This window comes from Megascapheus bottae, chromosome 32 (genome assembly GCF_031878675.1).
Source record: "Megascapheus bottae isolate mThoBot1 chromosome 32, mThoBot2.hap1, whole genome shotgun sequence".
NCBI classification, from domain to species: Eukaryota; Metazoa; Chordata; class Mammalia; order Rodentia; family Geomyidae; genus Megascapheus; species Megascapheus bottae.
The window spans coordinates 9,600,907-9,844,699 of NC_143540.1; the positions used below are offsets into that span (position 1 = coordinate 9,600,907).

Below are 243,793 nucleotides of genomic sequence, written 5' to 3' on the forward strand. Positions count from 1 at the left end.
AATTGGAGATAAGAATCCCACAGAATTACCTGCCTGGGCTGGTTTTGAACTGCTATCCTCATACCTAAACCTCCTGAATAACTAGAATGATCGACGTGAGCCACTGATACCCAGCCTATTTTTTTTTCTGTTTTCTGTGGCTTTCTGTGGACCTCACAGTATAAATAGTATTCCTGGATACAACATGGCATTTTTCTAACACAAGTGGACAGAGTTTCCAGTTGTCATATCCCCAAAATGTAGTGAACTGATTCTGCCTATCTGAATGGTGGGCCACCCAGGACTGGGTGTGGTTTTCAGCTCCCTCTAGTGGTCACCTCTCACACTGCAACTTTATTGAAAACTTTGTGTGAAGATTAAGGCATAATTTGGTTGGAATATCAAACTGAACCTGCCAGGGCACTGGTGGCTCACGCCTGTCATCCTAGCTATTCAGGAGGCTGAGATCTGAGGATCCCGGTTCAAAACCAGCCCCGGGCACCAAAGTTTGTGAGATTCTGATCTCCACTGAACCACCAGAAAACCAGAAGTGGCAATGTGGCTCACAGCGATAGAGTACTAGAGCTGAAGAGCTCAGGGACAGCGCCCAGACCCAGAGTTCAAACCCCACGACTGAAAAAAAATAGATAAATAGATCTCCCCTCAGTTCCAGGAAAGCCTAGACTTCAAAACCCAGGATTTCTGGTGACATTGGGCCAGTAGTGGTTTGCCCTTGTTTACCTAATAAAGATTAATATATAAATTACATATATAATATATATAATATATAATATATAGGTCATGGGGCTCGAACGTTGGGCCTGGACGCTGTCCCTGAGCTCTTCAGCTCAAGGCTACTGCCCTATCCCTTGAGCCACAGCCCCATTTCCCAGTTTTTCTAGAGGTCAATTGAAGATAAGAGTCTCAAATCCTTTTGTGCCCAGGCTGGCTTTGAACCTTGATCCTCAGATCTCAGTTTCCTAAGTAGCTGGGATGATAGACATGAGCCTAAGAAAGATGAATATTTGCAATAGGTATCCCATAGAGCTGGGGACCAGTGGCTGTCATCCTGGCTAGTTAGGAGACTGAAGTAGGGAGAATCATAAATTAAAACCAGGTCAGGCCAGCCCTTCTCCCTTCTCAACCAATAGCAGGACAGTATGGCAACACCCATAGCATGACGGGACATATAAAATCAATTAGGCTGGATGTTGTCGTTCAGACCTGCTAATCCTAGCTACTCAGGAAGCTGAGACCTGAGGATTGAAGGTTCAACGTCAGCCTGGATAGGAAAGTCCAGGACACGCTACAAGTGGAGCTCAGAGCCATGAAAGTAGTTCAGGTCCCTGAATTCAAGCTCCAAGATGGGTGCGCGCACACACACACACACACACACACACACACACACACACACACACAGAGCTAGAGACAAAAAAAAAAAAAGGACTAGGGCATGTGGTTCAAATAATACAGTACTTGCCTTGCAAGCACCCAGAATAAAAACCTCATCCCTCAACTATCTGCCTATCAGTAACAATTGTGGTTAACAGATGTCACATCACAGGATAAGAGACAACCAGGAACAATGTTTTAAAGCCTTTTCGTATTTTTTTTAAAGGCTCTTTTATTGTACATGTTGACCAAAGCACAGAGAAAGAAGCGAGAGAAAGTATTTCAGTTTTCAAGCCAATTTGAGATTTGGCATTCTGTGGTTTAGTTGTTTCCAAGTTTATATATCCGGTGTGACCAGACCCAACTTGCAGGCGAACACGATGGTTGAGGGAATTCAGGGCCAGACAGAAGAAGTTGAGGCTAAGCCGGGCAACTCAGGAGGCTGAGATCTGAGGATCCAGGTTCAAAGCCAACCCAGGCACAAAACGTCTCTGAGATTCTTATCTCCAATGAACCATAGAAAACCAGAAGTAGAGCTGTGGCTTAAGTGGTAAAGCAATAATCTCGGATGAAAAAGCTAAGTTCAAGGCACCCCCCCACCCCCCCACGACGTGAACAAATAATCAACCCTTGCTTATTATACCTTGCTGAATGACAATTAATATCCTACGTCCTGGGCCAATGAGAAGTGGCATTATAGCATTATCCACAGCTGTTTGTGTCCTTTTTTTTGTCCAAAACAGTCTATTTGAGATGCAGTAGGACACAGAGAAATAATCTAAATCAAAATTTTTTTTTTTTGCCAGTCCCGGGACTTGAACTCAGGGCTCTCTGCCTGAGCTTTTATGCTCCAATCTAGTGCTCTATCGCTTTGAGCACACTTCCACTTCTAGGAAATTTCCTGTACCCCACCCATCTAAAACGCAGCCGAAAGTTCCCCCTCCCCCGTGGAAGGCGAAAGGGAGCTGTTCCTTTCTAGTCTCTCCCCAGGAAAAAATGGAATATAGTTGCCCATATGGCTGAACACATGCTTCTGAAAAAAATGGCATAGATGTTTCCGGAACTTCTCACCAGCAAAGGCGTAGATGATAGGGTTCACACAGCAGTGCACGTGAGCAATGACTTCTGTCACCTGCATGGCAACATCCAGCTGTTGGCTCCTCTCACAGCTGGTTTCCCACACCACCCCCTGAAGAATGGACAGAAGAAGAAGGAGATTATAAGGAGCCCAGAAGATAAAAAACACCAGGAGAATGAGGAAAATAAGTCGGATGGCCTTGTATTTCTTCTTATTGGGACATCTGAGCAGTGTCTTGATAATTCCGGAGTAGCAAATAATCAATATGCCAAAGGGGAGAACCAGACCCAAAATATTCATCCTTAAAACATGGAAATACTTCCAGCCGTCTTCTTCATCCTCTGGGTAAAGAGGACTGCAGGTGGATTCGTTGAGGTTTTCCTGGAATTTATGGAAGATAAATTCAGGGAGAGCTGCCAGGCCTGCCAGAGTCCAGCTGGTGAGACTGGTGATAATACCAAATCTCACTGTCCGGGTTTGAAGAGCAAAGACGGCGTGGACGATAGCCAAGTACCGATCAATAGTGAGGAAGACGATAAAGAAGATTTCACTGTAAAGGCCCAGGTAATAAAATCCAGAGATACACTTACACAAGATGTTTCCCCAAATCCACTGACCCAATAGAATGTAGTGGATCCAGAAAGGAAGTGTGAAAAGGAAGAGTAAGTCAGATAGGGCCAAATTAAGCAGGTATATATGAGTCAGAATCCGAAGTTTCTTGTATTTGATGAGAATCACCACCACCATCGTATTTCCCAACAGGCCAAGGATGAAGACCAGAGAATACAGAGGGGGAAGGAGCTGAGAACCCTGCTCCTTAATGTTGATTTTTTCACACAGCAAAACCTCATAGTCGTAGTCGAAAGATGTTGGGGTGCCAAACTCCCCACTCCAGGGAATCATTTCAGCCGTGAAGGTCTCCATTCTAACGTGGCCCTGTTATCCAAGACACACAAAACAAAACAAAATTGCCAAGATTAAACGTGAGGATACAGGCTGGGCATGGTGGCTCAGGAGGCTGAGATCTGAGGATCGAGGTTCGAAGCCAGCCTGGGCACTAAAATCTATGAGACTCTTATCTCCAATTGACTTCTAGAAAACTGGAAGTGGCGCTGTGGCTCAAGGGGTAGGGAGGTAGCCTTGAGCTGAAGAGCTCAGGGACAATGCCTAGGCCCAGAGTTCAAACCCCATGACTCACCAAAAGAGGACTGGGAAGGTGGCTTCCTGGTAGAGTGCTGGCCTAGCATGCATGAAGCCCTAGGTTCAATTCCTCAGTACCACATGCACAGAACAAGCCGGAAATGGTGATGTGGTTCAAGTGGTAGAGTGCTAGCCTTGAGCAAAAAACTCAGGGACAGTGCCCAGAGCCCTGAGTTCAAGCCCCAAGACTGACTCCCTCACCCCCCGACCCCCAATATGATAGCCCTTCCTATTTGCGGGCTCTTCACTAAATGTCCTTTTCTGAACTTATCCGCTTTGGCTTGAGTCATACAAAGGGCTTAAACTTCCCTGCAGAGAAACAACGCAGCTTGCAAGAGGCAATTGCCAACTCTAACTCCAATGTTGCATGCACTGAATACCACCCCCCCCCCATCCCAGCATTCTCCTGCAATACTCATCGAAGGCTCTCCTTTCAGAAGACCCGGGTTCGATTCCTCGGTACCACATACACAGAAAAAAGCCGGGAGTGGTGCTGAGGCTCAAGTGGTAGAGCTCTAACCTTGAGAAAACCCAAGGACAGTGCTCAGGCCCTGAGCTCAAGCCCAGGACTGGCAAAAAAAAAATATATATATATATATATTCTTATATTATATATAAGAATTATACTCATAAGAATTAATTCTTAATTATATAATATATAATTGTCAAATATTGTTTTCTCCCACTTTCCCTCCCCCCACTCTAACTCTATTTTCTTTTTTTTCTTTCTTTCTTCTTTTTTTTTTTTTTTCTTTTGTCAGTTGTGAGGCTTGAATTCTGGGCCTGGGCGTTGTCCCTGAGCTCTTCAGCTCAAGGCTACCACCCTACCCGTTAAGCCACAGCGCCACTTCCAGTTTTCTAGATTCATCCACTTTGCAGTGACTTTCCAGTGAAATTTGGAGGTAAAGATATATTCGGGCTCACATCTGTCATTCTAACTACTCAGGAAGCTGAGATCTAAGGATCAGAGTTCAAAGCCAACCCAAGTAGAAAAATCCATGAGACTCTTACCTCCAATCCAATGAAGAAAAGGCTAGCCAATGTAGCTGTGACTCAAGAAGCAAAGCACCAGCTGTGAGTATAAAAAGCTAAGTAATTGGTGCGAGGCCCTGAGTTCAAACTCCAGGGCCAGAGCACGCACACACACACACACACACACACACACACAAATAGAAAAGCAGCCAAAATTCAGGTGAGAGTGACAAACAAGCATATCAGAGTGTAGTCAGGGGAAAAGAACAAGCAATTAAGAGCAAGCCAAGAAGAAAAAATTGACATATTTAACAATTCCGATTGATTCCACATACCCCTTTTCCTAGGTAACTTTGCAGCCTATTTGGAAATAATCATCTAAATAAACAAGTTCGGTGGCCTTTTGCTTGGAGCTTTCTGGAAGGAGAAGCGAAAAGGAAGATAAGTGGTACTAGACGATTCTGCAATGGGTGGTAGATTAGCTCTTAAGGGCTCCTGAAACAAAGATAACTATTGGTAGTTGAGTTCCACGCAACTAATGAAAGGAAAATAACCATTGGTAGATTAATTCTCAGCACTAATGAAAATAACCATTGGTTCGTAAATAACACTGCTTCCTGTTTTACTGGGGCTAGCTGTGCAGGGTTTGCAAGATTCCAGAAAGATACCAAAGGGGTGCAATTCTTCCTTTTTTATTTAAAAAAAATAATAAATTTGTATTGTTTATTCTGGCCAGCATAAGCTAAAACACTCTTGTAAAGCAATCTTGTTCTGCCATGACTATAGAAATTCGAGAGAGAACGAGGTCAGAATTCTCTCCCATCACCACTGCAAAGACTCATGGGAATTTCTCTGTTAGAGATGGGAACGACTGAGGGTGATGGAGTTATATTTTGCACCCAGGGTAACTCAGACTGAGAGTTTGGCCTAGTGGTAGAGTGCTCGCCTAGCATGCACGAAGACCAGAGATCGAGTCCTCGGTACCACACACATAGAAAAAGCCAGAACTGGTATTGTGGCTCAAATGGTAGAGCTCTAGCCTGGAGAAAGTCCAAGGACAGTGCTCAGGCCCTGAGTTCAAGCCCCAGGACTGGCTTACCTGGTATACATGAAGATCCAGGTTCGATTCCTCAGTACCACATACATAGAAAAAGCCAGAAGTGGTGCTGTGGCTCAAGTGGTAGAGCTCTTGCCTGGAGAAAGCCCAAGGACAGTGCTCAGACCATGAGTTCAAGCCCAGGACTGGCAAAAACAATAACAACAAAAATACCCTGGTATCTTGCCAGGGGACTCTGCTAAAGACTTTACTCTTGTTTTGCATGCAACTTTTCAGTAATCTTGTAGAATCAGTTCACTTAGTGGTTTTTTTTAGTTGTTTTGTTTCTCTTTGTGTGTGTGTGTGTGTTGTGTTTTGTTCTGTTTTTAACCCTTATCAGAGGAGGAACTGAGGCAAGTGGTTAAGTAACCAGCCCACAAACACACCATGAGAAAACATCGAAAAACAGCAACACCCACCCTAGATAAAAGTTTGGTCACCAGCCCCTCACCCAGCCCTCTGCTTCTTTAGAGGCTGTGTGTTTTGAGGCCTGATGGGGCCTGCAGGCCTGAGGGACCAATTTTAAACTTCCAGGCACCCTAAATTCCTAGGGTGAAAAGTCAGCAGTTGATTTTATTTTTTTTTCATTGAGTGACTTATTTTTTTTGCCACTCCTGGGACTTGAACTCAGGGCCTGAGCGCTGTCCTTGGGCTTTTCTCAAGGCTAGAGCTCTACCACTTGAGCCATAGCACCACTTCCTGCTTTTTTTTTTTCTGAGTACTTCATTGGAGATAAGAATCTCACAGGAACTTTTCCACCCAGGCTGACTTTAAACCTCGAACCTCACATCTCAGCCTCCTGAGTAGCTAGGATGACAGGCGTGAGCCAGGACGCCTGGCTCTGGAATCAATTCTTAACATGGTTATTGCCACCTAGTAAGTGTAGGTACAGCATGGACAGAAGGGGGCGCTCTAGTTCTTGGGGTGCTGGTATTTCATTAGACTCCACCAATGCCTGGCAAATTCTCCCCACCCCCCTCTCTCTTTCTCTCTCTCTCTCTCCCTCCCTCCCAAGCTTGAACTCAGTATCTGATGCTTTCACCCATTAGCTGTCACACTCTACTACTTGAGCCATGTCTCGAGCCTCTCTCTCTTATTTTTCTCACATTCATTTCAATGCCCAGGCGGCACAAAGCATGCTATCTGAGGAAGAGAGATTCAGGCCAATAGCTATTTGTTGTTTGTTTGCTTGTTTTATTTTGTGCCAGTCCTTGGGCTGGAACTCAGGGACTGGTGTGCTATTTCTTAGCTTTTCTTCCTGCCTTCCTTCTTTCTTTTTTTTTTTTTTTTTTGCCAGTCCTGGGACTTGAACTCAAGGCCTGGACATTGTCCTTGGACACGTTTTGCTCAAGGCTAGAGCTCTACCACTTGAGCCACAGCACCACTTCCAGCTTTTTCTGTGTTTGTGGTACTGAGGAATCGAACCCAGGGCTTCAGGCATGCTAAGCAAGCACTCTACGGCTAAGCCACACTCCCCTTTTTCTTTCTGTTTTTTTTTTCCTAACTCGAGGTTCGTGAGCTATCCCTCGAGCACAGCTTCACGTCTGGCTTTTTCTTTTCCCCCTAGTTCACTGGGAGAGAAGAGTCTTACTGACTTTCTTGCTTGGGCTGGCTTTGAACTGCAATTCTCATATCTCAGCCTCTTGAATAGCCACTCGTACCTGGCTCAGACACATAGTTTTGAAGTGGCACTGTGGCTTGAAGTGGCAGAGCACTAGCCTTGAGCAATGCCTGAGCAAAGCTCAGGCCCTGAGTTCAAGCCCCACAACCTCCCTCCCAAAAAAGTCTTCCTACTAGCCACAAGAATTCTGTGCTCTTGCTGGACGCCGGTGGCTCACGCCTGTCGTCCTAGTTACTCAGGAAACTGAGATCTGATCTGATATTCCTGGTTCAAAGCCAGCCTGGGCATGAAAGTCCCCAAGAGTCTTATCTCCAATGAACCACCAGATAACTGGAAATGGTGCTGTAGCTCAACGTGGTAGAGAGCTCGCCTTGAGAGCTGAAGAGCTCAGGGACAGTGGCCAGGCTCAGAGTTCAAGTCCCATGACTGACAAAAAAAAAAAGAAGAAGAATCTGTACCCTGCCTGCACATGACACTTCCAAATACAATTGTTCCATGAGTTATATGAATGGCTCATTTGATCTTTTCTGACTCAACTGCCATCCCATAAGCAGGCTCCCTGAAAAGAAAACAACCAATGCATTTTATACAAATGCGTAAAAAACATCGTAGCAAGAGAAACCTGTTGATTTAAAAAAAAATAACAGTAAAATAGGAGTCAGGAGTTTGGCCTAGTGGTAGAGAGCTTGTCCAGCATGCATAAAGACCCGGGTTCTCTGTGTATACACAGAGAAAGCCTGAAGTGGTGCTGTGGCTCCAGTGGTAGAGCTCTAGCCTTGAGAAAGCCCAAGGACAGTGCTCAGGCCCCGAGTTCAAGTCTCAGGACTGGCAAAACAACAAAAAAATGTAAATAAACGAGAGAGCATTGCGGATGCTTTGATCCCTGGGTTGTAAGAGTCTTTCTAGTAAACTTGAACCCTGGAGCGTGATCATGGGAGAATTCATATGTGGCCATTCAACCATAGAAAAACAGAAGTTGGCCTCTTCCTACTCCGTCCCATCACTGATTAGAGTCCAGATTTACTTCATCTTACAGGAAGTGAGTACTTCCTTCTTATTCAGGACTTTAAATCTTGAGATTCATAAAGACTTTTAAAAAAAGCCCCAGAAACAAAGGATAAGACATCCCTGAGCAGGTGAGTAAAATGGCCTTTTATCTTTTCTGTGTTGTCAGTGCTGAATGTGAAGAGTGAAAAGTTGCCGAAAGACACTCAGGAGAATGTCTGCGTGGTGGTGGACACTTGGTTCTCGAAAGCAATTGCTTTATCTGTAAAGCAATTATGAATGGAACAATGTCGACAACAGTGGGAGATTTCTAAGGCTTGGGTGGGGGGAGTTGGATATAAAAATAGTCTTTTTTTTTCCCCAGTCCTAGGGCTTTTGAACTCGGGGCCTGAGCACTGTCCTTGAACATTCTCAAGGCTAGAGCTCTACCACTTGCGCCACTGCACCACTTCTGGCTTTTCTATGTATGTGGTACCGAGGAATCGAACCCAGGTCTTTGTGCATGCTAGGTGAGCATTCTGCCACTAGGCCAGATTCCTGATTCAGTCAACTTTCTTGAGTGATTGGTTGTTGGTGACTGATGAAGAAAGCCTAGCATTCAATAATAGCAATTTTTAAAATGCAAAAAAAAAAAAACACAGAAGTCCATCTTATGGACGGGGCCTTCGGGAGAAAGTTAATTGAAATACAGAGATGATTTGGCAGTGTTTCCCAACGAAAAGAAAAATCAGTTCTGTTGTGTGAAGAAAATGATTGCAAGAGGGAAATAGTGATGAAAACTTTTTTTAAAAAAAATTGCAAAGTCAGTTGTTGGTGGCTCACGCCTGTCACCCTAGCTGCTCGGGAGGGTGAGATCTGAGGATCCTGGTTCAAAGCCAGCCTGGGCAGGAAAGTCCATGAGACTCTTAGCTGCAATAAACTAGCAAAATAAGCTGGAAGTGGAGCCACAGTTCCAGTGGTAGAGTGCCAGCTTTGTATGAACAGGGCTAAAGGCAGCTGTCCTGAGTTCAATATGAAGAGACCCAGCCAATATGAAGAGACTCAAGGCATTGTCTTTGGAAAGTTGATTGAAATGAAGCAATGACTTGCCAAATTCTCCCACATAAAAGGAAAGAAAAACTATGTTGCCTAAAGAAAATTGTAGCAAGAGGAAAATGTTTTATTAGGGGGGGGAAAGAACGGTGCATGTGTGCAAATGATTTGATAGGAATCTCTGTGTGTGTGTGTGTGTGTGTGTGTGTGTGTGTGTGTATGTGTGTGTGTGTGTGTGTATTAGCAATGGAGCTTGAACTCAGGACCTGAGTGCCATTCCTGAGTTTTGTGGCTTGAGCCACAACCCCACTTCCAGCTCTTTTTGCTGGTTAATCGCCAATAGGAGTCTTAATTGACTTTTTTGCCCCAGCTGGCTTTGAACCAGATCTCAGCCCCCTAAGTAGCTAGAATTGAAGTTGTGAGCCATCCCGCCCAGCTTCTTTTCTTTCTTTCTTTTTTTTTTCCAGTCCTGGACCTTGAACTCAGGGCCTGGGCACTGTCCTTGGACACTTTTTGCTCATGGCTAGCATTCTGCCAACTTGAACCACAGCACCATTTCTGGCTTTTTTCTGTTTACGTGGTACCGAGGAATCGAACCCGGGTCTTCGTGCGTGCTAGGCAAGCACTTTAACCACTAGGCCAAACTCCCAGGCCTCATTGCTTTGTCTTTGGTGGCCCCTGAACCCAGTTGTCTCTAATAACCAAGTAAATTTAGGAGCTCTTAGCCAGACACGGTGGCTCACACCTGTCATTCTAACTACTCAGGAGGCTGAGATCTGAAGATCTCGGTTCAAAGCCAGCCCGGGTACTAAAGTCCTTGAGACTCTCCAATGAACCATTAGAAAATGGAGCTGGGGTTCCAGAGATAGGGTGGCAGCCTTGAGCTGAAGAGCTCAGGGACAGCGCCCAAGCCCAGAGTTCAAGCCCCACAACTGACCAAAAAATATATATATATATTTAGGAACTTTTGTTTTTCATCCATAGGAAAAGCCAAGATGGAGATGACAACGGTGACAACAGACGATTATGTTGTAGCCACGGAATATGATTATGGGGCCAGCACTCCATGTATAAAAGTGACCGAGAGAGCCTTTGGAGCTCGATTGCTTCCCCCTTTGTATTCCCTGGTGTTTATAATTGGTCTGGTTGGCAATATTCTGGTAGTCTTGGTTCTACTACAAAACAGAAGGCTTCGGAATATGACAAGCATTTATCTCCTTAACCTAGCCGTCTCCGATCTGCTCTTCCTCGTCACGTTGCCTTTCTGGATCAATTACAAACTGAGGGACAATTGGATCTTTGGGGACATTATGTGCAAACTCCTCTCCATGCTCTATTACTTAGGCCTGTACGGTGAAATCTTCTTTATCATGCTATTAACCATCGACAGATATCTAGCCATTGTCCATGCTGTGTTTGCTTTACGAGCTCGGACTGTCACTTTTGGCCTGGTCACCAGTCTGATCACATGGCTGATAGCTTTCTTAGCTTCCCTGCCAGGCTTGTATTTCTCCAGGACTCAACAGGAATTCCAACACCACACGTGCAGCTTATATTTCCCCATAGACAGCCTGAGATTCTGGAGGCAATTCCAGGCTCTGAAACTGAACGTGTTGGGATTCGTGCTGCCTGTCTTGGTGATGATTATCTGCTACACAGGAATTATTCATATCCTCCTCAGACGACCGAATGAAAAGAAAGCCAAAGCTGTCCGGCTGATTTTTGCCATCATGATTATCTTCTTCCTCTTCTGGTCGCCTTATAATTTGTCCATACTCGTCTCTGCGTTCCAGGAGTCTCTGTTCACCCAGCTGTGTGAGCAGAGCCGACAGCTGGATTTGGCTATCCAGATAACCGAGGTGATTGCTTATAGCCATTGCTGTGTCAATCCTATCATCTACGTCTTTGTAGGGGAACGCTTCCGGAAATACCTCCGCCAGCTGTTCCAGAGGCATGTAGCTGGGCATCTGGTTCAGTGGCTGCCCTTTATTTCCGTGGACAGGCTGGAAAGAGCCAGTTCCATGTCACCATCCACGGGAGAGCATGAGCTTTCTGCTGGCTTCTGACGCTGAGATCCCTGAAAGCTACGGGGCAAGTATTGCATCTGCCAGTCACTTCCAGGACAAGGGGAAAATTCTGGAATTTGGAACTCAGCAAGGGCCCCAATTGTTGCCTTTTTTTTTTTTTTGGAGTGGGGGGTCACCAGTCCTGGGGCTTGAACTGAGGGCCTGAGCACTTACCCTTGGGTTTTCTCAAGGCTAGAGCTCTACCACTTGAGCCACAGCGTCACTTCTGGCTTTCTTCTATGTAGGTGGTACTGAGGAATCGAACCCAGGCCTTCGTGCATGCTAGGGGCGAGCACTCTACCACGAGGCCAAACTCCCAGTTGTTGCTTCTTGAGCTTGTCTTTTCTATAAACTTCTTCCTGATAAGGAGCTAGACGACGGAAAAGAGCCATTTTACAGGCAAAAACCCAGTGAGTGCCAGGGACAGCCTTAGGAAGAGCTTTAGTGCCTGGGCTGGCTTTGAACCAGGATCCTCAGATCTCAGCCTCTTGAGTAGCTAAGAGGACAGGCGTGAGCCACTGCGCCCGGCTGACTGTTCTCTTGGTACAATGAAGACCTTAATGACTCTGCACAAAAGCAAATGGGAAGACACGAGCTCGGAGGCCAGCTGCATGTCAGCTGCTCTTTTTTTGAGCCTCAGAAGCTCTGGCTGCACTGTGAAATGAAGATTTAACTGCACGAAGAAAACAATGGCCTGGTACTTTAGTGAAAATAAAAACCATACTGGAGTCACCATGATTTGTTAATGGAGGACTGTTTCATCTCATCTCCTCCTCCTCCTCCTCCTCCTCCTCCTCCCCTCCTCCTCCTCCTCATCCTTCTCCTCTTCCTCCTTCTCTTTCTTTCTCCTTTTTTAGGCCCAGAGTCAACTCCAGCCCCTGGAATTTATTAAGCAAGGCAAGTAAGTGTTCGACCACTCGAGCCACAGCACCACGTCTGGTTTTCTGGTGTTTCAGTGGAGCTAGGAGTTTTTCAGACTTTCTTGTGGTAAAGAAAGTGGGAGGTGGGAAAGGGGCTAAGGGAGGGCAGAGAGCAGACAGGCTGAGAAGAAATAATGGAAACACTTAGATGGACACATGAAATTGTAAGCCACCCCCCCCCGCAAACCCAACCTTTTGAAATTCAGAAAAATTTAAGTTAAAATTTAATAAGAAATTAACAACAACAACAAAAAAAAGAAAGCCAGGGGCTCGTGGCTCATAGCTGTCATCTACTCAGAGGCTGAGATCTGAGAATTGTGGTTCAAAGCCAGCGTGAGCAATAAATCTTCGAGACTCTTAGCTCCAATGAACCACCAAACAAACAACAACAACAAAAGCCAGAAGAGGAGCTGGGACTCGAGAGACAGAGCACCAGACTTGACCATAAAAGCTCAAGGACAGCACCCAGGCCCTGAGTGCAAGCCCCAAGGATGGCATTAGAAACAAAAGCAACAACAAAGATAAAACCAAGAACACATAACCCTACATTTTTCTTTTTGGCCAGTTCTGGGCCTTGAACTCAGGACCTGAGCACTGTCCTTGGACTTTCTCAAGGCTAGAGCTCTACCACTTGAGCCTCAGCACCACTTCTGGCTTTTTCTATGCATGTGGTACCCAGGAATCAAACCTGGGTCTTCCTGCATGCTAGGCAAACACTCTACTACTAAGCCACTCTCTATGTATTTGATTGCATTATTTCCATCAGAATTCTGAGGCTTGGGCGGGTTAGGGGTGGGGAGTTGGGAATGGAAGAGTTGTGCCAGAAAGAAAGGATTCACAGATACAAAAAAAGAAAAAGAAAAAGAAAAAAAAAACCAATCCTGGAAGTGAGACCAGAGAGCCTGACTCATTGTAGGAACTGAAAGTTACTCACAACGACATTGAAGGTTGGTAGGGGTGGGGGGGGGGGTGGGAAGGGGGGGCGTTGCTAAGCAGGAACCTGGAGGACGCTGCTGTGGTCAAATGGGGATCAAGCTGCAGGGAGTTGAGTGGGTTCTAGTGAACCTTCTCATTTTCCTTTATCAGCAAATGAGTCAAACTTGTTGGGTGGGGTAGGGGGGGGAGGGGGCAGTGCAACCATCCTTAAATTTGAAGTTTGCAAGGCTTCAGATTGAGAGAGCAGCAGAGAAAGTCTGTTCGGTTTGGGCATCCAAAGCATGTAAGGGTTGGATGCTTGGGTCGGTTGAGTAGAATGCTAGCTGATGACAAAACGTGGCAGGTACCGGGTTCGAATCTCAATCTCAGATCTAAAAAACAACAACAATAATCAGAAGAGGGTAGATGTTTAGGGATTCAAATAAAATAAAATAATTGTGAGGGACCAGGAAGGTGGCCTGGAGGTAGAATACTTGCCTAGCATGCACAAAGCCCTGGGTTCGATTCCTCAGTACCAAATCAATGGAAAAAAAAAAAAAGCTAAAAGTGGTACCATGGCTCAAGTGGCAGAGCACTAACCTTGAGAAAGCTCAAGGACAGTGCCCAGGCCCTGAGTTCGAGCTCTAGAACTGACAAAACAAGCAAGCAAGCAAGAAAAAGACTGGGGTTCTGCTTAGTGATTAAACCGGATTTGGACTTGAGACCTTGATATCCATTATATCTCTTGTTTGTCTAACAGTATGACAATAATTTGCTTTAAAAAATGCATGTTTGCATAGAAAAAGGCCCCACACCTAGCAGATCAGGAGAGAGGGAAATCAAATATGTTGACCCCAGGGCCTTTGCTTCAATCCTCGAAAAAACTTGTGATTGTTCAAACTATGGCTGCCCACAGAAGGAAGTGAGCAGCCTTTTGTGTTGCAAGCAAAGAAGGGAAGATGTTGAAAGCTTGCAACTGCAGCAGCAAACTGCCACCTCAGACCCAGACGTGACATTTAAACATGATATGTGAACCCCTTCACTCAGCTCCAGGAGCTAAGATAGCACCAAAGCTCCCTTTACCAGAACCAGGAAAACACCTGTACAGGCCATGTCTGGAATAGGATGGTTTTAATTGATAAAATTCTGTGTATAGGATTATAGGTCCTCACCAAACAAAACTACCAGCAGAGAAACCTCAAACTTCACTTCCCCAAAGCAACATATATCTCATGGTAACATTATGTCAGCAGTAGCAGGTCATTTGACTGTCACTTATGCTACTCTTTCGAGTCCCAGGTCAAAGTTTTGGAGATGGAATGGGGGGACTATGGAGTCCTGTGCTCGAGTCTCTAAATGACACTAAAAGTGTCCCAAAGAATCTTTTATGTTGGAGTACCAGGACTAGAATCGATTGCAGCTTTAACGTCGAGGTTAAGAGCTCCGAGTCCAGGGTTGGCTGTCCGAGACACTGAGTTGCTCGTGGAGGTTCTCAGCCATTCCTTTGCGTGGCTTGGCTAGAATACAGTTTTCTAGCAATTCTTTGAATGCTTGAAAACCACTGGGCAGCAATCTGCCAAGGGTCAATCTTCTTGACTGTTATCTGGAGGAGAAATGAGTGTGCTTAGCACCTATCTGACCCTTGTCACACAGGGTAAATGAGCTGGAAGGGACTTCTCAAAGGGTTGAACCATAGACTGAGATCCACTTAGTCAACTAAAGTGTATACAGAAGTCCGGGCTTCACGCCTGGAATCCCAGCTACTCAAGAGCCTGAGATCTGAGGATCCCAGTTCAAAGCCAGCCTGGGGACTAAAATCCATTATCTCCATGGAACCACTAGAAAACCAGAAGTGGGGCTGTGGCTCAAAGGGTAGGGTGGTAGCCTTGAGCTGAAGAGCTCAGGGACAGCGCCCAGGCCCAGAGTTCAAGTCCCACAACTAACAACAAAATCTCAGGCCTTAGCTATGGGCCAGGAGTTTGGCCTAGAGGTAGAGTACTCGCCTAGCATACACGAAGACCCGGGTTCGATTCCTCGGTACCACATACATAGAAAAAAGCCGGGAGTGGTGCTGAGGCTCAAGTGGTAGAGCTCTAGCCTTGAGAAAGTCCAAGGACAGTGCTCAGGCCCCTGAGTTCAAGCCCTAGGACTGCCAAAAAAATATATTCTATTATATATAATATATATATTGAGCCTCCTGATGAGTGAGCCAGAAACAAAGTATGGCTGTGAGATGTTATCTGCCTTCCTCTGTGTGGAAGATACAGATAGAGATCAAGAGGTTTCTCTGAACTAAGACCACAAGCTCAGCACATATTAACCATATAAGTACATTAATAACTACAGAGGGGTTGGGGATGTGGCTCTGTGGTAGAGTGCTTACCTAGCAGCCACAGGGCCCTGGGTTCCATCCCCAGAACACACACACACACACACACACACACACACACACACACACCCCATTAAAACAAGTTAACCAGCCAGGTGCCAGTGGCTCACGCCTATCATCCTAGCAATTCCAGAGGCTGAGATCGTGGTTCAAAGCCAATCCTGGCACAAAAGTCTGTGAGACTCTTGTCTCCCATGAACCACTGGAAAACCAGAAGTGGTTCTGAGTCTCCCAGTGTCAAAGCACAAAGAGACTCAGGGACAAATGTCCCTCGGATCTTTGAGTTCAAGCCCCACCATGGACAAAATTAAATCAATGAATAAATACAGAAGAAGCCCTTGGGGTCCCAAAGTCATTTTTTTCACATAGTGAAATAATCATAAAAATCCAACAGACACACAGCCACCAGGCCAATGGTAAGAACAGGAGCAGGGGAGACGGAAGCCTGGCCCTGTGACTGTGGAAAACAGCAGTGTGGTTCTAATGACATGGCAGCTGTTACCCAAACCACAAACATAGTCCACACACACACACACACACACACACACACACACACACACTAACCAGAAAGGTTAGGAAATGCGGCAAAAAACCCCCTTGCCCCCCTTTTGACTTGGGGTTCCCATGCTGCAAAGCAACAAGCCAGCAAATTGGCATCCTGTACGCATGCCCATCTAGCCTGTTACCTGACCAGAGGGCTCATATGACGGGGTGACTGTTGGTCTGGTTGGAAGTTATGATCAGAACCCCATGACTGGGCCCTTCTTTCCATCCCCCCACCCCACACTGCTGATTGATGGGGAGCATTTTAGAGAAGTAAGGCCCTGGTTGGTTATTTGAGTCCCAGCCTCCCCCACCTCACACCCCTCACCCCCCCCCCCGCCCTTCCCAACACGCACACACCCCTTTCCCTGAATAGGCAGAGTTGTTGTGGGCTACATGAGTTCTCAAAAAATAAACCAAGGCTGGGTGCTGGTGGCAAACACCTGTCATCCTAACTACGCAGGAGGCTGAGATCTGAGGATCCAGGTTCAAAGCCAGCCTGGTTAGGAACCTCCATAAGGCTTATCTGCAACAAACTACAGAGGAAGAAGAGGAAGAAGAAGAAGAAGAAGAAGAAGAAGAAGAAGAAGAAGAAGAAGAAGAAGAAGAAGAAGAAGAAGGAGGAGGAGGAGGAGGAGGAGGACGAGGAGGAGGAGGAGGAGGAGAAGAAGAAGAAGAAGAAGAAGAAGAAGAAGAAGAAGAAGAAGAAGAAGAAGAAGAAGAAGAAGAGAGGAGGAGGAGGAGGAGGAGAAGAAGAAGAAGAGCAGGAGGAGCTCAGTTATTAGCTCTGGGGGGGGGAATTTTTAAAAAAGCTACAAAAGAGTCTCACAAACTTTTCTGCCTGGGCTGGCTTTGAACCACGATCCTCAGATCTCAGGCTCCTGAGTGGCTAGGATGATAGGCGTGAGCCCCCCAGTGGCTTGGGTTTTTGTACTTGGTCTAACCAGGGAGAGGAGTCTTTTGGAAGAAAAAGTCGCCCTCTGATGGACAGAAAGGAGAAAAGCACACAGAGGACCAAAGGATTCGACTGAGCAAAACAACACAGCGAAAGAAGCCTGGGTGTTTGGTGGCTCAGCCAGCCAGAGCCTAAGGGGGAAAGAGAATGGGTTATAAGAAGAAAAACTGGGGCTGGGAGTGTGGCCTAGTGGTTAAAGTGCTTGCCTAGCATGCACGAAGACCCGGGTTCAATTCCTTGGTACCACATACATAGAAAAAAGCCAGAAGTGGTGCTGAGGCTCAAGTGGTAGAGCTCTGGCCTTGAGAATGCTCAAGGACAGTGCTCAGGCCCTGAGTTCAAGCCCCAGGACTGGCGAGGAGGAGGAGGACGACGACAACGATAACAACAACTGACATTTAAAAAAAAGGGGGGGTGACATTTTCTGAGTGCTCGCAAGGGGACAGTATTTCCCTACAGTGAGCTGAAGTTCAAGGGCAATTCTCAGGCCATTCTGTCTCTCTATGACAGTGGCGTTGTTATTCCAGTAGAGGGGAGTGGTGAACAGCACATTTCATTGGCATATTTATTTATTTATTTATTTGGTTTTGGTGCTGGTCCTGGGGCTTGAACTCTGAGACTGGGCACTGTCCCTGAGCTCTTCAGCTCAAGGCTAGGGAGTTTGGCCTAGTGGTAGAGTGCTTGCCTAGCATGCACAAAGACCAGGGTTCGATTCCTTGGTACCACATACATAGAAAAAAGCCGGAAATGGTGCTGAGGCTCAAGTGGTAGAGCTCTAGCCTTGAGAAAGTCCAAGGACAGTGCTCAGGCCCTGAGCTCAAGCCCAGGACTGGCAAAAAAAAAAAAAAGAATTAGGTCAAACATGAAACCTCCAGCAGAAATATCAGATGTGAGCAATCTAGCTATCTGTCTGTCTATCTCCACACACACACACACACACACACACACACACACACACACACACACACACACACACACGGGTTGTCTGCCCACAAGCTGAATTTCTTGTAAGTTGATAGCATTCACCTTCTAAAACTCAAATCTGTTCCCATTTTCTCATGTTATTTTCCCATCTTAAAAATGTCAAGCCCCATGACTCACAAAAGAAAGAAAGAAAGAAAGAAAGAAAGAAAGAAAGAAAGAAAGAAAGAAAGAAAAAGAAAGAAAGGCAAACACAAATGCTGCGCCCTGAGTTCAAGGTCAAGTCCCAAACCAACATAAACATACAGCAAACACACACACACACACACACACACACACACACACACACACACACACACACTAGAAGTTCATGTTTTTTATTTGTTTATTTTGTTTTATAATGTTTTGCTGGTCCTGGGGCTTGAACTCAGGGCCTGAGCCTCTTTGTGCTCAAGGCTATCTAGCACTCTACCACTTGAGCCATAGCACCACTTCTGGCTTTTTCTCAGTGATTTATTGGAGATAAGAATCTCATAGACTTTCCTGCCTGGACTGGCTTTGAACTGAGATCCTCAGATCTCAGCTTCCCGAGTAGCTATGATGCTAGGCGTGAGCCACCAGTATTCAGCTTGGGTTTTCCTTTCTTTAATATCCTTGTTATCTAACATAAGAAGTAGTTCATGGGGGGGCCCAGCGTGTGGCTTTATGATAGAGTGCTTGCATGAAGCCCTGGGTTCGATTCCTCAGTCCCACATCCACAGCAAAAGCCAGAAATGGTGCTGTGGTTCAAGTGGTAGAGCGCCAGCCTTGAAGAAAGCCCAAGGACAGTGCTCAGGCCCTGAGTTCAAGCCCCAGGACTGGCAAAAAGAAAACAAGTTAGTGATGGAGTATAGAGTTGAATGAAGATAGAATTAGAGCTAGAGATGACGGTGAAGATGGAATTGAGATAGTGATACTTCCAGATCCATCTTACTCCTTATGCCTTCTGCCCCTCTGGTGCCAGCTCCATAAAGGAGACACAAGGCCACTGTGGTGGAGAAATGGGTTATGGGTAAGCAGACTTCAGGGATGTGGGAGTGGAATCAAGGCCCCTGCTCTTTCCTCTTTTTTGTTTTTTGTTTTCTTTTTGGTGAGAGGAACTGGGAAATAGAGTGTGGAAGCTCCAGGGTACATAAACGTAATAAAATCCTTTTCCTGATTTCCCCCTTCTACTCCCCTCTTCTCTCCACTCCCCCCCTCCACCATGCAGCTAAGAAGTTGGGCGGTATAAGTTTTCATTCTCAAAAGTAACTAGCAAAGTCAATGTACCCAGATTGAGATTTGTTGTTGTTTTGCCAGTCCTGGGGCTTGAACTCAGGGCCTGGGCACTGTCCCTAAGCTTCTTTTTGCTTAAGGTTAGTGCTCTACCACTTGAGCCACAGTACCACTCTTCTGGCTTTTTCTGTGTATGTGGTATACTGAGGAATCGAACCCAGGGCTTCATGCATGCACATCATGGTTTGAAGCCAGCCTATGTGGAAATGTCAGTAAGACTTGAGCTGTGGCTCAAGTGGTTGAGCGATAAGCCTTCAGAGAAGAGGAGAAAAGGCTACAGGAACATGTTGTGGCCCCGAGTTCAAGTCCTAGTATTAGCACACACACACACACACACACACACACACACACACACACACACACACACACACCAGGGCTCAGAGTTTGGCCTAGTTGTAGAGTGCTGGCCTGGCATGCACAAAGATCCAGGTTCGATTCCTCGGTACCACATACATAGAAAAAGCTGGAAGTGGTGCTGAGGCTCAAGTGGCAGAGCTCTAGCCTTGAGAAAATCCAAGGACAGTGCTCAGGCCCTGAGTTCAAGCCCCAGGACTGGCAAAAAAAAATTGTCTCAGACTTTCCTGCTCAGGTTGGCTTTGAACTGCAATCTTCAGAGCTCAGACTTCTGAGTAGGATAACAGGTGTGAGTCACCAGTGCCAGACCCCACAAATAGTTTGAAATCTGAGCTGTGGTAATTAGGCACCCATGTAAATTGCAATATCCTTAAGACTAGACTTCCCCTTTTGAACATTCAATCTGCGTAAGATTGGAATTCAGTCCAAGCTCGCCCGGGCCTCTAGCACTTTCTATTCAAAGCAATAATAGGGATACTCTTCATCTTGAAACTTAACATGAGGAAACACAAGACGCCTCAGTTTCAAACTATCTTCGAATTTAGGGAATCAGCATTTAACTCAACACTTGTTATGAGTCTTCTCCAGATCACCTGCCTTACTAAAGAATTGTCATTTTTCTCTCTCTTTTTTTTTTTTTGGTCAGTCCCGGGGCTTGAACTCAGGGCCTGGGTACTGTCCCTGAGCTTCTTTTTGCTCAAGGCTGAGCACTATCACTTGAGCCACAGTGCTACTTCTGGGTTTTTCTATGTAGGTAGGACAGAGGAGTCGAACCCAGGGCTTCATGCATGTGAAGCAAGTACTCTACCATGAAGTCACATTCGCAGCTCCGAGTCTCTCAGCTCTGTCCACCAAGACTGGCTGTGAACTTTGATCTTTAGATCTCAACCTCCAGAGTAGCTAAGGCTCCTCACATTGTTTTATTTGTTTATTTATTTGGCCCTGGGGCTTGAACTCAAGGTCTGGGTGTTGTCCCTGAGCCTTTTGTTTTTGCACTGGCAGCACAGCTCTTTTTTTTTTTTTTTTTAATTTTTGAGTGTGTATAAATGCTTAGAGACAAGAGTCTCATGCCTGCCTTCCTAGCTACTTAGGCTGGCTGAGAATCATAGTTCAATGCCAGCCTGGGCAGGAAAGTCCATGAGATTGATATCTCTAATGAACCACCAGAAAACCAAAAGTGGAGCTGTGATTACAAGTGATAGAGCACTAATCTTGAGCAAAAGACCTCAGGGACAGTGCCCTAAGCCCTGAGTTCAAACCCCAGGACTGATTTTTTTTTTAAATGGACTTTCTTGCCCAGGCTGGCTTCAAATTACAGTCCTCAGATCTCAGCCTCGTAGGTTGACAGGTATGAGCCACCAGCCTCAGGCCAAAATTGTTGTTTAAGGGTTGGGGACATAGCTCAGCAGTAAAGTACTTGCAAGTTCCTGGGTTTGCTCCACTTGTGGGGGGGGGGGGAAGGGGAAATAAGAGATTCAGAGGGAAGTTGAAATGCTAGGGAACAGAGGGGCATTCTTTCTTCCTCAAGGCACGTATAAACAGGTGCAGCAGCAGCAGTGGGTGAGAGGTTTTATTTCATTTAATTATTGAATCTGTGTGTGTGTGTGTGTGTGTGTGTGTGTGTGTGTTGATCCCATGACTTGGCTTCTTTTTTGGGGGGGTGCTTCAAAAGAGATAAGAGTCTCATGGATTTTCATGCTGGAGCTGGCTTTGAACCTCAATCCTCAGATCTCAGCCTCTTGAGTAGCTAGGATAACAGGTGTGAGCTGTGCTCTTCCTAATTTAATCATTAGATTAGGAGTTGGTTTTTTTTGAAGATTTGGGGTGTGTGTGTGTGTGTGTGTGTGTGTGTGTATGCCAGTTCTGGGGCTTGAACTCAGGGTTTGAGCACCGTCTCTGAGCTTCCTCTGCTCAAGGCTAGCACTCTTCCACTTGAGCCACAGCACCACTTCCAGCTTTTTTCTCTGTATGTGGTACCGAGGAATCGAACCCGGGTCTGCATGCATGCTAGGCAAGCACTTTAACCACTAGGCCAAACTCCCGGCCCTACATTTCCAGCTTTATTATTTATTTTCTTTTTTTGGTAGTTAATTGGAGAGAAGAGCCTCACAGTCTTTTCTGCCTAGGTTGGCTTCACGCTACACTCCTTAGATTGCAGCCTCCTGAGTAGCTGGGATTACAAGGCATGAGCTACTCATTCTTTCTTCTTCTTCTTGTAAGGTTTGGAGAAAGGAGTTGCCCACCACGTGTTTCTTGACAGAAGAGTTTCTTGGGAGAAACCGAATCTGTCAGCCCCGTGCAAGATGGAGGTACGCAAAGGCTGCACCAGATAGAGGATTTAGGGGTGCAAAGGATACAGGGTGAGGGAAAAGGGAAATGGGACCTATTTTCTAAAGGTTAATTGGAGATAAGAATTTCAGCTCCTGGGCCGGGAGTTTGGCCTAGTGGTTAAAGTGCTTGCCTAGCATGCACGAAGACCTGGGTTCGATTCCTCGGTACCACATACATAGAAAAAAGTCGGACGTGGTGCTGAGACTCAAGGGGTAGAGCTCTAGCCTTGAGAAAGTCCAAGGACAGTGCTCAGGCCCTGAGCTCAAGCCCAGGATTGGCAAAAAAAAAAAAAAAAAAAAAAAAGAATTTCAGCTCCTTTAGTGCCCAGGCTGGCTTGGAACCCTGATCCTCAGATCTCAGTGTCTTGAGTAGCTAGGATGACATGCCCGGCTGGACTCCTTCCTCTTCTCTACCACATATAGGCTTTAAAAGTTTCCCTGTCTTGTCATTGCAGCCCTTCTCAGCACTCCTGTCCTGGAATTCGCATCCTTTGGAAGGCTCAGGCATGGTTGACTCTACCACCGTGTTTGACTACGAGTCCCTGAGTATTCTTTGTGAGAGCCAGACTCTCTGGTTGGCTACCATGTCTGTCACCATCTTGTATCCTCTGGTGTTACTGTTCAGCCTGATGGGAAACAGCCTGGTAGTATGGGTTCTGGTAAAATATGAGAACCTGGAAGCCTTTACCAACATCTTCATTCTCAACCTGTGCGTGTCCGACCTGCTCTTCTCTTGTCTGTTGCCCTTTTGGATCTCAGCACATCACCTGGGTTGGACATTAGGAGATTTCGCCTGCAAGCTCCTCAATATGGCATTTTCTGTGAGTCTCTACAGCAGTATCTTTTTTCTCACCATTATGACCATCCACCGCTACCTATCTGTAATAAGGCCTTTGTCCACACTGGGAATCCAGACTCTCCATTGTCGGGTTCTGGTCATTGTCACTGTGTGGACAACCAGTATTCTATCTTCTATTCCAGATGCCATGTTTCATAAGGTGTCTGCTTCCAAGTGTGATTATTCTACAACGCAAGCGTTCATCGCTTCTGTGTATCAACACAATGTGTTTTTCTTACTCTCCCTGGGGATCGTCTTATTTTGCAACATGCAGATTCTCAAGACCTTGTTCCAATCCCGATCAAAACAGAGGCACCGAACACTCAGGCTTATCTCGACCATCGTGGTGATTTTTTTCCTCAGCTGGGTTCCCTATAACCTCGTCCTGTTTCTGCAGACTTTATTGAAAATGGAGATTCTCCAAGGATGTGAGATCAGCCAGCATCTGGATCTGGCTATGATTGTGTGTCGTAATTTGGCTTTTTCCCAGTGCTGTTTCAATCCCGTGCTTTATGTGTTTGTGGGGGTCAAGTTCCGGAGACACCTCAAGAGACTCTTTCGCCAGATTTGGCAGTGTCGCCAACAGACACTCAGCCCTGGGCCCTTACCCCACAGTCCTGGGGCTTTTGTATATGAGGGTCCCTCTTTCTATTGAGGGGAAGGGATGTTGTACTGGAGGAAGAGGAGAACATGGAAAATACAACCAGGAAAGAATACTGCAAAGATGCTACGAAGAAGATACGACTTACCACATGCAGGGATGGGGTAGAAGGAACTGTAGGTTTTTATATGTAGCTCCCTGTGTAGACTTCTAATTTTTTTTTTTTGCCAGTCCTGGGGCTTGAACTCAGGGCTTGAGCACTGTCCATGGGCTTTCTCTCAAGGCTAGAGCTCTACCACTCGAACCACAGCACCACTTCTGGCTTTTTTCTGTGTATGTGGTACTGAGGAATCGAACCCAGGACTTCATGCATGCTAGGCAAACAACTCTACCACAAAGCCACATCCTCAGCCCGCCTTTCTCTCTTCTTCAATCCTGTTATACTAAAATAAATCCTTGCTAAAAAAAAATAATAATAAATTCACTTTGTGAGATTCTACTGTTTGTGAAATAAACATGAAATAAAGGCTTCTCAGGAATGGGTCTCAAGGATCTAAGATTTTTGTGTGGAAAGTAGGAAGCTGGAGGAACCTCACATACACCCTCCAATAACATGAGTGCAAAACCAGGCGCTTGTAGCTCACACCGGTAATCCTAGCTACTCAGAGGCTGAGATCTGAGGATCAAGGTTCAAAGCCAGCCTGGGCACTAAAGAACCTGAGAATCTCATCTCCAATTAAAAAATGGGAAGTGGGGCTGTGTCTCAAAGTTAGGGAGATAGCCTTGAGCTGAAGAGCTCAGGGGCAGCACCCAGGCCTAGAGTTCAAGCCCCATGACCCGCCCTGCAAAGAAGAATATTGCTGTAGGGTTTGAGCCACACCTCCATTTCCAATTTTGTGCTGACTTGCTGAAGATAAAAAAGACTCTCAGGGCCTTTCCTGCCCAGGTTAGTTTTGAACCTTGATCCTCAGATCTCTGTCTAATTTAGCTAGGATCACAGGTGTGAGCCACCAAGCTCTGGCTTCTACATCTTTCTTTTAAAAATCCCAGTCAATACACATCATGCAATAGTTAACAGAACTCTTAAGGAGACTAATTTACATCGTTTTGGGGACCCAGGTATATTTCTATACTTTAAGAGCACATGGCACCATTCAACTACTCCAGGGTCACCCCATTTCAACAGGTACAGATGGGTGCAGGGCTCCCCAGGACACCACTTACCTGCACACAAAGCCCTCCATTCTCTCTCTCTCTCCCCCCTCCTTCCTTCCCCTCCTCTCTCTTTTTCATGCTCTCTTTCCATTTCCCAAAAACTCTAAAAGTTAAACCAGAACTGCCTAAGGTGGAGCTGGAGATGAGGGGCGTGGCTTGGGCCCCTCCTCCCGCCCTGGAGCATGCCGGGAGTCGTAGTCCGCAGCTAAACTACAGCCCTGGGTTTGCCTCTCTCCGGACACGCCCCCTCCAGTCTCTAACCCCACCCCACCCCCCCAGCGTGTCTGCTGGGAGTTGTAGGCGTCCGTGCCGCGTGGGCCTGCTGGGAGTTGTAGTCCGCTCCGGCGCTCGTTGTCAGTCGAGTGGACGCGTCATGGCGGTGGACGCGGGGCTCGAGTCGTCTTCCGCTTGGCCTCAGAAAGTTTCGGTTCGGCCGGACAGGGGACCCACGACCGCGTAAGTGTGGCGGGCGGGCCGCAGGGGCTTGCTCGGGGTGGTGGTGGGGATGGGGGGTCCCCCAGCGAACCCCGGGAGTGAACGGGGAACAGTTTGCCCACCTGTGGCTCTGCCCGTCCCGCCGCCCTCGTCCCCGGGGCTGAGGAGTAGAACCGTGAACAGCAGCCGGCCTGGGTGATGAACTCCACATACTCAGTTCAGAGGCGGGGGGAGGGGCGGGGGGAGGGGCGGGTGTGGACCCCTCCCCCCCGGGGACCCCTCCCCCAAAACACGGGCCTGCGAGGGCCTGGGGGCCCCTGGAAAGCCTCATGGGGGGGGGGGAGACCCGGGCTGAGCCCAGACAGCTCAGTTGGGGGGGGGAGAGGGTTTAGCTGGGCCCAGACAGTTTAGTTTTGGGGGGAGGGGGGCTCAGCTGGGCCTAGACCAGTGTTTTGGGGGGGTGTTTAGTATTGGGGGGCTTAGCTGGGCCCAGACAGTTTAGTTTTTTGGGGGAGGGGGGCTCAGCTGGGCCTAGACCAGTTTTTTGGGGGAGGTGTTTGGTATTGGGGGGCTTAGCTGGGCCCAGACAGTTTAGTTTTTTGGGGGGAGGGGGGGCTCAGCTGGGCCTAGACCAGTTTTTTGGGGGGGGTGTTTGGTATTGGGGGGCTTAGCTGGGCCCAGACAGTTTAGTTTTTGGGGGAGGGGGCTCAGCTGGGCCTAGACCAGTTTTTTTGGGGGGTGTTTGGTATTGGGGGGCTTAGCTGGGCCCAGACAGTTTAGTTTTTGGGGGAGGGGGCTCAGCTGGGCCTAGACCAGTTTTTTTGGGGGGTGTTTGGTATTGGGGGGCTTAGCTGGGCCCAGACAGTTTAGTTTTTGGGGGAGGAGGGGTTCAGCTGGGCCTAGACCAGTTTTTTTGGGGGGTGTTTGGTATTGGGGGGTTTAGCTGGGCCCAGACAGTTTAGTTTTTTGGGGGGAGGGGAGGTTCAGCTGAGCCTAGACCAGTTTTTTTGAGGGGTGTTTAGTATTGGGGAGCTTAGCTGGGCCCAGACAGTTTAGTTTTTGGGGGAGGAGGGGTTCAGCTGGGCCTAGACCAGTTTTTTTGGGGGGGGTATTTGGTATTGGGGGGCTTAGCTGGGTCCAGACAGTTTAGTTTTGGGGGAGGGGGGTTTCAGCTGGGCCTAGACCAGTTTTTTTGGGGGGTGTTTGGTATTGGGGGGTTTAGCTGGGCCCAGACAGTTTAGTTTTTTGGGGGGAGGGGAGGTTCAGCTGGGCCTAGACCAGTTTTTTTGGGGGGGTGTTTGGTATTGGGGGGCTTAGCTGGGTCCAGACAGTTTAGTTTTGGGGGAGGAGGGGTTCAGCTGGGCCTAGACCAGTTTTTTTGGGGGGGTGTTTGGTATTGGGGGGCTTAGCTGGGTCCAGTTTAGTTTTTGGGGGAGGAGGGGTTCAGCTGGGCCTAGACCAGTTTTTTTGGGGGGGTGTTTGGTATTGGGGGGCTTAGCTGGGTCCAGACAGTTTAGTTTTGGGGGGAGGGGGAGTTCAGCTGGGCCTAGACCAGTTTTTTTTGGGGGGGTGACTTTAACTGGGCTCAAGTAGTTTGGTATTGGGGGGGCTTAGCTGGGCCTAGACAGTTTAGGGGAGGGGGCTTAGTTGGGCAACACAGCTTTAATTTGGGGGGGGGCGCTTAGCTGGGCCCAGGCAGCTTATCCCTCCCCCCCCCACACCCCTCAAAGTGAAGATTTGAGGGGTGTGGGGGGGGAGGAAATCTTCACTTTGAGGGGGATTCCTGATCTGGGGGGGGCCAGGGGTCGGGGAGAGAGTTTGTTTCCCCCCCACTCTATGGTCACCTCACAGCCCAGGCGCAGGGCCCTGTGAGAATGGCTTTAGGTTGTTTGCATCAACACCTGGTGGATGGTTGGGGTCAAGCGTCCTCTGGTGGGCTCAGTGTGGAACCTGGGTGAGAAATTTTATGTACTGTTATTTACCTAAGCACCTGAGATTGACAATGTTCTAACCCACCTGGCTCCCTGATCCTGCCGCTAAGGTGATGCACTGATTGTCCTAGCATTCTCTCCATGGCTGTCTTACAAGAAGGGTCTACATTGTTTGGCTCCATCCTGGGGTGGGGGGAGGCAGAAGTGGGGAGATGTATGAGCCAGGCACGGGTGATTGATTTCTGCTTGTAATCCCAGCTACTCAGGAGGCTGAGATCTGACAACCTGGGTTCAAAGCCAGTTTGGGGAAGGAAAATCCCTGGAGACTCGTATCTTTCTGATCTCTACCATCTGAAAGGGAATGTTCTGAAGAGAAACTGTGGGATTATTGGTAGAGCTAATAGCCTGGAGCAAAAAAAAAAAAAAACCCGCTCAGGGGCAATACTCAGGCCTTGAGTTCAAGTCCCAATACTGGCACCAAAAATAAAGCACCTGTGGAGGTTTTCTGCATGGGCCACATTTTCTCTGTTCCTCTGCTTTTCTTACCACAAGGGCATTTTAGGGGGAGAGGATCAGGGTTTAATCTGTTCCCTGCCCTCCTACTGCTGTGAGCCTCATACAGCTTCCCGGTGCCAGAGTAATTCCTCTACCATCTGCTCAATGCTGCTTGAGGATTGGAGAGGTGTGGCAGGCGGGCTATTAAGCTACCTTTCTGCTTTCAATGTCCCCACCTTTCTAAAGTAAACCCTGATGAGCTGATGGCTTTTGACCCTCTGTCACGCCTCTGGGGACTTTTGTTGTTGTTGGCTTTTTTTTTTTTTTTCCCCAATCCTGGGGCTTGAACTCAGGGCCTGAGCACTCTCCTTGAGCTTTCTCAATGCTAGCACTCTACCACTTAAGCCACAGCACCACATCCAGCTTTTTCTGTGTATGTGGTACTAAGGAATCAAACCCAGGGCTTCATGCATGCTAGGCAAGCACTGTACCACTAGGCCACTCTCCCTGCCCCTTTTGTTTGTGTGCCTGTGATGAGTTTTGAACTCAGAGCCTAGGCACCCTCTAGCCTAGCCTCTTTACCTCTTGAGCCAGGCCCTGAGTTCAAGCCCCAGGACTGGCAAAAGAAAAGAAAACAATTACAAAGACTAGATTTGGCCAAGTTAAGATCAAAGCTTCTTTCAACCGGAGTCCTGGGAAGCATGTTGTGTAGCTCTGATCTTTTGGTAGAAGCCACTGCAAGGTCTAGCTCCCTCCAAAACAGCCCTAGGCAACAGGTTAAGAGTCCTTAACCTGACCTTGTGAGCTCAGAGACTTTGCTGAGTTGATTATGTTCCTGCTGACCTCTGCTCACAGCTGCTAGGCGCTTGTCTCTCCAGAATAGTGTTAGAGCCTCAGTTTGAATTACTAATATAGTAGGAATTAAAATGTTGTAAACAATGGATATCTTAGCCGAGCGAGGTGGCTCAACCGGTTATCCTAGCTGCTCAAGAGGCTGAGATCTGAGGATTGAAGTTCAAAGCCATCCCCCGCACTAAAGACCCAGACTCTTAACTCCAGTTAACCACTAGAAAACCATATGCGGCACTGTGCCTCCAGGGGTAGGGCAGTAGCCTTGAGCTGAAGCTCTCTGGACTGACAAAACAAAGAAACAAAACAAAAAATGGCTATCTTGTTGCCACATTAAAAAAAAAAAAATCTGGTAGTACAGAATTGCAATACTAGCATTTGAACTCCGGGGCTTGTGTTAGCTAGACAGGCATTCTACCACTTAAATTATACTTCCAGCCTTCTTTTGTTTATATTATTATTATGATTTTGCTAGTTCTGGGGCCTGAACTCAGGGCACTGTCTTTGGGCTTTCTCAAGGCTAGAGCTATAACTATCTCTTGAGCCACAGCACCACTTCTGGCCTTTTCTTTGTATGTGGTACTGAGGAATCAAATCCGGATCTTGCATGCTAGGCAAGCACTCTACCACTAGGCCAAACTCCCAGCCCCTATATTATTATCATCATTAATACCAATCTGAGGCTTGGACTCAGGGTGTGGATGCCGTCTTTTGATTGGTTTATTGGAAATAAATAATCTCAATTTTCTACACAGGCTGGCTTGGAACCATGAGCCACCAGTGCCTGTCTTACTGGGTCTTGAGTTTTTACCCTGTCTACCTGTGGCTCCAGGTAGTTGGGAGCAGAGGTATGCAAACCCCCTGTTCTCGGCTTATTTGTGGAGCTGGAGTCTCACTAGCCTTTCCCTGAAGGATGCCTGGAATTTTGATCCTCTTGGTTTTCTGCCTGCCAGTTGGGTAGCTGGGAAAAGGGTCAGTTGTGATACCCAGCCTGGTTTTGATGTGCCCCTAAAGATGGCCGAATCGTCCGGACCCATCTGGGAATGAATACTTCCATCATGTTGGAAGAAGAAGCAGCCAGTGGGGCAGTAGAAAGGCCCCTGCCCCTCACATTGGAGTCACTTATCCCATCATTCCCATGTGCATTGGTCTTAGTGACATTTTGAAAGGCATCCATGGCCTGTTTTCGTTTGGGCTAGATCTGGAGTGTGAGGTGGAGGAGGTGGTAGTGATGGTCACTTCGTTTGGTTACAGCCTTGTGGCTGGTTCCAGGGCTCAAGGGCTGGTCTAACACACCACCCAGGACAGTGGCACCTTTTTTGGGGGGGGGGCGGGGGACAGTCATGGGATTTGAACTCTGGGCTCTAGCACTGTCCTTGAGCTCTTCAGCTCAAGGCTACCACCCTGCCCCTTGGGCCTTAGCACCACTTCCAGTTTTCTGGTGGTTCATTGGAGATGAGTCTCACGGACTTTAGTGCCCAGGCTGGCCTTGAACCGTGATCCTCAGAGCTCAGCCTCCTGAGTATCTAGGATTATAGGCGTGAGCCACCAACACCCACCAGCTGGCATTTTTTTTTTCTTCCCCTTAACATCCAGAAGAAAATCTTGGATTGAAAAACCATTCTGTTGAAACCCGCAGAATGCATGGGATTAGGTCATGAAGATAACCCTAGAGGAGGTTTAGCCAGGGACTGTAGGCCCAACCCCAGATGAACTGGAAGGAAATCCCGCCCCCCCCCCCCCCCACACACACACCTGACCTGCTGAAACTGGAAGGAAATCCCGCCCCCCGACACACACACACACACACACACAGAGAGAGAGAGAGAGAGAGAGAGAGAGAGAGAGAGAGAGAGAGAGAGAGAGAGAGACACCTGTCCTGCTGAACCTGGAGCCCTGGTGTTTTCTTCAGGATAACCCCAGATTAAGTCTGGAGCTGGGAGGGGACTTTAGACAAAGTTAGCCTTTGAGAGTGGCTGTTCTTTCTCTTTCCTACTTCCTGTAAAGGGCCATTCTCCTTCCACCATAAGAAGGAAGGTCAAGAGTTATCTCCTCACCTTGGGAAGTTAGGTCTCATAACTCTGTAAATCTAAGCACTCTGGAGGCAGAGATCTGAGAGCAAGCTGGCAGGGGGCAGGAAAAGCTTTTTTTTTTTTTTGTCCTGGGGCTTGAACTCTGGGCCTGGGCACTGTCCCTGAGCTCTTCAGCTCAAGGCTACCCTTGAGCCACAGCACCACTTCTGGTTTTCTAGTAGTTACTGGGAGATAAGAGTCTTTTGGACTTTTTGTGCCCAGGCTGGCTTTGAACTGAGATCCCCAGATCTCCGCCTCCTAAATAGCTAGATGACAGGCGTGAGCCACAGACGCCTGGCTTGAGACTCTTTATCTACACTTAACCACCAAAAGGGCAGGGAATGTGGCTCTGGTAGAATGTTGCTTAGCATGCATGAAGGACTGTGTTTAATCTTTTAGTACCACATAAACAAAAAAGCTGGAAATGGGGGCCGGGAGTTTGGCCTAGTGGTAGAGTGCTTGCCTACCATTCACAAATACCCGGGTTCAATTCCTTGGTACCACATACATAGAAAAAAGCCAGAAGTGGTGCTGAGGCTCAAGTGGTAGAGCTCTAACCTTGAGAAAGTCCAAGGACAGTGCTCAGTCCCTGAGCCCAAGCCCAGGACTGGCAAAAAAAAAAAAAAAAAAAAAGCTGGAAATGGCCCAGGTGGTATCTGGGAGCAAAAAGAAGCAGTGCCCAGTCCCAGAGTTCAAGCCCCTCGACGGGCAAAACAGAAAATAATAATAATAATAATAATCACAAAAAATGTCAGAAGTAGAGCTGTGGCTCAAGTCGTAATATGCTAGCCTTGAGGGGAAATAAAAAGCTAAGGGAAAACACCCAGACCCTGAGTTCAAGCCCCAGTACCAACACAAAAACTAAAGAAAAGAAAACAAGGTGGAAAGAGGTCAGACAACTACTTTAGGACAGAGAGCCAGAAATAGGTGAGCTAAAAATACACACTGTCACCCAGCTATGCTATGAGCTTTAGCATGTGATTTGGTCCATAAAATAGTTGTGTCAGGCTCTCCAATTAATTAGCAAGAAGTGGAGCTTGCTGCATGGTTCAAGTAGTAGAGATTCAGTCTTGACCAAAAAAAAAAAAAAAAAAAAAAAGCTCAGGGAGAATGTCCTGAGTTCAAGCCCTCGTACTGCCACAAGCATTTAAAAAACAAACCCCAAACCCATTGGGAAACCCACTTAACTGCTCTGATTCCAAAAGTCTGAAGAGTCCAGGTCAATGAACTAGCTCAATAAAAGACGATTTGTCACTTGTGAAGCCTCCAAGCCACCTGGGTTTTGCCTTACCTGCCCCTCTCTGCCCAGGGACTCTGCTAGGATTCCCAAACTCCTCCCCAGTTTGCCTGGTAGATCCACCCACTGGGAAAGGGCCCAGAGGCAGTGTGTTAGCCCATTAAGCTGCCCATCTCAAACCATTACTGTCCTACCCCTTGAGCCACAACACCACCTCCCATTTTCTGGTGGTAAGTTGGAGATAAGAATCTCTCAGCCATGGGCCAGGAGTTTGGCCTAGTGGTAGAGTGCTTGCCTAGCATGCATGAAGACCCGGGTTCGATTCCTTGGTACCACATACATAGAAAAAAGCCGGAAGTGGTGCTGAAGCTCAAGTGGTAGAGCTCTAGCCTTGAGAAAGTCCAAGGACAGCGCTCAGGTCCTGAGCTCAAGCCCAGGACTGGCAAAAAAAAAAAGAATCTCTCAGCCTTCTGTGCCGGGACTCCCATGCCCTGGCTGGCTTTGAACCTCCATCCTCACATTTCAGCCTCCTGAGTAGCTAGGATGACAGGTGTGAGCCACCACCGAGCCACCACCGAGCCACCACCCAGCCTCACGTTTTTCGCATCCCAAATTCCTCCTCTTTGTTGGTAGGCTATCTGATTGGATCAGAGCCCTACCCTCAGAGCCTCATTTAATCTCAGACTCCTAACACTGCCGCTTTGTGTGTGCTCTGGCTAGAAAGAAAGGCTGGTGGGGGATGTGGCCTAGTGGTGGAGTGCTTGCCTAGCATGTATGAAGCCCTGGGTTCAGTCGCATGGTACGACACACAGAAAAAACTGGAAGTGGTGCTGTGGCTCAAGTGGTAGAGCGTGCTAGCCTGGAGAAAGCCCAAGGACAGTGCCTGGGCTCTGAGTTCAAGCCCCAGGAATGGCAGAAAGGAAGGAAGAAAAGAAAGAAGGAAGGAAAGAAAGAAAGAAAGGCTGGTAGGAATATATCTTACCTGCTGCCCGGGTCTGCCTGCTGTGAGCCGGTTTGCAGATGCTACAAAGTTTTACCAGTGGTTTCTACCGGGAGACCACAGCCTGTTAACAGTCTTCCTCTGCCTCATATTGAAAGGTCCTTTGATCTTGATTTATCAAAGTGTTGTCTTTGAAATCTTCAGAAAATGCCCATTACTCCCAAACCAAATCTCTTACTCCTGTTCTTTCTTCTTCCCCCTCCCCCTCCTCCTCTTCCTCCTCCTCGTTTCTACTGCTGCTGTTGCTGTCCTGAGGCTTGAATCCAGGGCCTTGGCATTGTCCCTGAGCTGCTTCTGCTCAAGGCTAACACTCTACCACTTTAGCCACCCCCCACCACTTCCAGTGTTTTCTGTGTATGTGGTTACTAAGGAATCAAACCCAGGGCTTCATGCACACTAGGCAAGCACTCTGCTTCCAAGCCACAGCTCCCCCCCTCTGCCCCCCAGGAGACTGGCTACCATTTCTTGAGCACCTATTCTGTGTTCTGAAGGCAGAACTCTCAGAATGGAAGCCAGGCACTGCTAACTCATGCTACTGGAGAGGCTGAGATGTGAAGATGTTGGTTTAAAGCCAGCCTGATGAATCCACTGGAGGCTAATCTCCAATTAACTAGCAGAAAGCTTAAGAGTAGAGATGTAGTTCAAGTTGTAGAGTACAGACACAAAAATAAAACAACTCCAGAGTCAAGGCCTGGCCTCTACAGGGCAGTTGGGGTCAGACACAGCTAGGAGAAGGAGGAGGAAGGGGACCCGGGGGACAGTTCTCACGAGTAGGATAAAGGACCTCAGGTTAAGAGGTGTGGGCATTTGTCTGTCACCTGAGCTCTCTGGACACCTGGTGTCTGTTTATAGAGGAAGGTGGAGTAGGTACTTTTCATACACCTGCCTTATCTTCTGTTTATTGTTCGCCCCTCCTCCCCCTCCCCTTTTTTTTTTTTTTGGCCAGAACTGGGCTTGAACTCAGCACTGTCCTTGAACTTTCTCAAGGCTTAGTACTCTACCACTTGAGCCACAGCACCACTTCCAGCTCTTCTATGTATGTGGTACTGAGGGATCGAACCCAGGTCTTCATGCATGCTAGGCAAGCACTCTAGCACTGGGCCAAACTTCCGTGCCCCCCCCCTTTTCTTTTTTTTGACAGTCCTGGGGCTTGAACTCAGGGCGTGGCACTGTCTCCCTGAGCTTTTGCACTCAAGGCTAGCACTCTACCACGTTGAGCCATAGCTCCACTTCTGGTTTTCTGGTGGCTCATTAGAGACTTTCCTGCCCTGGCTGGCTTTGAACTGTGATCCTCAAGTCTCAGCCTCCCGGGAAGCTAGGATTGCAGGGAGAAGCTACTAGCTCCCGTCTCTTCTGCTCATTCTTAGAAGGGCTGTTTTGTCAGATCTCACAGTGATGACAATATAGCATCCATAATCCCAGCCTGATTTTTTTTTTTTTTGGTCAGTCATGGGGCTTGAACTCTGGGACTGGTGCTGCCCCTAAGCTCTTCGGCTCAAGACTAGCACTCTACCACTGTGAGTCCCAGCGCCACTTCCGGTTTTCTGGTGGTTCATTAGAGATGAGTCTCATGGACTTTCCTGCCTGGGCTAGGTTTGAACTTCGATCCTGAGACCTCAGTCTTCTAATCAGGATTACAGGAGTGAGCCACTGGCACCCGGCTCACAGCCTGATTTTTTTTTTTTTTTTTGTATTAACATCGTATTTCAAATGTCATGTTTAACAAACAAGTACTGAAGAAGGGAATCTCTACATACAATCACTGGCACCTAGATTTTAGAACACAATTAAAATTAAGCTGAGGGTTTGTATATCATAGGTACATATCAATCTATATAGTATGTCTATAGAGGATATATCCCATCATAGATTTTATGTCTATGTAGTTATGTTTGTATCTCCAAGACCATGTCAATGACCTTGGGTACCCAAATATTGAGTCATCGCTCTTGTACTATTTGGATCTAATATCCACATATCAAGGAGACCGTGTGCCTTTTGTTCCTTTGGTCTTCCTCAACTTGATTCGCTCTAGTTTCATCCACTTCTCAGCGCATGCCATTATTTTATCTTGTCTGTTGACTCTGTAAATTCCATTGTCTATATACACCACATTTTCTGTATCCATTCATCTGTAGTGGGGCATCTGGGTTGTTTCCATCTCTCAGCTAATGTGAATGGTGCAGAGATGAACATGGCTGGGCAGGTGTGCTTATCATACCCAGAGTTATGCCTGGAGCCACGGCACCACTTCCCATTTTCTGGGCTGGCTTTGAACCACGATCCTCAGATCTCAGCCTCCTGAGCAGCCAGGATTATAGGTGTGGGCCAGTGCACCCAGCAAGTGCTCTACCTCTTGAACCACGTCTCCAGCCCCATTTACTTTTAGTTATATTTTAAATATAGGGTCTTTACCCAGTCTAACCTCAAATTGTGATCCTATTTTGATGCCTCCTGGGTAGCTCAAAGTACATCTGACTCCCCCCACCCATAGAAGTTGTTTTTTCTTAATTCATCTAATTTTCTACCACTGAAAAGATAACAGTGATGATGATGATGATGATTTACATTTTCAGCCTATTTCTCTGCCTCCAGGTTTAGTTTGGTTAGTGGTGTGAGAATGAATGTATTATCTCACTTATTCTGGTAGCTTACTGAGGTCTCTCCATGCACCAGAGCAATCCCCGGTGGCCCGGAAGATAAATGGATGGCAGTGTCAGCTGTAGACCAGGGTGAAAACAGATTAAAGGATTACCCGTTACTGTGGTGACCAATTGGCTTGTCAAGGCCCTGAGAGGAGAACTGGAGGCCCTGGATCTGGGTGGTTGGTTTTCATCCTCACTGCCTGAGGCTTCAGATGACATTTCCAGTTTGTGACATCGTGAGATATGGTGCATCTCGCCCCCAAAGTGTGAATTGTTTAAAGGTCAGCCCTTGTTCATAGCTCTGGTCCCCGCTGCTATCAGCCACCTTTTTTTTTTTTTTTTTTTGCCAGCCTTGGGCTCGTGCTCAAGGCCTGGGCACTGTCCTTGGACTTTCTCAAGGCTAGAGCTCTACCACGTGAGCCTCAGCACCACTTCTGGCTTTTTTTCTACGTATGTGGTACCAAGGAATGGAACCCGGGTCTTCGTGCATGCTAGGCAAGCACTTTAACCACTAGGCCAAACTCCCGGCCCTGTCAGCCACCTTTCTTCATGTTGCCTGGCTGACAGTGGAGGGTAGTTACCTCACAAGGTCACATGATGCCTCCTCAAGGTCACAAGTAGTAGCCTGGTCATAATCTACTAGATTCTGTTGATTTGGTTGCGTGTGTGCCAGTACTAGGATTTGAACTCAGTCTGGACACTGTCCCTTAGCTTTCTGCTTTAAGACTGGCCCTCTAGCACTTGGCCCCTCCACTTCTCACCTTTATTTTTACTTTTGACTTTTTTTCCTCTCATCCTTAAGGGGCTTGAACTCAGGGCCTAGGTGCCATCCTGAGCTCTCAAGGTTAGCACTCTACCACTTGTGGCTTTTCCTATTGAGAATGCTACTGAGGAATCAAACCCAGGGCTTTGTGCATGCTAGGCAAGCACCCTACCACAAAGCCACATTCCTGCCCTTCCCCTCATTGTTTGTAAAAGAGAAATGACTGAAAATACAGGGAGTGTCTGGAAAGGATGAGCCACTCAAGCAGTTGGTAAACACTGTAATTACAGACCCAAGGGGTTGGTTCACCGATGACTTTGACTCCTGTAGGCTGGAGGGAAGGGCCTGCCTCTGAGCTGGCCTCTGGGAAACTCCCAAACCAGCTTCCTGAAGTTCTGGTCACGTCCCTGGCCCAGTAAAGAGTTCCCCACACTTGAGCCAGCCTGGCGGGGGCCTTCCAAGTTCCAGCTCCCAGTCAGGTAGGCTTCTTTCTCTACGTGATGACGTCACCGCTACAGGTCTGGATCTGTTGATGCAGATTGAAGTGACAGACACTTTCAAAAGACGCGCTCTGCCTTCTGATTGTTCTTATTTGGTCAGGGTGGAATTGACAACAGCTGGTGTCTCTCCTGGAGGAGCATACCATACCAAATGTCTGCTATCCCGTTGGGGTCAAAGCTCTTAGCTGTGCTGTTGGGAATAATGTTCTAAAGGCATGGCTGGCCTCCACCCTCCAGGCTCCTCCTCCCCTTGGGGTAGTTCTTCTTAGGGTGACTGCTCAGACAGCGTGTCCCTGCCCACGCTGCTTTGTAAGCATAAGCCATTTGCACCATAGTTCAAATGAGTTCACACGAGTCAGTGTTTGTATCTTGGCGCATGGGCACACGGTCCTGAGGAGATAAAAGTCTCATAGACTCCCCTGGCTTGGCTGGCTTCAAACTGCAGTGCCCCGACCTCAGCCTCCTGAGTTGTGATGAGAGGTGACAGCCACCCACTCGTGACCAGGAAGGCTTAAAGGAACACATGCCCAGATGCTGCTCCGGCCTGTAGACATTGTTTACTCCAGGCCGGGCTTTCCATTGGCTGGCTTCCAGGGGGTTCATAGGGCATGGGTGCCAGCCAAGGTCTGGAAGCCAGTCACATTGGTTTGTTGCTGTCACCTCCTTCCCAAACTCCACTCTCTCGTGTGTTTATCTCAGCCAGTGTGTGCTTCCTTGTTACCCAGGGCCAGGGTGGCCTCCTGGGGCGGCCCCGATCATACAGCCCCAAGAATGAAGGGAAGGGGGAGAGAGAAAGGGTCTTCGCCATTAACCTGTGCCTCTTTCCTCCCTGGGTCTTTTCAGTGGCTTCCTGTCCAGTGTCAGATCTGGCTGTACACAGTGTCTTCCCTTAGTGGAATTAAATTGTCCCCTGAGTCAGATCCTAGCACATTTTGTTGAAAAATGTCACAGTTAGGTGCCGGTGGCTCAGCATTTAATCCCAGCTACTCTGGAAGCTGATCTGAGGAAAGAAAAGTCTGAGAGACTCTTAATCTCCAGTGAACGAACCACCAACCTCTAGAAGTGAACCTGTGGCTCACAGAACAGAGCAGCAGCCTTCAAGGAAGGCATATTTATTTTGATGGCACTGGGGCTCTGGGTCTGGACCACCCCCTCTCACCCCCCAGTATGTGTTCAGCTCTCTCTTTCCTTCCTCCTAGGCCACAGAAGCCATCTGGGAGCACTCTTCAGTGAGTCACAGCTCTACTGGCTTATGAGTTAAAAATAGGCACAAGACCTTTGGTCTTGGGACAGGCTCCTATCATGGTCATGCCAGAATGCTCGTGTAAATATTTGGTGTTGCAGGACCTCATCTCGCGGAGCCCTGGGGGGGGGGGGGGTGCTAGAGATCACAGAGCCCAGTGGTTCCTAAGCCCCAGGAGATGCATTTAGTCCCTTGCTGGAGTGCTGATGGCTCAGTCTTAAAGGTTCCCGGGGCATTCTGGGAGAGCAGGCAGATTTGAAACCCCACCAAGCCAGGTTTCATTGGCTCCTGGCCTGCCTTTCCCCAAGCTTCAGTTTTTCTCTCCATAAACTGGGGAAGAGATTGTTCACCAAGGCAACTGAGAAGTAAAAGTGGTCGTGTGCAAAAGGGAAACCGGGCCCTGCGTATGCCCAGCAGGCCCTCTTAGCAGTGGTGCTTGGTATAGCCGGCCCCGGGGCTTGAACTCGGGGCACCCAGGAGTGCCCACCCGCATGGCCAGGCCTCATTCCCCTGGGCTGCCGTGTCCTCATCCCTGTTGATCTTTGGCCTCTGGAGTGTCCTTAAATCCCATTAACAGCTGCCCGCATTGGGCTGCCAACTCGGGACTCGCCAGCGGCAAAGGCCTGTAATGGAGCTGAAAATAGAGACCTGCCCCTTGCCTGGCTGGAAAGCCACATAGTCTCCTGGGTGCCAGGCGGGGTGGTGTGAGCATGGTCCAGGCTGACCCACACTCTGGCCAGGGGAGGCTATAAACCTCAAAGACCAGGGAGCCCTTTATCTCCCAGGCAAGCCTGCCTTCCCACAGATGCCCCGAGGGTCGTGTCCTCCCGTGCCAACGGCTCCCGTGTGGGCCGTGGGAGGGCGGCTCTGCCCAGAGCTGGCTCCCAGGCTCGGGGTGGGGGCCTTTCACATCTAAGGCTGTCCAGGACCTTTGTGTGTACCCCAGGGGAGGAGGGGAGCCCCTGGGAAGCTTTTTCTAAGGATGGAAGCTCGGGTGGTCTGTCCAAGGACGCAGAAAGAACTTTCTGTGCTCTTTGTTTGCTTGAAGTTCCAAACCCGGTCATGAGGTCTGAAACAGACCCATTCAGAAAGGACAAACTGTCCTTTCTGGGGACAATCGCAGATAGGGTGGCCTTGACCAGAGTAATGTCCTCTGGGACTCTCAGAGGAAACTTAGCCTCTGAAACCACCTCCCCATGGGCTCTCTCCTTCTCTGTGCAGGTCCCCAGACTGCCACTGACTGACAGCCTCTTTCCAGACGCCCAGAACAGGAAGGCTGGGCACGACATGGCTTCTTCCAGCACAGAGAGCCAGTTGCAGAGGATCATCCGTGATCTACAAGGTTCCGGCTTGCTGGGTGTTCTGGAATTGGTTGGGGAGGTTTCCGGGCTGTGCTCTTTCTGCTGCCCTTGCGTCTTGGTTTGCACAACTTGTCATCAGAGCCCTGAGAACATATCCTATAGGAATATTGGGGTATCCAGGATCGAGCCTGAGTAAAACTGAGGATCTTGTCTGGTTGCTCTGGGCAGCTAGTGTTTAAAATAGAATCACATTGCCTTCCCAGGTCAGGATCTGGTTTCAGTTTATTCCGAGCTTCCTGGTAGCCTCTGATCAGATCCCTACCCTCTGGACAGTTGGCATCGTGTGGTAGGACTAGCCTCCCTCTGAGCAGGAAGATTAGATACCTGTCTGTCTTCTTTGGCTGGCAGAGGGCCCCTTGTCTCCAGCCCTGGGCCTGCTGCTTCCCAGCTTCCTGAGGGACAGACAGTGGGACTTACAACCCTCATCCTTTTTTTTTTTTTTTTTTTAATTCCCCTGTGTGTACATGTGTGCCTGTTTACTGGGGCTCGAGCTCAAATTGCAATCCTCAGATCTTAGCCTCCTGAGTAACTAGGATTACAGGTGTGAGCTACGGGCACCTGGCTTTAATGGCCCTTGTCTTGGTTGAAAAAAGCAAGGACAGGGCATGCAGACAGAGCTGCAGGTAAAGCGTGACAGGTGCAGAGCAAACATTGTTTTGTTTGATGGTTTCAGAGGCTAAGTTTCATCTGTGATGCCCTACGAGCCAAAATGGAGAAGTTTCTCTTTTACCAGGGACAGAAGCCTCTTTGGCATTCCAGCACATTCATTTGCTGTAATGGAAGCCAAAGCTGACTCCTTCCCACAGGCCTGCAGAGACCCAAGTGTCACCTCCGCAGTGACCCAAAGGAGCAGGATCCTGAATGCAAGGGTGTCATCTCTCCTGAGGGCCTTGACCTAGTACAGCCACAGGCCGTCCATGGCTCACCCCACAGGCTCAAAGTCAGCAAGGTACAAAAGGCTTTCTCTGGCCCTTATCTGAATGTGGGCCTCAAATGTTTCAGTTTGGATGCATAGTTTTAGCTGGGCGCGGTGGCTCACGCCTGTCTTTCTAGCTACTCAGGAGGCTGAGATCTGATGATTGAAGTTCAAAGCCAACCCCCGGCACTAAAGTATCATTAAGGTGTTGTATAGCAGGGGTACCATTTCATGAGTGCATTTCTTTTTCTTTCCCCGCCCCACCCCCCCAGTCCTGGGCTTGAACTCAGGGCCTGAGCACTGTCCTTGGGCTTTCTCAAGGCTAGAGCTCTACCACTTGAGCCCCAGCACCACTTCTGGTTTTCTGAGTCATTGGAGATAAGAGTCTCGTTCCAATGCTGGCTTTGAACCGAGATCCTCAGATCTCACCCACCTGAGTAGCTGGGATTGTAGGCGTGAGCCCCTGGCACCCAACACTGAGAACACCCGAGGTTACGCCCACCCCATGGATATTTACATGTTCTGCCTGTGTGCAAGGTTTCTGACCACTGACCACTTCCTCGTTTCTTCTGACATTTTCCTGCCACTTTCTCAGACGTGTGCATCTGCAGTGACATGTCCCCATCTGTCTGTCTTTAAGATGCGGTGACAGAACTAAGCAACGAATTCAAGGAAACAGGAGAACCTGTCACTGACGATAGCACAAGCTTGCACAAGTTTTCTTACAAGCTTGAGTATCTCCTGCAGGTAAGCGGGGCCTGGCGTGTGGAGGCTTTAGGCCCGACACAGCATTCAGGATGCACAATTCAGAAGGCTCAGTAGAGCCACTGCGTTCTTACGAGTAGAGGTTGAGGGTCAGAGCAGCCCCCAGCCAGGGCTGAGAACCCTTGGGAAATCAGGCTTGGAGGATTGAAAACACTCTGTGGAGATTTTAGATCATTTATTTGATTGTGTATTTGTTTCTGTGCCAGTCCTGGGGCTTGAACTCGGGGCCTGGGTGCTTGTTTACCCAAAGCTGGCACTCTACCACTTGAGTCACTTCTGGCTCTTTGCTGGCTAATGGAACATAAAATGTCACAGACGTTCCTTCCCGAGCTGGCTTCGAACCTCAATCCTCAGATCCTCCTGAACAGCTAAAATTACAGGCTTGAGTCACCAGCACCTCACGGATTTAGACAAGTCACAAAGCCACTGACTTTAATAAGGATCTTAACTTGGGGTTCTTACCCCTTTGAAAATGTAGCAGAAGGTCTGGAATCACTGTCATACAGTCATGGAAGTGAGGCGATTTCCGGGTGTGTGGACCTTCTGAAGATTACCCAAAGGCCTCTGCTCTTGACCAGTGAAGCCGCGGTCACCCGGGGACTGGGTCTGTATTTCTACCCTGCCCTGCTGAACCTAGACCCCTGGCTGAGTTCAGCCTGGCAAGCTTATTTGGGAAAACCCCATGGTAGCAACTCCTTTCCAGCTGAACCTGAGACACGACTGAAGAAAACTCGCCAGCAAAAGCACACAGGACAGAAGGCCTCCATGGCATTTAGGCTTTCTAGTTCTTGGTTTAATCTTGGAAAATGTTTGTGGACTTGGAATTTTTTTTGTCGGTCGTGGGGCTTGAACTTGGGGCCTGGGCACTGTCCCTGAGCTCTTTAGCATAAGGCTAGCACTCTACCACCTGAGCCACAGCGCCACTTCTGGTTTTCTGGTGGTTCATTGGAGATAAGAGACTCATGGACTTTCCTGCCCAGGCTGGCTTTGAACCCTGATCCTCAGATCTCAGCCTCCTGAGTAGGATTCCAGGCGTGAGCCAGGCTCCTGGCCTGGACTTGGATTTTGTTGTTGTTCTTGTTTCCAATAAGCCCATTTTGGTTTGGGTTGGAAATGACTCAGGTCTGACACTTGGTTAGGGTTTTGAGAATGTTATTGAGATAGTTATCTAGGGCTGGTTGAGAGTTGAGTCACTAGGGAAGGAGTTATCACCTTATTTACCCAAGTCGAGCCTGCTTAGCACACTGAGTGGTTCGCTTGAATTTCTTGATTTTGTGTTCACAGCAGTGTCAGTGGTTTTCCACCAACGACCTGCTCAGAAAGCTCTTCAAAGACTGATGTGTTGGGTGCCACTGTTATTCCTAGATCTCATAGCCATATACCCCTGAGCTAGCCTCTCAAAAAAAAAAAAAGGAATTGAAAGCATGTTCATGTTGTGATTGACCTACCAAGTTTGTGCTGGGTACTGGAGGTACACAGTTCTAATCTTAGCTACCCAGGAAGCTAAGATTTCAGAGCTGTGGTTAAAAGGTGAGCCCAGGAGCCCAGGAGATAAAATCCATGAGATCTTTTTTTTTTTGCCAGTCCTGGGGCTTGAACTCAGGGCCTGAGCACTGTCCTTGAGCTTTCTGAAGACTAGAACTTTACCACTTGAGCCTCAGCACCACTTCTTGCTTTTTCTACATATGTGGTACTGAGGAATCGAACCCGGGTCTTCATGCGTGCTGGGCAAGTACTCTACCACTAGAGTAGTTTGGACTCCCTCCCTCCCTCTCTCTGGCCTGTTGTCTCCCCAGTTTGATCTGAAGGAGAAAGCCAGCCTCTTGGGTCACAAGAAAGACTACTGGGACTACTTCTGTACCTGCCTGGCCAAGGTAAAAGGAGCCAATGACGGGATCCGCTTCGTCAAGTCCACGTCAGAGGTGAGCTGGAGGGGAAGGAAGTTCATTCAGATGCAGGCTGGGTAGCTGGGCCAGGATCCCCCGTCTTTCCGTGGCCTGCCTTTACTTCCTCTTGGAGACCTCTGCAGTCTTCTAGCCCCAAAAGATTTAGAGCTGGATGCTGATGGCTCAGATCTGTACTGAGGAGGCTGAGATTGAGGGTCTCAGTCCAAAGCCAGCCCAGGCGGCAGCCAACTAAACACCTAAAAACAGGTGGAAGCGAGCCTGGCACCGTGGCTCACGCCTCTCATCCTGGCTACTCAGGAGGCTGAAATCTGAGGATCGTGGTTCAAAGCCAGCCTGGGCACTAAAATCTGCGAGACTCTGATCTCCAGTGAACCACTAGAAAACAGGAAGTGGCGCTGTGGCTCAAGGGGTAGGATGGTAGCGTTGAGCTGCAGAGCTCAGGGACAGCGCCCAGGCCCAGAGTTCAAACCCCAGGACCCACTAAAAAAAAAAAAAAAGTGGAAATGGAGGTGTGTCTCAAATGGTAGAGTGTCAGCCTTGAGTGAAAAAGCTAAGGAACAGAGCCCAGACCTGAGTTCCAGCCCCAGGACCAGCATAGACACCCCAAGTTGCTGAGAGTTTGCTAGGCCGCTTGCCCTCCAGGAGACTTGGGTTTGGACTGGAGAATGATGCGGGGGGAGGGGAGGTCTTAAGGATATCTATCAACATGCTGGCGTGAGCCCCTCCAGGACAGAACGTCATGTCCCAGAGCTCTCCCTTTGTCATCTATCGCCCCAGCTCCGGACGTCTCTGGGGAAAGGACGAGCCTTTATTCGCTACTCGCTAGTGCACCAGAGGCTGGCAGACACCTTACAGCAATGCTTCATGAACACGAGAGTGACCAGGTAATGGCCCCCAGGCTGTGCCCTGTGCCACCTCCATGAAGCAATGACAGTGGCATGTGTGCCAGCCGTGCCCCTCGGGGCCACCTGTGGAGGCCTTGTCCCTGATGGTGGTCCTGGTGCTTCATGTGAAATGAAATATCATCCGGGTGGTTTCTTCTTCTTTAGCTTTTCAGTTGAATAGAAATTAGTAGGGAGCTCAGTGTCTCCCGCTGAATTCTGGGAAAGGAATAGAAGTAAGTTTGTCTTTAAAAAAAACAAATATTGGCTGGGCGCCGGCGGCGTACACCTGTCCTAGCGACCCGGGAGGCTGAGGTCTAAGGGCGGGTGGTTCAAATCCAGCCTGGCACAAAAGTCCACGAAATGCTTATCTCCAATAAACCACCAGAAAGCCAAAAGTGGTACTGTGGTTCAAAGTGGTAGAGAGCTAGCCTTGAGCTGAAGAGCTCAGGGACAGTGCCCAGGCCCTGAGTTCAAGTCCCACGACCGCCAACAACAAAAACCAAGTGTTCTGCCTCCGACAGTTGCCTTTTCTTGATAGAGATTGAAGGTTTCTCACATCCTTTTTGCGAAAGAGATTTTATAGAATTAACAAACAAGTGTGCATATCACTGCAGCACTTCTCAAAGAAGAGCAAGCCATTTTGAGAGCCCTAGGCTCCTTCAGCAAAAATGGAATTGGCTAGTTTGTGTCTTATTCATTTAGCAGTGTGGGAGACTAGTCGAGCTTCCTTTATTCCTTTTATTAAAACCCTTGTTATGGGCCAGGAGCATGGCCTAGAGTGCTTGTCAATCATGCATGAAGCACTGGGTTCGATTCCCTGGTACCACATAGAAAAGGCTGGAAGTGGTGCTGTGGCTCAAGTGGTAGAGTGCTAGCCTTGAGCAAAAGCAGCTCAGGGACAGCACCCAGGCCCTGAATTCAAACCCCAGGTCTGGCCAGAACAAAACCTCTTGTTATTCACAACATCTCTGTCTTTTTTCCCCCGCAGCGACTGGTACTATGCACGAAGCCCTTTCCTGAAGCCCAAGCTGAGCTCAGACATCGTGGGCCAACTCTATGAGCTGACTGAGGTTCAGTTTGACCTGGCCTCCAGGGGCTACGACTTAGATGCGGCCTGGCCAACCTTTGCCAGGTACTTACCAAAAAAAAAAAAAAAGAGAAGGAAAGGTAGCTGGGCCCAGTGGCTCCCACCTGCAATCTCAGCTTCCTGGGAATCAGGGCTTGGAAGACGACTCTGGCCCAGGCTAGAGTCTCCACAAAGCAAGGTGGTTATCAGAACTGTTCAGGAGGCCATATATAGGAGGACTGAGCTCTGAGGCAGGCCTTAGCTTCCCCGTACCACCCCCGCCACCCCTCAACTAGCCGAAGATCACCACGGGTGCCCCAGGAACTCTGCTGACTCAGGATGTCATGCACCAATTTCACAGACTTAGTTCAAGTTTAGCATCCGAAGGCTCCAACCTGGAACCACGTGGGCAGGGCCAGGCATTGCACATGCGTGGACAGGCCTGCACAAGGCCCACGGCTTCTGTGTCCTACTGGACTCTAGATGGGAATCGAAGGAAGGCTGGGGGCCCTCGCCCATCTGCAGCCATGACTACAGATGCCTTCCAGGCAAAGGGGGCGAACGTTACAATATATCCCTGTAAAAGGGATACATTATGGGAAGGCAGTCCAAGTACTAAGTACTCATCTGTGGGTTTTTAAATTTTTTTTAATATATTTTTGTTGGTTGTGGGGCTTGAACTCGGGGCCTGGGCGCTGTCTCTGATCTCTTTTGCTCTTCTACTTTGAGCTACAGCTTCACTTCGGTTTTCTAGTGGTTCATTGGCGTCTCATGGACTTTCCTGCCCAGGCTGGCTTTGAACCACGATCGTCAGATCTCAGCCTCCTGAGTAGCTGGGATGACAGGCAGGAGCCACCAGTGCCTGCCTCATCCGTCAAAGGCGACATAGTTTTATTTTATGTATGTGTATGTGTGTATAATGTGTGGATGTATATACACAGGTACACACACACACACACACACACACACATATATGTATATATATATATACGTGAATGTGTGTATTCTGTCTTTACAGGAGGACACTAGCCATGGGCTCTTCTGCTTTCATGTGGAAACCCCCCAGCCGAAGCTCCAGCATGAGCAGTTTGGTGAGCAACTACTTACAGGTAATGACACGAATGCTCTTGTGACAACCCAGGTTGACCTTGTCCCAAGCAAGTCAGGAGTGCCATTCACAAATGCCCACTACTCAAATAAGAGCACAGACCCTCGCTAGCTGTATCCGCTACTTTCTGGAATCTAGGGTTTTGGGTTTTTTGTTTTTTTTTCCAGCCAAATAGAATCCAACAAGATTCCTTTAAATCTAAGTTATTTTTGGAAGATTTCTTTTTGGCTTGCCAGTTTTGGGGCTTGAACTCAGGGCTCTGGGCACTGTCCCTGGCCACTTTTTGCTCAAGGCTAGCACTCTACCACTTGAGCCACAGCACCACTTCCGGTTTTCTTGTGGTTCATTGGAGAAAAGAGTCTCAGACTTTAGTGGCCAGGCTGGCTTTGAACTGCGATCCTCAGATCTCAGCCTCCTGAGTAGCTAGGATGACAGGCGTGAATTTAGTTTCACTGAAGAGCCAATATCCATTGATTGAGTTAATAAAGGTGAAGGAGCTGGCTGCAAAATACACGTCTGTCAGTGGTACTCACACACACACACGGCCTCGTGGCCTCGCAATGTGCTTTGGGGTTCTAGACCTTGTTCTGCTTCCTTAGACTCCACCTTAGGTCCCTGCATTTTGAACTCTGCTATCTCCAGGCAACCAGGTGAGATCGTTTGTCTCAAAGTTCCTTGTCTTTTTTCTTTTGTTGCTGTCGTCGTCGTCCCTGCTGTCTGTCCCAGTCTCAGGACATGGTCTCCAGCTTTGACCTCAACAACCATCTGAACACCGAGGCACTGGAGGGCTTTGATGAGATGCGGCTGGAGCTGGACCAGGTAGAGGTGCGGGAGAAACAACTTCAGGGCCGCCTGGAGCAGCTGGACAGAGAGAACCAGGAGTTGCGGGCCGCTCTCCAGATGCAGGCCCACCCGGACAGCGCATGCGCGGAAGCGGAGGACAACGTCCGCCTCGCCGGCCTCGTGGCTGAGCTCCAGGAGCAGTGGAAAGTCTCCCAGGCCACTCAGGACACCGTGAAGGAGCTGCTGAGCTGCCTGCGGGCCCTGGAGCTGGCGACCACAGAGAAGGACGAGGGTGGCAGCTCATCCCTCCAGCAGGTGGAGGCCCTGCTCCAGCCCCTGGCCCAGGAGCTCCAGGCTACGCGGGACTCCTTGGGCCAGAAGCACCAGCTGCTAGCTCGCCTCTCAGACTGGCTGGCCAGGGCTGAGAAGATACCCGAGTCAGCCTCGAACCCAGAGCGTCCGCGAGAGCCCACTGCTGTCGATTCAGCCCTGCAGATCCAGGAGCTGAAAGAGAAGCTTCAGGCCCTCGAAGAGGAGAACACTAAGATCCAGGAGCTCAATAGGCAGCAGAGTGCACAGCTGGCACAGCTGGCCCAGGAGGCCCAGGTGGGCCTGGAGCGTCAGGTGCAGGCGTCGGCCCCGCTTCTGGAGGAGCTGAGCGGCAAGAAGGCGGAGGCCGCCCAGCTTCAGCGCCAGGTACAGGAGTCGCTGGCTCGCTTGAGCTCCATGGAGGAAGAGCTGGCCGAGTCCAGGAGGCAGGAGCAGCAGCGGCGACAGGAGAAGGAGCTGCTGGAACAAGAGGCCCGCGCGCTGACCCGCCAGCTGCAGCTCCTGGAGACGCAGCTGAGCCAGGCGAGCATGCGCGTGAGCGACCTGGAGGAGCAGAAGAAGCAGCTGATCCGAGACAAGGACCACCTCAGCCAGAAGGTGGGCACGCTGGAGCAGCTCGCGGGGCAGTCAGGCCCGGCGCCTCCCGAGGCCACGGAGCACCTCAGCCCCCCACAGGCCCCAGACAAGCCCGAGGGGGCGGCAGCAGAGGACAGCATGGAGGAGGTGGCCGCGCTCCGGCAGGCCAACGGAGAGCTGCAGAAGGAGCTGCAGAGCATGACCGGGCGCAACCAGCTCCTGGAGGGCAAGCTGCAAGCCCTGCAGGCCGACTACCAGACGCTACAGCGGCGCGAGGTGGCCATCCAGGGCTCTCTGGCCTCCCTGGAGGCCGAGCAGGCCAGCATCCGCCACCTTGGGGACCAGATGGAGGCAAGCCTGCTGGCCGTGAAAAAGGCCAAGGAAGCCATGAGGGCCCAGGTGGCGGAGAAGGAGGCGGCCCTGCAGAGCAAGGAGGACGAGTGCCAGCGGCTGCGCCAGGAGGCCATGCAGTGCCAGCAGCTGGCAGAGTCCCAGGATGAGGCGCTGAAGGCACTGGAGAGCCAGTGTCACCAGCAAACCCAGCTGATCGAGAGCCTCACAGCCGACAAGGCCCACGAGGGGCTCGAGCCCCTCCAGGATGATGGAGGCCAGCTGGCCATGTCTCAGGCCCCGCAGCTGCAGGCCCAGGTGGGAGAGCTCCAGGCCAGGCTCCAGGTGGCCCTGAGTGACTGCGACAAGGCCCAGAGCCAGCTGGCGGTGACGGAGGCCATCTTGGAGGAGCATAAAGCCGTGGTGCAGCAGCTGAAGGAGCAGAATGAGGCGCTCAACAGGGCCCACGTGCAGGAGCTGCTGCAGTGCTCCGAGCGAGAAGGGACCCGGCAGGCGGAGCTGCTGCCGGCGACATGCGGCTCCGAGCAGGCAGAGCTGCAGGAGCAGCTGCATCGGGCCAACACGGACACGGCCGAGCTGGGCATCCAGGTGTGTGCGCTGACCGCCGAGAAGGAGCGTGTGGAGGGCGCCCTGGCCCACGCCACCCAGGTACTCGCCAACCTGGAAAGCCAAGTGGCCGGGCTACAGCAAGAGAAGCAGAGTCTGCAGGAGAAGCTCAAGATGGCTGAGGAGGCAGCCAGCTTCCTGCCCGGCCTGCAGGCCCAGCTGGCCCAGGCCGAGCAGCAGGCCCAGAGCCTGCAGGAGGCTGCGGGCCACGAGTGGGACATCCTCAAGTTCCAGCTGAGCGCCGAGATCATGGATTACCAACGCAGACTGAAGGTAAAGCTTCAGACATCCGGGCACCCATCTCCTGAGGGCAGTAGCCCCCACTGCGTTAGGGCCAGAACCCGGGCCAGCCGCTCCTTAGCCTAGAACCAGAACTCAGGGCTGCCTGGTGCCAATGGTCACGCCTGACCTCCTAGCTCCTCAGAAGGCTGCCATCTGAGGATCGTGATCTGAAGCCAGCCTGGGCAGGAAAGTCCCTAAGACTCTCCTTATCTCCAGGGAGCCACCAAGAAGCTGGGACTGGAGGCATGGCCCAAGTGGTTGGGCACCAGTCTTCAGCCAAAAAGCCAAAGGACAGCAAGGCTCCCCGTGATTCACCGTCCCTTTTTCTCCTCTCCAGACTGCCAGCGAAGAGGGGGAGAGCCTCAGGGCTCGGCTGGACGAGCAAACCCGGCAGCTGCAGGCTGCCGAGAAGGCCGTGGACGAGTTGAAGGTAGATTGTCTCCACGCGTGGGCCGGTTTGGCTTTGCGGGGACCATTTCAGAGGGTTCCCCCCCCCCCCAGCTCAGTGTCCTGACACCCTGAGTTTGGGTCCAGACCCTGGCTGGAGCTGCCAAGACAAAAAGGAAATGGATTCTCTTCCTCAGCCAGCCTGGGCATCCAGTTGACTTTCTCCAAACTGAGCTACACTCCTCCCGTCCCCTGGGGAGCTGCTCTGTGCCATCCCCATCCTGGCACCCTCCCAGGGAGTTCTGGTTCTTGCTCCCCCTCTCCCCCACCCCAGCTACCACGATCAGGGGAAGATTTCCCTCCACAAATGCAGGTTCCTGGTCTGTGGGTCTTGAGACACGTGTGCGCTCTTCCCTGTAGAAGTGGCCCAGCCAGCGGGGACCCGTCTCCATATCTTGGGCGGGCTTGGACAAGCTCAGTGTCTCCTCTCTCGGGTCCTGTGCCAGGCTTCCCAAGCAGCCTTGGGAGAGAAGCTGAGCTGCACGAGTAACCGTCTGTATGAGTGCCAGGCCACCCTGCTGCAGAAGGACAAGGAGAGGGCTGCCCTGCGGGCAAACCTGGAAAGGTTGGTCTTTCGGCCGCTCACCCAGGCTCACCCACTGTGGGTGATGTCCTAGCACCGGGACACTTGGCTAAGAGACCAGGGGAGGCCCCGAGCAAGCTAACCCGATAATTCCACTCCCTCCACCGCAGAACACAGAAGGAGTTGACCAAGGCCTCCGGCAAAATCCAAGAGTATCACACCAAGCTCTGCCAGGAGGTGACAGACCGGGAGAAGAACGAGCAGAAGCTGCTCGCCGACCTGGACGACCTGAACCGAACCAAGAAGTACCTGGAGGAGCGGCTGATAGAGCTGCTCAGGTCAGGGTCTGCCTGGCCAGCCTCGTGTCCTCCCGCATGCCATGACTGAGACCCCCACACACACGCGTGTGGGGTCTGCTCAGGCCTCGACAACTCTGGAAGGCCAGGCCCACCGCCCGCTTTCTTGCTGCTTGCTGTAGGATTCCATTCCTTTTAAATTTTGTGATTGGGCGCCGGTGGCTTCATACCTGGCATTGCTGAGATCTGAGGATCGTGGTTCAAAGCCAGCCCAGGCGGGGGAGTCTATGAAAGTCTACCCACCAGAGAAGCCAAATAGTAGAGCACTGTCCTTGAGCACAGACGCTAGGGGTTTCAGAGTTCAGGCGTCCACACACACAGCACAGAGCCTGCCCAGTAAGGCAGCAGCGGAGGCCTCGTGTCCGGCGTGGAAGCGTGGCTCACGGATTCGTGCCCCCCAGGGACAAGGACGCGCTGTGGCAGAAATCCGACGCCCTGGAGTTCCAGCAGAAGCTCAGCGCCGAGGAGCGCAGCCTCGGGGACACGGAGGCCAGCCACTGCCACGACTGCAGGCGCGAGTTCAGCTGGATGGTGCGGCGGCACCACTGCAGGTCAGGAGGACCCGGGTCCGAGGAAGGAGCTGGGGGGGGGGGGGAGAAGGGGAGGCACGCGCACGCGCTCCGGGCTCCCCTGGCCACACGGATGTCAGGAAGGGCGGAGCCACGCAGGGGGGAACCTGCGTGGAGATAACCACGTGGCGCCCGAGGCGGCCAGGAGCCTCTCAGGCCATGCGCTCACGGCTGTGCTCACCAGGATCTGCGGCCGCGTGTTCTGTTACTACTGCTGCAACAACTACGCCCCGACCAAGCCCGGCGGCAAGAAGGAGCGCTGCTGCAGAGCCTGCTTCCACAAGTTCGGAGACCGGCCTGGCTCCCCCGGGAGCCCCGGCTCCAGCACGAGCCAGGGGGAGCCCAGCCCCGGATTGTCCCCGGGCCAGGCCGGGCCCACAGAAGGCCCAGGTCAGTTCCGCACGTCTGTGCTGGGGCCCTCGTGGCCAGGCAGGCCTACCGAGACCCCCCTCCATGGTCTCCAAACTTGGGGGGGCTACTCCCCCAGTCTGAGAGTGGGGACGGCTGGCTTTCTCCCCCACAGGATCCAGGTGGATTGGGGGTCCATCTCCCCGGAGCAGGCACTGCAGGCAGCAATGCCTTCCTCTTTGGTGTAGGTGGGTTAGGGGGCTTCTGTGCGGTTTTTGTGTCTGAATTCTGGTTTTCTGGTGGCTCACTGGAGATGAAGAGTCTCGGGACTTTCCTGCCCGGGCTGGCTTTGAACCAAGATCCTCAGATCTCAGCCTCCTGAGTAGCTGGGATGACAGGCGTGAGCCAGCGCACCCAGCCCGTGTGTGTTCTCTTTACTGCTTTTCACTGGGTTTTCCATCTCAATACAGAACCCAGAGAACGTAGGAGAGGCAGAAACGTCTCTGAGCATTCAGACTCGTTCTTCTAGAATGCCTGCAGTGGCCATTTCTCTGACCCCTGGGCAGAGTCGCTGTCGGCGAAAGTGACCACGCTCGCGCCGCACCCCTCTCCGTCCCCGATCCCTGCCACCCAAGCCTAAGAACACGTGTTATCTCTTCCCGCCCAGGAGCAGTTGCCACCTGCAGAGCCCCAGATGACGCCGTGTTTGACATTATCACGGACGAGGAGCTGTGCCAGATCCAAGAGCTGGGGTCCTCCCTGCCCGAAACACCCACCGAAACCCAGTCCCTCGACCCGAACATGGCGGAACAGTGAGTACACGTCCCCTCTGTGAGCACCGTCCACGCGGCCCATCCCCACGCGGGCCTACCAGAGACCAGGAAACGAAAGACATCAGAAGGGCTCCCCCAGAGAGGCCAGCACCCCAGGAATGGCGCGTAGGGGTGGGGGAAGCTTGTTGTTCCTGCAAAGTGTCCTGAAATTATGATCCGCCTCTCTGGGCTCAGACAGCTCAGGCTGCCAGCAGCGCTCCACCCCACACCGAGTGGCTTGAACCACAGATGCAGTTCTGGGGGCTGCACATCTGAGATGGAGGTGTCACCAGGGTTGGTTTCCTGTCTCATCTCTGGTCAGGTGGCATCAGGGCCATCCGAAAGGCATGGTTCTTCGGTGTTCATGACCTTACTGATTTCTATAGTGTTTGCACCAGCAGCTTGTGGATCTTTCCTCTGCGTCTCTTTCACCAGCATTTATTTTTTTGTCTGTCACGGGGCTAGAACTCGGGGCCAGGGCGCTGGTCCTAAGCTCTCTTGCTCAAGGCTTGGAGCCACAGTGTCACTTCCTGTTTTCTTGTGGTTAATTGGAGCTAAGAGTCTCTCAGCGGCTGAGAGTGTGACCTAGTGGTAGAGTGCTTGCCTAAGTCTTTGCTAGAGCCAAGCACCCATGGCTCAAACCTGTAATCCCAGCTCCTCGGGAGGCTAAGATCTGAGGATCACAGTTCAAAGCCAGCTTGGTCAGGAAAGTCCATGAAGCTCTTGCCTCCAGTTAACCAGCAAAAAGCCAGAAACAGAGCTGTGGCTCAAGTGGTCGTTGTTCCAACCTTGAGCAAAAAGGCCGAGGGGCAGCACCCATGCCCTGAGTTCCAGCCTCAGTCTCCCCATCATACACACCAGGCGTGGGGTCTGTTAACTGCTGTGGGCTCATAAGCTCCCTGCACACAGGGGCCGCTGGGAGCCATGCGTGGCTAACGCTTTGGCAGTGGTGTTGTTTGTCTGCCGTGGATGGTGAGATGTACTATTGGGGTGCATGTGGGAGCCCCCTGTGTGTCTCTGTCCTTTTCAATCCTGGCTGCAACTGGTACCCAGAGCCCATTTGCCCCAGGATTCCCCGGGAAGCAGAGCTCAGCTCAGGGCAGCCCACACTGGGGATCTGTGAAGCAAAACAAGAACAGGATATGGTGGCCGCAGTTCTGGTGAACCAGCTAGCTTGCCATCTCTGCCACCTCCACCTTGAAGGGAGCTGGAAGCTGGCAGTCGAACCGCCTCTCGGCTGGGTGAAACCTCTGCAGCCACTGGGACCTGCCCTGTGCTCTCTGAGCTGTGCTCCTTCTCAGCTCACCTCCTCATGTGGGAAGGGGGGTGGGTAGTGGGTGCCTGGGACTCTGCAGAGGGGGTGTGTGTGTGTGCGCGCGCGCGCGCGCACATACACTGCCCGCTGCCTCTGGGGCCTGAACTCAGAGCCTGGGCAGTGTCTGTGAGCTTTGTTGGCTCAAGGCTGACATTCTACCACGTGATTCATGGCTCCACTTCTGGGCTTTTTTGGCAGTTCATTGGCAGCAAGTCCTGTGGACTTTTCTCTGCAGGCTGGCTTTGAACCAGGATCTTCAGATCCCAGCCTCCTGAGTAGCTAGGACGCGGGGCATGGCCAGCAGTGCCTGGCTTCTAGGCTCTCCTCACTCCTGTGTCACTTGGCCTCCTCCTCCAGGGCAATGGGCAGTGAGGAAGGAGGCAGAGATGGGGAGATGGTCCCTCATGGACCTTTGTGCAAAGGCCCTGGAGAGGGTGCAGGCCCAGCAGGCACCGGCCATGTTGAATTTTTTTTGTTGTTTTATTTTTTTTGGCCAGTCCTGGGGCTTGAACTCAGGACCTGGGTGGGCGCTGTCCCTGAGCTTCTTTTGCTCAAGGCTAGCACTCTACCACTTGAGCCGCAGCACCGCTTGTGTTTTTTCCCGTGTAAGTGCTACTGAGGAATGGAACCCAGGGCACCTGTCAGAAAAAGTTCTCCCTGTGACCCTATAATGGAAGTGACAAGGGCATCCTCACGTTTTGGGCAGGAGAACGGAAGCCCAGGTGAAAGAGTTGTCACCTTTGGTATACTGGATTTGCCCCACAGCTCATACTTTTTAGCTTCTATTCTGAATATCAGGCCCCAGAAGCCAGTGGTTTGTGCGTGTTTCCAGGCTAACACCTGAAGGTGTGAAAACGTCTTCAAAGTTGGCTTTTAGTCATGGGGTTTATACACTGTGTGACACATAGGCAGGTTTGGGGGAGGGGTGCACTGGATTCTGCACTTTGAAAGGAGCAAAGCTACCAGAGTTCAGCCAGAAGAGCTGCTTCAGTCCCCCACCGTGTTTTACACGTTTCCCTGGCATTTCGGGGACTACTGACGGTTCCCCAGTGTGGGCGCCCAAGATGAATCAGAGCAAATCATTGCATCGCAATTGCAAAAGTCAAAGCCAGGCTGGCCGGATGTCCTTGATCCTTCCAGGCCCTTCCAGGCCCCGGGCCCCAGCTCTGAACCTCAGAGCCCGGCAGTCACATCCAAGGCTGCTCTGCTCTTCTTCCCTTGTGGTCAGTAGAGTCTTGATCTTGGGGACCCAGAATGTCACTGCTGTGTTCGACTGCTCCTCTTTAGCCATTCGTCCCATGCCTTGGACAAGACAACCTGAGAGTTTGGTCTTGGTTTAGCCAGTCCTGGGGCTTGAACTCAGAGCCTGGGTGCTGTGCCTGAGCTTCTTTTGCTCTACCACTTGAGCCACAGCACCATTTCCAGCTTTTTCTGCGTATGTGGTGCTGAGGAATCGAACCCAGGACCTTATGCGTGCTAGACAAGCCCTCTACCTGGGCTCTTAAGTCACACGTTAACCTCTGGATCTGGCCAACATGGAGGAGACAAAGTCCCTAGAGAAAGGTCACCTCCACGTGCACTTTTCCCCATGGACCCAGGCACTAGGAAGAAAAGAGGTCAGCCCATCCCAAGGTCATCTCAAGGTCACAGCCCCACACACGCCCCCCCACACGCCCTCCCGCTTCGCATCCCACACCAGCCTCTCCCAAGCCCCCGCCGGGCCTACAGCTGGAAGGTGCTGGTGGCGTCGGCGTTGTGGGAAGCCGAGGCCGTCTTGGAGCTGTCCTCAGAGGACTTCCCTTGCGTGGAGACCCCGCAGAAGGGGAGGCAGCCCGTGTCCCTGAGCAGCTTCTGGAAGTTCTTCCGGAACTTGAGGCCCACAAAGGCATAGAGCACGGGGTTCAGGCACGCCCGCAGGTAGGCCAGCGCCTCCGTGATGATGAGCGCGTAGCCGAAGCTGGTGCTGGCCGAGTACTCCCAGCTCGTGGTCTGGACGAGCTTGACCAGGGTGTAGGGCAGCTGGGTGAACAGGAAGGCCGCCACCACCAGGACGATGATCTTGAGGGACTTGTGCCTCGGGAGGCCCCGGGCCCGGCTCAGCGTCCTCAGGAGGAGCGGGTAGCAGACCAGCATGGCGAGCAGCGGCAGGAAGAAGCCCAGCGCCGCCTGCGTGGCCAGCACCACCGTGGAGATGTCCTCGTGGCCGTAGTGGCACACGAGCCTGTCCAACTGCTGGACCCGGCTGTAGAGAATCTGGGGCAGAGACAGCAGCAGGGCCCCCGCCCAGGCCAGCGCGCACACCCCCCAACCCCACGCCACCCACCTGGCCTTGTGCGTGTGAGCCTGGGTGGCCTGGGCCACGACCACGAGGCGAGCCACGGTGATGCAGGTGAGCGTGAGCATGGACGTGTACAAGTTGACGGTGTAGACGCCCTGCAGGGCCTTGCACAGCGCCTGGCCGAAGACCCACTCGTGCAGGCTGGCGTGGGCCCAGAAGGGCATCGTGCACACGAACACCAGGTCGGCCAGGGGCAGGTTGGTGAGGAGCAGGTCGGCGAGGCTGTGCCGGGCCCGGTACCTGGCATGCACTGCCAGCACCAGGGAGTTGCCCAGCAGGCCACAGGCGCACACCGCCAGGTACATGGCGGGCAGGAAGGCCTGCTGAAAGGCCAGGAAGCGCTCGTGGGCCTCGCTGCTGTCGCCCGGCGTGCCCAGCGTGCCCAGCAGCCCGGGGTCCATGTACTCGTACTCGTACTCGTCCTCGTACACGGGCGTGACGTCCATCCCGGCGCCCCTGCCAAGACAGAACCCAGCAGGTGTGGGGGGTGGCGGGGAGCCCGGCCTCGGCACTGCTTGCACTCACTGGCTCCCACCTGGAGGCGCAGGTTCAAGTCCCACCCTCCACTCCAGAGGTGTCAGGAAGAGCGGGTGTTCGTGCTTGGGCCTGGCAATGCACTGGAGAGACACGGGTGTCTGCAGCCAGCCCTGGCTGGAGCAGTGTCTCCCCTCGATGTCTCTGCAGGCTTCCATCTTCCTGGGCCCGCGTGGGAAGACCCGCTACCACTCGACCACAAGCCTAGATCTCTGAACGTGATAGTGGGGTCCCTGCCCCTGCGGCACCCCAGATAAGTAGGTCAGAGGGTGCTGGGGCTGTGTGCGTGTGTGTGTGCACGCTTCACACAAACAGTGCGACCCCAGAAGCGGGACTGTAGCTCAAGTGGTCGGATGTGAGTCTTGAGTAGAAAAAAGCTAGCATAGGGGCTTCCAGGCCCCAGGTTCAAGTCCCAATACCAGTGCAAGAACAGAGACAGTATGTCTAAATCCACTGTAGTAATTGCTGAGCTTTAATATTATTTAAGAGTTGCGACCTCTTATATAGAAAGAGGCTCTGAACATTATCTTCTGGACCTCAAATCCTACCTTGGTTTCTGAAGATAAAGTAGCACCTACAACTTTAGAAATAATTTGTTGGTACGTGATACTAATTATAGTTGAGACATAAAATAGAAAATGACTGAAATGGGACCAGGACTGTGGACTCACCTAGAGTGCTTGCCTAGCATGCATGAAAACCCAGGTTCGATTCCTCAGTACCACATACAAAGAAAAAAGCCAAAAATGGTGCTGAGGCTCAAGTGGTAGAGTGCTAGCCTTGAGAAAACCTAAGGACAGTGCTCAGGTGCTGAGTTCAAGTCCCCAGGGTCCAGACCTGTCATCCCAGCTTCTCAGGAGGCTGAGATCAGAGGATCATGGTTCAAAGCCAGCTTAGGCAGGAAAGTCTGTGAGACTCAACTCCACTAAACTATCAAGTCAAAAGTGGAGCTGTAGCTCCAGTTAGCCTCAATCAAAAGAAACTCCAGGACAGCGCCTTGAGCTCAAGACCCAGGACGGGTGTGAAACAAAAACAGCTTTTATGACTTTTGCCTACCCCTTTAAAATGATAGAAGCTGACCACGCTTTCTCAGCCACTGGGCTTGACTGGTGGAGATTCTATATTTTTCCCATGATTTCCAAGGTTTCCACTGTGACAAATTGAATTATACTAGAAAATAGACAATAATAGCTTGCATAAAATGCAGAAGAAATGCAGGGATAGCAGATGATGCAGACAGCTTTCACTGCTGGCCAGTTCACCAGCTCTCTATGCCCAAAACCACATTTTTTTTTTACTTTTGGACCAGTCCTGGGGTTTGAACTCAGGGCCTGAGCACTGTCCTTGGGCTTTCTCGGGGCTCAAGCTCTACTTGAGCCTCAGCACCACTTTCAGCTTTTCTCCAACCCGCTCCCGGCCCTGGAGCCACACTTCTCTAACCTGAGGGGGCTCCCAGGGGTGCTTCGTGCCACCTGCAGGCAGCCCTCAGGGTCCTGAGCAGGATGTGGGGTCCACTCACCAGCCGAGCTGCTGCAGAGACAGGCCGACTCCGCAGGCCCGCTTCTCGTCTGATGTGGTCAGGCTTTTTCCACCAAATATTTAAGCATCCTTAGCGAGTCACGCTTTGAGAGCCCCTCCTCCATCCTGCCAGGCCCCGCCCCGGGCAGGGGGGAGGCTGGCAAAAGGAAGCACCCCCCCTCTCCTGGTAAAGAACCACCGGTTGGGTCTCTGGCCATTTTTTTTTTTTTTTGTCAGTTGTGGGGCTTGAACTCTGGGCCTGGGCCCTGTCCCTGAGCTCTTCAGCTCAAGGCTACTGCCCTGTCTCTTGAGCCAAAGTGCTACTTCTGGTTTTCTGGTGATTCACTGGAGATGAGAGGCTCATGGAATTCCATGCCCCAGGCTGGCTTTGAACCTCGATCCTCAGATCTCAGCCTCCTGAGTAGTGAGGACCCCAGGATCCGTGATGGATGGATTGGGGGGGGGGTTGGATGGAGGATGCCGCTGACAGGCAGAGGCTAATGAGACAGAGCCCATGGAGTCAGGCATGGCCTGCTCAATGGCGCCTCCTGCTGGTCGTGAGGGTGAACGGCCGGTTTCTGTGCCCTCTCCCAAGTCAAGATACTAGATGTGTTCTTCCTAAAGCATGAGAGCGTTTCAAACAGCCCTGCTCCCCGGGGCTTGAACTCGGGGCCTGGGTGCCGTCCGAGCAGCTTTTGCTCGAGGCTAGCGAGAAAAGGAAGCTGATCCCCAGTGGAAAAACTGTTAAAAACTCACTGGCATTAAGTGTGCAGGTGGCAGAGTTTACCAATAAAATAGTAAGTGAAAAAGAGGAGTGAAATGAAACCAAAAAATAGTAGTGAAAGAAAGGGAAACCAGCAGATGTCACGGGCGCGAGGGTCTCACGTGCCAGCCCACCGGGGCCACACAGAACCGCAGGAGGCCCTGAGCGTGAGGGGAAGACTGACAGTGCCCGAGTGGTGAGCCGGAGGTGTGGATCTGGCCTGGTCCAGGCACAGACATTTGTCACCCCCCGTGGGCGCTGCTGTCCTCGCGCCCCCTGGTGGCCGCGCTCTGCATTGCATTGCTCATGATGCTCCCCCATAGTGCGCTTTACTTGGACTCTGGGCCTAGGCGCTGTCCCTGAGCTCTGGTTTTGTGGTGGTTCCCAGCCTGGCTTCAAACCGTGATCCTCAGATCTCAGCCTCCAGAGTAGGATGGCAGACGTGAGCAGTGCCCAGCCCCAGTTTTAGTTTAAAAGATGAGACGGGCCTACCTGTCCTTCAGGTGAGGGCGGAGGACTGGTGGTCTAGAGTGGCTCTTGGTGGTGCTGGCGCAGGGAGTGTCCCGGAGTGCGGGGCTGGGGACTTGTGGCGGAAGCGTTAGCAGGGGAGGAGTTCTGAGCTGGGCCCTGGGGGCTGCAGGCTGGGCTTGGCTGAGTCACTTCCTGGGCTCAGGAATGTGTAGAGCAGATAAGACCGGAGTGTGACATGGGGGGCTTCACCTGGCCCAGTGGCTCACGCGAGTCGCTCTAGTTACTCTGGAGGCAGAGATCTGAGAGGATCAAGGCTCAAAGCCAGCCCGAACCCAAAAGGATCTGAGACTTGGATTAACCTCGGGGAGATGGGGCGTGGGGCGTGGCTCTAGGATAGGGCGGTAGCCCTGAGTGTCCAGGCCCGGGGCTAGGCTGGTGGACTTGAGCTGAAGAGCTCGGGGACAGCGTCCAGGCGGAGGAGCTTGGTGGGCTTCCTTGCTCGGGGTGGCGTATGATCTCAGCCTCCTGAGTGGCTAAGAGTCACGCATTTGTCATCTGCTGATCTCGTTAAGCAAGCACACTTTCCCTCGGCCACACCTCTAACCTGAGCGCTCAGGTCACACGTTCAGTCAGGATACGGGCAAGATGGAGGAGGGGCGGCTATGAGACTCAGACCTTCCTGCCTGGACTGACTTTGAACAGAGAAACTCCAATTTCCACCTCCTGCGTAGCTAGCAGGTGTGAGCCCAGTGAGATTGACTTTTTGACAGTTGTGGGACTTGAACTCAGGGCCTGGGCGATGTCCCTGAGCTCCTCAGCTCAAGGCTACCGCCCTACCCCTGGAGCCACAGTGCCACTTCTGGTTTTCTGGCCGTTCCTTGGAGACAAGGACTTTCATATCTGGGCTGGCTTTGAACCATGATCCTCAGATCTCAGCCTCCTGAGCAGGCCAGAGTGCCTGGTTCTGAATTGAACCCACCTTGGAAAGAACTGGGTCGGGGCCCTGCATCCCTGTAACTGGGCATTAGTGACTCCGTGGTGTCAGACGTGGTGGATGTACACACAGGAGCATGACTTGAGATTTCCCGGGAGGAAGGATCGCCCCCTCCCTGTCCTGTGCAGATACAGGGGGGTCTTATCTCAGGGCTCAAAGCTGGCACGCTGCCACTTGACACATGCCCTCCACTGCAAGGTTTTTTTGGGGGGGAGGGGGGTGGGGGGCTTGAGCACTGTCCTTGGGTTTTTTTCTACATATGTGGTATACTGAGGATTCGAACCCAGGTCTTTGTGCATGTTAAGCAGGCATCGTACCACTAGGCCAAACTCCTGGCCCCACCTTGAGGTTTTCTGTTGGTTATGGTGGAGAGAAGTGCAGCTTTCCCTCCCGGGCTGGCTTTGAACCACGATCGCAGTTGTCTGATGAGCTGGGGTGACCAGCTACGCACGTGGGGACAGGGCTGGCGGGGTGGGGACACCAGGCCCCTGGACCGGCCCTGCCATGGGCTGGCGGCTGCCACTCTGGCCACCAGACGTCTCCTGGACTCCCTTCCCACCTGGGCCTCCGTGTGTGTGTGTGTGTGTGTGTGTGTGTGTGTGTGTGTGTGTGTCTGTGTGTCCACACACACCCAGGGCCCGGCGGCCAGGGCTCAGGGCTGTTCTCCCTCCTCTGTGTGTGTGTGTCTGTCTGTCTGTCCACACACACCCGGGGCTGGGCGGCCGGGGCTCAGGGCTGTTCTCCCTCCCGCAGAGGCTCCGCGTCGGGCTCCCTGACGCCCGAGGACGCGGACGAGGTGCCGGGAGGAGGCCAGGACGCCGAGATCGGCTTGCTCAAGTCGGGGGAGCTGATGTAGGCGGCGGGGCCGGGGCGGCCGGGGGCGGCGGGGCCGGGGCGGGGCTTTCCCGGGGCTGGAGGGCTCGGCAGCTCCCGAGGCCCCGCCCCCCTCACCCTCACCTCCCCCGCCCCCCGCCCGCCCCAGGCTGCGGCTCCCGCTCACGGTGGAGGAGATCGCGGGCTTCGGCGCGGGCCGCCGCGAGCTGTTCGTGCGCTCCAGCACCTACAGCCTCCTGGCCGTGGCCGTGGCCGAGCCGGGGCTGCGCCTGGGCTGGGTCTTCTCCTCCGACCCCAAGAGCATCGCCTTCAGCGTGGTCTTCCGCGAGGCGGAGGACGCGCCGCTCGAGAGCTGCAAGGCAGGACCCCGGCCCGGCCCGCCCGGGGGGAAGGGGGAGGAGGAGGGGGGAGGGGGAGGACCGGGAGGAGGAGGAGGACGGGGGGGGGGGGGGCCCGGGCACACCGCTCGTCTCCGCGCCCCCCGCAGGTGCTCATCCCCAGCACGCGCTGCAACGCGCACAGGGAGAGCATCCGGGGGCAGCTCAAGGCGCGCGCGCCCGGCCTCTACCTGCTCATCTTCGACAACACCTTCTCCAGGTGCGCCCCGCGCGCTCGGCCCCGCCCCCAGCCCCGCCCCGCGCCCTCGGCCCCGCCCCCTGCTCCGTCAACCCCGCCCCGCGCGCTCGGCCCCGCCCCCAGCCTCGCCCCGCCCCGCACCCTCGGCCCCGCCCCCGGCCCGCGCGCTCGGCCCCGCCCCCAGCCTCGCCCCGCCCCGCGCCCTCGGCCCCGCCCCGCGCCCTCGGCCCCGCCCCCGGCCCCGCCCCGCGCCCTCCGCCCGGGGCGGGGCGTCCGCGGGCGACGCCGCCTCCTCCGCTCCTCCCCCAGGTTCGTCTCCAAGAAGGTCCTGTACCGCCTGACGGTGGAGCGCCCGGTCATCTACGACGGCAGCGACGACGCCGCCTAGGCCCCGGGCGCCGGCACAGCGCGGACGGCGGGGCGGGACGGCGGGGCCTCCCCGAGGGGGAGCGGGACGGGGAGGAGGAGGAGGAGGAGGAGGACGGGGAGGAGGAGCGGGACGGGGAGGAGCAGCCCCGCCGCCCGCAGGCGCTCGAGCGGCCCGGCCGCGCCGCCCTGGGACCCCGCAGCTCCAATAAACCACGCGAGGCCGCCGGCCCTGACTCGGCTCCCGCTCCGTGTGTGTGGGGGGCGGGGGACGCAAGGAGGGGGAGGGGGAGGGAGGAGGAGGAGGTCCAGGACGCCGCGGAGCTCCAGGTCCGGGCCCCTCCTCTTCCCTCCGCGCCCCAACACCGGGAGACCAAGGGGGCCGCAGCCCCGAGACCGCGGAGCCTCCCCCCCCCCCCCCCCGCGTGCTCCTCTTCCCCTCCCCCTCCCCCCTCCCACAACCAGCATTAGAAAACCAGGAGCGGGGCCGAGGCCCGCTTGGCACAAGAGCGCAGGACGGCGCCCGGAGCCCGGGTCAGGGAGGCTGGCACTGCCCCGGCCTCCGCAGGGATCCCCGGTGCTGGGCCCGGGTCGGGGAGGCTGGCACTGCCCAGGCCTCCGCAGGGACCCCGGTGCTGGGCCCGGGTCGGGGAGGCTGGCACTGCCCCGGCCTCCGCAGGGATCCCCGGTGCTGGGCCCGGGTCGGGGAGGCTGGCACTGCCCCGGCCTCCGCAGGGATCCCCGGTGCTGGGCCCGGGTCTGTCGCGGATGCCCCTGCAGCCACCACGGGGCGTGTGTGTCGGGAGCGGGGTCCCCGCAGACCTCCGCTGGTGCACCACCTGCACCAGTGGGCACCGAGGTGTCCCCGTCGCTCCTGCCCGGGCTGGATTGGCTCTGGGGTCCTCAGATCTGAGCCAGGGTGACAGGCCTGAGCCACCGGGGCCCAGCTGGCCCCCTCTTGCCTCTTTCCCAGCCCTGGTGCCTTGGCGCCCTCAGGCATGGAAGTGTTCTTCCTTGGGGGATGGAGGCCCGGAATGAACTGGGCGTCGGGGCCTTTCCTGCGGAGGGTGGCCAAGCCGGGAGGGAGGGAGGGGAGGATGGGAAAGAAAGGAAATGGGGTGCAGGGGTGCGCGCAGCACTGGGGTCTAACACATCCCTGGTGAACCCCATTTGGTGGACCGGGAACTGAGTGTGAGCAGGGAGACAGTGGTTTTCAACGTGTGGACATCTTATTTTTATTTCCCTTCCCCAAGCTTTTTTTTTGGGGGGGGGGTGGTTGGGGTGTCCATTGTGGGGTTGCGCCCCGGGCCCTGTCTGTGAGCTCTTCAGCTCGGGGCTCGTGCTCTGCCCCTGCAGCCGCAGCGCCGCCCGTGGTGTTCTGGTGGTGGACGTGGAGGTAGGGGTCTCGTGGACGGTGGTGCCCCGGGCTGGCTTTGAACCGCGATCCTCAGCTCTCGGCCTCGGGAGTGGCTGGGGTGGCGGGTGTGAGCCACCGCGCCCGGTTATGAGTATCTTCAAAATGCGTTTTCTAATGCATACCATGTTTTCCAATGTGGTCCCTTTGCCCAAGGGTTGGAAGAAAGACAATCTAAACATGAACTGAACCGTGTATACGTGCACATATATATTTCTTTTTTTTGTCCAGTCCTGGGGCTTGGGTTCAGGGCCCGGGCGCTGTCCTTGGACGCTTTTTGCCGCAGCACCACTTCCCATTTTATTCTGTGTATGTGATTCTGGGGAATTGAACCCAGGGCTTTGTGCGTGCTGGGCAAGCGCTCTACCACTAGGCCACACTCCCAGCCCCCTACAGGGCTTTATAACAGATGTATGAACCCCAAAAAGTCCAGAGAAATGCTATTTCCAGGTCAGGAGTGTGAGCTCGTCCAGGCGCTGGTGATGCAGACCTGTGATCCTGGCTACTTAGAGGGCTGCGGGCGTGGCGGGGGTGACAGGGTGGCACCATTGGGCGGAGAGCGTCATCAGAGAGTGAGTTTGAGGGCCAGGGGAGGGGGTGCGTGTCGAGGTTGAGATCTGAGGATGTGACAAAGTCTGAACCTTTCTTCCGCTGGTCCTGGGACTTGCGCTCGGGGCGTGGGCTCAGCCTCGTGGCTCAGCCCCGAAGCTCTTGGCCTGCCATTGAGCCGCAGCTCCACTTCGGGATTTGGGGCTTGTGTTTCGGGCAGTTCGTTGGAAACACCAATCTCAGCCCGGGCTGGCGTCAGCCCTTGATTCTCAGCGTCCTGAGCGGCTGGGGTGAAGCCGGAGGGAGGCTGAGGTAGCAGAGCACCGGCCTTGAGCAAAAACAGCTGGTGGGCACGAGGTTCTGAGTACCACCAGCGCGCGCACGCGCGTGGACACACATGCACACGCGTGGACACACATGCACGCGCGTGGACACACATGCACACGCGTGGACACACATGCACGCGCGTGGACACATGCACACACGTGGACACACATGTACACGCGTGGACACGTGCACACACGTGGACACACATGCTCACGCGTGGACACACACGTGGACACGTGCACACGCGTGGACACACATGCACGCGCGTGGACACACACGTGGACACATGCTCACGCGTGGACACACATGCACACACGTGCACACACGTGGACACACATGCTCACGCGTGGACACACATGCACGCGCGTGGACACATGCACGCGCGTGGACACACATGCACGCGCGTGGACACGCGCACACACGAGCTGCCCGTGTGGAGGACGGGAGGCCGCAGCGGGAGCGCGCGGCATGCGCAGCTGGGCCGCCCCGGCGCAGGGTGGCGCTGCCCGGCGGGTCCGCGTCCCCCGCGCTCCCCCTCCGCCCCTCCTCCGCCCTCAGGCCGAGCGGGGCCCCGACGTGGTCTCCAGCAGCGCCGACGACAGCCTGGCGGCCCGCGGCGGCGCGCGGCGCAGCGTGGCGGCCAGGTCGCGGCGGAAGCGCTGGCCCACGAAGGCGTAGAGCGCGGGGTGCAGGCAGCTGTGCAGGAAGGCGGCGGCCTGCGCGGCCTGCAGGCCCACGTCGAGCGCGGCCGCGGCGGCGCAGCTGGACACGAGCCCGGCGTGCGCGTCCGCCGCCTGCACCAGCAGCGCCGCGTGGAAGGGCAGCTGCGACAGCACGAAGGCGGCCAGCGCGGCGGCCGTCACGCGCAGGGCCCGGCGGCGGCGCGGCGCGCGCTTGGCCCGGCGCAGCGCCCGGATGGTGAGGGCGGAGCAGGCGGCCACCACGGCCACGGGCAGCGCGAAGCCCAGCGCCGCGCGCAGCCCCAGCAGCGCCGCCTTGAGGCGCGCGCCCCCGCGGCCCCGCGCGGCGGCCGGGAAGACGGCGGTGCAGGCGGCGCGGCCCGGCGGGCCCCGCGCGCGGCTCAGCAGCGCCTCCGGCAGGCCGCCCAGCAGCGCCGCCGCCGCCCAGGCCGCCGCGCACGCCCGCCGCGCGCGCCGCCGCCGCCGCCGCGCGTCCCCGAGCGCGCGCGCCCCGCGCGCCACCGCCGCGCAGCGCTCGGCGCTGACGCCGGCCATCAGCAGCGCGCAGGCGCAGAAGTGGGCGGCCGCGGCGGCGCGCGCCGCCCGGCACGCCGCGCTCCCGAAGGCCCAGTGGCCCGCGGCCGCCGCCGCCGCCCACAGGGGCAGCGCCGCCAGCAGCAGCAGGTCGGCCGCCGCCAGGCTCAGCAGGAAGGCGTCCGCCGCGCTCCGCCCGCGCGCGCGCGCCGCGCACCGCACCAGCAGCACCAGGCCGTTGCCCGCGGTGCCCACGAGGAACACGAGCCAGTACACGGGCGGCAGGAAGTGGCGGGCCGCCCGCCGCAGCCACTGCTTGTCGCAGAACACGTCCGTCAGGTTCAGGTCCGGGTAGTCGTCGGCGGAGGACGTGGGGTCGTAGGCGTAGTCCCCGGGCAGGTGGGGGAGGAGGTCCTGGGGGAGGAGGAGGGGCGGGTGAGGCCCGGGCCCCGCCCCGTCCCGGGCCCCGCCCCGTCCCGGGCCCCGCCCCGTCCCGGGCCCCGCCCCGTCCCGGGCCCCGCCCCGGGCCCCGCCCCGTCCCGGGCCCCGCCCCGTCCCGGGCCCCGCCCCGTCCCGGGCCCCGCCCCGTCCCGGGCCCCGCCCCGTCCCGGGCCCCGCCCCGTCCCGGGCCCCGCCCCGTCCCGGGCCCCGCCCCGTCCCGGGCCCCGCCCCGTCCCGGGCCCCGCGCCCCGCCCCGGGCCCCGCCCCGTCCCGGGCCCCGCCCCCGCCCCGGGCCCCGCCCCCCACACCCCCACCCCTCTCCCCGTGGTGAGCTCTTCCCGGGACCCCCGCAGGGAGGGCAGGCGGACACTCACCGGGAATTCTGTGGGTGTCATGGGGGGTCGGGTGCACGCCTGGGGGGGCCGGGGAGAAAAGACGCAACCACACCCTGACCACTGGGCCACGCACGGCAGCCCGGGGCGTGCGGGGGGAGCGTGGCCTAGCGGTTAAAGCGCCTGCCCGGCATGCAGCGAGACCCGGGTTCGAGTCCTCGGCACCACAAAGACAGAAAAAAGCCGGGAGTGGTGCTGAGGCTTAGGTGGTAGAGCTCCAGCCTTGAGAAAGTCCAAGGACAGTGCTCAGGTCCTGAGCTCAAGCCCAGGACTGGTCCCCCCCCCCCAAAAAAAAAAAAGCCCTGGTGACTGGTGCCTCGCCACTTAGAAGGCTGAGACCTGAGGATCTAAGGATCAAAGCCAGCTGAGGCTCCAGTGACAGATACCGGGCTAAAGGACAGTGCCCAGGCACCGAGTTCATGACCCGGGACTGGTATCTGTGGGCACACAAAATACAAAATTTAAAAATAAAAACACTGGAAAGAACCGACAGATTCAGCTACATCCCGTAAACCACATGTAGCCAATAAAGAGGAAGAGAGGCCCCAAGCTGATAGAAAAGAGGTACCAAAAGCACTAGATTAAAATGCAAGGGTATAAAAGATTATGTTGTGTGACCATTAAAAAAAAAATACATTAAACTCTTTACCTGACTTACGTAACTAACCCATCTGTATGGCTATGTTCACCTTTATAATAATTCCTAAAAATGTATTTTAAAAGGGCTGGGAATGTGGCTTAGTGGTAGAGAACTTGCCTAGCGTACAGAAAGCCCTGGGTTCAACCCTTCACTACCACAGAAACAGAAAAAGCTGGAAATGGCACTGGGGCTCAGATGGTAGAGCACTATCCTGGAGCGAAAAGGCTCAAGGACGGTACCCAGGTCCTGAGTTCAAGCCCCAGGAGTGACAGTGGCTCACACCTGTAAGCCTAACTACTCATGAGGATGAGATCTGCCCGGGCACTAAAGAACATGAAACTTGTATTTCCAATTGATCACTAGAAAACGGCAAGTGGCGCTGTGGCTCCAGGGGTAGGGTGGTAGCTTTGAGCTGAAGAGCTCAGGGACAGCGCCCAGGCCCAGAGTTCAAGCCCCATGACCCACCAAAAAAAAAAAAGTGTGTGAAAGTCTAAGAGCTGTCATAAAAACATGTAAGAAAGAAAGAGGAGAGAGGGGAGAGGTTCAAAGCCAGCTTGGGCAGGAAAGACGGTGAAACTCGGAAGCTCCAATGAACCCCACCCCAAAGCCAGAAACAGGCTATGGCAGTCTTGAGTGGAAAAGCTCAGGGCTGGAGATGGAGCCCAGGCCCTGAGTTCAAGCCCCCTTCTGCACGCGTGCACGCCCGGCTTTCCTCCCGGCCACTGAAAGATCACAGTGTGGTTCCTGTCTAGTTTTCCAGTCCGTCAGACTACATTTCATACACATGATATTTAAAAATTTTTTAAAGGGTGGAGAAGTGGAATAACACTATTGGACAAGAAATTACTCATTGCCTTATGTTACTGTAGCCCTCAGAACATCATCTTTACAATAAAATTTTCTTAAAATTGAAAAAAAATGGTTAAAAAGGATACTTTTAGTCTGTTTTATCCCCCCAGCAGCCAAATCTCAGAGCCGGCCTGCTTTTCTTCCTGTCCCCAAAAAGGGGGTGGGGGAGGGGACACCCACATATGGCAAAAGCTACTCAACTGTCTCCCAACTGTCTCCTGGGAGTGAGCTGGCTTTGACTCAGCCCCCACCCACTTCAGGGGTGACAAAGGCCACATGGGGCTGCGGGAATCACAAGTGGCGGTCACGGCTCTGGCACTGGGAAGTGTCCAGGAGGGCTTCATTGAAGAAGGGACGTGCAAAGGGCCTGGGGAGGCTGCTCCAGGGTAGACAAAGGTATGAGACGCAGAAGTGGGTGTGGGGGAGGGAGGGGGGCTGTACAGGTGAACACAGCTGCTCAGGAAAGCTGGGGGGTGGGGGGGAACACTGCCATTCTCTCCATAATGAAAACAACTGACATGAAATTTTAAAAAGATCAGAGACGTGCTGTGTACAACAAGTCCAGGCTAGCGTGGGGGTGAGGGGTGGGGTATGGAGCTCTTTACTGGATCCCTCACTAACTGGCTACAGGGAGGTGGAATTTGCCTCTTGCACTTTGTATAGCCCTGTGTCTCTGTGACACCGCCAGGATGGTAGGGGGGAGATGGGGGGGGCTGTCCGTCTGGCTAGTCAGTGTCCAGCACTTGCTTTCCTGGACGACCCCAGGGGCCCCCAAAGCAGGCCTGGGAGAAGGAGCCAGGCAAGAGGCTTCATACTGGGTAGAGAAAAAGAAAAAGGGCTCTGAAATTCCAGGCCCTCCACAGCCAGCCAGTTCACTTGGGGGCAGGGGGGTGGCAAAAGCAGAAGGGGACGGGTTTCCCCTGCATGGAGGCTGGGTGTGTGGACACGCGTACACACGCGCACACACACACACATCTAACCCACCCGGGCTCTCCCTTCAAACCTGAGCGCCAGGTTTCTCGAGTGTTTTCCTCTCTCCCTCTGCTTCTGAGCCCCTTCCCACGAGGGCCGCCTCCACACCCTGGCCCTCGCTCCCGCCCTGGCCCCTCTGCTCCCCTCCTTGGAGATCCACAAATCACTCACCCACCTGGAACCAGCGGGGGCCAGAAAGTGTCCTCACCAGGGCCTCAGCCAGGCAACAGTCACCTTGGCTACCTTGGAACTTTCTAGGGAAAAAAAAGTGCCCAGCACCTGGGAGGGGGGGGTTAGGCGCTATGGTGGCAGCTGGAGCAGGGATCAGGGTGCAGATGACAGCGGGAGCCCCCCCCCGCCCCACCCCTTGGGGGCAGAGGGCCGCTGGACTCACCAGAGGAAGGGGAGCTGCGCAGTCTAGAGTTAGAACGTAGGCCTCTGAGTGCAAGAGCCATCTGGTGCACACACCAGAAAGGAAGCCAAGCCCCCCCTCCCCGCCAGGGGGTGGTCACTGGAGAGGGGGAAGCGGGTAGCTGTCTGAGAAGCGTCAGGGCTCTGGGAAGGGGGGGCCAGGAAATCGGGGTCTGCAGAGACAGGGATGCCCAGGTTCCTGGGAGATGCCGCCCCTCTGTGAAATCATCAGAACCCACCATGGAAGGCCAGGTGCCGGCGGCTCCCGCCTGTCACCCCAGCTACTGAGGAGGCCGAGACTGGGGGGAGCCCTGTTCAAAGCCACCCCAGGAAAGAAAGTCAGTCCAGACCCTCATCTCTAATTAAAACACTAAAGCGGAGCTGGGGCCCAAGCAGAGGAGAAGAAAAAAAAAAAAAATAAGCCAAATGAGAGTGAGGCCCCCAAGTTCAAGCCCAGGTACACACATGTACACAAATGCACCCTTTGTGGCTTCTGTCCGGTCCTGCAGCTATCAGCCTCACGACCATTACAACTCAAGAGTGGCCTGTGCAGAGGGGCCGTGCAGTGGGCACTGGGCGCCAGGGGCCAGGAGGACCTTGAACTTGGGTGTGTGGTGGCAGGAGGGATGTCTGCATGCTCTGCAGAACACTGACAGTGCCGTTCTTTTTTCTTTTTGTGCAGGTCCTGGCAAGGCCTGGACACTGTACTTGGAGATTTTTGCTCTACCAATCGAGCCACAGTTTGTTTTTTTGTTTTTCTGGTGTTTAATTAGAGATGAAGAGTCTCTCAGTCTTTCCTACCTCGGCTGGCTGGTCTCAGACCCTCAGACCTCTACCTCCTGAGTAGCTAGGGTTACAGGCAGAGCTACAGTTTATTTTTGTTTGTTTGTTTTGCCGGTCCTGGGGCTTGAACTCAGGGCCTGAGCTCTGTCTCTGAGCCTTTCTGTCTGTGCAGGCTGGCTTTGAGCTGAGATTCTCAGATATCAGCCTCCTGAGTAGCTAAGAAGATAAGCATGAGCACCTGCCTAATAAAAAATAAAATAAATAAACTTTTAAGATATTCATTCTGGGGGGCCAGGAGTTTGGCCTAGTGGTAGAGTGCTTGCCTAGCATGCATGAAGACCCTGGTTCGATTCCTTGGTACCACAAACATAGAAAAAAGCCAGAAGTGGTGCTGAGGCTCAAGTGGTAGAGCTCTAGCCTTGAGAAAGTCCAAGGTCAGTGCTCAGGCCCTGAGCTCAAGCCCAGGACTGGCAAAAAAAAAAAAAAAAAAATATATATATATATATATATATTCATTCTGGGTGTGGAGGAGGAGCAGAACTACTTTTAAGGGAGACTAATTTCATTTTTGTCACTTTGGCTGGCTACTCATCACCACAGAATCCAGTATGGAACTGTGCCAGATTTATTTCTAAATGAGAAAAACCCGACTAGCAGTCCACATAAAAAGAGGCTCAGGGGTAGGGCGGTAGCCTTGAGCTGAAGAGTTCAGGGACAACACCCAGGCCCAGAGTCCAAGCCCCATGAATAGAGAAAAGAAAAAATCCCTGGTCCTTGGCTGGCCACCAGTGGCCCCCATCTATAATCCTAGCTACTCAAGAGGCTGAGATTTGAGGATAGGGGTTTGAAGCCAGCCTGGGCAAGAAAAGTCCAGGAGACTCTTATCTCCAATAAAACTAGTCAAAAGAAGCCAAAAGTGGAGCTGTGGCTCAAGCACCAGCCTTGAGAGAGGAAAAAAAAGAAAAGTTAAACTACATTTGTAATCTAGCTCTCCTTCCTCAGTTTTCAGGGGAAACCATACTGACTTTCTACCTTCCATGGACTCAGACCTTAGCCTGGGCTGCAAACCAAAGTATTTTAAGGTGGTTGGAGCTCCTTTAGAAGGGTTGTTTTGGGGGTTTTTTTTTGGCCAGTCCTAGGCTTAAACTCAGGGCCTGAGCACTGTCCTTGGGTTTTCTCAAGGCTAGAGCTCTACCATTTCTGGCTTTTTCTATATATGTGGTACTGAGGAATTGAACCCGGATCTTCGTGCATGCTAGGTGAGCACTCTACCGCTAGGCCAAAACTCCAGGCCCCTGGAGACAGGGTTCTGACCAGCAGAGACACAAACATGTCTAGGACTTAGCTTCTAAAAGAATATCATTTGCAAGGACGCTTCTTTCCCCACTAATCCTTGAGGATGGGGTTGGGTGAACTTGACCGTGGTTATCGATCCTAGCACCACATTCTAGGAGGCTTCTCAACAGCTCCTGGGTAAACCAGTGAGGAGTAGAAACAAGAGCCGTATGAAAGTCTACACACATCCTGAGAGTAACCAACAAAGCAGGAATGTTTCACATCGACTGTATATACGCCTGTCCATGTATCACTATGTAAGGATTGATGTGTGGATGCGTAGACCTCATGTGTGCGATGGAGAAATTTATATTTGAGCCAGGCATAGCGCCTCACACCTGTAGTCCTGGTCATGTGGAAATGAGATAGGCGGATCACAGTCCAAAATCTGAGACTCTGAAAAAGAAAAGCTGGGATGAGGCTCAAGTGGTACAGCATTTGCCTGGCAAGGATCACCAACACAGTCCAGTTGGTTTAAACGTAAAGCTGCTAGCCAGGCTGGCTAGCAGCTGTGCTGATGGCTGGAACAGGGGTTTAGCGACTCCTTGGTGACACAAAAGCTAGGGCAGGTGGCCTGGAGCTGAGCTGCTCTTCAGCCTCAAGAGCTCCTGAGAGCTGGGATGCTAGGAGGCGCTGCCACAGAGGGTCTGGAGGCTCCAGGAAGACAGGTGAGTGGCTTCACCAAGGACAGGACGTGAGAGGTGGCGTGTCAGCAGGCTGGATGTGGGCGAGGTGTCAAAGTGAACGCGCCTAGAGGTGTTGCAGGGAAAGGGACTGAGTGTTTAGCTGTGTGGACACTTCCGGCTGCTGGAGTGAGGGGCTGAGGAGGGAAATTCCTGTGGCCCTGAGGGTTTGCGCGTACAGTGCGTGGCTCGGGAGATCACCCGTGGGCCCGTGGTATCTGCCAGGTTTGTGCTGAGACGGCGTGTCGCCGCAGACAAGCCGGCAAGACGCGTGAGTCAGCCGCTGGTGGCTCGAGCCTGCAATCTGAGATGCTCAGGGGGCTGCGATCGGAGGATCGCAGTTTAACTGCCGAAAAACCCAAAGTGGAACTGTGGTTCAAATGGCAGAGCACCGGCCTTGAGCTGAAGGACAGCGCCCAGGCCCCGAGTTCAAGCCCCGAGTCCCAACACTCTCAATGATGCTTTTTCTTGTAAGAAATGTAAGTAAGAACGGACTCTACCCTGCCTCCATCTTGCCCTGTCTCTCCACGGTGCAGCAGAACCCTAGCTCAGCCCCAACCTCGTGGTACCTCTTATATTTGATTTTTTTTTCCTCCCCCCAAAGCTGAAACAGTTCAATGGCTCAGGTTTTTCTCAAAACTCAGAATGTTTCCACATCATCAAAATAGCCTGTGTCAGAATGTCCTCAGTTTCAAAATGGCCACATCAAAGCAACTACACACACAAAAAATTGAGCCTCTTTATGGAAGGGCCGAAGTACAGTTTCTTGGAGGGGGAGGGGGAACAGAAGCTTTCTTCTCCGCTCTTTCCTCCTTTCCGGTGATAATGCATGAACCCGGGGTCTGGGTATTTGTCCCTTTAGGGTTTTTGTTGTTGCTGTTCGCTGATCTCCAATTGATCAGTAAAAAGCTGGAGGTGGAGGTGTGGCTCGAGTGGCAGAGTGGCAGCCTTGACCACATAAGCTTTACACAAACACACACTGATCATTCTCCATCACAGCCTCATTTTATCCGGACCCTGAACCTCCACTTAGATTGAGAGAGACACCTTCCTCAAAGATATCCCAACCCACTCCAACCTCAACTGACTTTCAAAGCTCTCTGGGCAGCCATGGTTCCTCATTCCCATGTGCAGCTTGGCTGTCAGAGCCTCTCTCTGTGGGCCAGTGCGGGGGCTCCTGTCTGTAGCCCCAGCGTCCGGCCCGGGGAGGCTGAGGGAGGTCTGAGGACAGTAATGGCACCTGGAAATCTGCTAGGCCTGGGGCTGTGTGGTGCCTGGGGCCTAGTGACTCAGTCTTCTGGGCTGGTCCACGCCCTGTTCTACTGCAGGGTGGGCTGAGTTGAAAATCTCACCTGAGCTCACAAAATAGCATCTCCTGAGTGGCAGTTTCGACTGACACACTCGACACTCACACTTTCACAAAGGATCGAAACAGAACCGATTCCAAGGCTGCTTTCTGAAAGGGGCAGAAGCCTCTCGCCGGCCAATCTGCGTGTGCGTGTCTGTTGCTGAGATGAGACCGTGCGCGTGCTGGGCCAGGGGTGGACCCTTAGCTATTGCTTTTTCTTTTTTAATGGTCGATTGGGGGGCCGCAGTGGCTCCTGCCTGGAATCCTAACTCAGGGGGCTGAGATCCGAGGATCTCAGTTTAAAGCCTGTGAGAGTCTGAATCTCCAATTAACCACCAAAAAGCCTGAAGGAGAGGCGCGGGTCAGGTGGGTAGAGCATCTGCCTTGAGGAAAAAAAAAAAAGAGCTCAGAGACACCGCCTGGACCCCCAAACCAAGTTCCAGGCCCAGAACCTGCATAACTATTAAACAAATACTACGTTCACACAAGTCCAGCTGTTTCATCGGATCACAACCCATCTGTGAGCTCTGTCGGGGTTGCAACCCGCACACGCCAGGCCCGTCTCCACAGCTCTCGTCTTCTCTGGCCTCTCTGCACCCTGTAAAAGTTCTCCCCTCCCCCTGCCACAATCTTCTGAAGCCCCCAGCCATCAGCTGCACCCCGGAAGATGCAGTGCAGAGATAAAAGGAGCTGCGGTGGAGGGTGCTGTGAGCCTCGGCTCCATGTCACCCAGGCCGCATCTGGGCTGCCACTATCAGCGTGTGGGCTGAGCCCCTCACACCCAGCCTGGGGCGAGGGCTCAGAGGGGCGATGGGCCAGCAAGCCAAGCCTTTGTACAGCAGACCGGCAGCCAGTCTCGTCTCCCCACTGCCTTCTTGGTCCTCGGCGGGGAGTGAGCCCACCCCGTGCCTCTCCATCTTTCATCTTTGCCGCCGCTGTGTTTGGGGGGCTTCACTCCCTCCATCTGCTAAAGGTGTGTGTGGGTGTTAAAAGTTACGCAACGGAAAGAAAACCCATGTACAGGTGTGTGCACACACGCACACACCATCACTGCTTTTGTTTTCCCTGCATTTCTGTACAGTAGATGCTTTTTCATGACCTTCTGCTATAATGAAAAACAAAACTCTAGTCCTGTATATTACTGCTGGCTTCTTGCAAACTACTGGGGCGGGGGACTAGGGGGGAGAGAGGCAGCAGGGCACCAGTGGCTCACGCCTGTCATCCCAGCTACTCAGGAGGCTGAGCTCTGAGGATCGCGGTTCAAAGCCAGCCCAGGCACTGAAGTCAGAGAGACTTTCAAACCAGAAGTGGTGTTGTGGCGCAAGTGGTAGAGCACTAGCCTTGAGCTTGAAGAGCTCAGGGACAGCGTCCAGGCCCGGAATTCCAAGCCCCATGACCGACAAAAATAAAAATAAAAAAACAAAAAAAGCAGCTCTGCTCCCACAGACCAGAATGCCTAAAATACTAATCATGTGAGGGTAGGAAGAGGCAGATCCCAGAATGCTGGTTCCATCGTGACAGTGAAAAAGGAATACCCTAGATACATCTCCATCAAGAGAAGTGAGCCAGAGCCCCTGGGACAGACCCGGAAAGAGCCTGAGGCTCAGGGCCCACTGGCTTTAACAGATAAGGGAGGACAGGTCTGGGTGATTTCCTTTCCAGGTAGCTAGGAGAGACCTAGCCAGTCCAGGCAAACAAATCCAAGAGACTCCTCTCTCCAATTAACAGGGTGGGTGGGGGTGGGGGATGGGGGTGGGGGGGAGCCTTGAGTGCATGAAAGTATTGTACCACTTGAGAGTTCAAACCCCAGTCCAAGCACAAAAGAAAATAAAATGGTCCTACCTACAAGCTAACATGGAAAGATGTTTCTGAGTGAATGGAGCCAACTCACAGATGATACAAATGACACAATGCCATCTCGGATAGAAACGACACATTAAAAGGCTATGTCAGTGCGTCCAGGAACAGCCGTACGTGTTTGTAACTGGAGACCAAAGACTTGTGGCTCAAATGGCCACACTGCCGACCTCCAGGAAGAGGGGAGGGGAGGGGCCGGTGGGCACCAGGAGGAGTTTAACTTGGTATGACGTCATCGATTATTATTGGATTATGTGCGAGTGTACTCAATATTAAATTACACAAGTGCGTGTGTGTGCGAGTGTGTGTGTGTTCTATGCCTGTATCCAGGCAGGGGTGTACACATGTAATAACAGGAACCATTTTAGGTTGAATATAACATCACAGGCGATACCACACTGGACACTTCCAGCTCTCCTGGAATGCTGAGTCGTTTCTCTTGAATGTTAAGTCGAGTTGGGCCAAATAAATGTACGCTGACTTCTTTTTTGAAAAATGTGATGAAACCATCACTGATCAAACTCCTTCCTCATCTGATGGCAAAGACAGGTTCTCTTCTCTGTGTTCATACTCACACACACACTCATCATAACTCATCCTGGCTAAGGCCATTTCCACACTGTGCCACACGCTGCGCTCTCAGGATGTCTAAACCACATCCAAGCGGGCCTTGGCCTCCAGATTTCCGTGCCATCTCAGAACTGCCGAACACCGTGAGACACCTGACTCCCTGGCAGTGCCTAGCTCCGGGACTCAGCCCGGCACACCCCCGCCCCGCCCCCACCCGAGGCCTCAGGTGGCTTCCAGAGCTGACACTGGGGCTGGCACTGAGGACAGGGCAGGAGACCCGGAAGGCTGCCTGATCGGAGAGAGGCCACCTGAGAAGGGTTTTCAGGACAACTTTCGAATGGATATGCCTCATTTAACCACCAAAGGCGAACGGCGACTGCTTCGAGGCTGTCATGAGAATTGAACAACTGTTGCTGACATCGTTTTCCCCTCTGTCTATCCTTCCCTTCTCTTGCCTCCCTGCTTCACCACTGACTTGTTCTGCCTGCCTGCCCAGCCCTCTTACTTTTTTTTTTTTTTGCCAGTCCAGGGGCTTGAACTCGGGGCCTGAGCACTGTCCTTGGGCTTTCTCCAGGCTAGAGCTCTACCAGTTGAGTCACAGCACCGCTTCTGGCTTTTTCTATGTATGTGGTACTGAGGAATCGAACCTGGGTCTTTATGCATGCTAGGCAGGCACTCTACCACTAGGCCACACTCCCCCCCCCCCCCGCCCCCACCCGCTCTCTTCCTAACCATGCAAACATCCTCTAACTCCTGGGTCAGCAGCATGTGAAGGGTCCCCTGCCTCTTCTCATGTCTGTCTCTGGGCTATCCTGTGATTTGCTGGATGACATGAGAGGAGGGGTGTGTGTGTGGGGGGAATGGGAGTGCCTTTCACACATTCATTTTTGTGCCGGTACTGGGGCTTGAACTCAGGACCTTGCACTCTTGCTTGGCTTCTTTACTCAAAGTTGCTGTTGTACCACTTGAGCCATAGCTCCGATTCTGGCTTTATGCTGCTTAACTGGAGCTAAGAGTCTCACACATTTGTCTGCTAGGGCAGACAACCTGGATCTTCAGCTCTCAGCCTCCGAATAGCCAGGATCCGAGACGTGAGCCCGGCACCTCGCTTGAGAACTGGGTGAAGGATGAGTCCAGGATTTTGTTAAACCTCAAAAGTGCCCTTAAGCTGGAAACAGGCTTAAGTGAAGCTGTATTTGGAAATATTCGGAGTCAATGTATGTAGTTACACATTCATTTTCCTCTTTGGTGACCTTAGTACATGACAGCTCACCCACTCTGTGTGTGCATGCATGCATGCGTGTGTGTGTGTGTGTGTGTGTGTGTGTGTGTGTATGTGTGTGTGTTAGCCCATCAATCATTTCTGCGGAGTGCTGAGAATCAGGAAACAGAACTTAGCTAAAAATTCCCCCTGACACTGTCTAACCCAATAGCTCTGTTAAAGAGTCTCTGCTGTGGAAGCTTGTCAGAACTTTGTAGGGAGCGGGGATGAGTTATGGCTTTTGCTGGTGCTCAAAGCTAATTCAATCAAGTGTCACTTGTGTTGCCCATAGCAGGGCGGGGGGTAGGGAGGGGCTGCGGGGGAGGAGTTCACAGGAGAGGAAGTTGCTTGGCCCCCTTCCCCCTCTCCTCATCCCAGAGCCACAGCCAGGGGGTCATCCTCGGCAAAGATGTATTTTCCAAAGCAATGCTAGGACACAGCCACAACACAAGCATCACATCTCATTCCATTCCACTCCACCTCAAAGACCCTTCATACAAGGCTGATGAGATGCAGGCCCCAATGGAGGGACTTTAGAGAAGGGTTTTTTGTTGTTTTTTGTTTTTGCCAGTCCTGGGCTTGAACTCAGGGCCTGAGCACTGTCCTTGGGTTTTCTTAAAGCTAGAACCCTACCACTTGAGCCACAGAACCATTTCCAGATTTTTTCATGTGCGTGGTACCTAGGAATCGAACCTGGGTCTTCATGCATGCTAGGCAAGCACTCTACCACTAGGCCAAACTCCTGGCCCCGCTGTGAGACTTCTCATCTCCAATAAATCACCAAAAAGCTAGAAGTGGGAACTGTGGGTTAAATAGTAGAGCACTAGCCTTGAGAAAAACAGCTTCAGGATTGCCTTCAAGACTCAGTATCAACACAAAACCAAAAGGAGGCTAAGTAGTGCAACAGTCGGCAAAGATCCTGTTTCTGGGGGCCGGGAGTTTGGCCTAATGGTAGAGTGCCTGCCTGCCTAGCATGCACAAAGACCCAGGTTCGATTCCTCAGTACCACATATAGAGAAAAAGCCAGAAGTGGTGCAGTGGTTCAGGGTAGAATTCTAGCCTTGAGAAAGCCCAAGGACAGTGCTCAGGCCCTGAGCTCAAGCCCAGGATTGGCAAAAAAAAAAAAAAGATCCTGTTTCTGCTTCCCTGGGAAAGGCCTGGATCTCCCATGAGCACCACAGGCTGTGGGCCGGCCTCTGGCACAGACACAGACACAGACACAGACACAGACACACCAGACACACACGCCAGACACAAGTAGAAAAAGTTCCACTCAAGTCGTCTGCTCAGCCACACACGTCGGTCAGAGCTTGCCTGGCTGGAGAGAACACTGTGACATTTAGTCAATCTGAAAAGGGCAAAAGGTCTTCAACTCTTCAACTTTCAGCTCTGGAGATGAGTGAAATTGTGACTTTTATCATCATGTCAGAACGCTCACCACATCTACCATATGCGGTGAGGGAACCGAGGGGTTTGTTTGACACAAACCCAGGCAAAGTCACCCAAGCTTGGCCGGCGGGACACCTCTTCTCCTCTCTCCCATGGCTTCCTTTCTGCTGTTTCTTAATAAAACAATGGTATGGGGACCACATCAAACACCACTGTGTTTCGCAGCCATTGTTTGAGGGCTTACAGAAAATCAGGGCTCTGTCTGATCTGTTGGAAAGTTCTGCACTGAGTGCCCCATCTAGCTTTCATGAGCCGGGAACCAGTGGCTAGTCAAGAGGCTGACACCTGAAGACCAAGGTTTGAAGCCAGCCTAGACAGAAATGTCTGTGGTGTACAGCAACTGAACATAATGATCCAAAATCAGTTGCTGGCTATATTTGATTTCTATTTTCTGGAGAAAAACAGACTCCATGGCAATGACAGTGGTATGGAAATAACTCATATGAAGCAGAAAACTTTGATAGTGGCTTGCTGTCTTCAGGGAGCCACGTGACTTCTTTTTCGAGATACTGGTTTTTCACAAAAACAGTTTATCATAATCTATATACTTCTTCCCTCACAACTTTCAGCTTCTATAATAAGCAGCTTTCTTCTTTTTAGGTGAAGGGTGAGAAAATTCTTACAGTGGATTACACTGAAAAATGAAATTCACTGAAGCCTAAGAAAGTCGTAGAAATTAAAACAATATGTTTTACCTCGTGAGGAAAGCCCAGCCGGGTGGAATGCTGCTGGCTCACATCTGTCATCCTAGCTACTCAAGAGGCTGAGATCTGAGGATCAGGGTTCCAAACCAGCCCAAGCAGGGAACTCCAGGAGGCTTTCATTTGCAATTAACCAGTAAAAAGCCAGAAGTAGAGGTGGAGGCATGCCTCAAGTGGTAGAGCTCTAGGTTTGAGGGGGGTGGGGAGACGACAACAACAACTGAGAGCTCAAGGCCCTGAGCTCAAGCTCTAGAACCAGCAGAGACAGACAGACAGAAGTGGGGGGAGGAAGCAGGGATAAAGAAAGTAGGGATGGAGGAGCTGAGGTTGTAAAGACACTGTGTGTTGCTGTGGAAATATCATGATGAAAATTCCCCTTGTACAACTAACATGTGCATATATATATATATATATATACTTGTGTTTATGTGTGGATATGTATGTGTGTATATAAAACCTACCCTCGATCTCCTCTCTATATACACCAAGGGCTTTACCTCAGGCAGGCTCTCAAAGCCTTTGAGGAATCAGCAGTTGTACCTGGCAGGGCTTTCCGGCTCAGAAAATACAAACGTGCATCAAACAAAACAGCTCATCGGGGTTTCCCAAGCTCTTGCATGTTAACCATGCCTCTGGATGTTACTCACAACCTGCCCTCATCTTTTAACTTTAAAAATAAATCCTTTCTTGAACTTTTGCCCTCTGAAGTTTTGATCTCTGATGGGGTTTTTTTCATTTTGCTTCTTTTACATTCTTTCGAAATAACTGTAATAGCCACAAGTAGTCTGTCTGTACAGATATTAGCCAGGCTTGGAATTAACCACTTCCAGGTCCTGTCTGGTTTCCTGGAAGCTGCTTCAGCACCTTCCTAACAAGGCCAAGGCCTCTGGACCTATACCGAATGGAGACATTTCCTCCCCACCACCCCCCCAAAAAAAATCACAAAGCAGGTGGCTCACACTTGTCATCCTAGCTACTCAGAAGGCTGAGATCTGAGGGTCACGGTTCAAAGCCAGCCCAGGCAGGAAAGCCCAAGAGACTCTCTCATCTCCAATGTTAACTACAACGTATTAGGTGGAACTGTGGCTCATGAACGTTTCTGCTCCAGGCTGGCTTTTCCAACCGGGATCCTCAGATCTCAGCCCCCCTGGCGAATGAAGGTGACTGGTATGAGGCACTGATACCCAGCTTATCCCTACTTCTTCAAGAACTTGGAGGCCGGAGACTTCACAAGATGGGTGACTTGCATCAGCCTTCTCAGAAAACCACAGTTTACCACTGTACGTCCACCATCACCGATTTCTGTGGTAAACACAAAAACACATAAGCAACCTCAAGATCAACAAGCACTTCAGCCCCACCTCTACTTCCATCTTTTTGTGGGACAAGTGGAGGTAAGAGCCTCATGAACTTTTCGGCCCGGGCTGGCTTTGAACCACGACCCCTTCAGCAGCTGGGATGACAGAAGCGAGCTGCTGGCACCAGACTAACACTGCCGCTTATTGTAAAGACCAAATCAAGTTCTGGTCATGAGACATGGTAGCAGGGTGGATTTGAGAATGAATAACTCAAACCAGGGTTGATAATTACTATTCTCAAAGTAAGCCGCATGAAAAACCTTTGCCAAAAATTCCCATAGCGTAGCCAAAAAAAAAAAAAAAAAAAAATTGGCCGGGAGTTTGGCCTAGTGGTTAAAGTGCTTGCCTAGCATGCACGAAGACCCGGGTTCGATTCCTCGGTACCACATACATAGAAAAAAGCCGGAAGTGGTGCTGAGGCTCAAGTGGTAGAGCTCTAGCCTTGAGAAAGTCCAAGGACAGTGCTCAGGCCCTGAGCTCAAGCCCAGGACTGGCAAAAAAAAAAATCCCACCAAGTCTATTGTTCATAATATTCTGCGTAAAATTATCTTCATGTTCCTTGGATGGTGGGGGAGGGGGGAATGGAGGTTCTCGTTCAGTTTTTGCCATGAGTCTGAATGGGATAACAATTCAAATCAGACAAAGCAATGCTGATGGTTTCAACGTGTTTGGGTTCAAATACAGGTTAGGGGAGCAGTGAACCAGCTCTAAGTCGAACTATGTGCCCCATTGATTGTGTCTACAGAATGGAGAACATCAAAAGGCTTTAAAAAATTCCTATGCCATAATCAGTAGAAACCTTGGGCTCTCCTAGCAGAGATTTACAATAGAACAAAATCTAGAGACATTAGGCCAAATAGTATGACACTAAATGTAAGGACCTCCAGGAGAAGGAAACAAAAGCCATATAATGAGTGACTGTTGTTCTTAATGTACTATGTTATTTCTCATCTCTTTTGGCATCCCTTGGTTATCTCATATTGTTACAATATTTCACCTTGTTACCTGATATATTTTAGATGTGCTTAATTGGTTATTTGAAATTGGATAGGGAAGGGGGAAATCAAGATAAGCGGGGAGAGGGGGGAAGGGAAATGGGGACCATGTCATAAGAAAGGGTATCAATGTATGTGAAGTAATGCACCTTCTATCTGGTGAATATAATGTAACCCTATTAATCACAATTAAAAAAATTCCTATGCCAGGAACTGTACCAGGTTTACCTAAAGCTTGTTGCCTTTTTTGTGCTGTTTATCCGTATACAGCAGCCCAGAAAGTTCTGAAACTGCTTTGTATCTGCTTTGTACTGTTGGTGCCTTCTTGGTATTGTACCCTAAAACTCTGCATAGATTATTTAGTATAAACGTAAGTTAAAAAAATAATGTTAAAGGAATAGTTTATTAAATTTATGAATGTTTTTATTCATTATATTGTTATACTTAAACATTTATTTGTGATATCTGTGATTTGGTTAATCTATATAAAAATTGTAAGTAGAGTGCTTGCCTAGCATGCATGAAGACCCAGGTTCGATTCCTTGGTACCACATGCATAGAAAAAAGCTGGAAGTGGTGCTGAGGCTCAAGTGGTAGAGCTGTAGCCTTGAGAAAGTCCAAGGACAGTGCTCAGGCCCTGAGCTCAAGCCCAGGACTGTCAAAAAAAAAAAATTCCTTAGAATCATTAAACTGTGTTGCTATATAACCAAAGTAACAACAACAAAAAAAATCCTATGCCAGTAGCCACAGGCTCCCGCTGAATCTTAACTACTCTGAGGATCAAGATTCAAAACTGGCTGGGGCAGGAAAGTCTCCAATCAACCAGCAAAAACATGAAGTGGAGGTGTGGTTCGAGTGGGACCATACCAGGCTTGAGTGGGGGTGGAGGGGGAAGCTAAGGGAAGATCCAGGACCCTGAGTTCAAGCTCCAATACTGAAGAGAGAGGGAGAGGGAAAGAGAAGAGGGAGAGAAGAAGAAGAAAGAGAAAGGAAGAGAGGGGAGAGGGAGAGAAGGGAAAAAAAGGGAGATAGGGAAGAGAGGGAGGAGAGAGGGGAAAAGAGAGAGAAGGAAGAGAGAGAACCAGAGTGCTGGGTCTTAGGAAGAAGCAACCTTGATTTCAATGATCCCATACAACAAGGATGTAATATTTCACTTTTTTCTCTTTCTGTCACGAAGTTAGAAACATCAGGGCTACAAAATACATTCAAATGGCAGCCATCTACAGACATTATCACCCTGTGACCGCTTCTCATGCTTTAATGAACGTATGCTCTGCAACCCTCTGAATTTGTTTTCTTGACTCCTATTCTCAGGTTTTCCACTGTGCTGTCTATTTATGGACATATTTATTGGCAGGTGCATGTGGATTCTTCCTCAATTCTCTTGGCCAGCCGCAGAAGCTTGCACTTGTATCACACCATAATTGATGTTCCCCAGGAGAGGGCCATTTACGGCGACCACATCAAGAAATCTGCAGCAAACATCTGCACACACATCTTTGCACCCTTGTTTTTCTTAAATTCTTAGAAGTGTAGGCAAATTGATGGGTCAAAGGGTGTGTACATTTTCGGTTTTGATTGCAAGTTCCAGATTGCCCAAAAAGAAAAAGGCAGGGTAGTTCTTCCTCCTGCTGGAGTTATTTTTTTCTTTTTTTCGCTTGTCCTGGGCTTGAGCTCAGGGCCTGAGCGCTGTCCTTGGATTTTCTCAAGGTTAGAGCTCTACTACTTGAGCCTCAGCACCACTCCCAGTTCTTTTCTATGCATGTGGTACTAAGGAATTGAACCCCGGTCTTCATGCATGCTAGGCAAGCACTCTACCACTAGACTAAACTCCCGGCCCCTGGAGTTACTTAAGTTCTTTTCCTTGTGTCTTAAGCCACTGCTAGGTGTTAATACCTCATTTATAAAGGAATTTATGAAGGAGTTTGCTTTAAGCAGAAGTTCAAGGATATAAGAGACCTAAAGCTTCTAGAAAAGTAGGAGGCGGGCGGGGGGGGACAGGGGAAGCCAAGTGAGAGGATTAAGTTCAAGACCTAGTATCAGCATAAGAAAAAGTAAAATAGTAGGGAAGTCATGTTGGGGGGAAAAATATATATATATGAAGGATAGGATAGTAGGAAACTTGAAGAAATAGTCACTTGGAAAAGTGGAACGGGACTGATTCACAATAGCTAAGCAGCTATGAAGCCCAGAGGACATTATAAAAAAAAAAAAGAAAAGAAAATCAAAAACAGTCCATGAAGCCAATATGGTCCAGTGACGTTTCCAGTTTGGGAGCAAGAATAAAAACATTTAGCTAAGGTTACAAACAACGGAGCTCATAATGGTGACAGGGGAGTGTGGGAAGAAATAAGCAATTTCCAGTGCTTAGATGATGGTGTATGAAGACTCTGACAGGAGATCAGAAAGAGGCTGGGGGAACATAAGAAAGTAGAAAGCTTGGGGGTATAACAGCTAAGTCACAATCAAGTCAGAGGCAAGGAGGTGAACAGAAGAGTTAAGGAAAACTGAACAAGAGAATTTGTGAGTCTTGACTCTGGCAATGCCAGGGAACAGCTCCTGGCTAGGAGAGGGCAATGGGGTGCAGGGAGATTCCCAAAGTGGGTGTCATGGAGCTACAAGTTGCGAGAGAATAGCAGGATATGACAAAGGGGTGGATGACAGGGGGTGCCAGGTCCTCTGGGATGGGTGACAAGACCTAGGTAACTGAGTAGGTGGACCTGGATGTTAGTGGAGGAGGAAGAGACAAATCAAGGGAAGAAACACGAGCTTCCCTTCCCATGGCTGGGAGGGATTAGTAAGTGACTGCAACAGCAGTGTGTGTGTGTGTGTGTGTGTTAAGGAGAGGAGAAAGAGCTTGTACATTCCCATGCATGCCTCAGCCCTTTAGTGGACCATTCATGGAACTTTATAAAAACAACAGCAACGACACAAACAAGCTGGGTACCAGTGATTCACGCCTGTCACCCTAGCTACTCCGGGAGGCTGAACTGTGAAAACCTCTGTTCAAAGCCAGCTTGGACAAAAAGAAAGAAATAAATAAATAACGCCCATAAGGCGTTTAACACCATGGCTCAAGTGGCAGAGCACTAAAGTGAAAACAAGCAAGCCCTGAGTTCAAATCCCAATACTGGCATCCAAAACAGCAAGCCGTACGGGAAGGAAAAACAGTGGACCAGCAGTATATACACCACAGTGAGGGAAAAACCACTGTGGAGAATTACACTGAAAGCACCATCTTTCTTGAGTATAAACCCTTGCATGTGATTCTCCTAGAGACCTGACTTCCCAGCTTAGGAGGTAGCCAAGATTGTTGTTCAACAATAACAATTGTTTGTTGTTCAACAAAATGTCCTGAGTCCCTTCCTTCAAGTCTCTCCAAATACATCGCATTTTTTTTTAAATTGTGTCACACATAAATTTTAAAAAGGCATGGGTCCACAAAGCTCACAGCTCGAATTGTTTGCTTTGGTGAGCGACCCAAGCGAGGAAACAACCTGCAGTACAAGCTCTCGGCCCTCTCCTGAGCCAAATCCATCCCTTGGAGACTGCAAAGAAGACATGTTCCTGATTTGCAGACGCTATTTAGACAGCTTGTGTAACAACATTCGACTCTGCTGGGCAGAATGGTAAACAGTGAATCTTCTTATCTCCCTGGTACAGAGTAGATAAAAAAAATAGAAAAGAAAGAACTGACTGATGCAGTTTAAGACAAAAAAAAAAAACCTCCCGAAATTACAAACATCTTCACAAAGGAAATACAGGCAATATATATGACTCCCCTCCCCCAACATCCATAAGCTTAGAGACAGTTACAGGAGGTTGTCTGTGGGAAAACACACTTAATTTTCTCAACACTCTCTACATGTCATCAAAGCTTCTGTGAAATCACTTGTGTGTATGTGTGCCAGTACTGGGACTTGAACTCAGGGCCTGGGACTATCTCTTAGCTTTTTTTTTTTGCTCAGGCTAGTGCTGCACTACCACTTGAACCATAGCTCCACTTCTGCCTTTTTGCTGATTCAAGGGAGGTAAGAGCCTCCCAGATTTGTCCATGCAGACTGGCTTTGAACTGGGATCCTCAGATCTGAGCCTCCTAAGGGGACAGGCATGAGCCATTTCTTTTTCTTTCTTCCTCATCTGCTTCATCATCATCGTTTTGTTAGGCTGGGAATCGAACCCACAGCCAATATGAGCCCTTTGACAGCTACAAAATTCTTTATCTTGCATCCACAACACCTAGTAAAGTTGAGTGTGTGAACACAACAACTGTGGAAAGAATCGGATATCCCGACAATTTAATACTGGAATAGAATGCTTCTATGTAAGGTCACAGTAAAGTACTAACTGATGAGAGGGGGTTGTTATAATAAGTTCAACGATCTCACTGAACAGAAACGTGCTTGAGTGGACGTTTCACCTGAACTTAAGAGAACAAGTCCTGGGGGAAGGCTGAGAGGCCTGATCCTTAAGGATCTTGCAATGAAGCTGAGATTCTACCCAGATTTCAATCGAGGACAAAGTCTGGCCAAAAGTGAAGTTGGGTAGAGCTGGGCTTCCATCTACCACTTTGCTCTAGCAACAAAAGTTTTACTTTGAAAAGAACTGAATAACTAGGAAGCTTTCTGCATAAGTTACTAGCACTGAGAACAAAATGCCGGGCAAGAAAGAAGAGAAACAAAACTTGAAACCAGATTCTGGTTTCACAGCAGAATCTGGTTTCCACACACGGTATAAGAATAGTTCATACATGCTATCTGTTTTTGCTTTTTGAATTGCCTCTAGCCAACAGAGTCACCCTTCAGAGGCTCTCACTTAGCAGTCTGAGGTCTTAGACCTCAGCTGATCCCGATTCAGTGGTCTTTTTACCACTAAGTCGATAGAATCAGGTGTCTGCAATTCCTTTTGAGAGCTCGAATGCACCCAACTGTGATTCATTTTAAACTGCAATTTGTAGTAGCGAAAACAAACACTAACAACATCAAAACTGAGTCTTCTCAGTGGCTCTACCTGTAATCCTAGCTATTCAGGGAGCTGAGTTGTGAGGACTGCATTTCAAAGCCAGCCGGGGCACAGAAAAGTCCGTGAGACTCTTATTTCCAGTTAATCACCAGAAAACTGGAAGCGATGCTGTGGCTCAAGTGGTAGAGCCTTGAGAAAGCCCACGGACAGTGCTCAGGCCCTGAGTTCAACCAATAATAGTAATTACAATAATAATAACTCTTCTCTCTTTACCAGTTTAACCCCACAAAGGCCTAGTATCCAAAATATACAAGGAGTGCAAGAAATTAACTCCCCACCTCCAAAACTAATAAACCAATCACTTTTAAATAGGCAAAGGTGCTAAGGAGAGACTTCTCAGAAAAAAAGAGATAATAATGTCAAATAGATGAAGATATGCTCATCTGTGACCATAAAGGAAGTACAAATCAAACAACTTTGAGATTCCGTCTCATCCCCGTTAAACGGCCAACCTCAAAAATTCAAACAACAAATGCAGGCGGCAATGTGAGGATACAGGAACTCTATTGCATTGTTGCTGGGAATATAAACTAACACAACTGGTCTGCAGGTTCCTCAAAAAAAAACAAACAAAAACAAAAACAAAGCATGTATCTTCCCTAAAACCCAGCCACATCATTCTTGGACATCTACTCAAAACACCACCAGCCAGAACATGGCAAAGAATACATTCATATTCATTGCTGCATTACTGCAAGTTCTGGAAACGGTTCAGATGCCTTACAATAGGTGAGTGGAGGGAAAAAAATAGACAAAAACGTGTTTAGACGCAATGGAATTTTACACAGCCATTACAAAGAACAAATGGACCTAGACTCATGTTAAGCTTCAAAAGATAAATGGCACACATTTCTCTTGTATGTGGAAACTAGAACTAAAATACACCAACACATGATAAATTATACAGGATTCTAGACATTTGCACACAATATGGCTAGTGGTTCACATCTGTAATCCTAGCTACTCAGGGCTGAGATCTGAGGATGGGGGTTCAAAGCCATCCATGGCAGCAAAATCCAGGAGACTTATCTCCAATGAATCACCAGAAAACCTGAAGTGGTGCAGGGCTCAAAGCCTTGAAGCGGGGAGAAACACCTCGGGGCCAGTGCCCAGGTCCAGAGTTCAAGCTCCATGACCACCCCCCCCCCAGAAAAAAGGGGGGAAAAATGAAGACTAAAGGAGGATATTCTGAGGGAAGGAACCCAAAGACAGGCAATACCTCAGTGTCTCTGAACACTTAAAATTAATATTTACTGTGAAGGGACATGAGGGAAAAACTGGGAGAGCACAAAGGAATGGGTGACACTGTTCAAAAAGAAACGTACTCATTACCTGACTTGGGAAATGGCAACCCCTCTGTATATCACCTTAATAATAAAAAAAATTGCAATTAACTTTTCTGTCCATGGACAGCTAACACTAAATGTCCTCTCTTGTTTTAAATCTCCCAGACTCACATCAGCCTAATAAACTGGCCTTACCTGTTAGCTAACTAATCACCTGTTTGTTTTCCCAGCCGGCTAAATAAGCCCCCACAAATAGTCTAAACTCACTCAAATGGAGTCTCTGGTCTTTGAAATAATGTCTTCCCCCAACAACTTTTCTAGGACCCATATGTCTTACAACCGTGGTTTGATGATTCCTGGTTGGACCAGGTAACATTTGCAGATTCTAAGTATTCAAATTAGACTTCATGAATCAGAGATCCAGAGGAGGGGGGGGGGGAGAGGCTGGAGAAGTTATTTGTCAAACAAGCTTCTCTGATGATTCCAGCATTTTTTTTTAAAAAAATTCCCTATGTTTTCAGCCAACTCGTGTTTTTGCAGTTATTGTAAAAAGCAAAGGGGGTACTAAATTAAGAGACTTTTGCCAGCATTTGTAAGAGAAAAAAAAAAAAAGTGGAGAAGAGAGTAAAGGGATGGCTGAAGCTGTCTAGAGGCCGGACTGCTTACTGGTCAAACCTGTCTCAGACATGTCGAAGTGGCGAGAAAAATAAGGGTGTATGGGGCCCCCACCTTAGGATTATTGAGGCGGTTAAGTCTAAAGCTCCTTCTCAGTGAACTATGTAACTTGAGGGGAGGGAGGGGAGGGAAAATAGGGGAGAACAATGGAAGAAGAGTGATATTGACCCAGCAAGCCTGATTTAGGGAATGGAATCCCCTTTGCACAGCTACTTAACAGCAACCACGGTAGAAAACAACAACCCGTCTGTGCAGCATCTTAAAAAGAACTAGACATTTATGACTCTAGAGACGTGATATTTTATTACATGGATTAATATGCATCTATGACATACAAACCCGCAGCCTAATTTTAATGATGTTCTAAAATCTAAGTGCCAGTGGTTGTATATTCAGATTCCCTTCTTGAATCCTTGTTTGCGAAACACCGTCATTTGAAATGTGATGTAAAAATCATCTGAAATATGATGTAAAAAATCATCTGAAATATGATGTAAAAATCAATGTGAATAAATTCTTTAATAAAAAAAATAAAATTGTATTTAAAAAAAGAAGCAATACTCTGAAATTCGTCCTCAAAAGATCACACAGCCCAAGAGGAAGCCCTAGGCGGTTAAGGAACCCCAGAAGCTGGGCCACGCCCCCCCCCGAAGCGCGCGTGCGCACTGGGGAAATGTCAGGCGGCCCCGCCTCCTCCGTTACTAAGGGCAACGGCGGCCAGGCCGCACGGTCAACGTGGCGCCGAGAGGCGGGACATCCGGGGGAACGCGGGCCAATGGGCACGCGGAACTAGCCCGGATCCCAGACGCTTCCTTGCCGCGTGATGCGCACGGACCAATCAGCGTCCGTAAAAGGGCGCGGGGGTGGGGGGGGGGAAGAGGTGGGTCCTCGTGCCTCCGTTCCCATTAGCAACCGGAGGCTTCTCAACAACCTCCCATTCCCTTCGACCATTTTCGGTCCCGACCAACGTGAGGTTCAATCACTTCAAGACGGTTGGCAAACTCCGAACCTGGTCGCTCTCGCCGGCGCTGGCTTCGGCTCCGGCCTCCTCGCCGCCGCCATGGTGAGTACAGCCAGGGCCGTTGGCGTCGTCTCCTCAAGGTCCCCCCCTCACGCCATGGCCGGTGGGTGAGTGATGGCGGGCCTGGGTCCGAGGAAGAGACGCCGAGCCGGGCCGCGGAAGCTCCGGGGACACCTCGGCCCGGATCCCTGCGAGACCCGACGACCCTCGCGCCGGCCGAGCCTGGCGGCGTGCGGCGGGTGAGGAGGCGACGGCCGCGTCGGCGTGGGGGGGGGGGGGGAGAGGAGGACGTCGTTGGCGCATGCGCACCCCGGGCCGCCTTCGCCTCTCCACCGGCGCCTGCGCACACGGCCCTCCCCAGACCATTGCGGGTCCTGCCCCGGGTTCGATTCCTTGGTACCACATACATAGAAAAAAAAAAACTGGAAGTGGTGCTGGGTCTCAAGTGTAATGCACTCGTCTTGAAAAAGCCCAAGGACACCGCTCAGGCCCTGAGTTCAAACCAGGATTGGGGAAAAGAAAAAAAAAAAAAAGACCAGTGACTGCATGGTGACCTTGTGTCTCAAATGCCAGCAACCAGAAAACACATTCAGGGAACAGGAAACAGACCAGAGATGACAGAAACAACAGATATAATACCAATAAGCCAGTTTAGCTCCAATGGGACGCCATGCGGATGAGAGAACAGCCAGGAGACAGAACACAGGACCCAAACATGGAGACCTCATGGCAGTGGCCACAGCGCCTCTTCTGGTTTTCTGGTGATTCACTGGAATGAGAGTCTCACAGACTTTTATGTGTGGGCTGGCTTTGAACGGTGATCTTCAGATCTCAGCCTCCTGAGTAGTTAGGATTACAGGAGTGAGCCATCGGTACCCAGCTTCTTCATCTTACAAAACTCAAGTTCCCCCATTTATGGCATTTCTTTTTTAAAAAAAAAAAAAAAAAAAAAGACCGTTGGGCTGAGATTTGAAGCTCAGTGATACAGCTTAAGCTTTGCATGAGTGTGATCACGGGTTTGCTTCCAAGCATGTAAAATAAACTCACCAAAGGACAAGTCAATCCAACAAAAGATCAACAAAGAAGCTTCTGAATTAAGTGACTCCATAACCCAAACTTAATTGACCTCTACAGAGTAATTCTGGCTTTTGGTGGGCTTAAGTTGAGATAGGGTTTTATAGACTTCCCTGCCCAGGGTGACTTCAAACTGGAATCCTTAGGTCTCAGCCTCATGAGTAGCTAGGATTGAAGACATGAGCCACTGCCACTTAGTTGTTCCAGATATATATATATCTGCACCCCTTTCGACTTTTTTTTGCTATGTATGTGGTACCGAGGAATCTTCGTGCATGCTAGGCAAGCACTTTAACCACTAGGCCAAACTCCTGGCCTGTTCCTGATATTTTTTAGTCAGTTTTTCATGACTAACAAATTACTTTTCTTTTTCAGGCAGAGTTGGGTGTAAATGAACACCATCAAAATGAAGTTATCAATTATATGCGTTTTGCACGTTCAAAGAGAGGCTTGAGACTCAAAACTGTAGATTCCTGCTTCCAAGACCTCAAGGAGAGCAGGTATTAGTGAATTAATTCTTTCTTTCTTTCTTTCTTTCTTTCTTTCTCTCTCTCTCTTTCTCTCTTTCTTGGTGCTGGTCTTAGGGCTTGACTTCAGGGCCGAGGCACTGTCCTGTCCTTAAGCTTCTTTTGAGCTATTCTTGCGTTCTAAGACCACTTGAGACACAGCTCCATTTCTTGCTTTTTGGTAGTTCATAAGAGAGAAGAGGGGCTGGGAGTTTGGCCTAGTGGTAGAGTGTTTGCCTAGCATGTACAAAGGCCCGGGTTCAATTCCTCAGTACCACATACATACAAAAAAGCCAGAAGTGGTGCTAAGGCTCAAGTGGTAGAGCTCTAGCCTTGAGAAAGTCCAAGAACAGTGCTCGGCCCTGAGCTCAAACCCAGGACTGGGAAAAAGAGAGAGAGAGAGAGAGGAGTATATGAACTTTCCTGCCCTGGCTGGTTTCAAAACTGTGATCCTCAGCCATGACTGGAAAAAAGAGAGAGAGAGAGAGAGAGAGAGAGAGAGAGAGAGAGAGAGAGAGAGAGAGAGAGAGAGAGGGGGGGGGGGAAGGGAAAGAGAGAGAGGAGAGAGAGAGGTATATGAACTTTTCTGCTCTGGCTGGTTTCAAAACTGTGATCCTCAGCTTGCACTCTGCCTTCTGAGTAACTAAGATTACATTTGCCATCAGCTCCCAGGTTTCAGGGAAGTTTTAGGAAACCAAATAAGAACGTGGATCCTTTCTGGTAGCCAGAACGGAGATGTCAGGTCAGAAGTTGTAACAATCCATTTCTAAGATGATGATCTAAGGGCTGGGATTAGAGGTGTGAGTCACATCACCCAACTACAAGTAGATTTACAATGCTGTTGTTGTTGACGGTGGTCTTTTTTGTGTGTAGGAGAGGTGTGTTTTGAACACTGTTTAGTGTTTATCTCTCACAGGTCTTTACCAACATATGCATCATTCAGATAACTAGTAAAATGCCACAGAAATAATAGGGGGAACAAAAAGGTGAAACTGTTTCATGGTGACTTAAAAGTTATTAAATGTGACAGACAAATTTAGGAGATTCATCTAAAAATTCTTCCTGAAAAATGAAGAAAATAGGTAAAAATTTAAACATTCTTTAACTATAGGGGAATGTTTCTCAACATGCGCGTTTGAAGAATGTGTTGCAATTTAGTCCGTTTAATAAAGATGAACGTTGACCTTAATTTCTTTCCCATCTGCTTTATTGACAAAGCAGACCGTTCTTGGAGAACTTTTTGCCTGTAATCCCTTCATCTTCTCGAGGTCAGGAACGGGGGGTAGAATTGGGATAAAAGGCAACTTTCCATGGGCCGGGAGTTTGGCCTAGTGGTTAAGGTGCTTGCCTAGCATGCATGAAGACCCGGGTTCGATTCCTCGGTACCACATACATAGAAAAAAGCCGGAAGTGGTGCTGAGGCTCAAGTGGTAGAGCTCTAGCCTTGAGAAAGTCCAAGGACAGTGCCCAGGCCCTGAGCTCAAGCCCAGGACTGGCAAAAAAAAAAAAAAAAGGCAGCTTTCCCTGTAGAAGTTGGGGTTCCACTTGGTTTCCCCAGGCTGGTGGAAGAAACCTTCACCGTGGACGAAGTCTTGGAAATCCTGAACGGGCTGCAGATTGTGGTCCACAGCGAGGTGGAGTCTGAGCTTATCAACACTGCCCACACCAACGTGCTGCTGCTGCGGCAGCTGTTTGCGCAGGCTGAGAAGTGGTATCTCAAGCTCCAGACAGACATCTCCGAGCTAGAAAACAGGTAAGAGAGTCTGTACCCGCAGTGGAGACAAGAAAGGTCCCATTTATTTATTTAATTTTGGTTTTTATCTTTGTATGTGTGTGTGTGTCCTGAGGCTTGAACTCTGAGCTTTGGGCTGTATCCCTGAACCTCTCTCTGCTCAAGGCCAGCACTCATTTGAGTCATAGTACCACTTCTGGCTTTTTCTGTTTTATGTGGTACATTGGAAATCGAACCCAGAGCTTCATGTATGCTAGGCAAGCACTCTACCACAGGGTCACATTCCCAGCCCCCCAATCATAATCTTAAGAGTTAGTGCATAGCCAGGCACTGGTGGCTCACGCCTGTAATCCTAGTTACTCAGGAGGCTGAGATCTGAGGACCAAGGTTCAAAGCCAGCCCAGGCACAGAAGTCCACGAGACTCTTATCTCCAAGTAACTACCCTGGAACCTGAGTGGGGCTGTGGTTCAAGTGGTAGCACGGTAACGTTGAGCTGAAGAGCTCAGGCTCAGGGACAGTGCCCGGGCCCCAGAGTTCAAGTCAGCTCATGACTGACCAAAACGAGAGAGAGAGAGAGAGAGAGAGAGAGAGAGAGAGAGAGAGAGAGAGCGCGCGCGCGTGCGCGCTAGTGCATGACACAAGGTATTCAGATCACTGAGAGGTCCTTTAGGCACCATTCAATGTGTGTGTGTGTGTGTGTGTGTGCGTGTGTGTGTGTCTGTTGGTCCCTGTGTCCTGGTCTTGAACTCAGGGTCTGGATCCGTCACTTAGCTTTTTTTTTTTTCCCCGCTCAAAGCTAATGCTCGGTCACTTGAGCCGCAACTTCACTTCTGGCGTTTTTTTGTTTGTTTTGCTTTTTTAGTTATTTGGAAATAAGTGTCTCAGACTTTCTTATCTGGGCTGGCTTCAAGCTGAGATCTTAGATTTCAGCCTTTTAAGTAGATAGGAGTTACCAGCGGCCAGTTTCAACATACTTTTTGTTGGTTGTTTTTTTTTTAACTGTATTTTTTTTTTTTGTCTTTTCTTTTTTGGCACTGGGGATCGAACCCAGGACGTTGCACTTCCTAGGCAAGCGCTTTGCCACTGAGCTACATCCCAGCCCAGTTTCAACATACTTTTAAAAAGCCTCTAAGACATAGGAAGTTGCATTCAAGCGCCATTGATTCCTTATAGCAGCTCTTATTACCATGAACAGTATTATAGTCAGTCTTTATAATCAGCTAAGAAATAAAGACTATGTAATATGTAACAGGTAAACAATTAATTCCTATACAATAAGTGCCATCAGTTCAGACACATAGCACTACAAGCTTATTTCTAAGTTATTTCATTTACAAATCATATTTTTATCTTTAAAATACAAACTATGAGCGCAACTATTGGGGAACACATTTAATTTTAAAAACAATAGTAAGGGCCGGGAGTTTGGCCTAGTGGTTAAAGTGCTTGCCTAGCATGCATGAAGACCCGGGTTCGATTCCTTGGTACCACATATATAGAAAAAAGCCGGAAGTGGTGCTGAGGTTCAAGTGGTAGAGCTCTAGCCTTGAGAAAGTCCAAGGACAGTGCTCAGACCCTGAGCTCAAGCCCAGGACTGGCAAAAAATAAAAAAATAAAAAATAAAAACAATAGTAAAAGCAAAGTTAGAACTGCCTGTAAGAAAAGGCCTATTGTCTGGGCTATGAGCCTGTGGGCTATGAGCTGTAATCCTGGCTGCTCAAGAGGCTGAGCAGGAAAGTCCAGGAGATTCTTTACCCAATTAACCAGCAAAAAACTAGAAGGGAAGGTGTTGATTTAATGGTAGTAGAATGCCATCCTTGAGAGAAAAAGCTACAGGACAGTAGCACTCAGTCCCTGAGTTCAATCCTGAGTGAAGAAAAATCCACAACAGGGCCAGAAGCATAGCCTAGTGGTAGAGTGCTTGCCTAGCATGCATGAATTCCTGGGTTCGATTTCTAGGTACCACATAATACAGAAAAAGCTGGAAGTGACACTGTGACTCAAGTGGCAGAGCACTAGCCCTGAGCAAAAAGTATCCAAGATCAGTGTCTAGGCCCTGAGTTCAAGCTCCGGGACTGGGGAGGAAAAAAAATATATATCGATATCTATAGATATACAGATAGATATCTCCAGTGTAAAAAAGGGCTGGCAGAGTGGCTCAAGTGGTTTGGTATACTGCCTACTCACCAAGCTTGAAGCCCTGAGTAACTGGGTTTGACCCCAGTTACACAACACAAAGTGCTAAGACTGATTCAAATTTAATGGACTCACATCTAATGAACCCATTTGCTCCTCAACCACTTGTAATTCTTACTTTTTTTTTGTTGTTGCTTGTGGGACCTGAACTCTGGGCCTGGGCACCATCCCTGAGCCCGTCAGCTCAAGACTAGCACTCTACCACCTGAGCAACAGTGCCACTTCCAGTTTTTGTTTTTGTTTTTGTTTTTGTTTGCCAGTCCTGGGCTTGAGCTCAGGGTCTGAGCACTGTCCTTGGACTTTCTAAAGGCTAGAGCTCTACCACTTGAGCCTCAGCACCACTTCCGGCTTTTTTGTATGTGGTACCGAGGAATTGAACCCGGGTCTTTGTGCATGCTAGGCAAGCACTTTAACCACTAGGCCAAACTCCCAGCCCCCACTTCCAGTTTTCTAGTGGTTAATTGGAGATAAGAGTCTCATGGACTTCAGTGCCTAAGCTGGCTTTGACTTTGAACCACGAACCTCAGATCTCAGCCTCCTGAGTAGCTAGGCGTGAGCCACTGTGCCGGGAAACTCTTACTTTTTTTGTTGTTGTCAGTTGTGTGGCTTGAACTCAGGGCCTGGTTGCTGTCCTTGAGCCTCTTTGTGCTTAAGGCTAATACTCTACCACTTGAGCCATAGCACTACTTCTGGTTTTTGAGTGGTTAATTGGAGACATGAATTTCTCTCTCTCTCTCTTTCTTTCCTTTCTTTTGCCAGTCCCGGGGCTTGATCTCAGGCCCTGGGCACTATCCTTGAACACTTTTGCTCAAGGCTAGAGCTCTGCCACTTGAGCGTTTTCTACCGAGGCTGGCTTTGAACTGTGATCCTCAGATCTCAGCCTCCTGAGCAGTTAGGATTACAGGCACCTGGCCCTGTTACTTACTTTTGATATTGTAAAGTTTGGTCTAAGGAGCCAGGAGTATGGAAAAAGCTGGAAGTGGTGCTGTGGCTCAAGTGGTAGAGTGCTAGTCTTGAGAAAGCCCAAGGACAGTGCCCAAGCCCTGAGTTCAAGCGCCAGGACTGGGGTGGGGGAGGGGAAGTGTGGTCTAATTTGTGGTCTTTAGTCTGTGATAGTTTGGTTCCAGTAATTTGTATTACTTTTGTTCCACTTAAATATATTAAAGTGAATATTCTTGTTTGTTTGCTTTTATCCTCAAGAGAATTATTAGAACAAGTCGCAGAATTTGAGAAAGCAGAATTTACATCTTCAAATAAAAAGGTAATTTTCGGTCCCCTCAGCCCATCTCTCTTCTTCTTTTCTTTTTTTTTTTTCTTTTTTTTGTGTGTGTGTGTGTGGTTCATGGGGCTTGACCTTGGCCTGTGTGCTGTTCCTGTGCTCTTCAACTCAAGGCTACTGCCCTACCCTTGAGCCAAGCCCCACTTCCCGTTTTCTAGAGGTTAATTGGAGATGAGTCTCAGGTCCTTTTGTGCCTGGGCTGGCTTTGAACCTTGATCCTCAGATCTCAGCCTCTTGAGTAGCTAGGATTACAGGTGTGAGCCACCACACCCGACCCATCTCTCTTCTTAATAGCCAGTATTTAAAATGTTCAAGGTCCTTAGACATTTGGAGGGCAGCTGAGAACTTTCAAGTTGAGAGTAGAACTCACAGAACTGCCTGTGAGATTTCTGAGGCAAAAGATGTTTGGAAGTAACTGTTAAAAACTTTTTTTTTTTTTTTTGATCAGTCATGGGGCTTAAACTCTGGGCCTGGCCATTGTCCTGAGCTCTTCAGCTCAAGGCTAGTATGCTCTACCTCTTGAGCCACAGCACCACTTCCAAAAAAAACTATTTTGTCTATTATCTCTCCTCCTTTCTTTCTCTTCCTCCCCCTGTAGTCCATTCTCAACCCCAGCAATAAAACTCAGCTGATGCACAGCACAGGCTTCGGAGGGAGGCAGACCCAATTTAAATCTTAGCTCTGTTGTTCCCCAGCTTCATGACCTTGAGCAGGTTATCCAAGGTCACATGGAAGCAGTAATATAACTTGTCTCTTTCTGTATGATGACCACTTAGCTTTTCATTTCATAGGTGCACTATAAACCATCTCCGTTGTCAAGACCTTGAACACTGCTAAGTTGAACACACACACACGTGGAAATGCTTCCTGATGAGCGTGTGCCAATGGCTCACACTTATAATCCTAGCTATTCAGAAGGCTGAGATCTGAGGATGGCAATTTGAAGCCAGCCCAGGCAATAAAAGCTATGAGCCTCTTCTCACCAGTCTACTACTCAAAAAAAAAAAAAAGCTAGAAATGGCATAGGTGGTACAGTACTAGCCTTGTGCAAAAGCAGCTCAGGGACAGCACCCAGGCACAAGGGTTCAAATCCTAGGATGTCGAAGGAGGGGGAGGAGGAGGAGAGAGAAGAAATACTTTGTTGTTTCCTTTGGGGCATATTTCTGGGTAAGAAGATTCTGGGTCAGAGGGCATAGATTCTTATTTTTAATACCTTCTACAAAATGGTCAGAATATCCACTTGAAATTACTGTTCATCTATAATATAAGCCTAAATCCTCAGCAGTATTGCAAGTTTGATCTCTGTTGCTTCCTCTCTGTCTCTTCCTTCCTTCTTCCCTCGTCCTCCTCCTCCTCCATTTGTATTTAAAAGCTGTGGGAACATGGGTACCGGGGCTGGGCGTGTCCTCGTGTCCTATTCCACTTTAAATGTGCACATGCGTGATGATTACACATGATTCACTCAGGTGACCACAACTTGGGTTCATCTCCTTTCAGCCCATCATAGACATCACGAAGCCAAAACTTGTTCCACTCAATGAAGGCGGGACAACAGAACTCCTCAACAAGGTAAGGTGATCATTTTTCCTTTTGTTTTTGCCAGTCCTAGGGCTTGATGACCTCGGGGCCTGCGCACTCTGCCTGAGCTTCTTCTTGCCTAAGGCCAGCACTCTACCACTTGAGCCATCATGCTATTTGTGGCTTTTTCTTTGTATTCGGTACTGAGGAATCGAAGCCAGGGCTTCATACATGCTAGGCAAGCACTCTACCACCAAGACACCTTCCCAGCCTCACATTATTCTTTTAAAGTTCTAATTCCTCCTACTCAGATAGGCATGGATAGAAGAAGGTGGTTAAGTCTGCAGCAGAGTTTGACGTGAGCTGCCCAGCAGACCAGAAGAGGGCGTGCTTGCCTTCTTAACCTCTTTCCATGACACCATGAAGACTGAGTTTTTGGACCATGTTTATTGATGTGCATTTGAATTTGTGATCTGTAATGATAATGGGGGATTCTTTAAGTTTAGAAAAATTATCAGAATCCACGAGGCTGGGAGTTTGGCCTAATGGTAGAGTGCTTGCCTAGCATGCATGAAGACCCGGGGTTCAATTCCTCAGTACCCCGTACACAGAAAAAGCTGGAAGTGGTGCTGTGGCTCTAGTGGCAGAGTGCTAGCCTTGAGAAAACCCAAGGACAGTGCCACTGACCAGCGTATGTGGTGTGTTTTTTATTTTCTTTTGAGCATTTGTTGTAATTATAAGTAAATTCTGAAATAAAATAATTTCAAGTGTTGTATTCTGGATTACAATAATGAAACTTGAATTTTCTCACAAAGGAAATTTCGCGACTTCAGGAAGAGAATGAGAGATTGAAATCAAGGCTGCAAACCATTGAAATACAGGTAACTGAGAACTCCTTTTACAAAATTAGCAAAGGCATCGCTTCAGTATTAAGTACAAGTGTGCTCTCTTTAAACTTGGTTGCAGGCTATGAATGCACTGGATGAGAAGTCAAATCTAGAAAAGGCACTGCAAGACTTAAAACTTGACCAAGGAGATAAGCAGGTGAATTGAAGTTTCAGCTATTTCACCTCTTCTAAGTGGAAAGAAATCATAAGTTGACAATTAAATCCAACTCACTTTTTATCTTACCCCATCCCTCTACCCTGTTTCCTATCCTTTATTGGGGCGCATTGGCCTGGGAAAGGGGAAAGGTGAGGGGAAGACCATCACTCATTTCTGTAAAAAACAATCTCAGGCAGAGAGTTTGGCCTAGTGGTAGAGTGCTTATCTAGCATGCACAAAGACCTGGGTTCAATTCCTTGGTACCACATACATAGAAAAAGCCAGAAGTGGTGCTGTGGCTCAAGTGGTAGAGCTCTAGCCTTGAGAAAGTCCAAGAACAGTGCTCAGGCCCTGAGTTCAAGACTCAGGACTGGCAAAAAAAAAAAAAAAATGGAAACCACATTTCGATCCCAACTCTGGTGTGCAAATGTTGACACCTCTGCTCCATTCCTTGAGGACTGGAACGCAAGCAGCTCAGAAGTCCCATTTCCTGGAAAAGTTTAGAAGTCAGTGACTGCTGAGTATTTGCTCTGTGCAAGTCAGGACCCCTTGGGCTGCCCTTACCCGGGCCTACTGGTGACGCTGTCCAGCCTGGCTGCATGCACCCACAGAGCCGTTGTCAAACAACATTCAAGATCCCGACAGGAAGTCATGATGATTCTTTTTCACAGGACCTCACAAAGTCCCAAGACCTGAGTGACTTGGAAAACACAGTGGCAGCTTTAAAGAGTGAGTTCCAGAAGACCCTCAGTGACAAGACAGAAAACCAGAAGTCCCTGGAGGAGAACCTGGCCACTGCCAAGCATGACCTCCTCCGGGTGCAGGAGCAGCTGAGCATGGCGGAGAAGGTGAGGCCTGAGGACCAGCCATGTGTGTTGGGGTCCCCCTAGCTGCTGCCCTCAGTCCCGAGGGACTCAGGTGATGGAGGGCGTGCTGGGGGGGAGGGGCGGTTCTTAGGCTTCTGGGAATGATGCCTCTCTGGGCACCAGCGAGCTTCTGTCCTTGGTCATGAATTGTGGGTAAGAGGCTGGCTCGCCATCTGCGGCCCTGTCCTAGGGAGCTGCTCCTTGTGGGGGGCCTCTGTCCTGCACCCCACCCTGCACCTCCATACTGCAGCACCCCTGCATCGCATCCCTGCCCTGCCTCTCTCCCCTGTGCCTGTGCTCTTCTGCTCCGTCCTCCTCAGCTGGTCACAGGTGGGAGGGAAGCATATTGCTTTTCTTTTTTGTCTAGACATTTTTTTGTGTGTCTTATATGAACTATGAAAAGAGCTAAATTTTTCACTTTGAGAATTAAACTCCTAGGGATGAGAAGTAAATTTTATGTATCTATTATTGTGCTTATCTATCACTCTGTTTTATTACCTTAACAGTGTATGTACAGAAAGGAATATCTTTATTCTTCTTCCTCATCTATTTACTGTAGGGTGCTAAAATTTAATTTCAGAAATTCCTTTGTAAGTTCCTGCCCCAGGATAGTTCTAGACAAAAATTTGAGACTATCCATAAAACAACTAAAGTGAAAAAGATTGGGATTGTGGCTCAAGTAGTAGAACACCTGCCTAGCAGGCTGGAGGCTCTGAATTCAACCTCTAAATTACAAATATATATAAATTTTCCTTCCTAAAACAGTATTACTGCTTTGGGATTTAGAAAAAGATTGTGCTTATTTTACCTGAAAGTTGGTTTACTACAGGCACTGTTGGTAGATTAACCACTGAGTGAGGACGAATAACTATAGTATCACACGTGTGTGTGTGTGTGTGTGTGTGTGTGTGTGTGTGTACACGTGTGTACGCACATGCAATATATATATATATATATTAGCTTAGTAGGATTTCATGCAGTTTTCTCATGTCTGTGACGTGTTATGTGAAAGTATTACAATGTTATTGGCTTCTCATTAGAAATAATATTTTTAAATATTCAGATTTTTTTTTTTTGGCCAGTTCTGGAGCTTGAACTCAGGGCCTGAGCACTGTCCTTGGGCTTTCTCAAGGCTAGAGCTCTACCACTTGAGCCACAGCCACAGCACCACTTCCGGCTTTTTCTGTGTTTGTGGTATTGAGGAATCGAACCCAGGGCATTGTACATGCTAGGTAAGCACTCTAGCACTAGGCCACACTCCTAACCTGAGACTGATACTTTTTATGCTGGGTGTGGTGGCTCTCGCCTCTCCTGCTAGCTACTCAGTAGGCTGAGATCTGATGATCGAGGTTCAAAGCCAGCCTGGGCACGAAAGTCTGTGAGACTCTTATCTCCAATGAACCCCCAGAAAAAAACTGGAAGTGGCGCTGTGGCTCAGAGTGGTAGATGCCAGACCCAGTATTCAAGCCCTAAGCTCACATTGATTATTCTCTCCTTAACCATCTGTAGTAATAGCTGGCTTTTTTTTCCTGCACAGGAATTAGAGAAGAAATTTCAACAAACGGCAGCCTATCGAAACATGAAAGAGATTCTTACCAAGAAGAACGACCAGATCAAAGACCTGAGGAAGCGACTGGCAAAGTAAGGAAGCCGCTGCCCCCCTGCCCTCACCCCACCTGCATCCAAAGGGCAAGCTCCTGGGCAGGTGGCCTTCCCTTAGCTCAGGGGCTTCTGTGGGAGGGATGCAGGGGCCCTCAGCCTGGCCTCACTGCACAGCCCACCATGGGCTAGAGTCATCTCACTGTGCTGGGCTTCTTGCAGTGGAGTAACTCAGCAGGAAAGACATGGAAGCAGCAGCAGGCCAGGCCACTCCAGACACTTGTCCTGTATGGTGCCCGCCCACTCAGTGTCATCTACCAATCAGGGTTAGCTTTGTCATCAGTGGTTTTGCCTAGAAATTCATCCAGCCCTTTTCCTTTATCGTAGTTACAGGGAAGGAAAGTTTTAGGTTTTTTTTGTTTTTTTTTTTTATGTGTGTGTGTATGCATGCATGCATGCCAGTACTAGGACTTGAACTTTGCTGTCATTGAGCTTTTTTACTCCGGGTTAGTATTCTACCTCTTGAGCCACAGCTCCACCTGTCTTTTTGTTGTTGTTGTTAACTCATTGGAGATTAGAGTCTCATGGACTTTCCTGCCTGGATTGGCGTCAAAGCTCAGTCCACAGATATCAGCCTCCTGAGTTGCTAGGATTCCAGGCGTGAGGCACTAGCGCTTGGCCAGAAAGTGAATTCAGTGTCGGCTTTGGTTCACAGAAGGAGCCTCACTGCCTCTTAACTCTTGAGAGTGGTACTAAGCCTTCTTGGCTCTTTACTGCTGAACAGAGAGCTGAGCGCAGAGCTGAGTCCCATCGTAACTCAACTTACCCAGCTCCACAGCAGTGAGCCAGTGGAGGGAGGGAGTGGTACCCTGCAGCAGGACTGGTTAATCACTAGCCATGGTCAGGAAAACTTAGCTGACAGCTACTAAGAAAGCAGTGACCAAAAACCTCAGGTCTGTGCTCTTCATCTCCATTCCAGATACGAATCTGAAGACTGACGCCTGAGAAGCACGCCAGAGACGGAGCCTGCCACCAGGGCCGTCTCTCCCCTCAGGCATGTGTTTTGAAGTACTCTCCTATTTTTCTAATATTTAAACTTTGCTTTTAACACTTAGAACTAAAGTTCTTATTTTTCAGTTCTCTTACTGGAAAGGGAAAAAAAGAAGTAATTTTTTTTTTATTATTATTATTTCCGAAGACCTCTCTGCTGAGAGCTCCAGAGTCAGTGTGAATGCAGTGAAGAGTCTTAGTCTGAAATTTGTATGAAGAGTGTCTTTATATATACATATATAGACATATATATATATATGAGGGAAGCTGGCATGCCTCTCGTCATGCATTCCCCAAAGATAAAAATGAATAAGAGTCATTCAAGATAGCTATTCCAAATAAACCTAATTTCTGTTTTTAAAAATGAAATTCTGAATGCATTTACTCTTATTTGATCATCATAGAATGTTAGGAAATTGCAAATAACATCTGTTAGTCTGTTATAGGTAGAGCTTTTCTGTTTTGTTTTTACTAAATCTAAAGCAGATTAACAGCTGTGAGCATGTGGCTTTGATCTATCTATCTGAAGTGTGTTTACCAGAGGTGGTGCAGGCATTTTAGCAGCTTGACTTATCACTTGAATCTGTGGGGAAGGTAGATCTATCTTGTACCTCTACAGTTGAGAAAACAACTCAGACTAATCTTTTCACTTGTTTCCAGAACATTCATTTGAAATACATGCTTAAAAACAGCAACAACAAAACAAACTTTTCAGAATCTTAAAGGCAGGGATTGGACTTTCAAGTCTAGTATGCGTACATGTGTCTACAGTAATGTCTTGCAAGAGCTTTTAGTTCTATTTTTGTACATTTTAATTGCAGATCCAGGTGATTTGAGATAAACCATTAGAACCTGGGCACTATCCCTGCTCATCGCAGTAGTGCCCGGGGTGGAAGACACTTCCACCTCCAGTCATCTGTCCCACTTCTAAGGAAGGCCGCTCTGCGTCTGCAATGACAGTCTTTTGTTAGCGTTGTCGCCAGACATAGCATATAGGCCTCATTATTTGTAGTCGTGTGTGTTGTGTGTGCGCGCACATGCATACCAGGACTGGAACTCGAACTCAGGGAACTATCCCTGAGCTTTCTCATTCAAGGCTGGCTCTCCACATAAGCCACAATTCCACTGCCAGCTCTTGGGTGGTTAATTGGAGATCAGAGTTTCAGACTTTTCCTGGCTGGCTTCGAACCATGATCCTCAGACCTCAGCATTAAGAGTTACTAGCGTGAGCCACTGGAGCCTGTTCTTCTTTTTCCTCCTATTCCAGAGCTCTCAAGGTATAGGCCATGGCTCACCTCCTTTATATGTGCTTTGTAAGTGCAAAAGCACTGGAACTCACATATCTGCTTTTTATGGGTGTTCTATGCCCTGTGCTGTATTAGGCTGGTTTAGCATGGGAAGCTCTGTTGCCATGCCTACTGTGGTGAGTAGGCTTGGAAAATAGACAAGCTTGTTTGCATTATCTGTAGCCTAGGGATGAGGTCTTTGCGGGAGTGATACAGACCTTGTGGCATTTTGGCTGCCCACAAACCTCCCAGAATGCTTCACAAGAGTGTCAGTCTTCTAGGTCTCAGCTTGGTTTCAGATGGCTGAGGTGTCCAGGTAACTGGGTCTGGATAAAGGAGATGACTCTCCGTTCTTTCTCTTGCTGTATAGCACTGGCGAGTATTCCTATCTTTGTCTCATTCTTAAGCTTGGTGGCGGTGGGAGAGAGTGCTTTAAAGTATTTTACTAAGAACGATGGTAGTCTTTGATGTTATCCCATTAAGCAAGTTCTTTTCTATTCCTAGTTTGCTTTTTATTTATTTTTTTTTTTTGCCAGTCCTGGACTTTTAGCTCAGGGTCTGAGTACTCTCCTTGGACTTTCTCAAGGTTAGAGCTCTACCAGTTCTGTTCTTGAGCTTTCTCTACCACTTGAGCCTCAGCACCACTTCCAGCTTTTTTCTATGCATGTGGTACCAAGGAATCGAACCCGGGTCCTTGTGCATGCTAGGCAAGCACTCTACCACTAGGCCAAACTCCCGGCCCACCTAGTTTGCTTTTTAAAAAAAAGATTTTATAAAAATTATAAAGGAGGGGCCGGGAGTTTGGCCTAGTGGTTAAAGTGCTTGCCTAGCATGCATGAAGACCCAGGTTCGATTCCTTGGTACCCACATACATAGCAAAAAGCCGGAAGTGGTGCTGAGGCTCAAGTGGTAGAGTGCTAGCCTTGAGAAAGTCCAAGGACAGTGCTCAGGCCCTGAGCGCAAGCCCAGGACTGGAAAAAAAAAAAAATTATAAAGGAGGGGCCAGGAGTTTGGCCTAGTGGTAGAATGCTTGCCTCGCATGCACAAAGACCCAGATTCAATTCCCTGGTACCACATATTTTAAAAAAAAAAAAAAAAAAAAAAGCCAGAAGTGGTGCTGTGGCTCAAGTGGTAGAGAAAGCTCAAGAACAGAACTGGTAAAAAAAAAAAAAAAAAAAATATATATATATATATATATATATATATATATATATATATATATATATATAAAGGAGTGTTAGATTTTGATCAGATACCTTTACTGAATCCATTGAAATGAAATTGCACTCTTCTTTCTTTCCTGAGCCACAGTGCCACTTTCAGGTTTCTAGTGGTTAGTTGGAAATAAGAGTCTCTCCGTCTTTAGTGCCCAGGCTGGTTTTGAACCTTGATCGTCAGATCTCAGCCTCCTGAATAGCTAGGCTTACAGGCGTGAGCCACCACACCTGGTCCACTTCTGGCTTTGCTATGTATGTGGTACTAAGGAATTGAACCCGGGTCTTCATGCATGCTAGATAAGCACTCTACCACTAGAGGCCACACTCCTGGTCCCCGTAGTTTGTCATTTTGATGAGAGGCTGCAATAGGAAAAAGGCTGTGTGGGCCCTGACACACAGGGCCCTGCAGGCCTTGATTGACTGGGGATCATTTAAAGTCTTGGCAAATGGAACTGATTGTCCTAGCACATGAGCTGCTGGGAGGTTTCTGACGAGCTGTACGAGCTAGACCTCTCTGCTGGATAGGAAAACCATTTTACTGTGGTCTAGATATGGCTTCTGAGTACCCCGTCATCCTGCCTGTTTTGTTTGGCTATTGTCTTTGGGGTATATAGAAGGATTCAGAAAGCTCCCACCTTCGGCTTACTCTCATCTTGTCTGAGGAAATAATACATGAGCATAATCTAAAAGTAGCTCATCAAGTTTTTTTTTTTGCCAGTCCTAGGGCTTGAACTCAGGGCCTGAGCACTGTCCTTGGGCTTTCTCAAGGCTAGAACTCAACCACTTGAGCCACAGTACCACTTCCAGGTTTTTTCTATGTATGTGGTACCAAGGAATCAAACCAGGTCTTCATGCATGCTGCAAGCATTCTACCACTAGGACAAAAACTCCCGGCCCGCAGCACATCAATTTATCCTTGGCCTTGCCCTGTACCTGATAATCTCCATTCGGGACTAAAGGACTGTGGCCTCTGGCTGCCCATTCAGCAGCTGGCAGCATGCCCTTTGTGGGCTGCACGGGAAAGACAACGCCTACCCAAGTTCATTCTCCCTTCTAGCACCATCGTACCTTTAGCAGCCAACCTAGAAGTAGAAAGGTGTGGCCCCCCGATATCTCATGTGTGCATCTCTCACAGCACCCAGAGCCATTCTCTGGGGCTGATAATCATGCTGGCTTCTTTCCTTTTCACAAACCTCATCATGTCAAGGCTCCAGCCTCGTGGTGCTCACACACTCTGAGTGTCTGTCTTCGTTGGGCCTCCGGGGCCAGGGCCCGACCCACGTGCTCTCCTTAACCTGTGCTCTCCCTTGATGTCTTGCTGGTTCCTGTTTACTGATACAGTATTGGAGGTTTTGGCATCCTTCCTCACAAGAGAGACCTGCCTGGAATTTTCCTTCCATGTAAAACATCTGTTATTTGAAAACCATCCAGAAATGATTAACCTAAAAGAGAGAGGAAGAGAGAGAGAGAATGGTTTGATCCCTAATCATATTCAGTGTAACCTTTGAATACTTTGACTAGTGTTTACTCCACCTTGTAAAATAACTAAAAGCAATTATCTGTCTTCAGAAGTTAAGGAAGAGGGGCTGGGAGTTTGGCCTGGTGGTAGAGTGCTTGCCTAGCACGCACAAAGACTGGGGTTCGATTCCTCGGTACCATATATGTAGAAAAAAGCTGGAAGTAGTGCTGTGGCTCAAATGGTAGAATGCTAGCCTGGAGGAAAGCCCAAGGACAGTGCTCAAGCCCTGAGTTCAAGTCCCAGGACCAGCAAAAAAAAAAAAAAAAAGTAGTGTGAGGTGGTTAATGATGGCTCACACTGGTAATCCTAGCTACTCAGGAGGCTGAGATCTGAGGATTGTGGTTCAAAACCAGCACAAATCTTGAGCAAAAAAAAGTTCACGGATGGTGCCCAGGCTGAGTTGAAGCCCCAGGACTGGCACACACACAAAAAGAAGAGTATACCGTTTGACAAATTTGGCCATCATCTGAAAATCCACTTTCATGGCCCTTTGTGAGCAGCAGCAGTTGGTGTGTTCTTCACAGATCTATCTTTTCTGCAGTTCACACAGTGGGATCACACACCCGTCCTGGAGCTTGAACTCAGGGCCTAGGCACTGTCCTAGGGCTTTCTCAAGGCTAGCTCTCTGCCGTTTGAGCCACAGCACCATTTCTGGCTTTTTCTGCGGACGTGGTACTAAGGAATCGAACCGAGGGCTTCGTGCATGCTAGGCGAGCACTCTACCACTAGGCCACATAGTAAATCTTTTAAGTCTGCCTTTTATTTCACAAGAGGGGGGCCGGGAGTGTGGACTAGTGGTAGAGTGGTAGAGCACTAGCCATAGAGCAATAGTGTAGAGTCCTGAGGTCAAGCCCCCAGGACAAACACACCCACCCACACTGTCCCGGGCAATGTGGCACCTTGGCAAAAGGTGGGGGGCAGCTTTGATTTCATGAGAAGAAATTAGCGCCCTAAAGACCTTTTCTTATTGACTGTTTTAGAGAAGAAATTTTTCCAGATAGAGAAAGGCAGACAAAAGTGGGTAGTGAAGGAGCACGGTTAGGGAAGACAGAGGAGCAGGGTTCAGCAGAGAAAAAGATCAGAGACCCGTAAAGGTCAGTAACTTGAGTTGGCAGGACAGTGGTGAGAGGACGGCCTCGACCTGATGCCATGACAACTTCAGCTGCCAGGCGCAGAGCGCCCTATCATGTTCCTTCCCCCCTCCCCACTTTTAGGACTTGAGCAGTGTGGGATTGGGGGTTTGTTGTTTTATTTTGTTGAGACAAGCTCTTGCTGGTATTCCAAGCTGGCCTTGAACTTCCGATCCTCTTGCCTCCCAAGTGCTGGGATCATAGACATGGACCACGCCCTGCTCACTCACACGAGCCACACCCCACTTGGTGCTGTTTGTCAGAACTCTAGAGATGACCCTAATGGTACAGCCAGGTCGAAAGCCCAGGGTTTTTCTGAGAGCCTAATAGGCTTACAAAACCCTTGCTGCTGGGGACGGGGTGTCTTCCTTTTGTGTTTTGTTTTGTTTTGAATCCAGTGTGCATTCCTCACACTCTGCTGTGAGGCCGGTTACTGCTCAGCACACACCACTTTTTTTTTTTTCTTGAGAGTCCAGAGGTGAAAGACATCAAGCATCCTCTGAACCTTGAGCCAGTAACATAAAAGCATGTGTGTTTCCTGGCCAGGCAAGGACACCTAGGGCTTCTCCTGTTGGGAAACAAGAACAAGCACAAAACAGCCCGGCAGGACCTTAGCGAAGCTCTTCAGGGGGTCTCCCATTGGGACAGTGTGGTCCCAGGTACACCCTGACCCTAGAAAATATTTACCCAGCATTTCTCTCTGCTTCCCCCCCCTCTCCCCACCTCCCACCCCAACCCAACTGATGATTGCCTTTTCTTAGTTGCTCTTGATCTCAGGTTCCCAGCAGAAATATTTGAAGGGAAGGAATGAATGGCAGCCAAGACCAACAAAAATCAAAAATGCAAAGGCCTCATCACTGCTCTCTGGGCTTGCTGTTCCCTAACACAAGGCCACGTCCTGCTTTAAAACGCAGGCAATCAGCTGAGTGGTCGTGGGGAGAAGCCACAGTGTTTTCTAAATAAGCTTATTTCTAGATCTGTTCTCCTTGACCTGGGGCGGGGGGGCGTGGAGGGGGGAATGTGCCTGTTCCACCCAGGCACATAAAACAATGCTTGTTCTATGATCTTTTTTCCTTTTAGGAGTAAAAAAACGACGGGGTGGGCGGGGAGTGGTCCTGGGCTACCTCTGAATACATCTGTCCCTCAGAGGTGGACATTTGGACAAGAGAGCATGCTAAAGATGCGCTGAGGTTTCTGATGGTTTTGGTTTTTGGTGGTTTTTTTGTTTTGTTGTTTGCCAGTCCTGGGGCTTGAACTCAGGGCCCGGGTACTGTCCCCGAGCTTCTTTTGCTCAAGGCTAGCACTCTACCACTTGAGCCACAGCGCCACGTCCAGCTTTTTCTGTGTCTGTGGTACTGAGGAATCGAACCCAGGGCTTCATGCATGCTAGGCGAGCACTCTACCACCAAGCCTAGTGTGTGTGTACGTAAGCAGTTTATGTTTTGATGTACTCTTGGAAGCACTTACATTTCCTGACCTGATTTTATGTCAAGGCTGCTTTGCTTTCCAACTGTAGATTTTATTTTTCTCAGTCTTGTCTGGGTCTCATTCATTAGTTGAGGTCTGGTCCCAGTCAGCCATAGAGCCAGAAGCAGCCAGAATTTTAGCTCATCAACCCAGTTTTGGTCTCCCTAGCAGCAGTCTTCAGTTCCAGCCAACGATCTTTCACTGCCCTGGGACTCAGGCATGCCCCTTGTTAGCGCTGCCAGATAGTCTTGTTGCTTGGAAGTGTTTCACAAAGCGTCTGTGCTGTGCCCAATCTGTCAATGCTCAGACAGGCCAGAAATCCAGAGAGTGCACATTTCTAAGCCGGGCATGTAAGTCTACACTACCCAAGAGGCTCATCATTAAGGATGCAGTTTATGCCAGCCCTGGGCAGGAAAGTACATGAGACTTATTTCCAGCTCACCAGCAAAAAGCTGACGGTAGAGCTATGGCTTAGCGTGCCAACCCTGAGTGGCGGTGGCAGTGCAGCCACTTGAGTCATGCCTCCATTCTGACTTTTTGCCAGTCAGTTGGAGATCAGACTGCCTGGGCTGGCTTTAAACCTGAATCTTCCCGTCTCCGCCTTCTGACCTGAGTGTTTTCAAACATGCTGTTCATGGAACCTGATTAATGTCTTGAAGCAGAGGGAGGAAAGGGAGGAGAAGAGGCCAGGAAACTGAGGGGGAATGAGAGGAGGAAAAGGGAGAGGAAGGGAGTAAAGAAAAAGGGAGAGAATGGAAGGAAAGAGAGTGGGGAGAAGAAGGGACATTAGCCATATGGGATATTGGGAGGAGGGGTAACAGACGCCGTAGGAAATGACAAGAACCCGCACTCAGTATCCTGAGACCTCGCTGTATGTAGAGATCCGTATTAGAGGGTGTTCTGTTTGTCAGCTGTCCTTGGGGTTCACGAGGGCAGCGAGGTTTGAGGGCACACAAGAGACCACCAGAGCCACCTGGCCACGGAGCAGACACTTAGCAAAGGCCCAGGCCTCAGACACAGCCATCGCTCCCAGAGACTACATTCCAGAAGCCCCCAACACGTGTCTAAAGTAGCTCTGAAATCCTAGAGTTTGAGGCAGCCCAGGGCTGAGAAAGAGGCGAAGGTGAGGGTAAAGGTGGGGAGAGGGGGGGAAGGTCGGGATTGGCCATCCGTGAGGTCCAGGGCAGGAGAGGGAGGCGCTGGGAAAATGGGAGGGCCAGAGTCAGGAGCCCCAGAGAACCGAGAGAGCAGGAACTGGGGTTCCTACAGGGCTTCACAAGGGAGGGTCCAGTCCCCAGAGTTGGAGCCAGCACTCTGGTCACCCACCCCAGAGGCTGGGGGGAGAGAGAAGGAAGCAAGGGGGGCACTTTTCCTCTTTTGGGGGGAGGAAGAAGTGTCAGGATCAACATGAGACAGCTCCCTGGAGGGGCACCGTAGACTCTAGGGCCCAGTGCTCACAGGTCAGGCACGCTCAGTGTGGCTCCCATGGTGCTGAAATGTGACTAGTGTGAGAATCTAAAAGTTCAGATTCTATTTCATCAGTATAACCCCTGGTGAATCCCAGCTCCGCGCTGCGAGACAGGACCAGCCCCCGCGGCGGGTTTTCTTGGCACCTCGGGGACACAGACTCTGTGCAAATGAAGTTTCACACAGAAACTCTGTGCCAGCCCTGGGCACAAGTCCACAGACACCTCGTGCGGATTATTGGGCACAGAAGGAAAAGAAAAGGGGGGAGGGGGGAGGGGGAGCGGGAAGGAAGGGAAAGTAAAAAAAAAGACCAAAGTAAATCTGGTTTACCATCAGAAACCCTGGATCCCAGAACAGGCACCCAAGCAGAGGTGTGGGAATGACAGATGGGTCTGACATGGGATGGGCCAGGAGTGTGGCCTAGTGGTAGAGTGCTTACCCAGCATGCACGAAGACCCCGGTTCAATTCCTTGGTTACCACATACATAGAAAAGCCAGATGTGGTTCTGTGGCTCAAGTGGCAGAGCGCTAACATTGAAGAAAAAGCTGAAGGATGGTGCCCAGGCCCTGAGTTCAAACCCCAGGACTGGCAAAAATAAAAAGAGGAAGAATCTGCATTTTGACAAGCCAGGGTCCTGAGTCCAGCCATCCATACCAGTTCTAGGTCTCACAGAGAAAAGGGAGCCATCCCCCAGTGCCTACACAGACACACCGACCTGACCTCGTGCGCGTGTGCAAGCACTCATAGCCACTCTGTGACCTGAGCTAGTCTCCAAGCCCCCCTCCCCCCACAACTCCTCTGCCTGGACCCACATACCTGTGTGTACTTCATGTCTCCTTGGCTCTGCTGCGGAGATGGAGCAGAAAGGAGTGGAGAAGACCTTCACGTCCTGAGACTGGACGTGGCCAGCAGCCGTCAAGTTCTCGTGACATGTTCTGAAATGCAGACGTCCCACGGTGGTGGGAGCGGGCAAGCGCAGGTGTGAACTTGAACCCCTGTAAGACGGAAAAGTCTGCAGCAGGATTTCCCATCCCTACCATCAGAGGAGACACACACACTCACACTCACACTCAGCTCTCCCCAAGACAATGGAGCGCCTCGGAGATGAAGGAGCAGGCCATGCCACTCAGGGTAGTGGCCTCTTTCCTCTGGGTAAAGAAGACTGGGAAGGAGATTCCTAGGATGGGAAGGAGAAGGTGTTCTGGGCCAAGCGATAGCTCACACTCTCATCCTAGCTACTCAGGAGGCTGAGATCTGAGGATTGTGGTTCGAAGCCAGCCAGGGTAAAAAAAGTCCAATCAGACTCTTACCTCCAAGGAACCACTAGAAAACCAGAAACGGAGGTTGGGCTGGGAGTGTGGCCTAGTGGTAGAGTGCTTGCCTAGCATGCACAAAGACCCAGGTTCAATTCCTCGGTACCACATACACAGAAAAAGCCAGAAGTGGTGCTGTGGCTCAAGTGGTAGAGCTGTAGCCTTGAGAAAGTCCAAGGACAGGGCTCAGGCCCTGAGTTCAAGACCTATACTGACCAACAGACAAAACCCTAACCGCGTTCCTGATTGTGAAAAGTCTGCTTTCTAGAACCCAGGTGTACAAAGGTCGAATTCCTCGGCACTCGATAGAAAATTGAAAAGTCCTTACAAAGCTTAGGAGTTTGGACTTTTATCTTGTGGAGAGCTCTGGGGTGGGGGGGTGGGGTTCAATAAAAGTGGGATCACCGAGAGCCAGTGACTCTTCCTAAGCTGATAGGGGAACCTGATTGAAGCTGAGTGGGCCACGCCCATGCCATGCGGGGCGGGGCTCTTGCCCCATCTCTTCAAGCCCCGACCTTCCAGGTCTCTGAGGAGTAAGGGTGACAGATGTGCGCCACCAGCACCCACGTTAGGATTCTTGAAGGCCAGTTTATGTTTTCAGTTCCTTCTCCTAGGGCTCTTCACTGAGGGCCGGGGCGACATCTCAAGGTTGAGTACTCAAAGCTAAGTGGACGGTCGATCCCGAATGGAGTCTGGTCTCGCAGGGCTGGCCTGAGCTGGGAGCAAGCTCCCAAGGCAGTGACTCGGGCCGAGTGCCTATGGCTCACATCTATGCCATCCTAGCTATTCTGGAGGCTGAGAATCAAGGTCCGAAGCTGCCCCACAGCCGGAATGCCCATGAGACTTTTATCTCCAATGAACCACAAAAGGCTGGAAGTGCAGCCGTGGTTTGAGTGGTAGAGCGCCAGTCTTGTGCACAAAAGCCAAGAGAAAGCATAAGGTCTTGAATCCACACACACACACACACACACTCAGATCCGATTGGGTACACAGGGTAGGTGGCCAGACTGAGTAGCTGGACGGACAGGGGTACCCAGACAGCTCTCCCACCCCGAGGAGGGACCCATCCTAGGTATAAGCGCGTGCCAGGCAAGCAAGTGTTCCCTCCAGACTATAACCCAACCGCCCTGCTCCCTTCCGATGTCTGCAGACCTCGACTTCCCTACTTCACTGTTGGTCAGAAATCACTGGACATGCTGGCACAGGCAGCTCACACCTGTAAACCCCTACTACTCAGAGAGGCTTGAAATCTGAGGATCAAAGCCAACCCCGGCAGGGAAGTTTGTCAAATTATTTCCAACAAACCAGCAAAAAAAGCTGGAGGAGAAGCTACACACACACACACACACACACACACACACACCACACACACACACACACACACACACACACACACACACACACTTGACAGTATTTCCCTTGGTAAAGTGTCCTGGTACCGTTCTCCTGGCTCTCAGTCTGTCAGATCCAGTGAACACTGGATGGGGAAGAGGTGAAGCAGGGGGCCCCTGAAGGCTGTACCCCAGGATCTCCATTCTCCATGGGGGCGCCTTTCTCCTCCTCCCTATTCCTCTGGCCGGCCCAGCCAGGCGGGGTGGGGCCACCCCATCATCCATTTACCAGCTGCCCCTCCCAAGGGGTGCGCCACCGTTAATGAGATTAGCAATTAAAAATCAGGCTGGTAGCAGTGGTAGTGGTGGCGGTGGTGGTGGCAGCTGCAGCTGGCCCGGGGCCACCCCCTGACTGAGCCGAGCATGGAGAAAGCCCGGGCCCAGTGGGATAACCCGCTGCAGTTTGTGTTTGCCTGCATCTCCTTCGCTGTGGGCCTGGGCAACATTTGGCGCTTTCCTTACCTGTGCCAGAAGTATGGTGGAGGTGAGTGCCATCCTCTCTCTTCCCCTGGGGAGGGGGCCGCCCTGCTGGAGCCTGGAGGTGGGCTGGGGGGGGGGAGAGTTGGGGCTTTACTGACTTGGATGCTGAGTCCCCAACATTACAAAGCCCCCCCTGCTCCATGCCCTCCCCACCCCCATCAGGACAGGAGTGCCGAAGGTTCACTTTATTCTTAGGGAAGTTGAGGCTGGTGGTGTCACAAAGGAAATGGGGACATCAAGTCCCGGCCAACATGACAATTTGGGTTGAAAGGGCTCCATTTGAGAAGGAGAGAAGGAAGGAGAAGAGTTCCGAAATGCAGAGGAAGAAAAGCGATGCTACATCTGGACTGTTGTTTGTTTAGGTGGTGGTTTGCTTAGCTTTTGGGTTGGTTTGCTTTTTGCACTTGTCCTCTCTCCCTTTGCCCAGCTCAGCTGGAAACACCCTTCCTGGGACTTAGCACAGACAGCTGGGAGGCGGTTGAGGGTAGCATCCCTGAGCCAATGTCTTTTGCCAAAAAGACATTATTAAGTATAAGCTTTCATTTCTTTTTATTTCCCCCCCCCCCTCAAATGTTCTATTTTCTAAAATAGAATTCTGGTAGAAGGCAGAAAATAAAAGTGTAGTCACTTTCTTTTTTTGAGTCCAAAATAAATTTTAAAAAATATACATCCATAAAAGCTCAGAAGCTTCCTCCACTGAAAGGGAATGGTTTGTGAAAACCCCAAGCTCTTGGAGAAGGTGGAATTTTCATAACACTTTATCTGAATAGTTTCTTGTATTAAATGGAAGAGAGAGGAAGGGAAGCTTAAAGTGGTATCAAATAGATATAAAATTTTTAATCAGTTATGTTGAATAATATGTATGGAACAGGGAATGGTAGGAAAATACCAAAACCAAAGTGTTAACAGTAGTTACTCCTGGGTGGGTTCTGTATACCTTGGTGTGTGTGTGTGTGTGTGTGTATTTTAATCAGCAAGGGCTTTTTACCACACCAGATGATGAAAGATAGTAGGTCAAAGTATTGACAAAATTGAATCTGTTTAAGAAAACCACAGGGTACCCCGCTCAAGCTCTACCCTTAAACACAAAAGCTCGGGGACAGCTCCCAGGCCCTGAGTTCAAGCCTCACAGCCCACTAAAAAAAAAAAAAATATATATATATATATATATATATGGCTGGCCGGACGAGGTGGCCTGTAATTCTAGCTACTCAGGAGGCTGAGATCTGAGGATCACAGTTCAAAGTCAAAGCCAGGCCGGGCACTAAAGTCCATGAGACTCTTATCTCCAATTCATCACTAGAAAACCAGAAGTGGCCCTGTGGCTCCAGGGGTAGGGCAGTAGCCTTGAGCTGGAGAGTTCAGGGACAACACCCAGACCCAGAGTTCAAGCCCCCACCCCCTAAAACAAAGAAAGCCGACTAAGAATGTTAGCCCCGGAGTATGAGCACCTCCTGACATCACCACCCCAACCACTCTTTTTTTTTTTTTTTTTTTTGGCCAGGCCTGGGCACTGTCCTTGGGCTTTTCCTCAAGGCTAGCACTCTGCCACTTGAGCCACAGCACCACTTCTGGCTTTTTCTGTGTTTGTGGTACCCAAGAATTGAACCCAGGGCTTCATGCATGCTAGGCAAGCACTCTACCACTACGCTAAGCCCCAGTCTCCATCCCCCTCCTGGAAGTCTCCCCGGTCACATTAGAGCAGGCTCCAGAGCATCTGTGACCTCCTTTCTAGCTGCAAACACTCCCTCCCCCCACAAAAAAAGCACAAAGAGTTTATTTATAATAAATTGCAAGCATGGACTGGGCCAAAAACACCCCTGAGAATGAAGCGGATTAAAGTCTGTGTTTCCTTTTCTCCGGCCTAGAAGGGTGGCATGGGGGGGGGGGCTGCTGAGAAATGTTAATTCTAAGATTACATTCTGCTTAACAGAGAAAGAAGAGAAGGGAAAAGACAGGGAAGGACGAAGGGGGAAGCTGGAGGAACTTTACCAAAAAATCCCTTTTTTCTTTCTTGAAAGTCAGCAGTAGGTCAAAGTCTAAGGCAGTGAGTGTTCAGAAAGAAACCAGGGGTGAGAAGGTGCCAAACACTGGCATGGAAAGGCACACAAGGGGCTGGGAAGGTGGCTTAGTGGCAGAGTGCTCGCCTAGCACGCGTGAGGCTCTGGGTTCCATTCCCTCAATGCCACAGACAGAGAAAAATCTGGAAGTGGAGGGGGTAGAGTGCTAATCTTGAGCAAACAAAGCTCAGGGATAGTACCCAGGCCCTGAGTTCAAGCCCCACAACTGACCAAAAAAAATAAAAAATAAAAGGGAAATTGGCAGGGGACATGGCAAGAGAGCCGGGCCAGCAGACCTTCGGAGAGAGTGGTGATTTGTCTTTATGGTTAGAAGTATTCGAAGATTCTCGACAGCTGACATGACTGTGTGTCACTGATAGAGAGGATGGATGGATGGATGGATGGATGGGGAGATGAAGAGATGGATAATAGATGGAGCAGAGATGATGGAGAGGTGAATTGATGTATCGATAGATGGATGTAGGATTGACGCATGCACAGATAAGTAGATAGATGGATGATGGATGGATGGATGGGTGGGTAGGTGTATGGGTGGATGGATGGGTGGGTGGGTGGGTGGGTGGGTGGGTGGGTGGGTGGATGGGTGGGTGGGTGGATGGATAGATGGATGGGTGGATGGATGGGTGGGTGGGTGGATGGATGGGTGGGTAGATGGGTGGGTGGATGGGTGGGTGGGTGGGTGGGTGGATGGGTGGGTGGGTGGGTGGGTGGATGGGTGGATGGATGGGTGGGTGGGTGGGTGGGTGGATGGGTGGATGGATGGATGGATGGATGGATGGATGGGTGGGTGGATGGATGGGTGGATGGGTTGATGGATGGGTGGATGGGTGGATGGATGGGTGGATGGGTGGATGGATGGATGGATGGATGGATGGGTAGATGGATGGATGGGTGGATGGATGGATGGATGGATGGATGGATGGATGGATGGATGGGTGGATGGGTGGGTGGATGGGTGGGTGGATGGATGGGTGGATGGGTGGATGGATGGGTGGGTGGATGGATGGGTGGATGGGTGGGTGGATGGATGGGTGGATGGGTGGGTGGATGGGTGGATGGGTGGGTGGATGGGTAGATGGATGGGTGGGTGGATGGGTGGATGGATGGGTGGATGGGTGGATGGGTGGGTGGATGGGTGGATGGGTGGATGGGTGGGTGGATGGATGGGTGGATGGATGGGTGGGTGGATGGATGGATGGGTGGATGGATGGGTGGGTGGATGGATGGATGGGTGGATGGATGGGTGGGTGGATGGGTGGGTGGATGGGTGGATAGGTGGGTGGGTGGATGGATGGGTGGGTGGGTGGGTGGGTGGATGGGTGGATGGGTGGATGGATGGGTAGATGGGTGGGTGGATGGGTGGGTGGGTGGATGGGTGGATGGATGGATGGATGGATGGATGGATGGATGGGTGGATGGGTGGGTGGATGGATGGGTGGATGGGTTGATGGATGGGTGGATGGGTGGATGGATGGATGGATGGATGGATGGGTAGATGGATGGATGGGTGGATGGATGGATGGATGGGTGGATGGATGGATGGATGGGTGGATGGGTGGATGGATGGGTAGATGGATGGGTGGGTGGATGGGTGGATGGATGGGTGGATGGGTGGATAGGTGGATGAGTGGATGGATGGATGGGGAGATGAAGAGATGGATAATGGATGGAGAAGAGATGATGGAGAGGTGAATTGATGTATGGATAGATGGATGTAGGATTGACGCATGCACAGATAAGTAGATAGATGGACGATGGATGGATGGATGGATGGATGGGTGGGTGGATGGGTGGGTGGATGGGTGGGTGGATGTTGCCAGGAGAGAAGTGGAAGTGGGGTGGAGTGGCTCCGGGCAGGGTGTAAGGGCGTGAGGGAGGTGGAGGCACGGAGGTGCTAGCCAGGCCCTCGTCTCGGGACTCCCGCAGGCAGCTTCCTGGTCCCCTACATCATCATGCTGTTTGTGGAGGGGATGCCACTCATGTACCTGGAGCTGGCCGTGGGGCAGCGCATGCGGCAGGGCAGCGTGGGCACCTGGAGGACCATCAGTCCCTACCTGTGTGGAATCGGTGCGTGGGCCCTGCAGTCCCCTCCCAGACACAGCCCCCGCCCCCCACGGCATTCCCTGGGCTGCAGGCAGGCAGGGAATCAAACTGAAAACCAGGGAACCGGGTCTCTTAGGGCTAGGATGGTGACCCACAGAGCAGGTTCTGGGGGTGGCATCCTTGAAGGTTTCTCTTCTCTGTGCCTGGGCTTGGGTACTGGTGACAGGAGAGACTGATTGCCCGGCATAGACCACCATTCTGCTCCCCATACCCCCGCTCCCCCAAAAGGCAGCTCTCTGTTTTACTGAGCACCTACTATGCGCTAGGTGCTTCGGTGCACTGAGTGGTGATGGGTGGAAGTGGGGGGAGGCTTGTGGCTTCCTGACTTGTGTGTTCCCGGTCCCCTGGTCCCCTGACCTTCAGGATAACACGTGCACCTGCCCAGCACGCACACGCACACACACTCACACACACACACGGCTCCCAGCACCGTCCCCCGCTTCCTTGCAGGCATTGCCAGCATGGTGGTCGCTTTCTTCGTCTCCACGTACTACAACATCATCAACGCCTGGGGGTTCTGGTACCTCTTCCACTCCTTCCAGGTGAGCCGACAGCCCAGCTGGAATGGGAACAAGAAAGGAAGAGGATGGAGCACTGCCCACCTTTCTGTCCATTACAGGGCTTGAACTCAGGTCCTGGGCACTGCGCCTGAGGCTCTTCAGCTCAAGGCAAGCACCCTAGCACATTGAGCCACAGCCCCACGTCTGCTTTTCTGGTGGTTCATTGGAGTTGAGAGTCTCACAGGCTTTCCTGCCCTGGTTGGCTTTGAACCCCATGTCAGCTCTCAGTCTCCTGTGTAGCTGGGATGACAGGCGGATATCTCTTAAGTCACCACTGCAAAGCCAGAAATGGAGTAGAGCTAGCCTTGCCTAAACAAAAAGCTACGAGACAGCACCCAGGCCTTGAGTTCAAGCTCCAATACACACACACACACACACACACACACACACACACACACACACACACACGAACGCAAGGCATTCTATATCATTGATTAGGGAAGGACGAATGACTCTCTGGTCCTGCTTTAGTAAAAATAAGGAATGCAGATTACCTGGCCGGCTCTGCCTGCACACTGTGGTTTGAGGTCCCGGGACTGCTGGTGCAGAAGTGGTGAGGTGAGAGGTATGGTTGCCATCATAGTCCATTCGACCACTGGATAACTGATAGACTGTCCTTTAGGTCCAAAGCAGAGCACAGGAGTCGGGCATGGTGGCTGAGATCTGAGGATCGAGGTTCAAAGCCAGCCTGGGCACTGAAGACCATGAGACTCTTATCTGCAATGAACCACCAGAAAACCAGAAGTGGTGCTGTGGCTTAAGGGGTAGCCTTGAGCCAAAGAGCTCAGGGGACAGAGCCCAGGCCCAGAGTTCAAGTCCCATGACTGACAAAAAGAAACAAAAACACCTTCAGGATGGCACTGAGGAAGAAAACTTCATGGTAGCGAGAGTAGAGTTCTGAATTAGCAAGCGTCTTCCTTCTCACTCTCCTCCTCTCTTTTAATGTCTGCTCCATTGCAAAGGACCCCCTGCCATGGTCTGTCTGCCCACTGAATGCAAACCACACGGGCTACAATGAGGAATGCGACAAGGCCTCATCCACACAGTACTTCTGGTACAGGAAAACTCTGCACATCTCGCCGTCCATCCAGGAGAATGGGGGCGTGCAGTGGGAACCGGCGCTGTGTCTCATCCTGGCCTGGCTGATGGTGTATCTGTGCATCCTGCGTGGGACAGAGTCCACTGGCAAGGTGGGTTGGGGAGCGAGGGGGGCCCCTGGACCCCCGGCGCCTCTGCTCCCAGCCTCGAGCTATGAGGGAATGCCAAGAGTGGCAGCCCGTTGATGGCTTAGAATTCCAACTTTGAGTCTCAAAATGGGCCCGCTGGCCTCCGGTGGTGCACGCCTGTCACCTGGCTACTCAGGAAGGAGGCTGAGATGGGAGGAAGTGGAGGTGTGGCTTGAGTGGTAGAGCAAGAGTGGGAGATCCTGAGTTCTAGCCCCAGTACTGATCACCCAGATTCCAGGTAACTGCAGAAGAGGGAGACGACTTCCAGTAAAGACACCCGGGTGGTTTGGGGGAGTGTGGCCTAGTGGTAGAGTGCTTGCCTAGCATTCACAAAGATGGGGGTTCAATTCCACAGTACCACATACATAGAAAAAGCCAGAAGTGGTGCTGTGGCTCAACTGGTAGAGCTCTAGCCTTGAGAAAACCCAAGGACAGTGCTCAGGCCCTGAGCTCAAGCCCCAGGATTGGCCAAAAACAAAAAGACACACAAACACACAAATGACATAAAACACTCTTCTGCTTTCTTTCTTTTTTTTTTTTTTCCCAGTCATGGGCTTGAACTCAGGGCTTGGGCACTGACGCCCCTTCCCATCCTCAGCTCAGGGGGCGCCTGAGATATACTGGCTGTAGTGTTTCCAGGGCCATGTCCACTGGGCAGCCAGAGCCCAACTCTGCCTCCGCTTCCCACAGGTGGTCTATTTTACTACCTTGATGCCCTACTCTGTGCTCCTCATCTACCTGATCCGAGGCCTCACGCTCCACGGAGCCACCAACGGCCTGGTGTACATGTTCACGCCCAGGGTACGTGGCTGTGTGATACAGGAGTGGGAGTGGGGGAGGTGGGCTGGGCTACCTCCTGGGAAAAGGGGGTCCCCCTCGTCTTCTCCATCTCTAGGGGAAGGAAATCGTCCTTCCAGCCCCTTCGGCGGCCCTGACCTCCGCTGCTGTGGTAGGGTCAGAGAACTCTCCCCCCTTTGGGCCTTCCCTTCCCGCAGCCATGAGACCGAGGGATCGAGACCAGGGCTCATGGGTCATGTCGTCTCCACTGACCTTCCAGATAGAGCTGCTGGCCAACCCCAGGACGTGGATCAACGCGGCCACCCAGATCTTCTTCTCCCTGGGCCTGGGGTTCGGCAGCCTCATTGCCTTTGCTAGTTACAACGATCCCACCAACAACTGCCAGAGGCACGCCATCATCGTGTCTCTCATCAACAGCTCCACCTCCATCTTCGCCAGCGTGGTGACCTTCTCCATCTACGGCTTCAAGGCCACCTTCAACTACGAGAACTGCTTGAACAAGTTGAGTTCCGTGGCGGTGGGGGGTGGGTCCCCAGGAAGCTCTGAGCAGAAAAGGGGGACTGGGAAGGAACACCATGCTCAAAGGTCACCGGGATCCACTGTGTGGGTCTGGTCCCCAATGCTGTGGCCCCCTGCAAGCCCACCATCCAGCTTCTGGATTTCCTAGCTGGCTTAGGTGGGGTTGGTCAAGGTCATGGGGGGAAGGGTCATTTTCTGGCCAGTCAAGGTCAGGTCAAGGTCACACAGGAAGGGATGTTTTTAGTCAGTCAAGGTCTCATGGGAAGAGATGTTTCTGGCCAGTCAAGGTCAGTTCAAGGTCACACGGGAAGGGATGTTTCTGACCAGTCAAGGTCAAGGTCACACCCCCCGGTCTACTCCACAGGGTGATTCTGCTGCTGACCAATTCTTTTGACCTTGAAGATGGCTCTGTGACAGCCAGCAACCTGGAGCAGGTGAAGGACTACCTTGCTTCCACTTACCCAGGCAGATACGGCGAGCTGCTCCCCTCCATAAAGAACTGCAGCTTGGAGTCGGAGCTGGACACGGTAAGGTCCTGTCTAGCTGGGGCAGGTGGGAGACGTGGGCTCAGAACGTGGCCATCTGTGGCCACTTCCGAGGTTCCCCTGCCCCACCTCAACCAGTCAGGTCATCAAGGCCTCGGGGCACGTGACTGTTCTGTCCTCACCACGAGCAGGCTGTCCAGGGCACGGGCCTGGCCTTTATCGTCTATACGGAGGCCATTAAGAACATGGAGGTGTCCCAGCTGTGGTCAGTGCTCTACTTCTTCATGCTGCTGTTGCTGGGCGTGGGGAGCATGCTGGGAAACACGGCGGCCATCCTCACCCCGCTGACCGACAGCAAGGTCCTGTCCACACACCTGCCCAAGGAGGTCATCTCAGGTGAGCGCACATGCGTGGACCAGTTGGGAGGGAGAAACAAGGTCCCCACTCAAGACGGCTGCAGAGGGCGGATGGGACTTCACGCTGGTCCCATTCGTCCAAGGCTTGTGAGCTGGACCCCTGGTCACGTGGTCAGGCCTGTGTATTTCTTTCTCCACATCTCAGAAGAGGGGAGGCAAGCGCCAGACCCGACGCCGAAGCATCCCCTAGGCTAGGAGAGACCCTGTTTTGGTTTCTGGGGGTTCCGTTGAACCCCAACGATCATGAGGTTTACCTCCTTCGGGGTACCGTCACTGACTGTGCATTTGTGTCTCCCCGCCATGTCAAAACCATCCAAGTCGACGTCCTTTTCTATGTGACATTCTGCATCGGCTCTGCATTGCCGAGTGAAACCCTAGAAGACGCGGTGTGGGTTTGTGGTCATCTCTTAACATCTATCCATCATGGTTTTGCCAGTGATCAGGGCCTTTTCCCTCGCCCTGTGTAAAAACACAGCCTGTGATTTCTTGTCTGGAAAAGAAGCCTTCTTGGCCGTTCCATTCCTCCTACTTTAACGGCATGCCATGGCGGCCAGACAGGGTCATGAGACTTATGGAGGCAGCTACCTCTCTTCCTTGGGCAGGGATGAGTTAAACCCAGCTCTCTGATACTTTCTAAGAAAAAAGGACCTGGAGTCAGGCATGGTGGCTCACGCCTGTCATCCTAGCTACTCAGAAGGCTGAGATCTGAGGACTGCGGTTCAAAGCCAGACTGGGCACTAAAGAACGTGAGACTCTTTATCTCCAATGAACCACTAGAAAACCGGAAGTGGGGCTGTGACTCAAGAGGTGGGGCGGTAGCCTTGAGCTGAAGAGCTCAGGGACAGCGCCCAGACCTAGAGTTCAAGCCCCACAACCAACAAAACAAACAAACAAACAAATAAATAAATCCACTGGGCACCAGTGGTTAGGCCTGCAATCCTAGCTACTCAGGAGGCTAAGATCTGAGGACCCCAGTTCTAAGTCAGCCAGAGCAGGAAAGTCCTTGAGACTCTTCTCAACCTTTACCATCAGAAAACCAGAAGTGGTGCTGTGGCTCAAAAGGGAGGGAGGGAAGGAAGAAGGAGGGGGATGAAGGAGAGAGGCTGGCTGGCAGGCAAGAAGGGAGGAAGGAAGTGGGGAAACAGATGGCTGAGCAGGTGGTCTTGAACCCCAGGTCTGGTGTGCCTCAGTAGCTGTGCCATTGGAATGGTGTTTACGACGGAGGCCGGGAGCTACTGGTTTGACATCTTCAACGACTACTCAGCCACGCTGTCTGTGCTGCTAATCGTTCTGGTGGAGATTGTGGCCGTGTGCTACGTGTACGGGCTGAGGAGGTGAGGAGCCGGGGCAGGGAAAACACAGCCAACGGGGACACGCTCCACGAGGAAAGCGCCCGTCCTCCATATGCAGCTCAGCGCCCGTTGTCCAAGCTCTTTCCTCGTCCTCAGATCTCAGCCATCGCCCGGGTCTGTCTTCAATGGACAGCTCCTTCCTCTAGTTCTCGTATTTTCCCCTATGCCCCCCCCACCCCCCCACCCGCTCTCCTGTGCGGGGGACACTGCCATCTAGTGGCCATGGAAAGAACATGAGGACTGAGTGCTGTCACTTGCCACAGTGTTCACATGGCCCAAGAAGGAGTTTCTGTGGCCTGGAGCTTGCCATCAGGCTGTCACCATGGGTAAGATGTGTTGAGCCACCACGGGATGCCCCCGCTCCTGGCTCACGGGCAGGAAGTGTCTGGGAGGAAACAGATGCTACGGTGTTGTAACCGAGTGGGGAAAGTTGCTGGGGAGGGAATGGCGCTCTTCTCTGGTTCTTCCCAAGCCCAGGTTGGCCTCCGGGCCCTTTGGGCTGAGGTGACACATTCTCTGAAGCCACTCAAATGGCTCCAGTTGTTGGGCCATTAGCCCTCCCTCCCCCCCTCAAGGGGCTGTGGTCACAGTTCCTGGAGGCTTCCCTCTGCCCCACACTGGAAGCCAGCCCACAAGATGTCCCCACATCCCTTGCGGGGAGAATTGGCCATTCTCTCCTCCCTACCTCAACACCACTCCCAGGAAGAGTCAAAATTAGGGCTCGGAGTCAGGGGCCGGTGGCCCAGGACTGTCATCCTAGCCACCAAGCCAACCTGGGCACAAAAATCCTTGAGACTCTTATCTCCCATGAAAACCAGAAGTGGCGCTGGGGTCACCTCCCCCCTCCCCAGCCCCCCTTACTCCTTGCTCATTGAATAATCCAGATCTTCTCTCCACGTGGTCCCCATAGATTTGAAAGTGACCTTCGGGCCACGATGGGCCGTGCCCTCCACTGGTACTGGAAGGCCATGTGGGCCTTTGTGAGCCCGCTGCTCATCATTGGCCTCTTCGCCTTTTACGTGAGTGACTACATCCTCACAGGGACCCTCCAGTACCAAGCCTGGGATGCCACCCAGGTAACCTCAAGTCCCCCGCCGAGCTCGCCCTCTGCACATGGCCCATCTACCTGGTGGGCGGGCCATCACAGAAGAATGGCGGGAGGGTTCCCCTCCCCCTCCCTCAAGCTCCCTCTCTCTCTGTAGGGACAGCTGGTGACAAAGGACTACCCCCAGTTCGCGCTGGCTATCATTGGCCTGCTTGTGATTACCTCCATTGCGTGTATCCCCCTGGGGGCTCTGGGGACCCTCATTATGCACCGATTCAAGAGGGGGGGCTCAGCCCCCGTGGCCTGAGATCTGCACACACACACACACACACACACACACACACACACACACACACACACACACACACACACACACACACACACACACCCAGAGACCAGAGTCTGCAGCCACTCACCTTGTCACTCCTGTCCAGAAGTGGAACAGTCCTGGGGCCTGCAGGACCCGGGCCCATGGAGGAAGATGGATGAACTGTGTCTGGAGAAAACCTGGGATGTCACTGCTGGCTGAAGGTTGTGACATGTGGCTTCCAGGAGGTCAAAGGGTTGAGGCCCCATCTTTGAGATCATTGTTTCCTTGATTCTAGAAAGAGGAAAAAAACATTCTAACAACTAAGGTACATTGTGAGCTGAAATCTGACCACCACCCTCGCCTTCTGAAAACGTGAGCCATCTGGTATTTGGCCATAGGCAAACACCCAAATATGAGAAGGCGATCATTTTGAGAATGGTGTCAGGAGGTTTTGAAGTTTGCAAGGTGAATATGGTTGCAGTCAAATTGCCTTTTTTTTTTTTTTTTTTGGTCAGTCGTGGGGCTTGAACTCTAGGCCTGGGCCTTGTCCCTGAGCTCTTCAGCTCAAGGCTACCACCCTACACCTTGAGCCACAGTGCCATTTTGAGTTTTCTGGTGATTGAGATAAGAGTCCCACAGACATTTTTTTTTTTTTTTTTTTTGCCAGTCCTGGGCTTGAGCTCAGGGCCTGAGCACTGTCCTTGGATTTTCTCAAGGCTAGAGCTCTACCACTTGAGCCTCAGCACCACTTCCGGCTTTTTCTACATATGTGGTACCAAGGAATCGAACCCAGGTCTTCATGCATGCTAGGCAAGCACTTTAACCACTAGGCCAAACTCCCAGCCCTCCCACAGACATTTTAGTACCTAGGCTGGCTTTGAACTGTGATCCTCAGATCTCAGCCTCTTGAATAGCTATGATAGGCGTGAGCCACCACACCTAGCTTATCTTTTTCATTTTTGAAGTCATGGCCTATGTGCAATTTCCCTGTCTACTTTGTAAATGTTTTCAGGACTGACGGGCCATGAGGAACCTTCATTTGGGGCTCCCTCTGTGTGGGGGGGCCCAGCCCCTTGGGAGGGCCAAAATCGTCTGTGAGAATAACAGAACAGAAGCAACCTCTCAACAGACTTCGTGCTAATATTTGGGCATCATGGCTAATGAATGTCACTCGAAAATTAATATAAAATTATTTATATGTGTATAGGAAATCTCTCCTTCCTTCCTTTTTCCTTTCCTTCCTTCCTTTCTTCTTTCTTTGTCAGTTCTGGAGCTTGAACTCAGGGCCTGGGCTCTGTTTCTGAGCCTCTTTGTGCTCAAGGCTAGCACTCTACTATTGAGCCACAGTACCATTTCTGGCTTTTTTTTTCTTGTGTAAGTGGTACCGAGGAATCAAGCCCAGGGCTTCACGAGTGCTAGGCCAGCACTCTACCACTAAGCCACAGACTCTGTAGGAAAGTTTTCTAAAAATGGTCATAAATCACACCAGAGCATCTTATAACTGAATATATACTCTATTTATGATAGCATTAACCCATCAGAGAATGTCTTTTTTTTTTTTTACTGTAATAAAGTGGGGCAAAGGTTACCCTAAAATGATCAGTCTCTATCTTAATGTTCTCTGCTTTGCTGACCTTGTGCGATTCACAAGTTTCTCGGGGTATATTTACAGATTCTCACTGAAGACACTTAAGGGCTCACGTGAGACATTTATACCTGACATGTCTTTTAGTTTTTCTTCAACTTCTTCAAGCTGTAAACTTATGTACAGCCAAAACAGCCATCTGGAGAGTCCTCTCTTGGCTGTCATCCATCCAGCCCAACTTCCTCTTTTATCCACTTCCAGAAAGATGACTCTCCTTGCTGGATGCCTGTGGCTTAAACTCATAATTCGTAACTGATCAGATCTGCAAACCCTTTAAGAAAGCGCAAGGATGGCTGGGGCCGGGATTCGATTCCTCAGTACCACATACACAGAAAAAGCCAGAAGTGGTGCTGTGACTCAAGTGGTAGAGCTCTCGCCTTGAGAAAGTGCAAGGACAGTGCTCAGGCCCTGAGTTCAAGCCCCATAACTGCCCCCTCCCCCAAAAAGTGAAACAACTTCCAAAACATATTCATCTGGGGATATGTATAAAGCTAGGAGGAAATATTTTCTCCTTACTAACCTTGGCAGGTGGACTTCCAAGTTAACTTCTAAACACCACCTTCTGTTCTTCCCGACCTCCCGGGCTTCCCTTGTAATGAGCCAGATCCAGAGGAGATGGCTTCTAGCGCACAGAAAACAGTCCGAGGGATGAGAGGGTACCTCTGGGGTTTTCCTTTACAACTAAGCCTTCCATGTGGCTCGTAAACTGTCGGGCTGCCTTGCTGGATGTGGTAAGAAACTAGGGTGCACTCTAACCCAGTGCCAGTAAGGAGGGTCATTCTAATCACCCACAGAATCTTCCCAACCACAAGTGACCTTCAGAGTGGATCTGACTCCAGGGAAATGTGGCTTTGTTTTGCTTTTTTCGGGTGGTTGTGGGACTTGAATTCTGGGCCGCAGCCTTGACCTCTTCGGCTCAAGGTTACTATCCTACCCTTGAGCCACAGCGCTACTTCCGGTTTTCTGGTGGATAATTGGAGATAAGAGTCTCTGGGGGGAGGTAGTTTTGGTAGTGTATTAGAGACAAGAATCTCACAGACTTTCGTGCTCTGGGCTGGCTTTGAACCGTGATCTTCCGATCTCAGCCTCCTGAGTAGCTAGGATTACAGGTGTGAGCCACAGTACCTGGCCCAATTTTCTTTTTTTCTTTTTTTGCTGGAATTTTACTGCAAATTTTTTTTTTTTAAACTCAAGGGAAATGAACATGCTCGAACGACACATAAGAAAATAATGTGAGGTTTTATTTTCACTTATGGACATACAGTACAGGAATGAAGAAGGAAAATCACCATGGGGTCCCGAAATATTGACAGCTTATGACTTAACAAACTGATGTGGCCAGTCCAGTGTCTGCAGAGCAGCCAGGCCAGCAATTCAGGTTTGGTCTCTGTTGGAGTTGTTGACATGAAGTCCAGAAGCATTTGCGTAATATATCACAGTAGATAGGAGCTCTGTTTGCAAATGATGCTTATTTACATGTGATGAATAAGTGGCTCTATTTACTTACCCTATCGTGAGTTTTCATGACTGAGTTTAAGATACACAGGACTGCCCCCGGCTATTGTGTTGTTTAGGATTTCTAAAAAGCGACATTCCTATGAATGTTGATAAAAGACAAGGTTGAAGAAAGGTAATGCTAAAATAAAGGCGCTTTTAGAAGTATCAAAGGACAACGTAAGTTATTGCTGTTGGAGGAGAGGGGTAGCTGTACATACACTGCAGCAAAACAGTAAGATCCTGTAGCAGTGTGTAACTGAATTGTCTTGAAACAGTGGTAATTATACTAACTTACAGTCCTATTATCTAAACCTCATAATTACAATTTGAATATACAGTCTGACAAGGAACAACCACACACAGCCTCTGAAGTGTCATTTTTGGGGTTTGGTTTTGCGCGCATGTTCAAGTTGAGGTCGGTCCTCGATCTGGAGAACGTTAACTACTTAGAAGAGCTGAGCGTAGACACACTCACCAGCAAGAATGAGAAAGCGAGAGTACCGTGCACGCCAAAGTGGCAAGTGCCTCAAGCATAATAGCAAATTTAGCTCGAGACCCTCTAGGAGACCCCGTGCAGGCTCCACGAGTGAACGGACAGAACTGCAGAGAAACTCAGTGTTCACAAAGGCGAAGGGCAGTTTTCCGTAAAGGGGCAGCAGCCCTTCCAAAGAGGCGGCTCTGGAGCATTAGCGGAGGAGATACTTTCCATTCTTTGAGTAAAGAGAGAGTATTGTGAGCTGTGACTGCAGAGCTGACTGAGGTCACGAGGCTGTTCCTGGAAACTTCAAAAAAAATCCAGACCCCGTTCACCTCGTTCTTCCCATGAAACCACAGATCACGTCTTCAAACCTACATTGATATCTATCAGAGATTTACATGTTATCAACAGTAGAATTAGCTTATTACTAACTTTTTAAGGAAAGTTCAAAGGTGTGTGTGTGTGAAGAATGCTTGCTAACAGCGACTGCATCTACGATGATGATAATGAAACAGAGCTAGAAAAATAATTTTACTGCTTTAAATAATGCAAGAGGCTAAATTTCTTTTTAAAATATATTACTTATCTGTCACCAGCCGATTAGCTTGACAATGACTATATTCCCTCCGTTCCATAAGCTGAGTTCGGATTCTATTTCAATTCTAGTAGAGCTTCAGATGAGAAATATAACCATCTCGATAGTGAAGAGATCATGAAGTCAGAGACATCAGATCAATGCTAAGTTGTCACCCGGTAAGGAACACACCAGGTGATCCGGGAGACGAAGAAGAAAAAAAAAAAAAAAGGCTTTTGGATGACTTCAGGCCATGTGGAAAGCAGGTCAGTAAAGACTCCAGTTCTGCATGGTGGAATCTTCCAATCTGAGCCGCTTTCCACAGATACAGATTCAATCGATCTTTTCTTTCTGGACTAATCGGGGAGCATCCACGAAATCTTTGCCATTGTAGAGAATAATAAAAAAGGTTCCAATGCTTGCTACTGCCCAGAAGAGCACGTAGGCCAGGGTTTCTGTCCAAGTGTCACCTGGGGGTAGGAAAAACAAAGAGCGTATAAATAAAAGGCATCTGCTCATACGAGATACGGTTGCGAGTTGTAAATCACATCTTTACAATATGGAAATCTGTCAGCCCATCTACAGGGGGAAAAAATATATATATAGCAAATTATAATTATAATTATTATTTTTCCAGTCATGGGGCTTGAACCCTGGGCCTCAGTGCCTTCCCCGGGTTCTTTCTGCTCAAGGCTAGTGCTCTACCACTTTGAGCCCCAGTGTTCTCTGTGATTCACTGGAGATGAGAGTCTCCCAGAGATTTTTCTTTTTTTTTTTTTTTTGCCAGTCCTGAGCTTGAGCTCAGGGTCTGAGCACTGTCCTTGGACTTTCTCAAGGCTAGAGCTCTACCCCTTGAGCCTCAGCACCACTTCTGGCTTTTTTCTATGTACGTGGTACCAAGGAATTGAACCCGGGTCTTCATGCATGCTAGGCAAGCACTTTAACCACTAGGCCAAACTCCCGGCCCCTCCCAGAGATTTTTCTGCCCAGGCTGGCTTGGAACCGCAATCCTCGGATCTCAGCTTCCTGCTTAGTTAGGATCGCACCACTGGCACCTGGCAGAGATGCTCAATCGAGCTTTACATTGACAGTTCTCAAACCGCTATCAGTACCAGAACCACCTGCAGGTAGGCAGGTGGTCAGGTCTAAGATAGCAGAATCTGAGGGCAAACCCAGTTTCAAAACAAAAACAAAAACTCTGGAGCTGTGGCTCAATGGTAAAGTGCCTGTCTGGTGTGCCTAAGGTCTTGAGTTCAAGCCTCACTACAGCATGCACAAAAAAAAAATTTAAAAATTAAAAAAAAAGTTTTCAGTTCTAGGTATGGGTGGCTCATAACCTATATACTTATAATAGGAGGCTGAGATCTGAGTATCACAGTTAAAAGTCAGCCTGGCAGGAAAGTCTATGAGACTGATATCTTTGATGAACCATCAGAAAACCAGAAGTGGCACTGTGGCTCAAAGTGGTAGTGTGCTAGCCTTGGGCAAAAGAGCTCAGGGACAGTGCCCAAGGGTCAAGCCCCACAAATGCAATCCAAAAACAACAAAACGGTTTGGGCTTTTTTTCATTATCTGATTTATGAAACAGTAGCCCCTCTATACAGCATGTTCACAGTACTCATAGAATTATTTTAAAAAGGAATATGGGAAAACAGTCGTAGTGTTGTAGTATTCAGTGAAAAAAGCAGATCACAGGCACGTATAATATCCTTCATAAAGACTTAAAATGTCAAAAGGTAAAGATGATTAGCTAAGAATTTTTTTTTTTTTTTTTTTTTGCCAGTCCTGGGCTTGAGCTCAAGGCCTGAGCACTGTCCTTGGACTTTCTCAAGGCCAGAGCTCTACCTCTTGAGCCTCAGCACCACTTCTGGCTTTCTTCAATGTATGTGGTACCGAGGAATCAAACCCAGGTATTTATGCATGCTAGGCAAGCACTCTACTGACTAGGCCAAACTCCTGGCCCCAGAAAGAATTTTTTTTTTAAACAAAATCTTTTTATTTTTTTATTTTTTGCCAGTCCTGGGCTTGAGCTCAGGGCCTAAGCACTGTCCTTGGACTTTCTCAAGGCTAGAGCTCTACCACTTGAGCCTCAGCACCATTTTCGGCTTTTTTCTATGTATGTGGTACCAAGGAATCGAACCTGGGTCTTCGTGCATGCTAGGCAAGCATTCTACCACTAGGCCAAACTTCCGGCCCTTTAACCAAATCTTAAGTAAAAAAACAAACAGTGGGGGGGCCAAGAGTTTGGCACACGAATAAAGAAAATAAAAAATAACAGGATCGGAAGGTATGTGGTAGTATTCAAGTACACACACAAAGCCTGGGGTCAATCCCTTGCACTGAAAGAACAAAACAAACCCAATGATGAAACTACCTCATATGTATTTCTTTCTTAAAATATCAAAAGGAATTAATCTCATCTGTTCTACTCCCATTAAGTCTGATAGGTGAACATCAAGCGTGAAACGGACTCAAAAAACTCAAGATGTCTAAGAACGTTCAACATTCCAGGAAAACAAATGTGAGGAGTATGAAAGAGGAGCAGACTTACCAGCCATAAGCAAACAGATAATGCACATCGAAAAGGCAACCACCATGATAATGGGCAACTGCAAAAGAGAATGGAAAGAGACACCACGGGGTGAGAACGCTAAGCCAGAGGCTACAAAATCAATCCTGCTTATTTTTTTTTTGTTGTTTTCTTTGTTTCTTTTGATTTCTTTTCTTTTCCTGCATATTTTTGCTTGTGAATAAAAAGAATAAAAGCTGCGCCCCAGTGGCTCATGCCAGTGATCATGGCTATTCAGGAGGCTGGGGTCTAAGCCAGTGGAGGCTGAAACTTCGTGAGGCTCTCATCTCCAAAAAGCCGGAAGTGGCATTGTAGCTCAAGTGGGTAGAATGCTCACTTAGAGCCAAAAAAGCTCAGGGACCGTGTTTGAGCCCCAGAACCGGCAAAAAAAAAAAAAAAAAGAAAAGCTTTTTGGGCAAGCTAACCCGTACAAAATCTTTCTAACAACCAAGTAAACTTGGGGGTCTGGATCGTGACTAGATAAGTTAGGAGATCTGAGGAAACATGGAGGGAATTAGGAAGAGGAAGGCAGTTGCCTGAGTGAGAATCTAGGACAGCAGGCACCCTTTCCATTTTAAGGCACTTTTGTCCCCTGGCATGAGGCCCTACAGAGGCTGTTGCAAAGTCTGCCCAACATTGGTTCACACCTACAATCTTTAGTTATTACTCAGGAGGCTGTGACCTGAGGATCAGAGAATAAGACAGACTAGGCAGGAAAGTGTGAAATCTTCATCTCCGATTAACCACATCAAGAGGTCAAAAGTGGAGTTGTAGCTCAAGTGGTGGAGGGCTAGCCTTGAGTGAAAACAGCTCAAGGGCAGGGACTCTGCACTCAAACCCTAGAATCAGCACCAAAAAAGAAAAAAGAAAAAGAAAAATTAGAAGAGTATCTAAAAGATACTCTGCCTTCTGTGACAAACTTGTCTCCTGTTAATTCCTTCATCACAAAAGAATGGAAATATTCCTGAAAGGTGGCCTTCTCCATACTTCCTGCTAATGTTCTTACCCACAAAGGATATGCAAGAGTATTGTCAGGAAAGGAAACAAACACTAAGTGCATTTTACTCAGTGTCCTGATCTGCTTGGACAGAGCTGAGCATTTACATTCCACTTAGCGAAGTCAAGGGAGATATCAGAGCATCTACCTCTTCAGACACAAAGCGCTTTACTCAGAAAAACAAAGAATTCTTACAGCCAGGAATTTCCAGTCCCTTGGAACACTTAAAGGACTATGGGATTCTAATTCATCCACTGAATAGTTCCCGAGAAATAAGTCTATAGAGTCCTAGAACAGAAAAAAGAAAATGAAGGAAATCATTAAACTTCCCAGACTCGATGTGATCACATTACCTAGCAATGACAAAAACACAATCGTTTAACAACCAAAAGACAAAAAAAAAAAAAAAAAAAAAAAAAAAAAAGCACCCGAAGCACCCAGTGCAAACTTACTTGTCTAAATCCATCGGAAAAATTGTTCTTGTAATACCGTATTAGTGAGTTCCAGCCGTCCATGACAAGTCCCAGCTGAGTTCTCTTTCCAGTTCTGGTTAAAAGAGATTCAGTTTTACATGACAGACTTCCAATGCTAAATCTCCATACTGTCTTATGGCCGACAAAATATATGTAAATAAGCGAGTTAGAAAGACATTCACAGAATCACTAGGTAGGTCTAAGAAATACGTAGTTGTCCTTTGGTATCCATGGCAGAACCCCAGCAGACCCAAGCTGGCAGAGGCTCCCTCCTCCCTTATACGTGATGACAGAGTATCTCCACGTAACCAGTTCACATCCTCTCGTGTACTATCTGTCATAACTTAACACAAGTGCAAATGTCACAAACACTTTGGAGGGGCTGGGAATGTGGCTCAGTGGTAGAGCGCTCGCCTAGCACACACACGAGGCCTTGGGTTCGACTATGGTACCACAAAAAACAAATAATGAATATGATTAACTAATTAAAAAAAGAAACACTACGGAGCCCTCAACCCTGCCTGCGTCAGAACATCCCAGGAAGGCTAAGAAGGTGCCAGCTCCCGATCATCACCTCCCAGCAATCCTGACAGGCCAGGACGCTGGTGCCGCCTGTACTGCTGTTCCATGCAGGTCATGGGGCCTGGGTTCAATACCCGGTACCCAAAAAGAAAAAGACACACACATACACCCAGAACCATCACCACCACCAACAACAGAAGCAGAAGGACTCTCAGCCATGAATGTGCACTGCTCTAAAGAGAGTGGCTTGCCTGGTAAAGTCGGTCTTCAAGGCACCCGTTCCCGCATATTGCTTGGCACAGGCATTTGCGTTGTCGGCCCAGGCTGTGAACAACAACAAAAAGTTAAACAGTGGTTGATGATGGTTACAATGACCGCTGCAGTTCCGAACATGTCCAAATGGCAATTCATTTCCAAGTTGGAGCAACTCTGCCTACCATTTTTGTATATCTTCTCAAATTCGTCTTGTTCCTCGATCTTCTGTCCCACGTGCAAAACTCCCAGTCTCTAGAACAAAAACCACAGCGGCATTTAGGTGTAGACCTCAGCAGACATAATTTAAGAAGAAAAGCAGAGTTTCCTAATCCTATCATATGCTTCTTTAGCTACTAAGGAGCAATGGGAACAGATATATTCTCTACAGTGCTATTTAAAAGCGCAAACTAGGGCATCTTCAATGGCTCAGTGAAACTACCACTCATTAAAAATGACCCTTACACAGAGCCATTAAAAAACCCCGCAATTCTAGCCAGGTGCAGTGGCTCACGCCTGTCATCTTAGCTACTCAGGAGGCTGAGATCTGGGAAGCGAGGTTGGTTGCCAGCCAATGGACCACCGAAACCCAGAGGCAGAGCTGTGGCTCAAGTGGTGGAGCACTAGCAAAAACCAGTGGCACCCATGCCCAAGCTCTGGGAAAGGCAAAAAAAAGAGACAGAGACTGGGGGGGGTGGGGGGTGGGGTGGAAAGAGGAAGAGGAGGAAGGAAGGGAGTCATACCTGAAGCTGGGCCTGAAGTGAACGTCGAGCTAACAGACTCTGGATCACATTGGTTCTGTCTAGACAATCCATGCAGTTGCTGCGGAAGACACCTTCCTGGTTCGTCACCACGCTGCCAGCAGGGTCTACTAGAAAATAACTAAAACATATTTGTATAAACACTCTCATACCACAGTAGGTCAAACCTACTAGTGACTTGATTCTTGACATACAGGTCACTTCCATGATGCTGATAAATTCAGGAAGTAGCCAGGCCCTGATGCCTCACGCCTGTCATCATGGTTACTCAGGAGGCTGAGATCTGAGGATCACGGTTCAAAGCCAGCCCAGGCAGGAAAGTCGGTGACTCTTGTCTCTAATGAAACGGGTATCATGCGTTACAAACCTCTTTATCTTTTTCTTTTTAGTTGACTAGCACATGTTGATAGAACAATATGTAAAAAGAACTGGGTGTGGGGAGTTTGGCCTAGTGGTTGCTTGCCTAGCATGCATGAAGACCCCGGGTTCAATTCCTCAGGACCATATACATAGAAAAAGCTGGAAGTGGTGCTGTGGCTCAAGTGGTAGAGCTCTAGCCTTGAGAAAGCTCAAGGACAGTGCTCAAGCCCCAGAACTATCAAAAAACAACAACAAAAACAAAACCCGGGTCGGGAGTTTGGCCTAGTGGTAGAGTGCTTGCCTAGCATGCATGAAGACCCGGGTTCAATTCCTTGGTACCACATACTTAGAAAAAGCCAGAAGTGGTGCTGAGGCTCAAGTGATACGAGTTCTAACCTTGAGAAAAATCCAAGGACAGTGCTCAGGCCCTGAGCTTAAGCCCAGGGCTGGCAAAAAAAATAAATAAATAAACCAAAAAAAACAAAAAAACAAAAACTGGCAGCAAGCAGTATGTTTTCTTCCTACCTCAGATAGCTGTCTAGCTGTGTGATATTCTTTCTTTTTTTTCCCCCACTCACAAAACAGAGGTGATACTGCTTTAAGATTAGACTGCTTTAAGATTTGAGTGAGATAAAGCTTAGTGTACACACACATACACAAAGCACTTAGCAAGCAACTTTCTTTTTCTCTTTCTCTCTGTCGGTCCTAGGCTTGAACTCGGGTCCGGGGCTTTTCCCCTGAGCCTCTCTACCGCTCGAGCCGCAGGGCCACTGTCAACATTCTCAATTCTCATGGACTTTCCTGTTGAGCTGGAGTTGAACCACGATCCTCAGATCTCAGCCTCCTGAGCAGTTAGGATGACAGGCGGGCACCACTGCTGCTCAGCTTGTCCATAACCTGTTTGTTTTTTATTTTTATTTGTCACTCTTGGAGCTTGAACTCAGGGTCTAGGTGCTGTCTCTGACCTCTTCAGCTCAAGGCTACCACCCTACCCCTTGAGCCATAGCTCTACTTTCGGCTTTTTCTGAGTATGTGGTGCTGAGGAATCGAACCCAGGGCTTCATGTATGCTAGGGCAAGCACTCTACCAATAGGCCATCCCCCTGCCCCCGTAGCATTTTTTGTTTTTTATTTTTTGCCAGTCCTGGGGCTTGAACTCAGGACCTGGGCACTGTCCTTGGGCTTTCTCAAGGCTAGAGCTCTACCACTTGAGCCATAGCACCACTTCCGGCTTTTCTATGTATGTGGTACCAAGGAATTGAACTCAGGTCTTCATGCATGCTAGGCAAGCCAAATTCCCGCCCCCGTCCCTCCCTCCAGTAATGTTTTTTGCTCCCTCCAACTCAGCTTCCTGAGATCTAGGATTTTAGGCACATGCCTGCCATGTGGGAGGATGCTTCTTTCCAATAAAAAAGTAAGTTACAGAATCATTTACGCAAGCACCAACAATCCAGGGTAAACCCTGGCTGTGAAATATGACTGAGATAGATACACACACACGCACACACACACACACACACACACACACACACACACACACCCTCTTTTTACCTCCACCAAAACCTCCTGAGGCTTACCTTAATTCATCTTGTATTTCTGCTACCTGATCCAGTAAAATACTTAGTCGATCCCATCTCATATTTTTACATTCCTTATGGAAGTCAAAGGCAACATATCTACCAAAAGAAAAGATTAAAGATTCAGAACTTGAGAACAAGAGAGGATTCACTTTTTTCCCCTAATGGTTGAGATCTCTTTATCAGAATATACATATTTTTTTTTTCTTTTTTGCGTGTCCTGGGGTTTGATCTCAGGGCCTGAGCACGTTCTTGGGCTTTTTCCTCAAGGCTGGCATTCTACCACTAGAGCCACAGCACCGCTTCCAGCTTTTCTATGTATGTGGTAACGAGGAATTGAACCCGGTCTTTGTGTATGTTAGGAGACACTCTGTCACTAGGCCAAACTCCCGGGACCGAACATACATATTTCTTACAAACACTAGGGACACTTTTATTTTGCATTTACTACCAACCACAAACACACAAACCTCCCACAATCATAGCTATGGATATGATACACATACACACACACACCCCCATACACATACTGCACACATACTAACAGACAGACACAGACACACAAGAATCAGGGGTCATTCTAGGGCCTTCAGGAGTAGAGAAACAGCAAGCCTTAGCAAAGCAGGGTATGGGGCAGCAGCGAGGGCTATACTCTAAAGGGTAAATAGGAAGCGTTTCTTTCCCTTTTTATTTTTTGCCAGTCCTGGGCTTGAACTCAGGGTCTGAGCACTGTCCTTGGACTTTCTCAAGGCTGGAGCTCTACCACTTGAGCCTCAGCACCACTTCCAGCTTTTTCTATGTATGTGGTACCGAGGAAGCAAACCTAGGTCTTTGTGCATGCTAGGCAAGCACTCTACCACTAGGCCAAACTCTCAGCCCTGGAGAGCGTTTATTATCTACCACTATATGCAAAAAAGTAACAGAGTTCCAAATTAATTAAGATGCTCAGTAATCAGACTTAATTTGGCTCTGGGAAGATGAGATTGAGTATCTTCGGGGCACAAGGGGTTATGGGGAACACAGAGGTAACACAGTCCCTCTGACCCTCGAGACTGGTCTTCCTAACGAAACAAAATGTCATTTTCCATGTTCATTATTGACATATGTATGGCCGAAAAAATTTTCTTGCTTCCAATTTGTAACGAGGTATTTCTAGTTATCAGATATTTTTTTTTTTTTTTTTTTTTTTTTTTTTGCCAGTCCTGGGCTTGAGCCCATGGCCTGAGCACTGTCCTTGGACTTTCTCAAGGCTAGTACTCTACCACTTGAGCCTCAGCACCACTTCCGGCTTTTTTTCTATATATGTGGTACCAAGGAATCGAACCCGGGTCTTTGTGCATGCTAGGCAAGCACTTTAACCACTAGGCCAAACTCCCGGCCCCTAGTTATCAGATATTAAAGAGATCCAGTTACTAAAGTTAGACGATATTAAATAGTAAAGAAGTTCTAGGGCAGGGAGTTTGGCCTAGTGGTAGAGTGCTTGCCTAGCATGCATGAAAACCCGGAATCGATTCCTTGGTACCACATACATAGAAAAAACCAGAAGTGGTGCTGTGGCTCAAGTGGTAGAGTGCCAGCCTTGAGAAAGCCCAAGGACAGTGCTTGGGCTCTGAGTTCAAGGCCCAGGACTGGTTAAAAAAAAAAAAGTTCTGCTCTGAGCTGAAAGCAGGACAAGGAAGCTGATGCCTGTAATCCTAGCTACTGAGGAGGCTGAGATCTGAGGATCAAGGTTCAAAGCCAGCCCAGGCGCAAAAGGACCTGAGACTCTTATCTCCAATTAATCTCAAGAAAAGGGCAAGTGGGGCTTGGCTCAAAGGTCAGGGCGATAGCCTAGAGCTGAAGAGCTCAGTGACAGCGCCTAGTTCAGAGTTTAAGCCCCAGCACTGACCACAAAAAAAGGAAAGAAATAAAAGAAATGTAAGGGAGGAGAAGCTGGAAGTTTAAAATTCAGAGACTGGTGTTCCATATATTCCTATTTCTGTCCACCTTGTTGCTGAGGACACGAGACAAGGCAGAGGGAGAGGACTGAAAGGACTGAAAGGACCTCTTCACAGAGCATCTGCTCTCTTGGGACTCCTTGATTCTAAGAGACTGAGAAGATCCCGAAATAGTGTGGACTGGGCCTGGAGTGTAGCTTAGTGGTAGAGGGCTTGCCTAGCATGCACAAAGCCCTGGGTTCAATACCTCAGTACCACATACACGGGAAAAGCCGGAAGTGCTGCTGTGGTTTGAGCAAAATGTCCAAGGACTGTGTTCGGGCCCTGAGTGCAACACCCCCCGCCCCCTCCCCCAAAAACCTCCAATGGCCTCCCCTCTGCACAGTTAGCTCACGTGACAGGATCCACAGCTTCCCACAGGAAGGTTCACCGAGGAAGACCTGCACTGCCCCAGCTCAGGCGGGGCGGCTATCGAGAGCCCACCAAACACAGTCCCGAAGGACGGCATGGCCGCTGCTCCCAACGAGGTACCTGATCATTCCACTTCCTAAGGAAGACACCAGGGTGGCGAAGGTTTGCTCAAGGGGCTTCTCTGAGCCCTTCTGGTTTACCTGGAAAAAAAAAATTACAACACCATGTTTATTTAGGGAGAGAGAATGATATCAAGTGATATCATTGAGAATCAAGAGAATGATATCTGCTCTCCTTTATGAGGCTTGAACTCTGGGCCTGGCACTGTCCTTGAGCTCTTCTTCAGCTCAAGGCTAGTGCTCTACCACTTAAGCTACAGCGCCAGTTCTGGTTTCCTGATGGTTCATCGGAGATTAAGAGTCGCACAGACTTTAGTGCCTGGGTTGCCTTTGAACCATGATCCTCAGATCTCAGCCTCCTGAGTAACTAGAATTACAGCGCGAGCCACTGGGCATGGCTTCGGCTCTCCTTCTGGCAGAGAAACATGAATTTAAAAAGGAAGGGGGAGGTGGTGCCGTGGCTCAAGAGGTACAGCCTTGAGCACAGAGAGTGCCGAGGCACTCTGAGTTCTAGCCCCAGACTGGCATACACAAACGAAACAAAAAACACGAAGAGAGAAGAGAGGAGAGGAAATGGAGGGGGAGAAGGAGAGAGACAGAAGGGAGTAAAGAGAAACATACACGAGCCAGGCACAGGTAGCTCAGCTCACACATGTAATGGAATCCTAGCAAACTCAGAAGGCTGAACCCTGCAAGACTGAGGTTTGAAGCCTGTGGGGACAGAAATCTGGAAGACTCCATCAATTAAATGCCTAATAGAGGTGTGGCTCAAGCGGTAAAGCACCAGTTGTGAGCAAGAAAACCCAGAAAAGCCCCTCAGATGAAACCCCAATACCGTATAGAAAAGGGGAAGGAAAAATATGAGAACCTACCAGATTGATTATGACTTGTTTTCCGTAAATAATGACTTGCGAATCAAAATGCCTTTGGAAACCATCCATCTAGAGGGGAGAAAAAGGTATATTCTTTACAAGGTTACATTATTGACCAAAAATAATTTTTTTTTTTTTGTCTGTTGTGGGGCCTGAACTCAAGGCCTGGGCGCTGTCCCTGAGTATCTTTTTGTGCTCCGGGTTAAGCGCTCTACCACTTGAGCCACAGCACCACTGCTTGTTTTAGAGTGGTTCAATGGAGATGAGAATCTTAGGGGGATTTTCCTGCTCGGGCTGGTTTTGAACCACAATCCTCAGACCTCAGCTTCCTGAGTAGCTGGGGTGACAGGTGTGAGCTGCCAGCTCCTGGCTTTAAAATAGTTTTTAAATATTGTTTTTAAACAGTTTTACATATTTATGTATTTATTTATTGTGGGAGGGGTCATGGGGCTTGAACTCTGGCCTGGGCACTGTCCCTGAGCTCTTCAGCTCAAGGATACCACCCTACCCTTGAGCCACAGCCTCACTTACCTTTTCTAGTGATTAATTGGAGATAAGAGTCTCTTGGCTTTGTATTGCCTGGGCTGGCTTTGAACCTTGATCCTAAGAGCTCAGCCTCCTGAGCTAGGATTACAGGTGTGAGCCACTGTGCCCCGCTACAAGTTTTTCTTTATACGTCCTATTTCTATTCTGAATGATATCAGGATGGGGACCACTCGTAAATATGAATGAGTCATTTTACTCTGAGCTAAAATATAACATATCACATTTTAATTCTGACTACAACTTCAATGGAATCTACTAAGCACTCTAAAATGGCACAAGTGGGGCCGGGAGTTTGGCCTAGTGGTAGAGTGTTTGCCTAGCATGCATAAAGACCCAGGTCCATTCCTCGGTACCACATACACAGAAAAATGAAAGCCAAAAGTGGCGCTGAGGCTCAAGTGGTAGAGCTCTAGCCTTGAGAAAGTCCAAGGCCAGTGCTCAGGCCCTTTGCTCAAGCCCAGGACTGGCAAAAAAAAAAAAAAAAAAGGCACAAGTGACAAATCTTCTGAGAGCTCTCAAATCTATCTGCCTTGCCACCTCATCACCCTCTAACTGCCTACTGGCCATAATCTAACATGCCATCTAGTATACACATTTTAGAGTTTACTGGGTGAAAATGAACAAAGGTCAAAGAGATACTGAATTCTCACTCCTAGGGAATAATGCATGCTCTAGAAGAAAGAGTTAAAACCCAACCACAATTCTATTTTTAGTCAGAGAAAAAGAAAATGCGCTGAAGACACATACATGATTTGCTACTTTGTTGATCTGGGGCAATGGTTTGTACTTGAGGTTGGGTCTTTGAGACCAGAAAACAGGTATTGATCCTCGGGTCTATAAGAAAAGAGAAATAGAATAAGAAACACACACACTTAGCTGACTTATTATCAGCAGTACAGGTATGAACACTTTTGTAAAGGAAAAAATTAACAGTACAACTCTCTGGCTGTGCAAGTGGTCTACAAGAACACTCTTAAACGTTCAGATTTTACAGAATTACACTCGCAAAGTTCCTCCTAACTTTATACGTATAGAACTTGTGTAGATTCTAAAAGAAATCCCACGAGGGAGAGTTCCTGCATTAGGTCTATTCTATAATTTGACAGAAAAACCGCCTCCCTCACTCTCAATGGAGGCGGTTTCCGAATGCGTGCCTGCGCAGAGCTACTAATCATGTTCAGCTCCACAAGGAGGCAATGGAGGAGAGGGCTTATTTCACACTGAAGTATAGACAAGGAGACGCGGCAGAGTGCCAGCCGTGAGCCCAAAAGCTCAGGGACAGTACCCAAGCCTTGCCTTCAAGCCCCACAATGGACAACAACAACAAAAGAAGCATAATGAGGAAAGTCGACCGTAAACCATCAGCTAGTCCTAGCACCACTGCCCTGGTAAGCGTACAGGGTTAAACAGAGGAGTGGGGGGCTAGACTTCTCTAACTCTCATGTCTGCTTCCCTGATATCTCTCCTTAAGGGGTTCAGTTTACGCACCCCACCTAGTGATTTCATTTATATGCTGGTCAAACCTGCAGGATGGTGGCAGGTTAATGAACACCTTTTTACTGAGTGAATTTCTTTCATACATTGGAAACAAAGATAGGACTTAGGAAAGAAGAGGAATGGGAAGGAAGGGAGGAAAACCTCAACATGACAAGTACAGAAAAGGAGTAGAAAAGGCTACCTGGCTACTTCATAGACACACGACTTTACCTGCACAAAGGAAGCTTTGCTACCATCGTAATGCACAATTTGCTCTGTTTCTACAAAGTTTGCCGCATGACCTTCAGAATCAATTCCTAAGTTGAAACAAAAATATGAGTTAATTCTCTTTTTGGGGGGGAGTCGGTCATGAGGTTTAAACCCTGGGCTTGGGCGCTGTCGCTGAGCATTTCAGCTCAAGGCTAGTGCTCTACCACTTGAGCCACAGTGCCACTTCTGAGTTAATTATTTAGTGTATGTGTATAATTAGAATATAAGAAACATTCATTCAGCTTAACCTAGAATTCATTCAGTTCAAAGTAATGGAAAAGCACTTATAAAAAAATAAATAATTCAAACTAATGCATATAGGACAAAAACCAAAAAGCTAACAGAAACTCTCTTACTTAAATTAGGTCCAGAGGAATAAGGAAAAAAAAATTAATACTTTCAAAAATATATACCAATTTCCTCTAAAAAGGTGTTAAATCCAGGCTCTAGTGGCTCATATGTGAAATCCTAGCTACTCAAGAAGCTGAGATCTGAGGGTCATGGTTCAAAGTCAGCCTTGGCAGAAAAGTCTGTGAGGATCATATCTCCAAATTAATCACCAAAGAACAGGAAGTGGAACTAGGGCTCAAGTAACAGAGCACTAGCCTTCAGCAAAAAAGCTAAAAGACAGCCCCCTGGCCTGGAGTTTAAGACCCAGGAGGACCAGCACACACAAGAAAATTTGTTGCTGGGAGTATGGCCTAGTGGTAAGAGTGCTTGCCATGCTAGCATGCACAAAGATACAGGTTGTTTCCTTTGTACTATATGTATATAAAAAGCCAGAAGTGGTATTGTGGCTCAAGTGGTAGAGCTCTAGCCTTGATTTCAAAAGCCCAAGGACTGTGCTCAGGCCCTGAGTTCTAGCCCTGAATAAAAAGAAAGAAAGAAAGAAAGAGAAAGAAAGGAAGGAAGGAAGAAGAGAAGGAAGGAGGTAGGGAGGGAGGGAAGGAAGGAGGGAAGAAAAAGAAAAAAAAATAAATATATGTTTATGAGTTTTCTAAATTGAAAAGAAAAAGAAAGAAACCTACAGGATACAGATACAGGAAAATGAAAGTGGACTTTACCCACTCTCTATAAAGGGAGAAAAATAACATATGTAACTGTAGTAGCCTATTGCTGATTTTGAGAGTTAGTATAAAATTAAGGGAATGCTCAGCACTTTATACAACTGAAGGCATGAAATCAGGTATCTTAGTTCTGTATATGCACCCCCCAAAAAAAAATAGTAAAAGCAAAAACTTAGAGATAAGGCTTACTAACATAATAGCTCAAGTTGGCCTCAAACTTGATCTTCCTGCTTCAGTCTCCCTAATGCTGGGGTTACAACTATGTGCCACTGTTCCCAGTAGAAAATACTTAAAAAAAAAAAATTTTAGCTGGTCATGGGGCTTCAGCTGAGGGCCTGGGTGCTCTCCTGAGCTCGTTTACTCAGGGCTACTGCTCTACCATTTTGAGTCACAGCTCCACTTCTGGTTTTCTGATGGTTCCTTGGAGATAAGAATCTCACAGAGATAAAATCTGACTATGAACTGCAATCATCAGATCTCAGTCTTCAGAGTAGCTGGGAATACAGGTGTGAGCTACCATGCCCAGTTTAGAAAATACTTTCTGATACGTGTTTAAGTGACTGAAAACTACAAAGTTCAGCTGTACTCTCAGGACAACTTAACTCCCCTGAGAACAATTAAGAATCAGTCTAGCTGGGCGCAGTAGCTCACACCCGTCATCCTAGCTACTCAGGAGGCTGAAATCTAAGGATCGAGGTTCAAAGTTAGCCTGGCACTAAAGTCCATGAGATTTTTATCTCCAATTAACTACCAGAAAACCGGAAGTGGTGCTATGGCTCAGGGGTAGGGCAGTAGCCTTGAGCTGAAGAGCTCAGGTGAGGAGGAGGAGGAGGAGGAGGAGGAGGAGGAGGAGGAGGAGGAGGAGAAGACGAAGAAGAAGACGACGACGAAGACGAAGACGAAGAAGAAGAAGAAGAAGAAGAAGAAGAAGCAGCAGCAGCAGCAGCAGCAGCAGCAGCTGGGTGTAGTAGTTCACGCCTATAATCCTACCTACTCTGGAGGCTGAGATCTGAGGATCAAGGTTCAAAGCCAGCCCAGGCCCAAAAGAATCTGAAACTCTTATCTCCAATTAACCTCTAGAAAATAGGAAGTGGGGCTTGGCTCAAGGGTAGGATGGTAGCCTTGAGCTGAAGAGCTCAGGGACAGTGCTCAGGCCAAGTTCAAGCCCCATGACCCACCCAAAAAAAAAAAAAAAAATCAGTCTAGGCCTGGGAATGTGGCATAGTGGTGGAGAGCTCACCTAGCATGTAGGAAGCCCCAGGTTCAATTCCTCAGTAAGACCTCAACAGAAAAAGGCAAAAGTGGTGCTGTGGCTCAGATAGTAGTGTTAGCCTTGAGCAAAAAGCTCAGAGACAGTGCCCAAACTCTGAGTTCAAGCCAAGTGGCAAAAAAAAAAAAAAAAAAAAAAGGCCGGGAATTTGGCCTAGTGGTTAAAGTGCTTGCCTAGCATTCACAAAGACCCGGGTTCGATTCCTTGGTACCACATACATAGAAAAAAAAAAAAAGCTGGAAGTGGTGCTGAGGCTCAAGTGGTAGAGCTCTAGCCTTGAGAAAGTCCAAGGACAATGCTCAGGCCCTGAGCTCAAGCCCAGGACTGGAAAAAAACAAAAAACAAAAAAAAACAAAAAAAAAAAAAAACAAGAATCAATCTAGGGCTGGGAGTTTAGCCTAGTGGCAGAGTGATTGCCGGGCACGCACAAAGACCCAGGTTCGATTCCTTGGTACCACATATACAGACAAAAGCCAGAAGTGGTGCTGAGGCTCAAGTGGTAGAGCTCTAGCCTTGAGAAAGTCCAAGGACAGTGCTCAGGCCCTGAGTTCAAGCCCAGGACTGGCACACAAACACAAAAAAGAATCAATCTACAGTGTTGCATGAACATTTGCAAAATATTTGCTGCAGCTGGAGTAAAGCACAGAAGACCTACCAAATTATAGGCAGACAGTAACATAAAGTACAAAGGTTGGTCGTGTCGTGTAACCTATGACATCTGAAGACAAACATTAGTGACGGACATGACCCAGTTTTGAGAAACTGACAAACATCAATCTCACCTCTAACGTAATAGCGTACCCCAGCTCTGAAACAACTCCTCCTGGAGATGAGAATCCAATCAAAGTATTTTCCATTTATAGAACATGAGTGCATAGTAATAACTCAATTATGTTAAGAAAAAGATATTATGTAGAAATATAAGCATTATCATTTAGATTCAGTTTGAATCTATTTACTCTGGGGAAGAATGAATTTGTCTTTTTTTTTTGGCCAGTCCTGGGGCTTGAACTCAGCGCCTGGCAATGTCCTTGGGCTTTCTCAAGGCTACTGCTCTACCACTTCCAGCTTTTTCTATGTGTGTGGTACTGAGGAATTGAATCCAGGTTTTCATGCATGCTAGGCAAGCACTCTACCACTAGGCCAAACTCCCAGTTCTTTAAATTGTCCTTAAGAGGGTAAAAGACAAAAGACAGACTATACTGTGACCTACACTGGTAAAGATGCATCACATCAGCTCGCCTAGAATGACCTATAACCATGGCGCTGAAGTGCTTTGCTATGGTTTCTATTTAAATGTTTCCCTTCATCCACTTCCTAAATGTAAAGACCTGAGTATTTAATCTCATCACCAACAATCCTACTCTAAATGAAAAGCATAAGCTCGATTAGCCTTCAAGAAAATGAAGAGAAAGAGGAAGGGAGGAAAAAGAAAAGGCAGGCTGGATGCAGTGGCTCACGCCTGTGATCCCAGTTCCTCAAGAAGCCGAGACTAGAGCTCTGTTCATGGCTTCAAGCTAGTCCAGGCAGAAAGGGTCACAAGACTCCATCTCCAATGAGCCAGCAAAAAAGCTAGGTGGAGGGAGTGGCTCGAGTGGTAAAGTATCAACTGCTTGCAAGAAATCTAATTGAGGGCTCAAGACCCCGAGTTTAAACCTAAAACTGGCAATAAATAAATATAAATAAATAAATAAGCACACCCACACGTGTGGATAACTACTTTTTTGCATTTGTACTATGTTTTTTTCCCTTAGCCTTGTTTTGAAAATTGTGCTGTTTTCATTTTTCTATCACTATTTCAAATGGCAACTATTATTTTCAAATTGTACTTCTCTCTTAACTTGCTGGTCACCCTGATTCTAGAGTCCAACATTTTGTATCAGTTGTCAGGAAAGGTTTTGTGTGAACAATTAGGTTCTCCTCATTCTTCCATAACTCACTTTACAACACAACAACAAATAAAGGCAAAATGCAGCACATAAAGTTGTTTTCTTCAAATCGCCTGTCTCAAAATGCTTAAACAGACATAGTAATTGAGTCTGAAGAGGTCATCTTTTTGTAATGGTTGCTTTTAATCAGTGTGCTAACATTTTACATCCCTGAGTTCAATTTTCTGGATAGTTATCTCTACAAACCCTGAAATAGAGCCACATTTATGACTGCTTCTACATCTTCCTCATAACAAAATGTAAATAAAGGCTGCGAAGAACTAAAGAGTACTAGCATATAAGGATACAGCCATGTATCACTGGAAGCGCAAAGCGATGGACCTGAAATGAAGATCACAATGCAGTTAGATAATGAACATACCTTAAAAATCAATCAGTAAATAAAACCAGAAGCATTGTATAAGGTTTGTTTATATTTAGGGAGATAAAAAACAACATAACTAGGTAGTACGCTCATATATAACTTGCCTTTTGTTTTGTTTTGCTTTGTTTTCGTTGTTTTCTTGTGCTTGAATTTGGGGCCTAGATGCTGTTCCTGAGCTATTTTGCTCAAGGCTGGTGGTCTACCACAGCCATTTCTTTCTTTCTTTTTTTCCTTTTTTGCCAGTCCTGGGCTTGAGCTCAGGGCCTGAGCACTGTCCTTGGACTTTCTCAAGGCTAGAGCTCTACCACTTGAGCCTCAGCACCACTTCCGGCTTTTTTCTATGTATGTGGTACCAAGGAATCAAACCGATGCATGCTAGGCAAGCACTCTACCACTGGGCCAAACTCCTGGCCCCCGACAGCTCCATTTCTAACCTTTTAGCAGTTAACTGGAGATGAGTCTCTTGGGCTTTTCTGCCTAGGCTGGCTCTGAACCATGATCCTCAGATCTCAGCCTCTTTGAGAAGCTAGGATTAAAGGCGTGAGCCTCTGGTGTCCAACTATAACTTACCATTTTACAGACAAGTCTACTGTTACATCATGTATGCAGTACAAGTGTTGGAGCTTGGATGGTCAGCCATTTTGAAACAGCAGTAACATGAAGGAAACTGCAGGACGTTTCTCTCCCTCCTGAACCATTTAGTTCCTGCCTGAAATAACTTTACTCTTCCTGGGAAAAGACTGTCCCTGTGAGCAGTTTCCAGCTCAAGCTATTTGCTGTGATAACAAAGCACCACCCAGATGCTAGTGGCTAATGTCTGTGTCCTCTCAGCTACATAGGCAGCTGAGACCTGAGGATCACAGTTTAAACCCAACCTAGGAAGAAAAGTTCATGACACTCTTATCTCTAATAATTAAACTACTCAGAAAAAAAAACAAAAAAGAGAAGTAAGCTGGGCACACGGGGCTCACGCCACTACATCAGGAGGCTGAGACCTGATGATCCTGGTTCAAAGCCAGCGTGGACACAAAAGTCTGTGAGACTCTTATCGCCAATGAACTACCAGAAAACTGGAAGTGACACCGTGGCTCAAGGGGTAGAGTGCTAGCCTTGACCTGAAGGACTCAGGGACAGCACCAGGTCAAGTTCAAAAAAAAGACAGCGGGGGAGTAGGGGAAGGAAGGAAGGAAGAAAGGAGGGAAGAAGGGAAGGAAGGAAGAAAGGAAAAGAGGGAGAGAGGGAGGGAAGGAGAGAGGGAGAGAGGAAGAAAAAATACATAAAGCTGGGTGCTAGTGGCTCATGTCTATAATCCTAGCTACTCAGGAGGTTGAGCTCTGATGATTCTAGTTCAAAGCCCAGGCACAGAAGTCTATGAGATTCTTGTCTCCAGTGAACCGCTACAAAAACAGAAATGGTGCTGTGGCTCAAGTGGTAGAGTGCTAGCCTTGAGCTGAAGAGTTCAGGGACAGCGCTCAGGCCCAGAGTTCAAGCCCCACAACTGAAAAAAAAGAAAACACACAAATCAACTTCCCTGAAAGCTCTGTGTATGTGTGCAAACATGTGCACATACACTTGCACATGTGAGCATGTGAATCTTTCCAGCTGGTCCACCTCTTGCGCCTCATTTGTGTATACACAGGAGAGAGGCTGGTGGCATCTGGACATGTCTACCTTGGGTATTGAGGGCAGTCACACTTCCCCAAGAAGACGTATGCAGACATTCTTCTCAAAGGCTTCTGTAAGTGTTCTGGTTCAAATCTTCAGTGAACTTTTATTTTGTTTTATTTTGCCAGTCATGGGGCTTGAACTCAGGGCCTGAGCACTGACCTTGGACTTTTCTCGAGGCGAGAGCTCTACCATTTCAGCCACAACACCAGTTCAGCTTTTTTTTTCTTCTATGTATGTGGTACTGAGGAATCGAACCCGGGCCTTCATGCATGCTAGGCAAGCACTCTACCACTAGGCCACACTCCCGACCCCATTCAGTGAACTTTTAGACTTAAGTGATAAGCCTTGGGAGCCATCTGGAGACGGCTGAGACATTTAGGGGGTGTCGAGTGGAAGGTAGCGAGGTAATTAGGGGCTAGGCATGGAAGGGGACATTGACCCCCGTAGAGGGGTCCATAATCAACTGCCAATGGCCCTGGTCCATCCCCGTTGCTCATCGCAGTGATTGGTCTGTTCCTTTGTGCATCTCAACGTGCTGTTGTGCCCCTCGACAGACCCAACCACAGGGGAGCCGGCAAACAACAGGCTCAAATCTGGAAACTGTGAACCAAAACACAACCTTCCATCTTTTTGCATGTGTATTATAGCAACAGAAAGCTAGCACGATAGAATATCATGGGAAAATAATAAGGTCCTTTAGCCTTAATAATACAAGTAATATAAGAAGGCAGACCTGATCAAAGTATGTATATTCCAGTTAAACCAGAATTATCTAAATCTCTGATAATTAAGGAGTCATTTGTAAAGTGCATTCAAACTTGGACTGTGACAAATACTCAGATTTGAGTTAGGGTACATTACCTCCGGCTGAGCAGACAGCTCTCGGAGAAGATGTCCATTCCACACAAACCGTTGATCTGCCTGAGAAAAATTTTAAAACTTAGTAAAATATCGACATTGAGTGTCCCCAGAATGAATAATCACAGCCATCGATGTTTCCAGAGAGGGGATAACAAGCAGATTTCTTTAACATGCTCCAAACACAACACAATCTGCTCCCTCAAATCCACCATTTCTAGCTCTGCCTCATGCCATTCAGAAACCTGGGAATCTTTCAGGGTGTTTTTCCCTCATCTGTTAGGCAATCACTAAGTACTAAGTCTCCTCCTGCTACATGTCTGTCTTACAATTCTAGTCCCAGCACCCAGCAAACACCCAGGCAACTTTAGCAGTGACTCCCATACTGGTTACCTGAGAGCTACAGGAGTCCTTCCTGTCAGCTCCCAGTTCTTCAGTGTCTGTTACCCAGGAGCCAAATCTTTGCCTGCCTTGGGCTTGCGATCTGGTAGTCTGGCTAACTCTCTGACCTCATCTCCTGCCACTGTGCTATTCTACAAATACAGAGGAATATCTCTTAAACAGCACAAACTCAAGATCCTCTTGCCTCACCTCTGAGGGCTAGGATGATAGGCGTGCAACCTCTACACTCACTGATATGAGTGTTTCAGCTAGATTTTTGAATATCCCTACCATATGCATGTACATAGATCCCAAGGTCCTCTTTTGGGGATTGTAGTAAATATCTGAAACATAATCCTAACAGGCAAGAATACAAAAAAAAAAAAATCAAAATAGGACAAGAGGGGTAGCTCAGTGGTAGAGTACAGTATTTCTCTAACACACATCCACTGAAGGAAGGAATAAGAAAGGAAGAGAAGAAAGGAAAGAAGGAAAGAAGGAAGGAAGGAAGGAAGGCCGGCAGGCCAGTCAAAAATCAGCACAAATTTTCATGAGTGAAAAAGACATGTCCCTTTCCTTAAAAACTAAAAATAAAGCCGGCTACAGTGGCTCACCCCTATAATCCTAGCTATTCAAGAGGCTGAGACCTGAGGATTGCGGTTCAAAGCCATGCCAGGCACTAAAGTCCATGAGACTCTTATTTCCAATTAATTACTAGAAAACTGGAAGTGGCACTGTGGCCCAAGGGGTAAGGTGGTAGCCTTGAGCTCAAGAGCTCAGAGACAGCGCCCAAGCCCAGAGTTCAAGTCCCACGACCAACAGAAAATAAAAATGCAAATAAGTGAAGATCAAACTTACCCTCTCCAAGAGGCTCATCTCTTGAAACTCTGGACTAGTGTTCGACAGCCGCTGTAGAGTATGGGTTAAATCATATGTTGTTGAAAAGTAAAACCCATCCACACTCAAGACATGATTTAACATTGCTAGGAACGTTTTATTATCTTGTAACTGTAAATGAGAGAGAAAAAGAAATCAGTCTATTTCATGGTTAAAAAGGAAATCTGTGGCCGGGCACCGTGGCTCACGCCTGAAATCCTAGCTACTCAGGAGGCTGAGATCTGAGGATCGTGATTCAAAGCCAGCCCAGGCAGGAGAGTCCAAGTCTGTGAGACTCTTATCTCCAATTAATCACCAGAAAACCGGAAGTGGCCCTGTGGCTCAAGTGGTACAGTGCTGAACTGGAGCTGAGCTGCTCAGGCCCAGAGTTAAAGCCCCACAATAGAAAAGAGAAAAAAAACCCAAAACTAAAGCAAGTCTAACTTATAAAATGACACTGGGGTGTTTCTTATTTCCCGGGGGCCAGGTGTGCTGCACACCTAGCTGAGGTGTTATGCACCGCAGGTCACATGACGGTAAGAGCTGCTCTCTTTGGTAGAAACGCTGTTTGAACAAGTGATTCAAGAAACACCTCAGATCATGGCCCACTGTGCAAAGACATTATACAGATTCTCTCTCTCTCTCTCTCTCTCTCTCTCTCTCTCTCTCTCTCTCTCTCTCTCTCTCCTTCTCTCTCTCTCTCTTCTTTTGCCAGTCCTGGGTCTGGAACTCAGGGCCTGAGCACTGTCCTTGGGCTTTCTCAAGGCTAGAGCTCTACCACTTGAGCCACAGCACCATTTCTGGCTTTTTTTCTATGTCTATGTGGGTACTAAGGAATCGAACCGGGGTCTTTGCGCATGCTAGGCAAGCACTCTACCACTAGGCCCAATTCCCGGCCCATATAGGTTCTCTTTTATTTTCACAACCCTACTTGGTTAGCATAAGTATCTCCATTAGGCAAATGAAACAGATGTTTGTAAGTGTCCAGTAACAAAGAGAACATAAAAAGACATTACCTTCGCTTTCATATCTTACCTGAATATCAGTTAAATGCAACATTGTCTTCTTATAAGAAAGGATATCAAAATCCGTTGCTTTCCATATTACATGATTGAAAAATTCACCTACTTTCGTCTTTTTGGTAATGACAATAAGATAATTACCTGCAAAAATTATAAGCAACACACACAAGCATAAAAATACAAGAGTGGGAGCTGGGTGCCGGTGGCTCACATCTGTAATCCTGGCTATGCAGGAGGCTGTGATATGAGGATCGTGGTTCAAAGCCAGTCCAGACAAGAAAGTCTGTGAGGGGGTGGGAGTTTGGCCTAGTGGTAGAGTGCTTGCCTAGCATGCACAAAGCACTGGGTTCAATTCCTTGGTGGTGCTGTGGCTCTAGTGGCCAAGTGCCCTTGAGTTCAAGCCCCAGGACAAAACAAAAAACAAAACAAACAAAAAAACACCAAAAGGTAGAGCAAAAAAAAGCTCAAGGGACAGCACCCAGGCCCTGAGTTCAAGTCCCAGGATTGGCACAAAAATTAAAATGAAACTTCAGGACTGCAGGTACAAATCAGCCAAGAGTGCTTGCCTAGCAAGTAAAAGGCTTTGAGTTCCAATACCTCCAAAAAAACCCCCCCAAAACTGTGATGTGTGTATGTGTGTTCACACAATGAAATTCTACATAGTCAACAGATAAGATAAAATAATAGCATTCGCTGGAAAGTGGACGAAGCTAGAGCGAATCATGTTGAGTGAAATAAGTCAAGACCAAAGGAACAAAAGGTGCATGGTTTCCTTAATATGTGGCTATTAGATCTAAACAGTACAAGAGCAATGACTCAATATTTGCATACCCAATGCTATGGACATGGTATTGGAAATATAAACATAACTGCATAAACATAAAAGTTTATGACTCTATAGACATAATGTTTTATTACATGGATTAATATATATCTATGACATATAACCCTCAGCCTAATTTTAATTATGTTCTAAAATCTAAGTGCCAGTGAATGTATATAGAAATTCCCTTCTTGAATACTTGTTTGTTAAACATGTTATTTGAAATACGATGTAAAAGTTAATGTTAATAAATTCTTTAATTAAGAAAAAACCCCAAAAAACAAAAACAGAGCTATAAAGGGCCAGACATGGTGGTAAATACTTATAATCCCAGTTACCTAGGAGGCAGAAATAGGAAGCTCATAGGCCTACAATCACAGGTCCAAGACTCTACTTGGAAAATAAACTAAAATAGAGAAGTAGGCAGGTATGGCTGAAATGACAGACTACTTGCCTAGCAAGCACAAGGCCCTAGGTCACACTCCTCTACCACCAAAAATATAACAATAAACAAACATACACAAACCAGAACCCTAGGGAGACAAACCATTTAGAAAAAATTATCTTTAGAAACTCATGTCAAACATTTAATTTTGAAATTTATTACCTAACACATAATATGAAGTGCATTTTTTCTTGTAGTCTAATTAACTGAATTTATCTTGCTATCTTGGCTAAATTTCTCTTACCTGCCACCAGATGGATTGTGCCCAGTATACCAAATATTGGTCTTGTGACAGCTGAAGGAGGAACATCTTTCTTGACTTTAAAAAAAAAAAAAAATTGCACATTATTTCAACTACATTAATTTGACTTCTAAGTAGGTGACCTTTTTCATTAATTTCTCTATTTTGGCAGAACATAAAGATATCTGCATGACATATAAAGGCTGCAGCTACTCAGAGTACAGAACATGTCAGCGAAACAAGCTTTAGTTTCCTCACCAGGTAAATGGCTGGTCATTGTTAATTTCAGTTTTCAACCTCTAGAAACTATAACCTCAATCCTTAGAGACTCTTATCTCCAATTAACCACCAAAAAGCTGGCAGTGGAGCTATGGTTCAGTGGTAGAATACGATCCTTAAGCAGAAAGAAAGCACAGGAATAGAGCCCAGGCTATGAGTTCAAGCTCCTAGACTAGCACAAAAAGAGGAAGAAAGGAAGGGAGGGAGGGAAGGAGGGGGGAAAAAAGAAAATTAGAGAGTAAATGAAACAATGTGAGGTAAGATTTCAATCTTGACAAGTCCATAGAATGAAAAAATAAATAAATAAACAAACCACAAAACAGGATAAGAAAAGAAAAAAGACAGACTGGGCTCTATAGTCAGTGAAACTCTTATTTCCAATGAACCATCAGAAAACCAGAAATGGCACTGTGGCTCAATAGTAGAGCACCAGCCTTGTGCTGAAGAGCTCAGGACAACGGCCAGGCCTCGAGTTCTAGCCCCATGACTGACCATAAAAAGAAAGAAAAAGAAAGAAAGAAAGAAATTGCCCACCTACATCTTAGAATAAAGGCGAAGATTCAAGGTCAGAACAAGGAAGAGGCCAGGAGTTTGGCCTAGTGGTAGAGTGCTTGCCTAGCATGTATGAAGACCCGGGTTAGATTCCTTGGTACCACAAACATAGAACAAGCCGGAAGTGGTGCTGTGGCTCAAGTGGTCGAGCTCTGGTCCTGAGAAAGCCCAAGGACAGTGCTCAGGCCCTGAGCCCAAGCCCAGGACTGGGGGGAAAAAAAAAGAACATGGAAGAAAATAGCATACACACAAAGAAAGCTAGAAGGCACTGTCTTGAACCTTGATTTTTTTTTTTATCAACAATGGACTTATTCAATTCATTTCACAATCCCCCAAATTTTCAGTCGGTATATTTCACAAACCATATTTTTCTGAATTCTACTCTAAAAAAAATTAATGCCCCAAGAGGAGTAAAGGAAGTCTCAAGTGAAATAAGTCTATTTTATTTCATATCCAATCACCTTCACCCAACTCAAACACAGCACATATTAGGAGAACACAGGCTCTGAGAAGACCCACAGTAAAAGAAAGATGCTCTGCTATTTAATCCAAGACTTCCCAAATTTACATGCCTTAGAAAATTTTTCTTTCAGTTACGACTCGTTACTATCCTGAAGTTCATTTTAGAAACACTGCTATAAATTGAAATCCTGGTCTCAAAGGCAGTCCTAACAGTAATTCTGCTTTCTATATAACGAATTCTGGAAAACACTTAACAAGCATTTGTGTTCTTCATTACCAATTTATGTAACAATGCTGTGCCACCATGGAAAATAGGAAGGAGCCAGCCATGAAAATAGGTGGCAAATACCTATAATACCAGCGCTCAGCAAGTAGAAATAGTATAATCTTAACTACAAAGCAACCTGGACACAATCACTAGCAAATGTGAGGTCCTTGGTTTAATTCCAAGTACCACAAAAGACCAGTATGGACTACATAGCAAAACTCTATGTCTCAAAACAACAAAACAAAACAAAAAGTACTGTTGGGTGCTGGTGGCTTATGTCTGAAGTCCTAGCTAACTCAGGTGGCTAAGATCTGAGGATCACCGTTTGAAGCCAGCCAGAGCAGGGAAGTCCATAAGACTATAACCTCTAATAAACTTCTCAGAAATAACCAGAAATGGTGCTGTGGCTCAAGTGATGATAGAGTGCTAGCCTTGAGCAAAAGAAGCTCAGGGACAGTGCCCAGGCCCAGGACTGGTAAAAAAAAAGAAAAGAAAAAGGACTGAATACACTGAGATTATATGGTAAATTCCAATGCACCAATGATAGTTATAAATTTTGGAAACTAAAGTATTTTGCATCTACTTAAATAGGTGTGCAATCTCTAACTACAAATAAAATACTGCTGAAGGTCAAAAATAACTGGAAGTAGCTGCCGCCAGTAGCTCTCACTTGTTGATCTAGCTACTCAGGACACTGAGATCTGAGAATCGAGCTTCAAAAGCCAGCTCAGGGAAGCAAAGTCAATGAAATCTTATCTGCAATTAACCACCGAAAAACACACAAGTGGTGCTGTGCCTTAAAGTGGTAGATCACTAGCCTTGAACAAAAGAGCTCAGGGATAGGACCTGAGTTCAAGCCCTGCGATTCTAGGGGCCGGGGAGTTTGGCCTAGTGGTAGAGTGCTTGCCTAGCATGCACAAAGATCCGGGTTCAATTCCTCGGTAGCACATACAGAGAAAAAGCCAGAAATGGTGCTGTGGCTCAAATGGTAGAGTGCTAACAGGCCCTGAGTTCAAACTATGCGGGGGTAGGGGGAGCGCAAAGAGTTAAAATTCTAGTAAGGAAGCACTCAAGAGTTTCACATACTGGTTTAAATTACATGTGAAATCTTCCTGCCACCTCACAGTCTGGAGATACAGTACCTGCCAGGGTAACCTCTGTGGATACACGGTCAATGGTGAGTACATCATCAGTTCCATCATCACAAGCTTCCACATAAAACTTTTCAGGTGTAATATGCCTGAGAAGAAACGGAAAGACACAAATAAACCAGAGGAAGACCTGCTATAACAATTACAGCAGGATTGTGATGTGGCAGCCTTTATCCTTTGCCCACTTCTAAACTGAAGAGACTAAGCATGCTCTCCTTACAGACTTAACTGCAGAAGACAACAGCATTCAACCAGACGTGGCAAGAGGAGGAGACGGGCTCAGCTGAGAGAACAATTTGCCATGTTTGATAAGCTATGCATGGTTCCCAATACAGAACGTACGTACAAGGACAGGAGAGGCCTCTAGAAACTGAGTGGCGCCAAGTTGCAGCCAGCCAGGATACAGGAACTCCATAATGATCCCCACCCCACCCGCCCACGAGGAACTAGATTCAGCAAGCAACTTGACTGAGCTTAAAGACTCTACCCCAGTCTCCAAATACACCGTTTGAACACTATCACCGGGCATAATGAATACATATTAGTTACAGAGGGGTGCTATGTACAAGAGAACCTCGTGACTTGATTTCTGCTTCGGGAGCTCATGTAGGATTTCTACAGATTATGAGATGGTATATGGTTGCACTGCTTTGAGCCTCTTAAGTTGGTGGTGATTTGGAAAAGTATCAACAGAAACCTAATACAGTCATTAAATCCCCTACAGAATGGACTAACATCTGCCTTGACCCCTAGCCAGAACACACTCACAAATAGAAAGTCTCCTACCCCCATCCCCACCCCCCCTTTTTTTCCCTGCCAAACCGACAGCTTGAACTCGGGGACTGGGCACTGTCCCTGAGCTTCTTTGGCTCAAAGCTGGTACTTTACCACTTGGGCCACATCATCACTTCTGGCTTTTTCTGTGTATGTGGTACTGAGGAATGGAATCCAGGGTTTCGTGCATGCTAGGCAAGTACTCTACCACTAAGCCACATCCCCAGGCCTGAAATAGTCCCTTATCTCAACTGAATTGTCGATAAAAGGTAAAAAGAGTTATATGATCTGAAGAGAAACCACAATGTCAAGTAAATTTTTAGATACTTAAATATTTAGTCATCTAAGGGGCAAAATTCTTTTTTTTTTTTTTTTTTTGCCAGTCCTGGGGCTTGAACTCAGGGCCTGGGCACTATCCTTGGGCTTTCTCAAGGCTGGAGCTCTACCACTTGAGTCACAGCACCATATCTGGCCTTTTCTGTATATGTGGTACCAAGAATCAAATCCAGGACTTTGTATGTACTAAGCAAGCATTCTACCAGTAGGCCACACTCCCAGCCCTCCAAGGCCCATCTTTTATTTAGGTAATAATGTTTACCTGACTGGCCAGATTCTGTTTGGAACATAATACTCTTGCAGGTCTACCAAAGGATTATATTTTCAAATTCTAGTACTATAGTATGATCCCCGCCCCCAGCCATACACCAAAAAAAAAAAATGAAGTTGGAGAGAGTGTTCTCTCCAGCCAACATTTTATACTTCATTCTCAATTAATAAATACATGAAAGTGATGACAGAAGGATTGTGGCTTGATGCCAGACCAAGCAGAAAAAAAGTTAATGAGGCTCTTATCTCAAGGAACAAGCTGGGAATGGTGGCACGTGCCTCTTACAGGCTACCTGGGAGGAGCAAGAGAAAGGACCATGGACCAAAGCCAGACCAAACAAAAAGCACAATACCATATCTGCAAAGGATATTGGAAAGGAGAAATGAAAGGGACTAGATGGAAAGAAGAGGGGCTAGAAACATTGGCCAAATGGTAGAGCGTGTGCCTAGCAAGCATGAAACGCTAAAACCTTAGGACCACCAAAAATCAAATACAGGACAGAAAATCCAGGCTCACACCTGTAATCCTAGCTACTCAGAAGGCTAAGATCTGAGGCAATTCCCAGGAAGGAAACTCCATGGGACTCGTGTGTGTGTGTGTGTGAGTCCCTGGACTTGTATCAGAGCCTGAGCACTGAGCACTGTCCTTGGGCTTTCTCAAGGGTAGAGCTCTATGTTTCTGGCTTTTTCTATGTATGTGGTACCGTAGAATCGAACCCAAGTCTTTGTGCAAACTAGGCAAGCACTCTATCACTAGGCCAAACTCCTGGCCCCTCTATAAGGCTCTTACCTCCAAGAAACTACTCAAAACAAGCCGGAAGTGAGGGTGTGGCTAAAGTGGAAACACACTCCCTCACCTAGAGCAAAAGCAGCTCAGGGACAGTGCCCAGCCTCAGAGTTCAAGCCTCAGGACAAGAAAAATAAAATAAAATCCACTTTACGTAACTTACTTCATAAAGTAAGTTTCAGAAGATAAGATTATATCCAAAATAACTTGATCATTTACCTATGCTACTGATGCAGATCTGTAAGATCCAAAGTAATATTGGATGACAAGAGGGGCTCTATTCTTGTGTTAATCCTCTGGTAAAGGGATCAAAACCCAATAACTACTAAGACAAGAATACTAGCCAGGCACTGGTGGCTCACACCTGTAATCCTAACTACTCAGGAGGTTGACATCTGATGATTATGGCTCAAAGCCAGCCCAGGCAGAAAAGTCTGTGAGACTTTGGTCTCCAAATTAACCAATCCAAAATTGGAAGTGGCCCTGTGACTCAATGGTAGAGCACTAGCCTTGAGCTGAAGAGCTCAGGGCCAGGGCCCAGGCCTAGAGTTCAAGCCCCATGACTGACAAAAAAAAATTATTTTAAAAAAAAGGAGGCGATGGGCCGGGAGTTTGGCCTAGTGGTTAAAGTGCTTGCCCAGCATGCACGAAGACCCAGGTTCGATTCCTCAGTACCACATACATAGAAAAAAGCCAGAAGTGGTGCTGAGACTCAAATGGTAGAGCTCTACCCTTGAGAAAGTCCAAGGACAGTGCTCAGGCCCTGAGCTCAAGCCCTGGACTGGCAAAAAAAAAAAAAAAAAAGGAGGGGAGGTGGGGCTGGGAACATAGCCTAGTGATAACATGCTCACCTAGCATGCACAAAGCCCTGGGTTTGATTCCCTGGTATCACATACACAGAAAAAGCTGGAAGTGGCACTGTGGCTCAAGTGGCAGAGCACTAGCCCAGGCCCTGAGTTCAAGTCTCAGTGCTAGCAAAAGAAAAAAAAGGGAGGGCGCAGGAGTGTGGCTAGTGGTAGAGTGCTTGCCTACCGTGCACAAAGCCCTAGGTTCCATTCTGCCGTACCACATACACAGAAAACATCAGAAGTGGCTCTGTGGTTCAAGTGGCAGAACGCTAGCCTTGAGCAAAATGTGTCCACGGACAGAGCCCAGGCCCTGAGTTCAAGCCTCAGACATGGTAAAAAGAAAAAAAAGGGGGTGGTATGATTTAGTAGTTAAAAGGAGTCCCTGCTTTACACATTTCTGCTGACCTTTAAATTGAGGGGGAAGACTTTATGCACCAATAATACCTTTTTTTGGGGGGGAGGGGACAGTCATGGGACTTGAACTCTGGGCCTGGGTGCTGTCCCTGAGCTCTTCAGCTCAAGGCTACCGCCCTACCCCTTGAGCCAGAGCACCACTTCCAGTTTTCTGGTGGTTCACTGGAGATAAGAGTCTCATGGACTTTAGTGCCCAGGCTGGTTTTGAATGATAATCCTCAGATCTCAGCCTCCTGAGTAGCTAGGATGACAGGCATGAGCTACCATGCCCCGGCTCAATTTATATTCTGCCCTTCCCCCCTATTCTGAGATTTGAACTCAGGGTCTAAGGTTCTTACTTGGCTTTCTTACTCAAGGCTGGTATTCTACCACCTGAGCTATAGCTCCACTTCTCTTGTTATCCTTTGTTCTTGTCCATGCGGACACAAAAGACCCAAAAGGCAAACTAGAATGTCAGCATAGGATATTCAAAATAGCACAGACACCTGTCATGTCTTTGGCCAAAGGAGAGAGCAAGCTGGTAAGATAAAATAGGTAGTTTGAGTAAGACAGTGTAAGGGAAAGAGCACTGGACTCTGGGCCAATCGTGTTCTAAAGTCAGTTCAGCCGTGGCTGAGCTCTGTAACTTCACTGTGTGACCAAGGACAGCTCTGTGACTTTCTTCAATAACAGCCAACCACAGACTGACCCAGAACCTCACAGAGTTTTGGGAAGACAGCCTCCAGACTTCGCTCTTTCTGAAGAGGTCTTACATTGCCTTTCCTTAAGTCAGCCCAGGGAAGGAAAGTCACTGTGAGACTTTTTCCTATTTTTTTTTGTCAGTAATGGGGCTTGAACTCTGGGCCTGGGCATTGTCACTGAGCTCTTCAACTCAAGGCTCTACCACTTAAGCCACAGTGCCACTTCTGATTTTCTAGTGGTTCATTGGAGATAAGAGGCTCACAGATTTATGGGCTGGGGCTGGCTTTGAACTGCGATTCTGAGTAGCTAGGATGATAGGCACCAGCACGCAGCTCCTGTGAGACTCATCTCAAAAACAGTGCTAGCTTTGAGTACAATGAGGCTCAGGGAAACAGCGCCCAAGCCCTGAGTTCAAGTCCCCCTCCCCCAAAAAAGGAATGATACGAACAATATAAAGATCACTCCAGATTTCAGTCCTCTTGTCCATGAGACAGTAAATGCATTGCAAATCAATCCTAAGGAACAGAATAGGCAAATCATACGCTCCTAATTCCTGTGACAGTCATTTCTCACTTTTGGCTTAAAACCTGCTACCAAAGGGAGAGTTGTGGAAAGAAAATCCTTCTAGAAGAAAGCAGCTATAAAGAACATCAGGTAGTTTATTTGTAAACTCAAACCATTGGAACAACAGCCCTGTAAGTATTCAGATTTTCCAGATAAAAGAAAAAGAAAAGAAAGCCAGGCACCAGTGGCTTACGCCTGTAATCCTGGCTACTCAAGAGGCTGAGATCTGAGGAGCTCAGTTTGATGCCAGTACAGGAAAGAAAAGTCCCTGAGACTCTGATGTCCAGTGAAGTGGCGCTATGACTTGAGCAAAAAAAGCTAAGCAACAGGCCATAGGGTCAAGCACTAGGGTCCAGCACCAAAACAAAACAAAACCAAGAAGAAAGACTATGTCCATGTCCAAAACAAGCAGTTCAAGTCCCAGGACAGGCAGGGGAGAGGGCTTCATTCTCATCTAAGGACAAACACCCTTTATCCTATGTCCTTTATGGAGACACAGGAGGGTTTGTTGTTGTTGTGTTTTTTAAGGTCTAGACTGGCAATTTCAGTGCTTTGAAAGCTCAAAAATCCTCATAACCCCAAACTTCTTCATTTTATTCAATGTGTGTTTCTGGACAATTCAGTTACATCCTGAAACCTAATGCTAAGTGGAATCAACCCAAGGTTCTGCATTTACTTAAACACATTTGAGACTTGGTAGAGGATCACATTAAACTCTGCCATACCTATCAAATAGACAATAACCTAATTTGCCAGCCAAGTTATTCAGACACTGATCCAGCCAGTAGCCTACTCAAAGACATTTTACTACCCCTTCTTCACAAGGTGATTGATCACCTTGCAAAAGAAAGCTGGGAGAGAATAAGAAAAGGTGGGAAAAGAAAACGTGGACAGAGTGCTTGCCTAGCATGCATGAAGACCCGGGTTCGATTCCTCAGTACCACATACATAGCAAAAAGCCAGAAATCGTGCTGTGGCTCAAATGGTAGAGCTCTAGCCTTGAGAAAGTCCAAGGACAGTGCTCAGGCCCTGAGCTCAAGCCCAGGACTGGCAAAAAAAAAAAAAAAAAAAAAAATTAACATTTGCTTCCTGCTACCAATGCCATTAGGAAATTAGGAACCAGTGGCTCGGGCGCCTGTCATCCCAGTCCTAGCTGGAAGCCATCCCAAGCAGGGGAGTCTGTGAGCCTCCATCTCCAATCAACTGCCAAAGTGAGGGGAAGAAAAACACATTATTATTTTATATGACCGGAGGCACAGAGGCTGTATATCGTTCTCCACCCCCCTGCTCCCGGCACCCTCTAAAGACGTCCAGGCCCAGGGAGACTGTCGTCCAGAGGGGTTCTGTGGGTCTTACATATATATATTATATATATTTATATATTATAATACATATTTTCTATATTATATATTTATATATTATAATACATATTTTATATTATATTTATTTATATAACACATATTTTATATATTGTATATATTCATATAATACATATTTTATATATTGTATATATTTATATATTATAATAATTATATATTACAATACATATTTTATATATTGTATTTATATAATACATATTTTATATATTATATTTATATATTATAAAACATATATATATTTATATAATACATATTTCATATGTATTATATATTTATATATTATAATACATATTTTACTATTATATATATTTATATAATACATATTTTATCTATTGTATATATTTGTATTATATATTTATATATAATACATATTTTATATATTATATATTTATATATTATAATACATCTTTTACCTATTATATATATTCATATATTATATTTTATCTTTTGTATATATTTATATCATGATACATCTTTTATATATTATATATTTATGTATTATAATACATCTTTTATATATTATATATATTTATTATAATACATATTTTATATATTTATATATTATACATCTTTTATATATATTTATATATTATAATACATATTTTATCTATTATATTTATATATAATACATATTTGATCTATTATATATTATATATTTCTATAATACATATTTTATCTATTATATATTTCTATATTATAATAAATATTTTATATATATTTATATGTTATCTATTGTATATATTTGTATATGTATATTTATTTATTTATTTTCTGGCCAGTCCTGGCCTTGGGCTCAGGCCCTGAGCCCTGTCCCTGCCCTTTCTCCAGGCCAGCGCTCCCCCCCTCCTCCCCCCCTCCACTTGAGCCTCAGCACCACTTCCGGCTTCTCGCTCTGCACGCGGGGTGCCGAGGACTCGAACCCGGGGCTGGGCGCACGCTAGGCCCCGGCGCTCTACCACCGGGCCACGCTGCCGGCCCTCGACTTTTTCTTTTTAAATAAAAGAAAAAAGGAAACAGGTGTTGGGCTCTGCGGAGTCAGCTCCGTTTCATCTTCACAGGACTCGGGAGGTGGGAGGGGCGGCGCGGGAACGCCGGACCCCCCCCCAGCCCGCCCCGAGCCTCCACCCCGAGGGCCGCGGCCGGCACGGGACCAAGTCTCGCGAGACCACCGCGCCTCACGACCACGGAAGGCCCGGCCTCGGGCGGCAGCCGCGTCCGCGGCGCCCCACACGCGAGCCCGCTGCGGGCGCTCGGCCCGAGCTTCCGGAACTTTCCATGACAAAACCTAAGAACCACCACCCGCGGCCCCGCCCGCCGCCCCCCGGCCCCCCCCGACCCCCCCCCCGACCCTTTCCTCGTCAACCGCGGTGGCTCTGCGGGACTCACAGCTTCAGCAGCTCGTAGGCCGTCGCCGCCATTTCTGGGTACCAACCACTACCTTCCTTCCTCTTCGCTCCGCCCGCCCCCTCCCCGCGACGCCACCGGTCACCGACGCGCAAAGCGGCGGCCGTCAGAGCGGCGTCTCCTACACCCGAGCTCCACTCCTTCCCCCCCTCCCTCCAACCCACCTCTCTCCCCCCCCCTCCGTCCCCACGCCCGCCCGCCCCGAGTAGGAAGGGGGCGGGGAGAAGGCCGACCGGACGGAGACCCGCGAGGGACGAACTAGCGAGGCGCGTGTCGGAGGCGGAGGTGGGCGGGGTTTGGGGGCGTGTTGGTGTACGTCATGACGTCGCCGTCGTGGATTGGTTGGACGTGCGGGGGGAGGGAATGGGCGGGGCGAGCGTGTCCAGCGGTGCCGCGCGACGTCATGACGTCCCCGCCGCGGATTGGCTAGGCGCGCGTCCGCCGCCGGCGGGGGCGGGGAGAAGGCGGAGCGTCGGGAGCGGTGCGAGCGCCAGCCGGGACGGCCCCGGGGTAGGGATGGCGGAGCGCGGCTGTCCGGAAGCCTGTGGATGCTGCGTAAGAGGTGATGAGCCGTCGCGGGGAGACGCCAGCCGGCGCGCGGGCCAGTGGCGCAATGGATAACGCGTCTGACTACGGATCAGAAGATTCTAGGTTCGACTCCTGGCTGGCTCGGTCCTGGGCGCCGCCTTTTATTCCCCTTGTTTTGGTTTTTGTTTTTCAATTTTCTTTTTTTTTAGTTTTCTTTTTTCTATTTTCTATTTTCTGCGTTTGATGTGATTCTTTTTTTTTTTGTTTGTGTCTTGGAAAGCCCATCAAGGTCAAATTCGGAATATAAATCTATATATCTATCTATAATCTCGCCTCAAAAGCTTTTAAAAAAAGAAAAAAGAAAATTGTCAGGCCGTGTCTAGGGGACTTGGGATTTTGCTAAAGATGCATTTAAAGTCTTCAGTAAGATTGAAGGGGGAGGGGATTACAGTGGAGGATATTTCACCCTCCTCTCCCCCCACCTCCACCCCAGCTCACCTGTCTGATGATGGGGAAAAAAAATATATATATATATATTTTCATATATATATATATATATATGTTATTTTCATTTGCCACCCTGCCCTCTTGGTGATTCCTCCAAAGATGGGGTGTGTGAGTCACAGAACTGCGCATCTGAGGCTGCAGTGAGGCTGACTGGGTGGGTGTGGGGAGGGGGGTCCCCAAAGCCCTCAGAACCCTGCTGTCCTGGAACCAAAAACAAAACGTCTCTATAAGAAGCCCTGGGTGTGTGTATGTGGGGGGAGGGGGAAAACATTGTCCAAGAAGAAATACATTCTTTATCTGACTTGTTAACTATCACCTCTGTCTGTACATCACCTTTATAATAACAGTTTAAGAAGAAAAACGATTTTTAAAAGTCTAAAGGCATTAAAAGACCGGAACTCAGGAAGGAGCTGAGTCATAGGGACACAATTCACCTGTCACTCGGGAGACTGATCTTTTTTTATTTTAATTTTTTTCCCAAGATAATTCATCTGCCTCTCCATCACCCTCTGCAGGAAATCGTACAACATTCATAGAGTACAGAAAATTGCTGGGTGACTTTTTTTTCTTTTGCTGGTCTAAGGCTTCAGCTCTGTCTGGGCCTGGGCACTGTCCTTGTGCTTAAGGTTAGTGCTTTACTTGAGACACAGCATCATTTCTGGCTGTTTGGGGGGATTTTTTTTTTTTTTTTTTTTGCCATTTGTGAGGCCTGAACTCTGGGCTTGGGTATTATCCTTGGACTAGTGTTCTTGGCAAAGCTAGTGCTCTGCCACTTGAGCCCCAGTGCCATGCATCCAGCTTTTTCTGTGTATGTGGTACTGGAGAATTGAACCGATGGCTTTGTGCATGCTTGGCAAGCACTCTACCAACTAGGCTATGATCCCTGCCCAAAACCTCACTTTTTTTTTTTTTGTCCATTGTGGGGCTTAACTCTGGGCCTGGGCACTGTCCCTGAGCTCTTTAGCTCAAAGGTACGGCCCTCCCCCGTGAGCCACAGCACCACTTCCAGTTTTCTAGTGGTTAATTGGAGATAAGTCTCATGAACTTTAGTGATCCTCAGATCTCAGCCTCCTGAGTAGCTAGGATTAAAGGTAAGAGCCACCACACCTGACTTCAAACTTCATTTTTTAACGGACTAAAGACATTAGCTCTTTTACTCTCAGACACTAACAAACACATGCTAAAACTTATAACCATCTTTTTCTCTTTTCTTTAATATGTGAGCAGGGGCTGGTGACCCCTACCTATAATCCTAACTAAACAGGAGGCTGAGATATGATGATCCTGATTCAAATTCAACTTGGATTGAACAGACACCGAAAAAAAAAAAGGATAAACAAAAACTTTATAATTATCCCGGCCACCAAGTTCCAATGTTTTCCTTCCTCCAAGTCCATAAATCCACCTCCATTACAGCTCTAGATAGTTAATAATTTCTAGAATGTTTAATAAAACTCCAGGTAAATGAACATGTGACTTGAGGGCGTGAGATGGAAAGAAACCAAAGTAATTTGAGACCTCTCTCCACTTGTACCCACCCATTGGGGAGGAGGGGGGAATATGGTCAAGGAAATCCACAGCTTGTATCTCTGGGACATCTAGAAAATTCCTTTATTGTTCATTTTCAGCAATATAAAATGTATTTGCAAACACACCTGAATCACCTCCAATCAAGACCACTTTAAAAATAGCACTCAGAAGATGAGTCACAGAACTGTATTTACTCAACTCATTCTGCAAACCAATTCTTGGTAGAACCCAGGTATACTGCCAAGGCCAATGTGCCAAGGGTAACAAAGACAATATAATAGCTTGGCTGTATTCCTAAGGGACCCAGACTTCAAAGTCCACTTTCCTATCTCTGCATGATTGTGGTATGTAGACCAGAGGAAGAAACCTCTGACCAGAAGGTACCAATAGAAAACTTTTTTTTTTTTCCCCCAAACCAGTCCTGGGGCTTGAACTCAGGATCTGGGCACTTTCCCTGAGCTTTTCTTGCTTAAGGCTAGCACTCTAAAACTTGAGCCACAGTGCCACTTTTTTCCATGTATGTGGTACTGAGGACTCAAACCTAGGGCTTCATGCATGCAGGGTACACACTACCACTAAGCCACCTTCCCAGCCTCTAGAATAAAATTGATAGATTCTTTAACAACAACAACAACAAATTTGTTAAGAATGCCAGGTGTCCATTTTGTTAGTTCACAGGCACTATTCCTAGCAGCCCAATTAGTGGAAAGATGGCATCCTCCAAAGACAGTAGGAACCAGAGAAGAGCCTGGGTCATCCTTCAGAGTTCCACTGTCCACCCTCCATGACCCTTCCATGGGTGGAAGGAAAGATGGCAGAGAAGCCAACCACTGGGCAGAGAGCCTTTTCTTCCCTTCTTTTGATGGTAGTCCTGTAGTTTGAACGGAAGGCCAGGCTGCTCTCGTTGGCTGTTGATGGAGGTTGGTGCTCAACCATCTGAGCCACAACTTCATGTCTGGAGATTTTTGGTGATTCACCAGAGTTAAGAGTCTTATGAAATTCCCTGCCTGAGCTGGCCTCAAACCACGATCCTCAGATCTCAGCCTCCCGAGTAGCTAGGATGACAGATGTGAGCCACCAGTCCCCAGCCTCATTCGCTTATCTATTTTTTTCCTTGCAGCTTCTCCCATTTTTTAAAAAATACCAGTGGGCAGTAATCTCTGGTCTTACGTGTGGCTTACTGGGCAAATTTTACATCTTCAGTGCAGTGTGATCTTACAACCTTTCTAGTGTATAGAGGTCTTTCCCTTCACTGCCACTCAAGCAACGCACATGCTGAAATGACCAATTTTAGTTGGGTGGGTGCCCAGGTAATCTTCGGTTCCAGTCACACTGCCCTGACCACCTGGCAATGTGATAATGTGAAACCATCAATTTCTTTGTATCAGGACTGGGCATGAATTCAGGACTCGACATTATCCCTTACTTTTACTTTTTTCACTCAAGGCTGGAGCTCTACTATTTGAGCCATGCCTATTTTTTTTTTGGCCAGTCTTGGGACTTGAACTTGGGGTCTGGGCTCTGTCCATAAGCCTTTCTATGGTCAAAACTCAGGGTCTGAGAGCTATCCTTGAGCTATTTTGCTCAAGGCTAGTGCTCTACCACTTGAGCCACAGCACCACTTCTAGCCTTTTTTATTTTTTTGCCAGTCCTGGGCTTGGGCTTAGGGCCTGAGCACTGTCCTTGGGTTTTTCTCAAGGCTAAAGCGCTACCACTTGAGCCACAGCACCACTTCTGGCTTTTTTCTATGTATGTGGTACCAAGGACTCAAACCGAGGTTTTCATGCATGCTAGGCAAGCACTCTACCACTAGGCCAAACTCCCAGTCCCACTTCCAGCCTTTTCTGTGTATGTAGTACTGAGGACTCAAACCCAGGGCTTCATGCATGCTAGGCAAGCACTCCACCACTAAGCCACCTTCCCACCCCAACTTCTAGCTTTTTGCTTAGTTCACTGAAGATAAATGTCTCTCTACAGACTTTGGTGTCCAGGCTGCCTCTGAACCGTGATCCTCAGACCTCAGCCTTCTAAGTAGTATGACAGGTGTGAGGCGCCAGCACCCAGCTGTCACATAAGCCATTTCTAGCAGCCGGTGTGATGGCCGAAACCCACCCTTCTGCATCTGTGATTTGCTGAAGCTGTGTCTGTGAGGTATATTTGTGTGTGAAAGACTGAAAGTGAAAACAATTAAAAAAAAAAAAGACCCATAGCATTGTACCTTAACATGGTTTCTTCCAATACAGAATGTGCCAACAAGTTGGGCATGAAAGAAACCTCAGAAGTGAGCAGGTTATATCTTGAGGTGTTTGTTCCCTCTTGTGTGCTGGCTTAGGGATGTTCCAGCCTTCCCTCCCCCACCACCTCCTCCACACCCAAAAACTGTCCTTATCATAAACGAGCTGCCTCTTAGTACCTGGCATGGTGGCTCATGCTTGTAAACCTAGCTACTCAGGAGGCTGAGATCTGAGGATCACGGTTCAAAGCCAGCCAGGGCATGAAAAGTCTGTGAGACTCTGATCTCCAATGAACCACCAGAAACCCGGAAGGGGCGCTAGAGTTCAAAGTGGTAGAGTGCCAGCCTTGAGCTGAAGAGTTCAGGGCCAGCGCCCAGGCCCTGAGTTCAAGCCCCATGGCCTATCATTAAATAAGCTCCAGCAGACACCGGAAATCACAATCACCTCACGTGGAACCCCAAGATGCACCAGCTCTTCTCCCACAGCTGCACCGAAGCACAGCAAATCTCTTGTCTGGGGCCCAGCTGCCTTTGAAATAGACTGGCATGGTGGCGGAGAATTAGAAGGAAAATAGGCTTTGCTGATTTCAGTGCTCAGCTCTGACTGATGAACAACCCATTTCCTTACCTACAAAGCACCACGTGAGCACTGCCATCTGGCCTACAGGGAACTAAAAAGTTCACGGCCATTTTTCAGAGGAGCTAAAAACTCTGGGGTCCTAAGAAGCTGTAAGGCATATTTGAGGGTGATTGTGGATTGGGGAGGGAGGAGTGAATGCAGGTATTTATTTTCCTCGAGGAAAAAGGATTGAAGGTCTCTCTACATCTAAGCTGTCACCTGCATGACAAGTTCATGAAAGGCATCAACACAAAGTCCCCTCTCCCCAGCCCCTGGGGTGGTTATAAACTGCTCTCAGAGGTGCCCAGTGGTATGCAATCACAGGTCAGAGGTCACACTCACACACACACACACACACACACATACACACACATACTGCAGCATCTACCTGAGTCACCTGACTGAGGATGTGGCCATGGAGAAAAAAGCCCTTGGAAAAATACACGTACCAGGACAATGCCCAACTCCCTGGCTAAAAAGCAGGGCACCCCTCCCCGATGTGAGGACCTGCCTGCTCCCCCCACCACACACAGCCTTTTTCCTCCCATTTCCACCCTGGATACAGCCCTGGCTGAGGCCCGCCAAATGGCTCCAGCTAGAAATGGTGATGGTGGAGAGGCGAGGGAGAGGGGCCCTTTTCCAGCCTCTTGACGTGGCAGGAATGACAGAACAGATGATCTTCCAGTGGGTAGCAGCGATGCCCGTCTTCCTCATTGAGCTCCAGACCACAGTCCTGGGGAGACGAGAGGAGCAGGAGGAGGAAATTAAAACAAATCAGCTTGCAAGAGTGACATGAAAGGTGAGACCGTGCTGGCAGCTCATGCCTAGAATCAAAGCTGAAATCCAAGGATCATGGCTTCAAGCCAGCCTGGAGAAACAAACCCACGGGACTCTTCATCTCTAAGGAGTCAGCAAAAAGCTAGAAGTGGAGATGTGGCTCAAGTGGTACAGCACCAATCTCGAATGGAGAAGAAAAGCTGAAACTGGGTACACAAGGCCCCGAGTTTGAGCCCAGTACACACACCAGAAAAAAAAAAAAAAAAGTGACAAGATGTCCCCAAAAGCAGCAGAGGGTGCTGTATGTTTTTTGCAGCTTCCGCTCAGAGAAGGTCCAACAGATACACAGCCATGTGCCACCTGTCCCCTGTGGGGACACTTGACATGAGGATGGCTAACACTTTAGGAGGAAAAAAAGCATATGGATTTCTAAGACTTAGGGCAAAAACAGGACCCAAGGGGCTGGAAGCATGGCCTAGCATGCACGAAGCCCTGGGTTCGATTCCTCAGTACCACATACACAGAAAAAGCCGGAAGTGGTGCTGTGGCTCAAGTGGTAGAGCTCTAGCCTTGAAGAAAGCCCAAGGACAGTGCTCAGGCCTCGAGTTCAAGCCCCACTAGCAAAAATAAAACATTATAAATAATCAGCAAAATGTGATCCTCAGATCTCAGCCTCCTGTGTAAGCTAGTGTGACAGATATGAGTCACCAGACAGCTGGCTCAACCTGAACTTCCAAGGTGGGTGGGGCGGATGGGGCGGGAGCTCACCTCACAGTGGTAGCACTCTACGTGGTAATCTCTGTCCATGGACACTACACGGACAGTCTCGTCTGAGCCCTGAGATGGGAGAAAGACAGAAGAGAAGACCGTGAGAGGGCTGGGAGTGCTTATCTATCATGCACGAAGACCCGGGTTTGATTCCTTGGTTAACACATGCACAGAAACAGCCGGAAGTGGCACTGTGGCTCAAGTGGTAAGGGCACAAGCCTTGAGCAGAAGAAAACTCAGGTACAACACCCAGGCCCTGAGTTCAAGCTCCAGGGCTGGGGACCCCTATTTACATAAGAGTTGGGATGGTTAGAATTATTTGGGGGGATTTTTTTGTTGGTGGTGGTGGTCATGGGATTTGAACTCTGGACCAGGGAGCCATCCCTGAACTCTTCAGCTCAAGGCTGGCGCTCTACCACTTGAGCCACAATGCCACTTCCAGTTTTCTAGTGGTGAACTGGAGATAAGAGTCTCACAGATTTCCATGCAAGGCTGGCTTTGAACTGCGATCCTCAGACCTCAGCCTCCTGAGAAGCTAGGATGACAGCACCCGGCTTGGAAAATGTTAAAGACAGGATGATGAATTTGTTTTCTTTTGTTGTTGTTGTTGTGAGACCGGTACTTCAATTCGGTACATGACATCTTTGCTCACTGGCTAACACTCTACCCACTGAAACACGCCTCCAACCCCAGGACAGAGAATTTTACGAGACCCCCTCCGAGTGCATCTGAAAAACACCTCACCTCGGGAGGAAGGATGGGGAGTCCGCAGGCTGCACACTTTGGAGCCAACACCCTGGGGGGGAGAAAGGAAAAAGCATACAGTACATCTTGTCTGCACCCCAGAACCTGTACAGGGATCCTCTGGCCTACCCAAACTGAGGCCTACTGAGTGCTGGTGGCTCACACCTATAAATCCCAGCTATTCGGGAAGCTGAGATCTGAGTCTCGTGGTTCAAAACCAGCCTGGGCAGGAAAAACCAGGAGACCCTTATCTCCAAGGAATGAGCAAAAATTTGGAAATGGCGCTGTGACTCAACTCAGATTATAGCCTTTTTTGGTTTGTTTGTCCAGTAGTGGGGCTTGAACTCTGACCCTGGGTGTTACCCCTGAGCTTTTGTGTTCTACCACTTTGAACCACAGCGCCCACTTCTGGTTTTCTGGTGGTTTGCGGGAGGTATGAGTCTCATGGATTTTCCTGACTAGGCTGGCTTTGAACCACGATCCTCAGATCTCAGCTTCTTGAATAGCTAGGATGACAAGTGTGAGCCACTGGCGTCTGAGCTCTGCGAGACCTGTGTGGAGGCTCTGGCCTTGTCCCTTACTTGCGATAATCTCGGACGCAATAAATCTTGTTGTCTGAGTCCACGGTGAAAGGCACTCCATCTAAACACTCGTTACAGATGACACACCGGAAACAGCCTGGGTGGTAAGACTTCCCCAGGGCCTGCAGGATCTAGGAGGCATAAAAAAGAAGACAACGAGAGCTGGGAGTTTGGCCTAGTGGTAGAATGCCTGCCTAGCATGCATGAAGACCCAGGTTCGATTCCTCCTGGGCACTGAAAACTCTATGAGACTCTCTTATCTCCCATGAACCACTAGAAAACCACAAGTGGCACTGTGGCTCTAGGGGTAGGTCGGTAGCCTTGAGCTGAAGAGCTCAGGGACACCAGATCTAGAGTTCAAGCCCCACAACACACACACACACACACACACAAAAGTAAAATCCAGGCGTGGAGAGGAGTGAGAAAACTCAAAGGCTGAGATTGTAGGGGTGTTTTGTTTCTGCTGTTGCTACTGTTTTTGTTTTGTTCAGGACTAGCTCTCTAGCACTTGAACTCTACTTCAGGCTTTCTTCCTGAATGCCTCCTCCTCCCGCCCTAACCCCCCACGAGACGCCACAATCTCTACTGACCATGTCCAGAATCAGATGACCACAAAGGAAGCATCTGTCAGCAGACTGCTGAAAGCCAGAGTACTGTAGGGGAAGGGAAAAGAAAGTTAAACCCTGGTCGGCGGATGAATCTACCACGTCCTTACCAGCCAGCAACTGCTCATCAAACTGTGTCACTGGGCAGAAATCTGTCATTTCTCCAAGGACAACAGAGCTGTGGACCGAGTGTCAGACTCTCCTCTATCACAAAAGCTACTAACATTTCATATACTCACGCACATGCTAGAGTATATAAAAATTATGCATAAGGGCCGGGAGTTTGGCCTAGTGGTAGAGTGCTTGCCCAGCATGCACGAAGACCCGGGTTCGATTCCTTAGTACCACATACATAGAAAAAAGCCAGAAGTGGTGCTGGGATCTCTAGCCTTGAGAAAGCCCCAAGGGCAGTGCCTGGGCCTTGAGTTCTAGGCACAAGACTGGCCAAAATAAATAAATAAATTATATGTATATATATATATATATATATAATTTCACAATCTCAACAGGAAGACACACCAAGCCCCACACACAGTGTTCCAGTTTGTCTTCTGTCTAGACATCTTTGGGCCATCAGTGCCCCCCTCCCCCAATCTGTGAGGACATATTAGGGAGACCCAAGATGGGGACTCACCAAAAAGTCTTCCTCACAGAACACCTTGCCGTTCACAAAATAGAAGGCTTTTCCTCTCAGCTTCCGGCCTAAGGGAAGACAAAAAGAAAGACAAGGTAAAGAAACGTGCTCGGATTTGGGGAGAGGGAAAACAAGAAAACAGCATGGCAAAATTTTGGACCTGGGGTATAGTTCAAAGGATAGAGTACTTGCCTAGCAATCTTGAGGTCATGAGTTCAAGTCCCACAGCCAAGAAGAAAATAAAATTTTAAAAAGAAGCGATACCTCCTTGAAGACTTGTGCTTCTGAATTACCCAGATTAAAAAGCTGTAATTCTGCATGTGGCCACGAGGGAGCAGGGGTAAACACCTTGGAAAGGCCATACAGACATCATACGGAAAACAGAAGCTCAGGGACAGTACGCAGTCCCTGAGTTCAAACCCCAGGTCCAGCACATACGTAACATACACGCAGAGCAAGAACCAAAAGCCTGGTCTCAAAACCAAGCCAACAAAGCTGGGCATCGGTGGCTCATCCTAGCTACTCAGGAGGCTGAGGTCTGAGGTTGGTGGTTCAAAGTCAGCCTGGACAAGAATGTCCAGTGAACTACCAGAAAACCGGAAGTAGGGCTGTGGCTTAAAATGGTAGAGTGCTAGCCTTGACCTGAAGAGTTCAGGGACAGAGGCCAGGCCCGGAGGCCCCACGACTGACCAAACCAAAACCAAACAACAACGAAAGAAAAACAGACAAAACACAAACAATAAAAACTCCACTAAATCTGACGGTGTCAGTATCATTGAAATGACCACCTGGGAACAAGCCAGCCAGGGCAGACTAATCCAAGAACCTACTTTCAGCAGAAAAGCTAGAAGGAGCGGGGAGTTTGGCCAAGTGGTAGAGTGCTTGCCTAGCATGCTTGAAGACCCGGGTTCGATTCCTCAGTACCACATACATAGAAAAAAGCCAGAAGTAGTGCTGTGGCTCAAGTGGTAGAGTGCTAGCCTTAAGGAAGCTCAAGGACAGTGCTCAGGCCCTGACTTCAAGCCCCAGTACTGGAGTGGGGAGGGAAAATGAGCCCCTCACTGTCTTATGGCGAATGGGACGCAATGGTCAGTAAGGCTGCAGTCACGGAGGTGGCCAGTAGAGGGAGTCAAAGCACCAGATTCTGCTTCCTGGCATGGGACTCAGAAATGCTAAGGAGTCAGTGCAGGTCCTGGGGCTTGAATCCCAGGCTAGGACGCTGTCCCTGAGTCTTTTTGTTTTCTTTTCCCCCCGTTCAGTGGCCCCATTTCTGGCTTATTGGTGGTTCGTTGGAAATAAAACAGCCTCCTTCCGGGAAGGGTGGCTCACACCTGTCATCCTAGCTACTCAGGAGATGAGATCTGAGGATCACGGTTCAAAGCCAGCCTGGGCACTAAAGACCAGGAGACTCTTATCTCCAATGAACCACCAAAAAACTGGAAATGGTGCTGTGGCTCAAAGTAGTAGAGTGGTAGTCTTGAGGTGAAGAGTTCAGGGACAGCTCCCAGGTCCAGAGTTTAAGCCCCATGACTGACAAAGAAAAAAAAAAAAAAGTCAAGCAACAACATGAGGCCTGAGTTCAAGCTCACGCATACAAAAAAGAGAAACTCACCACATGCTACTGGCTGGATCACACTTGTAATCCTAGCTCCTCAGAAGGCTCAGATCTGAGGATCACTGTTCAAAGCCAGCCCCACGCAATAACTACCCAAAAAAGCTGGAAGTGGTGCTGTGGCTCAAGCGAATAGAGCACTAGTTTTCAGACAACAGAGTCCAGAGAACACCCAGGCCCTGAGTTCGATCTCCAAGACCAGCACAAAAAAAAAAAGGAAAGAAAGAAAAGGAAAAAAAAAAGGGGGGGGGGCCTCCCGAGTTGGGCCTACTGGTAGAGTGCTTGCCTAGCATGCACGAAGACCCGGGTTCGATTCCTCAGTACCACATACATAGAAAAAGCTGGAAGTGGTGCTGTGGCTCAAGTGGTAGAGCTCTAGCCTTGAAGAAAAGCCCAAGGACAGTACCCAGGCCCTGAGTTCAAGACCCAGGAATGGCCAAAAAAAAAGGGAAAAAGAAAAAGAAAAGAAAAAAGGGAAACAGAGATAGACCTAAAACTCCCTAAAATAAGGGCCCACTTCTGCCTTTCGGTGCCCACAGCTTCCAGGGAGCTTTTAACGCCAAGTCCTGTCCTGCCTGGTGGGTGGGGTTTGGGGAGGGGAGGAGCTTCACAGGCCACGTTGCCATGGTAACCAAACATCTTCATCCTAAAGGGCACATCCTTGAAACAAGAGAACTTCCTTCACAAGCCACACAGAGGCCCACATGCTTACTTCCCAGAAGGAACTCAAAGGAAAGAGCCGACCAGAGGCAGAGAGGAAGAGCACGGAACAAAAAGACATTTTCTTGGCAAACTGATGAGCCCCCTCTCCCCCACACTGTGATACAAATGAACTCAGCCCGCGACCCTGTATAACGTGTGAACGTGATTATTATGGATGACACGACTGGAAAGTTAAAAAAAAACAGAAAAAAAAGTAAAATAAAGAGATCCATTGTTCATACGTGAGGATCCCAGTTCTAAGAAAGAAAAAAGAAACTGCATGCAAATGTGAACCCCAATTGCAAGGAGAAAAACACAACAGTTTTTAAAAAAAAAAAAAAAAAAAAGGCTCCACTGAAATTGCTAACACAGCAGGCTTCCGTCCTTAAATCTGGCTTTGTGGTGACAGTGTGCGGTTCTCAGAGCTAAAAATGAACTAAACGTGGCTTATTCTTTTTCTTTTCTTTCTTTTTTTTTTTTTCCAGTCCTGGGCTTGAGCTCAGGGCCTGAGCACTGGCCTTGGATTTTCTCAAGGTTAGAGCTCTACCACTTGAGCCTCAGCACCACTTCCAGCTTTTTTCTATGTATGTGGTACTGAGGAATCGAACCCGGGTCTTCATGCATGCTAGGCAAGCACTTTAACCACTAGGCCAAACTCCAGGCCCTCTTTTTCTTTTTCTAATCGTGGAGATAAGGTACAGAGTTCTATTCATCAGGTGTATGACTTCTCACACACTGATACCTCTTCTCATGTTTTGGTCCCCATTTCCCCACCCCCCCCACCCCTGTGGCTGAGACGTAGCCTTGTACTGGTGACTCACCCTTCTCAGGAGCCTGAGATCTGAGGACCACGGTTCAAAGCCAGCTCAGGCAGAAAAGTCCTCATGAGACTTATCTCCAATAAACCACCCCCCCCCCAAAAAAAAGCCGGAAGTAGAGCTGTGGCTCAAGTGGTAGAACATTAGCCATGAGTACAGAGGCTCCGAGACAGCACCCAGGCCCCGAGTTCAAGTCCCAGGACCAGCAGTTACCTAGTGTGCAGGTGAGGTCCTGCCTTTCAACTCTGTACCCACGTAATCGTCCCCTCTCCCCCACCCCCATTTTCTTGGCACACATGGACCTTACCCCCCACCCCCCACAAGGACACACACTTACTGCAGGCAGTACAGGTAAAGCAGGCATCGTGGTAGAGATTCCCCATGGCCTGGCAGGCTTGGCCAGCCCCAAACACTCCTTTGCTGCATTTCACACAGGCTCCTGTGGGCAAGAACACACCCCACTTGTGATTTGGGAGACAGGAATTGGGAGAATCTACGTCAGAGGCTGCAAGTCCCTAAGACCCCGTCACTTCTGTCAGGCACCGGTGGCTCACGCCTGTAATCTCGGCTGTTCAGCAGGCTGAGGTCTGAACGTGATGGACCGAAAGCCAACTTGACCGGGAAAGCCTGTGAGATTCTGCGTCTCCAATGCCAGTCCTGGGGATTGAACTCAGGGCCTGGGTGTTATCTCTAGGCTAGCACTCTATCCCTTGAGGCACAGCTCCACTTCTGATTTTTGCTTTTTATTTTTTTTTTTAATGTTTATTTGGAGGTAAGTCTCATGGACTTTTCTGCCCAGGCTAGCTTCGAACCATCAGATCATCAGATCTCAGCCTCTCGAGTAGCTAGGATGACAGGCGTGAGCCACTGCGCCTGCCCAGCTAACGCTGTGTCTTTTTAGCCTTGTTTGGTGCCCTGCCTCCTCCACCCCCTCTCTCACTCTGAGCGTTCTGGGGTTCCCTCCTTCCTGTGGCTGGCATCCTTATCCCCCATTCTGACCCCAGGAGATGCAGATGACAAAACGAGGAAAGAAGTGCTTGCGTTTGGTTGGAATTGCTGGCCTCGGAGTAAGGACGATCCCATCTGAGTCAGGAGAAAACCATTTCATCCACTCAGCATATGGGAAATGGACAGAAAAAGGTTTTCATGAGCTAAGACACATTGCTTTCTCACGCCTGACATCCTAGCTACCCAGAGGGCTGAGATCCAAGGACGGTGGCTTAAAGCCAGCCCAAGCAGGAAAAGCCCTATGAAATAAACAAATAAATAAATATATATATATGTGTGTGTGTGTGTGCGCACGAATTTATTGATTGATTGATTGATTGATTGGTCGTGGGGCTGGAACTCAGTGCCTGGGCAGTGTCCCTGAGCTTTTTTTGAACCACAGCTCCACTTCCAGGGTCTTCTGGTGATTCACCAGAGATAAAGAGTCTCACCCTTTCCTGCCCAGGTTGGTTTTGAACTGTGATCCTTACATCTCAGCCACCTGAGTAGCTGAGATTATAGGTGTGAGCCACTGGCTCAGGGGCTTATGAGACTCTTATTATCTCCAATGAACCATCAAAAAAAACCAAAAAAAACAACAACAACAACAAAAAACAAGCGGAGCTGTGGCTCGGATGGTAGAGCGGACAATATCCAAACCTTGAGGTTCAAGTCCCAGGATCCAGAAACTCAGCGCAACACAATTCCCCAGTTAATCCAGGGGTATAAAGAGAAGACTGAAAAGTACAGATGCAGACAAGGCGGCAGAGTTCGGTATATGACCTCTTCCCCAGCACCCCCAGTGTCGTAAGGCGGCAGAGTTCGGTATATGACCTCTTCCCCAGCACCCCCAGTGTCGTCTCCCCTCACTCCCCAACCCCAAGCCGTTCTTGCGCCAATAACTGAGGTCATCTGTAAGCCACAAAGGAAGTACTCATGGCCACACTGGCTTATTCATTGCACCAGCTCTTTCTTCACCTGCCATTCAATGTAAGTGGCCTCCCATGCCACGATGGTTTAACCTGCTCACAATGGCAAAGGAAGTCTTTAATGAGATTTCCACATCACTGTCACACTCCACTTACGTCTGACGCTGCTCCCACTCCCTGTCCCCCCATTCCCCAAAGGAGGGAGTTCAAGGTACCCCGTCCCCCCGCAAGCCCTGCTCACCACCCTTCTCCATCAAGGCTCCCCACGCCAGCCGCCACACACCCCACCCTCCATTTCTTTTTTTTTTTCTTTTTGGTCGGTTGTGGGGCTTGAACTCCAGGCCTGGATGATGCTGTCCTTTAGCTTTTCTGCACAATTCTAGTGCTCTACTATGTGGGTCACAGCTCCACAGCTGCTTAGTTGGAGATAAGAGTTGCATGAGGGGCTGGGAGTGTGGCCTAGTGGTCGAGTGCTTGCCTAGCATGCATGAAGACCCGGGTTCGATTCCTCCGTGCCACATACATAGAAAAAAAAGTTGGGAAGTGGTGCTGAGGCTCAAGTGGTAGAGCTCTAGCCTTGAGAAAACCCAAGGACCGTGCTCAGGCCCTGAGTTCAAGCCCCAGGAGTGGTAAAAAAATAAAATAAAGAGAGTTGAAGGAACATTCCTGTCCAAGCCAGCCTCCAATCACGATCCTCAGACCTCCGCCTCCTGAGTGGCTAGGAGGGTGAGCCACAGGCACCTGGCTGGCTCTAGGGTTTAACAGAAGGGCACCCTTACAGGCACACATTTTGTTTTGCCTGTCCTGGGGCTTGAACTTAGGGCCTGGGCAGTATCCTTAGACGCTTTTTGCTCAAGGGTAGCACTCTGCCACTTGAGCCACAGCGCCACTTCCAGCCTTTTCTGTGTATGTGGTACTAGTAGAGGAATCGAACCCGGGGCTTTGTGAATGCTAGGCGAGCACTCTATCACTACCATGCACTGGCCCCCATTTTTATTTCTTTCCTTTCTCTCTCTCTCTCTCTCTCTTCCCCCTCCCCACTTTTTAGCCCAGTCCTGAGACTTGAACTTCAGACCCTGGACCTGGTCCCTGTACTTTTTCTGCTCAAGGCTTGACCACTAGAACCACAGTCCCACTTCCAGCTTTTTTTTTTTTTTTTTTTTTTGGTGTTTCACTGGAGATAGGAATTTCACAGAAGCCAGGTGGCTCACATCCATCATTCTAGCTACTCAGGAGGCTGAGCTCTAAGGATTCCGGTTTGAAGCCAGCCTGAACAACCACCAGAAAAACCCGAAGTGGCGCTGTGGCTCAAAGTGGTAGAGCATTAGCCTTGAGTATAAAAAAGGCTCAGGGACATAAGCCAGGCGTGGTGGCTCACACCTGTAATCCTAGCTACTCAGGAGGCTGAGATCTGAGGATTGGGGTTCAAAGCCATTCAGGCTGGGCACAAAAGACCAAGACTCTTATTTCCAATTAATCTCTAAAAAAAAATGGGAAGTAGCACTGTGGTTCCAGGGGTAGGGCGGTAGCCTTGAGCTCAAGAGCTCAGGGACAGCTCCCAGGCCCAGAGTTCAAGCCCCATGACCCACAAAATTAAAATAAAATAGAATAAAATAAAAAATAAAAGGCTCAAAATGCAAATAAAAACAACCCTAAGATACCACCTTACCCCAACAAGAATGACCAAGATTTTGAACTCAGACAATGACAGTTGCTGGCGGGGTTGTGGAGAAAAAGGAACCCTACTGCACTGCTGGTGGAATGTAGACTAGTTCAGCCACTCTGGAAAGCAGTGTGGAGGTTCCTTAAAGAACTGAAAATAGACCTTCCCTATGATCCCACCATACCACTTCTGGGCATCTATCCTGAACAGCATGACCCAGGATATTATAAAGACACCTGCTCAGCTATGTTCATCTCTGCACTATTCACAATAGCCAGGCAATGGAAACAACCCAGATGCCATACTGCAGATGAATGGATACAGAAAATGTGGTATATATACACAATGGAATTCTACATAGCCAACAGACAAGATAAAATAATGGCATTCGCAGGGAAGTGGATGAATCTAGAGCGAATCATGCTGAGTGAGACAAGTCAAGACCTAAGGATCAAAAGGTGCATAGTATCCTTAATATGTGGCTATTAAATCCAAAGACTACAAGAGCGAGGACTCAATAACTGCATACCCAATGCTATGGACATGGTAATGGAAATACAAACATAACTATATAGACATGAAAACCTATGACTCTACAGACATAATGTTTTATTTCATAATTTAATGTTTCTATGACATACAAACCCTTAGCCTAATTTTGATTAAGTTCTAAATACTAAGTCCCAGTGATTGTAAATAGAGATTCCCTCCTTGAACACTTGTTTGTTAAACCTGTCATTTAAAATATGATGTAGAAATCAACCTTAATAAATTCTTTAATTAAAAAAAAAGTCAAAAAAAAGAAAAGAAAAGAAAAGGCTCAGGGACAGCATCCAGGCCCTGAATTCAGGCCCCCATGACTGACAAAAAAAAAAAAAAAAAGGAGAAACACCAGAAGTCAGACGACTAGCCACTAAGCCAACTGTCCCTGTGATACAAGTAGAATAAGAACAGGATCCTGGACAGAAGACCAAAAAAAAAAAAAAAAAATCCAAATATTGCCCAAGGATACAAGAGAAGAATCCAGCTCCTCCAGCCAGTTCCTCCTCCCAGCCTTCCTCTCCCCCACAGCTCAGGAATTTCCCTTTGTCTGATTCTTAGTGTTTCCTGGAACTTAAAGATACACTAGGACAGAGGTAAAGAGCTGAGCCACAAGGCCTAGGAGGTAAACGAATGAAACGGGTTAATTAACTTTTGTGTGCCTCAGTTTCCCCCTCTGGAAGATGGGGATCATAAAAGTTATGGTGGTGGAAGCCAGATGTTGGTGGCTTTTTTTGCTTGCCATTCTAGCTACTCAGGAGGCTGAGATTGGAGGATCATGGTGTGAAGCCAGCCAGGGAAAGGAAAGGAAAGTCCAAGAGACTCTTTATCACCTATAAACTACTCAGAAAAACCTGGAAGTGACACTGTAGCTCAAGTAATAGAGCGCTAGCCTTGAGTACAAAGAGGCTCAGGGACAGTACGCAGGCCCTGAGTTCAAGCCCCCAGGACTGGCAAAAAATACATAAAATAAAATTCCCTGTCTCTTCACACGCCATCTCTGGCCCCTCAATTCTTCCAGCAAATGGGCCAGTAAGCCATTCCATGTAGGGTACTGGGACACAGGCACTGGGCCTTGGGCCCAGGTACTGGGTCAGGTGACCAAGTCTGAGAGCCCAGAAACCCACAGAAGAAGCCAAGGGACATGTCAGTTACATGGCGTGGCGGGCCACGCCTGTGATCCTAGAATCTCAACCCTCAAATCTCAGCCTCCTGACTAGCTAGGATTATAGGCATAAGCTGGCTTATTTTTATTATTTTTGAGCCACCGGTACACCCAACTGAATCCTTTCTTTCCAAAGTATTGCCACCAAGGTGAAAGTCATAAATGAACCCACGTAAAGAAACACAGGCTTCAATCCCACCGGCAAGACAGACTGGACTGGTTCATGCCTGGAATCCTAGCTATTCGAGAGCATCTGAGGATCAAAGTCAACCCAGAGGCAGAAAAGTCCATGAGACTGGTCTCTCCAATTAGCCACCAAGAAAAAGCCTGAAGTAGAGCTGTGTCACTCAAGGGTTACAATGCCAGCCCTGAAAGCAAAACAAACTTAACTAATGGAGAATTCCAGGCCCTGAGTTCAAGCACTAATACCCCCTCCCCACGCACACGCACACGCACACGTACTCGCGCGCACACACACACACAGGCTATGTTAAGAGTTCAGTTTCATGATCTGGGTTAGTAATGGAAAATGCGGAGAAACTGGATTGGGAGGAGGGGGAAAAAAAAAAGACCTATTTTCCTGGTCACAAAGTCTTTTGATCAAGAACATGGTGCCTCCAGAGGCGTTCAAGAGAAAGCATGATGGCACAGGCCAGACAATATGGGAACTCCATTAGTACATGCCAAGACTAAGAGATGGAGTCAGAGCCTGGCATGGTGGCTCACGCCTGTCATCCTAGCTACTCAGGAGGCTGAGATCTGAGGATCGAGGTTCAAAGCCAGCCCAGGAAGAAAGTCCATAAGACTCTTATCGCCAATGAACCACCAGAAAAATCAGAAGGGGAACGGTGGCTCAGCGTGGTAGAGTCCCGCCGTGAGTAGAAAAAGCTCAAAGGCGGCACCCAGGCCCTGAGTTTAAGCCCTACAACCAAGAACAACAAGGAAAATATAAACAGACCGGTGTTAAAACCAGAGGGCCCAAGGTCACATGACCTGACCGATACCAAGCGGGGAGAAACCACCACCTAATGGCTGGTGTGCAGCTGGGTAGGCGAGGGACCCCTCCTTAGCCTGTCTGGGGGACGGCTCCCGCTGCTACCCAGGCCACTTTGTCTGAGGTCACCAGATTCCCAAGACAGCCCACATCTAGAGCCAAAGGTCAGGACGTCTGGGGATCAACTGGTTCCCCGGAGCTAAGAGTCTCACAGGTATGTCTGCCAGGATTGGCGTTGACCCTCCATCCTCAGATCTCAGCTTCCTGTAGAGCTAGCAGAGTCTCATGGACTTTCGTGTCCAGGCTGGCTTTGAATCTTGAGCCTCAGATCTCAGCCTCCTGACCCCCCGGCCCTTTGGTCCTTTTCTTAGTAAAGGAGGGGAGGGCTGGAGTGGGGACGTCTGCAACTGTGGAAGAGGAGGTCAGGGTCACCACGGACCCTTCAAGGCCCCAGAATGCCCTCCCCGCCTCCCCCCTGCAGTGTAAATTACAGACAGTAGAGATCAAAAATGTAGCCAGGCGCGATGGCTCACGACTGTCATCCCAGCTACTCCGGAGGCGGAGATCTGAGGATCGAGGTTCAAAGCCAGCCCAGACACGGAAGTCCGTGAGACTCTGATCTCCAGTGAACCACCAGAAAGCCAAAAGTGGAGCCGTGGCTCAAAGTGGTAGCCCAATGACCCAGATCAGATTATCCTTACACACTGTACCCATGAACTGAAATTCCCCACTGTACCCCATAAATACGTCACTTAAAGACAACAGCTGGGCACCAATGGCTCACCTAGAATCCTAACTACTCAGTAGGCTAAAATTTGAGGGGGGTTGGGTTCACGCCGTGAGTGAAGAAGCTGAGGGACAGTGCCCAGGCCCTGAGTTCAAGCCTCAGGACAGGAATTAAACATTTAAAAAGAAAGAAAGAAAAGTTTGTCTTGTTCTCCTTCTTTCCTCGTGACAGGAAGAAGCTACAGAAAAGTCTGGAAGTGATCCAGCAGGAAGTTTGCATCTGTTTTAGTAATCACACTAAAAGGGCCATGGAAAGTACCAGAACAGTTAATAACCAGGATATCTTCACAGTCCCTAAGGACTGTCACAGTTCACAAGCCCTTCAAGGGACACATTTTTGGGTTCTCCTTCAGCCAACTGGAAACACCCATATCTCTTTGCCTCTGACAAAAAAATTCATTAGGAAGCTGGCTGGTGATTCGGGACTGTCATCCCAGCTGGGTCAGGAACCCAAGATCTGAGGATGGCAGTTCAAAGCCAGCCTCGGCACAAAGATCCATGAGACTCTTCACTCCAATGAACCACCAGAAAAAGCCTGAAGTGGAGCTGGGGTTCAAGTGGTAGAGCGCTTGCTAAGCCTTGAGTGAAAAAGCTCAGGAACAGTGCCCAAGACTCCCAAGTTCAAGTCCCAGGACACGCACGTGCGCGCGCACGCACACACAGAAATGACATTGTACCCCAGCTGTGTCTGCATGCGCCCTGGATCATGAGATATTGTTCTAATGCAGCTGGATGTACCATAGAAGGAACCCCCACAAATACACTCATACAATAAGAGGTAGCGGGACGCTACGGCTTCATACCAGAGCCTTGCGTGGGTCTATGACAAGAGGCTGGACGTTGCAAGACCTTAAAAATGACAAGTTCCATCCTTTCATTATTTTCCTGTGTTTTTTTTTTTTTTTTTTTTTTTGCCAGTCCTGGGGCTGGAATTCAGGGTCTGCGCACTGTCCCTAAGCTTCTCTTGTTCAAGGCTTAACACTACCAACGTGAGCTACAGCACAATATGTGGTACGGAGGGATCGAACCCACGGCTTCAATGCATGCGAGGCAAGAACTCTACCACTAGGCCATCGTTCCCTGCCACCCCCACCAACCTTTTGACTCACCAAAATAATCGGCCTTTGGGTAAGCATCCATCTCCCGCTCGAGACGCTGAGTGAGAGCTTCTAACTTCAACTCCACAGCAGATGGTCCCAGCTCAGGGCCCGAGACGAGGGTCTGGCAGGGCAGTCTCACCTGGGCAGGACTTGAACTCTCAGAGAGAACAGCTCCTAAATATCCGTCGGGCTGAGTGAACATCACTGGATGGACAAGATTGGTGGAACTGAGTTTTGGAGCGGTGACAACATCTGGACAGCCAGGCCCGGGACCCAGTCCCTGGACCCTATCTGGCTGGGAACTCTCCCGGCTGGCTGGCAAACTTAACGGAGCAGAATTGGAAAGGTAAGACTGAGGCCGATCTCGAACCCACGGCTGAGGGGCCACGGTGGATGTAGATGTTGTTTCAGAAACTTCCCATCCTGGCCCTGAGTTTGCTCTCGGAAGGATTCCTGGACTGGGAGAGCCGGGGACCGTAGAGACAGAGACTGAGGCGGCGCTCCTGGGTTGAGAGGTAGCCCCATTCTCCAAGCCCGGGTGGGGAAAGGTGGGGTTCACACTCTGAGAGGAGGCAGTGGCCCAAAGGCCTGCTGGCTTTTCACCGGGACGACGCCCCGTGCCTCCATCCTCACCGCTGGGGACCCTCTCAGATGATTTGGGGGAGCTCATGAGAGAGGGTGGAGGGTGGTACTGGTGATGATCCCCCACGGATCTGGCTAACGGGGGGTCCCCCCGTCCACGTCCTATGCCCGGGCCCGTACCGGGGGTCCCCCCGGCTTTGTCATCCCACTTGGGGCCAGGGGAAGGCAGATTGTCGTAATAGTCGCCGTGAGTGACACAGGAAGGGTCCAGGCAGGGTCCTGGCTGGTGGAAAGCCGGTGACAGCTCAGGGTTCGAGGGACCGTGCAGAGAATCTCGTTGCTGGCTGGCCGGCCTGGTGGCCTGGCCCGACGGCCTGGCCCTCTGCTCCTGGCCGGGAGAGGAAGAGTGCCCGGCGGCCGCGGTGGCCGTCCCCGGTGTCCCTGGAGGGGCAGCCAGGGGGGGCTTGGAGGCTCCGTCCCCGGCTGCCCCCGGTGGGTTCGGGGGACTCCCTGCATGGCTGGGGCCCCGGCTGGCCCTGGGTGGCGGGTCGTCCAGCAGGAGCTGCTGCTGCTGCTGGAGGTGAATCTTGGCCATCTTGGTGGCAAAGACCCTGCGCGTCTCCTCGAACTCGGGGTTGTTGCCGGGGCCTCTGTCCACGCGGAAGAGCCCGTCTCGGGAGGCCTCGTACATGTCCAGGTACTCGATGAACCTGCTGGCCTCCAGGCCCAGGTCCTCGTACTTGTCCATGCTGCTGGCTGGGGTGAAGGGAGGAAGGAATGGTGCAGCCCAGGACCCGGTCGGGACGCCTTCCCAGCACCGGGGGACAGGACAGGACGGGTCAGGACGCCTTCCCAGCACAGGGGGACAGGACAGGACCCGGTCAGGACGCCTTCCCAGCACAGGGGGACAGGACAGGACCCGGTCGGGACGCCTTCCCAGCACCGGGGGACAGGACAGGACGGGTCGGGACGCCTTCCCAGCACAGGGGGACAGGACAGGACGGGTCAGGACGCCTTCCCAGCACAGGGGGACAGGACAGGACGGGTCAGGACGCCTTCCCAGCACAGGGGGACAGGACAGGACCCGGTCGGGACGCCTTCCCAGCACCGGGGGACAGGACAGGACGGGTCGGGACGCCTTCCCAGCACAGGGGGACAGGACAGGACGGGTCAGGACGCCTTCCCAGCACAGGGGGACACGGCTGACTCCCAATTCCTACAGGACAGGGAGGAGAGGGTGGAAAATCCAGACATTAAAATTAAAGAGCAGCAGGAGGAGGAGGGGGGGAGGGGGAGGGGGAGGAGGGGGGGAGGAGGGGGAAGGAGGTGGAGGAGGAGGAGGAGGAGGGGTGGAGGGGGGGGTCTGCAGGGTCTCAGGCCAGGAGGAGGAACAGTCCAGGGGGAGGGAGAGGGGGGAGGGGGAGAGGGGGAGGGGGAGAGGAGGGGGAGGGGAAGGGGAGGGCGGGGAGGGCCCGGAAGCAGCCGCGGGCCCTGAGTTCAGGTCCAGGCCCGGGGCGGGAGGGGGGAGGAGGGGAGGGGCGGAGCGGGAAGGATCGGGTTCGTTAGTCATCCTAATCAATAGGCAACTCCTCGGTCGACCCCTCACCGGCCGGGCGGGAAGTTCACGGTCGCCGGGGCCCGCGGCCCATGGCGGCGCGGGCGGAGCGGCGGCGGCGGGACGCGGAAGTCACGGCGGGCGCGCGCGGGGCCGGCGGAGGCTCCGTCCCGGGGCGGAGGAGGGGCGGGAGAGGGGCGGGGCGAGGGGAGGAGGAGGAGGAGGAGGGGAGGAGGCGGGCGGCGCTGGCCGAGGGAATCCCCCCACATCCGCTCTCACCCCCCCTCGTCCAGCCACTGGACGGCGTGGGAGTTTCCCGCCACCACTTCCGGGGGGAGGGGACGAGGGGGGAGGAGGGGGGAGGAGGAGGGGGGAGGAGGAGGAAGAGGAGGAGGGTGTCTCCACTCCTACACCGCCGCCTGCCCTGCACAGCCGGGCCCCACCCCCGCCTCCAGCCGGGAGACCGGACAGACAGACAGACCCACGGACAGATGGTCGGACAGACAGACAGAAGGACAGACGGAGAGACAGAAGGACAGACGGACAGAGAGACAGAAGGACAGACAGACAGACATATAGACGGACAGACACATGGACGGACAGACGAACAGACAGACAGACAGACGGACAGACAGACAGACGAACAGACAGACACATGGACGGACAGACAACAGACAGACAGATGGACAGATAGATGGACAGACGGATGGACAGACAGATGGACAGATAGATGGACAGACGGATGGACAGACAGATGGACAGATGGACGGACAGACAGACGAACAGACGGACGGACAAACAGACAGATGGACGAACAGACAGACGACAGACAGATGGACAGACAGATGCACAGACAGATGGACAGACAGATGCACAGACAGATGGACAGACAGGCAGATGGACAGACAGACGGACGGACCAACAGATGACAGACAGATGGATAGACAGACGGACAGATGGACAGACGGATGGATGGACAGACGAACAGACAGACAGACACATGGACGGACAGACGGATGAACATACAGACCGACAGATGGACGGACAGACAGACGAACAGATGGACAGACAGATGGACGGACCGACAGACAGACAGAAGGACAGACAGACGAACTGACAGACAACGGACACACAGATGGACAGACAGACGGACTGACAGACAGATGGATAGACCAACAGACAGATGGACGGACAGACAGACAGCAGACAGACAGATGGACGGACAGACAGATGGACAGACAATGTACAGATGGACAGACAAACAGACGGACAGACGGACAGACAGACAGACACATGGACAGACAGACAGATGGACGAACAGACAGACAGACGGATGGACAGACAGACAAACAGACAGATGGCCAGACAGACGGCCAGACAGATGGACAGACAGACTGACGGGCAGACCGACAGACGACACACAGACAGATGGACAGACAGATGGACGGACAGACAGACAGATGGACAAACAGACAGATGGACGGACAGACTAGCCAGCTGCCAAGGCCCGGACTGGCCTGCCCAAGCCCATGCCTCAGTTTCCTCTCACTCCCCAGGTCTTGTCTGATTACCCTCTCCCTCCCTGGCTGACACCACACCACACCACACCCCCCAGCATGTGGAGGAGGTGCCCTGGACTGGGGCTGGCAGGGAGACTGAGGCAGAGCCGAGCAAGGGCGGGGAGACCACGTCCCTGAGAGAGACTTCAGCTTCACCCGAAACAGGAAAATGGAATGCCACCACCCAAGGGTATGTGTGTCTGGGTGTGTCTGTCTGTGTCGTGTGTGCCTGGGTATGTGTGTGTATGTGTGTGTGTGTCTGTGTGTATCTGTGTATGTGTCTGTATCTGTGTGCGTGTGTCTGGGTGTGTGTGTCGTGTGTGTGTGTGTGTGTGTGTCAGTGTGGCCAGTCTTGGGCTTAAGCTCAGGGCCTGAGCTTGGGTTTTCTCAAGGCTAGAGCTCTACCACTTGAGCCTCAGCACCACTTCTGGCTTTTTCTATGTATGTGGTACCGAGGAATTGAACCCGGGTCTTCGCGCATGCTAGGCAAGCACTCTGCCACTAGACCAAACTCCCAGCCCTAGATGAGTTATTTTTATCAGTGGCTCAGCATGGATAGCTATATTTAAGGGTTGGGCAATAAAGTTTTTTTTTTTAAATCTTATTTTCATGGTTTTATTTTGTTGACTGAGAAATGTCTAACCAATGTTCTATTTTTACCAGTGTCTTACACTGTTTAAGCTGTTCTAGCAGAATATTATAAACTGGTGATTTGTTTTCAGAAAGAAAAAAAGAACAAAAGAAAGAAGGAAAGAAAGAAAAGAGGGCTGAGAGTGTGGCGTAGTGGTAGAGTGCTTGCCTAGCATGCATGAAGCCCTGGGTTCAATTCCTCAGTACCACATACACAGAAAAAGCCACACGGGGTGGTGCAGCTCAAGGGACAGAGTGCCAGCCTCGAGCCAAAGAAGCTCAGGGATGGTGCCAAGGTCCTGAGTTCAAGTCCCAGAACTGGTCAAATCAAAAACCTTCTGGAGACTGGAAAGGCCAATAAAGAGTGAGAAGCTTGTGTCTTACGCCTGTCACGCTCCTTTGGAAGCTGAGAGCTAAGGATCACAGTTTGAAGCCAACCCAGGCAGGAAAGTCTGTGAAAGTCTTACCTCCAATGAACCAGCAAAAAGCCAGAAGTCATGGTATGGCTAAAGTCATAGAGCATCAGCCTTGAGCAAGGAAAAAAAAACAAACATCAACAATGAAAAACCAATGCCATGTCCTGCGTTCAAGCCCCACTACCTGTGTGCATGCACAAACACATAAATTGTGAACTAAAGGGCATTTGAAAACCCTAAGTCTGGGCTGGAGAGATAGCTTGGTGGAAGAGTACTTGCTTAGCTTATGCCAAAGGCCCAGGTGTTTAATCCTCAGCATTGAAGGGTTGGGAAAAAAAAAAACTAATTAAAAAATAATAATTAGGGCCAGGAGTTTGGCCTAGTGGCAGAGTGCTTGCCTAGCAGGCACAAAGACCCGAGTTCAATTCCTTGGTACCACATTCATAGAAAGAAGCTGAAAGTGGTGATGTGGCTCAAGTGGTAGAGTTCTAGCCTTGAGAAAGTCCAAGGACAGTGCTCAGGCCCTGAGTTCAAGCCCCACAAACTGACCCTCCCACCCCCCCCCCCAAAAAAAAAGAACAGAAAAGGAAATCCCAAGTCCAGTCGATCATAAGCAAGGCTACACTGTGTTAGGGTGGGCTGTGAATTCTCAGAGGTCCTTTGAGGCAAAAGGCCTTGGTTTGGGGGGCAGAAAACTGCTTATTTTGCAGCAAGCTGAAAGGGCCTTTCTGTCTCTTTTCCTTGGCTAGAGGGAATGTCCTCACATACAATGCAGTGTGTGTTTCAAAGCTGGTGGCCATTTTAGGCACAGCTCTGAAAAGACCATTTCAACAGAGAAGAAAGATAAAAGAATGAATGAACCAACTTTTCTCGGAAAGCTTTTTTTTTTGGGGGGGGGGAGGGCATAATTGGAGATTAGACTTTTCTACCCAAGCTGGTTTTTTGAATTAGGATCCTCAGCTCTCAGCCTCTTGAATAGCTCGGATTATAGGCCTATAATACTAGTACCTGATTCTGGGAGCTTGCTTTCTTTCCTGGATGCCACCCCCCCCCCAGCAAGCCAGGAAGCTTTGACCTCTCCAAATCTGTTTTCTGATCCTCAGGCTGTCACAGCCCTCCAATCTCACTATGCAATTGTCTTATGAATGAGACAAGCAGTTGACAGGAAGGCTCTTTCCTGGGGCTTCTAATGAGTATTTATTTCCTGATTTCTCTGCCCTGGAAAGTTCTGGATTAGACCCAGATCTCAAGACTTTGACCTCCAACTATGGGGGGGGAGACAGGGGGAGAGAAGCAGCTCTGCTAGGCCATCAAAAGGCCATATAATCTTCATGTGGCCAGCCACCAGACTCTGCAGGGAAGGGCAGCTGCCCACTGGCCTGGCCAGTCCCTCCCAGGGCTGCCTGCCCAGAAAGCAGCAAAAAAAAAATGTTCAGTGACACACAATCAACTGCGTATTGTATTCTGAATGAGTCTCAGGCTTATTCATTTTATAAAGGCATAAAGGTCAGGCATAGAGTCTCACACCCGTCAGCTCAGCTAGTTTAGTTAGAGGTAGAAGTAAAGGAGATTGAGGCTCCAAGAGTTAGGGACCCAAGGCACCCATAATCCTAGCTACTCACGAAGCTGAGATCTGAGGATCATGGTTCAAAGCCAGCTGGGGCAGGAAAATCTGTGTGACTCTTATCTCTAATGAGCCACCAGAAAAATGGAAATGGTGCTGTGTGGTTCAAGGGGTAGGGTGGTAGCTTTGAGCTGAAGAACTCAGGAACAGCACCCAGGCCCAGAGTTCAAGCCCCAGGACCGACGAAGAAGGAGGAGGAGGAGGAGGAGGAGGAGGAGGAGGAGGAGGAGGAGGAGGAGGACAAAAGAAGAAAGAAGCACAAGATCTTGAGCTCAAACTCCAATACGATACCATATACAATATATATTCATACAGACATATAGATATGCATGTATATATGGAGAGAGTGGGGGCGGGGAGAATGTATGTGCCAATCCTAGGGCTTTGAACTCAGGACCTGGTCTAGCGCCCTACCACTTGAGCCATAGCTCTACGTCCGACAGTTTTGGTGGAGGTGAGAGTCTCATAGACTTTTCCTGCCCGTGACTGGTTTCAAACTGCAATCCTCAGATTTCAGCCTCCTGAGTAACCCGGATAACAAGTGTGAGCCGGTCGCAGGGTACGAACTCGGGGGCCTGAGCACTGTCCCTGAGCTTCTTGGACTCAAGGGTGGTACTTTACCACTTGGGCCACAACATCACTTCTGGCTTGGTACGTGTCTGTGGTACTGAGGAATCGAACCCAGGGCTTCATGCGTGCTAGGCGAGCACTCTGCCACTAAGCCATACTCCCAGCTCCTGATGATGATGGCTTAAATTCACAAGGTATGTGAGGCGGCCTTACCACCTCAGCTCCAACTCACCAGCGTCCCCTGCAGGTCAAGCCCTGTCACTTCTCCTAAATACTCAAGACATGGTCCTCTCTTTTTGGAAAGAAGCAAGCCCAAGTGCATTCATTGCCCCTCTGGCTTTTTGCACTTCACAAGATTCTCAGAAATCTTTTCCCATGATTTCACGCACATTTGCTAATAATTTTCTTTTTGGCTAAGTCACAGATGAGTCAGCCAGCCCCAACGCATGGACACAAAGCTGCTTCCTTGCCATGTAGCAATGGATGACTTAAAGCCGTGAAGGCCAGATGCTAAATAGTTATCAACAAATTAGGCCGACAGATAGCCTCTGCTTCTTTTTTTTTTTTTTTTTGGCAGTCCTGGGGCTTGAACTCAGGGCCTGAGCACTGTCCTTGGGCATTTCTCAAGGCTTGAACTCTACCACTTGAACCACAATACCACTTCTAGCTTTTTCTATGTATGTGGTACCCAGGAATCAAACCCAGGGATTCATGCATGCTAGGCAAGCACTCTACCACGAGGTCACATTCTCAGTCATCCATGAAACTCAGATCTCCAATGATCCAGCAAAAAGGCCAAAGTGGAGCTGTGGCTCAACGGGTGGAGTATTAGCTAAAATATAGCATGCATGCCCTAAGTGCTAGGAAAATGGAGAAGGAGGGAAGCAAACAAACCAGACTCTGTCTTCCACAGGCAAGAGCTGTTTATTGAGATTGTGCAAGGGGGCACAGCCTTTCTGTGGACTTTGGAGAGTCTGCCAAGTGGTAGGACAGAAGTTGGGTTTTTATGGAGTCTGAGGTTAATGAAAAAGCTATTAGGTCTAGAGGTGTGTGTGTGTGTGTGTGTGTGTGTGTGTGTGTGTGTGTGTGTGTGTGTGTGTGCGCGCGCGTGTGTTGGAGGGGTAATTTTTGGTTGGACCCACAGTGAAATGTTTACAGCCAGGCTTAGGTAGATTGCCCTGCTTGCGTCAGGCAGTCTGCACCTAACGTTTGGTGGCTTGCGTGACGTCTGCACACACCTGGGAAAACAAAATGTGTATGTGTGTGTGTGTGTGGGGGGGGTCAATCCTTTGTATTCTGTCTTTGGAAACAAACAACAAAAAAAGAATGAGCCAAGAGGGGAGAAGCAAGCCCTTTCCTAACAAAGTTCAAGCTCAAGTCCTAGCACCTCCCTAACTCCCCACCTCCCGCAAAAAAAAAAGTGATGCCAACATTTTATGAAGTGGTACAGAGCCTGCTACATATTTGTGGAGTGAGAACTGGAGTCCCAGTCAGAGGGCAAGGCACACACCCCAGGCTGGCAGGCAATCGAAGGATCTGTCATTATGCAACTATTGTACGTGGTCAGATGGAGAAGAAACACAGCTGCCCCCCATTCAAGAAAACCAAGCGGTACAGACTGGACTTTGAAGATTAAGGCTGGCCAGCCAGGAGGCCTAGTGGCAAAGGCGCTTCCTTTCTCCCTCCCTCCAACAGCTAGTGCTGAAAAAAGGGATCACCCCAGCCCCTTTACAACTGGTCACCTGTGGGGTTGAACTCCAGGCCAAGAGGAAGTGGGCAGGGCTGTCTTGACTCCAGGATCACCTTCTTCTTCTCTCTTTCCCATGCAGGCTTGAAGTTGAGGGGCAAAGCCAGAAAGCTCAGTTAGGAGCTGAGGGCTGGTGGCTCACGCCTGTCATCTTAGCAATTCAGGAAGCTGAGATCTGAGGATCGTGGTTCAAAGCCAGCTCAGGCAGGAAAGTGCACGAGACTCTTGCTTCCAATGAATCAGAAATAAAAAGTCAGAAGTGGAACTGTGACTCAAGTGGTGGAGCACTAGCTTGGAGTAAAAGCAGCTCAGGGACAGCATGCAGAAAGCCACAGGGTGAGGCCAGCCAGGTAGGTGTGGACAATCACCAAATCTCCTGGGACCAGTGTGGTTCTAGGAGAGAAAGCTAGAAACCAGAACAGTCCTGGAAAAAAAAAATAATAATAATCCAGGAAGAATCAAAGCTGGTCAGCTGGGAAGCCAGCATGGAGGTTGGGTTAGAACCATCTTCATGTGTTGTGGTCCACAATTTATGGCCTGCTTTCGGTGTCTGGCACAGACGTGTGAGAGGGGGAACTCAACTGGATCTCAAGTTTAGGTCTTGAGGCAAAGGGAGATGAGTCATAGGGGCTGTTGTTCCAGCAGCCTGGCCAGCCACCTCTTCCCCTCCAGGGCCTCATCACCCCTGCACCTCCTCCCTGCTCCCCTCCCCTCCCTCTGCTCCCTTCCAGGCTCCTGCCAGCTCTGCCCAGGATGGGTGATGGGGGACTCAGCAGTGTGAGATCAACTCGGGGATCTGAGACCTCAATCCTGTCCCATCTGTCACTCCCCACTATTCTTCCTCCCGGGGGAGGGGGGCGCAGAGCCTCACTTACTCACACTTACTTGGTCACCCCAGATTCCATTCTCCAAACTCATCAGGCTGTGAGCCTTTGGCAGCCAGCCCTCCTGCCCCCAAGGCCTCAGACGAGGCGGGGACCCAACCCCTGGAGCAGCTGCTTTCCATCCGTTCTCTCAGCAGAGCTGGAAATCACCTCAGCCTTTCCATTACCTGCATGTGGGGTGGGGCAGGCAGTTCAAGACCCCCCCCCCGCCCCCTAAAAGCTATTTTTCCTGGAGGTGGTACCAGACTTTCCCTGCCAGGTACAGGGAGGGTGGGGGGCTCAGAGTCAGACCATCGAGAGGGTCAGGCCTGAGGTCTTCAGCAAATCACAATCACGGCATCAGTTGTGTGTTTGTGTGTGCACACCCATGACAGTACTTAAAGTCAGGGTCTCTCATTCTTTTGTAGGTCACGGGGTTTGAACTCAAGGCCTGGGTAATGTCCTTGAGCTTTCTCAAGGTTAGAGCTCTACCAGTTGAGCCACAGCACCACTTCTGGCTTTTTCATTTATTAGCTGTGGAAACGGATTTGAACTACTGATGCTAACGTAACTGAGGCAGGGTGTGAGCTCGGGAAATCCGAGGCCTGCACACATCTCCCATGGAGGCAGGCACCCAGCCAGAGACTCCGATGACCAGATGATAAAGGAAGACAACGGTCTGTTTCTGACTAATTCCTAGGATTGGAATCAGAACAGAAATCTGTCCCAAAGTGACAAAACATTTTGTCACGCCAAAAACAATCATCTATCAACTACTGAACTGCAGAGGGGCCACATCACAGGCCGTTTCAGAATAATGGCACCAGATTTTTTGTTGTTTGGGGTTTTTTTTGGTCAGGTCATAGGGCCTGAACTTTGGGCCTGGGCGCTGTCCCTGAGCTCTTCAGCTCAAGACGACGGCTCTTACCATTTGAGCCACGGCACCACTTCTGGTTTTTTTCTATGTGTGATACTGAAGAACTGAACCCGGGACTTCCTGCATGCTAGATGAGCACTCTACCAGGAGGCCACATTCCCGGCCCCCAGCTTCTTCCCTTTTGGCCCTCATTAAATAGTCATCAGTGGCAAAGGACCATTTCTGGTCAGATCACCCCATCGCTGACTTCCTTGACAAATCCAGGATTGCCCAATGTACTGACACTTGGGGGTTCATTCCTGGCCATTTCTGGGACACGGGAGGGCCCCAGTCTCCTGGGGGTGGGGCGGCTCTCCTTAGTGAGGGCTCGAGGTGGTGGTGGTGGTGGTGGTGGGGAGACTGCGTGTGTATGTGTGTGCACGTGTGGGAGAAGCTTTTGAGTGGATCACTGGAGATACGAGTCTTACAGACCCTGCTGCCTGGGCCGGCTCTGACTCAAGATCCTCAGATCTCAGCCTCCCGAGTAGCTGGGATTATAAGCAAGAGCTGTTGGTGTTTTTGTTTTTGTTTTTTTTTAATTAAAGTTTAAATTTTTGTCAGTCTCTGCTATGTAGTCTAGGCTGGCCTTGAACTTCAAATCCTCTTCCTCAGAGCTGGGATTAGAAGCATGTGCACCCCACTTCGCTCCATACATTTCTTTTTTTTTGGTCTGTCAAAGGCCTTGAACTCAGGGCTTGGGAGCTGAACTTTTTCACTGAAGGCTGGTGCTCTACCATTTGAACCACAACTCTGCTTCTGGCCTTTTGCTGGTGAACATGGACTTTCCTGCTTGGGTTGGCTTTGAATGGTGATCCTCAGGTCTCAGCCTCCTGAGTTAGCTGGGCAACTGGACAGTTGGCTGTGGCCTGCATTTCCTTGTTTCGTCTAGGGCTCGGCATGGTTGTCCAGCAGCTCTGGGGAGAGGGGGGTGGTCTGAGGAGTCCAAAGAGAAATCAGAGATGCAGAAGCTTCGGGCTGCTCAAGGACCCCTATCCTCAGTGGCTTTTCTTCTGCTTCTCCACCCCGCAGCATCCTGGTGTCTTCTGATGAAGAGAGAGGGCTTTCTTATCCGGACAAGGAGCTGAGGGATGAGGGAAGGCTGTGGGAACTCTGCCCTGTTTCTCATTTTGCCCACATCCACCTTCCCTCCTGAACCAGGCCACTATACACAGGCACGTTGTTGAGCCTCCTTTGTCCTGGGGCCCAGGCATTATCCATGACACGTGACCTTGCCTCTGAGGGGGTCACTCTTGCACTAGAAAGTTGATGAGGGCAGTTCTGGGGGACAGGAAGGCCTTCTGGATGTTTTTCCCTTGCAAGAGCCTAACGCCGAGCTCGCTCTGCAGAACGAGCTCGTGAACTTTGTCTGGGTCCTGAGCCACTTGTTGGGGTACGGGGATCTTGCCACAGGCTTTGTTGTTGATCTGTGAAGGGGAAAAAAGCAAAAGCTGAGACAATGAGAATCATCTTTAAGAGGGGCAGGATCAAACCCTACCACCTGCCAGATGGATAGGGTCAGTGCCCCCATTAAATAAGAGGGACAGACAGACAGACAGACAGACAGACACAAAGACATGGAAGATGTATCTGAGGGTGCCTGTGAAGTGGGGATTACCTTATATTTCCTGAACACAGCTTCCCACTACTGTTTGGGTGGAAGTTATATGAAAAAATCCTTGGCCAGGAACGTAGCCTAGTGGTTGAGTATTTGCCTAGCATACTCAAAGCTCTGGGTTCGATTCCTTGGTTACCACAACCACAGAAAAAGCTGGAAGTGGTGCTGTGGTTCTGAGAAAGCTCAAGGACAGTGTCCAGGCCCTGAGTTCAAGCCCCAGGACTGGCAAAAACAAAACAAAACAAAAAGCTCAGTAACATCATAGCCTGAGTTCAAGTTTTATTTATTTATTTATTTTTTTTTTGCCAGTCCTGGGCTTGAACTCAGGGCCTGAGCACTGTCCTTGGAATTTCTCAAGGCTAGAGCTCTACCACTTGAGCTTCAGCACCACTTCCAGCTTTTTTTCTATGTATGTGATACCGAGAAATCAAACCTGGGTCTTCGTGCATGCTAGGCAAGCACTCTACCACTAGGGCAAACTCCCAGCCTGAGTTCAAGTTTTAGTACCTGTGTGTGTGTGTGTGTGTGTGTGTGTGTGTGTGTGTGTGTGTGTACACACACACACACACACACACACACACACAAACACGCTCCTTAGTATATCCAGGCAATGCCTCACACCTGTTACCTCAGGTACTCAGGAGACCAAAAGCTGCAAGATCATGGTTTGAAGATAGAAAAACTTCAACTCTAATTAGCCAGCAAAATGCCAGACTGTAGGCATGGGTCATGTGGTAGAGCACCAGCAGTGAGCAAGGCAGCAGGAAAGCCAAGTGAATGTGTAAAGAAAAAAAAAAAATTCCTGAGTTCTAGCCTCAAAAAAAGAACAAAACAAATCCTTGGGTTTGGAGGCGTGGCTCAGGTGGTAGAATCAACAAGTGAAGACAACAGTACAGAATCCAAGTCCCAGTGTTAGGGTAAAAAATATCCCTGGGATAGCTGGTCCAGTGGCTCAAGTTTGAAATCCTAGTTACTCAGGAGGTGTGGAGATTAGGAGGGTTTTGGTCTTGCAAGCTGGGTAACTGAGGGCTAGCTTGGTCCTCTTCTCTTCTTTTCTCTTCTCTGGAGCAGTCTGTCAGAGCCCTTGGTTCCAGCCCCTACCCCAAGTTCTATGGTTTTCTCCTCCCCACTTTTTTTTCCCCCCTTTTGCCAGTCCTAAGGGTTGAGTTCTGTGTGCTAGACCTAAGCTCCTTTTGCTCAAAGCTAGTGGTTCATCACTATGAGCCACAGTGCCACTTCCAATTTTTTCTGCTATTTTAATTGGAGATAAAAGTCTCACAGATTTTCCCCGAGTCTCACAGACTTTCCTGCCTGAGCTAGCTTCGAACTGTTATTCTCAGATCTCAGTCTCCTGAGTAACTAGTTAGAAGACAGCTATGAGCTACTGGTGCCTGGCTTCTTCCAGAATTTTCTTAACACTCCTCTGCCCTGAAGGTTCTACCACCCTTGTCTCCAGGCACACACTGCTTCAAATCCACAGCTCCCACTGTCACCAGAGGCTGGGATTTAGTGGGTGGACAGTGTGATCTCCAGTCAACTGGCACACTATTCTGCCAGTGTCTCCTTGCCTGGAAAGCGAAACCAGTCTTGGGGACAGTCCATGCCAGGGCTGTCACCTGACACAAAGTATCTGGAAAGTCAGGCAGGAACCAGGACAGCCCGGAACCCAGCTCTGACTCGTTCACCTTGAGGCTTTCTAGACTCTGTGTGTGAGTGTGAGACAATCTCCCCCCCCCTCCCCGGCCTCTGTTCCCAGGGCTCAGCTCATGGAAGGAGCCCTTGGTGTTTGCTTGGCAGGGCTCACGGGAACATAAGCAAGCTGAACCAGCTGACTGACCCTTGCAGCTTCTATTCTGGTCTCAGGCACCACTGCAATGTCACGTGGCAAGCCTTCCTCCATAAACTCTGCTGCCTGGCACTGCCCTGACCTACAGTTCCCTACCTACTTTGGGGATAAATTATTAATTAACTAACCAATTATTGGTTGTGGGGTTTGAACCCAGGACCTGGGCGCTGCCCTTGAGCTCTTTGCACTCAAGGCTCTGTCACTTTAGCCACAGCGCCACTTCCAGCCTTCTGATGGTTCACTGAAGATAGAGTCTCACAGATTTTCCTGCCCGGGCTGGCTTTGAACCCCAATCCTCAGATCTTAGCCTCCAGAGTAGCCAGGATGACAGGCGTGAGCCACCAGTATCCAGCCCTAGTGATATTTTAAATAGAAAATTTGTGGTTACTTAAAATAGAAAGACATTTCTCTAAGCTGAAATTTGTCAGCTGCACTGAGGCATAAGTTTCCAGGGGGGTACAGCAGATAATTATTTCTCAGAAACACTGCTAAAAAAAAAATGTCTTTTCTGGGGGCCAGAGTTTGGCCTAGTGGCAGAGTACTTGCCTAGCATGCACAAAGACCCGGGTTTGATTCCTCCATACCACATATATAGAAAAAGCCAGAAATGGTGCTGTGGCTCAAGAGCTAAAGCTTTAGCCTTGAAAAAGCCTAAGGATAGTGCTTGGGCCCTGAGTTCAAGCCCCAGGACTGGTTAAAAAAAAAAAAAAAGAAGAAAAAGAAAAGTTAGAAAAGAAAAAGAATGTCTTGCATCACCAGGGGCAGTTTTGGTTCTGAGGGTTTGAGGCAGAAGTCTCCAGGGAAACCCTGCCTAATTCTCCCCGTCTCCCCATTCCCAGCGCCTACTCCCGCCACTGAAGGGGATGGCAGAAATCTAAATGCCAGGGCAGAGTCCAGTGGCTCAGCAAATCAGATTCCCAGACCACAAGGCCTGGCCAGCTAGCCAGCTAGCTGCACCTCTCTGTCTGCCCACCTTCAGCCTCTGGGTAGATAGGACAGTGATACTACAATTGGCATTTATTTTCTTTCTTTAAGCCCCAAGAGGGATTGGGCTCTGTCTGTCTTGTGTCAAGAGGAAATTGGGCTTACTTATTATGAGAGCCTGGGTTTCCAACCAAAAATGACAGGCAAGGCAGGCCTAAAGCATGGTGTAACGTGAGTGAAAAGACAATTTGTCTATAAACGATTTGGACTCATGTATGACTCAGGAGATATGGTTAATCAAAAAAAAAAAAAAAAAAAGTCCACCCTTACTGGGCGCTGTAATTCTATCTACTCCAGAAAACTGGAAATAATGCTGTGGCTCAAAATGGTCCTGTTAAACTTGGGTGAAAGAGTTCAGGTGGTGAGCGAGAGTGGCCTGGTGATAGAGTGCTCGCCTGGCACGCACAAAGCCCTGGGTTTGATTCCCCAGTACCCATATACACAGAAAAAGTCAGAAGTGGTGCTGGGGTTTAAGTTTAAGTGGTAGAGTGCTAGCCTTGAGCAAAAGAAATTCAGGTCCTGGGTTCAAGCCCCAGGAATGACCAAAAAAAAAAAAAAATCAAGAAATAAACTATCATTGAAAAGGATCCAATTTACAAAAGAAAGGAAAGGAAAGAAGGAAGGAAGAAGGGAGAGATGGAGGGAAGGAGGGAATTTCTGTAGTTTTTCTGAAATATATTTTACAGAGTGACAGGCCCAGGCTGGCTTTGAACTGTGGTCCTCAGATCTCAGCCTCCAGAGTAGCTAGGATGACAGGCGTGAGCCACTGATGCCTGGCCAGCCTGGTCTGGTCTTGAGCTCTATTGGGGGACAGTTTAATGAAGCACCTTTGCTTAGCATGTTAGTTCAGGTCAGAAAGCCCCACCTCTGGGACCAAGGGACCAAGCGCCAGGGGGCGGGGGTAGGAACCTACCAGGACAGCCATCTGCACGACATCAGGTTGCTTCAGGTATTCTGGGTCCACGGTGGGCCAAGCCTGAAGCAGCGCCCCAGTATCCCAGGCATAGTGGTCACACAGTTTCTTGGGCGCCAGAGCCAGGCCTGCAACATCAAAACAAAGATGGCTTGTAACGAGCACATAAGTTCCTGAGGAAGACCGGGAACTCACCACTTCCGGCCAGTGTTAGGTTTCTTTTTTCTTTTGGTTGGTTGGGGGGGCTTGAACTCAGGGCCTGGGTGCTGTCCCTGAACTTTTCTTTTTCCTCTTTAAGACACAGTTCCACTTCTGGTTTTGGGGGTGGATTCTTAGAAATAAGAATCTCACAGATTTTCCTGCCCATGCCTGGCTTTGAACAGCAGTCCTCGGTTCTCAGCCTCCTGAGTAGCTAGGGTGACAGCAGTGAGTGACAGGCACCTGGCATTCCCCCCCCCCCCCCCCCCCCCCCGGTGCTAGTACTGAGGACTGGATTCATGGCCTAGGGGTTGTCCCTTAGCCTTTTCTTAAGACTGGTCTTCTACCAGTTGAGCCCCACTTCTGTTTTTGTTTTTTTGCCAGTCCTGGGGCTAGAACCCAGGGCCTGAACACTGTCCTTGGGCTTTCTCAAGGCTCTACCACTTGAGCCACAGCACCACTTCTGGTTTTCTGGTGCTTTATTGGACGTAAGAGTCTCATGGACTTTACTGCGCAGGCTGGCTTTGAACCAGGATCCTCAGATCTCAGCCTACTGAGGAGCTAGGATGACAGGCGTGAGCTACCAGTGCCACCAGTACCCAGCTCTTGGCAGAGATTCTATGAAAAACCTCTGTAAGTGACACTCTGTAAGTGGTCACCGTGGGCGGGGCCGGCGTCCAGGGCAGGTTTGGGAAGGCCGCCTGTGGAAGCTGTACAAGATTCCTGAGAGATAAAAGGAACTTGGACACAAATGCTCTGGGCAGAAGTGGTTACAACTTCCACCCTAAGAGGAAAAAAAAGGAAGGAAGCCATAGCCTTCCTGGAATGCTTATTTATAGCAGCCTGGGTCCCTGCCAACACGTCTCCATATAGGTGAGGAATGGGGCCCCGGGGTGCAGAGCTAGGATGAACAGAAGCTCAGCATGATTTTGCTTCCATGCTCTTTTGAGGGCAGGAAAACTCTTTTTATGCAAATGTTGAAAGTATTTCTAACATCATGTAACATGTGCCATGGCTGGTGTGACAGGTCAGCGGGGAAAGCTGGCCTCTGAGAAGGCATGCAAGGCCTCCACACAAGGCTAGCTATGGCCCACGGTCTATCGTCTTCCTTCCCTCTCTCCTCTAGGGAGCTGACTTTCCTATGGAGGAAGGAAGCAGGCTCTATCACTTGAGCCATTCCTCCACTTCCGGCCTTTTGGTGGTTCACTGGAGGGAAGAGTTTCATTGACTTCCCTGCCTGGGCTCACTTTGAACCCAGTCTTTCAGATCTCAGCCTCCTGCACAGCTAAGATTACAGGTGTGAGCCTAACAACAGGAAGAAGATATCAACAACTAGGCAAGCCTGAGCATAAAGCAAGACCCTCCCTTGAAAACAACCAAGGAATGCTGGGCGGGTGCGCGGTGGCTCACGCCTGAATCCTAGCTACTCAGGAGGCTGAGATCTGAGGATCAAGGTTCAAAGCCAGCCCAGGCACAAAAGGACCTGAGACTCTTCTCTCCAGTGAACCTCTAGAAAACGGGAAGTGGGGCTTGGCTCAAGGGTAGGGCAGTAGCCTTGAGCTGAAGAGCTCCGGGACAGCACCCAGGCTGAGTTCAAGACTCATGGCCCACAGGAAAATGAGCTTGAGATGTGGCTCCAGTGGTAGAACACCTGCCTTGCAAGCATGAAGCCCTGAGTTCAATTCTTGCAAAATGTGAATGCTAAGTGTCAAAAGTGAGGAGTTTACAAAACCTATCTACAGCTAGAAACGGATTCCTGCCTGCCTTCCTTCCTTCCCTCCCTCCCTCCTTTCCTTCCTTCCTTCCTTCCCTCCGTCCCTTCTTCCCTCCATCCTTTCTTCTTTCCCCCCTCTTTCCCTCTCCTCCTTCCTTCCTTCCTTCCTTCTTTCACTGTCAACTGAGCCGGTCTCAACCTCTGGGACATCTGAGTACAGACAGACAGCTAGGACAACAACTTCCTTTTGAAATAACCCTGGGTCCACAGCCATCGTGCTGTGAAAGTACCCAGTCTCATCTGAAAGAGCTCTGGCTTCACAGGAAACCACACGGAAACGGTCTAGAGGTCTCCAGAAGCGTTCACACACCCTCCTCCAGGGGTCCTTCCTGAGCTGATGAAGTCACAATACCCAAAGTCAGGATCCATCGATGTCCAGGGTATATCGGGACGTGGGTGGAGCTGGAGATGTCGGGCCTGCCACAATCACATGGCTGCTGAACTGGCACTGCCCAGCTTAGCCAGGCCCCTTCACCCAACCCTCGACTGCTGGCATCCACGAATGTGTTCCCTATCTCTCGATTCTCTTATTTCAAGAACATTTATAAATAGACTCATACAATACATAACCTCTTGAGCTTGGCCTTTTGTTCTTGGCAAAATCCCCTTAGAGCCATTTAAGCTGCTGTTGCACAGGGTTCTTTTTCTTTTTTGGAGGGGGATGGAGGAAGGGTACTAAACTGAAGTACTGGGGCTTGAACTCAGGATCTGGGCCTTGTCCCTAAGCTGTTACGTTCAAGGCAGTGCTCTACCACTTAAGTCACAGCTCTACTTCTGGTATTTTTTTCTCCGTGTTTTTTTTTTTTTTTTTTGCCAGTCCTGGGCCTTGAACTCAGGGTCTGAGCACTGTCGTTGGGCTTTCTCAAAGTTAGAGCTCTACCACTTGAGCCACAGCACCACTTCTGACTTTTTTTCTATGTATATGGTACCAAGGAATCGAACCTGGGTCTTTCTGCATGCTAGGCAAGCACGCTACCACACTTCTGGCTTTTCTGAGTAGTTTACTGGAAAAAAGGGTCTCAAGAAATTTCCCCTACGTTGGCTTCAAACCACAATGCTCAGATCTCATCTTCTAAGTAACTACAATTACAGGTGTGAGCCTCCAGTTCTCAGATGTGCTCGTTTGTTTTTCTTTTTGTTTTGCTAGTCATGGGGCTTGAACTCAGGGCCTGAGCACTGTCCTTGGACTTTCTCAAGGCCAGAGCTCTACCACTTGAGCCACAGCACCACTTCTGGCTTTTTCTATGTATGTGGTACCGAGGAATCGAACCCAGGTCTTTGGGCATGCTAGGCAAGCGCTCTACCACCATGCCAAACTCCTGGCCCCATTCCCAGCTGTTTTTAAAAAATTTTTTTGGTGACATTTTAATTCTCATACATTAGTCAGTCCTGGGTCTTGAGCTCAGGGCCTAGGCACTATCCTTGAGCTTTCTCATGGCTAGTGCTCTACCATTTGAGCCTCAGCCACCCCTTGCAGCTTTTTCTGTGTATGTGTTACCGAGGAACCCAGATGGGAAAGTCCACGACATTCTTATCTCCAATGAATCGCCAAAAATGCTGGAAGTAGAGCTGTGGTTCAAGTGGGAGAGCACTGGCTTTGAGTACAAAAGCTTAGGAGCGGTGCCCAGGCCCTGAGTTCGAGTCCCAGAATAGACACACACACACACACACACACACACACACACACACACACACACACACAAAAGCTTATACCAAGTTGAGGTATGTGGGATAAGGAAAGTCAAGCCATGACAAGGATTGTTCAAAGGCAACCTGGATGTTCATATTAGCCTAGGACAAGTGCATGGAAGACATACCACGTGCCACGCGGCACGACACAGACACATCTCCGAGTGAGGCTAAAAACCTCCGACCTGGTTGGTAAAGAGCAATCCTCACATACCTGCCCAGAGCTCAGAGGTGATGTGGGGTGCTAGGGGGGCCGTCATCAAAATCAGTGCGCACAGAGCGTCCTCGAACTCACGGCTGTGCTCCATGATCTTCTGAGAGGCTTGCTAAAGAGGAGGAAAGAATGGGAGAGGCCTGGGTAAGAAAGGAAGGCCGCCCGTGAACGGGGAGACACAGCCGGTGGGAAGAAATCCTGTCTAAGCTGGGTGCTGGCTGGTGGTTCATGCCCATAATCTCAGGAGGCTGACATCTGAGGAGCTTGGTGGAAAGCCAACCTAGGCAGGAAAGTCTGTGAGATTCTTTGTGTGTGTGTGTGGTGGTCATGGGGCTTGAACTCTGGGCCTGGGCGCTGTCCCTGAGCTCTTCACCTCCAGGCTACCGACCTCACCCTGGAGCCACAGCGCCACTTCCAGTTTTCTAGTGGCTTAATTGGAGATGAGAGTGTTACGGACTTTAGTGCCTGGACTGGCTTTGAACGGTGATCCTCAGATCTCAGCCTTCTGAACAGCTAGGAGGACAGGTGTGAGCCACCATGCCTGACGAGTCTGTGAGATTCTTTCGTCTGATTAACCACCAAACAGCTGGAAATGAAGCTGTGGCTCAAGTGCTAGAGCGCTAGCCTTGAGCCAAAGAGTCAAGGACAATGTTTGGCCTAGTGATAGAGTGCTTGCCTAGCACGTATGAAGACCTGGGTTCAATTCCTTGGTACCATATACACAGAAAAAGCCAGCAATGGTGCTGTGGCTCAAGTGGCAGAGTGCTAGCCTTGAGCGAAATAAAGTCTAAGGACAGTGCTCAGGCCCTGAGTTCAAACCCCAGGCCTGGCAAAAAAAAAAAAAAAAAGAAAAGAAACATCAAACTGCTTAATAGGCTGAATATAACTTCATATATAATGGTGCAGATCAAGGTTCAAAGTACAAAAAAAAGTTCAGGAGACTGCATCACCAATTAACCCACAAAATGTTGGGCTGCAGGAATGGCTCAAGTGGTAGAGAGCCAGCCATGAGCAAGCAGGGGCCCTTAAGTTCAAACACTATTACTGCCCCAAATAAAAAAATACTGTTAGTAGTTAAATTCTCTTTCTTTTTTTTTTTCTTTTCTTTTTTGGCCGGTCGTAGGGCTTAAACTCTAGGTCTGGGCTCCTTTTGCTCAAGGTTAGCACACTAACACATGGCGCCAGCCACTTCCAGCATTGCCTGTAATTAACTGGAGAGAAGAGTCTTACAGGCCAGACACGGTGGCTCACAGCTGTAATCCTAGCTACTCAGGAGGCTGAGATCTGAGGATCAGGGTTTGAAGCAGGCCTAGGCAGAAAAATCCCCAATTAACCACTCAAAAAACCAGAAGTGATGTGGTGGCTCCACTGGTAGAGTGCCAGCCTTAAGCACAAAGAAGCTCAGGGACAAGTGCTTGGGCCCTGAGTTCAAGGCCTACAACTGATAAAAAAAAAAGAAGAAAAAAAAAAGTCTCAGACTTCTGCCTGGGCTGGCCCCAAACCAAGGTCCTTAGATCTCAGTCTTCCCGAGTAGCTAGAATTACAAGCATGAGTCAAGGACTGTACATTTTTTTATTGTCCAACAGCTAATAATATTTACTGACAAATTCTTTCTTTGGCAGGAAAACAGGGAGTCGTATGTAGCAAGAAGAAAGATGGTCAGTAAAGGCTGGCTTTGGTCTCGGTGACAGTGATTCCGGTCCACCTGGTAGATCCCACGGTTGTCACTCACCGACCAGATATATCATCTAACTTTCCAAGGCCTCCAGGATCTCAGTTGCAAATTACACTCGTGAAAATTCTTTTGGCAGTTTAATAGACTGGGTGCAACATGGAGTAAATGTTTCTTGAAGACAAAACAGGCTGGGTTGCTGGTGGCTCTTGTCTGTAATCCCTGTTCTTCAGGAAGCTAAGATTTGATGATCGCAGTTCAAAGCCAAGCAAGAAAGTCATTGCAACTCCTATCTCCAATGAACTAGTAAAAAGCTGGAAGTGGAGGTGTGGCTAGCTTTGAGGGGATAAGCCAAGGAACGGCACCCCAGTCCCTGAGTTTAATTCCAAAAACCAGTGCACACACGAGACAAAATCACCATAGTAAGAAGTAAACTGGGTGCATTGTCTCCCCAACTTGTGCCTGTCGGCCATCTTTGTTTTTTGCCAGTCCTGGGGCTGGCAAGTATCCTTGGACACTTTCTGATCCAGGCTAGAGCTCTGCCACTTGAGCCACAGCACCACTTCCATCTTCTTCCATGTATGTGATACTGAGGAATCGAACCTGGGTCTTTGTGCATGCTAGGCGAGCACTTTAACCACTAGGTCATGCTCCTGGCCCCTATAGGCCATCTCCCTAACCCTCATATTCCTCTTCTACACAGGACTTCGCCACTTACCAAGAGTGCACTAGTGAGTCCCATCAATTGAGTAATGGCAGAATTCAGAGAGAAGTCTTCTACATAATGGGCGGTCACCTATAGGTAAGAGCTGAATTAGTCACTTGTTTCAAAATTCTTTTAAGCTTTCTAGAAAAAAAAAAAAAGTCAAGAAAGCAAAATTTAAATGAATGTAATCTAAAATATTTACAAATACAGAAACGTGGGTGATCAGTAGGTTTCATAGCACAGAGATTTAAAATTCAGGCAATGTTGTTTGCCTTATTTAAGACTGTTTCTTAAGGTGGGCGCTGGTGGCTCACACCTTATCATCCCAGCTATTCAGGAAGCTGAGATCTGAGGATCATGGTTTGAAACCAGCCTGGGCAGGGAAGACTGTGAGATACTTATCTTCATTTAATCAGCTCGAAATGGGGGCCGGGAGTTTGGCCTAGTGGTTAAAGTGCTTGCCTAGCATGCATGAAGACCCGGGTTCGATTCCTTGGCACCACATACATAGAATAAAGCCAGAAGTGGTGCTGTGGTTCAAAGGGGGTAGAGAAAGGCCCAGGATATATCATACCCAGGGCCTGAGTTCAAGCCCCAGGAATAGCACAACAACAACAACAAAAACACAAGTGGAATCAGGTGTTGGTGGCTCATATCTATCATCCTAGCCACTTAGGAGACTGAGATCTGAAGATCAGAGTTCAAAGCCAATCCAGGCAAGGAAAAGTCCATGAGTCTTATCTCCACTGAACCACCAGATAAAGGCACGACAAGCTCAAAGTGGTAGAACATTAGCTTTGAGAAAAAAAAAAAAAAAAGGCTCAAGGACTGCACCAGGTCCTGAGTTCAAGCCCCAGGATTGCACAAAAGAAAAAAAAATTTTTTAAAAAGTGGGAACATGGGAAGTGAGACAGAGACAAACCAATATGAGAAAAGAGTTGTGACCTGAGAACATCTCTTGTCACTAGAAAAAAAAAAAAAAGCATCTAAAACAGCATGACAGGCTACTATGCAGCACTCAGCCACTACTGCAAAGCAGGGAGAAGTCTCCCCCACCCCTCCCCGGGCGCACTCAGAGCAGGGGAAGCCGGGGACCTGTGGGCTAAGGCACCTTCTGTGTCCACTGCAGTGTCTGACCTGAGAGATGACCGCATTCTTGTACTTCCAGATGTTGCTGGCCTCGGCTCTCTCCTTACTGCTCAGCATCTGAGGCTGGGGCGCCGGGCCGCCGGCCCTGGCCTCTAGGAATAGGGTTGTCAGGAACCACAGACGTTGCTGCCATCTCAGCACCCCAGGAAGGGCGTCAGCTGCATGTGGGGACAGTGAAGAGACAGAAAGGGTTGTCCCGAGCCAGGAGCTCAGGCCTGTCGTTCTAGCTCCTCAGGAGGTTGAGATCGGGAGGATCAAGGTTCGAAGCCAGCCTGGGCAGGAAGGACTCTTATCTCCACCAGGAAACCAAGTGCAGCTGTGGTGCAAGTGGTACAACTCGAGCCTGGAGCATTAAGAGCTCAGGGACAGCAACCAGGCCCTGGGTTCAAGCCCCATGAGTGACCCAAGGAAAAAAAAAAAGACAGTGCTTACGTGATGTGGGGAAACTGGGTGCATTCTGGATTTGGGGGTTAGAAAAGCTGGACCAGGACTGACGGCTGGCATCCTCCAGTGACCCGGATGTTCTGTGTTCTGGGCCTCTGGGTCACTTAGGTGCTGGCTGCAAATCTCTCCCAGCCATGAAGCAGCAGCACTCTGCTGCCCCTGCTGGCAAATGGCAGTAGAGCACCCGTGCCATTGAAGGATAAGGGCAGGTTCTCCCAGGGGTCTGTCCTGCAGCTGAGCAGGGGGAACCAGAAGGAATGTCTTTGCCTTTGTCACTGTGACCCCTCTCCAGGATCTAGTCTAGGGCAGCCAGGTGTTCAAGATTCCTTTCTTAGCTCGATGCCAGTAGCTCACACCTGTCATCCTAGCTACTCATGAGGCTGAGATCTGAGGGCCGTGGTTTAAAGCCAGCCGCTGCAGAAAAGTCCCCATGAGACTCTTATCTCCAGTGAACCACCAGGAAATTGGAAGTGCCACCAGGAAGCCGGAAGTGGCACGGTGGTTCAAAGTGGTAGAGCACTAACCTTGAGCTGAAGAACTCAGAGACAGTGCCCAACCCTCTGCATTCAAGCCCCACAACCAAATGAAAAAAAAATAATAATAATAAAGGATCCAGAACTGAAAAATAAAAATAAAAAATCCGCCCCCCTTCTCTCTCTCTTTTGACAGTCCTAGGGCTTGAATTCCCTATGCTGTATGTCCTCTGGCTGGAAAACTAGAACTGAAACCCAGCTCTCTCTCTCCCTCTCTCTGCCTGGGGACTTCTTCCTTGGAGGAGGGGCGGGGGACACCCCCACTTTATTCTAGAAAATCTCTTCCAAGGTAGATCAAGAGGCCACTGGCCTTGGCACTACACAGCAGGCACAGCAACAGTGCAGAAGCCAGTCCAGTCTCCTTGGAAAGAGCTCTCCAGGAATGGTCCTCAGAGAACCCGGCTTTAGAATCAGAGCACAGCCTTTCTGCTTGAGGCCCCATTGGGGGCGGGGCATCCTGGAAGTTACACCAGCAGGTCTGAGAAGAACTGGGGGGGATCCCCCAAAGGGTCCTGAAGCCCAAAGCAAACTTGGAATGCTGGGTGGACTGAAAGGGAGCCAACTCGTAGATCCATTTCCGTCTCGGGCTGGAACATTTCCTCCCCACATCCCCTGATGTTTCTTTAGAGTGTGGGGCAGATGAAGGAAGCAGGCAGGGAGAGGAAGGTGACTTACTCTTCACATCCCACAAGATATCCTTCTCCGGAGGGCCAGCAAAGAGGATGTAGAGGCGAATTGTGTCGATGCCATACTGGGCGATGACTTCCTCGGGGTCCACGCCATTGTGTTTGGACTTGCTCATCTTCTCCCACGTCACCTCCAGCTTCTCCCTCGTTTGGGCATGAACGGGGGTAGGACCTAGATACAGAAGAGTACTTAGCAATGAACCTGTAATTCTAATCATTTGGGAGGTGATGGTATGGAGATGGAGGAGGAGGAGGAGGAGGAGGAGGAGGAGGAGGAGGAGGAGGAGGAGGAGAAGAAAGAAAGAAAGAAAGAAAGAAAGAAAGAAAGAAAGAAAGAAAGAAAGAAAGATCATAGCCCAGCTGACTTGAGATCCTGAAAATGATCCATGGAAAATTGGGGGCTGGAGGCATGGCTCAAGTGACAGAACACTTGACTAGTAAATGCAAGGCCTTCAATTCAAGCCCCAGTACCATAAAAACAAAAAAGCAAAACATAATACAAAGGAAGCAGGAATGATAAGTGATTATGAATGGATTCTAGAAACAAACAATTCCAGGTGAAGAAGGAAAAATGCCTTTGGTAGGACCACAGGGATTCACTCAATGTGCCTCCTTCTCTCCCTCATTTTGTTGTATATAATTTTTGCAATGCTAGGGGTCGAACCTAGGGCCTCACACATTAGGTAAATTCCCTACCACTGAGCTACATCCAGTGAGTAGACAGACACCTTGATGGGGTGAAAGAGAAGGCTGGGGGCTGGGAGTTTGGCCTAGTGGTAACAGTGCTTGTCTAGCATGCCTGAAGTCCCGGGTTCGATTTCCCGGTACCACATACATAGAAGAAGCCGGAAGTGGCGCTGTGGCTCAAATGGTAGATTTCTAGTCTGGAGAAAGTACAAGGACAGTGCTCAGGCCCTGGCCCTGAGTTCAAGCCCCAGGACTGGCGTGCACAAGAGAGAGAGAGAGAGAGAGAGAGGGGATGGCTGTAACTGGATGGGGTTAGTGTAGAGAGGCAGACAGAGTGAGGCCAGAGTCTGTGAATGTAACCGGACAGATCCCTCTGGGAGTCTCCACCCAGCCAGGAGTTTCTAGGCCTGGCCCTGGCTTGCACCTGACTCCAGCCCAGCCCTCCTCACCTGTGAGGTCTACCTCTTCTCTCTGCAGGTACTGCCCCGATGGCAGGCGGAATGTCTGCCCCTTGATGAGGCCTTGGGTCAGCAGCTTGTGAAATGGCTCCCTGGAGGAAAGAATAACAGGAAAAAAAAAAAATGTGCATGAGCATAAAAAAAAGTCCACAGGGGTTGGAGGCCTGGCTCAGGTAGTATAGCACCAGCCAAGGAGTAAAAGTGTCAGATACTGAATTTCCAGTTTCAAACCAAAAAGGAAGAGAAGGAGGAGGAAGGAGAAAAAGAGGAAGGAGAAGGAGAATGCTGGATGCTGGTGGCTCATGCTTGGAATTCTAGCTACTCAAGAGGCTGACATTTGAGGGTCAAGGTTCAAAGCCAGCCTGCGAAGGAAAATCTATGAGATTCTCATCTCCAATGAACTACTAGAAAACCGAAAGTGATGCTGTGGCTCAAAGTGGTAGAGCAGTAGCCTTGAGCTGAAGAGCTCAGGGACAATGCCCAGGTCCTGAGTTCAGGCCCCACAGCCAACAATAAATAAACAAACAAACAGAAGTTAAGGGCCAGCTTAATCTTGGTCTTAAACAACACAACTCAATAGACTGTGGAGTTGAAACCAGGTCTTGTATTTATCAGATGACTCCTGCTGCCACCTTCTGGTGGATGAAGAATGGCAACCTGTCAAGATCTGACCCTGACTCCCCCAGCACAAGGCCCTGTCTGCTCATTGAACATGTATTTGTGCATCGATTTTGGTATCGTGTCGGGTACAGACTACTCCACAAAGCTTCAAGTCATAGAGGCCATTCAAGACCAGCTCAAGAAGTAGGTGTAGAAAGGATAGGCGATTCAAGGTTCAGGCAGTAAAGCCCAGGGGATGTCAGAGGCGTGGCCTGGCAGACTTGCAACCCAGGCTGGCTGTGACAGAGTGATTCCCAAACTCGTTAGTCCTATTCACAACTATTGATTATCCCATTCATTCTTTCACTCAATTAGGAACAGACTCCTATCAGCAACAGAGCTACTCATTCATCTTCCTGTTGGGAGTTTGGCCTAGTGGTAAGAGTGCTCGCCTAGTATGCACAAAGACCTGGGTTCGATTCCTTGGTACCACATACATAGAAAAGTCGGAACTGGTGTTGTGGCTCAAGTGGTAGAGCTCTGGCCTTGAGGAAAAGTCAAGGACAGTGCTCAGGCCCTGAGTACAAGCTCCAGAACTGGCAAAAAAAAAAGAAAAGAAAGAAAGAAAGAAAGAGTAAGAACATTATTGGTTTCTATCAAGGGATTCAACATAGGATTACTAAGAATGTATACATTACCCAGGAGGATAAAATCCTGAGGATTACGGTTCAAAGCCAACCCAGATAGGAAAGTCTGTGAGGATACTTATCTCCAATGAACCACTGAAAAGCAGAAAGTGGAGCTGTGGCTCAAGTGGAAAAAGCTAAGGGATAGTACCCAGGCCTGAGTCCAGGCCTCAGTACCAAAACAAATATGCTAATTTTCCTGCTACATACGTAGCTCTTGATAACCTGCCTGTTTGTGTTTGTGAACTTTAACTGTGTGGTAAAATAGCAGAAGCGCTTACCTGTGCTTGACCATTTTCTGATCATGGCAAAAATGACTGAAGAACCTTGCATAGAATAAGTGCATGACGGCATGTTCTTTCCCACCAATGTATAAATCCACTGGCATCCAGTAGTCTGCCAGTGCTGGGCTGAAGGGACTAGAAGAGAAAGAAATGAGCTCTTTACAACTGGCTCTGAATTCTGCTGGGGATGGGGTGGGGGTGGGGGTGGGGGGGTGTGCGGGGGAGAGTGATTTTTTTTCAGGATTTAGTAAGAGAAAAGCTTACATAATAAAGAGAAAGGAGGGGAAGGGGGTTCATTTATGAAATGTGTAAAGGGGGCTATAGACAATGCACTCTGAAAACTTGAGATTTTTATATAAATTAACAACCAAAGCCAGGCACGGTGGCTCACACCTGTAATCCTAGCTACTCAGGAATCAGGAGGCTGAGATCTGAGGATCAAGATATAAAGTTAGCCTGGGCACAAAAGGACCTGAGACTTAACCTCTAGAAAACGGGAAGTGGGGCTTGGCTCAAGGATAGGGTGGTAGTCCAGGGAAAACCCAAGGACAGTGCCCAGGCCCTGAGTTCAAGACCCAGGACTGGCAAAAAAAAAAAATTCATATTCTACCACTATTACCACTAGAGCCACAGATCCATTTCTGGCTTTTTTGGTGGCTTATTAGATATTATGAGTCTCAGAGACCATTCCTGCCCAGGCTGGCTTTGAATCATGATCCTCAAGACTCAGCCTCTTAAATGGCTAGGAAAATGGATATGCTTGTTTGGGGCTTTCCACAGGCTTGGGTGAGGTCTCTGGGCCCATGCTATGGTCTGGGGCCCTTCCATAACCTCCCCCCACTTCTTTTTTCCTGCCCTTGCTGCACTGGACCAAGGTCACAGGCTCTTCAGATCCATCCCTGGCTCCACTTTTGCTGAATGCCTCTTAGAGGATGAGACCACACAGGTGACAACTTCACGGGGGGGGGGGGGGGGGGGGCGTTACCTGTGAGGGTTGTGAGGGTCGGTGTACCTCAAGTAGTACCAGGCAGAGTCAACAAAGGTATCCATCGTGTCTGTCTCCCTACTAGCTGCCCCTTTGCACCTAGGGAACAAATAAAGCTTGTCAAGTGGCTTTCTTTTGCATTCACTCACTCACTCATCCATCCACTCATTGATTTTTTTTGCTGGCACTGGGATTGAAACTCAGGGTCTGTGTACTGCCTCTTAGCTTTTTCATTCAAGGCTCTACCACTTGAGCCATCCTGCCATCTCCTTCCAGATTTTTGTTTTGTTTTGGTTTTTTTTGGTGGTTCACTGAGGATAAATCTTTTTCCTTTCCTGCCTGGGATAGCCTGGAACCACGATCTTCATATCTCAAGCTCCTGAGTAGCTAGGGCGACAGTTCTCTCTGAATAGGTACCTTGTTCCTTTCTTACTCCTCACCTGCCCACCATACTGGTATCAGGAACTCAGGGTTCAGTTCGTAGAAAGGATCACATCTGCCCAATGCCACGCTGATTTGATTTTTTTTTTTTTTTTAATGGTCGGTCATGGGACTTGAACTCTGGGCCTGGCCGTTGGTCCCTGAGCTCTTTCAGCTCAAGGCTACCGCCCTACCCCTTGAGCCACAGCGCCACTTCTGGTGTTCTGGTGATTACTGGAGATGAGAGTCTCACGGACTTTAGTGCCTGGGCTGGCCTTGAACCGGGATCCTCCTCAGATCCCAGCCTCCTGAGTAGCTAGGATCACAGGGGCGAGTCACTGCACCCAGATCTGCTTTGCCTTTTAAGGGTCTAATTAAAGACATGTTTCATTGCTAATACAGAACACTGGCTAACAAAGGATGAGGTCACTTGGTAGCAGAGAGTGACAAATGTTAGGAAGGCCAATCATTTTTAGCTCCAAGAGTAATAATACCAGCCTGAGGGCAGTAGGCCCTGTGTCATATGCTTCATAGCTCTCTTCATCCCCTGCTCCCCTTGAAATTACCCAAGCCTTCATTTTGCTGATGAGCAGTACCTAGGAATCAAAGCCCGAAGAAGTCTGCCCACCAAAACTGGGGTTCAACAGAATCTCCACCTGTCGGCCTTTTCCAGGCCTCTGTACCTCTGACATTTAGCTTAGAGCCCCCCATTTCTACTCTAAAGCAGCAGGGCTTCTGCTATGTTCCTGTGTTCCTATCTATGAGCTCCATGTCTAGTTTCAAAGCTACCTGGGTGAATGAAAGCAGGGGAGAAGGGCAGACCTGTGCCTGTCCCCAAGGGCCCACTAGGTGTCGCTGTGTGGTGCCCCAGCACTAATCTCTTTATAGTTCCTGCTCAGAGGGGTTTAAGATGTGAGCCAGTTTTCAAACTTTTTAAAAAACTTTGTAAAGCATCTTCAGCGGCTGGGAGTTTGGCCTAGTGGTAGAATGCTTACCTAGCATGCATGAAGACCCGGGTTCAATTCCTCAGAACCACATACATAGAAAAGCCGGAAGTGGTGCTGTGGCTCAAGTGGCCAGAGCTCTAGCCTTGAGAAGACCCAAGAACAAGTGCTCAGAATCTGAGTTTAAGTCCCAGGACTGGCCAAAAAATAAAACTGGATGGGAGGGGACAGGAGAATCTCCACCCCTGGGATTCCCTAATCTCCAAGGTCCCTAAGGCCCAGTGGCACTACATTGTACAAGCTGATGGGAACGGGGAGGCGGAGGGGAGGTGGTCACAACCCCTTTACCTAGGACAGGTGCAGTTCACCCACTCGGAAGCTTTAGCCAGCGGTGAACCTCCCTTGTTGGTAAAAGATGCGATGTTGGGCAAGGTCACGGGCAAGCTCTCCAGGGGGACAGGCACAGGGCCGCAGGCTGGGCAGTGGATGATGGGGATTGGGGTGCCCCAGTACCGCTGTCTGGAGATCAGCCAGTCCTTCAGTTTGTCACTTGTCACTTCACCGCCCACTCTCTTGCCTCGGGCTTTCTCAGTCAGGGCTAGAAAGGCCTCCTGACGGCTCATGCCTGTAAACTGAGAGGAACAGGGAAGAGGGCGTGAACCACTGCCAGTGGGCTAAGGAGCAAGGCCCCAGGTTTAACTGGAGATAAGAGTCTCATGGTTAATGGGGACCAAGACATGTGAAAGGATATCAATGTATGTGAATTAATGCACCTCCTATCTGGCAAATATCATGTAACCCTTTTATTAATTAAAATATTTTTTAAAAAAAGAGTCTCATGGTCTTTAGTGCCTGGGTTGGCTCTGAACCACGATCCTCAGATCTCAGCCTCTTGAGGAACTAAGATTACAGGCATGAGCCACTAGCACTGGTCAATATTTTATTCTCACTGGACAAGAAGCAAAGCTATATAGGTTGAGAAGTAGCTCAGTGGTGAAGCATTTGTTTAGTAAAAGTGTAACATCCTGGGTTTGATTCCCAGTTATCAAAAAAGAAATGACCAAAAAAAAAGAAGAAGAAGAAAAAGGAGGAGGGGGAGGAGGAGGAGGAAAAAGGAAGAAGCAGCAGCAGCAAAGCTGCCAGACCCTTAGGTATAAGGAATGAGGAACAAGTATAAATTGTGTTTTGCATCTGAAGGAGAATATTTTATCGAACTCACACCTAGATCATGATTTCAGAAGTAAGTTTTTAGGCATGTATCTTAGGGCACCAACCTCGGCAGAGGAGCACAGTCTTTCGGTGCCATCTGGTAGAGTTTCAATGACTTCAGAGTAGGGTAAGCCCAAGGCCTGGGCTAGGAAAGTATCTTCCAGACTGGTGCTAGGAATTCCTGTGTTCAAGGAAAGAAATGAGAAATATCTTCTATGCAAGCCACAGCATCCACACTAGGCTGCAGCTTTTCAAATATATATATATAGTTCCAACTTTTTCCCGGTGAGTTGGAGAAAAAGCAGTCTTATGGACTTTTTTGCCTAGACTGCTTTGAACAGAGATCCTCGGATCTCAGCCTCCTGAGTAGCTAGGATTACAGATCTGAGCTATCCACACCTGGTAGCTTTAGCTCTTATAGAAGACCCTCTCTTTGGTTGAGAAGTTATAAAGACATGTCACATTCGAGGGATAACAAAATCCAGTCTTGGATTATTACTACCCAATTTCCATCATGTGATTATTTCCTTGCAGTCTCTGTCCTTTGCTTAGTTCCTCCCTTTTCTTCTTCTTTTGCTCCTTCTCTCTCTTCCATCCTTCCTTCCTTTCATTATTATCATTATTATTATTGTGTACAGCTCCTAGGGCTTAAACCCAGGGCCTGGTACTGTTCCTAAGCTTTTTTTTTTTTTTTTTTTGCCAGTCCAAAAGCTTGAACTTGGGGTTGGGGCCTGAGCATTGTCCTTGGGCTTTCTCAAGGCAAGAGCTCTATCCCTTGAGCCACAGCATCACTTCTGGCTTTTTCTATGCATGGGGTACTGAGGAATCGAACCTGGATCTCTATGCATGCTAAACAAACTCTGCCACTAGGCCAAACTCTCGACTCTGCTTTTTTTTTCACTCAAGACTGGCACTCTACCACCTGAGCCACAATACTACCTCTGGCATTTTGGTGGTTCTTTGGAGATAAAGAATCTCACAACCAGGCCCCTTGTGGCTTACACCTGTCATTCCGGCTACTCAGGAGGCTGAGATCTGAGGATCACAGTTCAAAGTCAGCTCAGCACGAAAAGCCATGAGACTTATTTCCAATGAGCCAGTGGCTCAAGGGGTAGGGCGTTAGCCTTGAGCTGAAGAGCTCAGGGACAGTGTCCAGGACCAGAGTTCAAGCCCCATGATCAACAAAAAAAAGGGGAGGGGGTTGGGAGTGTTGCCTAGTGGTAGAATGCTCGCCTAGCATGCACAAGGCCCTGGGTTCGATTCCTTAGTACCACATATACAGAAAAAGCCAGAAGTGATGCTGTGGCTCAAGTGGTTGAATGCTAGCCTTGGGAAAGCTCAAGGACAGTGCTCAGGCCCTGAGTTCAAGCCCCAACACTGGGGGAAAAGAAATACCAGAACTTCTCAACACAAATCTTAAACACACAAATACACCCAGTTAAAACAGAACTATTTCACATATGTTTATAATATCACTGTCACATAAGTAATTATTCCAGAAATAGTACTATAAAAAGTACTAAGTTAAGCCAGGTGCAGTAGCTCACACCAGGCCCAGAATTCAAGCCCCATGACCCAAAAAAAAAAAGGAGTCTCACAGACTTTCAGGGGGGCTGGCTTTGAACCATGATCCTCAGATCTCAGCTCCCTGAGATAGGAATAAAAATGGCCGGTAGGCGCCTCCAGCACCAGCTTTCATTTGTAATCTGAAAATAGACACTGGAAACAGTATGGTAAACACAGGAAAGCCTTGTCTTTGAACTCCCTACTGCCTCTCCAGGACAGGGCAGTAGCTTTCTTCAAGTTCCTGGGGTATGTCTCTAGCACCTCGGAAAACACCACTCAGTCAAGAGCTGAAAGCTGGCAGCTGGGCTGTGTTCCCAGAGGCACTGGAACATTCTGAGCAGACATTTACTCTGTGTTATCCCTACAGGGCCTGGAGGAAATGCCGGGTGGGTGGAAGTAATTCACTCAGCTTCTAGAAGACCTGCTATACTGGCTTGAGCTCGTCTTTAGCAGCAGCTTTCTTCTTTTTCCCCCTAGCTGTTAGTTCCATAGGGGTGATGGCTCAGCTTTGGTTCAAGTCACCTGATATGCTTCACGGGGGGGGGGGGGGGGGGGGGGAGTTGTTGTTGTCCTGGACTTTGGGAAATAAATTTCCTGCTGATCTGCTCAAGGACATATATCATCTAGAATCTAGAAAACTAAAGGGCATAAGAAAAACACTAAATCTGATTTTTTTTTTTTTTGATGCTGGTCCTAGAACTTGAACTCAGGGCCTAGGCACTGTCCCTGAACTTGTCAAGGCTAGCACTCTACCACTTTAGCTACAGCTCCACTTCTGGCTTTTTGGTAGTTTATAGGAGAGAAGATAGCTTGTGGACTTTTCTGATCCTCAGATCCTCAGCCTCTCAGGCTAAGTCAGATCTTCAACGATGCCCAGATGTTGAGAGAAAGATCTAAAAGTTGTGTGACAAAAATCAAAGTTCTAGTTGACACAATTAGGAAAAAAAAAAAAAAAAAAAAAAAGCAGTTAACATAGTGAGCAAGCCAGGTGCTGGTGGCTCACATCTGTCATTCTAGCTACTCAGGAGGCTGAGATCTGAAGATCATGGTTCAAATCCAGCCTGGGCATAAAGAGTCCACAAGACTCTTATCGCCCATGAATAACCAGAAAACCAGAAGTGGTTCTGTGGCTCAAGTGGTAGTAGAGTTCTAGCCTTGAGCTGAAGAGCTCAAGGACAGCACGTAGGCCCAGAGTTCAAGCTCCACAACTGACAAAAGAAAAGAAAAGAAAAGGAGCAAATAAGCTGGGTACTGATGGCTCATGCCTGTAATTCAGGAGGCTGAGATCTGAGGTTCAAGTTTCAAAGCCAGCCCAAGCAGGGAAGTCCATGAGACTCTAATCTCCAATTAACTAGAATCAAGCCAGAAATAAGAGTATGGCTCAAGTGGTAGAGTGCCAGCCTGGAAGAAAAAAAGCCAAGTGGAGTCTGGACACTGGTGGTTTAGACCTATAATCCTAGCTACTCAGGAGGCTGTGCAATGAGGATTGCAGTTCAAACCAGCCAAAGGCAGGAAAGTCCACGAGACTCTTATCTCCAGTTAAGTACCTAATAACTTAGTGGTACTGTGGCTTATAGTGGTAGAGTGTTGACCTTGTATAAAAGAGCTCAGGGATACTCCCCAGGCCCTGAGTTCAAGCATCATGATGAACACACAAAGAAAGAAAGAGAGAAGGAAGGAAGGAAGGAAGGAAGGAAGGAAGGAAGGAAGGAAGGAAGGAAAGAAAGAAAGAAAGAAAGAAAGGAGAAAGAAAAGAAAGAAGTACTTTATGTTAAACTTGCCAAATGTATTAGCATGGATGACATTTTTAACAACTGTTTACCTATTTTTGAGTCCAAAGAGCCTAAGTCAGCTCCGGCCACAATGATGACAGGTATCTCCTGCTGTGTGAGCAGGTTTACAGCTATCACTGGTGTGCGACAATCTGCAATGACAGCAAATGACAGGGCGGGTCAGTCTACTGGGACCCCACACTGTCTGAATCTCCAAGGAGAGACCAGGGAAGAAGACGAAGAAGGACAAAGCAATACATCTTCTGTGCTGTGCTAACTGACAAAAGAATGTGTCCTTGGAAAGGTATTCACAGATAATTCATGCCAGCAGAAATCAAAGGATGACACGAGAACATGGGAAAAATGTTCTTCATCCAAACTCTTAAGGAAAGATGTGAGAACAGCAATGTTTTCTTTCTAGATGGGGGGGGGGGCGCGCAGTGGGAAGGTAGACTTTCCACTCTTTCCCTTGTGAAAGCTAGGCAAGCGTGCGTGAAGCCCTGGGTTCAATCCCTCAGTACCACATAAACGTAAAAAGATGGAAGTGGCGCTGTGGCTCAAGTGACAGAGTGCTAGTCTTGAGCACAAAGAAGCTCAGGGACAGTGCCCAAAACAACAACAACAACAAAAATCTACTTGTGGTGAAAGTAAAACAAGGGTGTATAGAAAATGACTGAAAAGAGCTGGAATGTGGCCTAGTGGTAGAATGCTTGCCTAGCATGCATGAAGCATGGGGTTCCATTCCTTGGTACATAGAAAAAGCCAGAAGTGGTGCTGTGGCTCAAGTGGTAGAGCTCTAGGCTTGAGAAAGCCCAAGGATAGTGCCCAGGCTCTGAGTTCAAGCCCCAGGACTGGCAAAAAAAAAAAAAAAAAAAAAGTAAAAACTTTATGAAAGTTTAGGAAAAATAAGTATAAGCTGTCATCCTAGCAACTCAGGAGGCTGAGATCTGAGGATTGTGGCTCAAACCCAGCTAGGTGGGAAAGTCTGCGAGACTCTTATGGCCACTGAACCACCTGAAAACTGGAGGTGTGGCTCAAAGGGGTAGAGTAAAAAGAGTTCAAGGAAAGCACCAGGCAACAAAAAATTCAAGCTCATGACTGACAGAAAAAAGAAAAGAAAATATAGCCATAATATACAGCTCAGTTCATTTCTGTGAACACATAATTTAAATATTTTCAAACAGTGTATCTTTTTTTTTGGCAATACTTGCAGTTCTTGGTTTGTGAATTGGCCAGCTGGGTTGCTTTATTAATATACTGTTTGCTTGTTTTTTTCTCACCTTTGCCAGGCACCAGGGCCTTCTGAAAAGCCTCCTTCAGCGAGCTCTGCCCATGCAGGAGTCTGTGGTTGGGAGAAATGGCTACGTGGGAGATGCCATATATGGCCTCAGGGGTGGCTGTGTATGCGGTCAGCTTTTCTCCAGTGTCTCGGCCATCAACCTGGCAGAAGGAAATGAGTGTCATTTCTCCATCCTCCCTCTGGGCAATGTGACTCTTCGGCCACATCCTTTTGGCTCCTCCCTTCTGGTTCCAATAGCAAAAGAGCTCAGGGACAATACCCCAGGCCCTGAGTTCAGAGGGACTGAGTGAACTCCAAAATGCCAGTGGAGAACAGAGCATGAAGCAAGGACGTGTGGGTGGGTTTTCACCTGCAGTGTGAAGTCCAGATGGCAGCCTACACAGTTTCCAATCCAATGGGCCTGCATGCCCTTTATGCCATACCACTCAGGAAGGTCTGCCAGCCCGTCCTGCATGGCCTGTGGGAATAGAGAGAGGAAGGCGAGAAGTAGACAGAGCTGGGGAAAGCAACCAAGGTTTGGGGCATGTGAAGCTGCCCTTAACCGTTACTCACATGACTTTGGCTGAGAAGCACAGACTTCTAACTTGAGCCCAGGAGAAAATCTTAGCAACCCTGCCTCCGTGTGTATGCATGTGTGTGGGGGGGAAGGGGGGGTAGGGTTTAAACTCAAGGCCAGCGCTCTGCCACTTTAGGCCACAGCTCCACTTCTGGTTTTCTGGTGGTTCATTGGACGTAAGCGTCTCATGGCCTTTCCTTAAGTACCTAGCTGTAATTCATATCTCTGATAAATGCGTTCTCTCCCACAGTTAAGGAACTAAAAGAAGAAGGTCGTGATCTATAAATCCAGCGGGGTCTTTGTAGGCTAGCCTGCTCCCTGCCACAGAAAATTTGAATTCTGGCTAGGGGCCCGTGGCTGATGTCTGTCATCCTAGCTTGTCAGGAGGTTGAGAGCGAAAGATCTCAGTTTGAACAGTTTGAAGCCAATCCAGGCAAGAAGGCAAGAAAGACTGTGAGACTCTTTTTGACTGGCAAGAGAGAGGGAGAGGGAAAGAGAGGGAGAGAGAACAGAAGGAAGGAGGGGAGAAGGGAAGGAAGGAAAGAGGGAAAGAGGAAAGGGAGGAAGGAAGGAAGGAAGGAAGGAAGGAAGGAAGGAAGGAAGGAAGGAAGGAAGGAAGGAAGGAAGGCGGAATTCTGATCAGCTGCTCTGGTAAAAATGTAGAAAACACCTTTTTGGGTTTTTTCTCTTTGACTGTCTAGCCTAGAAAACTTCTGCTTGATATAGTCAAATAATGGAGATGAGGACAAAAGGTTCATGGATGGATGAAACAGAATTGTTTTCTTTATGCTAATTCATCTGGGTGAAATTAGAATGTTTTCATATGCTAATTTTGGAGGGAGGCCTGGGTAAGACCTAACCAAACTTATATATATATATAACTTTTTTTAAATGCTGGTACTCAGGGCCTGAGTGCTGTGCCTGAGGTTTTTGTTTGTTTGTTTGTTTTCGTGGGTTTTTTGGGGGGTCATGAGGCTTGAACTGTAGGCTTGGGCACTGTCCCTGAGCTCTTCAGCTCAAGGCTACACCCTACCCCAGGAGCCACAGCGCTACTTCCCATTTTCTAGTCGTTAATTGGATATAAGAGTCTCATGGTCTTTGGTGCCCTGGCTGGCTTTGAACCACAATTCTCACATCTCAATCTCCTGAGTAGTTAGGATTACAGACTTAAGCCACTGCACCTAGCTTATCCCTGTGCACTTGAACCACTGCTGGCTTCTGGGTAGTTAAATGGAAAGAAATGTCTCTTATGAACTTTCCTGGCTAGTTTTGAACCTGGATCCTTTGTTTCCATATATCTGGCACACAGACTTCTGGGAACTCTTAACTGCACGGCTTTGGCAAAGACCAGAATGCCAAGGACTCCCGAAGCTGAACTGCACAGCCCCACTGAAAAATTGCTTTCTGCCAGCCCCGTGGCCTTTTGTTCTCCTCTCTGTCCTCCCTCCACCCCCGACTTTCTGTGCTGACCTCCAAAAGCAGTTCCTTCACTCAATGTGCACAGGGGTTCAGCAAGAACCAGACGAGTTGCCATGGCAACTAAGAGCTTCAGCTGAACAGCTGAGAACTCACCGCTGACAATGGAAAGAATAATGCCCTCACTCAGGCTATTACATTCCCAACAAGAGGCAGAGGTCAAAACAAAAGAGCTAATTAGGTGGCCTTTCCAATCAGGTAGACTACAGACTACAGAATCCTGGGGCTAAGTCCCAGAATGACCTGATGACACAGCAGGGAGGGGTCTCACTCTGCCCAGATGACAGGGGGTGCTGACCTCAGCTTTGTTTTTCTCATCTTCCGTCTCTGATCTCCCTGTCCTTTCAGGGAACAACACACTGGTGTTAATGAAGTCTAATGGGCATTTTCCATGCATTCTGAATAAATGACATGGAAGGGGGAGAGCCTCCTATTTTCAGGTGAAGGGGGGGGGGGAGTGATGGTCACATTTCCCTACAGTGTTGAAGCATTACAGTTGGGGTTTGGCAAAGCTTTGTAGTGATCACAGATAGCATAGGTTTTGTGTTTTCTTTGCATACCTACAGTATGTCTGGGTGTGGTGGCTCATGCCTATGACCCCAGCTACTGAGGAGGCTGAGATCTGAGGATCTGAGATCTGAGGATCCAGCTCAAGTAGAAAAGTCTGGGAGAATCTTATCTCCAATGAACCACCACAAAACTGCAAGTGGCGCTGTGTCTCAAAGTGGTAGAGCCCTTGCCTTGAGCAAAAAAGCCAGGACAGTGCCTAGGCCCTGAGTGGAAACAACAACACCACCACACAGCCACAAAAAAACAACAACAACAACAACAAAAAAAAAACCACTCCCAAACAAAAAAAACCTACAGTTGAGGTTGGAGGATAGCTCGGTTGGGAAAGCATTATCCAACAAGTAAAAGCAACAGGTACCAAGTTTGAGTCCCAGTTTCAAAGAAAAAAAGAGAAAAAGAGATGAAAAAGAGAGAGGGGGGCAGGAAGAGAGACAGAGAGACAGAGAGAGAGAGAGGGAGAGAGACAAGGAGAGAGAGAGAGGAGCGGGGGCCTATCATCCTACCTTCTCAGGAGGCTGAGATCTGGGGCTCATGGTTTTGAAGCCAGCCCAGGCAGAAAATCTCCAATAAGCCTCTAAAAAGCCAGTAGCACAGCTATGGATCAAGTAGATTCAGCCTTGAGTGAAAAAGTTAAGGGATACTGCCTAGACCCTGAGTTCAAGCCCTAGTACTGGCATTAAAACAACAAAAAAAAACCTCAGAGACCCAAAGCCACCAATTGTCCCAGTAAGTTCCTCCCCTCCTCATGTGTAGATTCATGGGTCCCTCTAACAGTGGGGTTTCCACTCCCCAGAAGACCTTGGTGCTGTGTGTCAACAGGGGAGGCACTCTGGAGAAACGTCAGGCCGACACTCACCTTCGCGTATGCGGTTGTCTTAAGAAACCACTGTTTCAGGTACTTCTTCTCCACCTTTGCTCCTGAGCGCCAGGAACAGCCTTGTTCATTCACCTGCTCGTTGGCTAGCACCGTTTGGTCCACTGGGTCCCAGTTAACCAGAGCCTGTGAGAAGTCACAAGACGAAAGATGGAAGGGGGCCAACAGTTTGGCCTAGTGGTAGAGTGCTTGCCTAGCATGCACGAAGACCTGGGTTCCATCCCTTGGTATCACGAGCATAGAAAAAGCTGGAAGTGGTGGCTGTGGCTCAAGTGGTAGAGCTCTAGCCTTGAGAAAGTCCAAGGACAGTGATCGGGTCCTGAGTTCAAGCCCCAGGACTGGCAAAAAAAAAAAAAAAAAGAAATTAAAAAAAAAAAAAAACATGTGAGCAGGAGTAAAGATTGCATACTGCCTATTTTGGTTGTCAAAATGTAGTCCATAAGCCAGGCATGGTGGCTCATGCCGGTAATCCTAGCTACTCAGGAGGCTGAGATCTGAGGCTCCTGGTTCAAAGCCAGCCCCAGAGCTAAAGTCCATGAGACTCTTTATCTCCAGTTAACCACCAGAAAACTGGAAATGATGCTGTGGCTTAAGGATCAGGGCGGTAGCCTTGAGCTGAAGAGCTCAGGGACAGCGCCCAGGGCTGGAGTTCAAGTCCCACAACCGACAAAAAGTAAAAAATGTAAAAATGGGGTCCATAAACTTCTAGGGGTCCCGGATGAGCCCTCTCAAGGGGCCACAGATCTGCATTTTTTCCTCTCTGTTCTGTCCACATAGGCACGGCTGGTGCAGAAACCCCAGTGGACCTCAGGAAAAAGCCAGGGCAGCTGGAAGCATTTTAAACTTTGAGTGGCTGTGGTGGTGGGCAGAGACGTTCTCAGTTCACTCCTCCAGTGCTCCAAGCCTACATCTCTTGAGATCGCTGTCCCTGAGCTCTTTGGCCCAAGACTAGGGTTCTACTTCTGGTTTTCTGATAGTTAAGTGGAGATAGTCTCATGAACTTTCCTACTTAGGTTGGTGTTAAATGGCAATCCTCAGATCATCTCAGCCTCCTGAGTAGATTTCAGGTGTGAGCCAATGGCATCTGGCTTGTTTGGCTTTTTTTTTTTTTTTTTTTTTTTTCCCAGTCCTGGGCTTGAGCTCAGGGCCTGAGCCCTGTCCTTGGTCTTTCTCAAGGCTAGAGCTCTACCACTTGAGCCTCAGCACCACTTCCAGCTTTTTTTCTATGCATGTGGTACCGAGGAATCGAACCCAGGTCTTCGTGCATGCTAGGCACGCACTCTCCTCTCCCACTGGGCCAAACTCCCAGCCCCTTGGCTTGCTTTTTTTTTTTAACTGTATATAATGGGGCTTCCACTCAGGGCCTGGGGTTATCTCCTATTTTTTGTTTGTTTGTTTTTGTGGGTCACAGGGCTTGAACTCTGGGCCTGGGCGCTGTCCCTGAGCTCTTCAGCTCAAGGCTAGCACTCTACCACTTGAGCTACAGCTCTACTTCCTGTTTTCTGGCAGTTAATTGGAGATAAGAGTCTCATGGACTTCCATGCCCAGGCTGGTTCTGAACTGTGATCCTCAGATCTCAGCTTCCTGAGTAGCTAGGATTAGAGGTGTGAGTCACTGGTGCCTGACTTTGAGTATTTTATCAAAAAAAAAAATTGAACATGAGCTGATTTCTACTTACCTCCTTTTGATAGGCAAGTCCAGCTTCATAGAGTTTAATAAAGAGGTACTGAGTCCACTTGTAGTAATCTGGCAAACACGTGTTAATTTCCTGCCGAAGAGGAAGGAAATAGGTTATTACCCCTGTCAATGGATATATCAGCCTTGTAACTCAATTTTGAAAAGCAATCAGACTGTACAACTATTTTCTAACTTACGATACACTTTTTTTGTGGGGGTGGTACTGGGGTTTGAATTCAGACCCTACACTTGCTTGTCTTGCTCACTCATGGCTGGCATTCTACCATTTGAACCACATCTTCAGTGCAGCTTTTTCGCTGGCTGATTGGAGATATAGAGTCTTGTGGACTTTTCTGCTCAGGCTGGTTTCAAACCGTGATCCTCCAGATCAAATGTCTGAGTAGCTAGGATGACAGGCATAAGCCATCAGGACCCAGCTCAACCTGCAGTCTTTTCACCAACCCTGTCCTTGAATTCCTTTTCAGCGAAGGTTAGTGATCTACCACTTGAGCCACAGCACCACTTCCAGCTTTTTCTAAGTAGTTTCTTAGAGATAAGCGTCTCATGGACTTTTCTGGCCAGAATGGCTTCAAACCACAATCCTTAGATCTCAGCCTCCTGAGTAGCTAGGATGACAGACGTGGGCCACCAATGCCTGGCCTGCCTCCTGCTTCTCCACTGGGCATGTACACTACAGAAACTCAATGCCTGTTTCTTCACATAGCCATCCGTAGAGTTACGAGGGAAATTTTTACGTTTTAGGGAACAAAGGCCCCCCCCCCCCATTTTTTTAGGTTCTTAGGATTGATCCCAGGGCCTCATGTATCTAAGCAAGTATTCTACTACAAAGCCACAGCCTCACTCTTGCTTTTAGGAGACAGAGTCCCACACCCATAGCTTAGGCTGGTCTCAGACTCCCATCTCGCCTCCAGAGTGCTAGGATTACAGATCTGTCTCACCTTGTCAGCACAAACATGTGAGAAGTTCATAAACATAGTTCATTTGGAAGGTACCTGCAAAATTCAGCAGGAATATCTGTGCCCGGTTTGGTAGTATATATCTGTAATCCCAGCACTGGGGATGAAGAGAACCAGGAGTATGAGTTCAATGCCAACCTAGGCTACGTCTCACAACCTTGTCCTCTCCCCCTCCCCACTCCAAAAAAGGGGGAGGGGGAGCTGGACGTTGATGGCTCATGCCTATAATCCTAGCTACTCAGGAGGCTGAGATCGGAGGATCGCAGTTTAAGGCCAGCCAGGCAGGAAAATCCATGAGTCTCTTATAGGAGAAGAGGAAGAAGAGGAAGCAGAAGCAGCTACCACAAGTGGAGTTTTGGCTTAAGTGGTAGAGCAGTAATGCCGAGTAACAAAGGTCAGGAAGGTGCCCAGGTCCCGAGTTCAAGCCCCAAGTTTGGCACAAAAGAAAAGAAAAGGGGAAGGGGGAATATTTGCTCACATGGATGTGATCCTGATTTCAAAATAAACCTTTTTTTTTTTTTTTTTTTTTTGCCAGTGCTGGGCTTGAGCTCAGGGCCCGAGCACTGTCCTTGGACTTTCTCAAGGCTAGAGCTCTACCACTTGAGCCTCAGCACCACTTCCAGCTTTTTTCTAAGTATGTGGTACTGAGGAATCGAACCCAGGTCTTCATGCATGCTAGGCAAGCACTTTAACTACTAAGCCAAACTCCCGGCCCCTATACCTGCTATTTCTGCATATAACTGGCCTGATGGCTCCTGTAAGACTCACTGTGATCCATTTATTATTCTATTATGTGAATCAGCCTATACAATCTACTTAGAAAGACAAATTAAAGACATTAGCAAATATTAGTGAGAAACCACATGACCTGTTGCTAAAGCTACATCAAAGGTTTCTAAAATCTACCTTCTGGCCTAAAACACGTTTGCCCAATAATTATTAGGAACAAATTTTGCAGCTGATAAAGTCAAATAAATAATTAGCCCTGAAATTTAAAAAAATAAAAAAAAATTAAAAAGGGAAAAGGAAAGAAGGAAATGAAGAAGTAAATGTTCTACCACTGAGCTATATCTCTAGCCCTGGAGTGGAGTTTTGATTAAAAAAAAAAAAAAAGTCTATTTCTTTTTTTTTTCCACATATTTTTTACTGTAATTAATGAGCACTGACTCTATCCTGGGGCTCACCAGAACCCGAGAAAAGGGATTCCCAGCGTCCAGGTTTTCTCGGCCTCACAGTCTGCTTCCTCTCTGCCTCGTCTTACTCCTCTTCCTTCAGTCATCCTTTCCACTCCACCTTTGCCTCTGACACTCTTTGACCTCCTGCTTCCTTTCTCGGCAAAACTAAGGAAACAGTGCTCATTGCAGGGTATTCATTAATCTTGCACCTAACGTTTGTCTGACTGTTCTGCCATGATGTTCCTCTACCTAAGACTGAAAAGGAACATGGAAAGGAACTCAAAGTGACAGATGGTTGTCCCAGCGCTATTTGGAGCCTGCTTTTTATTTTTAAAGGTTTTTCTTTTCCAAACCTAGGGCTCCAAGCTAAGTCCTTAAGTAATTTGAAAGGTTTATAAGTCACATGCTCATAAAGCCAACTTTACAGGATGAGTATTACAGGCAGAGAAATGAAGGGTAGCCGGATTTTGCTGTGGTTTTGTTTTGCTTTGCTTGTACTGGGGCTTGAACTCAGTCCTGAGCCAATCTGTGCTCGAGGCTGGCACTCTACCGCTTGAGCTACATACAGTGCACTGCCAGCTTTTTTGAGTGGTTTATTGGAGAGGAGAGTCTCACGGGGACTTTTCTGCCTGGGCTGGCTTTGAACTGCAATCCTCAGATCTCAGCCTCCTGAGTAGCTAGGATGACAGGCGTGAGTCACTGCGCCCAGCGAGTTCTACTTTATTTTCTTGATGGATGTTTTTGAGCATTCTTCATCTTTAGAGTACCCTGAAAGTTTTTTCCCTGCCACTTCCTACACAAGACCCTATGAACATGTCATAGCTGGGCAAGAAGTAACCTTCTACTTCATTGTTCTTTGCCAGTGAACAAGAATTTCACCAAAGCAAATTGAACAATATGAGGCTGGGAGTATAGCCTAGTGGTAGAGTGCTCTCTTAACATGACTGAAGCCCTGGGTTCGATTCCTCAGTACCACATATTCAGATAAAGCCGGAAGTGGCCCTGTGGCTCAAGTGGCAGAGCGCTAGCCTTGAGCAAAATATGTCCCGAGACAGTGCCTACCTAGGCCCTGAGTTCAAGCCCCAGGACTGGCAAAAACAAAACAAAAAACAGCTTTTCTAACTGGACATCTATGAACCAAAAAAACAAAAACAAGCAAGCAAACAAGAAACTCTCCCATTAAGCTACAGATGAGATTAATTGGCTTGAGCTGCAATTCATTACTGTTTGGGTGGACGCCAGTATTTTGGCTGTGTGAGCCAAATGAGCTCTCCACAATTGCACCATTTTTTTTTTTTTTTGAGAAGGGAAAGAATATTCATGCAATCCGTAGCATCCTTGAGAATTTCAGCATGAGCAGAATAGAATCACCTGACGGATATTTGCATGACTCTAGTTTTCTAGGTTCTCTGAGCAAGACAGCAGTGTGCTAGACATTGGCATGAATCAGAGGAAGAAAAAACATCGGTACATCAACTCCACTGATACACAGTGACAACAGGGCCCAAAATGAGTTGTTCAAGCTGTCAGCAAGCTCCATTAAGCCACAAGTAGTTGAATCACGACATAGCTTGCATTTTTTTTTTCTATGAGATACAGAAAGAAATGAAGCCATCAACTTGGAAAAAAAAATCATACTCAATTGCTCTAATCGTGCAGTATTTTCTCTTCTTTTTTATTAGTAGTGGGATTTCAGCTCCAGTCCTGTGTGCTGTCCCTTGCCTGCTTTGCTCAAGGCTGGCACTCTACCACTTGAGCCACAGCTCCACTTTTGGCCATTTATTTATTTATTTATATTTGCTAGTCTTGGGGCTTAAACTCAGGGCCTGAGCACTGACCTTAGGCTTTCTCAAGACTAGATCTCTACTACGTGAGCCACAATACCACTTCCGGCTTTTTCTGTATATGTAGTACCGAGGAATCGAACCCCAGTCTTCATGCATGCCAGGCAAGCACTCTACCATTAGGCCACACTCCCAACCCAAAGGGGTCATGAGCTTGACTTTGAGATAACTAACTATGCTTTGAACCCTGACACTCTGGTCCACAGGTAAGCACCGAAAGACAGGCACAATCAAATTACTTCAGCTAGGGCCAAGGTAATCCCTTTGTCCCTCCCAACATCCTGTTTTAATCAAAAAAGAAATGTTTGGTCTAGTGGTACAGTGCTTGCCTAGCATGCACAAAGACCTGGGTTCAATTCCTTGATTCCACATGTATAGAAAAAGCTGGAAGAGGTGCTGTGGATCAAGAGGTAGAGATCTAGTCTTGAGAAAGCCCAAGGACAGTGCTCCGGCCATGAGTCGAAGCTCCAGGACTGGCAAAAAGAAAAAGAAATTACGTAGGAAAGGGTTCGTGTCTGACTCAGGGAGACCCAGCAATCTCAGTCAGAGATCTGCCAGACTAACTGCTTCCCCTGTGAGGAACTGAAAGCGGGCTGACAGTCAAACCCGTGGCTTGTCTGCTATCTGTTGTCAAGGCGACTGGCTCCAGCTCTCGCACCGGGAAAGCTTCCCAACCATATTTCCAGGCACTCCACTAGCTTCTAAGTTTTTTTTTTTTTAAAGCTAGTCTTTAAATTTGTTTCAAATGAAGAAAAAAAAAAAAGAAAAACCATAGAAACACATTTAAAAATGTATCTTTCTATTATTCGGGAGACCTCATTATCTCTCCAGAGTCTTTCTATCAGACATCTAGTCCTGAACTTAAATAAAGCAGCAGAGTAGGAAGGGTCTGGAGCCGGGAACAATAGTGTTTCACTCTGCAATCGTACCAACTCTGCTGTCTCTGAAAATAAACCCAGGCAGGAAGGAAGCAGAGGCCTTTAGAACTATGGGCACTTAAAGACTAAGGTCTAAGGATCGCAGTTCAAAGCCAACCCAGGCAGAAAGGTCTGCAAGATTCTTATCTTCAATTAAACAGCAAAAAAAGCTGAAAGTAGAGCTGGGGCTCAAGTGGGTTCAATGTTAACTGTGAGCAAAAAAAAAAAAAAAAAAGCTCAGGGACAGCACCCAGGCCCTGGGTTACTAGCCAGAAAATGACTATTTCACCACAAGCATAGAAACTCACCACCATTTAATGCCCAGGGCATTAACATCTACATAACAATGGGATCTGGATTACAAGGAAGTAAGCTAGCAAAAGACACAGGTCTCTTCGTGTTGGTGACACATAAATTCTTCATAGACAAAATTATATATACCAAGGAGCCAAGGCATGATAGCTCACGCCTGTCATCCTAGCTACTCAGGAGGCTGAGATCTGAGGATCTCGGTTCAAAGCCAGCCCAGGCACGAAAGTCTATGAGACTCTTACCTCCAATGAACTACCAGAAAACAGGAAGTGGTGCTATGGCTCAAAGTGGTAGAGCACTAGCCTTGAGCTGAAGAGCTCAGGGTCAACACCCAGGCCCAGAGTTTGAACCCCATGACCCAAGTCAGAAATGGAGCTGCGGTTCAGTGGCAAAGTGCCAGCCTGGAGTGAAAAAGCTAAAAGAGAGCAATTAAATCCTGAGTTCAAGCCCTAGTTATTTTTGTACTGGCACAAAAATAAATAAATAAATGTGGCAAATAAAGACAAGATCTCTGCAACAAAGAACCTCAGAAGATCGCCAGCTCTTGATATGGCATTGTGGGAAAAGATGATGAGATGATGACTTAATCTAAAACATCACATATGCTGAGTCTTAGAACATTTCCTTTTTGTCTCAATTTTTTTATTTTGATCCAAGTATAGCTATTTAGAAATGGCCTAGCAAATGCTGAAGGATTTGTCTCTCCCTCTTGGCCCCACTGTTCTATGTATCCAAAGATGGAACAGAAAGGATTGACCACCACTCTATTATCTTCTTATTTGCCAGGCAAAACCCCAGGTATGTACTAAAGTGTTTGATGTGCGGGCAGGATAATTCATCTAATCTTGGCTGTAAGCATTCCACTGTGCACCTAGCCTGTAAAAGCTCTGAGGTTGAGCTTATGAGACCAGGAAAGGGTTAAGAGACTGGAAGACTGAGAACCGGACCCTGTGAAGGTCAAACCATCTAGGGCAAGATAGATATAGAGCTCTTTGAACATTATAAAAGCTTGAGACCTTGGATAAAGGAATATTTATTCTCTGCCTAGACCTGCAATCATTCCCAACTACCATACTAAACTCAAGTAACTCCTGTCTCCTTGTTCAGATTCAAAAACCCTTGACTCCGACCCCAAACACCCCCCCTACACACACAGACACACACAAAATATCCAAGTCTGTGGAAAGACTGTGTCTGGCTTGTTTCCTTCCTGTCTTCCCTTGTTCTTTTCTCTTATCCTTTTTTTTTTTTTTTTTTTTTTGACAGTCCTGGGTGTGAACTCAGGGCCTGAGCACTGTCCTTGGGCTTTATCAAGGCTAGAGCTCTACCACTTGAGCCACGGCACCACTTCTGGCTTTTTGCTACGTATGTGGTACCGAGGAATTGAACTTTGCCACTAGGCCAAACTCCCAGCCCCACATTTGCCTGATTTTTTTTGAAGGGAATGCACAGTGATCTCAGTACAATCACCCAGATGATTTCTACCTACCAGTGTGTGTTTCTATTTCGTTTTCTTTTTTTGGTTGTGGGGTTTGGACTCAGGGCCTGGGTGCTGTCCCTAAGCTCTTCAGCTCACAGCTGAGGAGCCAGAATGCTTAGGAGACAACTTTTGATGAGCATTCTGGCTCCTCAGAAATGCACTCATTCCAGGAATAGATGCGTTTGATTTCCAACCCAGAGAACCCTGCTTTGTGGAAAGAGGATTAAAGAATCTAACAGCTCAGAAGCATGAACTATTACTACAGGGATTCTCACCCTCTGGAGAGGCTGGAAGAAAAAAAAAAAAAATGCTATCACCTGGGTTTTAAAACTTGGCTTTGCAGTCTGAAGGAGGGAGATACCATTCCTGAGCCATCTCATTGTTCAAATTGTTTGGGTAACTGGCCATCTGCTGGATTGTCTCATTTTTATGAGACTTTAAAGATTACTGCCTGAAAAGGGCACAGGTTTACCTCACAATGAAAACCTTCCTCTACCTCCTCACATTGCTGTTTTGCAGGCATCAAGTCGACTGCAAAGGTTTAATTAAGAAGGCTTGTGAGGTTTGGGGGTAGGGGTGGTGGAGATGATAAAGGACTGGGAACACATACATGGCTAAGTGGTAGAGTGCCAGCTTAGGATGGGAAAAGATGAGCAAGAGTGTAAGGCCCTGAGTTCAAGTCTCAGTACTGGTATATATGCTTGCACACACACACACACACACACACACCAGTTGCTCACACCTACTTTCTATGGGGTTATAGATTTCCTGTCTAGCAAGTGTGAGGCCCTGAGTTCAATGCCCAGCACTACAAATACAAAGAGAGAAAAAGAAGAAAACAAACAAAAACCCCAAGCAAGCCTCTCCAGAAGGGAGGGCCGACTTACTCGATCCCAGCTAAAGCATAGGCCCAGGCGGTCTAGCTGGCCTCTCATGTGCTCGATGTTCCTGTGAGACAGAGGCAAGCAAGTCAGATCTTTAGAGGCGGGTTAAACACATAACTTAACCAATCACACCTGAAGAAATGTGTGGAAGAAAACTCAAGAAGTGGGCCGGGAGTTTGGCCTAGTGGTTAAAGTGCTTGCCTAGCATGCATGAAGACCCGGGTTCGATTCCTCAGTACCACATACATAGAAAAAAGCCAGAAGTGGTGCTGAGGCTCAAGTGGTAGAGCTCTAGCCTTGAGAAAGTCCAAGGACAGTGCTCAGGCCCTGAGCTCAAGCCCGGGACTGGCAAAAAAAAAAAAGAAAACTCAAGAAGTGTAGAAAAAAGGGCTGTGGGGTGTTGTGTGCGGTGTCCTGACAGAACAAATCGGCTCAGAAAGCTAGATCTAAAATACAGCTGGATATGATGACAATGCAGGGCTCTAAGCGTTTCATATACAGCCAGACTAACGGAAGATACTCTTGAAAGATGAACCCAAATACTATTTATCAAAACAAATTCTAGGAAATGGAAACACGTTTTTTTGTTGATATTGATGATAATGGTGGTGGTGGTGGTGTATGGTTTTGCTTTTGTCATTTTAGGGGGCAGAAGGAGGTGCCTAAACCGAGGGAAAAAGGGTGAACAAATGCAGGTGTGGGGTTCGGTAGACACACTATGGAAGTAAACTATGTGACTCGTGGGCAGGGGAAAGAGGAAGCAAGCAAAGGAAGGAGTAATGTTGTCCAAAAAGCAATGTATTTATGACCTGACTTATGAAATGATAACTCCTCCGTACAACACCTCAATCGTAACAATAAAACTATACTTTAAAAACAATATGTCAAAAAAATACATCATATACAATAATAGTTATCAAAATGAATTTCAGGAAATGGGAAAAAAAAGAATGAGTAAAAATACCAATACATTATAAGATAATATTTGGACGTATTATAATCCGACAGAAGCCACAAAAGTCTTTGCCCTAGGGTCTGTCGGTGTACTCCATTCAGAAGGACAATGTCTTTGAATATAGACTCTTAGTCCCTCCATGAATCTGTGCTCTATACAGATTTGAACCAAGCAACCACAAGTCTGAAAGTGATTAGAAGGCCAAGTGTGGGTAGTTTATGTCTATAATCCCAGCACTCAGGAGACTGAGATCTAAGGATTAAAGTACAAAGCCAGTCTGGGCAGGAAAGTTCCTAAAAATCTAATCCCTAATTAATCACCAAAAAATAAACAAATAAACAAAAAATGAAAGTGGAGCTGTGGCTCAAGTGGTATAGCACCACCCTTGAGTATAAAAAGCTCAGGGACTGCTGGGTACGATGGTTCATGCCTTTAATCCTAGCTACCCAGGAGGTTGAGATCTGAGGATCCAGGTTTGAAGCTAGCCCAGGCAGGAAAAAGTCCATGACATTCTCATCTCCAATTAATCACCAGAAAACCAGAAGTGGAGATGGTGGCTCAAAGTGGTAGAGCACTAGTCTTAAGCACAAAAAGCTTAGGCTCAGGGCCTGAGTTTGAGCCCCACAACCAACAGAAAATAAACAAAAAAGAAAGAAAATGAAAACCGCATAGAAACACGTACCTTTGGGTCCAGCTCTCTGGATGTAAATTCCTCTCTATGGCGGCATTCTCAGCAGGCAGGCCAAACGCATCCCAGCCCATGGGATTGATGACCTAGTGTGAAGAAGACACAGATTAGCCATGGTGAATCTCTCCAGCCTAGCAGGTGTCTCTTCTGGAAAGTCAGTCAGTAGCATCCTTAGCAACCCTCTCTGCTAATATGCTTTCTGTATGTAAAACAACAATAGTAGTAATCTGAGCATTTCTTTTTCCTTCTTGCCTCTTTGTGGTCTCTGGGCGTGAGGGGTGGGGTGGGGGGTGGCATGAGCATGCTGATACCAGGGGAGGGGGAGGCTTGAACTCAGGGCCTAGCCATTTTCTTTAGGTTTCTCTAGCTCAAGGCTGGTGCTCTCACACTTGAGCAACATCTTCATTTCCAGCTTTTTGCTGGTTAACTGGAGATAAGAGTCTCACAAGATGGGCTTTCCTGCCGTGGTTGGTTTTGAACTGTGATCCTCAGACCTCAGTTTCCTGAGTAGCTAGGATTACAGGTATGAGCTGCCAGTAACTGGCTCTATCTATGGCTTTGATATAAGAAATACTCTAGCCTGATACAGGCTCAGTCAATCGACAGGACTGGAGATCTCTTCCGCTGCTCTAGGACATATGGTTTCCCAGATGTGGGAATCTCAGAAGCCCAGGTTTTCCCATGATGATTCCTTAAGCTACAACTTCCTCAGATTCCTAAGAAATAGACCCACACTCTATATTACATATACTGTTTTATGGCCTATCTTTTCCATTGAACACTATTCTGGACGTGAGTGTAAAATATTCAGGTTTGAAGCTAGGTGCCAGCGGCTCACCCCAATAATCCTAACTACTCAGGAAACTGAGATGTAAGGATCACAATCGGAAGCCAGCTCAGGCAGGAAAGCCTGTGAGACTCGTATCTCCAAGTAGCTACTAAAAAAGCCAGAAGTGGAGCTGTGGCTCAAGTGGTGGAACACTAGTCTTGAGCACAAAAGCTCAAGGAGAGTCCCAGGCCTTGAATTCAAGTTCCAGGATGGACAAAAACAACAACAAGAAAAATTAAAAATTAAAGTTTGAATCTATGTATGCCTTTAAAAGAAAAAGTCTGGCTGGGTCCTAAGGGCTCACATCTGTATTCCTACAGCTACTCAGGAAGCTGAGATCTGAGGATTGTGGTTCAAAGCCAGGGCACGAAAGCCTGTGAGACTCATCTCTAATGAGCCACCAAAAAAACCGGAAGTAGTACTGTGACTCAGGTGGTAGAACACTAGCTCATTCTACCTTATACCCCCCAAGCTATGGACTTCTAATCATAAAACTCTACTCCATGAGCCTAACTCCTTCTCCATGCTTATCTGGAGTTAGGCAGAGTACTACACAGGAAGAGACTGTTTTTTTCCCCCTCATCTGGTTTTTGAGTGGTTCACTGGATAAGAGTCTCTGGGAGACTTTTCTGCCAGGTTGCCTTCGAAACATGGTCCTCAAATCTCAGCCTCCTGAGTAGCTAGGATGACAGGCGTGAGACAAGGGCATCTGGCCTTCTGCCATACTTTCTGGGACTACACTTGAGCTCAGCTTTCCTGCTATGCTGTGAAATTCTCCCGGGTCTGCTTCTTTAGTGGAATAATGTACTTGTTGTGTAACTGCTCTGCAGAAAAGGGAAAAGGTAATTACTACTCAGAGTCTTTGTCAGAGCTGTCAAAATGGTACCAAGCCAATGTTTCATCCTATTACCATCATGTTATAGGGCCTGCTCACATTTTTAAAGTCAATACAGAGAGACGATGTAGGGGGAAAAAAATAAAAGTCTGGAGTTATATAACCTACTTGTTCATTTTTATTTTTTGTTTTCAGATGAAAGTAACATGAAAAGATATTCTTAGTTTCCGTGTCATCCAAGATATCTATTAACATGAAGTTAGGAAAATCTTTAAAAAGTTTCTTGGCTGGAAGTATTACCTAGTGGTAGAGTGCTTGCCTATCATGTGTGAAGCCCTGGGTTCAATTCCTTAGTACCACATACACAGAAAACACCAGAAATGATAGAGTGTTAGCCTTGAGCAAAAGAAGCTCAGGGACAGTGACCAAGCCCTGAAAGCCCTGAGTTCAAGCCCCAGGACTGGCCAAAAAAATATATTTCTTAATATTTCAGATTCTTACCAAAAATAACAACAACAAAAAAAGTTGCCCTTACAGAGAGAGCAGAAAGGAACGTGGGGGGTTGGAGACGTGGTTTGGTCGATGGAGTGCTAGCCCAGTGAGTGAAAGCATTAGGCACAGAATTTGGTTCCCAGTTTACGAATCACTGGCCCTTCTCCCTCCCCATACACAAGGAACAGAACAGAACGGACTGTGGTGGGAAAGGCTTTCTGCAGCCTGGGCGCCGTGCTGAACTCTTTTAGTCAAGGCTAGTGCTCTACCATTTTGAGCCACAGCTCTATTTTGGGTTTTCTAGTGGTTTACTGGAGATGAGAGTCTCCTGGACTTTCCTGCCCAGGCTGGTTTTGAACTATGATCTTCAGATCTCAGTCTCCTGAGTAGCTAGCTAGGATTAGAGGCGTGACTCACCAATGTCTGACAGGTCTTGTGTTTTTGTCCAGGCTACGCCACCTACCTCCACCTCCCGAGTGACTGGGATTACAGATGTACACCACCTGTAATTGAGTGCTTGGCCCTCAGTTCCTTTTGTTTTTCATCCTGGCCAGGAAGTTAAGTTCTGTTCTGTCGTGCACTCTCCACCATCGTGATCAGAATTCCCTAACTGGAAGTCGAAAAGCCATGGACCCACCTGATTATGGATTGAAACCTCCAAAATCAGAAGCCAAAATGAACTTTTTCTCCTGGTAAGTTGCACTGCTAGGAAGTTGCCTGATCCTAACACACCCAATTTGGTCCATCTTTGTCCTATTTATTGTCTTCTCTGCCCTATATGATGACTGCTTATGGGTGGGTTCCTCTTGGGAAAATAGCAATGGTTATCTACATTGGTGCCTACCCCCACCCCATCTTCATCCCTAGCACAGCACCCTACACATGGCTGCCCCCCCCTTAATCTTCTAAATACAAAAAGAAAACTCCAAGCTCTCCACATTCCTCTTCAATATCCTTCAATTTTTTATTTATTTATTTTTTTTTGCCAGTCCTGGGGCTTGAACTCAGGTCCTGGGCACTGTCCTTAGACACTTTTTGCTCATGGCTAGAGCTCTGCTGCTTGAGCCACAGTGCCACTTCTGGCTTTTTCTGTGTATGTGGTGCCAGGGAATCGAACCCAGGGCTTCCTGCATGCTAAGGCAAGCAGGCTACCACTAGGCTAAGCTCCCAGCTCCAATACCCTTCCATCTCAATTAAAATTGTTCTTTCTTTGGTTGGTGGCTCTTGCCTGTAATCCTAACTACTCAGGAGGCTAAGATCTGAGGTTTGGAACCAAACCAGGCAGGAAAGTCTGTAAGATTCTGATTTCCAATTAATCACCAAAAAGAAAGAAGTGAATCCAGGGCTGAAGTGACAGAATGCTAGCTTTGAATAAAAAGGCCTAAGGGGCAGCACCCAGGCCCAGAAGTTAATCCCAATACTGGCACAAAATTGACAGATGTATAGATAGATGATAGACAGATGGATGAATGGAAAGATGAATGGAAAGAGGGAGAGCTGGAGAGATGGATAAATGGATGGGTAGAGAGATAGATGGTAGGTAGATAGATGGATGGATGGATGAATGGATGACTAAATAAACTTTGATCTTCATTTGTCCTGAGCACACATTGGCACACTCATCCCAAGAAGAGCAGAGCAGAGCGGTTCTGGCAGATGTCTGCCCTTACCTGCCTGCCTCTCATCCTCTGGAAACGTGCGATGGTGTCGCTGATGGTGTAGACACGAACATGACCCATGTGCAGCTTGCCCGAGGGGTAAGGGAACATGGATAGTACGTAGAACTTGGGCTTTGACTTCTACAAAAGAAAGACCGAGGCACACTAATTAAGTACTTTCTGGGAACTCTGCCTGTAGAAATGAATATTTTGTCAACTCTGCTCATTTTATATCGAAAAACTGGGGGTGGGGAGAACTGTTCTCATCATGTAAATTGATGAAAATATTCAAAGCCAAAATTCAAAGCCCAGAGTAAAGTTGAAAGATGGCCAAAATAGCATAGACTAACCCTGTAAGTAGTAATTATCCATCTTTTCTTTTCTTTTTTTTTTTTTTTTTGCCAGTCCTGGGCTTGAGCTCAGGGCCTGAGCACTGTTCTTGGACTTTCTCAAGGCTAGAGCTCAACCACTTGAGCCTAAGCACCACTTCCGGCTTTTTCTATGTATGTGGTATTGAGGAATCGAACCCCGGGTCTTCATGCATGCTAGGCAAGCACTCTACCACTAGGCCAAACTCCCGGCCCCCCATCTTTTCTTTTTAAATGCTCCTCTTTTAGCCCGGCACTGGTGGCTCATGCCTGTCATCTCAGCTACTCAAGAGGCTTGAGATCTAAGGATCATGGTTCAAAACCAGCCCGAGCATGAAAGCCCATGACATTCTTGATCTCCATTGAACTACCAGAAAACCAGCGTTATGGCTAAAAGTGGTAGAGCCCTAGCCTTGAGCTCAAGAGCTCAGGGACAATGCCCAGGCCCAAAGTTCAAGCCCCATGACCAACAAAACAAAACAAAAAAATAAATAAATAAAAAGAATTCTTTGGGAGCACTTGACCTGAAATTCCAGCATTAAGGCTGAGGCAAGAGGATGGAGAGTTTGAGGGTAACTGGGCAAATAGCAAGACCCTATCTCAGACTGAAAAGGAGAGAAAGGGGAAGGGTAGACATGGAGGGAGAAGGAAGATGGAGGAGAGGAAAAAGGAGAGGGGAGGGGAGGGGAAAGAAAGGAGGGGGGAGGAAGGGAAGAAATATGGGAGGGAGAAAGGGAAGGAGTGAGGAAGGGGAATTCTTTGGGAAGCAGAAAAATTACACTGTTTCTCCCACTTAAGCAACAACTCCAGGCCTCTAGTTTTACATAAAGACATTTTTCTCTTCTTAGAATTACCTTATTTTACCACACGAACGCTCATTGTGCTCCATTTTGATAGAAATGCTGCCCCTGAGCATTTTCTCCATATAATTTGTTTCATTGATATCTATTGAAATCCTTATTCAACGAAGATTAAATTAATAGCAAAAATCAAATCATTCGTCATCGCCTTGCTAATAATGAGCCCAATTCCAAATTAGAGTTGGTAAAAAAAAAACATGAGCAAAAACCCTTCTAAGATGTACAGTCTTGTTTATTGCAGGAAAAAAAAAAAAAAGAGAGCTCAGCCTACTGCCTGTTTCTGCTTTCTGCATGAATTAAGTCATTTTTTTCCCCCTCCATGACAAAGAAAGGAGTTCTGTCATCTGGGGGTGGTAAAAAGAGGGCAGAAAATTCAAGGAGTTTAATGTTCTAATTGAGCAGAAATCTGACTGAAAGAGAAATTTTCATAATTACATCAAAGTAGGGAACTGAGGCCTTCAAGAGAAAATCAGGATTGCAAATGATGGAGAGAGAATAGCTTTGCTAAGTGTGTTCTGTTGTTCTTCTTGGCCTATAACTTCAGAAGGAAGACAACTTCTATGTGGATGGCATTCTTAAGTTGCCACTGAACCCCAGAGGGTGGTAGACTCAGACATTTTCCCTCCTTCCCCCCAGGGTGTTAGCAGAGCCTTTCACCTGGTCCTAGCTTAACTAGTGGCCAGAAGGCCTTAGGCAAATTCCTTAGTTTTTTTAAAAAAAAAACAAAACTCAAGGGCCAGGAGTTTGGTCTAGTAGAGTGCTTGCCTAGCATGTACGAAGACCCAGATTTCTCAGTAGCACATATATAGAAAAAGCCAGAAATGGTGTTGTGGCTCAAGTGGTGGAGTTCTAGCCTTGAGAAAGCCCAAGGACAGTGCTCAGGCCCTGAGTTCAAGCCCTGGGACTGACAAAATAATAATAATAATAAATAAGTAACAGGTCCTGAGTTCAACATCTAGTACCAAAAAAAAAAAAAAGCAGCCAGGCTCTAGTGGCTTGTGTTTATAATCCTAGCTAGTTAGGAGGCTGAGATCTGAGGATCCCAGTTCAAAGCCAGCCTGGGCAGGCAAGTCTATGCGATGCTTTATCTCCAACCTACCACCAGAAAACTGGAACTGCCTCTGTGGCTCAAAGTGGTACAGCACTCTCCTTGAACAAGAGCGCAGGGACAGTGCTCAGGCCCTGAGTTCAAGCTCCATGACTAATCTAAAAAAAAAAAAAATTCATCTTGTACAGGTACCCTCAACTGGTTGCCTTGGGTCTCACAGAATTAGTTTAACACCCCTATTACTCAGCTGTGGCCAGAACACAGGAATAATAGTCATGATCAGATCCCAACATTTCATGTAAGAAATAATTTCTGGTGTGCGTGGGCACACACGCACCCAGTCCTGGGCTTGAACTCACGGCCTCTACACTGTCCCTGAGCTTTTGTGTTCAAGGCTAGCACGCTACCACTTGAACCACAGCTCTACTTCTGCCTGTTTTTTGTTGTTGTTGTTTTTTTAGGGTTCACTGGAGATAAAGGGTCTCACAGACTCCTCAGGTAGTTAGGGATCTCATTTGTCATTTTAACCAATACGAAGAACTGAGGTTTGACACCCCCTCCTCCCCCCGCAGCCCCCGCTCTGCCTTAAGTCTGATCCTCAGTCAACCAGCTCCTGGAGGAGGCAAAGAACAAACATTCCAGTTTTAGCCAAGCACCAATAGCACTGGGCTATATGGAACTCACGGAGCTACTGTTGCGAGGCTAGACCTCAACCCCAAGTCCCATCAGGAAAGGCCCTGTTTCTAGAGTGTCTGAACAGGGCTGGAGATCCAATTATAGTAGGAGAGGGAAAGAGATCCCTGATCATGCAGCCTTGGTTCAGCCTACCTGCCTCTCGTGGAGTCACTCATTTAGGTCCGGTGTGTTCTCTATCAAAGGACCACAGAGAAACCAACTCCTGCTCGTGCTCCTTGTTTTGTTTCATTTTGCTGGGGCTTGAACTCTGGGCCTCAGCACTGTCCCTGAGCTTTTAGTTCAAGGCTAGCATTTTACCATTTGAGCTACAGCATCACTTGAGATAAGAGTCTCACCTATATCCTAGCTAATCAGGAGACTGACATCTAAGGATCATGGTTCTAAGCCAAGCCCAGGCAGGAAAAGTCCGTGAGACTCTTATCTCTAATGAACCACCAGAAAACCGGAAGTGGCACTGTGGCTCAAGTGGTAGAGCAAAAGCCTTGAGCTGAAGAGCTCAGGGATGGTACCCAGGTCCAGAGTTCAAGCCCCACCACTGACCAAAAAATAAATAAATAAAGGCCGGGAGTTTGGCCTAGGGGTTAAAGTGCTTGCCTCGCATGCATGAAGACCTGGGTTCAATTCCTTGGTACCACATATATAGAAAAAAGCCGGAAGTGGTGCTGAGGCTCAAGTGGTAGAGCTCTAGCCTTGAAAAAGTCCAAGGACAGTGCTCAGGCCCTGAGCTCAAGCCCACGACTGGCAAAAATAAATAAATAAATAAATAAATAAATAAATAAAATAAAAAAGAGTCTCATGGTGGTGGCTCTTGGCCGTGCTCCTGTTTTGACATATTTGATGTATTTTTCCAAGTGAATGCTACTCCAAAATGCTAGGTAATGCAGCCTGGTATATATTTCCTACACGTTACCATGGAAACAGCCATTACACTGGAGACATCTCTAATCCACTCTCTTCTAATCTTTTCATTCATTCAACCCTCTCAGTCCTGCTGGATCCTACGTGGGCACAATAATACCACTCTCCATTATACATAAAAAAGAAATGGCACTGTTGCCACACACTGGTGCCTCACGCCTCTCATCCCGGCTACTCAGGAGACTGAGATCTGAGGATCATGGTTCAAAGCCAGCCTGGAGCAGAAAAACCTGTGAGATTATGTCCAATAAAATATCAAAAAAAAAGTCAGAAGAGAAACTGTGGCTCAAGTGGTTGAGTGCTAGCCTTGAGTTCAAAAAACAACGGGGCTGGGAGTGTGGCCTGGTGGTAGAGTGCTTGCCTAGCATGCACAAAGCCCTGGGTTCAATTCCTCGGTTACCACCTACAGAGAAAAGTCAAGAAGTGGTGCTGTGGCTCAAGTGGTAGAGCTGTAACCTTGAAAAACTCAAGGACAGTACCCAAGTCCAGAGTTCAAGCCCCAGGACTGCCTCCCCCCCAAAAAAAATCTGTGTTCAAGCTCATATTTAATAGCTTACTTGAACAGTGCAAACCCAGGCCTCAGACCCCCTGCCTTTTCTTTCCCATTTCAGAGTACTCACATCGGCCTCAGAACTTTTGGAGGACTGGTCTTTTATCCGTTGATGCCACCATTTCTCAACATCCTTTCTTGTCTGTAGCGTGTAGTCTTTTGTCCACTTCCCTGTGGCACTGTAAATGCTTTGGACACAGACTGGCGTTACTCTCCTTTCCCACTTGCTGATGGTTGGCATACCAGGCGATTGTCTTTTCAGGAGAGAGACAGAGGAGCCCAGCCTCTGCCACGCGGTAGCCATTCTTCAGAAGGCAGGAGTGCCCTGGGGAGAAGCCCAGGAGAACAGGAATCTCCTCTGCCCAGTGCACACAAATGGGTGTTTTCTGTTCTTTACTTCACATCTTCCCTCCTCTTCTTTTGATGGTTTTTGACCTTGGAAGAATATTTTAAAAAGTTCATTCGTGCTTAAACACAAACTGTGTATGCGTATGTGCCAATACCGAGGCTTGCTCAGTGCTCTCACTTGGCTTTTTTTTACTCCAAGCTCATGCTCTATCATTTGAGCCACACCTTTTACTTAAAGCTTTTTGCTGGTGCAGCAGAGCCAAGAATCTCATAGACTTTTCTGCCCCACTGGCTTCCAGCTTTGATCCTCAGATCTCAGCCTTCTAAAGCGGCTAGGATTACAGGCATGAGCCACCACGCCTACCCTCAACATGGAATTCTTACCACAATCAATCCCACTTTCTTTTTCAAGGTAGACACACAGATGGATGTCAGGGTGGGGGGGGGGGGAGGGAATCTCCCTATCTATTGGGCTTGGCTTTTTTTAAAAAATATGTAGATGGAACTACTAGGTATTCGAATTAGCTAAGTGAGCTGAGCAGTGGTAACTCATGATTGTAATCCTAGCCACTCAGGAGGCTGAGATCAGAGCACTGAGGTTCAAAACCAACCCAAGCAGGAAAATCTATGGGATTCTTACCATCAATGAACCGTCATTGTGAAAAGGCACTGGGACAGCCCCAGGACACGGTGATGCTGGGCAGGCCAGCCCGGCCAGGCGCCTCCCAGACGCCCCCCCAGACAATCCCCACGGCGGGACTGGGAGGGGTGGCTCGGGGGGCTGCGGCCCAGGGAGGCCGTGGGGAGCCGCGAGTCCGAGCCCCGGCCTCCCGGCGTGCGGGGCTGCAGGCGGTGAAACCTCAACTCCCCGCCCGCTGACTCTCACAGGGCTTTACCTCCTCACGGGGCTCCTCCACGGCTCCAACTTTCAGGGATTCACCGGCCGCGGTCGGCCCGCCTGGGCGCCGCCATGTTGAAAGAACAACAACTTTATTGAGAGCGGCCGGCGTCCGGTCAGGAGGGGCGGGGCCTGGAGTTGAGAGACAGGCCAGTTCCGGAATCCCCGGAACCCGCGGGGCGGGGCCTAAGGAAAGCTGAGAGATTGGCCAATCCTGAGTGTTTTCCTGGCTGGGTAGGGGGCGGGGCCTAAGCCTGATTGACGGACCTGTGAGGATTTCGCGGCGGAGGAGGAGGAGGGGGCGGGCAGAGGGCGGGGCCTTGGGGTTGAGAAGCCAATCCTGGTTTCTTCCCGGGCTGGGGAGGGGGCGTGGCCTAGGTCTGATTGACGGACCTATCGTGGATTTCACGGAGGCGGGGAGGGGGCGGGTCGAGGGCGGGGCCTTGGGGTTGAGAAGCCAATCCTGGTTTATTCCCGGCTGGGGAGGGGGCGGTGCTTATGCCTGATTGACGGACCTATGGTGGATTTCGCGGAGGAGGGGAGGGGGCGGGTCGAGGGCGGGGCCTTGGGGGTGAGAAGCCAATCCTGGTTTCCTCTCAGCCCGTGGGGCGTGGCCGAGGGCGGGGCTGGGGT

General features: G+C 48.9%; 11 protein-coding genes, 2 long non-coding RNA genes and 1 other non-coding gene across 16 annotated transcripts; 6 read left to right on the top strand and 8 right to left on the bottom strand.

Annotated features, from left to right (window-relative positions):
• Positions 1–2,006: 2,006 nt before the first annotated feature.
• On the bottom strand, positions 2,007–5,039 carry Ccr3 (C-C motif chemokine receptor 3). Its single transcript, XM_090323231.1, has 2 exons — positions 4,957–5,039; positions 2,007–3,385 (listed from the first exon to the last, which is right to left on the bottom strand). The coding sequence occupies exon 2, from the start codon at positions 3,371–3,373 to the stop codon at positions 2,288–2,290; it is 1,086 nt and encodes a 361-aa protein (XP_090179357.1). The 5' UTR covers positions 3,374–3,385; positions 4,957–5,039; the 3' UTR covers positions 2,007–2,287.
• Positions 5,040–8,406: 3,367 nt separating this feature from the next.
• On the top strand, positions 8,407–11,489 carry LOC150043279 (C-C chemokine receptor type 1-like). The gene is made up of 2 exons (XM_090323094.1): positions 8,407–8,474; positions 10,360–11,489. The coding sequence occupies exon 2, from the start codon at positions 10,371–10,373 to the stop codon at positions 11,439–11,441; it is 1,071 nt and encodes a 356-aa protein (XP_090179220.1). The 5' UTR covers positions 8,407–8,474; positions 10,360–10,370; the 3' UTR covers positions 11,442–11,489.
• Positions 11,490–22,579: 11,090 nt separating this feature from the next.
• On the top strand, positions 22,580–24,006 carry Xcr1 (X-C motif chemokine receptor 1). The gene has a single exon (XM_090323247.1). It carries the CDS (start codon positions 22,589–22,591, stop codon positions 23,573–23,575), a length of 987 nt encoding a protein of 328 aa, XP_090179373.1. The 5' UTR covers positions 22,580–22,588; the 3' UTR covers positions 23,576–24,006.
• A 1,068-nt stretch (positions 24,007–25,074) lies between these two features.
• Fyco1 (FYVE and coiled-coil domain autophagy adaptor 1) lies at positions 25,075–61,706 on the top strand. The gene is made up of 19 exons (XM_090323534.1): positions 25,075–25,192; positions 39,128–39,248; positions 40,824–40,930; positions 42,745–42,870; positions 43,633–43,739; positions 44,728–44,871; positions 45,824–45,914; positions 46,640–48,832; positions 49,179–49,271; positions 49,735–49,853; positions 49,982–50,149; positions 50,569–50,718; positions 50,921–51,139; positions 51,669–51,679; positions 51,773–51,896; positions 60,583–60,681; positions 60,812–61,022; positions 61,151–61,260; positions 61,549–61,706. The coding sequence occupies exons 2-19, from the start codon at positions 39,194–39,196 to the stop codon at positions 61,625–61,627; spliced, it is 4,206 nt and encodes a 1,401-aa protein (XP_090179660.1). The 5' UTR covers positions 25,075–25,192; positions 39,128–39,193; the 3' UTR covers positions 61,628–61,706.
• Cxcr6 (C-X-C motif chemokine receptor 6) lies at positions 54,868–55,983 on the bottom strand. Its single transcript, XM_090323237.1, has one exon. The coding sequence runs from the start codon at positions 55,948–55,950 to the stop codon at positions 54,934–54,936; it is 1,017 nt and encodes a 338-aa protein (XP_090179363.1). The 5' UTR covers positions 55,951–55,983; the 3' UTR covers positions 54,868–54,933.
• A 2,743-nt stretch (positions 61,707–64,449) lies between the features above and the next one.
• Positions 64,450–65,130, bottom strand: Ccr9 (C-C motif chemokine receptor 9). Its single transcript, XM_090323195.1, has one exon. It carries the CDS (start codon positions 65,128–65,130, stop codon positions 64,450–64,452), a length of 681 nt encoding a protein of 226 aa, XP_090179321.1.
• Positions 65,131–65,355: 225 nt separating this feature from the next.
• Positions 65,356–68,677, bottom strand: LOC150043284 (uncharacterized). The gene is made up of 3 exons (XR_016533487.1): positions 68,579–68,677; positions 65,925–65,963; positions 65,356–65,523 (listed from the first exon to the last, which is right to left on the bottom strand). It is a non-coding gene; the product is annotated as an uncharacterized LOC150043284 (long non-coding RNA).
• A 19,736-nt stretch (positions 68,678–88,413) lies between these two features.
• Positions 88,414–89,398, bottom strand: LOC150043285 (uncharacterized). Its single transcript, XR_016533453.1, has 2 exons — positions 89,147–89,398; positions 88,414–88,594 (listed from the first exon to the last, which is right to left on the bottom strand). It is a non-coding gene; the product is annotated as an uncharacterized LOC150043285 (long non-coding RNA).
• On the top strand, positions 89,035–102,384 carry Lztfl1 (leucine zipper transcription factor like 1). 2 transcript variants are annotated; one of them, XM_090323212.1, is made up of 10 exons: positions 89,035–89,200; positions 90,612–90,732; positions 92,297–92,491; positions 95,868–95,928; positions 97,444–97,515; positions 98,280–98,345; positions 98,431–98,508; positions 99,180–99,356; positions 100,912–101,015; positions 101,953–102,384. In XM_090323212.1, exons 2-10 carry the CDS (start codon positions 90,656–90,658, stop codon positions 101,969–101,971), a joined length of 849 nt encoding a protein of 282 aa, XP_090179338.1. In that variant the 5' UTR covers positions 89,035–89,200; positions 90,612–90,655; the 3' UTR covers positions 101,972–102,384. The 2 variants fall into 2 exon arrangements, with proteins under 2 accessions (XP_090179338.1, XP_090179337.1); XM_090323211.1 differs by having other exon boundaries at positions 89,036–89,200; positions 90,608–90,732.
• Positions 102,385–113,167: 10,783 nt separating this feature from the next.
• On the top strand, positions 113,168–124,211 carry Slc6a20 (solute carrier family 6 member 20). 2 transcript variants are annotated; one of them, XM_090323499.1, is made up of 11 exons: positions 113,168–113,298; positions 117,302–117,442; positions 117,929–118,020; positions 119,001–119,228; positions 119,955–120,065; positions 120,286–120,563; positions 120,946–121,108; positions 121,258–121,462; positions 122,657–122,816; positions 123,745–123,910; positions 124,037–124,211. In XM_090323499.1, the coding sequence occupies exons 1-11, from the start codon at positions 113,178–113,180 to the stop codon at positions 124,184–124,186; spliced, it is 1,815 nt and encodes a 604-aa protein (XP_090179625.1). In that variant the 5' UTR covers positions 113,168–113,177; the 3' UTR covers positions 124,187–124,211. The 2 variants fall into 2 exon arrangements, with proteins under 2 accessions (XP_090179625.1, XP_090179624.1); XM_090323498.1 differs by having other exon boundaries at positions 120,322–120,563.
• A 4,159-nt stretch (positions 124,212–128,370) lies between these two features.
• Positions 128,371–162,818, bottom strand: Sacm1l (SAC1 like phosphatidylinositide phosphatase). Its single transcript, XM_090323502.1, has 19 exons — positions 162,640–162,818; positions 155,192–155,289; positions 152,492–152,566; positions 149,940–150,089; positions 148,704–148,763; positions 146,098–146,131; positions 144,644–144,745; positions 141,486–141,571; positions 140,526–140,612; positions 139,233–139,301; positions 138,362–138,441; positions 135,894–135,992; positions 133,940–134,078; positions 133,382–133,451; positions 133,196–133,268; positions 132,402–132,495; positions 132,145–132,237; positions 130,935–130,992; positions 128,371–128,853 (listed from the first exon to the last, which is right to left on the bottom strand). The coding sequence occupies exons 2-19, from the start codon at positions 155,264–155,266 to the stop codon at positions 128,717–128,719; spliced, it is 1,581 nt and encodes a 526-aa protein (XP_090179628.1). The 5' UTR covers positions 155,267–155,289; positions 162,640–162,818; the 3' UTR covers positions 128,371–128,716.
• A 438-nt stretch (positions 162,819–163,256) lies between these two features.
• Trnar-acg (transfer RNA arginine (anticodon ACG)) lies at positions 163,257–163,329 on the top strand. Its single transcript has one exon. It is a non-coding gene; the product is annotated as a tRNA-Arg (tRNA).
• A 4,759-nt stretch (positions 163,330–168,088) lies between these two features.
• Limd1 (LIM domain containing 1) lies at positions 168,089–184,932 on the bottom strand. Its single transcript, XM_090323497.1, has 8 exons — positions 183,489–184,932; positions 175,653–175,754; positions 172,184–172,251; positions 171,535–171,597; positions 170,945–171,075; positions 170,364–170,415; positions 169,620–169,688; positions 168,089–168,807 (listed from the first exon to the last, which is right to left on the bottom strand). Exons 1-8 carry the CDS (start codon positions 184,807–184,809, stop codon positions 168,670–168,672), a joined length of 1,944 nt encoding a protein of 647 aa, XP_090179623.1. The 5' UTR covers positions 184,810–184,932; the 3' UTR covers positions 168,089–168,669.
• A 9,717-nt stretch (positions 184,933–194,649) lies between these two features.
• Lars2 (leucyl-tRNA synthetase 2, mitochondrial) lies at positions 194,650–242,345 on the bottom strand. Its single transcript, XM_090323501.1, has 20 exons — positions 241,985–242,345; positions 237,487–237,615; positions 233,655–233,746; positions 232,021–232,081; positions 224,430–224,519; positions 222,734–222,877; positions 219,625–219,732; positions 219,256–219,415; positions 218,026–218,127; positions 214,703–214,818; positions 213,777–214,060; positions 212,065–212,163; positions 211,077–211,214; positions 209,501–209,601; positions 208,354–208,536; positions 206,690–206,859; positions 205,565–205,642; positions 203,175–203,286; positions 199,300–199,427; positions 194,650–195,365 (listed from the first exon to the last, which is right to left on the bottom strand). The coding sequence occupies exons 1-20, from the start codon at positions 242,216–242,218 to the stop codon at positions 195,186–195,188; spliced, it is 2,709 nt and encodes a 902-aa protein (XP_090179627.1). The 5' UTR covers positions 242,219–242,345; the 3' UTR covers positions 194,650–195,185.
• Between the last annotated feature and the right edge of the window lie 1,448 nt (positions 242,346–243,793).

Coding starts and splice junctions, on each gene's coding strand:
- Ccr3 (XM_090323231.1), bottom strand. CDS start 3,373: ATGGAGACCTTCACGGCTGAAATGATTCCCTGGAGTGGGGAGTTTGGC.
- LOC150043279 (XM_090323094.1), top strand. CDS start 10,371: ATGGAGATGACAACGGTGACAACAGACGATTATGTTGTAGCCACGGAA.
- Xcr1 (XM_090323247.1), top strand. CDS start 22,589: ATGGTTGACTCTACCACCGTGTTTGACTACGAGTCCCTGAGTATTCTT.
- Fyco1 (XM_090323534.1), top strand. CDS start 39,194: ATGGCTTCTTCCAGCACAGAGAGCCAGTTGCAGAGGATCATCCGTGAT. Junction 45,915..46,639: donor TGGTGAGCAACTACTTACAG/GTAATGACACGA, acceptor TGTCTGTCCCAG/TCTCAGGACATGGTCTCCAG. Junction 61,023..61,150: donor CGCCGCTCGAGAGCTGCAAG/GCAGGACCCCGG, acceptor CGCCCCCCGCAG/GTGCTCATCCCCAGCACGCG.
- Cxcr6 (XM_090323237.1), bottom strand. CDS start 55,950: ATGGACCCCGGGCTGCTGGGCACGCTGGGCACGCCGGGCGACAGCAGC.
- Ccr9 (XM_090323195.1), bottom strand. CDS start 65,130: ATGGCCGGCGTCAGCGCCGAGCGCTGCGCGGCGGTGGCGCGCGGGGCG.
- Lztfl1 (XM_090323211.1), top strand. Junction 90,733..92,296: donor CAAGACCTCAAGGAGAGCAG/GTATTAGTGAAT, acceptor TGGTTTCCCCAG/GCTGGTGGAAGAAACCTTCA. Junction 98,509..99,179: donor TTGACCAAGGAGATAAGCAG/GTGAATTGAAGT, acceptor TCTTTTTCACAG/GACCTCACAAAGTCCCAAGA.
- Slc6a20 (XM_090323499.1), top strand. CDS start 113,178: ATGGAGAAAGCCCGGGCCCAGTGGGATAACCCGCTGCAGTTTGTGTTT. Junction 117,443..117,928: donor TCCCTACCTGTGTGGAATCG/GTGCGTGGGCCC, acceptor GCTTCCTTGCAG/GCATTGCCAGCATGGTGGTC. Junction 121,463..122,656: donor GCCCAAGGAGGTCATCTCAG/GTGAGCGCACAT, acceptor CTTGAACCCCAG/GTCTGGTGTGCCTCAGTAGC.
- Sacm1l (XM_090323502.1), bottom strand. CDS start 155,266: ATGTGGAAGCTTGTGATGATGGAACTGATGATGTACTCACCATTGACC. Junction 144,746..146,097: donor GCTTCCAGTGATACATGGCT/GTATCCTTATAT, acceptor AACATAATTGAG/TTATTACTATGCACTCATGT. Junction 133,452..133,939: donor CACTTCAGGCCCAGCTTCAG/GTATGACTCCCT, acceptor TTTTTGTTCTAG/AGACTGGGAGTTTTGCACGT.
- Limd1 (XM_090323497.1), bottom strand. CDS start 184,809: ATGGACAAGTACGAGGACCTGGGCCTGGAGGCCAGCAGGTTCATCGAG. Junction 175,755..183,488: donor CCCAAAGGCCGATTATTTTG/GTGAGTCAAAAG, acceptor TCTTGCCCACAG/GAGCCTGTGTGAAATGCAGC. Junction 170,416..170,944: donor TGCGTCCGAGATTATCGCAA/GTAAGGGACAAG, acceptor TCTCCCCCCCAG/GGTGTTGGCTCCAAAGTGTG.
- Lars2 (XM_090323501.1), bottom strand. CDS start 242,218: ATGGCTACCGCGTGGCAGAGGCTGGGCTCCTCTGTCTCTCTCCTGAAA. Junction 233,747..237,486: donor AGAGGATGAGAGGCAGGCAG/GTAAGGGCAGAC, acceptor TCTTCACACTAG/GTCATCAATCCCATGGGCTG. Junction 214,819..218,025: donor CTCTTTGGACTCAAAAATAG/GTAAACAGTTGT, acceptor CCTTGAACACAG/GAATTCCTAGCACCAGTCTG.